The 273,579-nt window shown below is 40.8% G+C and overlaps 2 protein-coding genes across 17 annotated transcripts; both read left to right on the top strand.

Annotated features, from left to right (window-relative positions):
- Positions 1-2,131: 2,131 nt before the first annotated feature.
- On the top strand, positions 2,132-9,289 carry LOC115081988 (protocadherin gamma-A3-like). The gene is made up of 4 exons (XM_029586245.1): positions 2,132-2,507; positions 2,609-3,334; positions 3,427-4,475; positions 8,612-9,289. Exons 1-4 carry the CDS (start codon positions 2,132-2,134, stop codon positions 9,287-9,289), a joined length of 2,829 nt encoding a protein of 942 aa, XP_029442105.1.
- Positions 9,290-21,098: 11,809 nt separating this feature from the next.
- LOC115081986 (protocadherin gamma-C3-like) lies at positions 21,099-212,720 on the top strand. 16 transcript variants are annotated; one of them, XM_029586242.1, is made up of 5 exons: positions 85,228-87,663; positions 87,772-87,840; positions 191,831-191,889; positions 194,275-194,363; positions 210,091-212,720. In XM_029586242.1, the coding sequence occupies exons 1-5, from the start codon at positions 85,390-85,392 to the stop codon at positions 210,327-210,329; spliced, it is 2,730 nt and encodes a 909-aa protein (XP_029442102.1). In that variant the 5' UTR covers positions 85,228-85,389; the 3' UTR covers positions 210,330-212,720. The 16 variants fall into 16 exon arrangements, with proteins under 16 accessions (XP_029442100.1, XP_029442103.1, XP_029442099.1 ...); XM_029586240.1 differs by lacking the exons at positions 85,228-87,663; positions 87,772-87,840 and adding an exon at positions 21,099-23,622; XM_029586243.1 differs by lacking the exons at positions 85,228-87,663; positions 87,772-87,840 and adding an exon at positions 35,649-38,232.
- The last annotated feature ends 60,859 nt before the right edge of the window (positions 212,721-273,579 follow it).

The following is a 273,579-nucleotide window of genomic DNA, read 5'->3' on the forward strand; positions in this document are numbered from 1 at the left end:
ACCATGCCCCCAGGCCAGCATCACCCCCCGACACGCCTCCCGCCCCGCCCCAAAATTTGTGCTGCCCACCAGACACCCCCGACACGCCCCCTTTGCAAAGCCCCGGGACTTACGCGCATCCTGGGGCTTGTGCACGCTGCCGAGCCTATGCAAAATAGGCTCAGCACCTGCAGAGGCCTTTTAAGAGGGTTACACGCATAACTTATGCACGTAACCCTTTTAAAATCCAGCCCCTAGTGTGGAGGAGTAGCCTAGTGGTTAGAGAAGGCAGCTGTAAACTTGCAAAGTCATGGTTCGAATCATATTGCAACACTTTGTGATCTTGGGCAAATCACTTCTATTGCCTCACGTAAAATTTAGATTGTGAGCCCTCCATGAACAGGAAATGTGCACACACCTAAATGCACTTTGAAGTATCCAAAAGGCGAATATAAATACTGTAATGTGGGTGGAGGTAGCTGGTTGGGAGGCAATTAGGATGAGTTTCTCATAAGAACATAAGATTTACCATACTGGGTCAGACCAAAAGTCCATCAGCCTAGTATCCTGTTTCCAACAGTGGAACAATCCAGGTCATACGATTCTGGCAGAATCCTCAAAAGGTAAATAGATTCTATGCTTATATACAAAATATTGTTCATATCTGATCAAATTGTTCTAATCTTCTGATTTTGAAGTGGTAAAACAATATAGAAGAAATAATAATATATAGAGGGAAAGATTTTGAGCTCTCCAAAGTGTTGCAAATGCCACACACCCCAATTGATCTCTGGCTTTCTCTACATTTATTTATGTCAAGAATCTTCTATATTTATCATAAACTTTCTTGGAATTGTTATTTTTTTTTGTTCTCAACACCTCTCTGGGAAGTTGAATCATGCATCCTCCACCCTTTCTATGAAGAAATATTATATTGAAGGTATCTTAATAACGGGTACCTAATATTATAAAAGAAAACATATGAAGAACCTCGATATACCAAATGAACATTCCTGAATCTATACCTGGAGCCTTGCATCATGGCTTCTTGATTTATATTTTGCTTTCTATTCAAAAGTGTTGTATTTTGTGCATTACTTTTGAAGTATTTGAATTTCTCCACCATATCTCCCAATATCCCCTCTAGACTATTCATATGTATGTGCTTAAGGATCATATTAGAGGGCTCTGGTGTAGCCTCTGCACCATTTGAAAGTCCTTTTCTATACTACCTCTTCACTCTCTATATAGGTGGTATTAATCATTACAATTAGACACATTCTCAAAATGAGGTCTCACCAATGACTTTTAACCATTATCACCTCGGTTTTTTCTACTGGATATACCTCTTCCTATGTTTCTGGTGACCTTTTTGTTGCACTTTCTTGTGGAAATCAGTAGTTTACAACAGTGTTTTACAGTTCCATTCTATTTCTGCACCCTAAAAATCACATTAAACAATCTACTAGAATACTTCCTAAAAACAATTTACATCTGAAATAAGTGTAGATAATGAGCATACAATATGTATTCTATATCTTTATTTCAACATTTATTTTACTTTGTAAAAATTATTCACATAATATGTCTACCACAGAAAGGTTGTAATCCAAGTTTTAATACACTGAGGGGTACTCAAACTTGACAAGTGCTAGCTGCTATATTGCCACTGCATTTGTATTTGTACTATGTGACTGTCCCACTCTTTATACAGACTCTTGAGATTGCAATAAATAAAAGGAATCCTCAAAAATGTAATTCAGCTTCCAGGTAATTAATTTTTGTCTGTGCTGCTGCAGTTATTGGTTGAGACTCTGGGCGCCGCTGTTCACCAATCAGGTAGAGAAATTCTAAATCTGGCAAATAGCACAGATCTCTTTCACTGGATACATTTACAAACACTGAAGAAGAGGTTCAGAAGTAGGGTCTGGACACAGAACAGAATCGTAATCCTGTCTGCCTAGGACTGAATTAAGTTCAGGGCTCGTCGGAATCAATTACTGGAGTACCAATATCATAAACAGAAGACAGGAAAATTTGAATTATTTATCGGAAACAACGCGACGGCTAAATTGGAATGCAAGCTAAAGGGAGACACGGGAATTTCAAACGACTTGTGATATTTTGTTTTGTGGTGCTCGCTGTTTTCAAAATGGTTTTGGGGAAAATTCGATATTCCATTCCTGAGGAGATGCAGAAAGGATCATTTGTGGGAAATATTGCAAAGGATCTGAGACTGGGTATAAAGGAGCTATCGGATCGCTCAGTCCGCATTGTTTCCAGAGGTAAGATTCAATATTTTGCTCTCGATTTAAAAACCGGAAACGTCATCATTAAAGAGAAGATCGACAGAGAAGAGATTTGTAGACAAGCACGTCAGTGCTTGTTATATGTAGATATTATTGTTCAGGATACAGTGAAAATTTATGCAGTTGAAGTTATGATTCAAGATATAAATGATAATTCACCCACGTTCCTTAATGAGCAAATAGCCATTAAAATCAGTGAAACACCCCACCAGGAGTGCGGTATCTCTTACTGGACGCACGGGATCCAGATGTGGGGAATAATTCTCTCCAGAGCTATCAACTCAGCAACAGCAAGCACTTTTCCTTGGATGTACAAATAGGAGATGATGGCGTGAAATATGCAGAACTAGTTCTTGAGAAATCTCTGGATCGGGAACAACAGGCTGTTCACATTCTTACCCTGACAGCCACTGATGGAGGGGATCCAGTCAGATCTGGAACTACACAAATCCACGTCATTGTTCTGGATGCAAATGACAATGCGCCCGTTTTTAATCAATCTGTATATAAAGCAGATGTTTTGGAGAACGTACCATTAGGCACTGTGGTGGTTACATTGAACGCTACTGACAAGGACGAAGGAATAAATTCAGAAGTAACCTATCAATTTAGAAAAATCACTGATAAAGCTTCACATATATTTCAACTTAACTCTAAAACTGGAGTAATATCTGTTGTAGGAAATGTGGATTTCGAAGAGTCTGAAATACATGAAATCGAAGTTCAGGCAAATGATGGAGGTCTCTCAGCCAGGTGCAAAGTTTTCATCCAGGTTATTAATTTAAATGATAACGTCCCAGAACTTACCGTCACGTCCTTCTTCAGTCCAATAGCAGAGGATAGTCCTCCTGGAACAACCGTCGCTCTTTTAAACATCCACGACCCGCGATTCGGGAGAAATGGCCGTGTAACTGTTTCTATTTCTGGAAATTTACCGTTTCGATTACAGAAGTCATCAGACATATACTACAATGTACTGACTAATAGATATCTGGACAGGGAAGAAGTTTTGGAATATAACATAACTGTAACAGCCACTGACAAAGGTACACCCCCTCTCTTACAATCAAAAGTATTCTACTACTGATTTCCGATAAAAATGATAATCCACCTACCTTTGCTAAATCAATTTACACAGTTTATGTAGCAGAAAATGTACCCCCAGGAACATCCATTTATTCTATCAAAGCAACCGATTTGGATTCGGGTCAGAATTCTAGAATTACTTATTCTGTAATTGAGGGTCAGCTCCGTGAAGCCCCTCTATCCTCCTATGTATCCATTAACTCGGAGACTGGAATAATGTATGCAGAACGGTCGTTTGATTATGAACAATTCAGAGATTTCCAAATCCATGTGAAGGCTGAAGATGGAGGTTCTCCATCTCTCAAAAGTAATATCACCATTAATATCTTCATCGTAGATGTAAATGACAATTTTCCAGAAATCTTGTACCCTTCATTTCCAACCGAAGGTTCAACTGGTGTGGAGCTGGTACCTCGTTCTTGTGATCCAGGCTATCTGGTAACTAAGGTGGTAGCAGTTGATGCAGATTCTGGACAAAATGCCTGGCTCTCCTACATTCTCCTCACATCTTCAGAGCCGGGGCTTTTCATTGTTGGACTTCATACTGGAGAAATTAGAACAGCCCGTTTATTTTTAGATAAACACTCAATCAAGCAAATTCTGGTGGTTTTAGTGAGGGACAATGGTCAACCTCCCCTGTCTGCCACAGTTACTGTGGCGGTTATGATAACAGATAGCATCCAGGAAATTCTTTCCGATTTGAGTAGCTTTTCATCATCTATAGACACCGAATCCAACCTCACACTATATTTGGTAATCGCTGTTGCTACAATTTCTTGTTTATTCTTTATTTTCATCATAGTACTACTAGCCATTAAACTTCGTAAATGGAAAGGATCTCAACTCTTTGAGTCTCCCAATGTTAATTTCAGTTCATTTCCCTCAACTCAGTACATAGGTGTAGATGGTGTCAGAGCATTTCTTCAGACTTACTCCCAGGATCTTTGTTTAACCACAGACTCTGGAAAGAGCCAGTTTAAATATCCTAATTCAAGTCATTCAAATACTCTTGCTGTCAACCAAGTATCTCAGAAACAATCGCCATCAGACCCAATTACAGAAGCATTAAATATCAAAGATGAAGACCTAAACCTCTTTCAGGTGAGCTACTTTTTTGAAACATTTATAATTTGTATTTGGGCTTTTTTTTTAAGTTTATAAGTATGTAGTCAAATTTCAAGAAATGAATATGTTTAATAATTAAAATTCGGTTTCATCAATTGATCTTAAGTCTTCTATAGTTTAGGCACATGGACAGAAAGTAAATCCAAGATCTCCACGTGCTTTACAGCATGCCAGAAGAAGAGGCAAGGGACACAGTAAGGGACAAAGATCTCAATGATATAATTTCAGTGTTCAAGATCAGTTGTCATTTTCGTAAGTACAAAGAGCAAGCCAACGATTTGTGATGTACCATGAGAAAGAGGCCTAAATGTTGGTGTACTTTTTCTAGATTGGAAAATAACAACGAAGTTGACATGAAACAGAGATAATGAATTTCTCTGCCATTATCTAATTGATGATGACTATTTTCTAGCTGAGTTTCTGACCTATTCATAAAACATTCTACAGTTGTGGTTATCTTGTTTTTAGTATGAGACATATACAGAATGCATTGGGCATCACGTTCTTATTTTCAATATCCAGAGATGTATGCTGGTTTCAGTGAAGTTTACATGATCACTCACAATTGAGCATTATTGTCTAAGTGCTCATGTTCCAGAATGTTGTGTAGTGGTATCATTATTGCCAAATTTCTAAAACATGTTCCATTTAGTGCTCTATGCCTACCGCTATTTATATAAATTAAACTATGTTTAATCAACAAGTTATGCCCTTTCCCCCACTAATCTCTTAAAAATTGTGTTTCGCCACTGACCCATTGGCTTTGTCCAATAGGACAATCTATAGCTGAAGCACTAGATATGCATAAATCTATATTTAATATCATGCACCTCTATTGACCTTGTTTGTAATGTTCATTCTTGATTGCAAATTACTCAACACAGAATGTACACAAATACAGCGATATCTAATTTAATTTACTATTTTAAACAAACTGAAATTAATCAGATGTTTTAGGAACTGAGTTCTTTGAATAGATATTTTGTTTATCCTCTTGTCTAGTATTTTTAAAAATGTATCTCACAGAAAGAGATTTCAGGATGCTATGAAGTTTTTCGAATATATTGCCACAACTGAAGTAAAAAAGATCATTCAAAAAATAAACCCACCCACCCACTGGACCACATCCTAGTCAAAACCCTCCAACTCATCCCTGAAATCATCACCAAACCTATTGCCAACATAATAAATACATCCCTTGAACAAGGTCTCTTCCTTGAAGCCCTGAAATGTGCCGTAATCAAACCCATTCTCAAAAAACTGCAACTGGACCCTCCAACCCAGCCAACTACAGACCTATCGCAAATCTTTCCTTCATTTCAAAGATCCTGGAAAAAACATGTAAACCTCCAACTCTCAGAACACCTGGAAAACTATAATATACTATACCTCACCCAACATGATTTCAGGAAGTCTCTCAGCACCGAGACTCTCCTCCTGTCCCTCACAGATACTGCCCTAAGAGGCATCAACACCTGTCACTCCTACACCTCCTGATACTACTGGACAGCACCGCCGCCTTCGATACCATCAACCACGATACATTACTAACCCAGCTAATGGAGATTGGGCTAGGTGAAAACACCATAAAATGGTTTGGCTCCTACCTATCTAAAAGATCCTACAAAGTACATCTAAACAACAGTGAATCAAAACATTTCCCACTCCCCCATGGCATACCACAAGGATCCTCACTCTCCTCCACCCTATTCAATATATATATGATTCCCCTCTGCAAACTCCGCTCCAGCCTGGACCTCCTCTACTATATCTATGCAGATGATGTCTAGATACTACTCCCCATCAAAGAAAACATACAAAACACCCTATCTCTATGGGAACCCCTCTCAGCCCAAATAAAAAACCTTCTCACTCAGATATCGCTCACACTCAACCACAAAAAACAGAAATACTATTCATTTCAAACAAACCCCCAACAATCATCATCCAAGACCTCATATCCACACAACCAAACAGCCAATGCATAACCAAAGTAAAAGACCATGGCATCACACTAGACTCTGAACTTAACCTAAAAAAACAAATTAATGCTACAATCAAAGAGGGCTATTTCAAAATACAAGTCCTCAAAAACCTCAAACCCCTCCTCTTCCATCATGACTATCGGACAATACTCCAGTCCCTCTTATTTTCCAAGCTGGACTACTGCAACTCCCTCCTCCTTGGCTCCCAGCATCCTCCCTCAAACCCCTCCAACTTCTGCAAAATGCAGCAGCCAGATCTCTCACAAACAGCAATTGATCCTCACACATCACACCCATTCTGAAAGACCTCCATTGGCTCCCCGTAACCTATAGAATACAATACAAAACCCTAACACTTCTGCACAAGACCATCAACAATGAAAAGATCAAATGGCTAAAGGACACCCTCCACTATCATGACTCCCAAAGAAATTTTTAGTCCAAAAACACTGGCCTGTTATCCATCCCCTCCACAAAACTAGCACACCTCATCACAACCAGAGAATGCGCCATCTCAATAGCGGGCCCCTCCCTATGGAACAAACTTCCTACTCAACTCTACCCAGTCATTCAAAAGTACCTGAAAACTTGGTTATTCCAAAAAGCCTACCAACCTATATGTTAAATCAGACCACATTCTAAGCTCCAATCAGCTCAGCCCCTAACATCCATTGTCCCCATTCAGATCTACATCATCTAACCTCTCATCCCCTCTACTTAAGCACCACCTCCAAAGCTTGACTACCACCCTGTAGATCTTCATCCTAGTATTTTTCCCAACCAGTAGTCTGTCAAGTCTCAAGTTCCAATTTGTTTTCTAAATTTCCAGACTCATGTTACTACTAAGATGTTAAGACGCCACAGTGGATGCTCTCCACTCAGAGTTCTCTATCTAAATTACTCTGTTTTCCCTGTTACAATGTTGTAAGTTATAATGTTATAATGTAATAATAATAAGACATCTTAGTCATATTATTCACGAGTTATAATGTAAACTGATGTAATATACCCCAATGAATGTTGGTATATAAAAACAAATAAATAAATAAAATAAAATAAATAAAGTACTTCATATTTGGCATTCAGACTTATACAATAATGGAATTCTAGAAACAATCAATTGACGGTGCTATGAACCATATGCTATCTAGTATAAAATTGCAAACACATATATATGCCTATGTTTCCCTGTACAGTATGGATATGTGAAAAATGAAACATTGCAGCAGCAATATTTTTTGTACAGTTTATGGCAATATTGCTGTAGTATGACAGTACAGCTCTAGAGATTTGTGTCTATTGTAATGTACTGGCGCAAATTGTGATAAGAACATTTTCATCGTACTTTTTTCTCTACTGAAGTTCAATACAAATACTAATAATTTTTTGGCCCAGCACATAATGATACTCAAGAATAACCAAAATCATGAAAATATATCAAAAACCAAAAGTTCCAGTTTCTGCATGGCTCATTATCAATTTCATATTGGAGAAGTTTAATATTTAAATATATACTACTACTATAGTACCATTTCCGGATTTTATTTTTTAGATCAAAATCCTATAGCTAGTCATCTGTATGAAAAGAAGTAAATAAATGTTGTGCAATTATTAACTATGCTATTCAATTCAAATATTTTTGGAAAAAAGCATAATTCTATATACCTCTGGCTATAAAAGCAGATTTTTATTTACACCGAAGTGAGGAATTTCCTACCAATCTAAACTTTATTTGATGAATGAATAGCAGCATCTTGGCATTAAGTGCTGTACTTCCTCTGGTTAAGACTCAGTGTGCCGCTGTTGCCAATGCGGAGCAAGAGCTGGAACTGGCGATCCATTGGAGCCTCCCCTGTGAATCTGCAGTCACACGGTGCAGATCCGAAAGGAACACTTCACCACGCACTTACACCAGGAAAGGCATAGCATTACCCACTTTACCACAAAAAGGTTATCCTAATTTAGATTTTAATAATGACTTTATGTATCGAATGCTGAATTTGCTCAGACGTCTGGAAACCGATCATCCTGTTTATGAATATGGCAGTGCAGCAAATAAAACACTGGGAGATTGAATGGAGAGTGAGACGGCAAGTACTATTTTCCTTTCTATTTTGTCTCTCTCAGGCAGTTTCTGGACAGATTAATTATTCTATTCCAGAAGAAATGGAAACCGGTTCTCTTGTAGGAAACATCGCAAATGACCTGGGTCTGAATATAAAAGACTTTTCAAGTCGGAAGCTCCGTATTGCTTCAAGTACCGAAAAGCAATATTTCACCGTAAATTCAGAAAATGGAAACTTGTATGTAAATGAGAAAATAGATAGGGAGGAAATGTGTGGAGAATCCATCAATTGTTTCCTTAACATTGAAATAGTTGTTGTTAATCCTTTAAATGTTTTTCATATAAAAGTGACCATCCTGGATATTAACGACAATGCTCCGAGTTTCTTTAACAATAACATTGAACTAGAAATAAGTGAATCTATTTCACCAGGTGCTCGTTTCCCTCTAGGAAACGCAGAAGATGCCGATGTAGGTATTAATTCGTTGCAGAACTATCAGCTTAGTCCCAATCAATTTTTTCTCATGGAAGAGAAAGAGAGCACTGATGGGAAGAGGTATGCAGAACTAGTGCTGGAAAAACCTCTGGATAGGGAGAAACAAAATACTTTCAGTTTTACCCTGACTGCATCTGATGGAGGAGATCCAATCAGAACCTGCACTGCCGATATTTACATAAAAGTTTCTGATGCAAATGATAATTTGCCCACGTTTATTCGAATACCTACACAGCAAGCCTGAAGGAAAATATGCCTAATGGCTCAAAAGTACTTCAAGTGAAAGCCACAGATCTAGACGAAGGTTCATATGCACAAATTGCTTATTCTTTCAAAAGATACCAGACAGCGCTCGACATATTTTCAGTCTGGATCCTATAAGTGGAGAAAATAGACAATCAATGGCCATCTAGATTTTGAGGAAATCAGGTATTTCAAAATGAATGTGGAAGCAAAAGATGGAGGTGGTCTGGTATCTCACTGTACTGTGCTAATTGAGGTTCTTGATGAGAATGATAATGCACCTGAGATAACAATTACATCTCTTTCCACTCCAGTTCCTGAAGATTCTCCTCCTGGAACAGTGATTGCACTGATCAAAGTCCATGACCAAGATTATGGAGAAAATAGTGAGGTCACTTGTGGCGTCCAAAGTGATTTTTCTATCAAGATAACATCATCTTCTAGTAATTATTTCAAAATCTTAACTGACGATACCCTAGATAGAGAAGAAATCTCGGAGTTTAATGTTACAATTGTAGCAAGTGATAAAGGATATCCTCCTCTTTCCACCAGCAAAACAATTCGAATACAAATTACGGATATAAATGATAACGCACCTGTTTTTGAGCAAATGTCTTACACTGTTTATATTCCAGAGAATAATCTATCGGGAGCTTCCATTTTCAATGTAAATGCTTCAGATCCAGATTTTGAACAAAACTCTAGAATCACTTTCTCTATAGTGAACAATAGTATTGAAAAATTACCTGTGTCCTCTTACGTCTCCATCAACTCATTGACTGGGATCATCTATGCTCAGCGCTCTTTCGACTATGAACAATTCAGGGAGTTTCAATTCGAAGTGAAGGCAAAAGATAGTGGGTCCCCATCTCTTAGTAGTAATTGCACTGTGAAAGTCTTTATTGAAGATCGTAATGACAATGCCCCTAAAATCCTATACCCTTCACTTGGATCGGATGGCTCTGCCTTATTCGAAATGGTTTCTCCTTCTGCTGACAGAGGATATCTAGTTACTAAAGTGGTGGCTGTGGATGCAGATTCTGGCCACAATGCTTGGCTGTCCTATAAACTGCTCCAGGCTACAGAACCAGTGCTCTTTAGCATCGGGCTCCACTCTGGGGAAATAAGAACATCTCGTGTCTTTATGGACAAAGACGCTGTGAAGCAAAAACTGGTCATCTTGGTGCAGGATAATGGAAAGCCGCCTCTGTCAACAACAGTTACAATGAACATGATATTTGCTGAAAGCATTCAAGAGGCTCTTCCAGAATTAAGCAACCAATCCAAAGACTTGGAAAAACATTCTGAATTGAATTTTTACTTAGTACTGTCTTTAGCTTTGATCTCATTTTTGTTTCTTGTGATGATTTTGCTGCTGCTAATGAACAAATATCTAAGATTAAGGAAGCCAACGGTTCTTCAATGCCTAAGTTCTGATATTTATTCAAAATCTGATCCAAGATTTCTCCCACACTACAGCGATGGGACTTTACCTTATACTTACCAACTGTGCACAGCAACAGAGTCCGGAAAGAATGAATTCTCTTTCCTGGAGTCAAATGTTGAAAAACTGGATGGTATCATGTTTACTGACAACTGTGGAACACGGTATAGAAGCAAGCAAGATTTCACTGATAAATCTGAGACTGATCCTTATCAAGAGGTGAGCTAATTTCTAAGTGAACTTCAATATTTCTGCTATTTGTACAACTGCGTGATCTTATATTAAAATTAAAAAGCTTTTTCAAAACTAAGTCATAATGAAAAGGTGAGGAACGAGGTAGAGAAAAATGAAACAGTGATTGCCTTTGAAAAGTTATTTCATTTACTGTTTATGCTTTGGAGAAACAGTATTGTGAACTAGAAATCAAGTATGTTATTTACCGATTTGTGATGTATTGCTAAAGAAGATATCTAGATGGTTACCACTTAATTTTCAATATTGTAGGAACTTGATATAGAATTCTGGGTTGCTGAGGTGTTTGCTTTGTTTTCTTTTTAAATGTTGTTAAACATTAAAATAACAATTGTCTACATCTCCCTGCCTCCAGTCCCATGCATATCTTCAATTACTAATTGAAGAATTGCATGGGACTGGAGGCAGGGAGATGTAGACCTTTTCTACAAATATGTTGGCGGAGGGGAAGGAGTGGAGAGGCAAGCAAATAGAAACCAATTATTTAGATACCTCAAGGATTAAATAATGCAGGAGGCAAACATTTTTGATGGAAAAGAAAAAATGTAGACAAATTATGAGGATTCAAGGCAGACTCTGAAGCAGCTTAAGCATTTCTTGACATTAAATAGTAATTGTACATGGATCAGCCTTCCAGTTAGATGAGGGAGGTAAATAGTATTAGGATTCAAAACCTATAGGTCAAGAACAGTAGTAGGATGGTAATACCAGTGGTCAAATAGGGTCTGGCATCTGTATAACTGCAGAAGCTAGAGAAAATGTTCTTATAGAAAGAGACTACAGATAAATACTTTCAGGATTTAAAATTCTGCACATACGAACATGCCATACTGGGTCAGACCAGCATCCTGTTTCCAACAGAAGCCAATCCAGGCCATAAGAACCTGGCAAGTACCCAAAAACTAAGTCTATTCCATGCTACTGTTGCTAGTAATAGCAGTGGCTATTGTCTAGGTCAACTTAATTAATAGTATGTAATGGACTTCTCCTCCAAGAACTTATCCAATCCTTTTTTAAACACAGCTACACTAACTGCACTAACCACATCCTCTGGCAACAAATTCCAGGGTTTAATTGTGTGTTGAGTGAAAAAGAACTTTCTCCGATTAGTTTTAAATGTGCCACATGCTAACTTCATGGAGTGCCCCCTAGTCTTTCTATTATCCAAAAGAGTAAATAACTTATTCACATCAACCCATTCTAGACCTCTCATGATTTTAAACACCTCTAGCATATCCCCCTTCAGCCAGCTCTTCTCCGAGCTGAAAAGTCCTAACCTCTTTAGTCTTTCCTCATAGGGGAGCTGTTCCATTCCCTTTATCATTTTGGTCGCCCTTCTCTGTACCTTCTCCATCGCAACTATATCTTTTTTGAGATGCGGCTACCAGAATTGTACACAGTATTCATGGTGCGGTCTCACCATGGAGCGATACAGAGGCATAATGACATTTTCTGTTTTATTCTCCATTCCCTTTCTAATAATTCCCAACATTCTGTTTTCATTTTTTGACTGCCGCAGCACACTGAACCGATGATTTCAATGTGTTATCCACTATGACGCCTAGATCTCTTTCTTGGGTGGTAGCTCCTAATATGGAACCTAATATTGTGTAACTATAAGCATGAGTTATTTTTCCCTATATGTATCACCTTGCACTTACCCACATTAAATTTCATCTGCCATTTGGATGCCCAATTTTCCAGTCTCAGAAGGTATTTCTCCAATTTATCACAATCTCCTTGTGATTTAACCACTCTGAACAATTTTGTATCATCTGCAAATTTGATTACCTCACTTGACATATTTCTTTCCAGATCATTTATAAATTTATTGAAAAATATAGATATTTCCTTTCTCCTCTGGTCCTCCCTGTATGAAAACGAATGCTCCACTTTTAATAGTCCTACACTTGACCCTCCAATGGGGCTTGAAAAGCTGACCCACATTAATTTCTCTCTTGAAGGATGTTTGAATATTCAGTTATTTGGCTCCAAAAGGACTGTCTTTTTTTAGTTCATATGCTAACCCATCCTGAATTTTAGATTTCAGCCTATTTCACAATTTCTGAACTTTCCTCAATTTCATGATTTTCATTTTGACTATGTACCTCAAAAAAATAATCAAATACAGAATAACCAGACTGTTATAGGCAGGGACTATTTAATTATTTGATTAATATGCCACCTTTCAAACACTTCACAGCAGATTAGTTTCATGTACTGAGTGATCCAAATGGCTCTTGTCTATTGATATCTATTGTGTTGTATATTTTACTATAATTGAACTCTCAATTTTATGATAATCTCAAATGTTATGTAAATTCACTAGTATGTACAAACTAGTTTCTATTCTGGTCTAGATTTTTCCTCCAATTCAGAAGATCAATGCCAGGATCTGAGGTAGATCACAGGCAAGTCGCCAATATCAGGTAGATGTAATTTTTATAGCATAGAACATAAACCCCATTTTTTTCAATCAATATAAATGTGGCATGTTTTTAATTCTTATCAGGAGCAATAGTACTGTTTATCATCTGAATTGGTCCAGAGTAAACAGTATCTGTTCAAGCTTTCTCCTAAAGCATCTGACTCAGTTGAGAAAAGAGTTCAAAACTGAGTAGTGTACAGGGAGGGGTTTTTTGGGGTTGTTTTTTTTTGTAATTTTCAAAATACAATAGCATAATATTATAATCATGTTACAGAAAAAAAGGGAAAATACAACCATTTGTAAGTAGACATTACAATAGATCAAGAAATGTACCTCTCTTGTACAACCCCACATTAAAGTAAATAGGAGAGAAATCCAAGTCAAATAGATTGACTTCTGTTTAAAAACCTTGGTAAATTAAGATTAGTAAAGAACAGCTCTGTCAATCTAAGAAATTTATTTTAAAGAAAGGCATAGTTTCTTTAGGAGCAGTGAGCGTCACAATCAAGCAGTGCAAGCTCAGACTCTACTCATTGTTCTATCATTTGTACACAATGTTATAAGGGTTTACCTTCAGCCAATCAGCAGGTGTCTGCATATACATGCTACTTATCCCTTGACCAATTAGTAAATTTTTCACACATGTACCTGCCTTGTTACTAAAGGTTTTAACACTGTTCCTTGTGTAGTTTGTGACATGCGCAGAAGCTGGATCCATTCCTTTGTCTGTTTTTAAGTTTCATTTTCACATTCTTGTATCTTCTTCACATTCTCGTACCTTCTAGCAACTTCCTTGCTATCCATGCACTTCTCTGGAAAAATTATAAGAAAATAAGGAGCCTTCCTTTACCATTTACTAAGTCAGAGCCTAATTAGGAGTGTGCATTTATAAACAACCTTAATTGCATAAGATCATAGTAAATATACTTGTCATTTTGGTATTTCAATATGCTTTTTGCCCTCCCAATGTGGTAACTTCTGATCTCATCTCTAAACATTTCTTTCTCTGATCTTGTGTTGATTTAATAATATCCAGATATATCCAAATTCGATATCCATGAAATAGCTCATTTCTATTTCTCAAAAACAATCTCATGACATTATTACGTTCTTGTTCAAAAGCGAGTGATACTACTAGAGTTCCTCTTTGTTGTGTCACAGTGTCCTGGGAAATTTCCAAAAGTCCCGTTAAATCCAAAGATTTCTGTTCTTCTTCTTTACTATTTTGGGGTATCTTCAGAGATATGTAGAAGGCTTTTGTAATCAATGGCATTGCATCTTTAGGTATTTTCAAAATATTTAAGAGGTAATTTTTGAAAAGTTCAGCTGTAGGAAATCTTATGAATTACTGGAAAATGTATAACCCTTCAGGTAAAAACCTAAGGGCATTCTCAATTCAGACTAGTGTCCCCCCCCCAGTAATTTTAAAACCTAAGTAATGGCATTTGCAAATAGGTACATAACTGATATTAACTAGGTATGTCATAAAAATAATTTTGTGACAATCAGTTATCACATGTCAAAGGTACATTGCCTCAGAAAACAAAAGAAACCCACATCTAGGTAAGGTCACTCCCAAAGAACAAGGAAAAAACATAAAGAAAAGATCAGGTATGAATTATAAGCATTTCAGTCCATATAATGCAGGGTGCAAGATGAATTCTGTGGCAAAGGATGATTTCTGAAATCAATGACACATGGCGTATACAATTCTCTCAGTTTTTGACATCGGAGCATAGCCTCTTAACTCATTATTAGATTAGATGCATATGTTATGGATTAGAGCCTAGTATAAGAGCAAAACAAATCAAATTAATCAATAAGAAAATCCATCATGTCAATAACTCCCTGCATCTGGTAATCCCTATTATTAATCTGCATAATATTCCCACATTGTTATAAGGCAACGTGCAATAGTCCAAACCACAAACAACTTAGGTACTCAGACATTACATAAAAACATATATTTCACTGAACTGATTACATAAATTCATGCTTTCATTCATTCTTCATTTGCAATGACACACAAAGACAGAGAACAATGGACAGATATTTGCGCTCAAAAATTAGACCAAAGAGTATTTGAAAATGTTTAGAAAGTGATTGGATCAATGCAAAAAATAAAACAAAAGTCAGAATTAGAATAGATCTATTTAAAAATGAAAAGAAATCAAACTGGGAAAAAATATAATCTTCAAGCATTACATTTCCCATGGCAGGAAGGCTGTCAATCTGGAAAATATAAGATCTGGCATATGACACGATTAATGTAATGATTAAAGTAAAATTTTAAAGTGACATTACAGTTTCCTTAAAACTAAAATGTCTGATATGCCTTAATTTAGCAAAAAGCAGTCATAAAGCTACTTTCCTGTCTATTGTTATACCTCTAGAAGGCACTACCACAAGTTGTGCTGTGAGAGCTGCTCTCCATCTGCAGATTTAAAACCCCTTTTGTTCCATTTCCTGAGATGATAAATTAACAAAAGCCAAACTAGGTGCATTCAATGCTAACTGTATTAGAAATAAAAACGTTTTCTACAAAACCCTATGTGACTGGGAAACTGTTCATTTCCTACTCTGCAGCAGCCGAAGGCACACCGTATTATGCATTAGCCAAATCCAAGACTGCATATGAGGAACTTCCTCTAGAACCTGCTCCACACTCACCCGCAAAATGTCCAAACCTTCCACAATACCAGCATTCAATACCTATACTCCTATCAAAATCAAAACCAACTCCTATGCCATTCATTCCCTTTCTACTTTTTATCATCCCATGACATAAGTTCTTTAATTAACAAAAACTTTAGCATGGATTATATGCATATACGTTCTTTCTTTTTTTCTCTTTTTTTTCTGCCATCTGTTTAATTAAATAACTCACATCCTTAATCTATTTCCTCTCTGACACATTACCATAGCATAACTAACTCACCACACTCCATCCCCTAATGTACCCTGACCATCAAACAATTTACAGTATCAAGCCAACAAAAACACTTACAAGAAAACTCCTTCCATTCAGTTTAAAAGCAACACACTCTTTGAAAGAAACACAGGCATCTAACGAACATGTTAGTCTGCTTCAGGACCAAAACATACATTATATTAAAAAAACTGAACAAAAGAGCCTGAAAGCCATTTTTACCATCCTTTATCTGCCCAAACTCAATGCTAGCCATCAAGAGAAAGCTGGCAAAACCAAACTTGTGTAAACAATCCACTAACTTAAATCCACTTTCTGTAGAATTCAACACATGCCCCCATACCTTTAATTTCTCAGCAAACTGGTTATAACTTCCAAACAGACCCACTCCCATATTTTTCAATACAGTTAATTCTCCAGCTCCCAGTAGCCTTTCAAAGGCTAAAACTTCCATGGCAATTGTAACTTGAAACTGCTGTAATTTACACCGTAGCAGCAGACCACCAAGGCAAGACCTTAGAACAAAGAAATAACTGTTGTTGTCTTAAAACCCCTTGGTAATGGAAGTTTACTGACAACTATACAGGCAAACGAACAAGAATCATGCCTAACAAGTTTCCATAATCTAAACATCCCCACAACAAAATCAAACTAACTAGTGCACTTTTATTTACAATTGGCCAAAGAAAATCTTACTTGCAAACAAAAATAATTCTACTTACAGAACTGTCTTTCGCTGATGCGAGCATTGCCATCTTCATGAGTACTACTGTCTTCTGGGAATCACTTGTTCAATAAACAGCCATCCAGAGAAATCTGGGATTTACTATGCACTAAGCTCTTTGGACCAGAACCAATTTGTCCGGGTAATCAGTGTTAGGTCCATTTCTGTCCAGCAGATTCAGACATAAGACTACATAAGGTACAGTAGCCGCAGCTGCTGTCAGATCCAAGTCACGGCACCAAAAATGTTGAGCTTTAAATCAGCTTAAAGGTGCTGCCCCATGAACACAGAGGTACCATACCAAATTTAGTAGAAACAAATTTAAGTTTATTATTGCATATCAAAAGGCAATCATGGGACCTCTGGGGAAAAATAGAGTAGCAGTTTCATCTTTACAAAACTGCTCCTGTATATCTCCCCATATCTCAGTGAGTGCTGGCTTTTTATAGGTAAAACATACAATAATCCCTAATAGGAATCCATGAATGGGAGTATCACGTACCACATGTCTCATGTCCAAATAAGACAAACTAAAATCTAAGTATCCTGTTTCTCCTCCCACCTTGAGGCCCAATTAAGGCCCAGTTGAGACCCACGTGCCTGCCACTCACTGTCTATCTTCTGTTAGTTCTTTGTCATGTCAATCTTTTATCTTCAAGGAAATCTCCAGGATTCTCTGATTTCACTGGGGCCCCTCAAGTCGAGACAGTATCCTGTGAGAATGTAACCTCGTCCATGTGCTTTTTGTGATCTCATGACTCTCCATCATATTTGAACAGCTCTAAATGCAGTCTAGATGTCTCCCAGAGTCTTTCCAAGCCAGGGTCAATCTGAGGTTCTTATGGCCATAGTTTGTTACCCAGACTCCTTTGCAGCTTGGCTTAAGCCAGAATCTCTGTGTTGATTTCAGACTTCAGGCACACACATTTATTTATTTTTTATTTATTTATTTAGGTTTTTTATATACCGGCATTCATGAACAAGTCACATCATGCTGGTTTACATAGAAACAGGGGGTGCATAGAACAATAGAACTAAACTGGTGCAGAGGGGAAGCAGTTACAAAAAACCAGGGGTAGAATAACTGGGAGAGAGAAAAAAGAGGAACAGTAGGGAGTAAAAAGAATTGTATGGGGATAAGAAAAATAACAATGAAAATTTACAATAACATTACTACGGGAATTGGAGGTGGTTATGAGTTGTCCGGGAAGGCTTGTTTGAAAATCCAGGTCTTCAATCTTTTGTGGAAAGTTGGTAGGCATGGTTCTAGGCGCAGATTTGTGGGGATGGAGTTCCAAAGTGAAGGTCCGGCTGTCGAGAATGCCTGATCTCTTGCCATTGTGTGTCGGGTGGATTTTGTGTTCGGTACCTGGAGGGATCCTCTGTGGACTTCTCTAATTGGTCTTTGAGAGATGTGAAGGCTGAGCGGATATTGAAGGTCCAGGGAGGTGTGGTTATGGATTGACTTGTAGATGAAGGTGATAGATTTTTAGAGGATTCTGGCTTGGATGGGGAGCCAGTGAAGATGTTTTAAGATGGGTGAGATGTGGTCTCTTCTTTTGGAATTTGTAAGGATTCTAGCCGCTGTGTTTTGTACAATCTGAAGGGGTTTGGTGTATGAAGATGGAAGTCCCAGAAGTATGGTGTTGCAATAATCTAATTTTGCGAAGATTATTGCTTGAAGTATGGTTCTGAAGTCTTGAAAGTGGAATAGAGGCTTAATTCTTTTTAATACTTCTAGTTTATTATTATTATTATTATTTATTTCTTTTATATACCGACATTCGATCGAGATATCACATCGGTTTCCAGATAACTAAAGGAATAGGGTGGTAACAGCCCTATTTTACATTATAACATGGTATTAAATAGATATAAGAATATTTTACATTACATTATAAAAGCATATTTTATATCTAAAAAATATTTTACATTACATTATAAAAGCAATCCTTGGTGGTGCGGTTTATAAAAGGTTTCAGGTTCAAATTGTTGTCAATAATGGCTCCTAGGTCTCTGACTTGAGAAGATAAGAGGATGTTTGAAGTGTGATTGTGTTGATTGTTGTTTTCAGGAGTAATGAGATATATCATTCCTCCCAGAATTTTGTTCGATATATCATTCCTCCCAGAATTTGTTCGATATATCATTCCTCCCAGAATTTTGTTCGAGGTTGAGTCTGTGGTAACTTCAAACAGAAGAAAATCTTCTGGTTGTTTTTCTAGGGCAGCAGCCTCTGCAACTATTCCTGGGGTCATCTGTCTTTCTCCCCTCAATATCCGGTCTCTTCGGTTCACCATCCTAGGTGTAAGGGTTGATGTTAGACCCTCCAATGGAGCCCTGTGGGGTAGAGAAGGCATTTCTGGCACGCCAGGGTGCAGCGAGATCTCCTCGGCCAAGGAGGGTGGTGCTCACTCCTCACCAACCCCCACCACAGCTGCATCTCCCGGTGTTTTCAGCATGGATGAGAGGAATCTGTTGATTTTCTGCTGAGAAGAATCTCCAGAAACAAAAGGTAAAGTTTCACGGAGTTCAGCTTTCCACTTTGTGTGTGGCATATTGAGTTCCAGAAGGTAATTCATCACAAGGAAAAGCAAAAAGGCGGAGCTTGCCTCTCCTGCTCCTTGGCGATCCACCATCTTGGATACAGGGAGCTGTTTTTAAGATCAGAAACACTAATTGATTGTTCTAAGATGGTTCAATTACTCTATCCTATTATGGAATGTAACAAGTGAATGTAAATAATAAAGGATCACTCAGTATAATCCTTATTAAATGAAATCTGAGATGCAATGAATGATGGTGAGATACAAAGAAGAAAGCATCTCCTGAAGATCAAATACTCCATCCAATTCATCAATATTAAACTCCAAAATACCTACCTTAGAATGTAAATATCTCCCAATAATTATGGAGAAAACCTCTTCCTTACCAGCAGCCCAAAGATGATATAAATTATCATTTAAAACGATAGATGCTGTTATTGCAAATTAAAGTGAGACAACCTTCATGTTGTACACAAACCCAGAAATTGTCAAGCCTAATGAAAAGTTTTAATTCGGGGTAGCATTACTGCTTTACTCTATGTATTCTGAATGTGAACTACCTAAGATGGCATTTGGAAGGAATTTTCTCCATTAAAACTACCCGGTATTTTCTTTGGTAATTGAGAACCTGAAAATAAGCAAGGTAATCCGTATCAAGAAATCACATAGGAACAGAGCGAACAGAAACAAGCAAAAAGTGAAATAAGAAACAGATTTTAAGCAATCTTTCAATCAGAAATGTGTGGACAAGAAAACCATCAGATCATGGTGGAAAATCTCAGCTCTCTTTCTGGTTCAAGCCCAGACATTGATGGACAGTGTTTAGGGCTTACAATTCTTTCTATAAATAATGCTCAGGCCTCAAATCACTTCCCACTAAGATTTACGCTAAAAGTATTGTTGAAAACTGACATGAATTTTCACTTTAGCAAGTTTACTAAAATGAGCATGGCTCTTTACCGAGCTTTAACTACCATACAAGCAAATTATAATATTTATATCTACTAGTACTACTTTTTCTATGAATACATTCATTAAGATCTTCAGTTTCTACTTTTGGTGACATTAATTAGGCAGTCAGGGTATTACTGTTATATTCATATTAAACCTTAAAAATACATCTGATAGCTAATTTTTTTTTTCATTTTTAATCTAAAGGAGCATATTTTGATGTTCCCTGAGAAATTAGCACTGGCAAATGCAACCTAGCGATAAAAATATGGGGCTGCTAAAGAAAGCACCAGAAAAATCCAGTTATTTTACCTCTGCTGAAACTGTTTGAGATAGGTGCACTGAGTGCTCTCTGCATAAATACTGTTTACTGTAGTTCTGTATTGTAAGAATTGTTGCAGTTATTGGTTGGGACTCTGAGCGCCGCTGTTCAATCAGGCGCTGAAATGCAAGAGATGGAGCAGTCCCCTCCTGTGCTCGTACGGAGGAGACGAACATGCAAGTGAAGGGTCAGACATTAGCTTCTGGAGCTCGAATACAAGAAGGGATCTCACTGCCTGCGCTCTGTAATACTTTGAGCATAGTATCTCCCTTTAAATAACGGATATACGAGTATCGCTATCCCTCAGAACTTGGAATCAGAGAGAAATGGGAGAAATGCATGAAAGCCGACAACTAAACGGGATAATGCTGTTTTGCTGGATAATAATTACAGCCTGGGAAACAGTTTCCGGTCAGATTCGTTATTCCATTCCAGAAGAAATGGAGGAAGGATCTTTTGTGGGAAATGCTGCAAAGGACCTAGGACTGGATTTAAGGGAGATATCGGCTCGCGGAGTCCGCATTATTTCTGGAGGTAGGACAAAGTATTTTGCTCTCAGTTTGAAAAACGGATATCTATATATCAATGAAAAAATTGATAGAGAACAGCTTTGTGGACAGATAATTCAGTGTTTGGTAAATTTAGAGCTTCTTGTTGAGGATATAGTAAAGCTGTATGCAATCGAAATTGAGATTCAAGATATAAATGATAATTCGCCCAGCTTTCTAAACAAAGAAATACTATTAAAATGCAGTGAAATTACAATACTGGGAACACGATTTGCTCTGCCTGACGCGCAGGATCCAGATGTAGGGATTAATTCTCTCCAAAGCTATCAACTCAGTGCAAATAAACATTTTGCTCTGGATGTACAAACGGGAGCCGATGGTGTAAAATATGCAGAACTAATTATTGAGAAATCACTGGACAGGGAAGAACAAGAAGTTCACCACCTAATCCTCACAGCCACTGATGGAGGAGATCCTGTCAGATCCAGCACAGTGCAAATCCGCGTCCTTGTTCTGGATGCAAATGACAACGCGCCAGTTTTTACTCACTCTGTATACAAAGTGGACATTTTGGAAAACGTGCCAGAAGGTACTTTGGCATTAAGCATAAGTGCCACAGATCTAGACCAAGGGATACATTCAGAGGTAACTTATTCATTTAAAAAAATTACAGAAAAAGCTTCCAAAATATTTCATCTGAACTCAAAGACTGGTGAGATAACAGTTACAGGAAATCTGGACTTTGAAGAATCTGAATTATACGAAATTGAAGTCCAAGCAGAAGACGGTGGGGGTCTCTCATCCAGGTCGAAACTTCTCTTACAGATTGTTAACGTAAATGATAACGTCCCAGAAATTTCCATATCATCTCTTGTTAGTGTAGTAAAAGAAGATAGTCCTGTTGGTACAGCAATTGCACTTGTAAAAGTGGAAGACCGAGATTCAGGAGAAAATGGCCAAGTGATTTGTTCTATACCAACTAATCTTCCATTTCAATTGAATAGGTCATTTGGCAATTATTATAGTCTGGAGACGCATAGAACCTTGGACAGGGAGCAAGTTTCGGAATACAATATAACTATTACAGCCACTGATAAAGGAACACCTCATTTGTCTGCAGTCACAAACATTCTCCTGCTGATTTCTGATATCAACGATAATCCGCCTGTATTTGATCAGGCAGCGTATACAGGTTATGTTATGGAAAACATACCACCAAGAACTTTTATATTTTCTACAAAAGCAGCAGATCTAGACTGGGATCAAAATGCCAAAGTCACTTACTCCATAATAGAAGGTCACAATCTTAAAGTGTCTCTGATATCCTACATCTCTATTAACTCAGAGACCGGCGTTATCTATGCAGTGCGATCTTTCGATTATGAGCAACTCAAAGAACTGCAAATTCAAGTGAAAGCTGAAGATGGAGGCTATCCATCTCTCAGTAGCAATGTCACTGTTACTCTCTTTATATTAGATCAGAATGATAATACACCTGAAGTCTTATATCCTTCACCTCCTACGGATGGTTCCACTGGAGTTGAATTGGCACCTCGTTCCTCCGATCCGGGTTATCTGGTAACGAAGGTGATTGCTGTTGATGCTGACTCTGGACAGAATGCCTGGCTGTCCTATGAACTCCTAACTACAAATCCAGGGTTCTTCACTGTGGGGCTTCATACTGGAGAAATCAGGACAACTCGTTACTTTCTAGACAAAGATATTCTCAAACAAAATCTAGTGATTTTGGTGAAGGACAATGGTCAGCCTTCTCTCTCTGCTACGGTTACTGTCACGGTTGTGGTGGCAGACAGCATCTCCGAAATGATTTCTGAATTGAGCAGCCTTTCAGCTCCTACAGATACCGAATCAAATCTCACATTGTATTTGGTTATTGCTGTTGCTGCTGTGTCCTGCTTGTTCTTTATTTTCATAATAGTGCTTTTGGCCCTCAAGCTCCATAAATGGAAAGATTCAGGAATATTTGAGTCCTCCAGTGGTAATTTCAGCTCTGTTCCTACTTCTCAGTTTGTGGGCATTGATGGTATTAGAGCCTTTCTTCAGACTTATTCCCACGAAGTTTCTCTAACCACAGATTCTGGAAAGAGCCAGCAGAATTTTCCCACGTCAAGATATTCAAATACTTTTAGTAATACCCATACTTCTCAACAACAGGATTTCATTTTACTTTCTGATGATTTAGATAATAAGGATCAGATCTCAATTCAGGTGAGTTAATTCGTTTGGAATCCTTTTCTTCTGAAACCAAAATCTAGAGTGGTAGCCCTCTGTAAGAAATATCACTTGTGCTAACATGGTAAACTAAACTTTATATTCTGCAATCAGGTTCCCAAAATCTTAGTTGAATTAACAACTAGGTTTGTTCTAGATCAAGATGTTAAGTTATGAATCTGGAAAGGTAGATTTAGGAGAAAGATGAGACAGTATTCTTCAGACAAACGGTTGATGGACACATGGAGCAACTTCCTAATAGAGATGGTGAAGGTAAAACAGCAATGGAATTTAAGAAAGAATGGCAAAGCTAAGTTAGTGTGATGAAATAGGATATGACAGTGATGAAGTAAGATATGTATTATTGCAACAGGAAGGGGACTTTGACTGTTTGAAGAGCCTTGCAGTTGTTATCTATATTATAATGTCTGTTTTATTGATATCATGTATGTTCTATAATTCCCATTATAATCACAATTATTTATGCTTAAATATTTTTATTTCATTTTTACTACAATAAGATACAAATCTCAACAATGGGATACTCTTATACATCACTGGATAAGAATTTGAACAATACAATTCCCCCTGCAGGGGAACAAGAAATCTCCCATCCTCCCATCCCCCCCCCCCCCCCCCCCCCCCCAATTCTTCTCCCTTGAACCGTCCTACCAAGAACTAATAATAACATTTCTTATGTCCATACTCAAATCATCATACGATCCCTTTACTCAGTAGACAAATCATTCATGATCATGCTACCAGTTCTGGGTGGTAATGGTTGCAGATACATATTCCAAGTCTGCAAGAAAGCTGGCTTAGCTTTATACATGTCATACTTAAGGACACATTTTTCCATATTAAAATACTGAAATATTGCATTCCTTAGCTGAGTTATAGTAAGCAGTTTGAATACCATCCATTTCTGCAAATTTACTATCAAAAACACCTTCCTTCTCCATAGGTGCAAATATCTATTATGAAAGGGTATTTTTATTTTTTAACATTTTTCCTATACCATCGTTTGGTGGGAACCGTCACATGTAGGGTCATCAAAAATAATTATTTTTCTATCTAAAGGCTCTGGAGACCCCGTAACTGAAAAGATCAGTCCCAACACATCTAGGCAAAAGATATTAATTTTTGGACATGACCAAAACTGATGTTTGAGGGTTCCTGCCACACTATCACTTTTCTTACAATTATTTAAATCAAATAAAATCAACAATATTAATTTGTGGAAGTTTTAGTGTTAATAAAACATAATCCACCTTAACATGTACTGCTCATATTTCACATAGTCTGTGGTTTCATGGCTTAGAGAAACAAGCTATATGTTCTCAAAATCTCATCCAACATTTGTGAAAACATGTTTACATCATAATAGCATTATTAAAAATGTATTAAATTGTTCTGATACAACTATATTTTCAAACATAGTTATCACTTGTTATGAATTTATTATGACTGGAATGGTTAAAGAATACAGGCAGCTTTTGTCTCAAGTCTGTCAAAGGGTTATTTTTTTCCACCATTACCTAATGGTATTCTTTACCCTAGTATTCATTTGATGGACTAAAAACCTGAACCACTCTGGCTTGCTGGCATTGTGTCAGAAATTTCTGAAGGATGGGGTGTGCAGGGTTGTAGTCATCTTTAAATGTTGCTGTCTCGGTTGAAGCTAGTCATCGCAAATTGAGTTGGAATGCCCAATAAATTGTGAAATTCTTGAATTTATGTTAGGCATGGGCAGCCACTTGTCACACGAAGGGCAGAATTCAGATGTACATCCACTTTTGATGTAAGTGCACTCTTCCTTCAAACAGACACACAGTTCTCAGCTGGAATATAAGTGACAGCGTGGAAGAGAATAGGGTAGTAAAGTCTGTTCTCCTGTCTACACTGCACATTTTCCACTGCAAGTTAATCCCTTGAAAGAGCTCTACTTGGAGTTTATGCTTCACATTCTGAAGAATTGTATTTTGCCTGTTTTATAGTTTTTGCTCAAAAGGATTTATTATTCAACACTCCTACTTTTTTTTAGTTAAAGGATGGAGTATGTTCTATAAATATTCTTTTGAGTTCTGGAATTGCTTTTCCATGTAACTTTACAACCATTATAACCATTGTGAAGTCTTGTCAGATTGTAGAGTAATGAAGAAAAAATCTCAGGTAACAATGAAAAAAAGATTAGAAGTAAAGTATTGCAAAGTTTATTTTTAACTAGATATATGGAACAGAGAACTTATTAGTCGCTGCTTATAAATGTTGTTGAAGAAAATGTTTTATTATTATTGTTAAACTTTTTTACTTTATATATTTTATCACAAGATATCTATCAACAGAAAAACTGAGATGGGGGGGGGGGGGGACCAAACTGCTTTGAGGACCTGAGAGGAGGAAGTGCTACAGGCAGTGAGGTGGACAGCCTGACTCTGGAGGCATTGCTCAAGGTACCTGGAGGAATAAGAACCAGCTTTGCAGAGTCCTGGTCAGGGAATCTACCAGTGTCTGTTACCTGCTCCGAGGACCCAAGAGGAAGAGATGCTGTGGGCAGTGAGGGGGGCGGTCCAACTCCAGAGGCATTGCTCAGGGCCCCCAGAGGAATGAGAGCCATGGTGGCGGAGTCCTGGTTAGGCAGCCTACCAGTGTCTGTTACTTGCTCCAAGGACACAAGAGGAGGAGGTGCTGTGGTCAGTGAAGTGGACAGCATAATTCTGGAGGCATTGTTCAAGGCCCCCAGAGGAATAATAATCAGTGCGGCGGAGTCCTGGTCGGCGAGCCTACCAGTGTCTGTTGCCTGCTCTGAGAACCTGAAAGGAGGAAGCGCTGTGGGCAGTGAGGCTGATGGCCTGTCTCTGCAGGCATTGCTCAGGGCCCCCAAAGGAATAAGAACCAGTGCAGTGGAGTCCTGGTCGGTGAACCTACCAGCGTCTGTTGCCTGCTTCAAGGACCTGAAAGGAGTAAGCTCTCTAGGAAGTGAGGTGGGCGGCCCAATTCCAGAGGCATTGCTCAAGGCCCTCAGAGGAATAAGAACACGTGCAATGGCATCCTGGTTGGGGAGCTTACCAGTGCCTGTTACCTGCTCCGAGGACCCGAGAAGAAGAAGAGCTGCAGGCAGTGAGGTGGACGGTCTGACTCTGCAGGCATTGCTCAAGGCCCCTGGAGGAATAAGAACCAGAGTATGGTGGCACGCAGCTGCTGCCGGTGTGCCTAAGCTGTGTGGCAAAGGGACACACCCTTTATTGATTTTTTTTCTCCCCCTTTGTTACCATTATGGGGAGAAAAAGGAAAGGCAAAATTCCTTCATCAGACTCTCCAAATCCGACATTGTTAAGAGGACCCATGGATAGTCATGTGTACTGACCTCACACACAACTGCAAATTAATATGAGTATAGCTAATGAGGAAACCTCCTTAAGCCTGGCCCCTTGGTCTCCCCCACCGATGCCATTAACCACTCACCAACCGGAGTGTCTGCCATGGGAGGTGAACGATGAGTTGTTTGGAGTGGCTATTGGCTCTGGATCATTAGGGACTGATATTTCTGTGGAATATGTGAGTACAACTAATCTAGATGATGCGATAACTCAGAACCCTACCAGGATTCTACCTATAAGTACCTTGCAAGATCCTGGGGTAGCTATTCCTACTCCTGTGGCTCTTTGCCTTCTTTCACCTTCTGTGGCCTCACATGATGGAGAACCAGAAGAGATTACTTTACAGAATTTTGGAAGGTAGTTAATAGAATTGATAAATCTCTATTGAAGATGGTTAATGATCTATGCTCTTTCTCAAAAGGAACAGCTGCAAAATTGTTGGACTTGAACTATAGAATGGGAGTGGAGAGTCTCAATTATCCTCTGTTGGTGAAACTACAGCATGTCAAATGTCGATTAAGTCTTCACAAAATGTATCAACAACAATGGTTAAGGGGAGAAATTGTTATGGCCGCCGGTCGCGGCAGTCCGCAACCAGGGCCAGCCACTCACCCGTGGTGTCGGGACACTCCCAGGGTGCCCGCGGGAGTGGGCTTCCAGCTCCGACGCTCGACTCATGGCTGTAGCCATTGCTGAGGCCTGGCCGCGATCCTGCTGACGTCCTTCTGCCACTGACTCCTCCCCCGCCGAGCCTGCTTAGAGCCGTGCGCACGACTAAGCAGGATTCTTAAAGGGACCACTACCAGATATTGCTGAAGCCCCTTCCGGGGAGCCTCCCCTGCTGGTTCACTATTTTAAGGCAAGGTCTGCTCCTCAGAACTTGCCTTGGTATCCTGGCTCCTGGTTGGTGTTGTTCCTGAGCTCCGAGTTCCTGTTTCTTGCTCCTGGACTCCGCTTCTTGTTCTCCTTGGTCTTGTCCTTCTGTTCCCAGTTCCTGCTTCTCCTCTTGTTGGATGGATTCTCCTGGCTTTGACCACTGGGCCAGCTTTCGACCCTTCTCCTCTTCTCCTGGTTTTGACCACTGGACCGGCTTCCAACCTTTCCTTGGATTCGACTTCCGGATTGCATTATGACCTGCTGGAGGCACCAGCGGCCTGGATCCCATGACCTGCAGGAGGCGCCTGCATCCATACCAGTCTTCAGGAAGTTTCCTAAGTCCAAGCGGCTCGGGTTCCTATGGTCTTCTCCTGGGGGGACCGTGGGCTTCCAGTGGTGAAGTAACTGTTCAATGTCTGCTTTACCTGGCCTTGCCTTCCAATGGTGGGGACCTAAGAGAGTTTATTCTCCCTTAGGTAGTGCCAACTCTACCTCAGACCACCTTCAGTTTCATAACAAAAATATGTCTACTGGGAAAAAAGAGATATACTGATCAAATATATTTGTACTGTAATCACAAATAAATAAGCTGATGAGGGACCATAGATAATTAATAGAAGTATAAATAGAACAATGGTGGACCTAAATCTATTTACAGAGAGTTTAAATGCAATTGTAAAACTGAGAACAGACAAGATAATGGAAACAGACAGAATATATCCATTGATTTAAGTGTTATTGAAGTTCAGTCTAATATATACGCACAGATTTAGTTCTAGACCAGAATTTTTCACTAGCTTACAAAAGACTTTGAAGGCCAGAACAACTGTGACAGAGAATATCATTGCCAGAATCTCAAGTAGATCACATTTATTTATTTAGTTTGTTTTATATACTGATATTCTGGTACAGTCATACTGGTTTACAACAATATAAATACATCATAATAAAACATATAAAAATACATCATAATAAACATTAAAATAAACAGCGATAAAATCAACAAAATCAATTATAATCTGAAATAAAATGTTAAAAAAGTATTAAAGAATGAATGTACACTAGAATAGAATAGAATAATAAATTTGAAACCTCTAAAATCAGCTTTATATTATTCTCCCTCTTCTCCAAATGCTTGTATGAACATCCTCACATCCAAAAAACTAATATCAAATAGGCATAATTGTTCATAGAGTGGAATATAAACCCCATTTTTTTTCAGTCAATGTAATTGTGCTATGCATTTCATGCTCATGAAAAACAATACAGTAACACAGTAACATAGCAGATGATATAAGAAAAAGACCAACCACTCTGCCCAGCTATTCCTGTCTATACTGAAGGATATATCCCAGTTATAAATTGCATAGCATGACCACTTTTAACATATCTCTCCTTATCCAGGACAGTTTATCATCTTCATTTATACTCCACTATCTAGGGCAGATAAGCATACAAGATCCCCCCCCCCCCCCCCCCCAGTTAGTGCACCCTTCCAGAAAGCATGGTTGTTGATGATGATTCTGTGGAATTTAAGAAAAATAGCTTTTTCTGGGTTCTTAAAGGTCTCTGAATTTGTTGGATTGGCTTTATGTAGGAGCACGGTGGATTTATAAGAAAAATATATTTTTCAGATTTTGTAGAGCTTAGCAAGCATATTATGTTCTGAGTTGCTGTTGTCTCAAGTAGTGAATGTACTGTTAGATTTTGTTTGGACATCTTGTAGTCAAAATATGGAGTGGACTACATGCTGACTTGAAGGATGGATTGTGCAATGTTGCATCAGACTTTGCAACTGACATCTAGCGTGATATAATTAATGACACCTAGTATTTATGGAAAATGGGTGTTTCAGTATTCAGACTTGGTTACAATGGGTCAATAAATGATTGGCAATAGACCCTAAATTAGGTCTGTATTTGGACAAATTATGTATCAATAAGAATAATGATGTGATGTAAGAATGCTTGTCATCAGGGAATGAAGCATTGATTGGTTACATGCCCTGTTAATAAAAGATATTAGAGATGACCCCGGAAGCTAAGGGGAGATCAAGAATAGAGCAACTGTGCCATAGCCATGTAGAATTTTATCTCTAATAAATCTAATGAAAGATGAAGTGTTGCATATCAGTTCTTTCTCCTCTAAGAAAATGGGAAACTAAAAGTTGCTTGATGGAGATGTATAACAATCAGGCCCTCCCACAACTGTGATTAGGCTGGGAGGTTGCTTTTGTTTGGATCATAAATTTTTATACCACAATCCATAATATCTATTCAAGCTTCCTTTCATAGCTATTCTATGGCAACTGAATCCTCATTTCCATTATCTCTGTAATCTTATCCTTGATACAGATGTAAGAAAACAGTGTTAACTATGCAGAATTATGTCAAACTGTATAACATTAAAGGATTTGTTTTAAATCAGTATGAGAGGGTGTAGCAATCATTATTAATTTTCAACCAGCAACCTAATGAAAACTTATCATTCAGAACTACAGATACCATCATTAAAAAGTAAAGTCAATCAAACTTTAAGTTGTACACAAATCCAATGTATGTCAAGCCTAATGAAAATGTTTACTAAGTCAGTATAATAAGGCATATTTATTTATTTATTTAATAATTTTTTTTCTATACCGATGTTTGGACCTAATCTCCACATCTGTTTACAATATTTAAAAAAACATAATAACCATATCATACATAAAACAATAATTAGTGACAATAGCTAGTAAAGTACAGAATTTCTTATCGCCAAATCTTGAAAGCCCAGATTTCAGAAGGATGTGTACTGATGGTTTACTCTGTTTATTCTGAAGTGGAATTAAATTCTTCTAGATGACATTCAGAAGGAATGTTATGAATGGAAACTGCCTGAGAGCCTGATAACAAACAGTTATGCACAAGGGAGGGTAACCCATTTCAAACAATTAGACAGGAACAGAGAGAACAGTAGAAGCAAACAATAAATCACAAGAAACTGATTTGGAGTAACCTTCCAAACACAAATAGTATGGACAATATTTTTCAAATCATTGTAGGAAATTTACCCTTGACTCTAGTTCAAACCCAGCTATTCATGGATGCTTACAGCTTTCTTTGTGAAATAATTCACAATCTTGGTGCACTTCCTGCTAGGAGGATTTTTGCAAAATTCTTATCACAAAATGGCTTGAATTTTCTAGTTAGCAAATTTACTAAAATAATTTATTGCACTCACTTCAAGAAACTTTAAATGCCATGTCAAAAAATACTTTATAATTACTAGTAATACAGTAGTTCTATAAACAAATTAATTGAGAAATCCAGTTTCTTTTCCCTGTGCATTTTGGTAGGGTTCTAATATAAAATCATATTAACATTTTAAAAAATACAGCTAAAATTCCATTTTTCCTTAATTTACAATGGAAATCAGCATATTTTGTTGATTCCTGAAAAACTAGCACTGGAAATGTAATCTACTGATTCCAACAGACAGCTGCTGGACAGAACCAGGAAACCCATTATTTCCGTGTACCCAAACTGAGGGCATTACATAAATTAAGCATTTTCCCGTAGACACAAAATGGAAGAAAACTCTTTCTACATCTGGCCTTGAGGTTGGGTAAGAATGCCGCTATATAAATATCGGAAATAAATACATGTCATGTATAGATGTAAGTAGAGTTTACCTTCATACGATAGGACCCCGAAGTGGTTCTACTATCGTGTCTATGAGCCGACGGTGGCTTCTAATCATTAGGTAACTCTACGAGAATGGTTCAATATTGTTATAGTCCACAAATGCTGCACTTATCTCATATTGACTCAGTCTGTCTCGAGCTGCCCGACACCACGGTGTTTCGGAGCAACGGCTCCTTCTTCAAGGGCGGGACGTTTTAACGAGAGGCTGCTAAGGTGCTGCGGAATACTATGTAACATAAAAAAAAATACCATTACATACATCCTGAATGTTAGTGACTTCTAAATGTCACTGAATGTGGTCACTATGCATCCGGGCTGATACATACTTGCTGTCGCGGCGTTATCAGTGATGTGGACTGGGCGTTAGTATTGCGGTCAAGAATGCTCCGCTGAAAAAAATGTATACTAAGAATGCTTGATCGACCTTTACATTATACAGCGCAGTGTTGCCTCCAGTTTAAGATGAACAGGTACTTACAGGATTTTTGGCGGCTGGTTCTTGAGCGACTCCTTTCACTAACGCGAGAACCGGCTCTATAATCGCCATTTTTAAAGGTATGCTGTCAAGGGTACTTGGTGACGTGGGAGGGTTGTACTGGTGACGTGGAGGTGGTGCAAGCGCGGTGAATGGACAGTACTGATGACGTGTCGGTGGTGTTGGTTTCGTTGCTAGCAAATTTCAGATCATCGTGAACCACTCTATTTTGTCATTCAATCCTTCTGGTTCCAGGGAGTTGAGACGGTAAATCCATTCATTTTCTTTTCTGTTAAGGATGTTATCTCTATCACCACCTCTCCACGCGGATCGAATATGTTCCAGTATTATCCATGTTAGATCTCCAAATGTGTGTCCTGAGTCAATGCAATGCTGCACCGTGGGAGCTTTGACGTCCTTATTGTTGATGCGGCATTTATGCTCAGTGAGTCTGATCCTGATTTTCCGTGTTGTTCTTCCTATATAGATCTTGGGACAGGGGCACTGCAGTGCATAGATGACATAGTCAGTGTTACAATCTACATCACCGTTTAATTTTACTGCCTGTCCTGTGCGGGGATGGTGCCACATAGTGCCAAGATGCGCTTGTGGGCAAAAAATGCATTTGCCACAGGTGGTTTGTCCGGTGATGACCGGTTTCGCTGGTTCCGGTAATGCTGCCTTGATCACATGCTGCCGTATATTGCGGCCTCTTGAATATGAAAACATGGGCGGATTGTTGAATTCTGGATAGGGACTAAGAACATGCCAGTATTTTGTAAGTACATTCCTTATTTGCGTAGTAAGTTGTGTGTGTGGTAGTACACAGATTAAATCTGGAACATCTGGTTTATTCTTGTATTGGAGCAAGGTGGTCCTATCTGAAAATGTGGCTCGTTTGTACGCGTGCTTAATAACCTGTTTCGGATAGCCTCTGACTGTGAACCGTGTGGTCAAAGCCTGAGCCTGTTTGTGAAAATCTTCTTGTTCTGAGCAAAGTCTGCGCATCCTAAAAACTGCCCAACTGGTAGACCCTCCTTAAATCTTCTGGGGTGATGACTATCAAAACGTAATAAATTGTTCCTGTCTGTCAGTTTTCTGTACAGAGTGGTCTGCAGAGTTGATCCATTCTTGATAATATTAATATCCAAATACGATATCGAACTGTTGTGATATGTGATTGTGAATTTCAGATTGGGATGAGCCTGATTCAACCACTGGTGGAATTGAAGTAAGAGGGCTTCTGTTGCTGTCCAGACAAAGAATATGTCGTCTATATACCTTGTCCATTGTTTGACATGACTGAAGTACCTTGATGGATAAACCGTGGCCTCTTCAAATTGTGCAACAAAGAGATTTGCCAAATCTGGGGCCACCGGGGACCCCATGGCAACCCCATGTATCTGCAAGAAATACTGCTTTTCAAATGCAAAATAGTTGTGACAGAGTATGATTTCTGATAATTTATACAAAAATCGTGATGGTATTCTGTGCGGTTGCGTTCTTCTTGATAAAATTTCCTTGATGAGGATTAAAGCTTCTGTCTGGGGTATGTTGGTGTAAAGAGCCTCGATATCCAGAGTGACCAGAAAACTGTCTTCTGGGACTGTTTGTAATAGTGCCAATTTGCACAGCATATCCGAAGTATCTTGTATATATGATTTTGCTGTTGGAACCTCTGATCTCAAAAAATGGTCTATAAATTTCGCCAATGGTTCTAGGACAGAACCATTGGCTGAAATGATAGGGCGATGTGGTGGATTAATGAGGGTCTTGTGTATCTTAGGGACCCCATATATTACTGGAGTCCTCGGATGTTGCACTCGAAGGAAGTTGAATTCTCTAGTGGTTATGTGACCTTTATGTTGGGCTTCCTCTAGAAGATGTTGTATCCTATCCTGTATCATGGGAGTGGGATCTTCATCCAGCGGTTGGTAAAATTTGTGGTCCTGTAATTGTCGCAATATTTCCGCCTTGTAGTCTTTTGAATCTAATATGACTACCGCTCCCCCTTTATCAGCGGGTTTGATGATGATGGAAGGGTTTGTGGCGAGGGTAATCATGGCCTGACGTTCTTTTCTAGAAATGTTATAGTAAGTATGTGCGCTATTTTTTTCTAGCTGTGCAATATCTCTCAGGACCAAGGTTTGATACGCCTTTATTTGTTCATTGATGGGGCCCGGTGGGATCCACTTTGATTTATTTTTGAGAATGGAAACATCTGGTATCTGCATTGAGACATCCTGGAAATAATGTTTAATCATCAGGGAACGAAAAAAGCGATGCAGGGATATGCGACATGTGAAGGGATCATGTATGTTAGTCGGAACAAATGATAAACCGCGGTTCAGTACTGTGTCCTCCTCCCTGGAGAGGGGATAGCTTGATAAATTGACTACTGCTGATTCTGTTGCGTCTGTGACCTGGTGAAAGGTTTGTGCCATAGTACATCGTCTTCTGGCGGTGGCAAAGCTTTGTTTCTTTTGCCTTGACCGCGTGGCGGTTTGGATTTTTGTTTGCCTCGGTCTAAAAAAGTGGATTGCTCACCTCTATTGAGTTCATCAGATCCACTGGAAGAATCTTCTGTACCAGAGAATGCCACTCTTCTTTGTTTACGGGGTTCTTGATTTTTCTGTTCCTTTTTATTTTTTTCTTTTTTATCTCTTTTACTTGGCCACGAATATATGTGTCCCTCTGCATAATCTTTCTTGTCTCTGTCAAATTTATTTATTTTGTATCTCTTAATGTCCATTTTGAACTTGTCCATGTCAGATTTCAATTTTTCCATGGCTACATCCACTGTTTCTATTGTGGTGCTTTGTGTGTATTCATCCTGTATCACTATTAATTCAGCGTTGATCTCTTCAGTTGTGAGCTTCGTGTATTCAATTATTAAGAGCATGAGATCCAGGATCTCATTCAGGATCTCATTCAGGATCTCATTCAGGATGTATGTAATGGTATTTTTTTTTATGTTACATAGTATTCCGCAGCACCTTAGCAGCCTCTCGTTAAAACGTCCCGCCCTTGAAGAAGGAGCTGTTGCTCCGAAACACCGTGGTGTCGGGCAGCTCGAGACAGACTGAGTCAATATGAGATAAGTGCAGCATTTGTGGACTATAACAATATTGAACCATTCTCGTAGAGTTACCTAATGATTAGAAGCCACCGTCGGCTCATAGACACGATAGTAGAACCACTTCGGGGTCCTATCGTATGAAGGTAAACTCTACTTACATCTATACATGACATGTATTTATTTCCTGTATATATTATCATGTTATGAGATATTGGGTCTATACTTTAGTGCTATATAAATATCTGCATTTTTGCTGTAAGAAACTAATTGTACTTCAGCGCCTTCCTAAAGAATAATAAATCAGTCTATAAGTAGATATTTCAAATCAATAGTAAAACAAAGAAATACATTTCCCCACTTCCATATTCTAAAATATTGACGTCAGAAGCATACAACCGCTGAGGGTAAATGACTAAAAGCTGTGTGTTGTGAGTGCTGTTGCAGTTATTGGTTGGGACTCTGAGCGCCGCTGTTCACCAATCAGGCGCTGAAATACAGTAAGAGATCCAGCGCTCTTTCCACTGCACTTACACAGCGGAGGGACATGAAAGTGGAGAGTCTGGCATTGCTTTATGGAGCCAGGTTTCAGAAGGTGATCTCTCCGACTGCGACATACACCGATTTAAAGAAAGCGGTTATACTATATCGGAATCCTCCACAACTTGGAGTCGGACACGAGGCAACAGACAGATTGAAATAACAATCATGAAAAGAAACCGGCAATTGAGAGAGAGAGTGCTGTTTTGCTGGATACTGGTTACAGCCTGGGAAGCTGTTTATGGGCAAATTCGTTATTCCATTCCAGAAGAAATGGAGGAAGGATCTTTTGTGGGAAATGCAGCAAAGGACCTGGGACTGGATTTAAGAAAGCTCTCGGCTGGCGGAGTCCGTTTTATTTCTAGAGGTAGGACGCAGAACTTTGCTTTCAATTCGAAAAATGGATATCTATATATCAATGAAAAAATAGATAGAGAGCAGCTTTGTGGACAGATAATTCAGTGTTTGTTAAATTTAGAGATTCTTGTTGAGGATGCAGTAAAGCTGTATGCAATAGAAATCGAGATTCAAGATATAAATGATAACTCGCCGAGTTTTCTAAACAAGGAAATACTGTTAAAATGCAGTGAATTTATAACACCAGGAACAAAATTTATTTTGCCTACTGCGCAGGACCCAGATGTGGGCATAAATTCTGTCCAGAGCTATGAACTCAGTGAAAATAAACATTTTGCTCTGGATGTACAAACAGGAACAGATGGGGTAAAACATGGCAAACTGATACTTAAGAAATCACTGGATAGGGAAGAACAGGATGTGCACCACCTAATCCTCACAGTCACTGATGGAGGAGATCCTGCCAGATCCAGCACAGTGCAAATCCGCGTCCTTGTTCTGGATGCAAATGACAACGCGCCAGTTTTTACTCAATCTGTATACAAAGTGGATATTTTGGAAAACGTGCCGGAAGGTACTGTGGTGTTAATCGTTAGCGCCACTGATCAGGACCAGGGAATAAATGCAGAGGTAACTTATTCATATATAAAAATTCCAGAAAAAGCCTCTCAAATATTTCAATTGAACTCAAAAACGGGGGAAATATCAGTACTAGGAAACCTGGATTTTGAGGAATCTGAGTTATATGAAATTGACGTTCAAGCAGAAGACGGTGGGGGTATATCCACCCTTTCTAAAGTTATATTGCAAGTAGTTAATGTAAACGATAATATCCCTGAGATTTCAATATCATCGTTTGTCAACTCGGTAAAAGAAGACAGTCCTGTTGGTACAGTAGTCACTCTTCTAAAAGTAGAAGACCGAGATTCAGGCGAAAATGGCCAGGTGATTTGTTCTATACCAACTAATCTTCCATTTCAATTGGATAGGTCGTTTGGCAATTATTATAGTCTGAAGACAGATAGAACCTTGGACAGAGAACAAGTTTCGGAATACAATATAACTATTACAGCCACTGATAAAGGAACACCTCCTTTGTCTGCAGTCACAAATATTCTCCTGCTGATTTCTGATATCAACGATAATCCACCTGTATTTGATCAGGCATCTTATACAGGTTATGTAATGGAAAACATACCACCAAGAACTTTTATTTTTTCTACAAAAGCAGCAGATTTAGATTGGGATAAAAATGCTAAAGTCTCTTACTCCATAATGGAAAGTCACATTCTTGAAGTGCCATTGACATCCTACATCTCCATTAACTCGGAGACCGGCGATATCTATGCATTGCAATCCTTCGATTATGAGCAATTCAAAGAACTGCAAATTCAAGTGAAGGCTGAAGATGGTGGTTACCCCTCTCTTAGCAGCAATGTCACTCTTACGCTCTTCATTCTGGATCAGAATGATAATACACCTGAAGTCTTATATCCTTCACCTCCTACGGATGGTTCCACTGGAGTTGAGTTGGCACCTCGTTCCTCCGATCCGGGTTATCTGGTAACGAAGGTGATTGCTGTTGATGCTGACTCTGGACAGAATGCCTGGCTGTCCTATGAACTTCTAAGAACTACAGATCCAGGGCTCTTCACTGTGGGGCTTCATACTGGAGAAATCAGGACAACTCGTTACTTTCTAGACAAAGATATCCTGAAACAAAACCTAGTGATTTTGGTGAAGGACAATGGTCAGCCTTCTCTCTCTGCTACGGTTACTGTCACGGTGGTGGTGGCAGACAGCATCTCCGAAATGGTTTCTGAATTGAGCAGTCTTTCAGCTCCTGCAGATTCCGAATCGAATCTCACATTGTATTTGGTTATTGCTGTTGCTACTGTGTCCTGCTTGTTCTTTATTTTCATAATAGTACTCTTGGCACTCAAGTTCCATAAATGGAAAGATTCAGGAATGTTTGCCAATTCCAATATTAATTTCCGAGCTGTTCCTACTTCTCAGTTTTTGGGCATAGATGGTGTCAGAACCTTTCTTCAGACTTACTCTCAAGAAGTTTCTCTGACCTCAGATTCTGGAAAGAGTCAGCAGAATTTTCCCAGTTCAAGATATTCAAATACACTTACTAATAACCATACATTTCAACAACAAGATTTTTGCTTACTTTCTGATGATTTAGAAAATAAGGATCCAAATTCAACTCAGGTGAGTTAATTTGTTGGAAAACCTTTTGTAGTAGAATCTAATTCTAGGCTGAAACCCTTCTGTAAGAAATATCACATATGCCAACATGGTAAGTTTTTTATTCTGCAATCATGTTCCCAAAATGTCATTTGAATTTGCAACTAGGTTTGTTCTAGAACAGTCATGTTATGAAACTCAGGAGTAAAGTAAGGAAGTAGCCTTCAGAGAAAAAGTGATATGAAATTGCTTCCCAGCGGAGATAATAAAGACAAAACTGTAGCAGAATTTAAGAAAGTATAGCAAAGTTAAGGTAAATACAGAGGTGAAGTAGAACATCTGACAGGCTCATAGTGTCTTGCAGTAGCTATTTATGTTTTGATGTCTGCCTTATTGATATCATACCTGTGCATAATTTGCAGTATTGCTACAACTATTTAAACCAAATAAATCAACAATATTAATTTATGTTAATGTTAATATAATTAAATTAACCCACTGTAGTATGTACTGCTTGTTTATGCCAATCACCCAGTAATTGCTTCACATAACCTGTACTCTCATGCCTTAGAAAACACAGGCCTGTCCTCTCAAAATCTCATGCCCAACATATATGAACATATTTATATTTTGTAAACTGTTATGATGGCGTTATTTTGACGTTTCCGAATGACGGTATATAAAACTAATTAATTAATTAATTAATTAATTAAATATGTTTACAATATTATACATCTGTAAGACTGTTCTGATATAAACATATTTTCAAAATATTTATCTTTTATTCTGAAATGATGATGGTTTTTATTGGATAAACATAAGAATTATCCAAAGACAATTCTATGTACAAGATTTCCAGACCACTTAGATCCCTTCTTCAGATTTAAAACTGCAGTCCAAATATTTTTCTCCATTATGTGTTTCAAGAAAAAATCTGTGTTGATTAAGACCCTTAAAGTGAAGGTGATGTGTTTTGAACTTCTGTTCATAATGTCAGTCCTGCTTTAAGAATCTAGTGCAATTACCTATGTGATCTAGAAAATTCATGTACAACATCATCTTTGGATAATCCTTCTGTTTTCTCCTATAAAAGTTTTCTCATACTGCAAAGAACCTTCATAGCTAATTTGACTCTAAATGCTACTCTTTACAATATATAATGCCTAGTAATTTATGCTTCAACTAGTGTCAATTATGATCAGGGATTTTGTGATCTAGAAAATTCATGTATAGCATCATCTTTGGATAATTCTGATTTTGGATCAATAAGGGTTTTCTTCACAGCTATTTTGACTATTAAATGCTACACTTTACAATTTATAATGCATAGTAATGTGTGTTCTAACTAATGCAAATATGATTAGGGATTTAAATATAATCAAAACTTATCTTCAGAAAATGTAGACTATAATCAATTTAGTACTTCCTACTTTGTTTCCAAAAAGAGCTTTCTCATTTTTTTATTTGCTTGCTTGGTTCCTTTCATAAAATAATAGAGAAAATAAATTGAATTATTTGTTTTTGCAGGATGTTCTAGTGTAGATAAAAAATTATATCAAACATACAAGGACAAGGAATCCATAAATCATAGAAAGGTTAAGAAGAGTAATTTTAGATAAATGTTCTCAATATGGCTATATCAAGGAAATATATTTACTGGAATTAAAGTGATATATGGGGCTCCATAGAGTATTCATTAGTTCGTGATCCATCAGCCAACTAAAGGATGCTGACTTCCAATGTAAATAGTTCATAGCCAAAAGCCTGACATATACAAAAAAGCAATTTTTCAGATTATCAACATTAACTCCCAAATCCCTGACAAGTGTTTCTGTCACAAAACCATTTCTGCTTCAGGGCCAATGTAAAAGAGAGTTAGATGTCAGCAAAGAAAGGCCATCTTCCCAGTGCTAACACCAGAGCATTTGATTGATTTTTGTTTAACAGAATCTCTAGTTCATATTTCTAATGTTCACTAATCTCATAGGGCTTTTATGCTTATGTGCTGCACTTGCTGTTTAAGCAAAGCCCTATAAAATGGTAAATGGGATACTCCTTGACCAAATGGTTGACCACTTCTGTTATTCTATATTTACAGCTGTGGAGATGTAAACATTCCACACAGTGGTTAAAATTCACAATGCCTGTTCACAAATTATTTAAATTGCTCCATGTCATAGATGGCAAGCTGTACCCTTAAGGGTTAAAGAATGCTGCCAGAGAGAACATCAAATTGATGTTCTCTCTGGCATTCCTTCATGATCCATTCACTCCTTGCTCTGACAGTCTTCTGCTGGAATAAAAGTCTCAGCTGCTCTCATGAAAGGCTTGTGGCTTTGAATGCACTATGCTAGCAGTGTCTGAAGGATGGGGTGAGCCATATTGTAGTGATCTTTAAATGTTGTTGTCCTGGTTGAAGCTAGTCATCTCAAATTATGAGTTGGAATGGCCAATAAAATGTGAAATTCTTGAACTAATATTGGGCATAGGCAGTCACTTATCATATGAAGAGCAGAGTCAGATGTACTTCCATTTTTTTATATATGTGACTCTTGCTCTAGACAGACAGACAGTACTCAGCTGGAGTATAAGTGACAAGGTGGAGGAAATTAAGTCCTGAATCCTCATTTTTATTATCTATGTAATTGTTCAAGTTGTAAAAAGACAGTATTAATTATGCAGCATGATGACAAACTGTTTAGTTTACAGGGGATTGTTTTATATCAGCATAGAAGTGTGTAGCAATCATTTATTGATATTCTAAAATGATTCAGTCATCCCAACTTATATCCTACTAGTGCAGGGATAGCCAACTCCAATCCTCAAAAACCACAAACATATCTGGTTTTCATGTATTCACAATGAATATGAATAAGATAGATTTACATGCATTGCCTCCATTATTCATTGTGGATATTTTGAAAACCAGGCCTGTTTATGGCTCTTCAGGACCAGAGTTGGCTACCCCTGCACTAGTAAATGTAAAGCATAAGAACATGAATATAAGACTAGCCATTCTGGGTCAGACCAAATGTCCATCAAGCCACTATCCTGTTTCCAAAGTGGCCAATTCAGGTCACAAGTACCTTGCAGGATCCCAAGGGATAGATAGATTCCTTGGTGCTTATCTCATGGATAAGCAGTGGATTTCTCCAAGTACACCTTAATAATTGTTTATGGATTTTTCCTCCAGAAACATGTCCAAACCTTTTTTAAATGCAACTTCAGTAATAGCTCTGGCAACAAATTTCAGATCTTAATTATGCATGGAGTAAAAACATGTTTTCTCTTATTAATTTTAAATGTTTCACCTAGTAACTTCATTCTGTGTCCCCTAGTCTTTGTACCCTTCGAAAGAGTAAACAACTGATCAACATTTACTCATTCCACTCCACAGCAGTCTCTTCTCCAAGCTGAAAATTCCTAACCTCTTTAGCCTTTCCTCATAGGGGAATCATTCCATATACTCCTTGTGAAATGGACTCTGATATGTAGTGCATGATGACTGGATTTAGAGAAGACAACAAAAATGTTAAGAATATAAGAACATAAGAACATGCCATACTGGGTCAGACCAAGGGTCGATCAAGTCCAGCATCCTGTTTCCAACAGTAGCCAATCCAGGCCATAAGAACCTGGCAAGTACCCAAAAACTAAGCTATTCCATGTTACCGTTGCTAGTAATAGCAGTGGCTATTTTCTAAGTCAACTTAATTAATAGCAGATAATGGACTTCTCCTCCAAGAACTTATCCAATCCTTTTTTAAACACAGCTATACTAACTGCACTAACCACATCCTCTGGCAACAAATTCCAGAGTTTAATTGTGCGTTGAGTAAAAAAGAACTATCTCCGATTAGTTTTAAATGTGCCACATGCTAACTTCATGGAGTGCCCCCTAGTCCTTCTATTATCCAAAAGAGTAAATAACTGATTCACATCTACCCATTCTAGAACTCTCATGATTTTAAACACCTCTATCATATCCCCCCTCAGCCATCTCTTCTCCAAGCTGAAAAGTCCTAACCTCTTTAGTCTTTCCTCATAGGGGAGCTGTTCCATTCCCCTTATCATTTTAGTAGCCCTTCTCTGTATCTTATCCATCGCAATTATATCTTTTTTGAGATGCGGCGACCAAAATTGTACACAGTATTCAAGGTGCGGTCTCACCATGGAGCGATACAGAGGCATTATGACATTTTCCGTTTTATTCACCATTCTCTTTCTAATAATTCCCAATATTCTGTTTGCTTTTTTGACTGCCGCAGCACACTGAGCTGACGATTTCAATGTGTTATCCACTATGACGCCTAGATCTCTTTCTTGGGTTGTAGCACCTAATATGGAACCTAACATTGTGTAACTAGAGCATGGGTTATTTTTCCCTAAAGGCATCACCTTGCGCTTATCCACATTAAAGTTCATCTGCCATTTGGATGCCCAATTTTCCAGTCTCACAAGGTCTTCCTGCAATTTATCACAATCTGCTTGTGATTTAACTACTCTGAACAATTTTGTATCATCTGCAAATTTGATTATCTCACTTGTCATATTTCTTTCCAGATCATTTATAAATATATTGAAAAGTAAGGGTCCCAATACAGATCCCTGAGGCACTCCACTGCCCACTCCCTTCCACTGAGAAAATTGTCTATTTAATCCTACTCTCTGTTTCCTGTCTTTTAGCCAATTTGCAATCACGAAAGGACATTGCCACCTATCCCATGACTTTTTACTTTTCCTAGAAGCCTCTCATGAGGAACTTTGTCAAACGCCTTCTGAAAATCCAAGTATACTACATCTACCAGTTCATTTTATCCACGTTTATTAACTCCTTCAAAAAAGTGAAGCAGATTTGTGAGGCAAGACTTGCCTTGGGTAAAGCCATGCTGACTTTGTTCCATTAAACCATGTCTTTCTATATGTTCTGTGATTTTGATGTTTAGAACACTTTCCACTATTTTTCCTGGCACTGAAGTCAGGCTAACCAGTCTGCAGTTTCCCGGATCGCCCCTGGAGCCCTTTTTAAATATTGGGGTTACATTTGCTATCCTCCAGTCTTCAGGTATAATGGATGATTTTAATGATAGGTTACAAATTTTTACTAATAGGTCTGAAATTTCATTTTTTAGTTCCTTCAGAACTCTGGGGTGTATACCATCCAGTCCAGGTGATTTACTACTCTTCAGTTTGTCAATCAGGTCTATCACATCTAGGTTCACCATGATTTGATTCAGTCCCTCTGAATCATTACCCATGAAAACCTTCTTCAGTTCGGGTACCTCCCCAACATCCTCTTCAGTAAACACCAAAGCAAAGAAATCATTTAATCTTTCCACGATGGCCTTATCTTCTCTAAGTGCCCCTTTAACCCCTCGATCATCTAAGGGTCCAACTGACTCCCTCACAGGCTTTCTGCTTCGGATATATTTTTAAAAGTTTTTACTGTGTTTTTGCCTCTACGACCAACTTCTTTTCAAATTCTCTCTTAGCCTGTCTTATCAATGTCTTACATTTAACTTGCCAATGTTTATGCATTATCCTATTTTCTTCTGTTGGATCCTTCTTCCAATTTTTGAATGAAGATCTTTTGGCTAAAATAGCTTCTTTCACCTCCCCTTTTAACTATGCAGGTAATCATTTTGCCTTCTTTCCACCTTTCTTAATGTGTGGAATACATCTGGACTGTGCTTCTAGGATGGTATTTTTTAACAATGACCAAGCCTCTTGCACACTTTTTACTTTTGTAGCTACTCCTTTCAGGTTTTTTTTTAACAATTTTCTCATTTTATCAAAGTTTCCTTTTTGAAAGTTTAGCACAAGAGCCATGGATTTGCATACTGTTCCTCTTCCAGTCATTAATTCAAATTTGATCATGTTATGATCACTATTGCCAAGCAGCCCCACCACTGTTACCTCTCTCACCAAATCCTGTGCTCCACTGAGAATTAGGTCTAAAATTTCTCCCTCTCTCATCAGTTCCTGAACCAATTGCTCCATAAAGCTTTCATTTATTCCATCCAGGAAGGTTATCTCTCTAGCATGTCCCAATGATACATTTACCCAGTCAATATTGGGGTAATTGAAGTCTACAGAAACTAATGACAGTTAATTCCAATGCACAACAAACACAATATCTCATCAAAATATGTTGTGAAACTCAAACTTTTCTTCAATGTGCAATATTTCATTTATATCAATTTGAATTGGGGACCATCATAACACCCACGGCATACCAGCAATTTTAGCTTTATGTATTGCCGCTGCAGGTCACATTTAATCATAGGTCCAAGTCCTTTATTATTAAGTATATATGCACTTATGAATTTTTTCTCATTTTTCAAGATTTTTTCTAAAAAGAAATATGGAACGGTACTTCCCTTGAATCCACTTTCTTTTATGGCGCTACCGCGCTTCCATTCACTCTGAAGACAAAAGTTCAACAGGTCCAGTCCAACGTACGTTTTGCTTTGCTGCTTCAGGGACTGCAGCAGGCATGAATTCTTCTATATAGATTACTAAGGAATCGGATTCATCATATCCACACAACCATTCAACTTATTTTCTAAAAAAGGACAATTGCCACTATAATTTTGTTGTTTTATGGCACATAAACTTAAAATTAAAATAGGCACATAAAGCAAGATATTCATGGGAAAACTGGAGAACAAACACAGACTCACCAGACCTTGCCGCCTTTTCCTCTTGTCGGCGTCTAGGCTGGGTTATCACGGGAATACCCGCTAGTTTTATGTCATCCATCATGCTACAGCTGTGTGTTTGATTTATGTTTGATTTGACTGAATAACAATGCTCACATGAAATGAATCCATTCGATTTCCTTATTGAGACCATGAGGGGTCACTGTCTTCAATTGATAGATCCAGCATTGTTCACATTGGTGAAGGCTCTTTATCCTATCGCCCCGTCTGCAATGTGCCGCTACTATTTCTACAACAGTCCATTTAATCTCTGCAAAAATATGATGGCATTCAGTGAAGTGGGCCACTAATGGTTCCTCAATTCTACCTGTTTTAAGTCTCCCATTATTACCGCACTACCAATTTGGTTAGCTTCCCTAATTTCTCTTAGCATTTCACTGTCCATTTCACCATCTTGACCAGGTGGATGGTAGTATACTCCTATCACTATAGTCTTCCCCGACACACAAGGGATTTCTACCCATAAAGATTCAATTTTGCATTTAGTCTCATGCAGGATGTTCCTGTTGGACACTATGCCATCCCAGACATAAAGCAGCACACCGCTTCCCAGGTGCTCTTCCCTGTCATTGCGATATAATTTGTACACCGTATAGCACTGTCCCATTGGTTGTCCTCCTTCCACCATGTTATTTCCCAAAGATCAGATCTCCTATCCAATTCATCAACAATATTTTCAAGAATATAGATTTAGAATTGAAAGGCCTAACAACAAGTAATAATAATTTTCTATCAACAGCTTAATGATGACATAAATTATCATTTAAAACTACAGATGTTGTCATAAAAAAATAAGGGCAGACAACCTCAAGTTGTGCACAAACCCAATAATTGTGTAGCCTAATGAAAATATTTACTGTGGGTCAGTGTAGTAAAGCATATCTTCAAAGCCGAGATTCCAAAAAGAATGTGCACTACTGCTTTATTCTGTTCATTCTGAAGAAGAATTAAATTATTATTATTATTCTAGATAACATTTGAAAGGAATGTTATCAATGGAAACTTCCTGGAGTTTCTTTTGGTGACTGATGTGCAGCAGTTAATATGCACAAAGTAAGGTTACCCATGTCGCCAAACAATCAGATAGGAACAGAGAGAGCACAAGGAACAAATAATCACATGAGTATCCGATTTTGAGTAACCTTCCAGACAGAAAATATATGGACAATAAAAATATCAAATCTTGTGGAAAATTCTACCATTGTCTCTAGTTCAAATCCAGCTATTGATTACATCTCTTTTTTTAAATAATTTACAGCCTCGGTGTACTTCCTGCTAGGAGGACTTTCGCAAAAAGTACTATTACAAATTGACTTTAATTTAAAAGTTAGCAAATTTACTGCAGGTCAGGACTTTAACGGCCATGTCAAGTAAATAATTTATAACTATCAGCAGTATAGTGGCTCTATAAATATATGAATTGAAAATTTAATTTTCTTTTCCCTGTGCATTTAGTTAGGATGGAATTGTAAAATCATATTGGCAATTTAAAAAGAAAAATACATCTAGTTTATAGGTTTCTTATTTCATTTACAATGGAAAGAAGCATATTGTGTTGCTTCCTGAAAAATTAACATTGGAAATGTAACCTAGAGATCCAAATATGGAACTGTTGGAGAGTGACCCAGAAAACTCCATTTTACTTCACTGTATCCAAACTGAGGGCCATCTATATATTAAGCATTTTCCTGTAGACACAAAATGGAAGAAAAGCCTTTCTACATCTGCCCTGAGGTTGCAGGCTGTTTGAGGTGGATACTAATGCCACTATACTGTATAAACATCATTACTGATATTATAGGAAATTAATTGTACTTCAGCACCTTGTTATTTGCAACAACAACAACAAAAAACCAGCCACTCAGTAGATATTTCAATCAATAGTAAAACAAAGAAATACATTTCTCCAATTACAAGTCCTAGAATGTTGATTGTACATGCATACAATCGCTGAGGGGGAAATGACTAAAGCTCTGCATTGTGAGTGTTCTTCTTGCAATTATTGGTTGGGACTCTGAGCGCCGCTGTTCACCAATCAGGCGCTGAAATATAATAAGAGATCCAGCGCTCTTTCCACTGCACTTTCACAGCAGAGGGACATGTAAGTGAAGAGTCCGACATTAGCTTAGACATTCAGGATCTCATCGACTACGACATATATACAGGACTTGAAAGTACTGCCTTCCTTTAAAAGCGGTCACACAATATCATAATCCTTCACAACTTGGAATCGGACACGAGGCAACAGACAGAGAGAAATGGAAATCACGAAAAGAAACCGGCAATTGAGAGAGAGAGTGCTGTTTTGCTGGATACTGGTTACAGCCTGGGAAGCTGTTTATGGGCAAATTCGTTATTCCATTCCGGAAGAAATGGAGGAAGGATCTTTTGTGGGAAATGCTGCAAAGGACCTGGGACTGGATTTAAGAAAGCTCTCGGCTGGCGGAATCCGCATTATTTCTAGAGGTAGGACGCAGTACTTTGCTTTCAATTCGAAAAATGGATATCTATATATCAATGAAAAAATAGATAGAGAGCAGCTTTGTGGACAGATAATTCAGTGTTTGTTAAATTTAGAGATTCTTGTTGAGGATGCAGTAAAGCTGTATGCAATAGAAATCGAGATTCAAGATATAAATGATAATTCGCCCAGCTTTCTAAACAAAGAAATACTGTTAAAATGCAGTGAGATGACAACACCAGGAACAAGATTTATTTTGCCTGATGCACAAGATCCAGATGTGGGCAAAAATTCTCTCCAGAGCTATGAACTCAGTGCAAATAAACATTTTGCTCTGGATGTACAAACAGGAACAGATGGGGTAAAAAATGCCAAACTGATGATTGAGAAATCACTGGACAGGGAAGAACAAGAAGTTCACCACCTAATCCTCACAGCCACTGATGGAGGAGATCCTGTCAGATCCAGCACAGTGCAAATCCGCGTCCTTGTTCTGGATGCAAATGACAACGCGCCAGTATTTACTCAATCTGTATACAAAGTGGATATTTTGGAAAACGTGCCGGAAGGAACTGTGGCATTAATCATAAGCGCCACTGATCAGGACCAAGGAATACATTCAGAGGTAACTTATTCATATAAAAAAATTTCAGAAAAAGCTTCTCAGATATTTCAACTGAACTCAAAAACAGGGGAAATATCAGTAAAAGGAAATCTGGACTTTGAGGACTCTGAATTATACGAGATTGAAGTCCAAGCAGAAGACGGTGGGGGTCTGTCATCCCTTTCTAAACTTATATTGCAAGTAGTTAATGTAAACGATAACATCCCAGAAATTTCAATATCATCGTTTGTCAACTCGGTAAAAGAAGACAGTCCTGTTGGTACAGTAGTCGCTCTTCTAAAAGTAGAAGACCGAGATTCAGGCGAAAATGGCCAGGTGATTTGTTCTATACCAACTAGTCTTCCGTTTCAATTGGATAGGTCGTTTGGCAATTATTATAGTCTGAAGACAGATAGAACCTTGGACAGAGAACAAGTTTCGGAATACAATATAACTATTACAGCCACTGATAAAGGAACACTTCCTTTGTCTGCAGTCACAAACATTCTCCTGCTGATTTCTGATATCAACGATAATCCACCTGTATTTGATCAGGTATCTTATACAGATTATGTTATGGAAAACATACCACCAAGAACTTCTATTTTTTCTGCAAAAGCAACAGATTTAGATTGGGATAAAAATGCTAAAGTCTCTTACTCCATAATGGAAAGTCACATTCTTGAAGTGCCACTGACATCCTACATCTCCATTAACTCAGAAACCGGCGATATCTATGCATTGCAATCCTTCGATTATGAGCAATTCAAAGAGCTGCAAATTCAAGTGAAGGCTGAAGATGGTGGTTACCCCTCTCTTAGCAGCAATGTTACTCTTACTCTCTTCATATTGGATCAAAATGATAATACACCTGAAGTCTTATATCCTTCACCTCCTACCGATGGTTCCACTGGTGCTGAGTTGGCACCTCGTTCCTCCGATCCGGGTTATCTGGTAACGAAGGTGATTGCTGTTGATGCTGACTCTGGACAGAATGCCTGGCTTTCCTATGAACTTCTAAGAACTACAGATCCAGGGCTCTTCACTGTGGGGCTTCATACTGGAGAAATCAGGACAACTCGTTACTTTCTAGACAAAGATATTCTCAAACAAAATCTAATGATTTTGGTGAAGGACAATGGTCAGCCTTCTCTCTCTGCTACGGTTACTGTCACGGTGGTGGTGGCAGACAGCATCTCCGAAATGGTTTCTGAATTGAGCAGTCTTTCAGCTCCTACAGATACCGAATCGAATCTCACATTGTATTTGGTTATTGCTGTTGCTGCTGTGTCGGGCTTGTTCTTTATTTTCATAATAGTGCTGTTGGCTTTCAAGCTCCTTAAATGGAAAGATTCAACAATGTTTGAGTCTTCCAATGTTAATTTCAGCGCTGTTCCTGCTTCTCAGTTTGTGGGCATTGATGGCGTCAAGGCCTTTCTTCAGACTTACTCTCACGAAATTTCTTTAACCACAGATTCTAGAAAGAGTCAGTACAAACTTCCATGTTCAGGAAAATCAAATACTCTTACTGATACCTTCACATCTGAACAACAAGATTTTTTCTTACTTTCTGATGATTTAGATAATAAGGATCCAATCTTTATTCAGGTGAGTTAATTAATTTGCAACCCTTTTCTCCTGAATCTGAAATCTAAATTAACAGTTTTTAAAAGAAATTTGTGTGCTTTTGGTAAATTTTTTATTATACTCCCACAATTTCAATTTGATTAAGAAATGGGTGTGTTGTAGAACAAGCCTTCAGTTTATGAAATTGGAAAGGGGTAGACTCGGGAGTCAGGTAAGGAAGTTTTCTTTTGAGAAAAGGTGTTGGATACATGAAACTATTTCGTAATGGAGCTGAAGACAGAAAACCTGTAGCAGAATTTAAGACTATATGGGCTAAATACATTATCCTTACTTGTAGCCAAAAAAAGAGTAAAGAGAAAAATGAAATAGGAAATGCTTTATTGCAGTAGGAAAGGGAAATGGGCAGTCTAGAAGAGCTTTGCAATTGATATCTATGCTTTGATATCTTCTTTAGTTATATATCCATGTGTAAAAGTCCTAGTAACAGCATATATATTTAAATCAAATAAAATCAACATCAAAATCAACCATGGTTAAGTCACTTTGTCCTCCTTTGCCCCAGGTACCAACTGAGATTGTAATACCTCTTTGGGGAAGGAACCTATCTATTGCACCTGAATTGTAACTTTCCTTGAGGATGGATTTGGATAGATGAGAAATGAAATCCAAAATAGGGCCATCTATTTTTATCTTTTGCACAAAAAAAAAGTCATTTCTTTGATGAAACATTCTTATTTGTATGTTTGTAAGAATACCAATTTTCAATAGTCTGAGTAAGTCACCAAATATGCTTATAAGTAGGCCTGTGGAGATTTATTTTAGTATTTATATTTTACAAACTGTGTGACAGGACCCTCTACCACTTAACCCATATCTCCCACCCAAAAACTGAAGACAATAAAATAAGTGCAAGTTCACTTCTGTGACTTAGCTAGCAGGTATAAAAATACATGGATAAGTCTGGCAATGTGCTCATGTATACCACTTACAAATAGCAACATGTAGGTTCTTCTGAGCCATGACCCAGAATGCCTCTATACCACCACTTATTCTCCCTGTTAACATTTATGAATGAAACCACAAGTAGGAGTGAACTCAGGATGTTTCCAACATAGCATATACACAGCTAAATGCTATATATGCACATATGCTGATTTTACAGATGTAACTACCATGCAAAGCTTTCAAAATTACCTCCTTAATTAGTGTAGTTTTAAAACAATCCATGTAGAGCTGAAGACTACATATAGAAAGTATATGTGAACTTCAGCCCTAATTTTCAAAGAGGACTTAGGAGCATAACTCAACTGTGAATATTAGTGGGTGTAGGTGGAACCCTGCATCACACACATGCAAACATTTCTGCCTGCTTGTGAGCAGGTGTAATTGTGAACATGTGCACTTATGCACATACTTTCAAAAATCAAAAGTATGCATGGAAATGGTTTCTCTGCTTCAACTCTGCCCCTGGGAATGCTTCTTTCTAGATTGCAAAAAAATACACATGAAATCAGTCCATACATAGTTTTGTGCACACAATCCCTGGAATAATTTTTTAAATGCCAATTTACAGCAAGAACCCTGTATTATGTGTATAAATGCTTTTGGAAATTATCCCCTTAAGGTTTAGTAGGTGATTTTTTTTTTTTATGCAAGTTCAAAGTTAAGAACATAAGAATATGCCATACTGGGTCAGACCAAGGGTCCATCAACCCAGTATCCTGTTTCCAACAGTAGCCAATCCAGGCCATAAGAACCTGGCAAGTACCCCAAAACTAAGTTCCTTTTCTCTTGCTTTCCTAAACTAAATAAAAATAGCCATAACGGAAACTCAGAATTTGTAGAAGTTTACTATATATCATAACAATGTTTATGCTAAATTGTTTTACAATGATTTCATTTATATCAATATTTCAGATGTTAAATTTTCAATGTAGATCATTAATCTCTGCTACAGTTTTGTCACACTTGTGGCTGCTTATAAGGCCAGTATCTCCAATACAACTTAGTTTCAATTTTTAATTTATTGTGTTTATAGATCTATTTTAAAGTCAACTGCTGATTCTTCTTAGAATTCCCATCATCAGCAACACCTAAACAGAACCTTTTCTGAAAAAGAGGATTATTTGTGTCTATCAAAAAGATATTTTTAAGTGGTGTTGATGTCTGCACAAATGTAGGAAGTCAGAATCAACAAATGTAAATATCAAACATAAAATGACAAAATACAAATTGAAACTAAATAATATAAATATTGCTTAACAGATACACAACTAGTCACGTGATAGGAAAACATTTTATCTATTAGGTTAATATGCATCTTTAAGAGAAAGCCTCCTTGAATAATGGAAACAAAGAAACATAACTGCAGAAAAAGACTATATGGCCTTACCTGTCTGCCCATCCATCCAATTAATTTAGCATTATAATTCTCATCACTTCCTTAGAAATCCTTGTATTTATCACATGCTTTCTTGAATCCAGATACTATTTTTGTCACTACCACTTATACTGGGAGAATATTCCAAACATCCACCACCCTCTCTAAAGGGGCGACTTTTAATGTATTTCCGCCCTGGAGGCGACTGTTCAGTTCCTTGTAAACCGGTGCGATATGTATTCTTTACAGGAACATCGGTATATAAAAAGAATGAATAAATAAATAAATAAATCTTGCAATCCATTGGATTCCAAAAATTGCACTATTCTCTGTTTTAGAAGAGATTCCATTAGTTTGCTCACCTCAGATGTCAGAATAACTAGCCTGAAGTTTCCAGCCTCCTCCTTACTTCCATGTTTATGAATAGGAACCACAACCATCATTTTCCAGTCCTCCTGAACTATACCAGACTCCAAAGAAGCATTGAAAAGGTCAGCCAGTGGAGCTGCCAGGACATCTCTAAGTTCCCTTAGTACCCTCGGATGTATCCCATCCAGCCCAATCACCTTATCTACATTAAGTTTAGTTAGCTCCTCACGAACACTGTATTCTGAAAATTGATTGAGGTTTACTTCACTTCCAAACTTATTTGTATTTGTTTTATGTGGTCCTGCTCCAGGCCCTTCCACAGTGAACACTGAACTGAAATATTTGCTAAGCAATTTTGCTTTCTCCTCATCAGTCTCTACATATTCTTCCCCTTCACCTTTGTGTCTCAGAATGCCACTTTTGCACTTCTATCACCAACATAGCTAAAAAAATATTCTTGTCCCCCATTTTACCATATTTGCTATTTTTTCTTCTATTTGAATTTTTGCATTCCTGACTACTTTCCCAGCTTCTGTTAATTTTTCCAGATATTGTTGCCTGCCTTCCTCCTTCTACGAATGCTAACATTTTCTCCCTTACTTTTTCAGCTACTTTTTTAGAAAACCATGTCTATTTTCTTCTTTCTTTTATTTACATTCCTAACAAAAGATTAGTCGCCTTTATGATATCTCTGTTTAGTTTCTCCCACTGCCCTCTACTTCCTCTAGATTTTCCTATCTAGCTAATGACTCCTTGAGGTGCTCCCCCATTTTGAGAGTTTGTTTTCCTGAAGTCTAGGACCCTTGCTTTAAAATGAACCTTCATCTCTTGTGTCCTAATATTGAACCACAGCATCCGGTTGTCATTGGTTCCCAGATGATCATTCACTACATCAGAAATACGGTCCCCATTGGTAAGCACAGGTCCAGTATCCCCTCCTCCCATGTTAAATGTGGTTCAGAAATAATAAACTGAAAAGAGGCAAGTGAACTTGAAAATTAGTATCCAGTTGATAGAGATGAGATAATACCTTAGCTTGATCCTTGGATCATACATGTTTATTTATTTAATTTATTTATTTAAAAAATTGTATATACCGCAACAATAAGACATTTGCATGTCTGTCTAGGCGGTGTTGAATCTAGTATAGATGTATTCAAATTTACAGGAACTGGTCCAATTGTTTTAATCTATAAACTAAAGGAGTACATGGATTTATATGGAATGGTAAATGAGGATGCCATGGTTCAGTATTAGATCACAGGTGATGAAGGTATATTCAAAGGCAAGGCTCTTAAACTTTAGGAAAACTAACTTTGTTAAAATGGGAGCAGACCTCAATGAGTCATTAACTGGATGGCAAAATTTAGGGGAAGTAGAAAAGAAGAAGGCAAAACTAAAAGGAGATTCCATCTGGGGTGTGGCAACCTAAAAGAGCTGTTTGTGATGGGTGGTGATAGACTAATATGCACGGACTGGGAGAGGAACCTTAGTGTGATAGTATCTGATGATCTGAAGCATGTGAAGCAATGTGACAAGGCAATAGCTAAAGCCAGAAGAATGCTGGGCTACATAGAGAGAGGAATAACCTGTAAGAAAAAGAGGTAATAATGCCCTTGTGCAGGTCCTTGGTGAAGCCTCACATGGGGTACTGCATTTAGTACTGGTGCCTGTAATTCAAAAAGAGTAAAGACAGGATTGAGGCGGTCCAAAGAAGGGCGACCAAACTGGTGAGGGATCAGCACTGGAAGACTTATGAGGAGAGGCTGAAGGATGTGAATATGTATGATCTGGAAGAGAGGAGATGCAGGTGAGATATAATACAGGCCTTCAGATAACTGAAAGGTTTTAATGATGCACAATCATCAAACCTTTTCTGTTGGAAAAAAATCAATAGAACTAGAGGTCATGAAATGAAACTCCAGGGAGGACGACTCAGAAACAATGTCAGGAAATATTTATTCCCAGAGTGGATGGTGAATGCCTGGAATGCTCTTCCAGAGGAGGTGGTGAAGACAAAAACATTGAAGACATTCAAAGGGGCAGGGGATAAACACTGTGGATCCCTAAAGGCTAGAGGATGAAATTAAAGAAAAGAGTGCATGGCATAATTGGGGGTAACTTGCTGGTGTGGCAACAATTACTACCCTTAACAAATAACAGTATCCTGGCTTAATGCAGCTCCATCATTGCTCTCTGCTTCCATGGCAGGAGTTAGGGAAAATTGGATTCAGACAGCATCCATGGGCCCTGATTTTTACGGTCTAGGAAACCGATAAGCATGGGGGGTAACCGGACGGTGCAGCAGATCCTGGCATAAGCTTACTGGGCAGACTGAGTGGATCATTTGGTCCTTTTCTGCCATCATTTCTCTGTTTCTATAAGGGCAACTAATGTTTTTGTTATGAAAGTAAACTAAAGGGGGAAAAGAGGCCACCATGGTTTTCTAAAGAAGTAGCTGAAAAGGTAAGGAAAAAATGGTTAGGGTTTATAAAGTAAGAGATCACAAAAAAAAAGAGACATCTGGAAAAGCTAAGAGAAGCTGGGAGAGTAGTCAGGAAAGCAAAGAAACAAATGAAAAAAAAAGCAAACGTGAAAAGGAGGAGGAGGTGGTGGAGGCAAGAACAGTAGTTGGATTCAAGAAAACATGAGATAAGCACAGAGGATCTCTAAGAGAGTGGTTGGGATTATAAAGCTGAGCAATTAATGTGGATGAGCAGACTAGATAGGCCCTATGCTCTTTTTCTGCACCTCTTTCTGTTTCTCTGAAGAATCCTGCTATAATTCTCATTTGAATGATGAATATGATTCAGGTACTAAGGATAAAATTATAAGATTCCTTGTACATAGATCCTGAAATAACTTTTTACTAGGCTCCTAAAATACTACCCAGGGCACCCATCAGCTTGCTTAAGTAGGTGAAAAATTAAAACTGTTTAAATTTTTGGTTATCAGAGCAGAAACTACTCTTTAGTTTGGAACAAAAAACTAGCTTAGGTCGATTATGTAGTAGATAGATATTATGACAACTATATTTGAGCTATTTTCATTTAGTCACAATATATCAAGAAAACATCGGTTCTAAAGATTTTTTTTAAAGAAAATATCACTTGCTTTTATATGTACACTACATGAGACAAGTTTGGAAGGAATAAAAATACAATTCTTAGAGGAATCCTGGAATACCTTTTTTTTTCTTTACAGTAAGATTCATGCAATTATGCATCTGCTGTATTGCAGAGTGAAGTTTATGTTCAATCTGTTCTCAAACGCTGGCAGTCTTAGCATAAGATCCGTTCAGCTCCGTTGCAATTCATAGGTTGAGACGCAGTGTGCCGCTGTTGGCCAATGCGGAGCGAGAGCCGACAAATGAGATCCACTGAGCCTCCTGCAATGTTACTTGTGCAGTGCAGATCGGAGAAGAAACAGCAGAGAGGTTTTGGCAGCATTTCGCTAGCAGGAGTAATCCTCCTTAAATTCTCAACAATATCACAACGAGAAGGATTGCATTTGTTTCTCGGGATACTGGCTTTCAGTTATCTCGAAAATTTTCGAATGCTATATGTTCACGAAACAATTTAAACCGGAAAATTAGCAATTTGATGAAGGCAAGAATGGAAATCAGAACCGGAAAGATCAACCACGGACATAGACGGCAAGTACCGCTTACCTTCCTATTCTTGTGGCTATGTCAGGCAGCTTCTGGACAAATTTATTACTCAATTATTGAAGAAATGAAGAAGGGTTCTTTAGTGGGAAATATCATTAAAGACTTGGGTTTGAACATACAGGAATCGTCAGATCGGAAACTCCGTGTTGTTTCTGCTATAAAGAAGCAATATTTCACAGTGAATTTAGAAACCGGGAATTTGCACGTAAACGAAAGGATAGACAGGGAGGAAATGTGTGGAGATGCACCCGAATGCTTTATAAGTTTCGAAACAGTTGTTGAAAATCCTTTGAATGTTTTCCACGTCAAAGTCGCAATACAGGATATTAATGACAATCCGCCAAGTTTCTTGAAAAATGCCGTTGACTTGGAAATAAGTGAGTCCACTTTACCAGGTGCGCGCTTTGTTCTAGACTATGCTCGAGATCCAGATGTTGGTATTTATTCTCTACAGAATTATCAACTCACTCCCACTCAACATTTTATCTTGGAAGAAAAAGAGAGCAGTGATGGTAATAGATATGCCGAAATGGTGCTAGAGAAACCTTTAGATCGTGAAAAGCAGAGAGTCCATCACCTACTTTTGATAGCATCTGATGGCGGAGATCCAGTCCAAACTGGCACCATTCAAATTAACATTATTGTTACTGATGCTAATGATAATGCACCGATATTCAATGAAGAAGTCTACAAAATCAGCCTAAAAGAAAATATCCCAAAAGACTCGTTAGTGTTTCAACTAAAAGCCAGTGATAAAGATGAAGGATCCAATGCACAAATAACCTACTCTTTTATTAATATACAGCACAATGCTCGTGATACGTTTATTCTCAACCCTGAAAATGGTGAAATCAAACTCAAACAATTCTTGGATTTTGAGAAAACAAAGAGCTATAAAATGGTGGTAGAAGCAAAAGATGGTGGAGGTCTGGTTTCGCATTGTAAACTTCAAATAGATATTATTGATGTGAATGACAATGCCCCAGAGATAACGCTCACATCGGTCTCAAGTCCAGTTCCCGAAGACTCTCCTCCTGGTACAGTTATAGCATTAATTAATGTCCATGACCGTGATACAGCAGAAAATAAAGAGATTAGCTGTCATATAAAAAATGATGTTCCTTTTAAATTGCTGTCTTCTGCTAGTCAATACTATAAACTCCTTACAACAGATATCCTGGATAGAGAAAATAACTCAGAGTATAATATTACAATTGTGGCCAAAGACAATGGTTCTCCTCCTCTGTTCAGTAGTTCAACTATCCGATTAGAAATATCTGATGTCAATGATAATCCACCTGTTTTTTATCAAGCTTCCTATATTGCTTATGTTCAAGAAAATAATTCGCCAGGTGCCTCTGTCTACAAGGTAAACGCTTCAGATGTCGACTGGGATCAAAACTCCCTAATTACTTATTCCATACTTAACCACGACCTTGATCGGATACCTATATCCTCCTATGTTTCTATCAATTCACAAACTGGAGTTATTTTTGCTCAACGCTCATTTGACTATGAACAGTTCAGGGAGTTTCAGTTCCAAGTAAAGGTAGAAGACAACGGAATCCCAGCTCTCAGTAGCAATGTAACCGTTAAAGTGTTTATTCTAGATCAAAATGACAATGCGCCTCAAATCCTGTACCCTTCACTTGGATCCGATGGGTCTGCCACGTTCGAGATGGTTCCGCCTTCTTCTGGTCAAGGCTTTTTGGTGACTAAAGTAGTAGCGGTGGATGCTGATTCTGGACACAATGCATGGCTTTCCTACTATCTGATCCAGATTCAAGATCCTACAATATTTAGCATTGAACATCATAGTGGTGAAATTAGGACGTCTCGTTACTTTGTGGACGGAGATGCTGTGAAGCAGAAATTAGTCATTTTGGTGAAGGACAATGGGCATCCTCCTCTTTCAGCTACAGTTACTCTGAACATTGTATTTGCAGAAACACTTCGAGAGGCTCTTCCAGTACTAAGCAATCAATCTAGTAACTCAGACTACCAATCAAATGTAAACATATATTTAGTAATAGCTCTAGCTTTGATTTCCTTTTTATTCCTGTTAAATGTGATGCTAGCAATACTTCTAAAATATAGAAGATCGAAGGGTCCCACAACTTTTGATACACTAAGTACTGATTTTTATTCCCATATTAGCTCAAGATTACCATCTAACTATAATGATCAGACATTGGTATTACCCTATCCTTATGAGGTCTGCCTTGCTTTAGATTCAGGAGAAAATGAGTTGACTTTTTTCAAGCAAAATCAGCAACCAACAACAGACAGTATCAGTGCTGCTGATGATTCTGGTTTAGGGAATGAGTCTCTGAGAAGAACTCTGGGCACTGAAAATAAGAGACAGGTAAGTCATGTAACCAACTAGGAAATCTTTAGTAACATGTTACCTATTATTGTTTTCAGTAACTTCGATGTTATTTGATTGGAGGGAAAATTAATTTTGCATCCATTATTAAAGCAGAGGACTGAGAGTAGATGTTGGCATTTACTAGCACTGTATTTTAGCAGCATCTTATTGAAATATAATATATTTTTGCATTTTCCTTACAAAGAGTGCCAAATAATTTGAGAAATTTGGAGAGCAAATGCCCAGTCCTTTTGATTCCACTTACTAATTTTGAACTTATAATCAAGTCTTTTTTTCTTGTGTTAGTCATTCTTTCTCCTTTCTTATTTCCCTCCTTGCATATGATGGCATATATTTGGGTTTTACTAAAACTGACCTTGTTTTTAGGAAAGAGAAACATTTTCTTTCCATCTTCCTTTATGCAGATTGAGATAGAACTTGCTAATCCTTGTTGAGTTCTCATTCTATATTTTCTTTTTGTGATTATATATACTCTACCATCTATCTTCTATCATCTTGTTCTCATTGAGAATTAAAGCCAGTATAATCTAGACATAACATAATTGGACCAAGATAACATTCCTGTATAATGATTTTTTTCTGATAATATCTATTGTGTTGTATTTATAATAGTCTTACAGAAGGTGAAAGTGGCAACTCCTTAAACAAATAGTCCAAAAACATAAGAACTTGTTGGCAAAGGTCATTGTAAATAACTCTTACACACATAATTATACAGATTTCCATTCTCTGAAAATACAAATTACTTTCACAAGCAATAAATGTTGGGCCAGATAGCATGGTTCACCATGAATAGGCTCTGACATAGCATGTATTGTTACTATCTTAGGCTTCATTCAATTCCAAAGCACTTTACTTGTCTTGATATTTCTTATTAAATAAGGCCATATAATATAACTAATGGATAATTATACCATACAAATTGATGCTTCGAGGGTATTGCCATACCTAGAAAATACCATGAGCTTAAAAATAAGTAGTTAATTACCTGATAAGGTGGTATTTATGGCTATTTTAGCCTTTTATTGATAATCTGTTTTTAACAATACATAAGAACAGTAAGTTCTTATGTATTGTTTGAGAAGAATAGATGTAGGAGATTATAGGGCACTCTATCCTGTTACTGTAAAACTATAATAATTATATTATATATATTATATTATATAGTTTATATTAGTTTATTATATAGTTTATTTATTTATTTATTTATTTGTTTATTGGTTTTTATATACCGCCGCTCATCAGAGATATCACGTCGGTGTACAGAGAACGAAAAAATACGCAATTGCGTTGTACATAAAACAGTATGAAAACAACTGGGAACCAATACATTAAAACAGTTAAATGCATTAACAAAAACAGGTTTATATTATAGTTTATATTATATTTATATTATTATTTATTATAATTATATTATAATAAGAATAGTGGTGGAATTCAAAAGGTAATGGGACAAACAAAGAGAATCCCTGCTGGCTAGTGAATGGAAATGAAGAAGTTGGGTAACTTTTTTATTGCATGTAAAGTTTACATTTTTGCTTGGGGTAGCCTGCATAGAGCAGCAGTTCCTACTATCTTTAACAGAAGGCTTGGGAGTAGCCCACACAGAGAGGCAGTTGCTAGTACCCTTAACAGAAGGCTTGGTGTATCCTGCATGGAGCAGCAGTTGCTACTACTCTTAACAGAGGGCCTAGGTTAGCCTCCATGGAGAGGCAATTGTTACAACCCTAAAAATAATAATAATAATAATAATAATAATAAACTTACTGGGCAGACTGGATGGACCATTATAGTCTTTTTCTGCTATCAATCACTATGGGCCTCATTTTCTAAAGTATCGCAGGCCGAAACGGGGGGCGGGCCTGCGATCGCTGCTGGTTTCGCACCCAATAGCGCCACCATAGGAGGTGTAGCTATTGGGAGCGAAATAGGCAGTGAAAAGGCACTTATCTTTTCGCTGTGCGCGCCGTCATCACGGAGTCGGCCCCGGTGATGCCCCATCTCCTCCTCTTCCGGGGCCAACTCCGCCCCCATCTTGGTATTGCATGCGAAAAGGGACATTTCGCTTGCGAAACGTCCCTTACCGCGTGCGATACGCTTGGAAAATGAGGCCCTTAGTTACCAGGTTACTATTAAAGAATTTGTAGTCTTTTTTTTTTTTCCCAAGGGTGCAGATCTCACAAGAAATCTCCATCAAATCATAATTTTTTCCTAGTGATAAAAGATTCTTTAAATCCACATTCTCTATTTGGGGGGTTATCATTTTCTCCCTCCCTAGTCTAATGATAGTTCTCCCACAAATCCAAAACCTGCAAATATTTTTCAAGAGAGTTATCCTTCTCGTGATCAAGTATAAAACTTCAGAACCCTGAAAATGAGGCATCCATTAAGGAACCTTCTTGTGGCCAACACGAAAAAGGGCTAGATTCTGCTGCCTTAAACCACAATTTATTCTGCTCCTCTACAAGTTTTTTCTTTAAAAGGAAATGCTGCACAAACTACATCTACAGGCAAAATCAAAGCAGAATCAGACATATTGACAATAACACATCAGCAACAAAGTATTACCTGTAACTCAGTCTCCATAACAGGCAAAAAAACTAAACTAAACAGTACAATAGAAATAGATTATATACTTACAACCTCCAGTCCTTATGGAGTCGTCTTCATATTGCTTCACTTATTGTCACGATTTCCTCTTGGATGTTTCTGCCGAGATTACTCTGCTCTTCTCCATTCTATGAAGAAAACAGCCTTTACTGCCTTCCGGGCCATGCCTAGCAATCACATTGGAGTCACCAGGACACAAAGAAAATAATAGGTGGATTTATTGATATACCTTGTTCAGAGTACAGAGTATTGGGAAGTCAGCCAGGCTTCTCATAAGGCTAGAGTAAATCTGAATTTTGCCTCCTTCCCTAAATGCTTGTCACAGCTCAGCTTATATACATTTTTTTCATTCTATAGGCTTTGTGCTCTGACAATTTTTAGCCCTTCCAACATGCGTCATTAGATTTCTTGTAAATTTCCAGTAACTATTAATTTCCAGTTACCCTACTCCTCCTGCTCCCAACATAGTTCTCTTTCTTAGTTTCATATGTGTGATTGTTCAGTCTTGTTCGGCTTTACCATGGCACCTGTGGTAACACATCATTTATAATGCTACTTGCTGCCATCTTCTTGTTTGTCTTTAAGCAAGACTGCCTTTCTCCATCACCCACATACAAGTTTCCACACACTGGACACAAGATCAAGTTCACACAGGTCACACAGCCTGATCCTCTGTTTCTGTTGTCAGGCAGAGTTTACAGAAGAAAATGACAAAGCTTTAAGAGGGCAATTTTCAAACAGCCTGCTTGGCCACAAAGTCTACAGCTACTTTGTACTCATGCACCTTGTAGATAATTTTCAAAGGAAAACTACATGGGAACTTTCCCTTTGAAAAATGCCAAAAGTACCCACAATCTTTACACCTGTTTCTTATGAGAGAAAATCCAGCTGAAAAATAACCTGTGTAGATTTGAAAATACAATCTATTTATGTTGTTTCCAACCCCATTCAAAACATATCCCCTGGAAAACTGCCACTTCTAGCTAGAAGTATGCATATTATGAATGCCCATAAATACTTTTTACCCGGGCAGAGGAAGGCAATTTTCAGACATTTATTTATTTATTTGCATTGTTACCTGAGTTCCCTAAATGCTCAAAACAGGGAAGTTTAAAACATTAAAAATAATGAATCCAGTGAACAGTGGAGTTAATATAACAGTCATGATCTCACATAAAATAAAACACAAGTTATATAGACATGCACTAAGCATAACACTCACTAACCCAATTAAAACGACATTTTAAAAAATTACAGTTACTCGGTTTCCTTCATCCTAGTATAAAAAGCTAGCACTGTCTTTCCTCTAATAAACCAATATAGTTAATATAAATCTGTGATATGTCATGAACAGTTACTCCTCTTCAAAGCTGCTTACTACCAAATTTTACATCAATTTTACAAATAAATAATACTCTAAGATTTGGAAAATTAGAATCCAGTAAAATCTCATATTAATAATAAGAATTCTTACAATGCTTATCCCCATTTATAGATAATCAAACATGGTACTTAGGTTAGAAGCATTTATTGGTCTGCAAAATAAAGACAGAGTATTGGGAGGGAAGGGAAAATGACCTGACAGTCACAGTAGGAACTCCTTCTGTTCTCTGCCTGCACATTACCTGTTTATATAGAGATTTTCTTTCTTTGTTTACCAGCTTCCTCTTATCTCAGTACATCATGATAGCTGGATCTGTTTCTTTTCACCATAGCCCACTGTTGCCCCAACATTAGTATCTTTCCTCTTCCCACAAGCTATCTCTCTTCTAGCTGAGTTTTAGCCTTACCATGGTGCCTGTGGTTTTAGCATCATGTCTCTTTTGTCTGGTTGTCAGTTCTCCCCACTGGCAATGTTCCTTAAGAAACACAGCTGCAGTTCTATACATACACAATATGTCTGCTAGAGCTGTTTCTCACTCTGCAGATATACAGAATCCTCATAAACCGCACACCAAATATGATTATTAAAATTCCTGTTAGCTCTCTGTCTATGATTCTACCTGGGTACCATGACATAGGAAGGGTAATTTTCAAAGTTTTATAGGCATATAAGCAGCTGTTTACCTGCATAAAAAGCCAGACTACATGTGGGTACATTTAACTGCACACAAAAGGAGTGAATCAGATAGTGGGGAAAGGCAGATTTAGTTGACATTGTGTGGGGATTTCATTTTTAAATCTGCACACATAGTTCAGCAAGTGCAAAGTTTCCAGCTAGGCCCTGCATTTTCAAAGGCAAAACTCCATGTGGTTTTGAATATATGCTTGCAGGCCAACTAGTACAAGGTAGCTATGGACCTGCATTCATGCTGTGAGATTTCATAATTTCCCCCTAAAACAACTATGTCCATTTACCTGGGTATATTACTATGACTTTGAAAATTGCCTTTCATAGGAAAAGTATACCAAGATTTATATAATATTGAATAGATATTCTACAGTAGAATTTTTTTTTTTTTGCTTTATTTTATTTAAAAAATTCAGTGTTAGAAAATGATTGCCAGTCTAAACACTCACATTAAGTTTATGAATGCATTTTTTCTAGAATCATCAATAGGGATAGAAAGAAAAAGATGTATATATTGCCTGCATAAAAGTCCTAGTTAAAAGAAAAAAAGATAACATAACTTAGGAGAAAAATATACATACAGAGAGTGAGGGCCCAAGGACCAAACCTGGGCATTCTTAAAACCCATAAGGCCAGATTTACATTTTGGGCAAAGTAAGACAAGATAAGTGCAAAAGGTCTGCAAGTCTGTTTTCACAATTTTGAAGTAGTGTAGGTTCAACTGACACCTTCCTCCTAAAAACAGTTAAATACCTTAACCTCCATTCCAGTTTCAGATTTTGTGAATTTAGCCATTTTTAGCACTTTTGAACTAGAACTGAGTGTGCTATACCAGTGATTCAATTAATCTATGAGTCTAACTGTCTTCTGGAGGCATGAAAATTTCCATAAAACATGAACAAACTTGGAGGGAAATCAGAGCATGGGCTGCCTGGCACTTACACTGAAAATTACCCTGGTCCAGTAAATGTGAGGTAACTTTCAATACAGTCAAAGCTCGATTTTCATTTTCTTTGTTTGTGTTGAATATGTCAGTTTCATAGTAAAGTGGATATAACTTATGTGCTGAAATTCTGAGTGTGTTCTTTTTTGAAAAATGATTTCAACATCATCATACTCCAGATTTCAAAATGCCACAGTAAAAACTTAACTCATGCAATATTATAATGTGAACTGAGAAAATGAATATAGTTTAAGTTTGTACCAACAGCTTATTTTTAAAACTGTTCCAAAAAAACATTTACTCGGGTACAAAGAAACAGTACTGAGTTACCATTCCTGAAGCTTAGATTCACTTTGTCCAGGTAAAACTTATATTCAGCACTGTTTGGACAAAGTTAGCCAGGTAAATCTGCAGAGAAAAATACCAGTCCTAAAGTTACCTGGTAAACCTTGCTCTCCTAAATTTATCTGTGTATATTTAGCAGAGCACTTATGTAAGAACCTAAGAACATATGCCATGCAGGATCTGACCAAAAGTCCAACAAGTATATGCTGTCTCCAACAATGACCAATCTGAGTCACAAGTTACCTGGCAGAGAAGACACATTCCTTGAATGGATCAAGGTCTCATCAGGGATAAGTAGTGGTTTTCTCAAGTCTACCTGGCTAATAATGGTTTGTGGATGTTTCCTCCAGGAACTTGTCTATACCCTTTTAATCTGCTATGCTAGATGCCCTGATCACATCATCTGGCAACAAATTTCACAGCTTGATTAAGTACATTCAGAAAGTATTCAGACCCCTTCACTTTTCCAAATTTTGTTATTCTAAAATGGGTAATATGCATTTTTCACCACTCAATCTACACAAAAAATCCTTAATGATAAGTGAAATTAGATTTGTAAAATTTGTGCAAATAAATTAAAAGTAAAAAATGGAAATATCACATTTACATAAGTATTCAGACCTTTACTCTGTACTTTGTTGAGGCACCTTTTGCAGGGATTACAACCTCAAGTTTTCTTGAGTATAATGCTATAATCTTGGCACACCTAGGTTTCGGGATTTTCTCCCATTCTTCTCTGCAGATCCTCTCAAACTCTGTCAAGTTGGATGGGGAGTGTTGTTGCACAGCTATTTTCAAATCTCTCAAGAGTTGTTCAATCAGGTTCAAGCCTGGACTCTGGTTGGGCCACTCAAGGACATTCACAGACTTGTCCAGATTCCACTCCTGTGTTGCCTTGGCTGTATGCTTAAGGTTGTTGTACTGTTGGAAGGTAAATCCTCACCCCAGTCTGAGGTCCAGAGTGCTCTGGAGCAGATTTTCACCAAGATCTCTCTGTAATTTGCTCCATTCATCATTTTCTTGATCCTGGTTAATCTCTAAGTTCCTGCAGCTGAAAAATATCCCCACAACATTAAGCTATCACCACCATACTTCACCATAAGGATGGTATTTGCTAGGTGATGAGCAGTGCCTGGTTTCCTCCAGACATGATGCTTGGCATTCAGGCCAAAGATTTCAATCTTGGTTTCATCAGAACAAAGAATCTTGTGTATCATGCTCTGAGAGTCCTTTAAGTGCCTTTTAGCAAACACCAAGCAAGATGTCATGTGCCTTTTACTGAGGAATGGCTTCTGTCTGGCCACTCTACCATAAAGGCCTGATTGGTGGAATGCTGCAGAGATGGTTGTCTTCTGGAAAGATCTCCCATCTCCACAGTGGAACTCTAGAACTCTGTCAAAGGGACCATCAGGTTGTTGGTCGCCTCCCTGACCAAGGCCCTTCTCTCCTGATTGCTCAGTTTGGGTGGATGGCCAGCTTTAGAAAGAGCCCTGGTTGTTCTGAACTTCTTCTATTTCAGAATGATGGTAGCTCCTGTGATCTTTGGGAATTTCAATGCTGCAGCAATATTTTGTACCCTTCCCCAGATCTGTGCTTTGACACGATCCTATCTTGGAGGGCTACAGACAATTCCTTCAACTTCATGACTTTGATTTTCTCTGACATGCATTGTCAACTGTGAGACTTTATATAGACATGTATGTGCCTTTCCAAATCATGTCTAATCAATTGAATTTACCACAGGTGAACTCCAGTCAAATTGGAGAAACATCTCAATGATGATCAATAGAAATTGGATGCACCTGAGCTCAAATTTAAATGTCAAAGCAAAGGTCTGAATACTTATGTAAATATGATATTTCAGTTTTTTATTTTTAATTAATTTGCACAAATTTCTACAAACTTGATTTCACTTTTCATGATAGGGTATTGTGTGTAGCTTGAGGAGGGAAAAATGTATAGTGTCCATTTTAGAATAATGTAACATAAAAAAATGTGGAAAACTTGAAGGGATCTGAATATGTTCTGAATGCACTATAGAACATTCTCTGATACAATGGGTGAGGCAGTTGTACACTTCTCCCAGAGCGAAGGTTAAAGTTAATGGTAGTTATGGGTCCGAATTTCCAATTGCAACGGGTACCAGGCAAGGTTGCCCCCTGTCTCCGTTACTATTCGCGCTGTTTCTGGAGCCATGCACAACCCGGATATCTTCATCTTCCACCATTAAAGGTCTCCAGATTGGAGATATGTCTTTCAAATTATCTTTGTTTGTGGATGATATTTTGTTTACTTTGGCAGATCCTACTTCCTCCCTCCAAGGGGTAGAAGTTGAACTACAACAGTTTAATAGAGTAGCTGGTTTTAAGGTCAATCTATAAATCTGAACTCCTCAATATAAATTTATCAGATCAAGAGGCCTGTTATAGTAAGAAACATTTTTCCTTCTATTGGGCTAGGACTTCTCTCAAATACATGGCATACGCATAGGACCTTCTCTTTATGACTTATTCTCTCAATTACTCCCCATTGGTCCATATGATTGATAAAGACCTGGAAAATTGGTGGAGATGGACTTTTTCTTGGTTTGGGAGAATTGCAATTACAAAAATGAATATTCATCCTAGATTTTTGTATTTGTTTTCCACCTTACCCATTTATATATCCTTGATACTTTTGCACAGATGGCAGAAAAAGATATTTGATTTTATTTGGTGCAGGAGACCCCCACAGATGGCCAGGCAAGTCCTCTATCTCCCTAAAATACAGGGTGGACTTGGGGTACCTAATCTTTCCCTCTATTATGCAGAAGCCCAATTAAAGGTGTTAGTTGAGCTCAGCTGTACGAAACCCAAAAAGCAATGGGTACGGCTTGAACAAGCAAGTGTCAGGAATACACCTTTGAGAATCATTCCGTGGCACCCACGACATTCCTGGATCTTGATATGCATTATTCCTTGGACTCTCCAAACAACTTTGAAAGTATGGGATCGATGGAGAACTCATTTAGTGGGAGAATTCTTTTATTTTTACCAGACCTCTCTTTATCATAATCAAAACTTCCCTGCTGGTTTCCAGAATAGAGCATTTAAAGTGTGGAGACTGGCTGGCATTCATACAATTGGCCATTTGTTTAGAGGTGGTAGACTGATACCTCTAGACCACTTGACTCAGCGACTTCCCTTGGGCAGGAAGTGTGTTTACTGGTGCAGGGACAGGAGCTGCTAGAACTGGAGTAGCTAGGAATGGAGTTAAAATCACTGGAATAGCTGGGGCTGGGTTGACCTGGAGCAGAACTGTTAAAGCTGATGGAAGCAGAATCACTATGCAAGAACTGAGATCACCATTACAGGAACTGGAGCTGATGGAACCTGGATAGTGTAGATGAGGGAGCCAAAACAAATGACTCATGAGACTGTTTTCCATCAGACACTCTAAGCTGAAGAGCTGAACTGAGTGCCTTCCTCCACGTCAGATGATTAAGACTGGTGCTGATTCAAGTTTTCAGAAATCAGGCCCTGCTCAGTGGAGTCTATTTGGCCAGAGCTTGCTGTAATAATGTAGTCAGCCAGTGGTGTGACTCCCAAAGCCAAAAACAGATAGTGCATGAGCAGGGCAATTCTGGAGAGCTCCCACATGAGCAGAGACAAACATCTTCTGCATAAATCAACCACTTTCCCCTTGAGTTGGGCCCTGAGGTGCTGGTGGCTAGCAGGGCTTGATGAGGAAAATAGGAACACAAGGCACACACTAAGGTAATGTAGAACCCAAACCTAGGGACATGAAGGTGCCAAGATAAGCAGGGCAGGATCAATGCAAGAAAACCTGGAAATACAAAGGACTCACAGAAGCAGTGTAGAACTAATGCAGGAGGACTGGAAGTACAAGAAACATGAGGATGAGACCGAGCAGAAACACTGGATGCATGAAGCAAAGTAGGACCAAACATGAACCCTGAATACATGAAGCAATCTAGGAACAAATATAAACAACAAAACATGGGACCAAGCTCAGGCAAAGGGGAGATGGCTGCCAGCAGGAAGTATGGGCCATAGAGCTAGGAGGACTAGCCAGATAATTTCAGGGCACACCAAGGCCCTCTGCAGGTAGGAGGCAAGAGCTGCCCTCTGGGGTCTTACATTGGTTATTGGCCTCTAGAAACACATTATCATTGCAAGAGAATAATGAATCACTTGGAGGACAGGTCCAAGCATTAGAATCATTTTCTGCCACACCAAGGTGATGTCCTCCTTCCAAGTGACCTTGCTTCTGTATAGCATCAGCAAAGAGGCTGCCAGACTGGAGATAAAACAACTCTTCTATGTCCCTGAAGATCTCCTCTATATACCTCTCTGTCTGCTTTAGCTACTCTGTCAGTCTCTCTAACCTCTGAAAAGGTTTATATAGGTAAGTTCCACTGAATATTGAGATGTTTGTCTGGGTAATTTTACCTGAAAGGGCATTTTGTAGGGTTTCTTAAACCTTTTGTTCTAGCTAGTTCCACCTAGGAGCTTCATTTCCATGTCCACTCATCATATGTAGAGTCAAAACACTATTCTGTCAAAGTCCATAATTCCTGTGATGTATTCTGAAAATTTGGTATGTGTAAAACACAAAGCAAAAATGTTATTGATCAATACATATGCATAGACTCATAAGCCATCTTTTTCTTCAGAAAGTAGGCTAAAAAGAATGAATCTTCTTGACCAACTGCAGTACCAAGCAACAATGTCCTAGGAGATTTCTATTATAAATCAGAATGAGTCTCTAAGACAAAGTGCTGTCAATGATAATTTAATCTGTTAATATCACCTCAAAATTTCTTAAGTTATTTTAAATAAAATTCTGTAATTGAAATAGAAGGTAACTTTCAAACTTCCATGCAGATGTCTGTGTGCGCATGGTTGCCAGCACACGCACATGGATGCAGCGATTTTATAAAATGTGCCCTTCAATGCACGCATGTTATAAAATCTGCTACCCATGTGCATATGCGTGAACGATTTTATAGTGGCGTGCACATGAGTACCATCTCGTGTGCGTAAATGGGGAGAAATTTAGTAGATGCGCACAGCGACGGAATAGGCCTTTTCCCCAGTTCCCTCCCAGTCAGGTCCAGTAAAGGAGCGGACTAGGAGAGAACTTCCTAAACCCCCTACCTAACCTGTCTCCCTGCTATCCTGTCCACCCCTAAAACCCCGTTGACTACCCTTGCTTTTTTTTGTTTTTTTACTTACCTGCAGTCCAGAGCAGCGGCAACCTATGCAGTCCAGTCAGCTCCCGGTGCACGCTTCAGCGGGTCTGTGCCTAATGGCGCTGTCCTTGCCCTGCCCACACCCTGCCCATGCCCCACCTAGACCCTGCCCCTGGCCCAGCTTTTTTTCTAAACTGCTTCACAATGCGCATACCAGGAGATACATGCGTGGCTGTGGGCCTCTAAGGATCTGTACGGCACGCGCACAAGGGTTTTAAAATTAGACATATAGAGCATTGCTTTTCTTAAAAAGCATCTCACAGAAGAAGCTTTGCTTTCTTCTCATTAACAGCTTCCCCAGCTCTCTTTAATCTCTCCCAAGCTTAGGATCTTACTTACCAAGCACTTTTGCCATAGATACAGAATGGGGGAAAAAAACCTTAGTAAATGAGGCCTTTAGCTACCTATTAATTAAATACATGGCTGATTAATATGAATCTACTGGCCAATTAGAAGCATCATTGCTATTATACATAATTTAGGAACCTAGGACTATTCAACTTTCCTCTGACACCCACTCTTCTTCACACAGCCTTAACCACTCACCTGGACATGAACTTGGATATTTAGGACCACAGCTCTGTTAATATTCTAAGACACAGGGCCAGCCCCAGTGGCTTTGTGACAGTGCTGTGCACGAAACATCCCCAGTTCAATCTCTGAGCTGGGTCTTCCACTCCCCATAGCTAGTTAAGGATTGTGATAGAACAGAGACATCATTCACAGCCCCCAGAGGGGAGGAAGGCATGATCGTTGCTGGTTGCTGGATTTAGGGTTCATGATTTCAGGGTTCCAAAAGGAGCCTTGATGTATAGCCCAAGGCCAAATAACTATCACTATAATGTTGGGAGGGGACAGTGGGAAATTTTCAAAGACATTTCTGTAGCATGGGATCTTCTTGGAGTTTGGGTACTTGCCAGGTTCTTATGGCTTGGATTGGCCACTGTTGGAAACAGGATGCTGGGCTTGATGGACCCTTGGTCTGACCCAGCATGGCAATTTCTTATGTTCTTATGGGTAAAACAATTCTTTATCCATAGAATGAGCTCTTTGAAAATTGCCTTACTTATTTGCAGATAAACGTACATGCGCAGTGCCACTGGAGGGTAAGCATTCCTGGGGGTGAAGTGTGAGTGCGGATAGTACTTATCATATACTTTACTTTTTATTTTAAAGGTATGTATATTTCTGAGGAAAAAGTACCCACAAATGTAGCAGGTGCAGGTCTATGCACATACATTTTTTAACTCAATTTTCAAAGAAAAGTTTCTTCTTTTGAAAATTTGCATAATGTTGGCGACAAAAGAACTCTGAGACATTACACTTGTGTGCACAGTTTGCAAGCTGCCCTTACAACAGAGGGGAAATTCCTGGTTAGCTGTGAATGAGGACTCCTGTTGCCAGGATTCGAGCCCTGATTCTCACTGAGCTAGAAGTCCAAAAGGGGCAGGAGGAAACTCCTGGGTCAAAAAAAGAACAGGCATTCAACAAAACAGGTTTTCCCAGTATTTGCCTCTGCCAAATGGGCAAGGTCGATCTATCCCACTGTAGCCTCTCCAAAAAGCAAGTACACATAGGGAGGGTCATTTTCAGAAATGTCCTGTTGTCAAATTGATCATCCGATCTGTAGGTAAACTTACAGATATCCTATATGTGGGTAAGTCTATCACATTGAGCAGAGATATTCCTGCGGTGGAGTTAGGGAGGGATTTGCATTCACATACAGACTTTTTCATTTTTCAAAAGTATGTACATACATTTCCTTGGAAAACTTATGCACATAAATTAGCCGGTGTAAATGTGTGCAGGCAGTTTTAATGGGATAATTTTCAAAAGAAGAGTATGTGCCCATTTTCCCTTTGAAGATTGTTGTAACTTCTGTGAATATTTGATTAAAAATATATGTGGGCTGTTACAAAATTGCCCTTATATGGACTGCACATCAAAAGATTAGTAAGAGTATGGGTGAGTGATTTTTCAATTATCTATTGCTGTATATTTTCTAAAAAGGTTCATGAGACATGTCAGGTCATTAACAGAAGGTGTAAAATACATAAATACATGTGCAACAATATAAAAAATATAGGGGTGTGAAGACCCATGTTCTCTGGTTTCATTATTCAATGGTTTTGTTTTGGTTTTTTTGCACTCTCATTTTTCCCATATTCCTGGTGTCATTGTCACTTGAATATGGGAATAAATTCAATATACTTCCAACTTTCATCCAGAACTTCTGCATTTGACCCTTTATAGTTTATGCCAATGAGATGGCATATCTTTGAGGATCTGAGATGCAGGATGGTGGGCTTCCAGGATGGATTTATCCTATGGCATTTGAATCTTTAATCCAATTTTGTTAGAGAAGCTGAAAAACTAGTGGTATTTTAACAATGAGGTGCCTTCCTTGCAAGGAAGGCTAAAACTGATTTTGAAGGAAAGACTATAAGAACTAAACACACTTTTATGATTGTTATAGTATGCGATAGATAGATAGATAGATAGATAGATAAATAGATAGATCTCCAGAACTGCACATTTCAGAACACTGAGAATATGAACAGTAGAGACACTAAGGAATTCCACCTGCATAAAACCCAAATACCACTGGTTTTGACATTGGGGGTACTCAGTTTTGGGGATTTGGGGTTGTTGTTTGGGGGAGGTTGCAATAATATTACCTTTTAACTTTTTTGCTGTAATTTTTTTTGTTTAGGGAATTTAGTTGATCAAATTTTATGGTGGCCATCCACCTGAAGATATTTAGGCAACTGAATGAATAAATGCTATCATCATGTTTGAGTTAGAAATGTAAAAATAAGAAAAATGGAACAACATGGGATAGCAGGTATTACATGTATCAGGGAGAAAGATAATGGAACAGAACACCAGAATCAGTAATGGGCAGATATGGATTGCAAAATACATTTTATCTAACTTCTCTGCAAAGTTTAAACTTTTTTTTTTTAATTTAGAGGATTCCTGCTGCTCCTTTGGATTTCCAGTTTAATCAGAGTTGGCCTCTGCTGGATAGTGGTGCCATAAGCCTTCCTTTATCACTACTTAGGGATGTTTCCTTATTTTATTTCCCTTCTCAAGTCATGTAGTCTGGTCATTGCAGCAACAATCTTCAGCTAGAGACCATGCACTTGAGCTCTTTTAGGAACTCTACAATCTGGGGCCTTAATTCTGACCTCTAGCTGGGATTATACAATGATTGGGACTCCCTCTTAAACAGCCACTGATTGTCTATATTTATTCATTTTAAAGACACAGGGAAACCAGGGTTTAAATCCCGCTGTCGCTTCTTGTGACCTTGGGCAAGTCAATATCTATAGTACCTGAATGTAATCTGCTTTGATGTACACTTTGAAGTGCAGAAAAATGGAATATAAATTAAGAAATCTAGTTTTGTTTTGTTTTTTAATTCTTTATAAATTTTGAATTTTACAAAACTTAATTTGCAAATGTGAAAACCAATGGAGGTCTAGACATTAATTCCACTAAACAATACAATACATCAATCATCAATCAACCTTGAAGAAATAATATAAAGAAAAATTAACATATAGCCTCCATAATCCATAAATCAATATAGTAATTAATACAAGGATCCAGTAATTAAGGGAGTAATACTGAACTAAACATAATGGGAAATTACTGCACTTCTACGCTTCCACATTTCTCTAATTTATGGGAGACAAAGTAATGGGGGTCTTAGCTTCAAGAAAATCTTTCACTTGTTCAACAGTAAAGAAAACATTCAATTCTGCCCCCCCTCTTTAACACACATTTACAAGGAAATTTCAGCATGAAATTATAACCTAAGGAAATTATCTCAGGGCGTAGGGCTAAAAATTTCCTACGCCGCTCTTGTGTTATTGGGGAGAGATCAGGAAAAACTTTTACATTTCCATTCATAAAGGTAATTGGGAACTTCCTGAAATATATTCTCATAATATTTTGCACATCTGCTGAAGTTAACAAAGACTAAAAGGGTGGCTCTGTCCAACTCTAAATTTGAACTCTCCAAAATTTCAGTTAAATTCTCTTGCAAATTTAACCTGTTAGAATTTACAGATGTTTTTGGTAAGAAATAACATTTATTTACTTCAGGTAAATTCCCTTCCTCAAATCCAAGGATCTCTTGAAAAAACCTTTTTAAAGAAACATATGGGATTTCTCCCAAAAGTCGAGGAAAGTTTAAGATCCTTATATTTAAATGTCTATTAGAGTTTTCAAGTGCTTCCACTCTTCTAGTGAGATATTGTCTATCTTTAACCACTGCTGCCTTAAAAGCCACATTTTCTTGTTCTTTTTCCTGTAATTCCAAAACTTGCTTAGATAACACATCAACTTTATGTTGAACTTCAGTAGCCTTTTGACTATTTTGAGAAGCCAAATATTCAACTTTGGTGTTTAAATTGTTCAGCGCTGAAGCAACCCCCACCATCAAGTCCCATAGAGCCACCATTGTTACAACCTCCGGGCATTCAGGAATCCTTAGGGGCTTAACTTCAGGGGTTGTCTCTTTTGGTAATTGCAGGCTATTACCTGTAGGACTTACCCCTACTGCCCCTTCTGCTAGCATGGCTATCGAAATTTCCACGCCATTCAGCACTCCCGATGCCACTTTGCACTCAACAGTAACCCGAGGAGCTGAAGTATCCGATGACTTTGCTGCTAGCAAACCGGAAGGGATTTCCTCATTCTGCGCGCCGTGTAGAAACGTAAGCCTGGAGCATTATACCAGGGCTGATCTGAGTTCCAGGCTCAGTGTTGTCTCCTCCGGAGCCGGAGCTTCTCCCTCAGTTCCATGCTCCAAGGGTTCCTTGACAGCTGGTTCTCCTGAAGCTTGTGAAGTAAGGAACCGAATAATTTCCTGCTGCATCACTGAAGATGGTGGGGGTGTTGAGGGATATACCCTGATTTTCCCCTTCCTTTTCGGAGGCATGAGGAAAGGAGAAAAGAGGAAAAAAATCTCACAGATATCAGGACCTCTCTCGGCTCCTACTCGCAAAGTGCGGCCATCTTGGATCCCTACGGGGCCTTTTTTGAAGAAATCTAGTTTTAACAAAACATCCTAAAGTAGCATTTCAATATAGTCAAATTTATTGAAATGTACTGTCACATGTGTGCAGATATTTTATTCTTTACTTTCACTTCTTGGGAGGGCATATAATATCATCAAGGTCTGGGTCTTCTTTTTTTAAGGGCACAGTACTGCCTCCTTTCCCTTTTGCTTTTATCCAGCTCAGTCAGAAACAGTGCTGGGATTCTGGAGCCATGTGCCTTCATTTACAACCACCCAGGGATTCTCCCTTATATTTAATAGAGCCACCCTCCCACTCTTCCTAGTTTTGTCATTGCAGAAAGCATCCTGAGGCCAAGACTACATTTGGCCAACAGGTGTGTTTCTTAATGATTACCAGGATTCCCTGCACCCCAAAAAGTGTAAGCACTGCCTCTGAAATATCCCCAACCCCAGCCCACCCAGGATGCAGAAGATCAAAATGGGGATCAAACTGGGACCCCCAAGGCAAGGACAGCTCTGCCACTGAGCCATCATTCAGCCCAAGGAATGAATTTCAACCCATAAAGTAGAGGCATGGAAAACTAAATGAATGGAAAAGCTCAACAAATTATTTGGATAAGCTTTGGAAAGTTTCTGCAATTTGTATATAAGATTTCACTGATTTCTCATGTTCTAGAAAATCATGAAAGGACTTGAACAAATTAAGGTAAATAGGTCATTTACTCTGTCAGGGAATAGAAGGACCAGGGGGGCACTCCATGAAGTTAGCAAGTAGCTCAATTAAAACAAACTGAAGAAAATTATTTTTCACTCAGCGCATAGTTAAACTCTGGAATTCATTGCCAAGGGATGTGGTTTCAGCAGGTAGTGTAACTGGGTTTTAAAAAAAGGTTTAGATAAATTCCTAGAGATTAAATTCATAAACTACTATTAGGGTAATTAATAAACAGTAGTAACTTTTGATCTATCTAATGTTTGGGTAATTGCCAGGTACTTGTGACTTGGATTGGCCACTGTTGGAAACAGGATATTGGGCTTGATGTACCCTCGGTCTGACCCAGGATGGCATTTCTTATGTAAGAGGTGAAGTAGTTTATGAAAGGGTGTATGAGACTGCAAAATAATTGTCACTGCAAACGTTTAAATCCTAAAATGTTTGTAAACCCTTCACGTCTAACAAAAGTTATCTGCCAATATCTATTGTCACTGGTCACGGAAGGATGAAAGTAGACCGGGTTGAAAACACTTCTGTTCAGTTTTTGTTTATGTAGCTTTTACCAGAACTAATGATGGTTTATGTTCGTCAGTAGAAAGAGTTTGAATACTATAACTGTTTTCTTCTGAATTGTAGGAAAATATTCCTTAAAATACCTTGCTTCTAATCTCCCAGCAACCAGGCGATAGTAGAACTAAACTGCATGCAATATTGACATAACAATGCTGGACTTTTGCGGTGGATATCTGGAAAATATTCTGGCAGTTCAATTATAACGTAAGGTTTTACTAGCGTGGTGAGTTAAATTGTAGACAGATGTGAAATCCTCAAGCAGTTGTGGGGGAAAAAATCACTTGCTTTCAAGTAAACACACCATCAGGCTAAGCAACTGTGTGCTTTTGCTATGTGAAACTGCTGTAGCTATTTTGCAGGAGCACTTTCGGCGTGCCTCGAGGAAATGCTCTGTGTAGTTATTGGTTGAAACTCTGTGTGCCGCTGTTGACCAATGAAGTTACTGGGGATCCACCAACGCGTGCTTAGTCTTTCAGCCGGGTGGAAAGACGCAGGAACAGAAGGAGACAGGGAGATCAGCCTGTGAGCCCGAGAAAGAAACTCAGCAATGCCAGGCTTTCAGTTAAATATGCAAATAATTCAATCTGCCATGTGGCTAAATAGCATTTCTCGGAGAACAAGCTGAAGCAGTCAAGGTTACAGACGTCTCATTGGGAAGTTATATGTTCAGCGAAATGAATACCGCTAGAGGAAAAGGGACTGGATAACTGACAGGCAAGTACTTCGTTTTCTTATGTTGCTTGGCTTTTTGGATTGGGCTTCTGCGGTAATTCAATATGCCATACCAGAGGAGACAGCAAAAGGCACTTTCGTGGGTAATTTTGTCGCTGACCTGGGTTTGGACTTTAAAAGACTTTCAGATCGCAGACTCCGGGTGGTTTCCGGAGCGAGCAAAAATTACTTTGAGGCAGATCTGGAAAACGGAAGACTGTTTGTGAATGAAAGGATAAACAGAGAGGAAATCTGTGGTTCTTTAGCTCCCTGCTTGATCAATTTTGAGATTGTCATAGAAAATCCACTGGAATTGTACAGCGCTACTGTGGAAATACAGGACATCAATGACAATGCGCCAGCTTTTTTCACCAGCCAAATTAAATTACAAATCAGTGAATCCGTGACTCCCGGAGCGCGTTTCCCACTAGAGAGCGCGCAAGATGCTGATGTTGGAGCTAACTCTTTGCAGACTTATGAGATGAGTGCCAATGAATATTTTGTATTAAATATACAAACTCGAGGAGACGGTAGTAAGTATGCTGAACTGGTGCTGGAAAAAGAACTGGACAGGGAAGAACAGACTGAATTGCGGTTAAACTTAAGGGCACTAGATGGAGGAATCCCACCTAAATCAGCAAGTGTACCTATAATTATTGATATTTTAGATGCAAATGACAATAAGCCAGTTTTTAACCAATCTACCTATACTGCACGTGTATGGGAAAACGCACCAACAGGCACATTAATTGTCAAAGTAAAGGCTTTCGATTTGGATGAAGGTCTCAATGGAGATATAATTTATTCGTTTGGTAGTCACACACCTGCTAAAGTGCGAGAACTCTTTTTCTTGGATTCAGTTAATGGAGAGTTGAGAGTCAAAGGGCTGTTAGATTTTGAAGACAATAAAATGTATGAGGTTTACATACAAGCCAACGACAAGGGGCCCAATCCTGGACACGGTCATTGCAAAGTAGAGGTGGAAATCATTGATGTCAATGATAATACCCCAGAAATCACAGTGACCTCGGTGTATAGCCCCATACCTGAAGACGCTCTTCCAGGTACAGTGGTTGCCCTGCTAAGTGTAATGGATTTAGATTCTGGACAAAACGGTCTGGTAAACTGTTTCATTCCACCTAATACCCCCTTTAGTCTTAGTTCCTCTATTAAAAATTATTTTACTTTGAAAACCAAAGAAGCTCTGGATCGAGAACTGATATCTGTCTACAACATTAGTATCACAGCCACAGATGCTGGGTCACCTTCCCTCTCCACCGGAAAAACACTAATTATACAAGTCTCAGATGTCAATGATAATGCACCAAAACCTCTACAATCCTCTTATAATGTTTATGTGACTGAAAATGGTGTGCCGGGAACTCCGATATTCAACGTAAGTGCTTCTGACCCTGACTCTAAGCAAAATGGTCAACTCTGTTATTCCATTGTTGAAAGCGATCCCTTAGGAGATTTAGCCCTCAGATATTTCTCCATTAATTATGAGAATGGCAGCATATATGTCCTACTGCCCTTGGACTATGAAAATATCAGGGAATTTAAAATGATCGTTCAAGTTTCTGATGGAGGAAGCCCAGTCCTTTCCACAAATATCACCATAAATGTGTTTGTTACAGACCAGAATGATAATGCTCCCTCAGTTTTGTACCCACGTCCAAACGCCAGACCAGCACAAACAGACTTGATTCCCCGAACAACTCGTGCCAGAAGTCTGGTCACCAAGATCATAGCTTGGGATGCGGATGCAGGCCATAATGCTTGGATCTCATACTTTCTTTTACAGGCCACGGACTCTAGCCTGTTTACTGTGGGACTTCACAGCGGAGAGATAAGAACTGCGCGCGATATAATTGAAACTGATGCGGTCAGGCAGATTTTAATTATCTTAATAAAAGACAATGGCGAGCCAGTATTATCATCTACTGCTACAATCACAATATCTGTTACAGACACACCAGCTGAAGCACTGGCTGATGTTGTAGATACGTCTTCTACATCTGAGCAAAAGGCAACTTTAACATTTTATTTAATTATTTCATTGATACTGGTTTCCGTGGCCTTTTTTATCATGGTAGTAGTAGTAGGGTTTGTTAAATTGTATAAATGGCGGCAGTCAAAGGACTCATTAAAAACCTTCAGGAGTTCTCTGTACAGGACTTCTGCATCTTTGAACTATGTGGATGCAGTTCGTAGTGAACTTCCTCCACAAAACTTTTGCCATCGGATGTACCTAACTACAGAGTCAGGCAAAAGTGATTTTTTGTATAAAAAAGCAAATCTTTCAACTCCAATTGGCAGTTGCTACAACACACTGGGAATCTGCGGTCCTGGGCTATATAATCAGATATTAAATACAAACAATGGATTCCCTGACATCAAAGAGGTAATGTAATACATCATTACTTATTATATTTAATTAGCTGTAATCCGGTTATCAGACTATGAAATTAAATTCATTTTCTTTTCTTGTGAAATTCTCTCCAAAATATGTAATCTAAAATGTTCCACTTACAAAGAGTTAGAAGGTGTAATGTCAATGTTTAGTGCCTATCGTCAGCAAACTACTACAATTTAACCACTTACAAAGTGTGACTTTTAGATCATCTTTTATTTTTCAAATTTCTGTATATTAATGTAATTATTACTCACATTTAATGAAAGTGTATTATTCCTACAATACTCCCACCCTGAAGGGTCCCAGGTCTCCATAAGCTTGACTAGGCATTTGGGTTAGGCCATCATCTTTTATTTAGGCAAGTCATATAAATACATATATATACACACACTGTTTCCTTTCAGCTCTTCTGCAACCAATGTCATTCTGCTCTCATCTGATAAACTATAATTATCAAAATATGAATGAAATGGCACTGATTGCAGAAGAGAGGAAAGAAAACAGTGTCTGAACCCTACTGTGTTTCATTTAATATCCTGTACTTGAAATAGTTTCTTTTATTCTGTGTTTATGGACAACTGCTCGAAATGTATTTGATACTGTGATGTGATTAGTGATCTAGTCTTTTTCTCCTTTATGATGTAAAGGTATCAATAGAAAATACTCATAAACACACACAGACACTGCTTACAGCTTAAAGTATGGAAAAGGTATATAATGTCATAGAACACACAACACAGATTTGTAAAAGCAGATATTTGGTTTACTAAAGATTGTAAAATATGGTAAAACCCAGCAAAAACAAATAGTATCACAGTAAATAACAAGAGACAAAGTAGGCCTAGAGACTACAGATGTGATGGCTAAAGTGCTCGCTCTCTCTCTCTCTCTCTCTGATGATATAAAGGACACTGTTAATTGTAATTAACTTTATACTTTCATTTTCTGGCTCTAGTTCAGATTTTGCAAGTTCAGTTGGTCTTATTTAGAACTCACAATTTCAGCAGATTTATGCCTTAATTGTGGTTTCTGCCAAAAGACATCCTACTACTTTGAGTCACAAACAGTTCAGACACTGACCCATATTAGACAGTTAACAGATGTTTCATGTTACTGTTTCAACTTTTTACTTACTAAGCAGACTTGAGAAAGAGCATTCTAAACTAGCATGTCTAAAAAATTATATGTTAAGTTCTTGTGCAATTAATATTGATACACATTTATCATTCATTTATTGGTGATGCTTTGATCCACTATTCCCAATTAAGAATACAAAGTTCTTCCAGTCCACGTTAACTAACTCCCTTTATCTTTCAAAAAGTAATAATAGTAAATTGAAGATTATTAGCCAAGTGCACTTTCCAGTAAACTTCTAATGGGGCAAAGCAGAGCTAGCTATAGTAGTAATTACGGGGTAGCTAGGGTTGCTTTCTTTGTGCCAGTATTGTTTCAGCCAAAACTTGCCCCAGATTTATCAACAAAACAAATACTTCCTTCACAGGCTTTTATTGTACCTTTATTTATCCCTACGTATATTTATTTTAAATTTCTCTTGTGTTGATGTATAGTTTCTTGCTTAATTGATTCTTCATTCTCTAAGTGTCTCTTTGGTTAACAGCTGCTAATTCTACCCCCAGTTTTATACATTGTTTTTCCCAGTTCTATGTAACCCCGGTTCTATGTAATGCTTGTTGCAATATTGTGTTACACTGTAAACCGATATGATATGTATCTTGCCACATGAATGTCGGTATATAAAAGTTCAAAATAAATAAATAAATACAAATGCCATTATGTTCAATGGGGAAAACTTTGGCACAAAAATATCCATTTTAGATCAGAGCAACAAACCTCTAATAAATCTATGTGTTAACAATTTGATAATATTTATCATTAGTGATTGACAAGATTGTAAGTTCCATACAACAGATAGTGTCTTTTATATCTGTGACACAGAACACAATATTAAGGGATATAACTAGTATAATATCAACACAACAAAATCAACTAGTTAATGATGGATGTAGGCACTCATGAGGTCACCGATTCTAAATGTTGCTATTTAAAAAATTTTTATTTTTTAATTTTGTTCAAAACTTGAAATCATTTAATATGTTAATAAATATTTTAATTTTTTAAAATTTTTATGTGGGGAGGAGTAGACCTCAGCACCGGCCCAATAATTCTGTTAATTAACAGAAAATTGTGATTTGAAAGCCGTGTTGGTACAATCACTGGTCTACTACCTGGCCTATATGTATTTTAAACTTTTCAAAGAATTAAAATATTACTTTAATTATGTGATTTAAAACTGAGCTGGCAATGCAACTATTTTGCTTAATGGTTAGAATTGTTGGACATTTCCATAATATGGTGCCAATTAGCTATATTCTATTTTTATGTTTCAAATTATAGTATTATGGCACCCATAGATTAGATTTGATCTCAATTCATACAAAAGACTCCATTCAATTTCTTCAGTAATACGTGCATCACCAAACCACAAATAGTTCAAATAAGCAACTTGTCAATTCTAATGACTCACTCAGAGCCTGACAGGCTTCCAGTGATATAACTTCAATTTGATAATATTTATCATTAGTGATTGACAAGATTGTAAGTTCCATACAACAGATAGTGTCTTTTATATCTGTACCTACCTTTTGTAGTGCTATATACACCTGCAAAAACTGAACAAGGGAACTGGATGGAGTCAGCAATAAGAACAAAGCATATAAAAGGAGAGCAGTGAGAAGTTTCAGGTGAAAGGAGAGAAACAAACCACCTTTAAGAAGATAAAGAACTTCAGTATATCACATGGGGAGATCAGCAAGGGGATTGATGGTGGACATAAAATGACACAGAATGGAAATCTTTGTAGTTATTTTAAATCATTAGTCTTTTCATGTTAATAAAGGAGTCCTAGAGAGTATTTGAGAATACACCTGCCCAAAAAGCATAAACTAATAATAAAACTTTCTCAAGTACATTAAAAACAAGAACTCTGCAATGGAGTCAGTTGGGCCACTAGATGACCAAGGGTAAAGCCATAGCAGAAAAACTAAATGAAATCTTTGCTTCAGAAAGATACTAGGGAGATATCTACACATCAATCATTCTTTCAAGATGATGATACAGAGGAACTCAGATAGATCAGTGTATTAATCTGGAAGAGCCTACAGCAAATTGACAAACTAAATAGTAGCAAATCACCAAGAAATGATGGTATTCACCCCTCAGTTCTAAAGGAAATCATATATGAAATTTCAGACTATCAAATGATAATCTGCATATCTGCTTCTATGCCTGAGGACTAGAGGGCAGAAAATGCAACAACAATTTTCAAATAGGGATTCAGGGGTGAACCAAATAACTATAGACTGGTGAACCTGACATTGGTGCTGAGTAAACTGGTGGAAGCTATTAAGAACAAAATTACTAGTATATAGATAAAAATGGATTATTGGGGAAGACCCAGCATAGATTTAGCAAAGGGAGGTTGTGTCTTACTAACCTATCAGAATTTTTTGAAGGTGTGAATAAGCATGTGGATATAGATAATATATCTATACATACTGATATGGTAAAGTTGGAGTTTCAGATATAATTTGCTAAAGTCCATAATGAGAGATTCTTCAAATTCTAAAAAGTCATGGGATAAGAAGTCACATCCTATTGTGGATTTGGAAACTGGTTAAAAAGCGGTTCTCAACCCACTCATTGGGACACCCCTAGTCAGTCAGGTTCTTAGGATATCTTCGGTGAATATGCATTAGATACATTTATATACAATGGAGGCAGTACATTAAAATCTGTTTCATGTATATTCATTCTGGATATCCTGAAAACTTGACTGGCTGGGTGTGTACCAATGACTGGTTTGAGAACCCCTGGGTTAAAAGAGAGGGAATAAAGAGTAATGGCTAGTTTTCCCAATGAAAAAAAAAGTGAATAGTAGAGTGCCTCAAAGATCTGGCCTGGAACCATCATTGTTTAACTTATTCAATAATAATCTGAAAAAGGGAGAAATGAGTGAAGTCATCAAATTTGCAGATGACAAAGAAATATTCAAAGTATTTAAAACAAAATTACAGTATGAGGAACTGCAGAAAAAAATTTTTTCAAGACTGGAGAACTGGGAAACTGAATGGCAGATGAAATTTAATATGGATAAGTACAATGTGATGCACATAGGAAAATCGTCCTATCTATAAGTACAATGTGCTGGGTTCCCTATTACAGTAATCAACAAGGAGAAGATCTTGGGGTCATTGTAGACAATGCTTTGAAATCCTCATTTCAATATGCATCGGCAGTCAAGAAAGGAACTACAATATTAGGAATTATTCAAAAAAGAAAGGAGAATAAAACTGTGAATATCATAATGCTTCTGAATAGATATATGAAGTGACTGCACTTTGAGTATTGTGTGCAGTTCTGGTCACCTCATCTCAAGAAGGATACAGTGGAACTAGAAAAGGTACAGAAAAGCACTGGATGGTCACACTTTAAGGGAAAATCTCAGACATCAGTATTCATGAAAAGACAAGGAATATCCATGTCATGGAAAAGATAGATTTTGAAGAGGCTACTATATATGAAATTGACATGAGAGCTAAAGATAATGGATCACCTATTGTGGATGCTCATTGCATTGTGATAATAGAAGTGATAGATGTTAATCACAGTGTTCCTGAAATAAAGTTCACCTCCTTGTCTACCTTTCTGCAAGAAGGTGCTTTATCAAGAATAGTGCTGCCTCCCTTCAGTGCGATAATGACACTGGTGAAAATGGTAACATCCTCTTACATATTCAACAGAACATACCTTTTCAAGTTACATCATCCTTTAAAAAATCACTACTCTGATCACAGATGTACTGGAAAAGGTTGCAGGCTACAATGCTATGATCACAGCCACAATTTTAAATGGAAATCTACTTTCCAGCAAAAACAGATTCCATCTAAGTATTTCTAATGTAAATGATAACCTATAATGTTTTCATTGACCTGCTTATGAGGCCTTTGTGAAATAGAAAAACGTTCTAGTTCCTGCTTTTGATCCCGATCTGGGTCTGAAAACTTTCTCTCTCATTTCGGATCGAAATTTCCAAGACTTGCCTATTTCTTCATAAGTGAATATTCTGCATATTCATTGAGATTATTTTGAGAAGCTGACTGGCTGGGAAGGCCTCCAGAACCTTTTTAGGAGCCACTAAACTGAATCATCTTGATATCGTTATCATGGGCAGAAGTTTTTCCCATTTCTGAATTAAAAGTTACCAATGATTATCTGTTCCAACACCATACTCTCCGGAAGAAAGAATTTTCCTTACTGATATTATTAGTCCTTTAATTTGAAAAGTATGATTGCTAAGAGTTTACAATTTTGAGGAAAATACCTGCTGCAGGAAACTCTTTAGAGTAGTTTTCTCTTTTTACCTTCTGAGGCCTTGCCCCTCCATTTGATTGTGGTGTTTCAATAAAATGGCATACTATTATATTTACTTTCGGACATGCTCAGGTGTAGAATTAATTTTGTCCACAAAGTGTGATTCTTTGAAACTACAACGATACATTTTACCACATCCTTCATGAGGACCTGTGTGAATTTGGTCCTTTAAAGTATTCTAGAATGCTAGGAAAGTTTGAATAATTATTGGACCACTCGTTTTTAATATAGCACGAATAACGTTGAAACTGCATTTGATTGACATTACAAACGAAACAATAAAACGTTTTCTCCAATAACGTGGTCAATTAAATAAGTGAATTAAATAAGGACGCAGTTTAAGCAGCCCTATTGCATGATATCTTCTGAAGTTGATCAGAAAACAAATGCCAGATAATCAAGACTTCAGTCTGTTCTTGTAGATAATATATTATATTTTTTTCTCATTTAACCGTGTACAATTACATTTTGTTGCTACAATATCTCACAAAAAAATTACTTTTCACTGAGTGAAGCAATCTCTACAGACTTACATTTCTGTAGCTTTAAGAGCAAAGGAGGCGTGTCCGTCGTGTCGGGAGACAGAGAAGTCTTCCACCAATCAACTGCTAAATAGAGACTGTAGATCTGCTCGGCTCGTTGTCTCCTCCTCCCGCGGTGATGCAGTGAATCACCCACCCTTCCTCTTCAGTCGCAGACGGAGAAGAGCAAATGTACCGACGCAAATCCTTCCCTGTCTACCGACGGCGGCTGCGGAGGACTGAGTTCTTGTGGCATCTCCGGTTCAAGCCCTCGCCCCAATGGTCTGTTTGAGAGGGCACTGAAAGGGACGCCGAGTCCTTAACTACAAAACAGTCCAGAAAAAGGATTGAAAGACAATGGAGTCGCAGAGTTCCCGGAAGCCTTGGAAAGGGCAAGTACTGTGCTTCTTTTCCCTCTGTATCTGGGGCTTAGTCTCGGGGCAGCTTCGCTATTCCGTAGTGGAAGAGTCGGAGCAGGGCACAGTGGTGGGGAATCTCGCTCAGGATCTGGGGATAAACGTTGCAGCCATTTCTAAACGCAGGCTGCGATTGGGATCCGAAAGCAGCAGACGTTATTTTGCTGTTAATGTGGCAAACGGAGCACTGATTGTGAATGAAAAGCTAGACAGAGAAAGCCTTTGTGGATCCAGCTCGAGCTGCTTACTGCCTGTGGAAGTAGTTACTGAAAATCCACTGGAGGTATTCCAGCTACAAGTCGAGATACTGGATATAAATGACAATTCTCCCAGTTTCCTCACCATTGAACGCCAACTAAGAATTGCAGAGTCCGCGACTCCAGGTGTACGTTTCCGTCTAGAAAGTGCTCAAGATCCAGATGTGGGAACCAATGCTGTTAGTTCTTACAAACTGAATCCAACGCTATTCTTTTCCCTCAGAGTGAAAGTCCTTAAAGATGGCAAACTTTTCCCAGAAATAGTTCTGGAAAAACCTATGGACAGAGAGGAGCACGAACAGCACCAACTGATCCTGACTGCCTTTGATGGAGGCAATCCTGCTAGATCTGGAACTGCCCAAATTAATGTAATTGTTCTGGATATCAATGACAATGCACCAGTGTTTGATCATTCAGTCTACAAAGTCAGTTTACTGGAAAATTCCCCTGTAAATACTGCGCTAATTAAACTTAACGCGACTGATAAAGATGAGGGACTGAATGGTGAAATTGAATATTCTTTTGACGCTCTTACTTCGGATTTAGTGTTCAAGATTTTCAGTTTGGATGCCCACACCGGTGAAATTCTCGTAAAAGGACTTGTGGATTTTGAAGAATCCAATTTCTATGAAATCCATGTACGGGCAAAAGACAAGGGAGTTCCAGAAATGGAAGGTCACTGTATTGTTCAGGTGCAAATAGAAGACGTCAATGATAATCCTCCAGAGATTCTGTTAACTTCCTTGGAAAAATCAGTTCCAGAAAATACTCCTGTTGGAACTGTAGTGGGACTTTTCAGTATTAGGGATCGAGATTCGGGAGCAAATGGTGAAATACGCTTGCATATATCACCCAACCTGCCATTTAAATTCAAGTCATCTGGTAACCATTATTCTTTGTTCACAGGCGACATTTTAGATAGAGAGAAGGTGTCTCAATATATTATTCAACTAATTGCTACAGATTTGGGATTACCATCTCTCTATACAAAGACAACAGTGGTTCTCAATGTTTCAGATATTAATGATAATCCTCCTAGTTTCTCACAGCCTTTCTATAATGCCTACATAAAAGAAAACAACCATCCGGGTTCTTTGCTATGTACTGTGTCTGCTTCTGATCCTGATATGAACGAGAATTCCCAACTCACTTACTCCATAGCAGAGAGTCCGATCCATGATTCTTTTATCTCCTCATTTGTTTACATCAACTCCCACAATGGTAATATATATGCTCAGCGATCATTTGATTATGAGCTCCTTCAAGTTTTGCAAATTCCAGTATGGGTGGAAGACGGTGGTTCTCCAAAACTAAGCTCCAATATCACTATCTATGTCTTTGTGTTGGATCTGAATGATAACTCTCCGGTTATTTTGTATCCGGCAACCTCCAGGGAGCTCACAGCTCAACAAAAGATCTCTCGGTCAATTGCTATAGAATATTTGGTCACCAAAGTCACAGCAGTGGATGCAGACTCTGGACATAACGCCTGGCTCTCTTACAGTCTTCTAGAACCTACAGATCTCTCTTTGTTTCGAGTGGCTCCATATACAGGAGAAATCAGGACTATGAGAGCCTTCACAGAGACGGACAACTCTCTGCAGAAAATTCTCATCTTAGTCCGGGACAATGGAGATCCAGCTTTGTCAACTACAGTTACCATCCTCATGACTTTAGATGGCCATGTTTATGAGGAAAGCCCACAATCTCGGGATTTCATTACAGATTCAAACAAATCTGACATGACCCTGTATTTAATTATCTCCTTGGTGGCAATCAGTGTAATTTCACTTGCTGCTTTCGTCATACTTTCTGTTAAATGCCTCAGGAAAGAGAAAGACAGCTTCAGTTCTTTATGTGACTGTTTGAATAACGGTAGCTCCCAATCCAGACACTTTATGAAACAACCCACTCCAACGCTGCACATAAATTCGGATGGCACTCTGAAATATATGGAGGTGAGCTTGAGGCCAGCAGAGTCTGACAGCCATTGCTACCGGGCTTGCTTTCCTCCTGTTTCCGATACAAGTGATTTCACCTTCTTGAAACCTTTGAATTTTCCCCAGGTTAGGGGCATGGTGAATGAGACCGATCCATTTCCATCTCGTGTTTGCGATTTGAGTGAACCCTACCAGGTGAGATAGCATTCTTATTCCCCAAACTATGTTTTAGATATGCTGAGAGTTCTTTTGCCGGCTTTTTCTAAGGTTGAATTCATAATTACATATATTCAAAAGTTCTGCTGCCACATTGAATAGGAGAAGAAACTGTACACGATATTTTATATGGCTATGTCATTTCTTCCAAGCACAAATTACATCCTAAGAGTCCATATTTCAAAGATTTCTCCCATGTGTCTACTGTCCCAACCTTGGACATTAGGGGTGTTGACCACTATAGTAGCATCTGGCTCTTGAACTCTGGTTATACAAGAAAATAAAATCTTTATTCATAGGCACTGTGAGACAAAGATGACTTTCCATATAACATAGAACAGGATACAAGATTTTTAAAACCTGTACTGAAAAGTGGAAATCATTATATAATGACGTTTTAATTTATATAAAACAGAAGGTCTCCTTTCTCCCTTTTGTATAAGACAAGAACTGTAAAAAAAAATTATCATATCACCTTATGTTGCATGCCTTTGTTTAAAATATGCTATATAGTAAAGTATATATTAAAATAGCTTAATGCTTATTTATTAATATTTAATAACATTTGATTTCACACTTCTAAAAACATCAAAGCATGGTACAATATTTTAAATAATTATTAAAATTAAGCCATTATTATTTCCTCCAAATAAACACCCTTCAATCACATAACCAATCACCTCCCTTCTTTTACAACCAATACAACCCACAAATTCCATCTCATATCACCCTCAAATGACATAACTCATATCCAAGTAACCCTTCCTAAAATGTACAATGCTGTAATGATTTCATTTAGAAAGGACACTAAATTTATAAGTGTGTGAATAGTCAGTATTCATTACTGGAAGAGCACTCAGTTACCCTTAGTTTTTGGTTGATAGACTTAGTTTTTTGTTACTTGCCAGATTCTTATGGCCTGGATTGGCCACTGTTGGAAACAGGATGCTGGGCTTGATGGACCCTTGGTCTGACCCAGTATGGCATGTTAAGCTTTTAATTACAGTATATTTCAGAAGTAAACTTTAATTTATAAATGTAAGTTTTCGGTATAGTAACTTCCAGTAGATAATTGTTCGGTTTCTTGTATCAAAGGAATTGATCCTTAACATTTACTTTTAAAATTCACTGCAAGATGATGACTCACATATAGATTAAATGTTATGAGGTAACCAGAAATGAATGCTATGAGGTGACAACAGATAAAGATCAAATGGTGCATGTAGACTGCCAAGCAAGCAGCTTCCAGTTATAAATGCTGCTCTATTGAGGTTACCCCCATGTCTTCTGCAAGTTGTCCTCATGCCTTCTGTTAAGGGTAGTAACTGCTACCCTCAGGACCAGCAGGACCAATAGGCAGACTAAGTGGCCACCTAGGGTGCCAGAAGTGGGTGGGGCAGTGCAACCTAACATGAGGGTGGCAGTCTTAAATAGAACATGGGCGAGGTGTGGCTGCAAGAAATATGGGGTGCAAATGGAGGTGCTTTGTTGGTTGGGTTGGTTTGAAAGAGAGAGAAGGTGGTGATGGCCTGATGGTGAGGTCATTGCCTAGAGCAGATGGACAACCTTGCACCAGTCCTGAGTGCCCCTTGCAGGTTACCCTTTTCTTCATTTCCTACCTCTAGCCTCTAGAAATCCATATTGTTTATCCCATGCCCTTTTGAATTCATTTACTATGTTCATCCTCACCATCTCTTGTGGTTGGGCATTCCAGGCATCCATGTCTCCATGAGGATATATTTCCTGATGTTGGTTTTGAGTCATCCCCCTGGAGTTTCATTTCTTGATCCCCTAATTCAACTGTTTTCTTTCCAATGAAAAAGGTTCAGAGTTTGTGCATCTTTAAAACATTTCAGGTATCTGAAGGTCTGTATCATATCTCCTCTCCTCCACGGTATACATATTTAGATCTGTCAGCCTCTCTTCATAAGTCTTTTAATACTGACCCCTCCCATTTTGCTCGCTCTTCTCCAGACCGACTTCTTTCAGACTGAAAGGTTTCTTGCAATTTAATAAAAATATCCATAAAACAGTGCAAATGAGATAGATTCTCATGTGATGTATACCATTTTAGATTAAGATATGGTAGAGAAAGAATACAAAAGATTAATACTGAGGATATCTGACAGTGATGTTGCTCATTTGTTATCTGTTGTTTGTGAGGGACCTACTAATTAAGGTTAAGAAAGAATTCAGGCTGAACAGCTTCAGTACCACAGCTTTAAAAGCATGGGAAGAGATAATTGCGCTCCCATACCATCTCCACTCAGCCGGAGATTTTTGATACAAATACGCCGTATTAAAGACAGCAAAGACGAATAGTTTGTAAAACTCACATCCAGGCCTCTGACTTACCTCGTATACGGAATATTTTAGGGAAAAGATTTATATGAATTGGAATCCTGGAGCTCCCAGCAGTCTTGAAAAGGGCATATACTACGTGTCTTTTCCCATCTGAGCAGTTGATTCTTCGGTATTCAATTGTGGAAGAGTCCGAGAAGGGGCATTGGTGGGGAATCTTGTTCAGTATCTGAGGGAAAAATCGACCTCCTTATCTACCTTCCTGCAAAAAGATGCTCTATCAAGAAGAGTGGTGATAGTGAATCAGGTTAAAATGGTGCAGAACTCTTATCTATGCCTGTGAACATGCCTTTTAAAGTTGCACCTTCTTCTAAAATATCACTGCACTTTGATAACAGAGGCCCTGCCTAATCGCGAAAATGTTGCAATGTTGTGATCACAGCTAGAGATTGTAGTGTAATTCGCGTTTCACCAGAAGCAAGCTCCGTGTAAGTATTTTTGATGTAAATGATAATCACTACACTTTCCTCGACCTGCTCATTAAACTTTTCTGACGGAGAAAAACGTTATATGAGTAAATATGTCAGTCTCCTCTTTAGATCCTGACCTGGGCCAGAATGATCAAACATTCTTACTCCATTTTGGATGGAAATTTTGAAGACTTGCCTGTTTTTTCATATGTGCATATCATGCATATTGACTGAGATAATCCTGAGAAGCAAACTGAATCGCTGAGCCTCTGCAGATCAAGATCACCTTTACGTTTTTACCATGGGAACTAGTTCCTGCCGTTTCTGAATTAAACGCTAGAAGTGATTCTGTTCAACAATACGCTTCAGAAAAAAGACCAAATTGGTTTAACGATTTTATATACGTTGTTTTGTTTCAAAGTGTGATTTTTAAAATAGTTTGCAATGTCTTATACAACACCTGTTGCAGGAAACTCCTTAGGATCGCTTTCTCCTTTCTTATTCGGGACCTAACCCTCCTTTTCATTGTGATGATTGAATAAAATAGGCTTCTATAATATTTTAATTGTTGACCATGCTTTATATGTAGAATCAGTTTTGTTTACAAACAGTGGTTCTGTGAAAATAGTGGTGCACATCCTTCAATGTCCTGTATGAGTTTGGTCTTTTAAAGTATTCTAAATTTTGTCAGGAAAGAAGGAATAATTATTGGATCATTACTTTTCAATAAGCATAGTACGAATAACATTGAAAATGCATTTGATTTGACATTATAAATGAAACATTAAAACGCTTTGCAAGTGAATTATTCCTGCAATGAATATGGTGGATATTACCTCAAGTGAACTAAATAAGTACACTAAATCAAACAGCCCTACTACATAGCATTGTCTAACGCCATAAATGCTTGACTAGAACACGAATGCAAGATAATCACAAGTAAGACATTAGTCTGTTCTTGAACACTATAAGTTGGATTTTTTTCTTCTTTTAACTGTGTTCAGTTAGATTTTGTTGCCAAATATGTCAAAAAAATACTTTTCACTGAGTGAATCAAAAGATACAGATTAAGGTTTCTGTAGCTTTAAGAGCAAAGGAGGCGTGTCCGTCATTTCGGGAGACAGAGAAGTCTTCCACCAATCAACTGCTAAACAGTGACTGTAGATCTGCTCGGCTCGTTGTCTCCGCCTCCAGCTGTGATGCAGTGAATCACCCACCCTTCCCCTTCAGTCACAGACGGAGAAGAGCAAATGTACCGACGCAAATCCTTCACTGCCTACCGACGGCGCCTGCGGAGGACTGAGTTCTTATAGCATCTCCGGTTCAAGCCCTCGCCCCAGTGGTCGTTTTAAAAGGGCACTGAAAGGGACGCCGAGTCCTTAACTACAAAACAATCCAGAAAAAGAATTGAAAGGCAATGGAGTCGCGGAGCTCCCGGAAGACTTGGAAAGGGCAAGTACTGTGTTTCTTTTCCCTCTGTATCTGGGGCTTAGTCTCGGGGCAGCTTCGCTATTCCGTAGTGGAAGAGTCGGAGCAGGGGACAGTGGTGGGGAATCTCGCTCAGGATCTGGGGATAAACGTTGCAGCTATTACTAAACGCAGGCTGCGATTGGGATTCGAAAGCAGCAGACGCTATTTTGCTGTTAATGTGGCAAACGGAGCACTGATTGTGAATGAAAAGATAGACAGAGAAAGCCTTTGTGGATCCAGCTCGAGCTGCTTACTGCCTGTGGAGGTAGTTACTGAAAATCCACTGGAGGTATTCCAGCTACAAGTCGAGATACTGGATATAAATGACAATTCTCCCAGTTTTCTCACCACTGAACGTCAACTAAGAATTGCAGAATCCGCGGCTCCAGGTTCGCGATTCCCTCTGGAAAGTGCTCAAGATCCAGATGTGGGAACCAATGCTGTTAGTTCTTACAAACTAAATCCAACGCCATTCTTTTCCCTCAGTGTGAAAGTCCTTAAGGATGGCAAACTTTTCCCAGAAATAGTTCTGGAAAAACCTGTGGACAGAGAGGATCATGAGCAACATCAACTGATCCTGACTGCATTTGATGGAGGCAATCCTGCTAGATCTGGAATTGCCCAAATTAATGTAATTGTTCTGGATATCAATGACAATGCACCAGTGTTTGATCATTCAGTCTACAAAGTCAGTTTACTTGAAAATTCCACTCTAAATACTGCACTAATTAAACTTAACGCGACTGATATAGATGAGGGATTGAATGGTGAAATTGAATATTCTTTTGACGCTCTCACTTCGGACTCGGTGTTCAAGATTTTCAGCCTGGACGTCCACAACGGTGAGATTCTCGTTAAAGGACTTCTGGATTTCGAAGAATCCAATTTCTATGAAATCCATGTACGGGCAAGAGACAAGGGAGTTCCAGAAATGGAAGGACACTGTATTATTCAAGTGCAAATAGAAGACGTAAATGATAATCCTCCAGAGATTCTGTTGACTTCCTTGGAAAAATCAGTTCCAGAAAATATTCCCGTTGGAACTGTAGTAGGACTTTTCAGAGTAAGAGATCGAGATTCAGGGAAAAGTGGTGAAATACGCTTGCATATATCACCCAATCTGCCATTTAAATTCAAGTCATCTGATCACCACTATTCTTTAATCACAGGTGACATTTTAGACAGAGAAAAGGTGTCTCAATATACCATTGAACTAATTGCTAGAGATTTGGGATTACCATCGCTATATACAAAGACAACAGTGGTTCTCAATATTTCAGATATCAATGATAATCCTCCTAGTTTCTCACAGCCTTTCTATAATGCCTACATAAAAGAAAACAACCATCCGGGTTCTTTGCTATGTACTGTGTCTGCTTCTGATCCTGATATGAACGAGAATTCCCATCTCACTTACTCCATAGCAGAGAGTCCGATCCACGATTCTTTTATCTCCTCATTTGTTTACATCAACTCCCACAATGGTAATATATATGCTCAGCGATCATTTGATTATGAGCTCCTTCAAGTTTTGCAAATTCCAGTATGGGTGGAAGATGGTGGTTCTCCGAAACTAAGCTCCAATATCACTATCTATGTCTTCGTGTTGGATCTGAATGATAACTCTCCTGTTATTTTGTATCCGGCAACCTCCAAGGACATCACAGCGCAACAAAAGATCTCTCGGTCAATTGCTATAGAATATTTGGTCACCAAAGTCACAGCAGTGGATGCAGACTCTGGACATAACGCCTGGCTCTCTTACAGTCTTCTAGAACCTACAGATCTCTCTTTGTTTCGAGTGGCTCCATATACAGGAGAAATCAGGACTATCCGAGCCTTCAAAGAGACGGACAACTCTCTGCAGAAAATTCTTATCTTAGTCCGGGACAATGGAGATCCAACTTTGTCAACTACAGTTACCATCCTTATGACTTTAGATGACCAAGTTTATGAGGAAAGTCCACAATCTCGGGATTTCCTTACAGATTCAAAAAAATCTGATATAACCCTGTATTTAATTATTTCCTTGGTGGCAATCAGTGTAATTTCACTTGCTGCTTTTGTCATACTTTCTGTTAAATGCCTCAGGAAAGAGAAAGACAGCTTCAGTTCTTTATGTGATTGTCTAAGCAGTGGTAGCTCGCAATCCAGACACTTTATAAAACAACCCACTCCAACGCTGCATATAAATTCGGATGGCACTCTGAAATATATGGAGGTCAGCATGAGGCCAGCAGACTCCGAGGCCCATTGCTACCGGGCTTGCTTTGCTCCTGTTTTGGAAACAAGTAACTGCATGAAACCTTTGAATTTTCCCCAGCTTAGGGACATGGTGAATGGGACAGATTCATTTCCATCTCGTGATTGCGAGCTGAGTCAATCTTACCAGGTGAGAAAGCATTCTTATTCCTCAAGCTATGTTTTAGGTATTCTGGAACTTCTTTTATTGACTTATTGTAAGGTTAAATTAATAATTACAGAACCTACATTAATACGTTTTCCTGTTCCACTGAATAGTAGAAGAAATTGTACACGATATTGCATATGGTTATGTCATTCCTTCCAAGGACATCCTTAGACTCCATATTCCAGTTATTTCTCCATGTATTTACCGTTCCAGCCTTGGAAATTAATTATGAACACTATAGTAAAATCTGGCTCTTGAACTCTGGTTGTAGGTGAAAATAGAATATTTAGTCATAGGCACGGTGAATCAAAGATGACTTTCCATATCCTTATATAAATCAAAATAACATAGAACATGATGCAAGATTATTAAATCCTAGACTGCAAAGTGGAAATAATGATATAAAACAGACGGTCACCTTTTCCCCTTTTTTTAATGAAAAAAACAGTCAAAGGGATAATCATACCACTTTATATTGTATGTAGTTTTTTAAATTATACTGTATAATAAAATATAGTATATTAAAATAGTTTAAATCTTATTTATCAATATTTATTTCATAAAATTTTATTTCATGCTTTTAAAAACATCAAAACATGTTACAATAATTTAAAAAATGTTGAAAATCTCATCAAGGCATTATTAATTATCCCAAATAAACACTCCTTAGTCATACAACCAATTACCTACCTTCCTTTACAACCAACACAACCCACCAGTTCCATCTCATATCATCCCCACATGCCACAACTGATATCCAAGTAAACTTTCCAAAAGTGTAATGATTTCATTCCGAAAGAGTACTACATTTATATATGTGTGAATAGCAGAGATGTGAATCGTGTGATCGATCGTCTTAATGATCAATTTTGGCTGGGGGGGGGGGAGGGAATCGGATCGTCGCGGTTTTGTTTTTTTTAAAATCCTGTAAATCGTAAATCAGGGGAGGGCGGGAAAACCGGCACACTAAAACAACCCTAAAACCCACCCGACCCTTTAAAATAAATCCCCCACCCTCCCGAACCTCCCCAAATGTCTTAAATTACCTGGGGTCCAGTGGGGGGGTCCCGGTGTGATCTTCCACTCTCGGGCCATGGGTGCGTTCATAGAAATGGCGCAGGCGCTACCTTTGCCCTGTCATATGACAGGGCAAAGGTAGCGCCGGCGCCATTTTGGTTCCTGTCCCCCGACATCACGAGCGCAGGAGATCGCTCCCGGACCTCTGCTGGACCCCCAGGGACTTTTGGCCAGCTTGGGGGGGCCTCCTGACCCCCACAACACTTGCCAAAAGTCCAGCAGGGGTCCGAGAGTGACCTCCTGCACTCGAATCGTATTGCCGTATTGCAAAATGGCCATACGGCCGGCGCCATTTTGCAATACAGCAATACGATTCGAGTGCAGGAGGTCGCTTCCGGACCCCCGCTGGACTTTTGGCAAGTCTTGTGGGGGTCAGGAGGCCCCCCCAAGCTGGCGAAAAGTCCCTGGGGGTCCAGTGGGGGTCCAGGAGCGATCTCTTGCACTCGTGACGTCGGGGGACAGGAACCAAAATTGCGCCGGCACTACCTTTGCCCTGTCATATGACAGGGCAAAGGTAACACCGGCGCCATTTCTATTAACGCACCCATGGCCCGAGAGTGGAAAATCACACCGGGACCCCCACACTGGACCCCAGGTAAGTTAAGACATTTTAGGGGGTTCGGGAGGGTGGGGGATTTATTTTAAAGGGTCGGGTGGGTTTTAGGGTTGTTTTAGTGTGCCGGTTTTCCCGCCCTCCCCCTTCCCCCGATTTACGATTTTTGATGATAAATCGGGGGAATTCCTATTGTATATCGCCTCTAATGATTTTTGACGATTTAAAATATATCGGACGATATTTTAAATCATCAAAAATCGATTCACATCCCTAGATAATAGTAGATTTTCATCTGGAAGAGCTCTCTATTACATAATTTGTAATTACATTATTTTTTAGAAGTAGACTTTTTTAAGTGTAAGTTTTCAGTAGTGTAAACTCCAGTAGATAATCGTTCTGTTTCTTTTATCATGTGAATTGTTCTTTAACATTCATTTTTAAAATTCACTGCAAGAGGATGACTCACATATAAATTCAATGCTATGAGGGGACCAGAAATAAACAACAGTGTCTACTGAGCAATGTGTTAATACATATTTTATTTTATAAAGTAACAGTAATGATAGAAGATAAAGGCCAAATGATCCATCTAGTTGGCCCACCAAGCTACTTATAGTTGTAACTGTAGTTCCTTGCTGGTTACCCCTATGTCTTCCTACATTTTTTTGAAGGAGTGAATAAACATGTGGACAAAGATGAACTGGTAGATGTGGTGTATTTGGATTTCAGAAGGTGTTCCACAAAGTCTTTCATGAGAGGCTTCTAAGAAAACTAAAAAGGCATGGGATAGGAGGCAATGTCTTTTTGTGGATTGCAAGCTGGTTAAAGATAGGAAACAGAGAGTAGGATTAAATGGTCAGTTTTCACAGTGGAAAAAGGTAATCAGTGGAGTGCCTCATGGATCTGTACTTGAACCAGTGCTTTTTAATATATTTATAAATGATCTGGATAGGGGTACAATGAGTGAGGTGATCAAATTTGGAGATGACACAAAATCATGCAGAGTAGTTAAATCTCAAGCGGATTGTGAATGAACTGCAGGAGAGAGACTGTAAGATTGGGATTCAAAATGGCAGATTAAATTTAACATAGACAAGTGCAAAGTATTGCATATAGGGAAAAATTCTTTGCTGTAGTTACAGAATGTTAGGTTGCATCTTAGGAGTTACCACCCAGGAAAGAGTTCTAGGCATCATAGTGGATAATACATTGATATCGTCAGCTCAGTGTGCTGTGGCAATCAAAAAAGCAAACAGAATGTTAAGCATTATTAAGATGAGAGTGACTAATAAAATGATGGCTTTCATAATGCCTCTGTATTGCTCCATGGTGAGACCGCATCTTGAATACTGTTTGCAATTCTGGTTTCTATATCTCCAAAAAGATATGGTTGCACTGGAGAAAGTGCAAAGAAGGATGACCAAAATGATAAGGGGCATGGAATGGCTGCCCTATGAGGAAAGACTAAGGAAGTTAGGGCTGTTCAGTTTGGAGAAGAGATGACTGAGGGGGGATATGATAGAGGTCTACAAAATCATGAAAGGACTTGAACAAGTTAATATAAATTAGTTATTTACTCTCTCAGATAATAGGACTGGGGGCACTCCATGAAGTTAGCAAGTAATATTTAAAACAAATTGAAGAAAATTCATTTTCACCTAGCGCATAGTTAAGCTCTGGAATTCATTGCCAGAGGATGTGCTTACAGCAGTTAGTGTAACTGGGTTTAAAAAATGTTTGAGTAAGTTCCCAGAGGAAAAATCCATAAACTGCTACTAATTAATAAGCAATAGTAACTTGAGAGTTATTTAATGTTTAGGTACTTGCCAGGTACTTGTGACTTGGATTGTCCACTGTTGGAAATAGGATACTGAGCTTGATGGACCCTTGGCCTAATCCAATATGGCATATCTTATGTTCTTATGTTAAGGGTGGTAACTGCCACTCAGTGCAGGTTACCCCCTTGCACCCTTTTCTTATTTCCAACCTCTAGCATTCTGCAATGTTTATCTCATGCCCTTTTGAATTAATTTACTGTTTTCATCCTTACCACCTCCTCTGAGAAGGTAATCCAGTCATCTACCACCTCAATAAAGAAATATTTCCTGATCCTGGGTCATTCCCTTGCAGTTTCTTTTCATGACCCCTAGTTCTACAGATTCTTTTCCAGTGGAAAATGTTCTGAATTTGTGGATTATTAAAACCTTTCAGGTATCTGAAGTTCAGTATCATATCTCCTATCTCCCCTGCACCACGTTCTTCTAGGGTAGATATATATATATATTGATTCTTCAGCCTGACCTCATAAGTCTTCTGATATAATCCCCATACAATTTTGGTCACCATTCTCTGGACCGCTTCCATCTCTACACTATCTGTTTTCAATACTAACAACTAGGAAGAGAGAGAGAGCGAGAGAGAGCTCATTCACTCAAAATATTCATGACAGAGAAAAATAAAAAATACATAAAACACATAGTTCAAATGATTAATTTGAGAATGAGCAACAGAGCTGTCTTGCAAGTGTGGATAGAGAGATAGACATTATTTTGTGATATTTACCACTTTAAATTAAGATGTAGGGAAAGAATGCAAAATATTTTTACTAAGAATATTTCCAGTGTTCAGCGCCTTATTTATCAGACGATAACGCTATTCAGCTATTATCTGTTGCTTGTGAATGATGTGTTAATTAAGATAAATAAATAATTCAGTCTGAACAACTTCAGTACTGTAATATAATACATTATTGCTTTTAAGAGCATGGGACGAGATAATAGCTCTCCCATACCCTAGAATTTCAGTACAGATACGCCTTATTAAACGCAGCCAGATGGATTGAATTTGCATACTGTAATTCAATTCCAGGCCCTTGTCTTTTCCTTAATGTGAAGCTTCAAGGACAGGAAACTCTTGTAGGGAACATTTTAAAAAGGGAGATTTATAAACAAAATATATAGAACCCAGGAACTTCCAGTAGTCTTGAAAGGGCATATACTACGTTTCTTTTCCCTGAGTGGCTGGGGCCAGATTTCTGAGCAAATTCTTCGATATTCAATTGCAGGAGACAGGGCACTGGTGGGGAATCCTGTTCAGGATCTGAAGCTAAAATTGACCAAGAAGGTCGATTTCATCCTCAGATAAAATGTAGGAAGAAGTCTACCTTTCTGTGAGATGACTAGTGAAAATAGTGCAGTCCACATATATATATGCCTAAGAACATGCACCTTCTTCTAAAAAATAACTGCTCTTTGATAACAGACACCTTGTGGGACCACGAAAAATGTTGTGATCACAGCTTCCTATGAGGAAAGGCTGAAGAGGTTAGGGCTGTTCAGCTTGGAGAAGAGACGGCTGAGGGGGGATATGATAGAGGTCTTTTAGATCATGAGAGGTCTTGAACAAGTAGATGTGAATTGGTTATTTACACTTTTGAATAATAGAAGGACTAGGGGGCATTCCATGAAATTAGCAAGTAGCACATTTAAGACTAATCGGAGAAAATTCTTTTTCACTCAATGCACAATAAAGCTCTGGAATTTGTTGCCAGAGGATGTGGTTAGTGCAGTTAGTGTAGCTGGGTTCAAAAAAGGTTTGGATAAGTTCTTGGAGGAGAAGTCCATTAACTGTTATTAATCAAGTTTACTTAGGGAATAGCCACTGCTATTAATTGCATCAGTAGCATGGGATCTTCTTAGTGTTTGGGTAATTGCCAGGTTCTTGTGGCCTGATTTGGCCTCTGTTGGAAACCGGATGCTGGGCTTGATGGACCCTTGGGCTGACCCAGCATGGCAATTTCTTATGTTCTTATGGTGGTGTAAATCCGCATTCCACCAAAACCTGGCTCCGTGTAAGCATTAATGATGTAAATGAAACCCATTACCCTTTCCTCAACCTGCTTAGAAAGCCTTTGTGAGGAAGAACAATTGGAAAATAAATATTGTGTTCTGTCTTCGCTTTTCATCCTATCTTAGATGGAAATTTTCAATACTTGTCTATTTCTTCATATGTGCATATTTGGCTTATTCATTGAGAATATCCTGAGAAGCAGACTGGCTGGATGGCCCTCCAGAACCTGTTTGGGAGTCGCTGATCTAGGTCAGCATTATATTATTACAATGGAAAGTATTTTCTTTTGTTTCTGAATTGAAAGTTAGCAATAAATATCTGTTCTACATCCATACACTTCAGAACAAACAACTTTCTTTAGTGATTTAATATTGGTTGTTTTATTTGAAAGTGCAATTTCTAAAATAAGATTACAGTTTTGAAGAAATTACCTGTTGCAGGAAGCTCCTTAGAGTCGCTTTGTCCTTTCGCATTTTGAGGCCTTAACCCTTCTGTTCATTGTGATGCTTGAATAAAATAGGCTTCTAGTATATTTTTACTTTTCACCAAGCTTGGTATGTGGAATCCATTTTTTCTACATAATGTGGTTCTGTGCAAATATTTGATACCACATCATCATGATGTCCTGAATACGCTTGGTCTTTTAAATTATTCTAAAATGCAAAGAAAGAAGGATTGAACCATTACTTTTAAATAAATATAGTGCGAATACCATTGAAAGTGCTTTTGATTTCGCCATTACAAATGAAATATTAAAACGCTTCGTAAGTGATTCTTCTTCCAATGAACGTGGAGGAAGATAACTCAAGTGAACTAAATAAGGACGCTAATTTAAGCATCCCTACTGCCCGATATTATCCGATGTTATAAAATAAATGCTTTACCACAATAGGAATGCCAAACAATCTCAAGTAACAGACTTTTGTCTGTTCTAGTAGCTCAGAGCTCAGATTCTTTTTTTTTTTCATTCAAAAGTGTACAATTAAAATTTGCTGCTACAATATCTCACCAAAAATATTTTTCAGCAATTGGCGCAATAGATACAGGCTTACCTTTCTGTAGCTTTAAGAGCAAAGGAGGCGTGACCGTCATTTGGGGAGACAGACAGAAGTCTTCCACCAATCAACTGCTAAACAGCGACTGTAGATCTGCTCGGCTCGTTGTCTCCTCCTCCCGCTGTGATGCAGTGAATCACCCACCCTTCCTCTTCAGTCGCAGACGGAGAAGAGCAAATGTACCGACGCAACTCTTTCACTGCCTACCGACGGCGGCTACGGAGAACTGAGTTCTTATAGCATCTCCTGTTCAAGCCCTCGCCCCAGTGGTCGGTTTGAGAGGGCACTGAAAGGGACGCTGAATCCTTAACTACAAAACAGTCCAGGAAAAGGCTTGAAAGGCAATGGAGTCGCGGAGCTCCCGGAAGACTTGGAAAGGGCAAGTACTGTGTTTCTTTTCCCTCTGTATCTGGGTCTTAGTCTCGGGGCAGATTCGCTATTCCGTAGTGGAAGAGACGGAGCAGGGGACATTGGTGGGGAATCTCGCTCAGGATCTGGGGATAAACGTTGCAGCTATTTCTAAACGCAGGCTGAGATTGGGATCCGAAAGCAGCAGGCGTTATTTTGCTGTTAATGTGGCAAACGGAGCACTGATTCTGAATGAAAAGATAGACAGAGAAAGCCTTTGTGGATCCAGCTCGAGCTGCTTACTGCCTGTGGAAGTAGTTACTGAAAATCCACTGGAGCTATTCCGGCTACAAGTGGAGATACTGGATATAAATGACAATTCTCCCAGTTTTCTCACCACTGAACGTCAACTAAGAATTGCAGAATCCGCGGCTCCAGGTTCGCGATTCCCTCTGGAAAGTGCTCAAGATCCAGATGTGGGAACCAATGCTGTTAGTTCTTACAAACTGAATCCAACGCCATTCTTTTCCCTCAGTGTGAAAGTCCTTAAAGATGGCAAACTTTTCCCAGAAATAGTTCTGGAAAAACCCGTGGACAGAGAGGATCATGAGCAACACCAACTGATCCTGACTGCCTTTGATGGAGGCAATCCTGCTAGATCTGGAATTGCCCAAATTAATGTAATTGTTCTGGATATCAATGACAATGCACCAATGTTTGATCATTCAGTCTACAAAGTCAGTTTACTGGAAAATTCTCCTATAAATACTGCGCTAATTAAACTTAACGCAACCGATATAGATATGGGAGTGAATGGTGAAATTGAATATTCTTTTGACGCTCTCACTTCGGATTCGGTGTTCAGGATTTTCATTCTGGATACCCACAGCGGTGAGATTCTCGTTAAAGGACTTGTGGATTTTGAACAATCCAATTTCTATGAAATCCATGTGCGGGCAAGAGATAAGGGAGTTCCAGAAATGGAAGGACACTGTATTATTCAAGTGCAAATAGAAGACGTCAATGATAATCCTCCAGAGATTATGTTAACCTCCTTGGAAAAATCAGTTCCAGAAAATACTCCTGTTGGAACTGTAGTGGGACTTTTCAGTGTTAGGGATCGAGATTCGGGTAAAAGTGGTGAAATACGCTTGCATATATCACCCAACATGCCATTTAAATTCAAGTCATCTGATGAACATTATTCTTTGATCACAGGTGACATCTTAGATAGAGAAAAGATGTCTCAATATATTATTGAACTAATTGCTAGAGATTTGGGATTACCATCGCTATATACAAAGACAACAGTGGTTCTCAATGTTTCAGATATTAATGATAATCCTCCTAGTTTCTCACAGCCTTTCTATAATGCCTTCATAAAAGAAAACAACCAGCCGGGTTCTTTGCTATGTACTGTGTCTGCTTCTGATCCTGATATGAACGAGAATTCCCATCTCACTTACTCCATAGCAGAGAGTCCGATCCACGATTCTTTTATCTCCTCATTTGTTTACATCAACTCCCACAATGGTAATATATATGCTCAGCGATCATTTGATTATGAGCTCCTTCAAGTTTTGCAAATTCCAGTATGGGTGGAAGATGGTGGTTCTCCGAAACTAAGCTCCAATATCACTATCTATGTCTTCGTGTTGGATCTGAATGATAACTCTCCGGTTATTTTGTATCCGGCAACCTCCAAGGAGATCACAGCGCAACAAAAGATCTCTCGGTCAATTGCTATAGAATATTTGGTCACCAAAGTCACAGCAGTGGATGCAGACTCTGGACATAACGCCTGGCTCTCTTACAGTCTTCTAGAACCTACAGATCTCTCTTTGTTTCGAGTGGCTCCATATACAGGAGAAATCAGGACTATCAGAGCCTTCACAGAGACGGACAACTCTCTGCAGAAAATTCTTATCTTAGTCCGGGACAATGGAGATCCAGCTTTCTCAACTACAGTTACCATCCTCATGACTTTAGATGGCCAAGTTTATGAGGAAAGCCCACCATCTCGGGATTTTCTTACAGATTCAAACAAATCTGACATGACCCTGTATTTAATTATCTCCTTGGTGGCGATCAGTGTAATTTCACTTGCTGCTTTCGTCATACTTTCTGTTAAATGCCTCAGGAAAGAGAAAGACAGCTTCAGTTCTTTATGTGACTGTCTAAGCACTGGTAGCTCACAATCCAAACATTTTATAAAACAACCCACTCCAACGCTGCACATAAATTCGGATGGCACTTTGAAATATATGGAAGTGAGCTTGAGGCCAGCAGACTCTGACACCCATTGCTACCGGGCTTGCTTTCCTCCTGTTTCCGATACAAGTGATTTCACCTTCTTGAAACCTTTGAATTTTCCCCAGGTTAGGGGCATGATGAATGAGACAGATCCATTTCCATCTCGTGTTTGCGATTTGAGTGAATCCTACCAGGTGAGATAGCATTCTTATTCCTCAAACTATGTTTTAGATATGCTGAGAGTTCTTTTACCGGCATTTTCTAAGGTTGAATTCATAATTACATATATTCAAAAGTTCTGCTGCCACATTGAATAGGAGAAGAAACTGTACACGATATTTTAATTTTATATGGCTTTGTCATTTCTTCCAAGCACAAATTACATCCTAAGGGTCCATATTTCAAAGATTTCTCCCATGTGTCTACTCTCCCAGCCTTGGACATTAGGGGTGTTGGCCACTATAGTAACATCTGGCTCTTGAACTCTGGTTATACAAGAAAATAAAATCTTTATTCATAGGTACTGTGAGACAAAGATGACTTTCCATATAAAAATAACATAGAACATGATACAAGATTTTTAAAACCTGGACTGTAAAGTGGAAATCATTATATAATGACATTTTAATTGATATAAAACAGAAGGTCTCCATTCTCCCTTTTGTATAAGACAAGAACAGTAGAAAAGATTATCATATCACCTTATGTTGCATGCCTATGTTTAAAATATGTTATATAGTAAAGTATATATTAAATAGCTTAATGCATATTTATTAATATTTAATAAAATTTTATTTCACACTTCTAAAAACATCAAAGCATGGTACAATATTTTAAATAATTATTAAAATTAAGCCATTATTATTTCTTCCAAATAAACACCCTTCAATCACATAACCAATCACCTCCCTTCTTTTACAACCAATACAACCCACAAATTCCATCTCATATCACCCTCAAATGACATAACTCATATCCCAGTAAACCTTCCTAAAATGTACAATGCTGTAATGATTTCATTTAGAAAGGACAGTAAATTTATAAATGTGTGTGTTCTGGCTCAATTAAAACATATGTGTTTTCTCATCCAGACAGATAACTTTTCTTCCCAATCAGTCCTCAAGACAAAGATCCTTTAGGTTTGAAATTATTTATTGTAGAAGTAGATTCTTCTTACAATTTTTGTATCTCAAACGTGTAGCCCCAGCAAATATCTTTGTAGCTGGAGATACGTGGGAGAGGGGAGAACAGAGTTTCTGGGTTGCAGGGTGAGAGGGTTCTCAGGCTGATTTAATCTTTAGAAGAAAGCGAAAAGAAGAATTTTAAAAAGCCAATCATTTCACAGGGCTTTACAAAGTGCTGCTGGCTTTGAAGCTGGCATGGGCAAGACTGACACTCCTAGAGAACTGTTACAGAAAATGCCTCCACAAGCTGGGGACAGGGGGCAAGGTCTAATGGCAGCGAACCTAGGACCCATGTGACACAGGGGGAGCATGAAGGGCAGTCCCTTGAGCCAATAGGACACTTAGGAAGACTCAAGTTAGATTGAGAGGCATTCAAGCTCTTCCGATATTGAGAGAAAGTAAAGGAGGGAGGGAGCTTCTCTTAAGGGCAAAGCTCCTCTTAAAGGCAGTGCTCACAGACTTTTATCATAGGTTACAAAAAGTGTTTCAATATTAAAAGTCCTCAGAAGGAAGGACTGCACTAGACACAGTTACACTGTAATGTATATACAGATACAAACATGTACCCACTGCTGGGGACAGAACAGTGTGAATAGTCAGTTTTCATTACTGGAAGAACACTCTATTACACTTAGTTTTTGGTTGATAGACTTAGTTTTTGGTTACTTGCCAAGTTCTTATGGCCTAGATTGGCCACTGTTGGAAACAGGATGCTGGGCTTGATGGACCCTTGGTCTGACCCAGTGTGGCATGTTCTTAATTACAGCATATTTCAGAAGTAGACTTTAAATTATAAATGTAAGTTTTCAGTATAGTAAACTCCAGCAGATAATTGTTCTGTTTTTAAAATTCACTGCAAGATGATGACTCACATATAGATTAAATGTTATGAGGTGACCAGAAATGAATGTTATGAGGTGACAGCAGATAAAGACCAAATGGTGCATGCCGTCTGCCAAGCAAGCAGCTTCCGGTTATAAATGCTGCTCTATTGAGGTTACCCCTATGGCTTCTGCAAGTTGTCCCCATGCCTTCTGTTAAGGGTAGTAACTGCTACCCTCAGGGCCAGCAGGACCATTAGGTAGACTAGGTGGCCATCTAGGGTGCCAGAAGTGGGTGGGGCAGTGCAACCTGACCTGAGGGCGGCAGTCTTAAATAGAACACGGGCGAGGTGTGGCTGCAAGAAAGATGGCATGCAAATGGAGGTGCGTTGTGGGTTCCAGCGGTTTGAAAGAGAGAGAAGGTGGTGATGGCCTGATGGTGAGGTCATTGCCTAGAGCAGCTGGATACCCTTGCACCAGCCCTGGCTGCCCCATACAGGTTACTCTGTGCACCCTTTTCTTCATTTCATACCTCTAGCCTCTAGAGATCCATATTGTTTATCCCATGCCCTTTTGAATTCATTTACTATGTTCATCCTCACCATCTCTTCTGGTTGGGCATTCCAGTCATCCACGTCTCCATGAAGATATATTTCTTGATGTTGGTTTTAAGTCATCCCCCTGGACTTTCATTCTTGATCCCCTAGTTCAACTGTTTTCTTTCCAATGAAAAAGTTCTGAGTTTGTGCATCTTTAAAACATTTCAGGTATCTGAAGATCTGCATCATATCTCCTTTCCTCCAGGGTATACATATTTAGATCAGTCAGCCTGGCCTCATAAGTCTTTTAATACTGACCCCACCCATTTTGGTTGCTCTTCTCTAGACCAACTGCTTTCTGTCCATATTAATAACACTCCAAAAGTTTCTTGCAAGGTTCAATAAAAATATCCATAAAACAGTGCAAATGAGATAGATTATCATGTGACGTATACCATTTAGATTAAGCTATGGTAGAGAAAGAATACAAAAGATTAATACTGAGGATATCAGACAGTGATGTTGCTCAATTGTTATCTGTTGTTTGTGAGGGACCTACTAATTAAGGTTAAGAAAGCATTCAGGCTAAACAGCTTCAATACTACAGCTTTAAAAGCATGGGAGGAGATAATTGCTCTCCCATACCATCTCCACTTAGCCGGAGATTTTTGATTCGGATACGCCGTATTAAAGGCAGCAAAGACGAATAGTTTGTAAAACTCAAATCCAGGCCTCTTATACAGAATATTTTAGGGAAAAGATTTATATGAAATGGAATCCTGGAGCTCCCAGCGGTCTTGAAAAGGGCATATACTACGTGTCTTTTCCTTGTATAGCTGAGCATCTGAGCAGTTGTTTCTTCAATTGTGGAAGAGTCCGAGAAGGGACATTGGTGGGGAATCTTGTTCAGGATATGAGGAAAAAATAGACCTCCTTCTCTACCTTCCTGCAAAAAGATGTTTTATCAAGGAAAGTGGTGATAGTGACTCTGCTTAAAATGGTGCAGAACTCTTATCTATGCCTGTGAACATGCCTTTTAAAGTTGCACCTTCTTCTAAAATATCACTCCACTTTGATAACAGAGGACCTGCCTGATCGCGAAAATTTGCAATGTTGTGATCACAGCTACAGATTGTAGTGTAAGCCGCGTTTCACCAGAAGCAGGCTCCGTGTAAGTATTTTTTATGTAAATGATAATCACTACACTTTCCTCAACCTGCTTATGAAACTTTTGTGACGAAGATAAACGTTATAGGAGTAAATATGTTCAGTCTCTTCTTTAGATCCTGACCTGTGCCAGAATGATCAAACTTTCTTACTCCATTTTGGAGGAAAATTTTGAAGACTTGCCTATTTTTCATATGTGCATATCATGCATATTGACTGAGATAATCCTGAGAAGCAAACTGAATCGCTGAGCCTCTGCCGATTAAGATCACTTTTACGTTTTTACCATGGGAACTAGTTTCTGCCGTTTCTGAATTAAACGCTAGAAGTGGTTACCTGTTCAACAATACGCTTCAGAAAAAAAAAAAAACAACTTTGTTTAGCGATTTGATATTAGTTGTTTTCTTTCAAAGTGTGATTTTTAAAATAGTTTGCAATGTTTTATAAAACACCTATTGCAAGAAACTCCTTAGAATCACTTTGTCCTTGCTCATTCGGGCCCTAACCCTCCTTTTCATTATGATGACAATAAACTGGGCTTCTATTATATTTAAATTGTTGACAATGCTTGATAGGTAGAATAAGTATTATCTACAAACAGTGGTTCTGTGAAAATACGTGGTGCACATCCTTCAATGTCGTGTATGAGTTTGGTCTTTTAAAGTATTCTAAATTTTGTCAGGAAAGAAGGAATAATTATTGGATCATGTCTTTTCAATAAGCATAGTACGAATAACAATGAAAGTGCATTTGATTTGACATTAAATCGCTTTTGCAAGTGAATGATTCCTGCAATGAATATGGTGGATATTAGCTCAAGTGAACTAAATAAGTTCACTAAATCAAACAGCCCTACTGCATAACATTATCGGACGCCATAAATACTGGACTAGAATACGAATGCCAGATAATCACAAGTAAGACATTTGTCTGTTCTTAAACACTATAACATCGATTTTTTGTTCTTTTAACTGTGTTCAGTTAGGTTTTGCTGCTAAATATGTCACAAAAAATACTTTTCACTGAGGGAAGCAATAGATACAGATTTAGGTTTCTGTAGCTTTAAGAGCAAAGGAGGCGTGTCCGTCATTTGGGGAGACAGAGAGAAGTCTTCCACCAATTAGCTGCTGAACTGAGACTGTAGATCTGCTCGGCTCTTTGTCTCCTCCTCCCGCTGTGATGCAGTGAATCACCCACCCTTCCTCTTCAGTCAGAGACGGAGAAGAGCAAATGTACCGACGCAAATCCTTCACTGCCTACCGACGGCGGCTGCGGAGGACTGAGTTCTTATAGCATCTCCGGTTCAAGCCCTAGCCCCAATGGTCGGTTTGAGAGGGCACTGAAAGGGACGCTGAGTCCTTAATTACAAAACAGTCCAGGAAAAGACTTGAAAGCCAATGGAGTCGCGGAGCTCCCGGAAGACTTGGAAAGGGCAAGTACTGTGTTTCTTTTCCCTCTGTATCTGGGGCTTAGTCTCGGGGCAGCTTCGCTATTCCGTAGTGGAAGAGTCGGAGCAGGGGACATTGGTGGGGAATCTCGCTCAGGATCTGGGGATAAACGTTGCAGCTATTTCTAAACGCAGGCTGCGATTGGGATTCGAAAGCAGCAGACGTTATTTTGCTGTTAATGTGGCAAACGGAGCACTGATTGTGAATGAAAAGATAGACAGAGAAAGCCTTTGTGGATCCAGCTCGAGCTGCTTACTGCCTGTTGAAGTAGTTACTGAAAATCCACTGGAGGTGTTCCAGCTACAAGTCGAGATACTGGATATAAATGACAATTCTCCCAGTTTTCTCACCACTGAACGTCAACTAAGAATTGCAGAATCCGCGGCTCCAGGGTCGCGATTCCCTCTGGAAAGTGCTCAAGATCCAGATGTGGGAACCAATGCTGTTAGTTCTTACAAACTGAATCCAACGCCATTCTTTTCCGTCAATGTAAAAGTCCTCAAAGATGGTAAGCTTTTCCCAGAAATAGTTCTGGAAAAACCTGTGGACAGAGAGGATCATGAGCAGCACCATCTGATCCTGACTGCCTTTGATGGAGGCAATCCTGCTAGATCTGGAACTGCCCAAATTAATGTAATTGTTCTGGATAATAATGACAATGCACCAGTGTTTGATCATTCAGTCTACAAAGTCAGTTTACTGGAAAATTCCCCTGTAAATACTGCGCTAATTAAACTTAACGCGACTGATATAGATGAGGGACTGAATGGTGAAATTGAATATTCTTTTGACGCTCTCACTTCGGATTCGGTGTTCAAGATTTTCAGTCTGGATATCCACACCGGTGAGATTCTCGTTAAAGGACTTCTGGATTTCGAAGAATCCAATTTCTATGAAATCCATGTACGGGCAAAAGACAAGGGAGTTCCAGAAATGGAAGGACACTGTATTGTTCAGGTGCAAATAGAAGACGTCAATGATAATCCTCCAGAGATTCTGTTGACTTCCTTGGAAAAATCAGTTCCAGAAAATATTCCCGTTGGAACTGTAGTAGGACTTTTCAGAGTAAGAGATCGAGATTCGGGTAAAAGTGGTGAAATACGCTTGCATATATCACCCAACCTGCCATTTAAATTCAAGTCATCTGATCACCACTATTCTTTAATCACAGTTGACATTTTAGACAGAGAAAAGGTGTCTCAATATACCATTGAACTAATTGCTAGAGATTTGGGATTACCATCGCTATATACAAAGACAACAGTGGTTCTCAATATTTCAGATATTAATGATAATCCTCCTAGTTTCTCACAGCCTTTTTACAATGCCTACATAAAAGAAAACAACCAGCCGGGTTCTTTGCTATGTACCGTGTCTGCTTCTGATCCTGATATGAACGAGAATTCCCAACTCACTTACTCCATAGCAGAGAGTCCGATCCACGATTCTTTTATCTCTTCATTTGTTTACATCAACTCCCACAATGGTAATATATATGCTCAGCGATCATTTGATTATGAGCTCCTTCAAGTTTTGCAAATTCCAGTATGGGTGGAAGATGGTGGTTCTCCGAAACTAAGCTCCAATATCACTCTCTATGTCTTTGTGTTGGATCTGAATGATAACTCTCCGCTTATTTTGCATCCGACAGCTTCCAGGGAGCAAACGGCGCAACAAAAGATCTCTCGATCAATTGCTGTAGATTATTTGGTCACCAAAGTCACAGCAGTGGATGCAGACTCTGGGCATAACGCCTGGCTCTCTTACAGTCTTCTAGAACCTACAGATCTCTCTTTGTTTCGAGTGGCTCCATATACAGGAGAAATCAGGACCAGCAGAACCTTCACAGAGACGGACAACTCTCTGCAGAAAATTCTTATCTTAGTCCGGGACAATGGAGACCCAGCTTTGTCAACTACAGTTACCATCCTCATGACTTTAGATGGCCAAATTTATGAGGAAAGCCCACAATCTCGGGATTTCCTTACAGATTCAAAAAAATCTGATATGACCCTGTATTTAATTATCTCCTTGGTGGCGATCAGTGTAATTTCTCTTGCTGCTTTCGTCATACTTTCTGTTAAATGCCTCAAGAAAGGGAAAGAGAACTTCAGTTCTTTATGTGACTGTCTAAGCACTGGTAGCTCGCAATCCAGACACTTTATAAAACAACCCACTCCAACGCTGCACATAAATTCGGATGGCACTCTGAAATATATGGAGGTGAGCATGAGGCCAGCAGACTCCGAGGCCCATTGCTACCGGGCTTGCTTTGCTCCTATTTCAGAAACAAGTGACTTCATGAAACCTTTGAATTTTCCCCAGCTTAGAGACACGGTGAATGAGACAGATTCATTTCCATCTCGTGATTGCGATCTGAGTCAATCTTACCAGGTGAGATAGCATTCTTGTTCCTCCAGCTATGTTTTAGGTATTCTGGAACTTCTTTTACTGAATTATTCTAAGGTTAGATTCATAATTACAGAACCTACATTAACAAATTTTGTTGTCCCACTGATTAGTAAAATACATTTTACACGATATTGCATATGGTTATGTCATTACTTCCAAGGATATATTACATCCTTAGACTCCATATTCCAATGATTTCTCCATGTGTTTACTATTCCAACCGTGGAAATTAATGGTGATGATCACTATAATAAAATCTGACTCTTGAATTCTGCTTCTATGTGAAAATAGAATATTTCGTCATAGGCACGGTGAGACAAATATGACTTTCCATATCCTTATATAAATCAAAATAACATAAAACATGATGCAAGATTATTAAATCCTAGACAGCAAATTGGAAATCATGATATAAAACAGAGGGTCACCTTGTCCCCTTTTTATATGACAAAAACTGTAAAAGGGATCATCATACCATTTTATATTGTATGTTGTTTTTTTTAAATTATACTGTATAATTGTTCTTAAATTATTTATTTATTGATTTAAACTTTCTTATATACTGCCTCCTCCGAAGTTTGGAGTGGTTTACAAAGAGTAGGTACATATAGTATATTATAAAAGTACATTATAATAGTATATTAAAATAGTTTAGCTTATTTATCAATATATATTTCATAAAATTTTATTTCATGCTTTTAAAAACAAAACATTCTACAATTTAAACAAAATTGAAAATCTCATCAAAGCATTATTAATTATCCCAAATAAACACCCTCAGTCATTCAATCACCTGCCTTCCTTTACAACCAACACAACCCACCAATTCCATCTTATATCATCCCCACATGCCATAACTAATATCCAAGTAAACTTCCAAAAGTGTAATGATTTCATTCAGAAAGAGTATTAAATTTATATATGTGTGAATAGTACATTTTCATCTGGAAGAGCGTTCTATTACATTATATTTTAGAAGTAGACTTTAAGTTTTTAAGTGTAAGTTTTCAGTATAGTAAACTCCAGTAGATAATCATTCTGTTTCTTTTGTCATGTGAATTGTTCTTTAACATTCACTTTTAAAATTCACTGCAAGAGGTTGACTCACATATAGATTGAATGCTATGAGGAGACCAGAAATAAACAACAGTATGTACTGAGCAATGTGTTAATACATATTTTATTTTACAAAGTAACATAGTAATGACAGAAGATAAAGGCCAAATGATCCATCTAGTTGGCCCACCAAGCTACTTATAGTTGTAACTGCAGCTCCTTGTTAGTTACCCCCATGTCTTCCTACATTTTTTTAAAGGGGTGAATAAACATGTGGACAAAGATGAACTGGTAGATGTGGTGTATTTGGATTTTCAGAAGGTGTTCGACAAAGTCTTGCATGAGAGGCTTCTAAGAAAAGTAAAAAGTCATGGAATAGGAGGCAATGTCCTTTTGTGGATTGCAAGCTGGTTAAAGACAGGAAACAGAGAGTAGGATTAAATGGTCAGTTTTCACAGTGGAAATGGTAATCAGTGGAGTGCCTCAGGGACCTGATCTTGAATCAGTGCTTTTTAATATATTTGTAAATGATCGGGATAGGGGTACAATGAATGAGGTGATCAAATTTGGGGATGACACAAAATCATGCAGAGTAGTTAAATCTCAAGCAGATTGTGAGTAAACTGTGGGAGGACTTTGAGAGACTATAAGATTGAGCTTCCAAATGGCAGATGAAATTTAATGCAGACAAGTGCAAAGTGATGCATATATGGAAAAATAACCTTTGCTGTAGTTACACAATGTTAGGTTGTATCTTAGGAGTTACCACCCAGGAAAGAGATCTAGGCATTGTAGTGGATAATACATTGAAATCATCAGCTCAGTGTGCTGTGGCAATCAAAAAAGCAAACAGAATGTTAAGAATTATTAAGATTGGTAAATAAAATGATGGATGTCATAATGCCTCTGTAATGCTCCGTGACGCCACATCTTGAATACTGTATGCAATTCTAGTCTCTATATCTCAAAAAAGAGATAGGTGCACTGAAGAAAGTGCAGACAAGGGTGACCAAAATGATAAGGGGCATGGAACAACTTTCCTATGAGGAAAGGCTAAGGAAGTTAGGGCTGTTCAGTTTGGAGAAGAGACAACCAACTGGGGATATGATAGAGGTCTACAAAATCATGAAAGGACTTGAACAAGTTAATGTAAATTAGTTAATTACTCTCTCAGATAATAGGACTAGGGGGGGCACTCCTTGAAGATAGCAAGTAACATTTAAAAGAAATTGAAGAAAATCCTTTTTCACTTAGCACCTAGTTAAATTCTGGAATTCATTGCCAGAGAATGTGATTACAGCAGTTAGTGTAACTAGGTTTAAAAAAGGTTTGGATAAGTTACGAGAGGAAAAATCCATGAACTGCTACTAATTAATAAGCAATAGTAACTTCAGATGTATTTAATGTTTGGGTATTTGCCAGGTTCTTGTGACTTGGATTGGCCACTGTTGGAAACAGGATATTAAGCTTGATGGACCCTTGGCCTGATCCAGTATGGCATATCTTATGTTCTTATGTTAAGGGTAGTAACTGCCACTCGGTGCACCCTTTTCTTATTTCCAACCTTTAGGGTTCTGCAGTGTTTAACCCATGCTCTTTTGAATTAATTTACTGTTTTCATCCTTACCACCTCCTTCTGAGAGGGCATCCCAGGCATCCATTTCCCCTTAATGAAGAAATATTTCCTGATGCTGAGTCATTCCCCTGCAGTTTCATTTCATGGCCCCGAGTTCTACAGATTCCTTTCCAATGGAAAATGTTCTGAATTTGTGGATTATTAAAACCTTTCAGGAATCTGAAGGTCTGTATCATGTCCTATCTCCCCTGCACCACTCTCTTCTAGGGTATATATATATATATATATATATAAATTTTGATCCCTCAGCCTGACCTCATAAGTCTTCTTAGATCCCATACAATTTTGGTTGTTTTTCTCTGGACTACCTACATCCATATGAGGTCGAGTAGCAAAGATCTTGCCTTTATAGATAGATAGATATTTATAATATTTACCATTTTAAATTAAGATGTATAGAAAGAATGCAAAATATTTTTACTGAGAATATTTCCAGTGCTCAGCGCCTTATTTATGAGAGGGTAACCTTGTTCAGCTGTTAAACGTGCTAATTAGGATTAAGAAATAATTCAGATTGAACAACTTCAGTACTGTAGTGTAATACTTCATAGCTTTAAGAGCATGGGACGAGATAATAGCTCTCCCATACCCTAGATTTTCCATATAGATACGCCGTATTAAACGCAGCCACATGGATTGAGATGCATACTGTATCTCAAATCCAGGCCCTTGTCTTATCCTTAATGTGCAGCTACAAGGACAGAAAACTCTTGTAGGAAAGCTGGGGCTGGATTTCTGAGCAAATTCTTCGATATTCAATTGTGGAAGAGTCCGAGAGGGGGCACTGGTGGGGAATCCTGTTCAGGATCTGAGGCTAAAATTGACCAAGAAGGTCGATTTCAACCTCCGATAACATGTAGGAAGAAATCTACCTTTCTGCGAGATGATGTTTTTACCAAGTGCAGCAGTGGCTCCCTTCAGAGCAATTAATATTGACTCTAGTGAAAATGGTGCAGTCCACGTACATATATAAACCTGAGAACATGCCTTTAAAGTCGCACCTTCTAAAAAGTCACTGATAACAGAAGTCTTGTGGGATCGTGAAAAATGTTGTGATCACAGCTATAAATAGTAGAGATGTGAATCGTGTGCCAGATCGTCTTAATGATCAGATTTGGCTGGGGGGGGGGGGGAAATCTGATCATTAAGATATGTGAATTGGAATCGTTTCCGATTCCAATTCACATCGCTAATTTTTTTTTTAGGGAGGCCCGCACCGCTAAAAAAAAAAAAACCCACCCGACCCTTTAAATCGACCCTCCCCCCTCCCGACCCTACCAAAACTTTTTAAAATTACCTGGTGATCCAGGGGGGCCTCAGGGGGCCTCGGGGAGAGATCCACTGGATGGCCGGCGCCATCTTGGCGCCGGCCATCCAGTGCTCCTACCATGTGACAGGGGCCGGCCAATGGCACGGATACCCTGTCACATGGTAAGGGCAAAGGGGCATCGGTGCCATTTTTTTTTTAGAACAGCTGATGCCTGGGAATGGGAAATCTCTTCCCGAGGCCCCCCTGGATCTCTCCTCTCCCCGAGGCCCCCCGAGGCCCCCCTGGACCACCAGGTAATTTTAAAAGGTTTTGGGGGGGTTGGGAGGGGGGGTTGATTTAAAGGATTGGGTAGGTTGTTTTTTTTAGCGGCGCGGGCCTCCCTAAAAAAAAGGGTCGGGAGGGTAGGGGAAGCTAAGGGGGGTCGATTTAATGGGTCGGGTGGGTTTTTTTTTTTTATTGGGCCATCGGCGCCATTTTAATTAGTGGCAGCCAAAATGGCGCCGATGGCCCGAGAGCGGGAGATCACGCCGGGACCCCGCCCACCCCACTGGTCCACCAGGTAACTTAACATTTTGGGGGGGTTCTGGAGGATGGGAGAGGGTAATGAATTGGTTTTAAAGGGTCGGGGTGGGTTTAGGGGTTGTTTTGGTGTGCCGGTTTTCCAACCCTCCCCCAAATAATTCACGTGCCCTATTTAACGATACAATACAAATGCCCCTGATGATAAATCGGGGGCATTTGTATTGTATCGTGCACTCTAACGATTTAGGACAATTTTAAAATTATCTGACGATAATTTTAATCGTTCAAAAACTATTCACATCCCTAATAAATAGTGGTGTAAATCTGCATTCCACCAAAACCAGGCTCCGTTTAAGAATTAATGATGTAAACGAAACCCATTACGCTTTCCTCAACCTACTTAGAAAGCCTTTGTGACCAAGAACAATATTAAAAAAAAAATTATGTTCTATCGTCACTTTTGATCCTGTCCTGGACCAGAATGCTAACTTCATTGTAGAGGGAAATTTTCAATACTTGTCTATTTCTTCATATGTGCATATTTGGCTTATTCATTGAGAATATCCTGAGAAGCAGACTGGCTGGATGGGCCTCCAGAACCTGTTTGGGAGCCGCTGATCTAGATCAGCATTATATTATTACAATAGAAACTACTTTCTTCGGTTTCTGAATTGAAAGTTAGCAATAAATATCTGTTCTACATCCATACACTTCAGAACAAACAACTTTCTTCAGTGATTTAATATTAGTTGTTGTATTTGAAAGTGCGATTTCTAAAATAAGATTACAATTCTGAAGAAATTACCTGTAGCAGGAAGCTCCTTAGAGTTGCTTTGTCCTTTCTCATTTTGAGGCCTTAACCCTTCTGTTCATTGTGATGCTTGAATAAAATAAGCTTCTAGTATATATTTACTTTTGACCATGCTTGGTATGTAGAATCCATTTTTTCTACAAAATATGGCTCTGTGCAAATATTTTGTACCACATCTTCAAGATATTCTGTATAAGCTTGGTCGTTTAAATTATTCTACAATATTGGGACCCTTACTTTTCAATATATTTATAAATGATCTGGAAAGAAATACAACGAGTGAGATAATCAAATTTGCAGATAACACAAAATTGTTCAGAGTAGTTAAATCACAAGCAGATTGTGATAAATTGCAGGAAGACCTTGTGAGACTGGAAAATTGGGCATCCAAATGGCAGATGAAATTTAATGTGGATAAGTGCAAGGTGATGCATATAGGGAAAAATAACCCATGCTATAATTACACAATGTTGGGTTCCATATTAGGTGCTACAACCCAAGAAAGAGATCTAGGTGTCATAGTGGATACCACATTGAAATCGTCAGTTCAGTGTGCTGCGGCAATTAAAAAACCAAACAGAATGTTGGGAATTATTAGAAAGGGAATGGTGAATAAAACGGAAAATGTTATAATGCCTCTGTATCGCTCCATGGTGAGACCGCACCTTGAATACTGTGTACAATTCTGGTCGCCGCATCTCAAAAAAGATATAATTGCAATGGAGAAGGTACAGAAAAGGGCTACCAAAATGATAAGGGGAATGGAACAACTCCCCTATGAGGAAAGACTAAAGAGGTTAGGATTTTTCAGCTTGGAGAAGAGACGACTGAGGGGGGATATGATAGAGGTGTTTAAAATAATGAGATGTCTAGAACGGGTAGATGTGAATCGGTTATTTACTCTTTCGGATAGTAGAAAGACTAGGGGGCACTCCATGAAGTTAGCATGGGGCACATTTAAAACTAATCGGAGAACGTTCTTTTTTACTCAACGCATCATTAAACTCTGGAATTTGTTGCCAGAGAATGTGGTTAGTGCACTTAGTATAGCTGTGTTTAAAAAAGGATTGGATAAGTTCTTGGAGGAGAAGTCCATTACCTGCTATTAAGTTCACCTAGAGAATAGCCACTGCCATTAGCATTGGTAACATGGAATAGACTTAGTTTTTGGGTACTTGCCAGGTTCTTGTGGCCTGGATTGGCCACTGTTGGAAGCAGGATGCTGGGCTTGATGGACCCTTGGTCTGACCCAGTATCGCATTTTCTTATGTTCTTATGTTCTTAAGAAGGATTGGACCATTGGCTTTAAATAAATATAGTATGAATATCATTGAAAGTGCATTTGATTTCGCATTACAAATCAAATATTAAAACACTTTGCAAGTGATTCCTTTCTTCCAATGAACATGGGGGAAGACAACTCAAGTGAAATAAAAATGTACGCTCAATTAAGCAAACATACTGCACGATATTTTCCAGCGTTATAAAATAAATGCTTTACCAAGATAGGAAAGACAGATAATCTTAAGTAACAACCTTTTCTCTGCTCTAGTAGCTCAAAGCTTAATTTTTTTATCATTCAAATATGTACAATTAAGTTTTGCTGCTACAATATACAACCAAAAATATTTTTCAGCAATTGGTGCAACAGATATACACTTAGCTTTCTGTAGCTTTAAGAGCAAAGGAGGCGTGTCCGTCATTTGGCGAGAGAGGGAGAAGTCTTCCACCAATCAGCTGCTGAACAGAGACTGTAGATCTGCTCGGCTCGTTGTCTCCTCCTCCCGCTGTGATGCAGTGAATCACCCACCCTTCCTCTTCAGTCGCAGACGGAGAAGAGCAAATGTACAGACGCAAATCCTTCACTGCCTACCGACGGCTACTACGGAGGACTGAGTTCTTATAGCATCTCCAGTTCAAGCCCTCGCCCCAATGGTCGTTTTAAAAGGGCACTGAAAGGGACGCTGAGTCCTTAACTACAAAACAGTCCAGAAAAAGAATTGAAAGGCAATGGAGTCGCGGAGCTCCCGGAAGACTTGGAAAGGGCAAGTACTGTGCTCCTTTTCCCTCTGTATCTGGGTCTTAGTCTCGGGGCAGCTTCGCTATTCCATAGTGGAAGAGTCGGAGCAGGGGACAGTGGTGGGGAATCTCGCTCAGGATCTGGGGATAAACGTTGCAGCTATTTCTAAACGCAGGCTGCGATTGAGATCCGAAAGCAGCAGACGTTATTTTGCTGTTAATGTGGCAAACGGAGCACTGATTGTGAATGAAAAGATAGACAGAGAAAGCCTTTGTGGATCCAGCTCGAGCTGCTTACTGCATGTGGACGTAGTTACTGAAAATCCACTGGAGCTATTCCGGCTACAAGTCGAGATACTGGATATAAATGACAATTCTCCCATTTTTCTTACCACTAAGCGCCAACTAAGAATTGCAGAATCCGCGGCTCCAGGTTCGCGATTCCCTCTGGAAAGTGCTCAAGATCCAGATGTGGGAACCAATGCTGTTAGTTCTTACAAATTGAATCCAACACCATTTTTTTCCCTCAGTGTGAAAGTCCTTAAAGATGGCAAACTTTTCCCAGAAATAGTTCTGGAAAACCCTGTGGACAGAGAGGAGCATGAGCAGCACCAACTGATCCTGACTGCCTTTGATGGAGGCAATCCTGCTAGATCTGGAACTGCCCAAATTAATGTAATTGTTCTGGATAATAATGACAATGCACCAGTGTTTGATCATTCAGTCTACAAAGTCAGTTTACTGGAAAATTCCCCTGTAAATACTGCGCTAATTAAACTTAACGCGACTGATATAGATGAGGGACTGAATGGTGAAATTGAATATTCTTTTGACGCTCTCACTTCGGATTCGGTGTTCAAGATTTTCAGTCTAGATACCCACAGCGGTGAGATTCTCGTTAAAGGACTTGTGGATTTTGAACAATCCAATTTCTATGAAATCCATGTGCGAGCAAGAGACAAGGGAGTTCCAGAAATGGAAGGGCACTGTATTGTTCAGGTGCAAATAGAAGATGTCAATGATAATCCTCCAGAGATTCTGATAACTTCCTTGGAAAAATCAGTTCCAGAAAATACTCCTGTTGGAACTGTAGTGGGTCTTTTCATTGTTAGGGATCGAGATTCAGGGAAATGTGGAGAAGTAATGTTGAATATATCACCCAACCTTCCATTTAAATTCAAGTCATCTGATGACCATTATTCTTTGATAACAGGTGATATCTTAGATAGAGAAAAGGTGTCTCAATATACCATTGAACTAATTGCTACAGATTTGGGATTACCGTCGCTGTATATAAAGACAACAGTGGTTCTCAATGTTTCAGATATTAATGATAATCCTCCTAGTTTCTCACAGCCTTTCTATAATGCCTACATAAAAGAAAACAACCAGCCGGGTTCTTTGCTATGTACCGTGTCTGCTTCTGATCCTGATCTGGATGAGAATTCCCATCTCACTTACTCCATAGCAGAGAGTCCGATCCATGATTCTTTTATCTCCTCATTTGTTTACATCAACTCCCACAATGGTAATATATATGCTCAGCGATCATTTGATTATGAGCTCCTTCAAGTTTTGCAAATTCCAGTATGGGTGGAAGATGGTGGTTCTCCGAAACTAAGGTCCAGTATCACTATATATGTTTTTGTGTTGGATCTGAATGATAACTCTCCGCTTATTTTGTATCCGGCAACCTCCAGGGAGCAAACGGCGCAACAAAAGATCTCTCGGTCAATGGCTATAGATTATTTGATCACCAAAGTCACAGCAGTGGATGCAGACTCTGGATATAACGCCTGGCTCTCTTACAGTCTTCTAGAACCTACAGATCTCTCTTTGTTTCGAGTGGCTCCATATACAGGAGAAATCAGGACTATCAGAGCCTTCACAGAGACGGACAACACTTTGCAGAAAATTCTTATCTTAGTCCGGGACAATGGAGACCCAGCTTTGTCAACTACAGTTACCATCCTCATGACTTTAGATGGCCAAATTTATGAGGAAAGCCCACAATCTCGGGATTTCCTTACAGATTCAAAAAAATCTGACATGACCCTGTATTTAATTATCTCCTTGGTGGCGATCAGTGTAATTTCACTTGCTGCTTTCGTCATACTTTCTATTAAATGCCTCAGGAAAGAAAAAGAGAACTTCAGTTCTTTATGTGACTGTCTGAGTATTGGTAGCTCGCAATCCAGACACTTTATAAAACAACCCACTCCAACGCTGCACATAAATTCGGATGGCACTCTGAAATATATGGAGGTGAGCATGAGGCCAGCAGACTCCGAGGCCCATTGCTACCGGGCTTGCTTTGCTCCTGTTTCGGAAACAAGTGACTTCATGAAACCTTTGAATTTTCCCCAGCTTAGAGACATGGTGAATGAGACAGATTCATTTTCATCTCGTGATTGTGAGTTAAGTGAACCCTACCAGGTGAGTTAGCATTCGTGTTTTTCAAGCTATGTTTTAGGTCTTCTATAATTTCTTTCACTGACTTATTCCAAGGTTGAGTTCATAATTACATATATTCATACATTTTGCTGCCACACTGAATGGCAGAAGAAACTGTACATGATATTTCGTATGATTATGTCATTCCTTCCAAGCACACATATTCCATATTTCTTCCATGTATTTATTTTAACATCTGGCTCTTGAACTCTGGTTGTAGAAGATAATAGAATCTTTATTCATAGGCACTGTAAGACAAAGATGATTTTCCATATCCTAATGTAAATCCCAATAACATAGAGCATGATATAATATTATTAAAATCTGCACTATAAAATGGAAATCATTATATAATGACTTTTTAATTAGTATAAAACAGATGTTCTCCATTCTCCTTTTCTATCTGACATGAAGAAAAAAAATAGATAATCACATGACTTTGTGTGAACATGTTTTTTAAATTATACTGTTTCCTAAAGTACAGTATACTAAAATAATGCTTAATTAATATTTCTTTAATAAAATTTAATTTCACACTTGTAAAAATATCAAAACATGGTACACTAATAAAAATAATAAATTTAAAAAACCTCAAGCCATTATTAATTTCCCCAAGTAAGCTCCTCTCAATCACAGAACCAACTTCCAATCACCTCCCTCCCTTTACATCCAACACCACTCACCAATTCAATCACATGTCACCCTCACATGCCCTACCCGTATCTTACCTTCCTAAGATGTACATTGCTATAATGATTTCATTCAGAAAAATATTAAATTTACATATGTGCAAATAGTCATCTTTCATAACTGGAAGAGTACTCTGTTACATAATTTGTAATTTCAGTATATTTCAGAAGTAGATTTTAAGTCTTAACTGTAAGTTTTCAGTAAGGTAAAATCCAGTAGATAATTGTTCAGTCCTTTTTAACAAGTGCAATGTTCTTTAACATTTTCTTTAAAACTTCACTAAAGAAGATACCTCACATATAGATTGAATGTTATGAGGCAACCAGAAATAAACAACAGTATCTACCAAGCAATATATTAATGCTCATTTTATTTTTAAATATTTTAGAAGATCCTAATATACAGGTCTTTTATTTAACAACTGGAGATAGAGAGAGAGAGTGTGTGTGTTGTAGCCCATTCACTCTAATAAGCCTGGCAGGGTACAATTAAAATACACCTAAAACAATAGTGCAAATGATTGACATGAGAATGAGTGACAAAAGACTTCCTGTGTTTATAGATAGTTGTTTTGTGATATTATACATTTTATGTTAAGTTATGATAGAGAAAGAATAAAAACGATTTTATACTTAAGATATTTCCAGTGCTCACCTGTACATCTCAGACAGTAAAGCTGTTCAACTTTTATCTGTTCTTGTGAGTGACATGCTGTTACGAGCGCGCGCGGGCGCGGTCGTCATAAGCGGGTGGTGAGCCCTTGGGCCACTGCAGGACTCAAGGAGGAGCCCCAAGCCACACCGTGGGAGGTGAGCTGAGCAGGCATGGTGGGCCAGGCAGGCAGGAACAGAAGCAGGGAGTCCGACCCTCAGCCGGACCTGCATGCCCATGGTAGCCAACACGGGGAAGTTGACTAATGAACGGTCCTCCGACTGTTCCCGGCCCTTTCGGACCTGCCACTGGGAACGGCAATGGGCAGCAGGCCGGACAGAGGCGAGGGCAGACAGAGTCCTTTACACTGAGACGTCAGACGGGGGCTAAAGCAGACATCCAAAACAGGCTGAAGCAAGACGTTGGAGACATCAGGGCAAGGGCTGAAGCGAGACATAGGAAAGATCCAGGCGAGCAGGAACTCCGATGCTGGGATACTGACATCCGAAGCCCCTTCGGCTGGCAGAAGCTCAAGAGCCCGTGAGACGAATCCCTCCTGTTGGTCACTCCAGGGCCCAACAGGACAGAAGGCTCTGGAACAAGACGAGGACGTAGGTCAAGGCAGAGACACGAAGACATCAGGGCAAGGTCAGAAACAGACAACGAGACAAGGTACCATCTAGACACGGCAGACCATGGAGGACCTGGATCGGGAGAGACCACAGACAACTGTGTAACCCAATCCGAAGGCGGACAACAAGGCAGAAACAGAACAAGGAACCATCTAGGCACGGCAGACCATGGAGGACCTGGATCGGGAGAGGCCACAGACAACTGTGTAACCCAATCCGAAGGCGGACAACAAGGCAGAAACAGAACAAGGAACCATCTAGGCACGGCAGACCACGGAGGACCTGGATCGGGAGAGGCCACAGACAACTGTGTAACCCAATCCGAAGGCAAACAGGAACTAACAAGCAAGTCCTTATATACTGGAGGTTGTAGGCAACTCCCTGGGAGGAGTTAGACAGGACCGCCCCTTGCTGGCCCTATAACTGGGGAAGAGAGCTGCGGGCCAGCCCCTAGAGAAACGGGCATGGCTGGAAACAGGAAGTCCAAACACAGAGGCATGCAAGCCACAGACACAGCTAGGCCTCTCAGGCCCTGGAGCAAGTCCCGGATGGAACACAGGCAAGACCCAGGCTTCAGAGCGGCCTCTGGAGGAAGGTAAGATACCTCCTGTAGTGCAGCAACAGGGGGGATCGCAACACATGCTAATTAAGATTAAGATGGAATTTAGGGTGAACATCTTCAATACTACAATGCAGTACTTTATAGCTTTAAGAGCATGCCACAAAATAAAGCTCTCCCATATCTTTCCCACTCCGAGAAGATTTTCTATAAACATAAACCATATTAATCTATTAATCGCAGCTCAGATGGATCGAGATTATATAACTGAAATACAGGCCCCTGTCTTATCCTTGCTGTGCAGGTACAAGTAGACCCCACGGAGGCAGAACTTCATTTATGTGGAAATGACCTGGAATGCAGGGGTATTCTGCTTCAGTCTCTCCCCTCTCGGAAATCCACAGGGAAGAGGAGAAGAGGGGTGAGCCTGGAGCACACAGAGAACAGCAACTCTGCTCCTTAATCCCTCTCCTCTTTTACCCCCTTTCTCCCACTTCTCCTCGTCCATTGCAGGCAACAGAAGGGGAAGGGGTTGTTCTGCAGACCCAAGAGCAGATACAAAATAAGGTTAGAATTAGAGCAAGTTTGAAACTTGTGAACAGTAGTGCCAATTGTCAAGATTTCAGCCCTGGCCTTGATGAATGCCATTATTACTCACAACTTTTAAACTTGACCTAATTCAATCCCTTTTTGTGTCCATTACCACGGGTTTAATGTCTGGCAGAACAACACAGGACACCTTTCCTCTGGGACCCAAGAAAGTGGAGCAGAGCCAGCAATGTGATTGTATATCAGTTTTGGTTCTCCTGAGGAAACAGAATAGAACTAGTACTTGCATGGATTATTTATGGCTCCCGAACCTTTGGAGGAAGCAAGGAAGAACAGAGAATGTTTGAGCTGTTTACCCTGAGACAAGGGCAACCATATGGCTTTGCAGGATATAAGCATAAATTCTTTCCTGCAAGAAGATGCTTTACCAAGTGCAGCGGTGGCTCTTTCTGCACAAGTAATGTAGATTCTGGTAAACATGGTGCAGTCCCCTTAGGTGTGCCTGAAAACATGACTTTTAAAGTTGCACCTTCTTCTAAGAAAACCATTGCTCTTTGACAAAATACGCCCTACCTCACCACGAATATATTGCACACTCTTCGATGCTGGGATAACAACTACAGATCGTGGTGTAAATCCACGTTTCACCAAAAGCATGCTCCGTGCATTTCTGATGTATATAACAACCTATTACACTTTCCTGGACCTGTTTAGGAAGCCTTTGTGATGGAAAACAATGTTATAGGAATAAATATATGTTCAGTCTCCGCTTTTGATCCTGACCTGGGCCAGAATGCTCAAATTTCTTTCTCCATTTTGGACTGAAATTTCCAAGATTTGCCTATTTCTTCATAGGTGCATATTCGGCTTATTCATTGAAAATATCCTGAGAAGCAGACTGGCTAATTGGGCCTCCAGCACCTGTTTGGGAATCTCCAATCTAGATTAGGGTTACATTATTACTACAGGAAGTATTTTCTTCCGTTTCTGAATTAAAATCTTGTAGTAATTTATCTGTTCCACAACCATTTTCTTCACAAAAATAAACATTGTTTAGTGATTTGATACTGGTTGTTTTATTTGAAAGTGCGATTTCTAAAATAATTTACAATTTTGAAGAAAACACCTGTTGCAGGAAGCTCCTTAGAGTCGCTTTGCCCTAACCTTATTTTTCATAATGAAGCTTGAATAAAATAGTCTTCTATTATATATTTATTTTTTTCCATACTTGGTATGTAGAATCAATCCTGCCTATAAACTGTAATTTTGTGCAAATACTTGGCACATATGCTCCATGATGTCTTGTAAGAACGTGGCCTTAGAAAGTATTCTGCAATGTCAAGAGAAAAATAAATATTTCTTGCATCATTACTTTTCAATAAGCATAGTACGAATAACAATGAAAGTCCATTTGATTTGACTTTATAAATGAAATATTCAAAACGCTTTGCAAGAGCAAATGAATGAATGTGGGCGATCATAGCTCAAGAACAATAAATAAAAAGGCAAATTCAATCAGTCGTACCGCACGATATTATCTGACGTTATTAAATACATGCTAGACCAGATTAGGAATGCCAGATAATCTCAAGTAACATACTTTTGCCTGTTTTGGTAGCTTAAAGGTTAGACCTTTTTTCACTTAAATGTGTACATGTGTACATTTAAGTTTTGCTGCTACATTATCTCCCCAAAAATATTTTTCAGCATTTGGCAAAAAGGATACAGATTTAGGTTTCTGTAGCTTTAAGAGGAAAGGAGGCGTGTCCGTCATTTCGGGAGACAGAGAAGTCTTCCACCAATCAACTGCTAAACAGCGACTGTAGATCTGCTCTGCTCGTTGTCTCCTCCTCCAGCTGTGACGCAGTGAATCACCCACCCTTTCCCTTCAGTCTCAGACTGAGAAGAGCAAATGTACCGACGCAAATCCTTCACTGCCTACCGACGGCTACTACGGAGGACTGAGTTCTTATAGCATCTCCGGTTCAAGCCCTCGCCCCAATGGTCGGTTTGAGAGGGCACTGAAAGGGACGCTGAGTCCTTAACTAAAAAACAGTCCAGAAAAAGGATTGAAAGGCAATGGAGTCGCGGAGCTCCCGGAAGACTTGGAAAGGGCAAGTACTGTGTTCCTTTTCCCTCTGTATCTGGGGCTTAGTCTCGGGGAAGCTTCGCTATTCCGTAGTGGAAGAGTCGGAGCAGGGGACAGTGGTGGGGAATCTCGCTCAGGATCTGGGGATAAACGTTGCAGCTATTTCTGAACGCAGGCTGAGATTGGGATCCGAAAGCAGCAGAAGTTATTTTGCTGTTAATGTGGCAAACGGAGCACTGATTGTGAATGAAAAGATAGATAGAGAAAGCCTTTGTGGATCCAGCTCGAGCTGCTTACTGCCTGTGGAAGTAGTTACTGAAAATCCACTGGAGCTATTCCGGCTACAAGTGGAGATACTGGATATAAATGATAATTCTCCCACTTTTCTCACCACTGAACGCCAACTAAGAATTGCAGAGTCCGCGGCTCCAGGTGTACGTTTCCGTCTTGAAAGTGCTCAAGATCCAGATGTGGGAACCAATGCTGTTAGTTCTTACAAACTGAATCCAACGCCATTCTTTTCCCTCAGTGTGAAAGTCCTTAAAGATGGCAAACTTTTCCCAGAAATAGTTCTGGAAAACCCTGTGGACAGGGAGGAGCATGAGCTGCACCAACTGATCCTGACTGCCTTTGATGGAGGCAATCCTGCTAGATCTGGAACTGCCCAAATTAATGTAATTGTTCTGGATATCAATGACAATGCACCAGTGTTTGATCATTCAGTCTACAAAGTCAGTTTACTGGAAAATTCTGCTATAAATACTGCGCTAATTAAACTTAACGCAACCGATATAGATATAGGAGTGAATGGTGAAATTGAATATTCTTTTGACGCTCTCACTTCGGATTCGGTGTTCAAGATTTTCAGTCTGGATATCCAGAACGGTAAGATTCTTGTTAAAGGGCTTGTGGATTTTGAACAATCCAATTTTTATGAAATCCATGTGCGGGCAAGAGATAAGGGTGTTCCAGAAATGGAAGGTCACTGTATTGTTCAGGTGCAAATAGAAGACGTCAATGATAATCCTCCAGAGATTCTGTTAACTTCATTGAAAAAATCAGTTCCAGAAAATACTCCTGTTGGAACTGTAGTGGGACTTTTCAGTGTTAGGGATCGAGATTCGGGGAAAAATGGTGAAATACGTTTGCATATATCACCCAACCTGCCAATTAAATTCAAGTCATCTGATGACCATTATTCTTTGATTACAGGTGATATCTTAGATAGAGAAAAGGTATCTCAATATACCATTGAACTAATTGCTACAGATTTGGGATTACCATCGCTATATACAAAGACAACAGTGGTTCTCAATGTTTCAGATATTAATGATAATCCTCCTAGTTTCTCAGAGCCTTTCTATAATGCCTACATAAAAGAGAACAACCAGCCGGGTTCTTTACTATGCACTGTGTCTGCTTCTGATCCTGATATGAACGAGAATTCCCAACTCACTTACTCCATAGAAGAGAGTCCGATCCATGATTCTTTTATCTCATCATTTGTTTACATCAACTCCCACAATGGTAATATATATGCTCAGCGATCATTTGATTATGAGTTCCTTCAAGTTTTGCAAATTCCAGTATGGGTGGAAGATGGTGGTTCTCCGAAACTAAGATCCAATATCACTCTCTATGTCTTTGTGTTGGATCTAAATGATAACTCTCCGGTTATTTTGTATCCGGCAACATCCAGGGAGCAAACGGCGCAACAAAAGATCTCTCGGTCAATTGCTATAGATTATTTGGTCACCAAAGTCACAGCAGTGGATGCAGACTCTGGACATAACGCCTGGCTCTCTTACAGTCTTCTAGAACCTACAGATCTCTCTTTGTTTCGAGTGGCTCCATATACAGGAGAAATCAGGACCATCAGAGCCTTCACAGAGACGGACAACTCTCTGCAGAAAATTCTTATCTTAGTCCGGGACAATGGAGACCCAGCTTTGTCAACTACAGTTACCATCCTCATGACTTTAGATGGCCAAATTTATGAGGAAAGCCCACAATCTCGGGATTTCCTTACAGATTCTAAAAAATCTGACATGACCCTGTATTTAATTATCTCCTTGGTGGCAATCAGTGTAATTTCACTTGCTGCTTTCGTCATACTTTCTGTTAAATGTCTCAGGAAAGAAAAAGACAGCTTCAGTTCTTTATGTGACTGTCTGAGTAATGGTAGCTCACAATCCAAACATTTTATAAAACAACCCACTCCAACGCTGCACATAAATTCGGATGGCACTTTGAAATTTATGGAGGTGAGCATGAGGCCAGCAGACTCCGAGGCCCATTGCTACCGGGCTTGCTTTGCTCCTGTTTCGGAAACAAGTGACTTCATGAAACCTTTGAATTTTCCCCAGCTTAGAGACATGGTGAATGAGACAGATTCATTTCCATCTCGTGATTGTGAGTTGAGTGAACCCTACCAGGTGAGTTAGCATTCGTGTTTTTCAAGCTATGTTTTAGGTCTTCTATAATTGCTTTCACTGACTTATTCCAAGGTTGAGTTCATAATTACGTATATTCATACATTTTGCTGCCACACTGAATGGCAAAGGAAACTGTACAAGATATTTCGTATCATTATGTCATTCCTTCCAAGCACACATATTCCAGATTTCCTTTCATGTATTTATCGTAACATCTGGTCTTGAACTCTGGTGGTAGAAGAAAATAGAATATTTATTCATAGGCACTGTGAGACAAAGATGATTTTCCATATCCTAATGTAAATCCCAGTAACATAGAAAATGATATACGATTATTACAACCTGGACTGTAAAATGGAAATCTTTATATGTGACTTTTTAATTAGTATAAAACAGATGGTTTCCATTCTGCTTTTCTATCAGACAAGAAGAAAAAAAGAGATAATCGCATTACTTTGTGTTAACGTGTTCTTTTAAATATACTGTATAGTAGAGTACAGTATACTAAAATAGTTTAATACTTAATTATTAATATTTATTTAATAAAACTTGATTTCACACTTCTAAAAATATCAAAACATGGTACAATAATTAAAATAATTATTAAAAATTAATCAAGCCATTATTAATCTCCCCAAGTAAGCTCCCCTCAGTCTCACAACCACCTTCCAATCACCTCCATCCCTTTACATCCAACAACACCCATCAATTCAATCTCATGTCACTCTCACATGCCGACCCCCATATCTAACCTTCCTAAAATGTACATTGTTGTAATGATTTCATTCAGAAAGAATATTACATTTATATATGTGCAAATATTCAACTTTTATAACTGGAAGAGTACTCTCTTTCATAATTTGTAATGCCAGTATATTTCAGAAGTAGATTTTAAGTTCTAACTGTAAGTTTTCAGTATGATAAAATCCAGTAGAAAATTGTTCAGTCCTTTTTATCAAGTGAAATGTTCTTTAACATTTTCTTTAAAACTTCACTAAAGAAGATACCTCACATATAGATTGAATGTTATGAGGCAACCAGAAATAACAGTATACACAAAGCAATGATGTGGTTAGTGCAGTTAGTATAGCTGTGTTTAAAAAAGGATTGGATAAGTTCTTGGAGGAGAAGTCCATTACCTGCTATTAAGTTCACTTAGAGAATAGCCACTGCCATTAGCAATGGTAACATGGAATAGACTTAGTTTTTGGGTAATTGCCAGGTTCTTATGGCCTGGATTGGCCACTGTTTGAAACAGGATGCTGGGCTTGATGGACCCTTGGTCTGACCCAGTATGGCATTTTCTTATGTTCTTATGTAATATATTAATGCACATTTTATTTTAAAATGTTTTAGAAACTCCTAATAGACAGTTCTTCTATTTTAACAACTAGAGAGAGAGAGAGAGAGAGATTTGTATCCCATTCACTCCAAAGTCACTTGCAGGGCACAATTAAAATATACATAAAACAATAGTGCAAATGATTGACATGAGAATGAGTGAGAAAAGACTTCCCTGTATTTATAGGTAGATAGGCTGTTTTTTGAGGAGGGACCCTACCATCTTGTCTTATCTGCTGTTTTGGAGGCTTCTACTACACCGGGCAAATTTCTGGTCACCTTGCCCGCTGGAGGACCCCCGAGGACTTGAAATTGCGGCCCCCTGTGAAGCGCCACCGTCGGCACGCTGATGCCATGCGCCAAAGGGGCACGCCCCTTCTGTCAGTTTTCCCTAACTAGTGGAGAAGCTATGGGGAAAAAGAGAGAAGGGAACATTTCAGTATTTGCCTCCACCCCAGATATAGTCCACGGACCTATGGATCAACATACAATCAAGGCTAATTCGCCAATGCGAGATACGAGTACTGAATTAGTTGGGATATTTTTATCCCTAGAAGTGCGTTCTCCTCCTCCCAACCCCCATTTATGCCTGGTATATTACAAGATAATTTGTCTTTAGGTGGTATGAATCCTTTAGATCAAGCGAGTTCGTGTTAGACCCACTAGTAATAAAGATGTTTCTGGGGGAAACTTGAAACCTCTGATGCAAATAATATGGTACCGGTACCCGTGCCGGTTCCCCTGTTTCTTAGGAGAAGAGTCATTGGGTACTGGTATGGAGGAACCTGTTGAAGTATCTTTAAAAGATATTTGGAGAGCTATCTCCAGGATAGAAAATATGTTATCTAATTCTATTAGTCCATTATCTCTATATACAGAAAAGGCTTCTCTTAAATTGTCAGAATTAGATAAAAGATCATCAAGGTTGGAATCGGAGGTTGACTGGCATTCTGGAATCTTATCCAGTTTACAAGCAACTTCAATTTCAAATATAAAAGATAATTTGATGATTCATAAAAAATGTGAAATCTTAGAGAATCGTAGATGGTCTAAAAATTTGCACCTATTAAATTTTCCAAGTTTAAAAAATATGCTAAGGAAATTCTTCAATTTTCAGATGATAAAACATTTTTATTATCTAATTCTTGTTATTTGCCTGTAAAAAAAAAAAAAAGGGGGAGATAACCATGTAAATGGGTCTTTTGATATATTAACCCTCATAAAGAGCCCTAATTTTTCCTCATTGTTGGAATCAGATGATACTAATACCAGACCTATCTTGGTTGTTACCTTTGTATTGGATTCAGATAAAGAATTATTTTTTCAGCAATATTTTAAGTTTAAAGATAGCTTGTTTTGTGGTCAAAAAATTCAGGTTTTTCCAGATGTTTCTAAAGAAACTCAGGCAAGAAGAAAGCAATTTCTTCTGATGAAAACCGGAGTTTCAGATTTAGGAGCATTTTTCTACTTAAAATTTCCATAAAAGTGTGTTATTTCCTTTCAAGGGAACAAGTTTATATTTCAGGACCCAATAGACCTTGAGAGATTTTTGATGAATAAAAGCAAACCTGGTAAATAGGGGGTTGGGAATTTCTGACAATTTATTGCATTATTTCTTAGGTCCATCCATTATTATGTGGGCTTTTGCATACTATTAGAATTTTTCTTTATATTTTTTGATTGTATTTACTGAATGTTTTTCTGCAATTCATGTGAAATAGAATTTTGAAATTAATAAAAGTGTAAATTAAAAAAAGATTGTTTTTTTGGATATTAAACATTATATATTAAGGTATGATAGAGTAAGAATAAAAAATATTTTATACTGAAGATGTTCAACTTTTATCTGTTGCTTGTGAGTGACATGCTAATTAAGATTAAGATACATTTTAGGGTGAACATCTTCAATACTACAGTGTAATACTTTATAGCTTTAAGAGCATGCCAGAATATATTAGCTCTCCCATAACTTTCCCACTCAGACTGAAATTTTTATGTATAGCTACACCTTATTAATCTCTTAATCTCTGCTCAGATGGATTGAGTTTATATAACATTTGAAATACAGGCCCCTGTTTTACCCTTGCTGTGCAGCTACAAGGAGACCCCATGGAGGCAGAACTTCATTTATGTGGGAATGACCTGGAATGCAGGGGTATTCTGCTTCAGCCTCTCCCCTCTAGGCAATCCACAGGGAAGAGAAGAAGAGGGGTGAGCCTGGAGCACACAGAGAACAGCATCTCTGCTCCTTAACCCAGCCCCTCTCCTCTTGTTCCTCTTTTCTCCCACTTCTCCTTCTGCACTGCAGGCAACAGAAGGGGAAGGGATTGTACTGAAGCAGACGCTGCAGAGCCAAGAGCAGATACAAAATAGGGTTAGAATTAGCACAAGTTTGAAACTTGTGAACATTAGTGCCAATTGTCAAGATTTCCGCCCTGGCCTTGCTCACAACTTTTAAACTTGACCTAATTCAATCCATTTTTTGTATTCATTACCAAGGGTTTAATTTCTGGCAGAACAGAGTTCTGCCACCTTTCTTCTGGGACCCAAGAAAGTGGAGCAGAGCCAGCAATGTGATTGTATATCAGTTTTGGTTCCCCTGAGGAAACAGAATAGAGCCAATACTTGCATGGATTATTTATGGCTCCCGAGCCATTGGAAGAAGCAGGGAAGAACAGAGAATGTTTGAGCTGTTTACCCTGAGACAAGTGCAGCCACAAACCCTCTCATTCTTTCACTTTCGTTTTGTGTAAAAATTAATCTCTGCTTGCCTGGGAAATTTTAGGAAACGAATTTATAACAAATGGAATCCCGGAGCACCCAGCAATCTTTAAAAGGGCAAAAATTAGGTTTCTATTCCCTGTGTAGCTTTGAGTAGATCTCTGAGCAGATTCTTCAATAGTCACTTGTGGGAAAGTCCGAAAAAAAGAACTGGTCGAGAATCTCTTTCCTGCAAGAAGATGCTTTACCAAGTGCAACGGTGGCTCTTTCTGCACAAGTAATTTAGACTCTGGTAAACATGGTGCAGTCCCCTTAGGTGTGCCTGAAAACATGATTTTTAAAGTTGCAACTTCTTCTAAGAAAATCACTGCTCTGACAAAATACGCCCTGCCTGATCAAGAATATGTTGCCCACTACAATGCTGGGATCACAACTACAGATCGTGGTGTAAATCCACGTTTCACCAAAAGCATGCTCCGTGCATTTCTGATGTATATAACAACCTATTACACTTTCCTCGACCTGCTTAGGAAGCCTTTGTGCTGGAGAACAATGTTATAGGAATACATATATGTTCAGTCTCCGCTTTTGATCCTGACCTGGGCCAGAATACTCAAATTTCTTTCTCCATTTTGGATTGAAATTTCCAAAATTTGCCTATTTCTTCATAAGTGCATATTCGGCTTATTCATTGAAAATATCCTGAGAAGCAGACTGGCTAATTGGGCCTCCAGCACCTGTTTGGGAACCTCCAATCTAGATTAGGGTTACATTATTACTACAGGAAGTATTTTCTTCCGTTTCTGAATTAAAATTTTGTAGTAATTTATCTGTTCCACAACCATTTTCTTCACAAAAATAAACATTTTTTAGTGATTTGATACTTGTTGTTTTATTTGAAAGTGCGATTTCTAAAATAATTTACAATTTTGAAGAAAACACCTGTTGCAGGAAGCTCCTTAGAGTCGCTTTGCCCTAACCTTCTTTTTCATAATGAAGCTTGAATAAAATAGTCTTCTATTATATATTTATTTTTTTTACCATACTTGGTATGTAGAATCAATCCTGCCTATAAACTGTAATTCTGTGCAAATATGTGACACACATGTTCCATGATGTCTTGTATAAGCGTGGCCTTAGAAAGTATTCTACAAGTCAAGAAAGAAGAAATAATTATTCGATCATTACCTTTCCAGAAGCATAGTACGAATAACATTGAAAGTGCATTTGATTTGACATTATAAATGAAATATTAAAACGCTTTGCAAGAGAATGATTCCTTCCTCCAATGAATGTGGGAGATGATAGCTCAAGAAAAATAAATAAAAAGGCAAATTCAATCAGTCTTACCGCACGATATTATCTGACGTTATCAAAGAAATGCTAGACCACAATAGGAATGACAGATAATCTCAAGTATCAGACGTTTGCCTGTTCTTGTAGCTTAAAGCTTAGGCTTTTTTTTTCCCATTTAAATGTGTACAAGTAAGTTTTGCAGCTACAGTATCTCCCCAAATATATTTTTCAGCAATTGGCTCAAAAGATACAATTTAGGTTTCTGTAGCTTTAAGAGCAAAGGAGGCGTGTCAGTCATTTCGGGAGACAGAGAAGTCGTCCACCAATCAACTGCTAAATAGCGACTGTAGATCTGCTCGGCTCCTTGTCTCCTCCTCCCGCTGTGATGCAGTGAATCACCCACCCTTCCTCTTCAGTCGCAGATTGAGAAGAGCAAATGTACCGACGCAAATCCTTCACTGCCTACCGACGGCGGCTGCGGAGGACTGAGTTCTTATAGCATCTCCGGTTCAAGCCCTCGCCCCAATGGTAGTTTTAAAAGGGGCACTGAAAGGGACGCTGAGTCCTTAACTACAAAACAGTCCAGAAAAAGAATTGAAAGGCAATGGAGTCGCGGAGCTCCCGGAAGACTTGGAAAGGGCAAGTACTGTGTTTCTTTTCCCTCTGTATCTGGGGCTTAGTCTCGGGGCAGCTTCGCTATTCCATAGTGGAAGAGTCGGAGCAGGGGACAGTGGTGGGGAATCTCGCTCAGGATCTGGGGATAAACGTTGCAGCTATTTCTAAACGCAGGCTGAGATTGGGATCCGAAAGCAGCAGACGTTATTTTACTGTTAAAGTGGCAAACGGAGCACTGATTGTGAATGAAAAGATAGACAGAGAAAGCCTTTGTGGATCCAGCTCGAGCTGCTTACTGCCTGTGGAAGTAGTTACTGAAAATCCACTGGAGCTATTCAGGCTACAAGTCGAGATACTGGATATAAATGATAATTCTCCCACTTTTCTCACCACTGAACGCCAACTAAGAATTGGAGAATCCGCAGCTCCAGGTTTACGATTCCATTTGGAAAGTGCTCAAGATCCAGATGTGGGAACCAATGCCGTTAGTTCTTACAAACTGAATTCAACGCCATTCTTTTCCCTCAGTGTGAAAGTCCTTAAAGATGGCAAACTTTTCCCAGAAATAGTTCTGGAAAAACCTGTGGACAGAGAGGAGCATGAGCAGCACCAACTGATCCTGACTGCCTTTGATGGAGGCAATCCTGCTAGATCTGGAACTGCCCAAATTAATGTAATTGTTCTGGATATCAATGACAATGCACCAGTATTTGATCATTCAGTCTACAAAGTCAGTTTACTGGAAAATTCCCCTGTAAATACTGCACTAATTAAACTTAACGCGACTGATATAGATGAGGGACTGAATGGCGAAATCGAATATTCTTTTGACGCTCTTACTTCGGATTTAGTGTTCAAGATTTTCAGTCTGGATACCCACACAGGTGAAATTCTTATAAAAGGGCTTGTGGATTTTGAAGAATCCAATTTCTATGAAATCAATGTACGGGCAAGAGACAAAGGATTTCCAGAAATGGAAGGACACTGTATTGTTCAGGTGCAAATAGAAGACGTCAATGATAATCCTCCAGAGATTGTGTTAACTTCCTTGGAAAAATCAGTTCCAGAAAATACTCCTGTTGGAACTGTAGTTGGTCTTTTCTTTGTTAGGGATCGAGATTCAGGGAAAAGTGGAGAAGTAATGTTGAATATATCACCCAACCTTCCATTTAAATTCAAGTCATCCGATCACCACTATTCTTTAATCACAGGTGACATTTTAGACAGAGAAAAGGTGTCTCAATATACCATTGAACTAATTGCTACAGATTTGGGATTACCATCGCTATATACAAAGACAACAGTGTTTCTCAATGTTTCAGATATTAATGATAATCCTCCTAGTTTCTCACAGTCTTTCTATAATGCCTACATAAAAGAAAACAACCAACCGGGTTCTTTGCTATGTACTGTGTCTGCTTCTGATCCTGATATGGACGCGAATTCCCAACTCACTTACTCCATAGCAGAGAGTCCGATCCATGATTCTTTTATCTCCTCATTTGTTTACATCAACTCCCACAATGGTAATATATATGCTCAGCGATCATTTGATTATGAGCTCCTTCAAGTTTTGGAAATTCCAGTATGGGTGGAAGATGGTGGTTCTCCGAAACTAAGCTCCAATATCACTCTCTATGTCTTTGTGTTGGACCTAAATGATAATTCTCCAGTTATTTTGTATCCAGCAACCTCCAGGGAGCAAACGGCGCAACAAAAGATCTCTCGGTCAATTGCTACAGATTATTTGGTCACCAAAATCACAGCAGTGGATGCAGACTCTGGACATAACGCCTGGCTCTCTTACAGTTTCCTAGAACCTACAGATCTCTCTTTGTTTAGAGTGGCTCCTTATACAGGAGAAATCAGGGCTATCAGAGTCTTCAAAGAGTCAGACAACTTTCTGCAGAAAATTCTTATCTTAGTCCGGGACAATGGAGATCCAGCTTTGTCAACTACAGTTACGATTCTCTTGTCTTTAGATGACCAAGTTTATGAGGAAAGTCCACTATCTAAGGATTTCCTTACAGATTCAAAGAAATCTGACATAACCCTGTATTTAATTATCTCCTTGGTGGCAATCAGTGTAATTTCACTTGCTGCTTTCATCATACTTTCTGTTAAATGCCTCAGGAAAGAGAAAGACAGCTTTAGTTCTTTATGTGACTGTCTAAATACTGGTAGCTGGCAATCCAGACAGTTTATAAAACAACCCACTCCAACGCTGCACATAAATTCAGATGGCACTTTGAAATATATGGAGGTGAGCATGAGGCCAGCAGATTCCGAGGCCCATTGCTACCGAGCTTGCTTTGCTCCTGTTTTGGAAACAAGTGATTTCACCTTCATGAAACCTTTGAATTTTCCCGAGCTTAGGGACATGGTGAATGAAATAGATTCATTTCCATCTCGTGATTGTGAGTTGATGGAATCCTACCAGGTGAGTTAGCATTCTTGTTCCTCAAGCTATGTTTTAATGAAGTTGAAATTGCTATTACTGTTTTATTCTGAGGTTGAGGTAATACATATATACAAGATTATTCATATGATTATGGTATTCCCTCAAGAATACCTTACATCCTGAGAGTTCATATTTCAAAATATGTTTCCCAGTCTATCTATTGTCCCAGTCTCCGGAAGTACGGTTCTGGATTTATGTTAGCACTAGATTGTTGTTTAAGGTGTCAGTTAACGTCACAAATGGAAGGGAATAAGGTTTCTATGTTTTTAGCTTTCCATTCTAATGCTAACATTTGAAACGTGTCTTAATTTACCATCCAATTATCAGAATAATTTGAGTACTGAATATATTTTGTCTTGCTATCTTAAAATAAAACATAGTTCTATAGATGTGTTAACTAAGCACTTCCTCTAAATACATTTTAAAAGGTATGATGTCAGATATATCTCTTTGACCAATGTGATCATTTATTTATTTTTTTATTTAAAAATGTTTATATACCACTTTTACAACATGCGTCAGTCAAAACGGTTTACAATTAAATGTTATACATAATAAAAAATAACATAAACTTAGTACATTATAAAAATATATATACATGGAAATGATCAAAGATTTTACAACAAGGTGCAGTGCCACAAGGGTCTGGAAAAGGAGACCCATGTAGAGATCTGAGCATTTTAAACAGTGAGATTAAACCAAGAGGAGCTAAGGGGGGGGGGGAGAGAAAGTGAATTAAATGCTACTGAAAATAAGTATGTCTTTAGATTTATTTTTTTTTAATTCATTTGTGCGAGGATATCTGCCTTAGATAATCTGGGATGGATTTCCAGAGTGAAGTGCCAGCAACTGAAAAAGCACGTCTTCTGCTGATATTGAGCATGGCAAGGCAAACAATAGGGACTTCTAACAGTTTTTATGTAGGGAGCATAGATGTGTGCTAGGTTGGTAAATGCAATGTAATGTGCATAACCAGGAGGAAGAATCATTATATATTAGGTTGTGTATGATGGAGAGAATTTTATATTGAATTCTGTAATGAATAGGAAGCCAGTGTAAAGAGTGTAGGATTGGGTAATGTGTTCTTTTCGAGAAACTCCGGTTCAAATGAACGCAGTAGCATTCTGGATTAACTGTAAGAGATGAAGAGCATTGTTATGGAGGCCAAGTAGGAGGACATTACAGAGTCTATCCCGGTGAAGATAACAGATTGTAGTACTGTGCAGAAATCATGAGAGAATAGTAGGGGGCGAAGATGTTTTAACATGTGGAGTTTATAGAAGGAATTCTTTTACCATTGTAGAGATGTGATGAGACATAGATAGACTTGAGTCTAGGATTACATCTAGGTTAGGCACCTTGGAAAGTATGGGAATGGATTTGCCATCCAGACAGAGATGTGATAGTGGACTGCAGGCAGATTGAGGGATTGTGGAGAGGTGGAGAATTTCAGTTTTGGATGTATTCAGTTTAAGATGGTTATGGGACAACCAGGTATTAATGATTTTAATATATAAGCAGACAGTGGAGAGTGTATTGGCCCAAGATGAAGAGTAGGGTACAAAGAACTGAATGTCATCAGCATAGATCTTAAACTGGATGTTGAGGCTATTGAGTAGATGACATAGCGGTATTAGGTAAATGTTGAACTGAGTAGCAGAAAGAAAGGATTCTTAGGGAACACCAGAGGTAAGTGTGTTCAATGCAGAAGAGTGAGGATCAATATTGATTTGGTATGAACAATTAGTTAAGTAAAAGTGGAACCGATTTAGAATGTTATCTGTCAGGCTGATTGATGGCAGCCGAGAGAGAAGGATTTGGTGGTCTAATGTATCAAAAGCAGCTGAGAAGTCTAGTAAGACTAGAATGTAGTCTGGGATCCCATGGAAGCCTCTAATTATAGAGTCAAAGGAAGATAGTAATAAGGTTTCTGTGCTATGGCCTTTACGAAATCTATGTTGATTTGAGTGAAGATCGTTATCACTTAAATAATCAGTGAGCTGATGTAGAACCACTGATTCAGTGAGTTTTCCTAATGTTGTGAGTGATGCAATTTGGCATAAGTTACCAAGATTTGTTATGTCTTAGTTTTTTTTCTTCAGAATTGGGAAGATAGATGTTTGTTTGAACAGGAAATCAGTGGTGATGACTATAATATCTGGCGCTTGAGCTCTCGATGCACGAGGAAATTGAATCTTTACTCTAATAGGCACTGTGAAACAAAGATGATTTCCATATCCTAATGTAAATCAAAATAACATAGAACAACTGTTAAACCTGGACTATAAAATGCAATGTATTACATCATGACGTTTTAATTTATATAAAAATAAAGGGCCTCCTTTCTGCTTTTTTATCGGACAAGAACAGTAAAAGAGATAATCATGTCACTTTATGTAGAATTTTTTTTAGTTATATTGTATAGTAAAATATAATATACTAAAATAATTTAATTATTATTTATTTAATAAAATCTTATGACTTCCCATAAAAATAACAAAGCATGGTATAATATGTAAAATATTTTATTATTAAGTCTCACAAATAAACACCACCAATCATACAACCAGTGGCCAATCACTTTCCTCCCCTTACCACCAACAGAACCCATCAGTTCCATCTCATACCACCTTCAATTAATTTCCCCATATCCTAGTAAATCTTTTGAAAAATTACAGTATTTTAATAATTTAATTCAGAAAATAGATTAAATTTATATATCTGAAAATAGTTTACCTACCTCTATTACATAGTTTATTCGTAAAGGGGCGGATTTTCAAAACTCCGCGAATAGCTTACTTTTGTTTGCGCTCCAGGCGCAAACAAAAGTAAGCTGGATTTTAGTAGATACGCGCGGAGCCGCGCGTATCTACTAAAAAACCTGGGTTGGCGCGCGCAAGGCTATCAATTTTGTATAGCCGGCGCGCGCCGAGCCGCGCGGCCTACCCCCGTTCCCTCCGAGGCCGCTCCGAAATCGGAGCGGCCTCGGAGGGAATCCTCTAACGCCCTCCCCTAAGCTTCCCCTCCCTTCCTCTATGTAACCCACCCGCCCGGCCCTGTCTAACCCCCCCCCCCCCTTACCTTTGTTGGGGGATTTACGCCTCCCGGAGGGAGGCGTAAATCCCCGCGCGCCAGCGGGCCTCCTCCGCGCCGGGCCGCGACCTGGGGGCGGGTACGGAGGGCGCGGCCACGCCCCCGGACCGCCCAGGGCCGTAGCCACGCCCCCGTACCCGCCCCCCAAAACGCTGCCGACACGCCCCCAAAACGGCGCGCCGACAGGGACCGCCCCCCAACACGCCCCAACACGCCCCCCTCGGAGAACCCCGGGACTTACACGAGTCCCGGGGCTCTGCGCACGCCGGTGGGCCTATGTAAAATAGGCGCACCTGCGCGCAGGGCCCTGCTCGCGTAAATCCGGGCGGATTTACGCGAGCAGGGCTCTGAAAATCCGCCCCAAAGTGTATTTCAGAAGTAGACACTTATTTGGAAATTAAGTTTTTAGTATAGTTTACATACAGCAGATTAATGTTCTGTTCCTTTTTTCAAGCAAATTGTTCTTTAACAGTTGCTTTTAAACTTCATTGCAAGGGGTGCTGCACATATAGATTAAATGTTTTTAGGAGGTAACCTGAAATAAACAACATCTACCAGGCAATATACTAATGTACATTTTGGGGTAGATTTTAAAAGAAGCGCGATCAGCCTACTTTTGCTTGCGCATCAGACTCAAGCAAAAGTACGCTGGATTTTAGTAGATACGCGCGGAGCCGCGCGTATCCACTAAAATCCTGGATCGGCGCGCGCAAGGCTATCGATTTTGTATAGCCTGCGCGCGCCGAGCCGCGCTGCCTCCCCCCGTTCCCTCCAAGGCCGCTCCGAAATCGGAGCGGCCTCGGAGGGAACTTTCCTTTGCCCTCCCCTCACCTTACCCTCCCTTCCCCTACCTAACCCACCCACCCGGCCCTGTCTACACCCCCCCCTTACCTTTGTCGGGGGATTTACGCCTCCCGGAGGGAGACGTAAACCCCCGCGCGCCAGCGGGCCTGCTGCGCGCCGGGCCGCGACCTGGGGGCGGGTACGGAGGGCGCGGCCACGCCCCCGGGCCGTAGCCATGCCCCGTACCCGCCCCCAAAACGCTGCCGACATGCCCCCGCAACGCCGCGCGCTCCGGCCCCGCCCCCGACACGCCCCCGACACGCCCCCCTCCGAAAACCCCGGGACGTACGCGAGTCCCGGGGTCTGCGCGCGCCGGTAGGCCTATGTAAAATAGGCTTACCGGCGCGCAGGGCCCTGCTCGCCTAAATCCGCCCGGTTTTGGGCGGATTTAGGCGAGCAGGGCGCTGAAAATCCACCCCTTTATTTTAAAATGTTTTATAATATCCCATATAACCCATTAGTCTATATTAACAATTGTATATATAGATCTATATCTATATATACAGTAATATTATTTACCATTTTAGAAAGAAAAAGGTAAAAGATGGTATGCTGAGGATATTTCCACTGTTCAGCAAGCAATATATCAGACAGAAATGTGCTCAACTGTTTCTTGTGAGTGAACATTAAGAAAGAATTCAGGCTGAACAGCTTCAGTACTGCAATGTAGTGATCTGTAGCTTTAAGAACATTGGAGGAGTTAACAATATTGGAGGCGAGAGGGCACAATCCTTGACCAATCAGATGTGAAATTGGAACTGTACATCTGCTTCACTCTCTCCCTCCTCCCATAGCTTCCTTACTGTGAATCACAATCCCTACCCTCTCCATTTAAAGAGAGTTTTGGTACAGATTCACCTTATTAAATGCTGTACCGCAACTCATCCAGTCCCCTTGTCTTACCCTTGCTGTGCAGCTACATGGAGTCCTCTTGAACGGAACATTTTAGGGAAAGGATTTATAAAAAATAGAATCTCTCAGGCTCCAGCAGTCTTGGACGGGGCAAATACTGTGTTTCTTTTCTCTTTGTAGCCTGGGCTGGGTCTCTGGGCAGATTCTTTGCTGTTCAGTTGTGGAAGAGTCTGAGCAAGGTCTGGGGAATCTCGCTCAGAATCTGGGGATAAACATTGCAGCTATTTCTGATCGCAGCAGAGTTGGATTTCCCATAAGGCGAACGTAGGCCAATGGCTTAGGGCGCAGCAGTCAGGGGGGCATATATACAGCAGAACTAACAATCAAACATTTACAAATTTTTACAGTATTATTTTGAAAAGGCCATATAAAATGCTGTTTTTTAAATTTACATCCATATACTTTAAATAAATCGAGCGGTACATTTACAGTTTGCGCTGTCATGCTCAGTCACAGGCAAAAAGCATTTGCTATTTCTTTTTCACACACTCAGCGTAAAAAAAACGTGTTAATGGAAAATTCCAGATTTGGCATTACAATAGTGATTCCAAGTGATTCATTACGCTCATATCGCTTGTCTTCTACATATCTACTGATAATAGGTATGTAAAATATATCGTTACTACTTTTATATACTGTTCTGTTAACTCAGGGCTGAAAGCCATAAGCAGAAAAAGTTGATGGGGGTGTTCACCAAATTATAAGGGGGCTGCGCCTGTGATTTTTATTACAAAACATGAAACATACACAACTATGGTTTGTTTATGCAGCATCATTTAATGTTGTGTAATGTAAGCTTGACACAAAATGCAAAACATTTCAATAAAATTCTATAATGTCAGATGAGAATTGATGTAAATCTTCTGCATTTTATGTCAATTTTATTCGCTGTTTTTTTGTATCGAATAGGACATCTGGGTGAATAATTTGAACTAACCAAAGAAGTAATCATCATACCTTGTATGGGTTATATAGGCAGATGTCTGCACTTTGCGGGCTGGCCCGACCTGAACCCATGGGCCGGGTCAGGTTCAAAATATTTCACCGGTGGGGTTGGGTCAGACAAAAGAACTTCCACGGGGCGATGTAGGTCCCACAGGCTGAAAAATATTTTACTGGTTTTGGTCTGTTTTATTTTGCTTCTGGGTTCACTCGTTGCAAGTTCAAATATGTTTCAAATAACTGGCAGGGAATAGTTACAGGATATTTCATATTTACAGCCTGCATCATGTTCTGACTCTGAAGAAAAATTGCCTTTGTGATAGTTTTAAAGAATTTTTGTAAATGTGGTTAGTACGCATAGCCCCAAATTTACTGGATAATCATAATTGAAAAATAAAAAAACAATTGGCATGCATGGCTTTTTTACACAAGGGCAATTTTTTCAGGAGTGGAAATAAATCAGCCAAAAAAATGACCATCTGGGGCAGAATTCAGAAAGAGTGCAAAATTGAAAGAGCAGAATGAAAAGAAAAGCCTTGAAACAATGGCTGTCATCAACTTTCCAGCATGGAAATTCTGAAATTCAGTCACAAGCACAAGATTTTATTGAAGATACTCAAGAAAATTAAGTTGTAATGGAAGAATGCAACGAAAACAATGAGGAAGTTTCAGAAGCTACACAATATGTAGATGTACATCAAGAGGAGCTTCTACACGCTGAACTTCTGCTGGCCTCAACATCACAGCCTCCTTCTTCTTCAACCCTACAGCCTCAAGAATTTTCTTACAACCCAGACCAGCAAGTTGGATTATCAACAATGAATTACATGATTATGCATCACTATATGGGCTAAATCAGAATAAAAATGCAGATTTCTCAAAGTCGAGGAGGCAGTATGATGACAAGAGCTGGTCATTTAATTGCAGTTACTTCAGCCGCAAACTGGTAAATGGTGATACACAGAACCAAGGTTGGTTAATCTACTCAGAAAGAAAGGAAGTGTCTTCTGTGGACCTTGTCACCTCTTTCATTCTGATGTAAAGACTGAATCATCTTTTGTAAGAAATGGATTTAATGACTGGAAGAACATTTCATCTAGACTGAAGGAACACAAAAATTCTGTTAGTCACAGAAATAATGTCCTTACTTTAAAACAAAGAGGAGCCAAACTGGGAAGAATTAATCTGCAGCTAACTAAAATGCTTGATCAAGAAATTGACTACTGGAAAAATGTGTTACACAGAGACATAGTAGTCATAAAAGCTCTAGCTTCTCGTGGTTTGCCATTTAGAGATTCAAATTAAATATTTGGTTTGAATAATAATGGCAATTATATGATGATGCTGGAAACAATTTCTGCATTTGATCCATTTTTGGCTGATCACATCAGGAGATTTGGAAATCCAGGTAGTGGACAGACATCGAACCTCTCATCAACTATTTGTAATGAGTTCATCAAGCTCTTAGCTAAGAAAGTACTGACCCATATTACTGATGAAGTAAAATCTCAAAGTACTATTCCCTTCTTGTGGATTCAACTCCTGATATCTTGCATGTGAATCAGCTGTCATTTATCTTGCATTATGTTAAGGAAAATGGGGAACCTGTTGAAAGATTTAACAAGTTTTTACCTAAGGTTGGTCACAAAGCCCAGGAAATGTTTGAAGCTGTAATTAAGACTCTAAAAGATCTCAATCTTGATATTTTGAAATGTCTTGGACAATCATACAACAATACAGCTAAAATGGCTGGTGTTTATTCAGGTCTTCAAGCTAGAATACTTGAAGTTTGTCCTCTTGCATCCTTCATACCCTGTGCAGGACACTTGCTAAATTTAGTGGATACGCATGCTGTTGATCGTTGCACTGAAGCTATATCGTTTTTCAATTTGCTTCAAGAGCTTTATAATTGCTTTTCTACATCTCCAGTGTGGTGGGAAGCATTGAAGAAAATAGTACCCTCACTGCAAACAGCCTCTCCACTACACGATGGTCGGCAAGATATGATGCCTGTAAGGCACTGAAAGAAGATTGGTTTGCCATCATAGATGCTCTGAAATACCTCGAAAGTGACAAAACCCAAAAATCAGGAACTCGAGCAGAGGCTAGAGTTATGCTTATCAAGAAACAGCGTTATTGGCACAGTTTTGGGGAATGGTGCTGCTCAGATTACACCAAGTAAACAAGTATGTGCAAAACATGGAAATTGATGTTCTGGAAGTTGCCAAAAAATCACTAGTAAAGTTCTTGATAGAACTGCGAGAACAGTGATTTATATGCGGTAAAAGCTCTCAACATTTCTGAAAAGAAAGTATATGAGCATGATGAAAAGCATTTGATTCTCAGGAAACTTCAATCTGATGAGACACGTGATGGTGAAGTTCATTTAAGTGGGTGTGACAACTTCCGAATCAATATATTTCTAATGATAGTTGACAACCTTAAAGCAGAACTTGAGAAAAGATCAGTTACTTACAAAGAGTTTGGCGAAAGATTTGGTGCTATTACAACATTCTGGTCACTGACTTCTCCTGAACTTGAAGAAAAGGGAAGAAAACTGCTTTTGATTTTCAAAGATGATCTGGAACCCGCTCTATGCCATGAACTTGTCCATCTGAAATCTCACATAACTGATTGCAACATTGGGACTAAAAACCCCTTAGCACTTTGCAAGTGGCTACGAGAGAAAGAACTACAAATAGTTTATCCAAATGTTGACATTTTATTAAGAATGTTTGTCTGCACACCAGTGACAAATTCTTCAGCTGAAAGGTCTTTTTCTTCTCTGAAAAGAATCAAGGATCATTTAAGATCTATGATGCAGCAAACTAAGTTGAATGTCCTTGCACTTCTTTTCATTGAAGCAGATTTAACAAGATCTGTCGATTTCAATGAAACAATTGAAGCCTTTTCATGGACAAAAGTGCAAATGAAGAAATTCTAGTAGATATTTAAGATGACTTGAAGAAATTTGATGGAAAGGGTTTTTTTGTATGTGTTAATGTTATGCAATTTCATAAGTAGTGCAGTAGTGTAGTTTTAAATTAAAAATATATGGTTCAAAGATTATAAAATTGTATTAAGTGCTTACATGTTTCAAAAATAAACAATTACATATTAAATTGAAAATTATAAATCAACTTTTGAGAGGGAGGGGGCACAGAATTGTGCTTTGGCCTAGGGTGTAGAAAAGGGTAAATCCGGCCCTGGATCGTAGGCTGCAATTGGACTCCGAAAGCAGTAGACGCTATTTTGAGTGAATGTGGGAAATGGCGTTCTGTCAATGAAAAGATAGACAAAGTCTTTGTGGATCCAGTTCAAGCTGCTTACTGCCCGTGGAAGTAGAGGTTGAAAATTCTTTGAAGCTGTTCCGCTTGGATGTTGAAATTCTGGACATAAATGACAAATCTCCAAGATTTCTTAACCCTAATCGCCTAATAAGGATTGTAGAATCCGTGACTCCAGGTTCACAGTTCCCTTTGGAGAGTGCTCAAGATCCAGATTTGGGAACCAATGACTTCGGTTCTTACAAGCTGAATTCAAATCCGTATTCTTCTCTGAATGAAAAGAAACATAAAGATGACAAACTTTCCCCTGAATTGGTTCTAGAGAAAATACTGGACAGAGAACAAATCACAAAATACCATTTGGTCCTTACAGTTTATGATGGCAGCAATCCAGCTAGATCAGGAATGGCTCAGATTACTGTAATGGTTCTAGATAATATTGACAATGCACCAGTGCTTGATCACTCAGTGTATAAAGTCAGTTTAATAGAAAATTCCCCTACAAATACTATAGTAAAAGAGCTTAACGCTACAGATATGGATGAAAGTGTTAATAGCGAAATTGAATATTCTTTTGAAGCCCATATATTGGATTCATTAAAACGGATGTTTATCTTAAATTCTCACACAGACGAGGTTTGGGTTCAAGGTGTTGTGGATTCTGAGGAATCTGCTTTATATGAAATATCAATTAGAGCCTAGGATAAGGGTGTACCTGAAATGGAAGGTCACTGTGTAATTCTGATGAAAATAGACGACATCAATAATAATATCCCAGAGATCCTGTTGTCCTCCTTAGTAAATTCAGTTCCAGAAAATACTCCAGTAGGAACTGCAGTGGGAATTTTCAATGATTGGGATTACCATGAAAAAGGAGAGATGCATTTGCAGATATCGCCAGACTTGTCATTTGAATTCCTCTTCTCTGAAAACCGCTATTCAGTAGTGACATCTGACATATTAAATAGAGAAAACATTTCTCAATATATTATTGAATTTACTGGCACTGATTTAGGATCTCCTCTTCTAAAGACAGAGACAATAATTATTCTCAATGTTTCAGATATCAATGACAATCTTCCTGCTTTCTTGCCGCCTTTCTACAATGTTTAGCTACAACAATCGACGCGATTTTTTGCTGTACACTGTGTCTGCATCTGACCCTGATGAGGGTAACAATTCCCGTCTCACCTTCTCCATTGCAGAAAACCAGATCCAAGATTCCTCCATTTATTTACATTAACTCTCACAATGGTAATATTTATACATATGGATCTTTTGACTATGAGCTTCTTCAGGTTTTATATATCCGAGTCCTGGTGCAAGATGCCGGTTCCCCAAAACTAAGTTCCAATTCCACAGTCTATCTATTTGTTGAAGACCAGAATGATAACTCATCAGCCATTTTGTATCCAGTAACCTCAAGAGAACTCTTGGCACATCAAAGGATATCTCTCACAGTGCCTGTGGATTATTTGGTTACCAAAATCACAGCAGTGGATGCAGATTCTGGCTATAATGCCTGGCTCTCTTACACTCTTCTACAAGCTACAGATCCCTCACGGTTTAAGGTGGCTGAAAATAAGGAGAAATCAGGAATATTCGGGTTTTTCAAGAAACAGATTCCCAAGTACAGAGTTTTCTTATCTTGGTCAAGGACAATGGAGAACCAGCTTTGTCAACCACAGTCACCATTCTCTTGTCTTTAATGAAAGTCCCAAATCTGGAGATTGTCTTACTGAACTCCCAAAGAGATTTGGCATAACCCTTTATTTAATTATCTCTTTGGTTGTAATCAGTATAATTTCACTTCTTTAGTTCTAAATGTGTCAGAAAGGAACAAAGCAGCAGCAATTAATTCTATTCGTGCATGAGTATATTCCGATCCAGGCAATTAAGAATACAACACAACCCAATCCTGCATGTAAATTCGGAAGGCACACTGAAATATACAGAAATGAGCATGAACTCGAATGAACCACAAAACCGTGCTACAAGACGTTTCTCTGCAGATTCAGGTAGCAATGACTTCATCTTCATGAGATCTTTGAATTTTCCTGAATTTAAATTAAACGTGAATGAAACCGATGCATTCCTATCTGGTAATGATGGGGTGATTGAACCCTTCAGGTGAAATAATATCAATGATCTTTTGATATAATTGAAGATACTGATGTATTAATTAAATAAGGTCACACATTTAAAAGTACTTTTCATTAGATCATTATTGTTCTGCTAAAGCATTGAATGTTTCTTCAAAATCACATCTGGTAATAACTGTGCATATTTTCCATTTTCAAAAGCTTGTATCATAATTCAGGAGCAATGTAATTGCTCTATACAATGGTTAGGTCTTGTTACATTGTGAAACCTTTCATAGTCATTGATGTTTCAGGGGAAATTATTTATTTTCTATTCTATTTTTAGACTTATATACCTCCTCCCTCTCCAAAATGGGGATCCAAAGTGATTTATATCATAAAAAAAAGTATCAGTATAATCAGTCTAATATAATGTTCTTTATGTAAACATTTCCTTTTAAAGAATGAGTAAAACCTTTAAAACATAAAATTGCCTCTTTTATTAATCTTTCTTAGTACTATGTCCCCTATGCTTTTTTCCTTAACATATTTCATTTCTTGTCATCTTTACACATTGTTAATTTAGTATAAAGTAGGTACATATCCTTTACAAAGTATCTTCTCAGGATGCTGCCACTTCATAGAGTCCAACCAACAACTGCCTGATGGGTGAAAGTGGCAGAGTATGAGCCCTTTAAAAATCTTTAAACACTACCCAGGAGTGAAAGAAAGATCATAACAAAAATGAGGGAGATTAACTATTTTAATTGTTTAAATTGCTAACTGAACTATCACAAAAATCCCTGGTATTGCACTTTAATTAAATTTGAAAAAATATAATAAAGTCCAACTCTATGAAAGGTAGGGTGACTCTCTTTGTAATATATGAATCAGAAGAAATCATTAGAGTTAGCTCTACTCTGATTATATCATTGAAAACTCAGAATATTCAGCATCATATTATCTATGTGCTAATTGTGAATTCAGGTTTATGTGCCACTGTAGGACACTTATTGTTTTCACACCGATATGAGGGAGGACTTAAAAATACAGAACATGTAGCTTTGTTAAAAAAAGAATAGTTCTAATAAAAATGTTACCACACTAGGCCCTGCCAAGGTGATGTGTATGATGGTGACACTACTGCCTGTGCCATGGGAATAGAAACTAACCAAAGATCCTCAGCCCCCAGAGAGGAGGAAAGGGGACTTCTGCTTGGCCCTTGCTGCTTATGCACTGAGGCAGAAGGAAGAGCATAGACTTGTGTGCACTCCAAGTCCTTCTGTTTTACCTTCATTGTCCTGTCTGGTGCAAACTGAAGCAACAGAATAGGTTCATCATGCAGAGCAAGATAAGTTACAAATGACTCTTTTGTTGTCTTAGTAGTCAAATCTATATTACTATACAGACTTGATCAAACCCAGAACGTTAACTGTGTTTGTGGTGAAGAGCAGACTGTGGGCACAATTTACTAAGATTTTTTCCTCTAAATGAAAAATTGGAGAAAAGGCATAGTAAACCAGGCCCAGATATCACCTGCTCCACTGTCAATTTTTTGAGGCATCATGCACAGTGGACAATTTAAGTGATATTACCAACCATGAAAATTCCTATAGCAACATAGAAATATGATGGCAGAAAATTACCTTATAGCTCATCCAATCTGCCCATCTATCCAAGTAATTTAACGTTATAACTCTCAATATTTCCTTAGAGATCCCCTGGGAGGCTGTTCACACATCCACCACTTTCTCCATAAAAAACCCCATTTCCAAAAATTACTCCTTTCAACCTCATCTCATGACTCTCATTCTAGAGCCTCCTTTCCATTGAAAAAGGCTCATCTTCTGTGCATGGAAAAATTTGAGATATTTGAATGTCTCTATCATATTTCCCCTTTCTTGTCTTTTCTCTAGGGTATAAATATTTAGCTCTTTAAGTCTATCCCCATATGCTTTAGAATGAAGACTACTGACCATTTTAGTAGCCTCCCTCTAGACCAGTGATGTGAACTCCAGTCCTTGAGTGCAACAAACAGGCCAGGTTTTCAGGATATCCACAATTAATATGCATGAGATAGATTTGCATACAAATGAAGCAGTACATGCAAATCTAAGTTGGTATGCTAGAGAGGAAATGATTTTGACTTTTATATATATCATTTTAGTTTTATCAACTCTTCTCCCACAGAACTGGTACAGTGCTTGGATCTGTAAAGATCTACCACAGTCCTAATAAGATCCCTTTGGTGTTTATTGCAGCTTTTGTGGTCAATTATTGTGCATGTCCATATTTTAGATGTCAGATAAGTCATTTAATTAATACCTATGTTATATTACCCTTTAATTTTGCTTTACAATGAACTAAATTCAACTACAATATGATCTGGTGTTTTTGCTTTTCTATAAGAAATGTATCCAAGCACACAGTTCATTCTCAATTCCTTCAAACTAAATTTCAGAAGTCCTGCGTATTGTAGTTTATTGAAGACCCAATGGTATCTATTTAATATATTGAATTGCATAAGCTTTAATTCAACTTCTGTCAGATATCTGAAGATTGTCTAATGTGCTTTCCTATTGAGCATCTCTGATCGTAACTTTGCACTATTTTGGGAAACTTTGCACTATTTTGGGAAATACCATCTTAAGGTATACATCATAGAGAAAGTATGTAGTATATCTCATATTAGCTCATGTTCTGATCTCTTTATTAACCAAGAAGGCATGTATAGCTGTGAGTTCAAGATTTTAGTCTGTTTAAAATCTACCCATGTTTGGCTGGAAGCAAAACTGCAGAATTGAAGTTGGAGGTTATCAAAAGATACTATCCTTTTTATCTCAATCCATTAAGTTTTTCAAAGTTAAGGTGCCTACTATATGTCTTGATTAGGAATATAATCTCCAATTTTCATTCTAGGATTTTCTTATATCAAAATTTGTTATATTTTTCTGGACTGAACCCAACTAAGTGGCATCCTAAATCACATTTATTGAATATATTTCCATTTGGATTAGACTTGTTGTCAAATCTTTTTAACAAAATGAGTATATCAGCCATCCTGACCATTTCCACTTCCAAAAGATGTGATCATTTTCAAGGACCATGGTGTTCCTAAAACTGGTGCTAGGTAAAATTAGTCAAGTACTGGATCAACATCATGGTTGCGAACTCATGAAAATATTTTTTTTTATAAACAGTCTTCTTGATTTTTACTAAAACCCTATTTTTATTTTTTACAGACACATGTTTTACTGTCTCCATTTTGTGCAGAACTGAACTTACATAGTGTGAGCCCAGGGCACTGGAGAAACAGGTGCATCATCACTCATGGTATTTTTACTGCCATGAAATTATTTTTGTGGGCATATCACTTTTTGTTATTTTTTTATTGACTGTCAATAAATGTAGTGACAGTTGGAAACCCTGGTCAGCAAGAATAATTTGGTACTGAAGGAATGTATCCTCCAACACGAAATTAATGAGGATATGCAAATTCAGACACAGTTTCAAACTGGAGGTAACTTTCAAACCTAAGACATCTAAATTATGAGCTCTCAAACCAATATGAAAAGTTAAGGGAAATTCAAATAGCAAATATTTTCAAAAGACAGCGAATAGTCATTTCTGATGATGCTTTCATGTTCATTACCCACAGGAACTGTGCTTGAGCTCTGTGAATGAGTAGATCACAAATGTTCACACAGCAGAATTATTTTTTGTTTTCTGGGTTTTGTTTTGTTTTTTGTTTTTTTGCTGGTCTCTTCTTTGTTTCAGAAAATGTACAGTAAAGGATTCTCATTTAAAAGGTGGTGGGGTGTGTTACATTGTTATGCTGTAATTATATACTATAATAGTAAACTTGCTTTATAAGATGATCATAATTATAAAGAGAGAGAGAGAGAGGAAAATGTAATTTAAATAAAAAAAAATACACTTTGACTTGTTTTGATTGTTTGGCAATGCATTGGATTTGTTCAATTTTATGATAACCATTAGTGATTGTCAATGTTTCCCAATATTGTACAATAATGGGGAGCTCTCATACTAGTATACAAAGTATATTGCAATTTAAACACCAATAGTGCTTTTGATCTAGCAATTTTAGAGTAAACGTTGTTGCTCAGGGCACAGGAGAAGGCATCCATAGATCTCACTCATGAGCCAGATTGTAGAATTCACAGAACGAGCCAACTTCTCCAGGGACATCTGAGGATACAATGGCTAAAAGAGATCCTGAGATTTCTAATGATCACAGGCAAAGGCTGGACACAAAAACGGAGACCCATAACATAACTAGCTACAGGATGTCCACAACTTAAGACACATTTGGTTCCTGAAAACCATGTCTTAATTTGACAAGTTGTACAACAAAATCGATTTTCAAATAAAAACAATGTAATAAATGGGGGAACTGTTCCAATTCCAGGGTCCAATACCCTATTTTCACTGAAATAACCCAGAATTTAGTAATATATAGAACTGTAAAAAGCTTGGATACATTTTTAAGTTTTACTTTTTATTTGTCTGAAAAGTGCCAAAGCATGCCTACAGGACATTGCACTGACACTGCTTTGAGCAGGGGCAGTTCGCTGCTGAGGCAGGATGAGGTGGCCACTTCAGGTGGAAGAATTTTGAGGTGACAAAAAATGCCTCTCTCAGAACACCACTGTGGCATCCACCTCACCCTGCCTGCCCCTGCCATGGCTGCTGACCCAAGCGGTGGCGGCAGAAGAGAAAAGGGTCACTGTCATGAGCAGCCACCACCAGCACAAACCCCTAGTGTAAGAACCCAGAAGTCAACACTGATTGAGAACTGCTACTACAGGGGACACAGTTTTCACAACCACCCTACCCCGCCATTCCCTGGAGGCATCCGAAAGGGTAGAATTAACAAAAAAATCCCAATTCCCGTGTCCTGGCTGCTAGCCCCCACATCACCCACCCTAGCCCACTCTCTCAACACCCCCCCCCCCCCAAAAAAAAATTACTAGAATCATCCTTTTGATTTAGTGGGGGTCCAGGAGAGAACCCTCTGCTCCTGCACCAATGGGCATCATTTTGAAAAATGACTTAGCTGCCCTGTGGCCCATCATGTGACAGGGGCTACCCAATGGCAGCGGTTGCACCTGTCACATGACAGGGGTTATGGGCAGTCGACACCATTTTTCAAAATTCCAAGGAGAATGGCACAGACACTCTTCACTCTTCAGGAAAGAGTCCAGCAAGAGATTCATGATTGCAAAGGATACGTTATGGAAGGAGATAGCCTTGGTTGTTTCTAGTCTGATGGGGTTCCTGTGTATTATGCAGATTACTGCAAGACAAGATACAGGGATTGAAAACTATTCCAGCACACAGTATCTAAAATGTTGGTCTATCATATCATGCGTCATCCAGACGGCACTATACAAATGTTCTACTCTGTACTGCAGTGGTGCATGCTGAGGACTTTCCAGTCTCCTCTCATTCCTTCCCCCTCTTTCTCTCGCACGCCTCTTCTTCCCTTTCTGTCACTCTTTACATGTTTTCTATTTCTATTGCCCCTCTTCCTCTGCCTGCTTCCAACTTTTGCCTCTCCTGCTGCAACCAGAACACAGGAGCTCCATATTAGTGAAAGAATTGATCTTATCAGGTGTGACTTTTTATACATACTGCAAATCTGCCTGTAACTCTCTACATTTAACTTAAATTTCCCACTACAAATATTGCTCCATCTAAACATAGCATTCTTCTTCATTGGCATATGTGACTGCAGTGGCACTTATTACTGTCAAAATGTTATTTCTGTATCTTAGGTGCAGTAGATGATTAGTACATAGCATTTATTTATTTATTTATTTATTTATTTATTGAGTTTTATATACCATCATTCGGTGAAGCCATCATAACGGTTTGCAAGATTCAAGTTGTAATTCTCTTAACAATTGTGAAAAAGGTATAACAGGTTGCATATAAAACAGAAGGTAAACATTACCAGTCCAGAAAAGAAACGTTTTTTGAGAGAGGAGGGTTTGTTTGGTGCTGGTTGGAGACAAGTTATTTTGTGGTTATGGTTGAAGGTTCAACTGGGTGTTAGGATGATCAGAAGTATGAATGTCAATGAAGACTTTGTGAAACAGCCATGTTTTTAGGTCTTTTTTGAAGGTTTTGAGGTTATGTTGGGTTGTCAGCTCTTTTAGGAGGGAGTTCCAAATTTTAGGAGAGGCCATAGAGAAAGCTCTTTTTCTGGTTGTTGTCAGATGAGCATCTTTGATGGGGGGGGGGGATATTTAAATGTCCTGTGTTGTTTGAGTGTAGATTTCTTTGGGGAATCTGGGGAGTTATGTTTAAGCCATTTAGTCCTTGATGCTCATTATTTAGAATTTTATGTTTGATGGTCATGGATTTCTGTTCAATTCATGCTTTAATTGGAAGCCAGTGTAGCGACATCAATGTGGGCGTTATGTGATCAGAAATTCAGCAGCCAGAATTCTGACTGGAATAAAGAGAAATCTTTATTCCAGTCAGAATTCTGGCTGCTGAATTCTGCAGAATTTAGAGAGGTTTGAGGTTTGAATGTGGTAATCCAATCAGTAGAGAGTTGCAGTAGTCAATGGTGGAGAATATGAGTAGCTGTAAGACAGTTCTGAAGTCGTCAGGGTTGAGGAACGGTGTTAAATGTCTTAGGGTTAGTAGTCTGTGATATCCTTCTTTAGTTTTTTTTTTATATGTGGTTCTTGAATGAAAGCTCTTTGTCAATAATAATTCCTAGGTTCCTGGTGTGGGTGGCAGGGAGTATAGAGTTTGTTTGATTGTCAAGTAAAGGAAGGGATTAAAGATAATTGCAGTGTAATGCATACTGTATCACACTTTAGTACATTGGTCCTTATATGGCAAGTAATATAGCTCTGTACAAGGAAGTCTTAAACCATCATTTTTCATATAAGCTTCATATAGGATTTTTCAAATGTAGCTATAGGCAGACATTTTACCATTTAAAATATGTTTTATACACTTTATACATTTGAAGATTTAATTGGGAGGGGGAGGGGTTGATAGTGGTGCCATACTGCATATGAAATAAAACTGTAGTGGGACAATCATCCTAGTGGTTAGGACTTCACACCCACCCCCGAGAAAAAAAACAAGATAGCTGCAGCGTGAACGATATTGATAAAGCTCTATTAATAATTGTACCCATTGGTGGATTCAGATTGTGAAGTACCATGCTATGTAGACTTGTATTAAGCAAAGTACCTTGGCATTGTGGTCTTTTAATATTTTGTAGTTAAAGGAGATGCTTTCCTGCAGGAACGTTATATTAATTGTATTACAATAATATATATATATATTTCGTTTCAACTGTGCCATTATAAAACTTTCTTTTTTTCTATAGTTTACCATTTAGTAGTTAAATCCTCCTTTAAAGTGGAAACGTTTTCACCAAACTAACTGTCACGAAGAGATCTGCTGTAAAACGAAACAAAAACTCTAGAACAGAATATTTTTAAGTTTGGCTGTCACGGGATATGTGCATCTTATAGTAACTGCATCTGTTCTCTATTGTTTGGTAAAATGCAGTGCACAGAGAAAACGTAAGCCTGCACGATTTTCTCTGTGGATCACCCGGTTGCATCCGACCGTGTAGGAGGATTTTCCAGACTCAAGAGAGTAATGTAGTTTCTGTCGCTTTAAATTTAGAGGAGGAGTTAATCATTGGCAGGCGAGGAATGGAGCTTTCGGCCAATAAACTGTAGATCTGCTCTCACTGCTCGCTTTCTCCTCCCCTGCCTGCTGCTGTGAATCGTCCTCCCTTCCCTTCCCAGCCACCGGCAGACTAGAACTGCAAACCCGCATCGCCTGGTGAAGGAGCGAAATAGGGCGCGTTGGCCACATCGAACGCGGACCATTTGTTCCCTCGACCTCTGGAGCACACATCAGTCTCAATACGGAATACTTTAGGAGATGTATTTCTGGAAAGTGGAATCCCGAAGCTCTCGGCGGGCTTGGAAAGGGCAAGTGCTGTGTGTCTTTTCTTTCTGTACCTGGGGTTGGGCGTCGGGGCAGCTTCTTCGCTATTCCGTGGTGGAAGAGACGGAGCAGGGGACCGTGGTGGGGGACCTCGCTGGGGATCTGGGGTTAAACGCTGCAGCTATTCCTGAGCGCAGGCTGCGCTTGGGGTCCGAAGGCAGCAGACGCTATTTTGCGGTGGATTTAGCAAGCGGGGCTTTGATAGTAAATGAACAGATAGACCGCGAGAGCCTGTGTGGATCCAGTCCAAGCTGTTTACTGCCAGTGGAAGTAGTTATTGAAAACCCTTTGAAGCTGTTTCGCCTGGAGGTTGAGATTCTGGATATAAATGACAATTCTCCCAGATTCCTTACCAGTGATCGTGTCATAAGGATTACAGAATTGCTGGCCACTCCCGGATCGCGATTCCTTCTGGAAAGTGCCCAAGATCTAGACGTGGGAACGAATGACGTCAGCTCTTACAGATTAAATCCGAACCAATACTTTTCACTTAATATGAAAAAACGGAAGGATGGCCACATTTCCCCAGAACTTGTTCTAGAGAAAACTCTAGACAGAGAGGAAAAAGAGCAACACCGCTTAGTCTTGACTGTGTTTGATGGCGGTAATCCTATCAAATCAGGTTCTACCCAAATCACTGTAATTGTTGTGGACATTAACGACAATGCACCAGTCTTTGATCATTCCCTTTACAAAGTCAGTTTACTAGAAAATACACCCCTAAATACTGTACTTATCAAACTTAATGCTACCGATATGGACGAAGGACCAAATGGTGAAATAGAATATTCTTTTGAAGAGCATGCACAGAATAATTTTCAAGGGATATTTAACGTAGATCCACTCACTGGTGAGATTCGGGTTGGAGAGGTTGTGGATTTCGAAGAATCTTCTTTTTATGAAATATCAGTTATAGGTAGAGACAAGGGAATACCATTAATGGAAGGACATTGTGTTGTACAGGTGGAAATAGAAGATGTCAATGATAATTTGCCAGAGATTATATTGTCTTCTGTGGTAAATTCGGTTCCAGAAAATACTCCTGTGGGCACTACAGTGGGACTTTTCAGTATCAGAGACCTGGATTCCGGGGAGAACGGAAAAGTGCGTTTACAGATATCGCCTAATCCGCCATTTACATTCCTGTCATTTAAAAACCACTATACCTTGATCACAGACAGTATACTGGACAAAGAGAAGGTTTCTCAATATGCTATTAAACTGATTGCTACAGACTTAGGATCTCCTGCTCTAGAAACTTATATAACAATCCTCCTCAATATTTCAGATATCAATGACAACCCTCCTAGTTTCTCGCAGTCTTTCTTCCATGCCTATATAAAAGAAAACAACGAGCCTGGATTTTTGTTATGTACTGTGTCTGCTACTGATTCTGATGAAGGTGAAAATTCCCATCTCACCTACTTCATAGCAGAAAGTCGTATTCAAGAGTCTTCTGTCTTTTCATTTGTTTCCATCAACTCTCAAAATGGTAATATTTATGCTCAGCGATCTTTTGATTATGAACAGCTTCAGTTTCTGCAAATTTCAGTCTGGGTGGAAGATGCTGGAGCTCCTCAACTCAGCACCAATGTCACGGTCTATATCTTTATATTGGATCTGAATGACAACTCACCAGTCATTCTGTATCCGGTAACCTCTAGAGAGCATACAGCTCAACAAAGTATGTCTCGGTCAGTACCTGCTGGTTATTTGGTCACCAAAGTCACAGCAGTGGATGCAGATTCTGGTCATAATGCCTGGCTTTCATATAGGCTCCTACAAGCTACAGATTCCTTTTTGTTTGGAGTATCTAAATATACAGGAGAAATCAGAACTGCTAGAGGCTTTCAAGAAACAGACTCTGGACTACAGAGACTTATCATCTTGGTTACGGATAATGGAGAGCCCGCTTTGTCAACCACGGTCATTATCCTGCTATCTTTAGAAAATCAAGTCGATGAGGGCAATTCGAAATCTCAACATTTTCTAACAAATTCCAAGGAGAAAAATGATATAACTCTATATTTGATTATTTCCCTGGCTGTCATCAGCATAATTTCGCTCGTCACTTTCATCGTAATATTTTCTAAATACCTTAGGAAACCTATCAATAGCAAGTCTTTTGGTGCTGCTTAAGTGGACCACAATCTAAGCCCGTTGTAAAACAGTCCAATCCAGTCCTTCACATAAGCTCAAATGGCACGTTGAAATGTATGGAGGTGAGTTTAAGGCCACCGGAGCCTCAGAACCCATGCTACAGAACCTGTTTCTCTCCCAGTTCAGATAGAAGTGATTTTACCTTCATGAGACCTTTGAATTTTCCCCAGTTGAGAGATATGGTGAATGAGACTTCTGTATCTTCTCTAATTGATATTAATGGATCAAAGGAATCTAACAAGGTGAGATAACGTTCCTGATATGTCGTCCAAGCAATGCTTTTTGGTGGCTATGGAATCTGTTAGTAAATAAGAAAGAATTTAACTTTTTCTTGATTACCCTCAAACAGTTCATGGGAAATGTGGCTCTGCTTTAGTTATATCATCTAAAAAGTGTTCCTAGGTCGATTTTGATTACTGAAAAATTGTTGCCAGATTTATACTGGAAGAAATAGAAATTGTATATGGTCAAATTGGGTCTAATCATATCATAATTACTCTTAACATTTTAAAATGCTTTTCAAAATTATGTACAGTTCAGTAGAAAACTGCATATAAAATGCTTTACCCTCTGTGAGAATGTACAGTTCTGCATTTTTTTTTAAATTATCGACAACCAATTGATACCCAGATATTTTGAATGTTTTTAGCATTTGAAGATGAGATCATATTTATTAGATAAGATATGAAATATGTTTTCAATAAACATTCAATACAAAAAAGGTATACAATATCTTTAAAAATAGCTTTATATCATTCATTTTAATTTTTATTACCATGATCTTTGGGAAGGTTTATATTTATATGGGCTGATTGTACTCTTGTCAAATGATTTTGCTTTCAGTATCATTTCGTGTCTGATAGGATTACATAGCGGGCAATCTTTCAAGTTGGCTGCTGCTTTTGTTAACTGAAGTTACTTGTTAAACAGGTCAGACCGAATTGGAAAAGAAGTCCTGCACACTTGCTTGCTATAATATGTCATGTTGAAATCGAAAGCGGGCTTAGAATGATTGGCTGTAAACCAGCAGCGTTCTCAGCCAATCAGCGGCTAAACAGAGACTGTCGATCCGTTCTCACAGGCTGTTTGTCTCCTCCCATAGCCATTGCTGTGAATCATCCTCCCTCCACTTCCCGGTCGTGCAGACCAAAGAGAGCTGCTGTCTTAATGCGAACCTCTCCGATTGCCTTCTTGAGTGCTACAAAGAAAGGTTGAATTTATTTATACTTCGGATCGAGGTCTGAGATCCTTCTTCGGAGCTCAATAGTACAAAATCTCTAAAACAGAGAATACAAACAAATACTAAATGGAGTCCCGGAGCTTCCGGCAAGCTTGGAAAGGGCAAGTACTGCGTTTCTTTTTTCTCTGTAGCTGGGGATGGGTCTCTGGGCAGCTTCTTCGCTACTCGGTGGAGGAAGAATCGGAGCAAGGGGCACTGGTGGGGCACCTCGCTCAGGATCTGGGGTTAAATGCTGCAACTCTTTCTGATCGCAGGATGCGATTGGGGTCTGATGGCAGCAGACGGTATTTTGCGGTGAATTTCTTGAGCGGCGATCTGACGGTGAATGAAAAAATAGACAGAGAAAGCTTGTGCGGATCCAGTTCGAGCTGCGTACTGCATGTGGAAGTCGTTATTGAAAACCCTTTGGCGCTGTTCCGCCTGGAGGTGAATGTTCTGGATGTAAATGACAACTCTCCCAGTTTCCTTACAAATGAACGGCAGATAAGAATAGCAGAGTCTGCAGCTCCTGGTTCCCGATTCCGTCTGGAGAGTGCCCAAGATCCAGATGTGGGGACAAATGCTGTCAGCTCTTACAGACTGAATGTGAATCCCTTCTTTTCCCTGAGCGTAGAGAGTCGTCACGATGGGAAGCTTTTCCCGGAACTGATCCTAGAGAATGCCCTGGACCGAGAGTCTCGAGAAAAACATCACTTGGTCCTGATTGCTTTTGATGGTGGTAATCCAGCTAGATCAGGAACAGCCCACATCACCGTAACTGTCCTTGATATTAATGATAACGCACCCAAATTTGATCAATCAGTGTACATAGTCAATGTTATTGAAAATACCCCTTTAAATACTGTGCTAATTATACTTAACGCTACGGATCCAGATGATGGCCCCAATGGTGAAATTGAGTATTCTGTTGAAGATCATGCCCCCGATTCAGTGCAAACGTTATTTCAAATAGATCCTCACAGAGGTGAAATTCTCCTACGAGGAGTTTTGGATTTCGAAGAATCTTCTTTCTATGAGCTGCCTATTAGAGCCAGAGACAATGGGTTACCAGAATTGGAAGGCCAGTGCACAATTCAAGTGAAAGTTAAAGATATCAACGATAATGCTCCAGAAATCCTGTTAACCTCCCTAGTGACCTCAATTTCTGAAAACACGCCTGTAGGTACCGCTGTGGGATTCATCAGTGTTCGAGATCGGGATTCTGGCGAGAATGGAAATGTGCATTTGCAGATGTCACCCAACCTGCCCTTTGTATTCGAATCCTTCCAAAACCACTATTCATTGATTACAGATGCCATTCTAGACAGGGAAAAAGTTTCTCAATATACTGTTGAACTCATTGCCACAGATTTAGGGTCACCGCCACTACAGACACGAAGAACAATCCTCCTCAATATTTCGGATATCAATGACAACCCTCCTGGTTTCTCGCAGCCATTTTACAATGCCTACATAAAGGAAAACAATCAGCCAGGCTCATTGTTGTGCACGGTATCTGCTTCTGATCCTGACGAGGGTGATAATTCACGCCTCACCTATTACATAGCTGAAAGTCCGGTCCCAGATTCCCCTTTCTCTTCATTAGTTTTCATTAATTCCCAAAATGGTAAGATATACGCCCAGCGCTCCTTTGATTATGAACACCTTCAGTTTTTGCAAATTCCAGTACGGGTGGAGGACGCGGGATCTCCAAAACTCAGCACCAATGTCACAGTCTTCCTCTTTATTTTGGATCAGAATGATAATGCACCAGTCATTTTGTATCCGGTAACTTCCGAAGAGTTGATGGCCCAACACAGGATGACTCGCTCTGTTCCTGTGGATTCCTTGGTCACTAAAATCACAGCAGTGGATGCAGATGCCGGTCACAACGCCTGGATCTTCTACAGTCTACTGCAAGCTACTGATTCCTCGTTGTTTCGAGTTTCTACACACACAGGAGAAATCAGAACTGTTCGAAACGTTCAAGAGACAGACTTACCTGAACAGAGACTTCTTATCTTGGTGAAGGACAATGGAGAACCATCTTTGTCAACTACAGTCACCATCCTTGTGTCTTTGGAGGATCAAGACCTAGAAGAAAGTCCTAACTCTGGCCATTTACTTAAAAGTCCCAAGGAGAAATCTGAAGTCACCCACTATTTAATTATCTCCCTGGTAGCAATCAGCATAATTTCATGTATTGCTTTGATCATTCTATTTGTTAAATGTCTCAAGAATACAAGTAGCAACTCCTTTTTCGGTTGTTTAAGTGACTCACAATCGAGCAACTTTACATACCCATCCCACCCAACTCTTCAGATAAACTCGGATGGCACCTTGAAATATATGGAGGTGAGCATGAGGCCGGCAGACCCTACGAACCAGTGCTACAGGACTTGTTTTTTTCCTGAGTCAGACAAAAATGATTTCACCTTCGCCAGACCTTTAAATTTTAGCCAGCTCAAGGAAATGATGAACGAGACATCTTCGTTTCTATCTGATAATAACGGATTGGATGAAACCAATGAGGTGAGAGAGAATGATTTTCTTCCCCTCGATCCAAAAGTTTAATAGAAGTTGAAATTGGCGTTTCGGTTTCTTAGTAACAATTTTATATTAACCTTTACACCTGCTGCGCCCCTCCTTACAATTGGCTGATTGACGAGAATATTTTAGCTGCCTACGAATTTTTGAAACGATTCCAAGTAAGGTGTGAAAGACTATTTTCTTGTTGCAGCATGAGGAATTTACTGTATGTGTTTCAAAAACATATCTTTTAACTTGACAGATTGTTTTTATTTTGAGATTTGAAGTATGTAATTATTCTCCCTTGACCTTCTATGAAAAGAGTGTGATTTCTACTAATCTACAATTTCAACAGGCATTTAAAAAAAAAATCTTTCTTTTTTTTGTTTAACCTAGTCAGGACTTTTTTTTTCATTGTTATAGACGAAATAGGAAAACTGACATTTTCAAGTGAAATGAAAATATTTGCCGTCAAGACTGTTCTCTGACATTTTGCATATCTATCTATAGTAGGTTTAGCTGTTAGAGACTTCCTATTGCTTCCCTAGGGCATTATATGAGCTTGTTCTGCCCTCTGACTCTTAACATCTGCCACACACACACACGCCAGCCAACTGGGGAAAAGATTCCAAGACGGTACCGCGATCTTATTGCGGCAGCACTGCAGCTTTAAGGAGCAGAGGAGTTGACCTCATTGGCCGAGAGAGGGCGGTGCTCTCAGCCAATCAACACAGAAAGTAACTTCGTGCGGATCTGCTCTTACCAATCTTTCTCTCGTCGCAGCTCTGTTGCTATGAGTCACTCTCCCGTCTCTTCCCACTCACACACACAGAGAGGAAAGCTGCTGTACTGTTGCAAATCTTATATCTCGGTATTAAACGCTGCGGAGGAGAAGGGCTGATTTCGCTTCACAGCCCGGATCCAGGCCCCCCCCCCCCCCCCCCCCAGCCCCCTTCCCCGCTATGGGATTTCTCTCCAGATTCTAATATATGACATTTTAGGGGGGAGAGAGGAATTATTAGGACATGGAGTCCCGAAGCTCTCGGCGGGCTTGGCAAGGGCAAGTACTGTGTTTATTTTCCTTCTGTAGCTGGGGACTGAGCTCGGGGCAGCTTCTTCGCTATTCCGTGGTGGAAGAATCCGAGCCGGGCACAGTGGTGGGGAATCTCGCTCAGGATCTGGGGCTAAACGTTGCAGCTATTTCCGAGCGCAGGCTGCGATTGGGGTACGAGAGCAGCAGAAGCTATTTTGCAGTGAATCGAGCAAGCGGCACTTTGACTGTAAATGAAAAGATAGACAGAGAGAGCCTGTGTGCCTCCAGTTTGAACTGTTTACTGCCTGTGGAAGTAGTTATTGAAAACCCATTAGAACTGTTGCGTCTCGAAGTTGAGATTCTGGATGTAAATGATAATTCTCCCAGGTTTCTCACCAGTGAGCGTATTGTACGGATTACAGAATTAGTGGCGACGCAAGGGGCACGGTTCCCTCTGGAAAGTGCGCAAGATCCAGACGTGGGAACCAACACTGTCAGCTCTTACAGCCTGAATCTGAATCCATTCTTTTCAGTGACTGTGAAGAATCGCGATGGGAAACTTTTACCAGAATTAGTCCTAGAGAAAGCTTTGGACAGAGAAGATCACGAGAAACATGAGTTGATTCTGACTGCCTTTGATGGCGGCAGTCCAGCTAGATCAGGAACAGCCCATATCACGGTAATTGTTCTAGATATCAATGACAATGCACCAAGATTCGACGACTCAGTGTACAGAGTGAGTTTAATGGAAAATGTCCCTTTAAATACTGTGCTGATTAAACTTAACGCTACAGATCTGGACGATGGCCCCAATGGTGAAATTCAATATGCTATTGAAGATCATACGTCAGATTCAATTCAAAAGCTATTTCAAATACATCCTCATTCTGGTGAAATTCTAGTGCAAGGAGCTTTGGATTTCGAAGAAACCACTTTCTATGAACTGTATATTAGAGCTACGGACAAGGGAATTCCAGAATTAGAAGGCCATTGTGTAATTCAAGTCAAAATAGAGGATGTTAACGATAATATCCCAGAAATTCTTTTAACTTCTTTAGTAAATCCTATTGAAGAAAATACCCCAGTGGGAACTGCAGTAGGACTTCTGAATGTTAGAGACAGAGATTTCGGTGAGAATGGAGAAGTGCGTTTGCATATGTCGCCTAGCCTGCCTTTTAAATTTAAATTTTTCCAGAACCACTATTCGTTGATCATAGAAGACATTTTAGACAGAGAGAAAGTTTCTCAATACAAAATTGAACTGTTTGCAACAGATTTGGGCTCTCCTGCTCTACAATCAAAGATGACGATCCTTCTCAATATTTCAGATATCAATGACAACCATCCTGTTTTCTCGCAGCCCTTCTATAATGCCCACCTAAAGGAAAATAATCAGCCCGGTTCCTTGCTATGTACTGTGTCTGCTTCCGATCCTGATGAAGGTGTCAACTCATATCTCACCTACTCCATTGCAGAAAACCAGATCCAAGATTCTTCCTTCTCTTCATTTGTTTACATTGACTCCCACAACGGTAATATTTACGCTCAGCGCTCCTTCGATTATGAGCTCCTTCAAATTTTGCAAATTCCAGTGTTGGTGGAGGATGCAGGATCCCCCAAACTCAGGTCTAATGTCACCGTCTACCTTTATATTTTAGATCAGAATGATAACTCTCCTGTCATTTTATATCCCTCCACCTCCAGGGAGCCCACAACGCCACAAAAGATCTCTCGTTCAGTTCCTATAAATTATTTGATCAACAAAGTCACGGCGGTGGATGCAGACTCCGGTCACAACGCCTGGCTCTCCTACAGTCTTCTTCAAGCTACAGATTCCTCATTGTTTCGAGTTACTCAACATACTGGCGAAATCAGGACCCTACGAGATCTTCAAGAGACAGACCTAACGGCACAGAGGCTTCTCATCATGGTCAAGGATAATGGAGAGCCAGCTTTGTCAACTACAGTCACTATTCTTTTCTCTTTCGAAGACGAGGTCTATGAAGACAATTTGAAATCTGACAATTTCCTAACACATACCAAGGAGAAATCCCACCTCACCCAGTATTTAATTATCTCCGTTGTGGCAATCAGTATAGTCTCCTTTGTTACTTTCATCATACTGTCTATTAAATGCCTAAAAAATAATAGCAGCGATAACTCTTTATGTTGTTGTTTAAGTGACTCACAATCAAGGAACGTTATCAAACAATCCAACCCAACCCTTTATATGAATTCGGATGGTACATTGAAATATATGGAAGTGAATATGATACCAAAGGAGTCTGAGAACCAGAGCTACAGGACTTGCTTCCCTCTCGATTCAGACCAGAATGATTTCACCTTCATGAGACCTTTGAATTTTCCCCAGCTAAGAGACTTTGTGAATGAGACCTCTGTATTCTTGTCTGGTAATGAGTTGAGCGAATCCAACCAGGTGAGATGTCATTCTTTTTCATTGTTTTCTATCGATATTGTCGTATAGCTTTATGAAAGCTGAACATGTGCTTCGAATTTTAAAAGGTTTACTGATCATCTTCACGCTTGCAACTCTTTTTTATTTCCTCTTCCCTTGTTTTAAAAATACAAATTAGCATACCTTTGTTTAAAGCGCCCTATAACAAGAGTTTCAAAAAAATTGGATTCCTTATGCAACATGGCAGATGCATACAGGGTTGCTAAATCAGGCTGTCGTGCTAACTAGCAGTAGAGGATAGATAGAGGAAGATTATTGGGGATAAATAACAAGGAAGATTTATTTTAAATGAACTGTATGAAAATGACCTTCTTCTTCCTTCCTTTGACGCCACAAAATGTGTATCTTAGAAAACGATGACAGAGATAGATAACTTGCCGTCAGTTGGCTCTGTTTTCAGGAACTCTTCTTTGCCTCTGTGGAATATATAATAGACACAATTGCTAAATTTAAGAACTAGCATATATTTAGCAGATGATTTAGCAAACACAATCTCAAAAGTTCAGAACGTTTTCTGTAGCTTTAAGAGCGTAGAATGAGCAGACGTCATTGGTCGAAAGAGGGCGGGGCTCACAGCCAATCAACTGCTACGCTGAGACTGTAGATCTGCTCTTCGTCTTTTTTTTTTTTTTACACGTTTTGCTCCTCCTACGGACTCTGTGGCTGTGAATCGCTCTCCCTCCCTTCCCCAGTCACAGGAGAGCCGCTGAGCCGAAACGATCATTGCATCGCCATATTAAAGCGCTACGGAAAAGCAAGATTTTGAGCTCGTTTCACAGGAACGGATCCAGACCTCTGGACCCTATCAAAAGTGGAATCCCCCTGCAAGATTGCATTCGGAACATTTTAGATAAAAGCCCATTTAGGAAATGGAGTCCCGGAGCTCCCGGCAGGCTTGGAAAGGGCAAGTACTGTTTTTCTTTTCCATTTGTATCTTGGGCTTGAGCTCGGGGCAGCTTCTCCGCTACTCGGTGGCAGAAGAATCAGAGCAGGGGACATTGGTGGGGAATCTCGGTCAAGATCTGGGGTTAAATATTGCGGCGATTTCTAATCGCAGGTTGCGTTTGGGTTCCCAGGGCAGCAGCTACTTTGCAGTGAATATGGTAAGCGGCGCTCTGACCGTGAATAAAAAGATAGACAGGGAAAGCCTGTGTGGATCTAGTTCAAGCTGTTTACTGCCAGTGGAAGTAGTTATTGAAAACCCTTTGGAGCTGTTCCGTCTGGAGGTTGAGGTTCTGGATATAAATGACAATTCTCCCAAATTTGTTACCGGTGATCGAGTTGTAAGGATTACAGAACTGCTGGCCACACCAGGTGCGCGGTATCCTCTGGAGAGTGCGCAGGATGCAGATGTTGGAACCAACAGTGTGAGCTTCTATACGTTAAATCCGAATCAATACTTTTCCCTGAATGTTAAGAACCTTAAAGATGGCAAACTGTTACCAGAACTGGTTCTAGACAGAGCTCTAGATAGAGAGGAAAAAGAGAAGCACGAATTGGTTTTGACTGCTTTTGATGGTGGCAGTTCTTCTAGATCAGGAACAGCCCATATCAATGTAATTGTCATGGACTTCAATGACAACGCACCCGTTTTTGATCACTCAGTATACAAAGTAAGTGTACTAGAAAATGCTCCTGTGAATTCTGTACTTCTCCAGCTTAATGCCACTGATCTAGATGATGGGCTGAATGGTGAAATTGAATATTCTTTTGAAGATCATATTTCAGATTTAGCGCGCAAATTGTTTGACCTGAATATACACACGGGTGAGATTCGTATTAAAGGGGATATTGACTTCGAAGAGGCAAGTTTCTATGAGATTCACGTTAAGGCCAGAGACAAAGGAGTGCCAGAAATGGAAGGACACTGTGTTATCCAGGTGGAAATAGAAGATGTTAATGATAACTCTCCAGAAGTTCTGCTAAGTTCTTTGGTGCACTCTATTCCAGAATCCACGCCCTTGGGAACTGCAGTTGGGTTTTTCAGTGTGAGAGATCGAGATTCCAGCAAAAATGGAGAGGTCCGTTTACAGATACCACTCAATATGCCATTTAAATTAAAATCATCAGAAAACCACTACACTATTGTTACTGATGGCATGTTAGACCGAGAAAAGGTTTCTCAATATACACTTGAATTGATTGCTACAGATTTAGGAATACCCCCTTTACAGACACGGAAAACAATCATTCTTAACATTTCAGATATCAATGACAACTCTCCAGTGTTCTCACAACCTTTTTATAATGTCTTCCTAAACGAAAACAACCATCCCGGCTCTTTGTTGTGTACTATATCTGCATCTGATGCTGATGAGGGAGACAATGCCCATCTCATCTACTCCATAGCAGAAAACCAGATTCAAGATTCTTTAATGTCTTCGTTTGTTTACATCAATTCTCACAATGGTAATATTTATGCACAGAGATCCTTTGATTATGAACTCCTCCAAGTTTTGCAAATTTCAGTATGGGCGGAGGATGCAGGCTCGCCCAAACTAGGATCCAATGTCACGGTGTATGTCTATATTCTGGATCAAAATGATAACTCGCCGATCGTTCTATATCCAATTTCCTCCAGCGAGCTGTCCCATCCACAAAGGATCCCTAAGTCATCACCTGCTGATTATTTGATCACAAAAGTTACAGCAGTGGATGCAGATTCCGGTCACAACGCCTGGCTCTCTTACAGTCTCCTACAAGCTAAAGATCCCTCTTTGTTTCGAATAGCCCCATACACAGGAGAAGTCAGGACGTTTCGAGATGTACAAGAAGCAGATTCACCAGTACAGAAACTTCTCATCTTGGTCAAGGACAATGGAAGCCCAGCTTTGTCAACAACAGTCACCATCCTTGTGTCCTTGGAAGACAATGAAAATGAGGAAACTCCTAAATCTCACGATTTCCTGAAAACTGGCAAAGACAAGTCTTACCTTACCCTTTATTTAACTATCTCTCTCGTGGCAATCAGTATAGTCTCACTTGCTGCTTTTATCATACTGTCTGTTAATTGCCTCAGGAAAGGGAGCAAAAGCAGCAATTTATTTTGCTGTTTAAGTGGTCGAGAGCCCCATCATTTTTTAGAACAATCGAACAAAATGCTCAGTATAAACCCAAATAGCACGTTGAAATTTATGGATGTAAGCCTAAGACCAACAGATCTTGAAAACCAGACCTACAAGACGTACTTACCCCCAGTTTCAGACGAAAGCGATTTCACTTTTATGAAACCTTTGAATTTTCATCAGCTCAGGGAAGTGGTCAATGAGACAAATGCATTCCTATCTGGTATTAATGGGTCGAACGAACCCCACCAGGTAAGATTAAGATAGCATTCCCATCCTCCTATTCCAAAAACTGGCATTGTTTCTGATTCTGAAGAGAGGGTTAGGTACTGCATATTTAAGAGCACAAGTGAAGATCTATGTGTTTAATTAGGTGAACATTTGACATTCACAGGTCCTATTAAAGGGATCATTGTCATGTCCAATTTTTTTCAGAAAAGATATATTTTATCTATATATCCATGGATAGGAATTAGCAGAATAAGTGAGAACTTCTGGCAATTAAAGATTGTGTTTCTTGGTTGTCATGTGACTGCAATGTTATTCTTTCAAATGTGTTTTCAGATTGTGAATGTCCCTTTCCTTTTTGAATTAGACATGGAAACTGAATAGTTATCTTGGCCTGGTCCAAAACGTTTTGGCAGTACAACCAGAAAAAAGAACAACCCCCCCCCCCCCCCCAAAAAAAAAAAAAAAAACCAAAAACAAACAACAAACCCCTATTGTAACAATCTTGGATACAAGGGAATAGTGACAGATAGAGGAAGAGGGGCTGAGAGAGCACTGGACCAGGGCCCAAGCCTGAGGGTGGGGGTGGGGGAGGGGCATACAAATCAGATTGATCTTAATGGGAGAAGGAGGCCTTTACCATCCAGGCCCCTCCCAAGGCACCTTTAATCCCTCCCTGTAAAGGAAGTGCCATTATCATCTGCCACCCACATGGGATTCTATTTGTTATTTTTATGAGTTTCTTGAAAAGAAGACTGCATACCCGTCCTAGTATGTATCAGTAAACAAGTTAGTGTTGAAAATATACATCATGTATTTTTTTTTTTCTGTTTGGTAAATAGGATTCGTGTTCCTTTCAGGGGCAAATTGTTAATTGATTATAATTTAGGATCAGAAAGTGTAAGTAATTCATTTTTCTGGCATAAATTTTACCCAGTAATGATTAGTAAGATTTACAAAAATTACTTATCAAGTTATAAAACACGGTATTTGGATGAATTGAACTTCCAGCCTTTGATGTTAGGGGAGCAAGAGAGAGAAGGAGGAGGGAAAGAGAGAGAGAGAGAGATTACTGTAGCTTTATGAATCACATAAGTGACTTCTAATTATCAAAAGCAAATCATCTGTACATCTTTAAAAAAAAGTTTTACTTCAACCTATGAAAGTATATGTGATCTTTTTGGCTGGGGGGGATGCAAAAATAAACAGATTATCTGATCGACTACTGCTTTGAAAATGAGCTGAATTAAAGGCAAGCCATTGAAGAACCAACTGCGAATTTTGCTGTATACGGGTTTGCACGTCTTTTTATTTTACTGTAGTGTTTGAAATGTTTAGAGAGAGGATGTGGATTTAAAAAAAAAATCATCCAGCTTTTCTTTGTTTGCAATCCAGACTTGAAAGCGATTCCTGATTTGTCGGGCTAGGAAAACGCTGTTGGCCAATAGGGGGAGAGAAGTAATATCAGAGCTGATCAGCGCTCACACCCCCTTCCTCTCCTCCTCCCTGCTAGCTGGGGGATAGTAGGCAGCGTCTCTTTCTGCGGCATTGGAGGGAGGGATCGCCCTGAGGTTCCTCTTCTAAACGGGGTTCTTTTTACCTCCTTTGAGACGGCGATTGGAAGACTGGAGGATGATTTCCAGGGCTGGAGATGTTGTTGCTTTGCTGCCGGGAATCCTGCGTCTCTTTCCGTCCTGGCTGCGTTTCAGTCTCTCCCACGCACGACTCCGTTACGCTATGGAAGAGGAGCTGAGCAGGGCCGCCTTTGTAGGGAACATCACCAAGGATCTAGGCACAGATCCGGCAAAGCTAGAGGCTGCTAGTCTCCAGGTATTTTCTGACTCTGGTTCCCAGTATTTCTCGGTAAACGTAAAGAATGGAGTCATCACGGTCAGTGAGGGAATCGACCGAGAGCAGCTCTGTGGCCAGACTCCCTTGTGCGTGCTAAATATCAAACTCTCCATGGCAAACCCAATGCAGGTGTACCACATTGAAGTCGAAATATTGGATATAAACGACGAACGAGATCGCGTTAAAAATAAAGGGGTTGGCTTCGCCTGGTGCGCGCTTCCTCGTCCAGACCGCGCAGGATCCAGACGTCGGCTCTAACGGAATGCAGGCCTACCGTCTCGGCTCCAACGCAGCAATTTGCGCTGAATGTAAAGACGCGGACAGACGGGCATACATTTCCAGAGCTGGTGCTCAGCAGCGCCCTCGACAGGGAGCAGTCGGCTGCGCACCACCTGCTTCTGACGGCCGAGGATGGTGGAGTTCCCCGCCGATCTAGCGCAACGCGAATTATTGTCCAGATCCTAGATGCAAACGACAACCATCCAGTCTTTGGGAAAGCATCCCACACCGTCCGCTCGGTGGGAAATGCTCCCATTGGTTTCCTCGTGATTCAACTGAATGCCTCGGACTTGGTCGAAGGACCCAACGGAGAAATCGAATATGCCTTCAGCAACCTCAACTCTGAAACTGTACGCCGACGTCTTACTGTGAATGCCCGAACTGGGGAAATTAGAGTCGGAGAAAATCTAGACCTTGAAGAAATTGACCGTCGAGGCAAGGGACAAAGGGTCATCCGTAATGGAGGAACATTGCAGCGTTATTGTAGAGCTAGGAGATGTGAACGACAACCGCCCAGAAATAATTCTGACCTCTGTCCTCAGCTCGGTCAGGGAAGATGTCCCTATTGGAATGGTAATGGCTGTCATAAGTGTCAAAGACCGAGATTCACAAGAAAATGGTCAAGTTAAGTGCTACTTACCGCATCCTCTATCGTTCCCACTTCGAAAAGATTTTGACTACCAATATTCACCGATCATAAAGGACCCCTTGGATCGTGCTTACCTCCCAGTATAATCTTACTCTTGCAGCCCTTGATAATGGAAGCCCTCCCTTCTCTGCATAGAAAGCCGTGTCGTTTAAGCTTTCCGACCTAAATGATAATCCCCCACAGTACCTTCGTCAGCCCTATGAATTCTTTGTGACAGAGAATAGTGAGGCAGGGCAGTTGCTTTTCACTGTGTCGGCAGTGGATCCTGACTCTGGCCAGAACTCTCATCTTTCCTATTCCATTCTCCCCAGCCTGGGAGAGGAGTCTTCTGTTACTACCTTCCCCTTCTACATGAACTCAGCAAGCGGGCAAGTCTACGCAGCATCACCCTTTGATCACAAGCGAATTAACCACTTTCGGTCTCAGGTGGAAGCGACGGACGCCGGTTCTCCAGCCCTCAGCTGCAAAACCACAGTGCGCGTCTTTGTTTTGGATCAGAACGACAATGCCCCAGTTCTTTTGTTCCCCTTGGTTGGGGAAAGACTCGCTTGCACGTTGTAAGATCCCGTCTTCTATTGCATCAAGCACGCTGGTGGCAAGCAAGATCTCAGCAGTTGACCCCCGATTCTGGTCGAAATGCTTGGCTTTTCTTACCATTTAGTTCAGGCTACAGATCCTGGTTTATTCATTGTGATCTTCAGGACAGGAGAAATTAAGGTTACTCGTGCCCTCCAAGAGCTGGATTATAGCATGCACGAACTCCTCCTAGAAATCAGATTCAGGAGAACCACTCCTGTCCACCTTCTTGACTGTATTCATATCAGTGGAGAATGGATCCATCAGGCCAAAATGAGGGCATCTCTAGCTTAACTTTGTACTTAATTATTTCATTAGAAATCATTTCCCTGATTTCCTTGACTGCTTTGGTGGCTCTTGGAATCCGATGCCTAAGGCGGGACACTCAAGACAATGGGCATCCAGTTTCTTCTCCGGTCTGGCTCTGGAGAGCTCAGGAGGGAGCAGTGGATACAGGAAAGCATCTGCCGGTAGCTTTCCACCTCCGGTCTAACCTTGACGATGCCGTGATGGATGTGAAAGCAGGTTCTGTTCTCCAGCCTCCGTGTCCATGAAGCCCTCCTCCAACCCTGCTAACATTCGTCCTTCTCATACCAACTTCCCAGTTTGACCGATTGACACTTTGGCAACATGAATGATAGCTTTTAAGTTCTATCCTAATAGCATTTCTTGCAGTGGGGAAAAAAAAAGCCAATGGCTTATTTCTGGTCTCTTCGCATTTTCCTTGCTCACCACGTGGATTTCTCCCGTAGATCATGTCCCTTCATAGAATTATGTGACCGGATGCCTCTTTGTGCTAATCTAATGTGCATTGCTGTGGATTTTCTCCCTTGAAACATCAGCCTGCAAAAATCGGGGCTGGGTTTTTTTTTTCCATTGTTCTCCCAGTGGTGAAGGAATGCAGAAATCGATTGCATCTCTTTAACAGAAAGATAGCCACGACTGCTCTATACCGTGGCCATTATTGGCGGTTTTATGCGCTGCTGCTCGCCAATGAGCTTCGCAACCGATGTGTCTGAGATCGACTTCCCTTCCACCCTCCCTCCCCCCAGCCCACAGCTTGCCTCCCCTTTTCCTACGGATACAGGATTTCTCCGGGCAAGTCACCCCCTCTTCCAGCAAGGCTCCGGCGAAACCCGAGGAGCTCAGTAAGACCTTTGGATCGCCGAGGCTTGCGGCGAGGGCTCTCCCTTACGAGCCCGAACAGCTGCTGGGGGGAGCTGAAGGGGGGGGGGGGGAGGGCTGAATCCGCTGTCAGACGAGCACAAAGCGGCGGCAGCCATGGACCGCGGGCTGCGGAGGCGGCGCTGGCCACGGCCGCCCCTGCTTCTCGCCGCCGCCGCCCTCTCCCTCCTGGACCTCCTTTCCGGGCAGCCCCGCTACGCCGTCCCCGAAGAGACCGCGCCGGGCGCCCTGGTGGGCGACCTGGCCCGCGACCTGGGCACGGGGGCGCAGAGCCTCTCGGCGCGCCGGCTGCGGCTGGTGGGCGACGGGGGCCGCCGGCAGCCCTTCCGGGTGAACCTGGCCGACGGCGCCTTGCTGGTGCAGGAGAGGATCGACCGAGAGGAGATGTGCGGGGCCAGCACCACGTGCCTGCTGCCCCTCCAGCTAGTGCTGGAAAGCCCCTTAATTCTGCATCGCATCGAGGTGGAAATACTGGACGTGAACGACAACTCGCCATTCTTTCCAAGGGAGGAGGTCTCTTTAGAGATCATTGAGGTAGCCAGCCCGGGGACTCGTTTAGCCCTGGAGCTCGCCGAGGATCCGGATGTGGGCTCCAACTCCATCGCTACTTATGAGCTAACGTCCAGTGATTATTTTTCTCTGAGCATAAGGACCAGGGACGACGGAGTTAAACTTCCCGAGATTGTATTGGACAGGGCTCTGGACAGAGAACAGATAGCAACCTATCACTTAAAGTTAACAGCGATTGATGGTGGGAATCCTGCTAGATCGGGCACTGCACGGATTACGGTTAATGTCCTAGATGTAAATGACAATTCCCCTAGGTGTGATCCATCATTCCTAAAGATTCATCTGCAGGAGAATGTTCCTCTGGGAACTCTGGTTGTAAAACTGAATGCCACTGACTTGGATGAAGGGCCAAATGGAGAAATAGAATATTACTTCAAACCTAGCAATAATGCACCGGAAAAGATTCCTAGACTGTTTAATTTGGACCTCAAAACAGGAGAGATCAGAACCAAAGGGATAATGGATTTTGAAGAATCGAGTGCTTATGAAATTGTTGTTCGTGCCAGAGATAAAGGATCTCCAGCAACTGAAGGGCTTTGCAACGTCAAAGTGGAAATTACTGATTTAAATGATAACAGCCCTGAGATTGTACTGACTTCTTTGTCAAGTCCTATCCAGGAAAATGTCTCACTTGGAACTGTAATAGCGTTAATTAGTGTCAAGGATAATGATTCAGGTGAAAATGGACAGGTCCATCTCCACATACCAACAGGAATTCCATTTAAACTCATCTCTTCTTTTAAAGATCATTATTCATTGGTAACCAATGGACTGCTGGACCGAGAAAAATCTTCACAATATAACATTACCATTATCGGTAATGACTCAGGGTTTCCTTCACGATCAACCCAGGAAACTATTTTTCTCCAGATCTCTGATGTGAATGATAATGTCCCAAAGTTTCCCAATCCAACTTATACAATTCATGTTCAAGAAAACAATCTGCCAGGCTCTTCCATCTGTTCTGTATCAGCCTCTGACCCTGACGGGGGTGATAATTCTAAGATTTCTTACTCTCTCTTGAGTTATTCAGTCCAGGACTTGCCCCTTTCAAGTTTCTTTTACATTAACTCAGAAAATGGCACCATCTATACTTTCCAGTCCCTGGATTATGAACAAAACAAAGTGTTTCAGATAATAGTGCAGGCAAGGGATGCAGGCTCACCCTCACTAAGCAGCACAGTCACAGTTCACTTATTTGTGTTTGATCAAAATGATAACACCCCCAGGATTGTGTATCCCCCAGTTGAGAAGGGATCTGTGGTTCAGCAGGCCATCCCCTTGTCAGCAGAACCTGGATACTTTGTCACCAAACTTGTTGCAGTGGATGCCGATAGTGGTCACAATGCTTGGCTCTCCTACCACCTTCAGCAAAGCAAAGAACCTTGCCCATTCAGAGTGGAGCCTCACTCAGGAGAAATTCGAATTACACAGGCTCTAAAGGAATTAGAAGTCTTAACATACAGGTTGATAGTTCTCGTGAAAGACCATGGGACACCACCCCTGTCAACCTCAGTAACTCTAGAGGTATCTCTAGAGGATAATGTTTTACAAGACTTCTCTAAGGCCCGAGATCTTCCCAAATCATCTTACAAAACCTCTGATGTGACTCTTTATCTTATTATCTCTTTAGCGGCCATTTCTTTTGTTTCATTTGCAATGTTTGCAGCCCTTGCTGTCAAATGCCTCAGGTCAAGCCATAGCAATGCTAAGTGCATTTCTTGCTGTAGAAGATCCCACAAAGGTTCCAGAGACATGTTCAAGTATCCCGTCACTAGTATGGATGGGCAGCTCAGCCCCGAAGACTTGATCAAGTACATAGAAGTGGGCAGAAGTGGCTTGGCATCTCAACCTCGGTGTTATCGATCTTGTTTTTCTCCAGTGTCTGATCAAAGTGATTTCATGTTTGTAAAACCTTTCAGTCGTTCTACCACTGGAGAAAGTGTGAACACTTCAGAGCCATTTGTCAGCACATTGTTCAGTCCTTGTGATGTGGTAAGCAATCCTTCATTCATGCTTTGGTCTGTGTAAATAATATTTTATTTATTTATTTATTTATTTATTTAAGTTTTTTTATATACCAACATTCAAGACGATTGTCCCATCATGTGTGTCATATTGTCTTATTTCAATTACAGAATTGTAGTAAGGGTCCAATCTTCAAATCTTTATCCTTTTCAATGTGTATGGGAAATCTGGAAAATGGAGACCTTGGAGAGTTTTGACGATGCCTAAGGTGTGTCTAAACATTAAAATGACTCACTTTAGAAAGAACTTCCATTTCTTTCTAATTGAGTATCCTAATGAAACCTGCAAACATATTCTGATGGGATTAGGTGTTTAGCATAAACAAAACAAAACAACATGTTTGCTATAATGCCAAATTAAATCCAAACTCTACAAAATAAGATGTGATTTTAAAAATGTACTTTCTTTTACAGAAATTAGGTCTATGTTTTATTTTTGTATCACTATCAATATAAGAAAGCTTTTGCGGATTAGGGCCTTATTTTTCATTGATAACATTCTACTGAGATTTCAATAATAGTCCATTTGCAAGAAATGGAAAGTGAAACCTTTTGAGAGTTTGCCTTTTGTACTTGGTGCTCGCCATTTCATTTGATTGAAAATTTTAAATGCATTTATTTATTTCTCAAATGCAAAGCATTTACATCAAAGTTAGAGGTCATCAGTCAAACTGTAAGCATCATTGGTTTCACACTACCTATTATAGCAGGGGTTCCCCAACATATCCTGGAGACCCCACAGCTAGTTGGGTTTCCAGAGTATCCTCAGCGAATATGAATGAGATAAATTTGCATGGAAACCCAGTATATCCTAATTTATTTTATGCATATTCATTCTGGATATCCTGAAAATGCATCTCACTGTGGGGTCCCCCAAGACAGGGTTGGGAAGCCCTGTGTTTCATGCTTCATTCATTTGAAATAAAAGAAAAGATCCCTAATATGACTTTCATACTTTCACTAACATGCTATAGAATTTACCTACCTACATTTTTTTATTGATTTATTTAAAAAAAACCTATAATCCACTGCTCTACAAATCTCAGCAGATTACATTACACATATATAGTAAAAATTAATCTACATATTTTCCATTTCGATTCCACTCTGCATATTGAAAATGGAACGCTGAGGTTCAAGCATACTTTAATGAAGCTGTTAATAGATTACAGAATTCTAAGCAGGGGTCAACCTAAAAACCTGTGTACAGAGGGCTTATTTAGTTTTCCCAAGATACATGGGACCTCTGAGCTATGTTTTATGTATTTTTCTTTTTTTACATGGGATGAAATTATTTTAATTCACTGAACTAAATTGCAGGATGAACTTCAAATAGTTGGTATTGATAGCGCATAAGACAGGCAAAATTGCAGGAAACAGCTGATGAGTAAGGCCCTATTTAAATTGCAGTTTTGTGGAAATTGCAGATCTTACAAGCGGGCCGATACAGTAAAGTCTGCAGGAGAGCGGGCGATTCAGTATTCAAATTAGGCCCAGTGGTAAAAAGAGGCGTGGCGGCTGTCAGCGGGTTTGACAGCCAACGCTCAATTTTGCCGGCGTTGGTTCTTGAGCCCGCTGACAGCCACGGGTTTGGAAACCGGACGCCGGCAAAATTGAGCATCCGGTTTTCAACCTGCAAGCTGCGGGCTGATTTTAAATTTTTTTTTAACTTTTTGTAACTTTTGGGACCTCCGACTTAATATCGCCATGGTATTAAGTCGGAGGGTGCACAGAAAAGCAGTTTTTACTGCTCTTCTGTGCACTTTCCCGGTGCCCGGAGAAATTAGCGCCTACCTTTCTGTAGGCGCTAATTTCGGAAAGTAAAATGTGCGGCTTGGCTGCACATTTTCCTTTCTGAATCACACGGGAATACCTAATAGGGCCATCAACATGCATTTGCATGTTGTGGGCGCTATTAGGTTTGGGGGGGGGGGGGGGGGGTTTGGATGCACGTTTTCGACCCCTTACTGAATAAGGGGTAACGCTAGCGCATCGAAAACGCACGTCCAATCGCGTGTTAACAGTGCGCTCTGCCGGAGTGCACTGTACTGTATCAGCCTGCAAATTAGTCCTCTACTTCTAGTTCAGTACAGCCTTAAATATAGTGCTATTGTAGATACAGCATTGATTGATCAGTAGGAAATCCTTTACATCCCTTATACAAAGGAAGTCCGGGATATTAGAGCTGAATTCCAGTGAATTATAGTAACCTCCCCTTCTTCAAGATAAGCTTGATTAAGACAAGAACCTTATTTTCAACTGTGTAGCAGAAGCATAGAAAAGTAAGGTGATTTCATCATGATGGAAGAGGAAAATCTTATGTGAACGACCATGGGGCACCACCTCTGTCAACCTCAGATTATTGCCTCCTGAATCTCTGATTACTAAAGGACCTTTCTTCCTAAACTTGATTGTCCAGTTGCCACTTCTGCATTTACCCAGACTTTCTGGTGGGAATTATTGTATTTTATTTATTTAAAAATATTTATTACTCATCCATCAACATAAAGTTCAGGGCAAGGTAGAATAAAATATACATGAAAGATAAGATAACGCAACATAAAACCATAAAGGACAGAACCGTAGTGCATTAATTAGTGCAGGCTATGGCCAAGTTCATGCCAGAGGTGGCAAGGAAAGCACTGAAATCTAGCTGGAAGGAGCAAAAGCCTCGTTAAGCAGATACGTTTTCAGTAGTAATGGTCTTCAAGTACTCCATAGGACAAATATATTAGTTTCACAGCGTAAATGTCACTCAACTTCATCTCATGATGGATGTCAAAGGATGTGAATAGTGAATAACTCACATATTGCACCTGCACCTCCCGTCATGTCTGAGGGACAGATTCACTAAACTTTTTTCTCATAGAGACAGAATTAGCAAAAGGTTTTGGTGAATCAATCCCTTAATGCTTATTCATGCATTGTTGCCCAGATATGATGTGATTATATAATGGAAAGCTTAGTGTCGACCATCAATCCAAATGTGAAGTGTGGCATTTGATTGTTCTTAGTTAATACACATATTAAAACACTAAGGCATTTTTCTGTTTTTTCCCAATTATTATAATTATTAAGCACGATTTGTTTTACTTTCTAGAACCCATAGTGCCAGCACTAATGACAGTATTTAATACATGAATGCTTTAAATAGCATTAGATTTAAAAACACACACACACACACACACAATCCCAGATTACAATACTGAAAAAAGGACAGGGCTAGTTGTTTCTGATAGGAAAGAGGATGAGTAGATGAACTAGAAGGAAACAGAGGATTTTTCAGGTAAATGTGGCCCAGAATAGGGAAAATAGCAGTAAAAAAATATTACTAGGAAAAAGGCAATGTAAACCATCACACAATTAGACACTCAGCATTTAAAACTTGTAGTAGGTAGATAGATAGATATTATAACCCTCAAACAGAAAAGCAGACAAGCAATTGATTCCTTGCAGTAATGCATCACAGAAACTGACTTATTGCTTTACTCCGATTGTAATGTCATAAATGTAAAAGACCAAAAAGATTCCCCACAAATATCTAGCATTGGACATCAAATCAATAAATGTTTATAACACATGACCATCATCTCAGACGCTGATTGCACATATAGTATGTTTTGTGTCTCATATCTTTGGTGCACCATCAATTTTTAATATAGGCATATGAGAGAAACCTGCAAAGATAAGTAGATATCTACATAGACTTTTAATTGGATGTGAAAACTTCTAAAAAGAAAATGATTGGAATGCCAATTTAGTTATACCAGCCTGAAATGACCAATGATTAAAAATTAATGGTGCACCAAAGATATGAGACACTTAACATACTGTACGTACAATCAGCACCTGAGATGATGGTCATGTGTTATAAACATTTATTGTTTTGATGTCCAATGCCAGATATTTGTGGGGTATCTTTTTGATACATTGATTAGAAGGTCCCTCTTTTGAATCTATTGATTTGGGTATCAATGTAAAAGATACATCATCAAGTAATAGATTTTGGAACCCGATTTATTTAATTCTGCACTAATTACTATATTTACCACTAACGACTGGATTCGTTTTCTACATTGCAAATTGCTGACTAGGTTTCTGCATAGACTGAAGTGAGCTGAGATTGCTTTGAAAGTTTGCCTATGCTACCTCACTTTTTGATCCTGTGTTGTAAGTGGCAGTGAGTGGGCTTTGGGTAGGAATCTCGGGTGTGGAGAAAGTTGAGCCAGGCCAAAACAAGGCAATCAATGTACATGCTATTTTGACTAAGCTAATAAATGTTTATTAAAACCAAAACATATTCAAGGATAGCAAATATTTCTTACACTAATAAATGTCTCATCTCATTGTAACAGCTCTGCTGGTTGTCTTTGAACAATTTAAATTACACGGGCAGTAATCAAAACATTTTCCATAGCTAAACATGTTCACCTGTGTAAAAATCACGTTTTGATTATTGCTCCCCCAACTGTGGGTAAAAGTATGTTTGCTGATCACAGCGTGCAATGCACACTTTCACCTGTATAAAAAAGAGGGACAGATCAGGAAAGCCACAGAGGCTGCACATTTAGATGTATGCACATGCCTTATAGTGAATACGTCACACCTGCTCTGATGCAGGTTCAACATGCACAGGTGCTTTCTGTCTGTACTGTGCATGCCAGCCCTAGCCATTTCAAAAAGAGCTTGCAGTCCTGCAGGCAGTATCATTGCTGCCTTCTCATTCTCTTTCCGTCTACCTGGAAAAGATGTCAAGCTGACCTGACCATGCTAGACGTTTAATCTTGAACCCCAGTTTGGTACAGATGTAAAAGCAAAGTGCCTGAGACAGGAAAGCTAAATGCCAGCTATTTTAATAAATAGTGTATTTCTTGACAGACTTCCAGGATTGCACGTCCCAGATAATGGAGGGGTCTTGTGAGGTAACGATGTAAAATACTTTGCAGGTTAATTGGGCATGACAGAGAGGGCAGTGGCGTTGATTGGGAGTCTGGATGGCAGGATACAATGATGTATATGTTGTGATTATGTATGTTTTTAGTTATGTATGTTATTATTGTAAACAGCTAGCATATCTTTGGCTGACTCGGGAGGTGTATATTTTATTTAAATAAATAAATAAATATATAGTATCCGAGATCAGACAGCAGAAATCCATGATGATGATGTCAACAGAGATACAGTATAAAAAAAGGGGGGTGCAGAGGAGTTAAAAGTGATAAAGATGTCTTTATATTGATTGTGGGCAATATTTAACTTTGGTTTGTACAGATCTTTAAATGGCTAATAAAGTATAGAAAGGGACAAAGTCCCTAAAAGAGCAGACTTATTTTTAGGAAATGAAAATACAGATAGGCTGCTGCTATGTGACTCCGTAAAATATTTAATTTGGATTCTGCAAAGTTTAGTTCTTTCTGAGAGTTCAAGCGACACGAGTAACCCGCTCACAGGCCAATGAGGAAAGGCGCGTTCAGCCGAGGGCACATCTTTACCCTCATTTAAATGCACAATGCAGTAAGGAGTTTTATGCTCCCAAAATGTGTGTTTCAAAATGCGAGTACTGTTTAGCATCCTCTCATGGAAATCCTATGCAAATGAGGACATTAAGCTGTACTCCCTGATGCAGAGAGGCGCTGGCCTGACCCAGGTTCTGTTAAAACTGGAAACTTTACTCCTGATCAGAGGTGGAGTAAAGTTTCCTGCACTGCTGTGCTGGCATGAGGCAGGCAAAATAAAAATAATTTTTTTTTTCAAATCCTAAAAAAAGAAATTTCAAATCTGAATTGAGGCCAGATAACCGGATACGTTCATATATATCCAGCTAAGTGGCAGTGACTAACCGCAGACAGATGGCCGGATAAGTCCCTATTTATCGCCTAAGTGATGGCAGATAACTGCAGCCAGATAGGGGGATAAGTCTGCATTTCTCCGGTTAAATGGCAGCAGTTCAGCACCACCAGTTAGCCAGATAAATACGGACTTATCCAGCAATCTGGCTAGAGTTTAGCTAAATAAGTATTTTCTCCACTTTCAAAGGATCACACACACATGCACAGTTTCCTGTGTTAAAATGTGTGTTGGGCCTGTGCTAAATGCACATTTTCAGCCAACATTTTTTTTTACCTCTCGTTGCATTTATTTACATTTACATTAGATAACTGCATCAGGAATTAAAAAAACATTAATCTGTGCATTAAAACCGTGCGCTGGATTTCAGTGCACAGTTTCTTAATGCACAGATTACTGCATCATCCTGTCAGTTTTTAGCATTGTACTAAGGAAGGCTAATGTCAGTAGAACTCCATAGTTGCATATATCTTGCAGTGATGCAGATTTGGGTATCACGGAGATAGGACATGGAGTGCAATGAAATATAATGGAATACAAATTGTAATTTTTGGAAGAAGAAAGGACTGTGTTGTTATACAGTGGCAATGTATTTATTTTTATTTAAAAAAAAGTAAACATGAAATACATAAAGCAAATTTTACATATCCTTCAAAACAGAAAAAAAAATCACAAACCATGTCATAATCTGACATGTCCTTATAGTGAAGTTTGTAGGGTCATCTCCAATGAATGGAGAATGTTCTCCTTTCCCCAGCATTATTATATACTTAATTAATGCAGTACTTTTATTATAACAACAAATAGGTTGTGCTCACTGCAGGAAGGCATTGACATAAGGAATTGTATGTACTGTTAAAGCATGTATCAAGTTTGAAGGACAGCAAACTTTGCAATGGTGTCAAGTGACCTTGCAATTGTTCTATTATAAAAATACCAACTGGAATTCAGGTGCATAGTGAAAAGCAGCTGTTCCCAAGGACAGAGTGCAGAGGCAGTATCTGGGGCTCTGGAGCTGCAGGAATTATGCCATTGGATGCCAACGTTGTAGGGAAAATACAACTTCAATTACACAATGAAGTCTAGTCACAATTCTTTTGTGATACTTTTTAAATTTAACCTTTAACTCAGGCTATATGCTTTCTTTTCTTAATACTCTGACTTGCAAGTTTTCTCCTGCTCTCAGCAGTCATTTTGTTGGGTTTGGTTTTAATTAACTGGATTTCTGATGTTAAAATTCAGTTTAAATAGATCTTGTTTTTATAGAAAATAGAAGGGAAAAGACTTAGGGGCAGATCTTAAAACCTGCACGCGGGCGTAGATTTGTTCGCGCAACCCAGCGCAAACAAATCTACGCCCGATTGTATAACATGCGTGCGCTGCCGCGCGCATGTTATAAAATCCAGGGTCGGTGCACGCAAGGGGGTGCACAATTGTGAACTTGTGCGTGTCGAGGCCGCTCTGAAATTGGAGCGACCTCGGAGGGAACTTTCCTTCCACCTCCCCCCACCTTCCCCTCCCTTCCCCTATCTAACCTGCCCCCCAGCCCTACCTAAAATTCCCCCCTTACCTTTGCTCCAAAAGTTACGCCTGCCCAAGGCAGGCATAACTTGCGCATGCCGGCCAGCTGCCGGCGCGCCATGCCCTGGCACTGACCGTGGTCCCGGCCCCAGCCCCACCCCCGGACCACCCCTTTTTCGAAGCCCCGGGACATACGCGTGCCGCCGAGCCTATGCAAGATAGGCTTGGCGTGCACAGGGGCAGCTTTTCGGGGGTTACGCACGTATGTTACACGCGTAACCCTTTGAAAATCTGCCCCTTAATGATTAAAAAGGGTTTCTTACCCTTGAGTGATTATGGTGCTTCCGGAGGGAATGGGAACCCATCACATTTCTTTTATTTCTCTAGGATACAATTTGATTAAGCATCCTGTTTTTTTCCAAACCTCTGTCCTCAGCTCTGCAAAACTCCTGAGCCAGATATTCAGCTGCAGCATTTTCTCCTCATTCTCACGAAAGGTATTGATGTCAGGCTTTGAGAATATTCAACTCTCTCCTTTTTTTTGCACACCTGAATGTGACAGACTCAAGAATTATCTCTGACACTGTGATGCTACATGTTGATAGCTCTTTGCTTTTCCTCTGCTGACCCTGAAAGGATCTAGTTTTTCACAATGACATATTGCAGTCAATTAAAGTGCAAACTCAAAATTTAGGATTTTGTAAATATTTTTTTAATAGATGATATTATCTTTCATATAGGGCCTGATTCATCAAGGAATTTTCCCAAAGACACAGAATGAGAGAAAAGCCTTAGTGAATCAGGCAGATATTTTTTGGGGGGCTTATGTTCTACACATCCCATGGGCTGTGGTCTTATTTCATTGTTATGTACACAGAACAATGGCTCACACTTGAATTTTGACATGCAAATGAAACTGTAAGATGATATTTGCAAAATACAGACATTCTGAACTTTCAGACAATATGTCATCTAGGAAAATCAATGCATTTTCAATTTTAGATCAAAGGTCAAATTTCCTGACATTCTTTCCTTGGGGTGGGATTTTAGAGATCATGGACTTTCCCAGAAGACCTCTTTTCTGAAACCAATTGCAGAGGAGAAACCTGGAAACACAGATTCTCTTGTTATATATCACAATGAATTTAGCAATTGATCCACCGTTTCACATGATAGTGTGTGTTAAATTGCACTGATATTGGTAAAGATATTTGTGTTGTGCAGGTCAGGAGTAAATACAGACATATTTAGCTTCTCTCTGTAGTAAGGCATCATGTAGATGGAAGGAAGCTAGCGAGACCCTATTCTCATGTCACCAGGTTTTGCAGTTGAACGTTTAATGTTGTGAATACTATTCCCAGAGCTTCCTGATGATTTCAGATAATGACCTGCTCTTCACTTGTGTGGTTTACAAGTTTATCACCAGAATTCCTCCATGCAAATGGGGAAATTGTATTTATGTGACTTTAGCCTGGCATTTAGGATGGTCAAAGAGCTGTAGGCAGACAGAAATTGAATGCTGTAAAATACCAGTCTTGGTATTTTACAGGAAGATTTAAAAAAACAAAAATACCAGATCCTGACAGCACAGTCTTAAAATATCAAAATTCTGTTCATGGCTGACAGACTGTGACTTCAACCTGTCAATTAAGGAGCGAGGAGCTGGAAGAATAGGGGGGCACATTTAAGAAACTTGCAAACAAACGTTTGCCATCAAAGGTGCATCTTAACCATTTTCTTTGTGGGTGACATTTTCCAAACTTTATGGGTCAGGGCGGGGAATGCAGTGAAGCTGTATCTAAAATTAGAGAACTATATATACATATACACTGCAGCTTTAACTGCTGAACTATTTTTCTGGTCAAGGTATAGCTAGCCAAATCCTGTGCTTTTGGTCCTCATGCTTGCTGAAATTAGGATATTCTGTGTGTTATTTTGTTGTTCCCACTTCTTTAGCTGTCTATCCTTTTCATCATAGCAGGAATATTTATAAAAGTCTACAGGCCTTATTCATTAAAGATATTTTTTCATAGGCACAGAATGGGATGACATTCAAAAAGCCCCCATAGGTGCTTCTGATTCTAGCTGATGTTGTAAGACAGTGTTTCTCTACACGTGCTAACAATGCCATGCACTTGTAAATCGGAGGTAAACTACATCATTCTGCAATTTCAGTTTTTTTCTGGGTGTTTCTCTTTGCTGCAAAAAAGACATCTTTTTGGACTTTTTCATATCTGTATCCCAGAGTTTACATGGCTCCAGGAGAAAAATGTTACCATTTTCCAAGGAACAGTGTGTGAAATCATTCTCTTGTCCTGGTAGGGGTTTTTTAGTCTATTGCATCACTGCATTCCAAGCTCCCAGCAGCTTTCAGAGCTCTAAACACAAATAAAAACATTCCTGCAGTGCTTCCTGGAAGTTTATCTAATGAGTCCTATAATAGAGGTTTTGTGTTTTTCAGCTTTTTCTTTCAACGCAGTTAAAACCAGTGCTGGGATCCTGCCACCATAAACCTTTATTCGTAATTACCTGGAGATTTTTCTCCCATATTAAAAAAAAAAAATCACCCCTCCCATTGGGACAAATGGCCGGAGGTCCGGAGCCAGGCACCAGGGTTCCTTCTGGAGCTCAGTATCATTGGCTCTATAATCTGACCACCAGATGTCCCCCTTATTGATGACCATGACTCTCTCTGGCCCAGGGGCTGTGAGCGCTGCTGACTGGGGGTGCGACAGACCTGATCTGGGGACTTGAAGCAGGGACTCTGCTCACGATTGCAGCTTACGTCACTGGGCCTGTCCAGACATTTTTAAATGAGAGTTATTCAGCTCACATAGACAATATTGCACACATATATAAGCACACAGTACAGCCCTCGGTTTACTTTCTTACCCAATGAATTTGTAAAACATTTTTAAACTGCAAGATGAACTGTGTTTAGTCATCAAGGAATACATTAAAACTGCTTGAAATCAGATTCACGTGCATCGTGAGAAAACTGAATGAGGACTTTCTGTTGCATGTTATATATTTTTACCTTGTCATTATATGCTATACAAGGTCAGTAAAAGTCATTTCATTTGGGTAATAGAGAGAAGTGCCTCATGAGGCTTTCATAACATGCAGGATTGTGAAGCAAAGCCGAGCTATCCTAGGCTTTGGGATCCTTGGGACACAGCACTCTTGAAAGGAGTTGCTGGGTGCAAAGTGCTGATGCCTGAAGGCCTGTATGCAGAAGGACATAACAAGGCATCATAGTTTATTCACTAGAAACTGGGTACACACTACAACATCACAGTAGCAGAGAAACAAAACCCTGTCAGATTGCAGAGAATGAACAAGTTGTGATCACATGGGAAAGAAGTGAGAGGACCACCAGCAGTAAATTAGAAAAGCCTGAGATGGCACCCACCACACTCTGGCTTGCTAGTGAGGTTCATTCATGTCGTGGCATGGGCATGAGAAACCCATGAGGTTACCTCCTGCAAACCACAGACGCTGCTCGAGGGAACACTTTTAGGTTCTGAGGATACTGCAGTCTGTGCCCCCCAGTCGGGGGATTTCCACTGCAAGAACTGGGCTAGACAGGTGGAGAAATAGGTTTAAATAAGTGGAAAATCCCAATGAAGGCCCATGGGACTTCAGCTCATAAAGCAGCAAATGGAGTTGGGGCAGGTTCTGAATGGCTTGAAACCCAAGGATTAAGAAGAGATTACCCAGCCCTAAATTAAAAAAAAAAAAATCAAAGTGATAATAAATACAAGACTGCAACAAAATAGAGAGAAGAATCATTCTTTTTATAGACACACTAAAATTGTAACTCTATACTTTTGTTTATAGATGGATAAATGTCTACACAATCTGCTTAATACCGGTCAAGGTGGGGGGCAGTTTGACTCAGCATTTTCCTCCAGCTCCTTTGGGCTTTCTAGGTCAATCAGAATCAGGACTGGGATCTGGTGCTGAAAGCCTTCATTTGTAAATTCCCAGGGATTTTTTTTTCCATGTCATAGTATGCACAAAAGAGACCCATTTGGAGTCACTAACCCTCGAGAGGTGTCTCCTGCAAACCATGAACGCTTCTAGGCTCTGGAGGAAGCCTCTATCCCTAGCCCAATCATCACAGAAACAGCCCTTGGCCAGGAGCCAGACATCAGGCCGTCATCTGGAACCTTGCAGTCATGGGCCCCATATCCAGCCACAAGGTGTCACCATTGCAAGGTGACTGGGACTCCCCTCCCCCAGGGGCTATGAACACTGCCTCCAAAGCATCCCTAGCCCCAGTCAACCTGAGGAGTGGAAGATCTGAATCCTGAATTTAACCCAGGTCCCTCCTCATGAGCTACAGGCCAGCCCTAATAGGGGATTTTAAATGCAATTAAGGACCAGAAACATCACAGGAAATTGAACAAAATCCTTGCTACATTCCAGGACTTTGTTAAATCTCCTGCAGTTTCCCCTGATCATTTTTAGGATGTGATTGCAATGAACAGAACCCACATGATTGGTAAAAGCCAGGCAGAGTTATAAATCACAATCTCAGATCATGATATTTTTGATCATCTCTAAGATTTGTTTTTCATGTTAAATGAGCATCTGCAACTGTAACTGTGACATTACAACACAAGGGAGACCTGAGTGAGCCACCCCCATTCCTGTACAGCAATGTAGTAATATGGTATTATATTAGATGCACACACACAGTGTAATGTGGGAATTAGAGCAGAGAGGTGCAAACTAGGAACACCTCATTCAAAGCACACTGTGCAATGTCGGGCATGTCACCTAATCTTGTGCTCAGGATTAGATTGTAAAATGTTTGGGCCTGGCATGTTGCGACTGTGAATTTTCTTGTACAGCATCCCTTACTGCTCTGTGCAAATACTGTCTCTTGCATGTCTTGCTAGAAGAAGACATGCAAGAGACAGTAAATCCTGTCTGCATTAGAAGATGATCTTCTTGTACACAGTTCCTATATGTAGTATTGTGCTACTAAATTAAGAGAGACTTGTTGACGTCTACAGTTCAATGATTACTCAGAAAATCATGTAAGGATTTGATAAGAATCTGAAGATGGGCCAATGGAGGATTTGTATTAAATTATTTCTTGCTGGCAATACAAACCCTGTGCTACTACAATAAAATGCAGCAGCAACAGTAACCAAGCAGAATATAGGGCACAAGCAAGTTTTAATTAGGCCATTGACATATACCCACCTACAAGGGAGTGCATAATTGAATGTTAATTAGGGTATTTACTAAGCCTTTGAAGATGCAATATGGGGCACTGTGGAACTCTAACCAATAAAGGGCCAGATTCAATAAGGCTTTTCTCCCATTTTGTGTCTATAGGAAAAACCCTTAGCGAATCAGGTACAAAGTGATGTAAATGAATGTCAAATATTGTTTCTATATTCCATTATATTGCTTTGTAAATAATTTAGTGTGAGATCTCTTCATTTCAGCAGTATGTGTCTTTAAATCAATGGGAATGCACGCACCCTGAATAGTCTTTATGTGTATTTGTCATGTATTGACAGATGTACATATTTCTTATTCTGCAGTGATCTTAGTACTTATTATTCCATGATAGAGTCGTCGCAAAACAAATGACCAAAATTTTCACTAGGCTAAACGCTTTAGTAACAAAGCATCATATCGACCTTCATTCTTTCTTTTGCTTATCAGGAATCTATTTTAATTTAATCAAATTTTATTTATTTGCTGCAGGTAAAATGTAATTTCCATGAGATTAGTTAAAGTCAGGAGCTCTACAGTAGCCAATTTACAGAGTCTGCTATAATGAGATGTGACTAAAAAATGTGCAATAAACTTCAGCAAAAAAGGAGAGTTAACATCATGCAGTAAAGCTAATGGCATTCTAATGCAGTGGGACTTTAATAAACTGCACTAACCCCCAAATATTTTTTTATTTTATCTATTTATATTTAGCTCATGCCTTTTCATTGGTAGGTCAAGGCGAATTACATTCAGGTGTAGTAAATATCATATCATATTGCCTCTGTATCGAGTCATGGTGCAACCACATCTTGAGTATTGTGTGCAGTTCTGGTCACCCCCATCTCAAACAAAGACATAGTGGAACTAGAAAAGGTGCAGAGGAAGGTGACAAAAATGATAAAGGGTATAGAACGGCTCCCCTATAATTAGAGGCTACCCAGGCTAGGGCTCTTCAGCTTGGAAAAGAGATGGCTGAGAGGGGACATGATAGAAGTTTATCAAATCATGAGTGGGCTGGAACAGGTAAATATAGGACATTTATTTACCCTTTCAAATAATAGTAAAACAAGGGGACACTCCATGAAACTAATAACCAGCTCATTTAAAGCAAATCAGAAAATACTTTTTCACCCAGCACACAATCAAGGGGTGGAATCTGTTTATTTTTTGTATTTATTTATTTTATATACTGACATTTGATCTCAATTGAGATATCCGGTTTACATTCAGGTACTATATTTCTCTATCCCCAGAAGGCTTACAATCTAAGTTTTTGTACCTGAGGCAATGTAGGGTAGGATGTGGTCAAAGTAGCATAGCGGAGTTTAATATTTGCCAGGTAGACTAAAGAAAGCAATTTCTATTCCTGGGAATGAGTAATAGGAATTAGATCCATTTTATGGGATCTACCAGGCCACTGTTGGAGACAGGATGCTGGGCTCGATGAACCTTGGTCTGACCCAGCATGGCAATTCTTTCATTCTTATGTTCTGAAATGTGTGTACAAAAATATGCCTCGCACACATAAAACATGATTTATGCAAAGAAAATATATTATGCACACCAATCATGTTTAATAGTTGTAAAACATGATTTACATGTGCAAAGATGTTTTATGCATGGAAAGCATGCTTTGTTTGTGCACATATTGTAAATACTAAGTCCCCGCTCTCTGCCTCAGGAACTCCAGGTTCAGCCCATAGACTACTATCCCCAAAAACGTTATCTCGATCAGAAGGTAAATTTATGGATTTAAAAAAAAATGCGTTAAGTCTCACAGCAGCTCTCTGCACTGGAGAAGTCATAGTTAATGCCTTGATTAGCATAGGACTTCCATGGAGCACTAATATGTGCATACAGTATTATTCACCTTTCTGTGCAATTTTTGTCTAAAAAGTGTGCAAACAATCGCACAATAACATGGGCACATAGCTAGGTGCATCTTATTACATCAGGGCCAGAGTTTGAAGTCTATTATTCCAGTAATGAGGTAGAAAGGAGATATTTAAAAACAGAAAGCCCTTAAGAGATAGAGGTTCCTACAAGATCAGGTCCCTTACCGCCACAAATACATATGAATATTATGCATTATGTATTGCTGCTGTCCTGTGATTGTACTCAATTAATTTTATTTTTCCTTCTATGAATTGCACCTGCTAATTTGTACATCACTGAAATAATTCCATGTTGTTCTTTAAAATTTAATAAAATACACACTGGAAAAAGAACAGATAGCTCTACTTTCCTCTCTCCTCTCTCCTCCCACCTTCTTATCCATCTTTCAGTGGTCCATTTCAGACAACATACCAGAGGGGAACAAGGAGGCCCTGAGGGCTGGAGGGATGTCTCCTCTAAAACCATCCTTCAGTGCAGCCACCTTTCCTCTCCACTCCGCAATGCTCCTTCCGAGCTGAAAGAAAGTCTGCCACATGCGTTCTAACTACAGGGCATTCTGTAGCCCTCTCACGATAAGAACCTCGCTGGTCAGGCAGGTTCCATGGAAGGTCCCTGCCTATCCCACATATTCAAATCGTGATAGGGCTGCAGTTAGAATCTGGGCAGCAAGCTGCAAGGAAGTTTAGAGGGAACATTTCCCCAAGATCAAGTGCATAGCTCTAGCCAGACCCAACGGACAGCAAATTCAAACCCACTGTAGCCTGAGCCATGGAACCAGCCCTCATTTAAAATGCTGTTGCCTACTCTGTGTCGAAGAATAAAGAATAATCTGAGACGAGAAATCTTGGCAGAGACATTAAAAATGTACTAGACTGCTCCACTGACAGGACACAGAGATTACAACTGCTGACACTGAAAAGTAGGAGTTGAAAAGTACAGATAATACTAGAGTCCAGAGCTTTTGCTTCCTGTCCATGTGTTTTTCTCTTCCTGGCAGTCCACGTTGCTAGTCCAGAGTTTCTCAAAGCAATTTATTCTCACCACTGGCATGTATTTTTCCATATGTTAATCATCATCAATCAGAGATGCATTTAACAGGCTTGAAAGGTTGATTTTTTACTTCTGCTTCATTAATGAGTTAATTAAGAGTCATTATTTTAGGCACCAGTGAACAACCTGTGGATATTACATTGTTTGCCAATGAAATGAATTTAATTTGATGCCCAGCTCTAGATTTGGGAGGTCATCATTAAAAGCAAGATGTCTCTTTTTTTCTTAGCAGGCACAGCCCAACACAGACTGGCGTTTCTCACAAGCACAGAGGCCCGGGACTAGCGGGTGAGTGAATGGCTTTCTCCCATAACACATAGGGATGGTGATGTATTTGTCCAGGTGGAGAAAATTCATGCTCATTTTTAAGTTTGTTCAGTCCGGCTGTGTAAGTTTCTTAGTTGGATTTATGGTGATCTTTACAACAATGACAGTATATGGGAGGGACTGCGAAAGGGAAGGAAATCCTGGCCTGGCATGTCACATGGCTGAAGTACAGGACTTGTGTCCTCAGAAATAGAAAACAATGGTATGTTTCTGCCCATTTGCTCTTTGGACAAGCATCATGAATAGACCTTTATTTATTTAACAGGAAATTTGCATCATGGAAAATGTAGCTTAAAGTGTTGCCTACATCAAGGGAAATTTTGCATTCTAGGGTTGGCTTGCTGGCCCAGTGCTGGGTTTTATTCCTGGACCCAGCTGATGTTCAGCAGCCTGCCAGGGGTTGAGGGTGCTGCAGAGACGGCATTCAAAGCCCTCCCTGAGGGGAAGAGAGCGACATCTAGAGATGGGATTTAGATTGCATGCATGATGGGGGTCTGAATAGAATCACGGTCTGTTGCCCCCTACCAAGGACTATTGCTGTAATTAATGGGTTATAGATGAGGGAGGCACCCAATGAATGGGAAAAAAATCTCTCTCAGCCTTCATAAATGTCTGTGAGAGCTGTTGGGACAGGTTCTGGCTGGCTTGGAAGTTTAGGTGTGTAGGAAGGTGAGTCAGATAAAAAAGAAAAGTATGTTATTATGCAATGTAAATGTTACCTGCCTGAACCTGGCACCCACAGGTCTCAGCCCATTATTTCTTGTGAAATACAGCACCTATTAACCCAGCAGCCGCATGAATCTGTGCCCCTGTCTTTGATGGGAGACAGTTATTAATGCTTGAATCTATGAAAATGCAGACAAGGATAAGGAAGACAGAGCCAGGGACTGGAAGAAAAAAGGTGATCCTAGCACCACACATGATGACAAAAAAACTGGAAGAAAATACAGAATAAAATATTTAGTTAAGAGAGGGAAGGGTGACCTAAGGGGAACAGGATAGATGGAGAACATGGAGGTTGTAGAACTTGAGTAAGTGATTTAAGATGCAGCTGCTGCTGCTTTTTAATGCAAACAGCAGGCCTGGATTTAAGCACAGGTGTCTTCCTTCTTTCTCTGCCCATCAGTGGTGGTATCATCAGACTAAGTCAAGCTGCGCTCTCAGGCCACTTAGTCCCCATGGCCACTCCAGACTGTCGTGCTATCACTAGAGCTGACCCCGGAGATCTGGATGGGGGTGGAGGGAAGGCAAAGCAAGAGGGAAGTTTAAGATCTTGTTTTGGGGGGGGGGGGGAGTGGCAGGGCAACATCATTGACAGTGCCTAGGCACCATTAGCCAAAATGAATTACTGTCAAGGAGCATAGATAATAACACACACTCTGTTCCATCTAACTTGACACAGGATGCGCAGACATGCACTAAAAACATGGGCCAGTACATTTTATAGTGGCTACCCAACAGACACACAGAGCATTTTTTTTTAATTTCCTACTTTGTGCTTGGTGTTATAGGAAAAAAATTTTATTTCAATAACGTGGCTGATGAACGCATTAGCAAATGTGAATGATTTCTACTCCAGAAGCAGATTTGAGTCTCCTGGTGAGGGTGTGTGTATATAAGGGAAGAGGGTAACAATTGAAGTAGAGATGTGACCCTTCTCCATGGGCTCTGGCTTGCGAGCAGGACTTTTTCTCTCTCTCTGTCTTGCAGAGCACCAGACCGGGCCTCAGAATGACAGATTTCCAGCCCCTTGTGAATTAGAAGGACATTAACTTCCCATAGCTGCTGGCTCCTGCCTCTCTTACTGTGATGGGCCTGAGCTTAGGTCGTCTCACTTTAGATCGATCTTGACCTTTTAAAGAAAACCTGCTGCTCCTCTGATTGAAGCCAAAAAAAAACAACCCCATCATTTTCCTTAAGAAGAAAAAAAAAAAAAAAGAGAACCAACCCATTGCTGACTCAGAGATGGAGCACCTGATTTTCCTTAAATTTAGCAAAAGAAACATTTCCTGTTGCTCCTTCCTCAGACTCTCAGTCTGTGCCTTAACTCCCACACCAGATTTTAAAAATATGAATCGGAAACAGCAGCACTGAGAGCTGAAGTTCAGCCCCAGTTGAAGGAAAAAAAAAAAAAAGAAAAGAAAAAAATAGGTTCAGAGAGACGAGGGGGTGGATGTGAGGAAGGTGGCAGGAGCTGAGAATGGTTAGCTCCCTTTATAACTGCAAGAAAGATAATTTAAGAAGATCAAATGAACATTAGCATTGTGCCTTTCTGAGAGCAGCACAGCTGCATAGAGTTAAATACCCGGCCGCTATGTAGTCATGCATCTACCTTGTTTGCTTTAGTTCTCAGAACCCAGAAGAAGGCGGCGCCTGGCCAAACAACCAGCTGGAAACAGAACGACTTCAAGCAATGATCCTAGCATCAGCAAACGGTTTGTTATGTAATGTTTCAAAGCTTGATGTGATTCTCAAAGACTATAAGAATTGTTCTGACAGAGAATCATAATTCAGGACTTCTAGTTTTATCAGAAGCAGACTTGTCACCCTTCAGTCAAATTTACTGGCAGTCAGGCCAAGCTTGAGGATGGCTCAGGGTATGGCTGGTCTTTATTCTACTACATAGGAAAATGGATGTTTTATTGCTTCATGCTTATGAGTGCTCAGACTTATTTTTTTGTGGTGGTCAGTAAAAATGGTCTGGAATACGGTCTATAAAATGTGCACTCTAGTTCTCACTGTAGGGGAAAGGTAACTGAGTTACGCTCTCTGATGAAGACTGAGTGTCAAAATTCAGCCATTGATTTACTGATTCAGGTGTTCATGGATTCCCGACTGGATATCTTTTTGAAATATTAAATCTTATACATTTGGAGCACAATTATCAAAGCCATTTACCCAAGTAAACTGTCTCTCTGAATATTGCATCCCCTCTCAGCTTCCCTGGATCCATTCTAAGCTCTCCCGTGTCACAGTATTTGGATTTTGAGTCTCTTTTAGGGGATGTGTTTTGGGCAAGCTTAGAACATAGCGTGCATAGACTTTATTTTTAAATCTATGTGCACTATTTTGCATGACATTTTTCCCACACGAAAAGCAAGTGCAAAGCCCGCAGGCACTTTTCACCAGGAGCAGTTTTTGCAGGGAAAGTATCTGCACATACTGTACTTTCCCTTGCAAATTAGGCACAGGGTCTGCGGGGCAAGATTGCGAATTTCCCCTGTACTGAATACGGCTGCGTGACGAGCAAGATGATTGAGTAAGCATGAATGCATATGTCAATTAAATTCTATTTTTCATCAGTAAAAATAACTCAGTTTGTTTATAGATGTTAAGAAAACATTAATTGGCAAATCCGATGAGGACATAGAGCAGATGCTTCAGAATGGACATTGCTTCACCAGCACTTTCTAGCTGAATCCTAATACAGGTTTCTACAAGAACTGTGTTGATAAAGTTAACAAAATGCCAGCAGCAATAATAACACCCTCTAAAGTTCAACAACTTGTTTTCCTGCTTTTAGACACTAAAGCAGAAAGAACGTCCTTCCTCAGAAATGGCAGTAAGAGATGCACCTATCTAAGGGGTCTATTTGCCAAGCTGTGGGATTTTCCCTGGTGGTAAAATAACACGGGATTCACTAACCAGGGGTACCGAGTACTGCAGGTTTTTGAATCCCACAGTATTTTCCCCGGTGGGAAATACTATCAAGAAAACTACTGTGGCTTACCTGACCCAGAAAAATACTGCATGATGACAGTCCCCCATCCTTGGGCTACCATCTCTTAAATGGACCGAGCAGTAACAACTCCTTCAAGCCCGATGAAAAGATAAACCTGGTGGTCTAGTGAGCCAGAGGCTTCAGCACTCAGGGTCCCACCAGCCTCTTCCACTGTGCTGGGTCGTTGTGGCCAAAAAGGTGATAAGCCCTGCCCCTTTCTAAAATGAACCTCCCTCCATGACCTCCCCCCACCCTAGTCCACCCCTACAATTCCCCTGAAGCTTACTGTAAAGTGCCTGGTGTCTAGAGGCAGCAGGAACGATGTCCATTCACTCCTGCCTTGCCAATGCCATTGTCCCAAATGGTGCTGGTTGGCCCCTGGCAAGTCTTGGATTCTCTGCATGAAGCATGAGGAGTCAGTCGGCACGATTTTGAAAAATGGCTTCAGTGAGGCAGGAACAAATGGACATCTCTGCTGCCCACAGGGAAAGGCCAGGGAGGAAGGTAAACATTTTGTAAAAGTGCAGGTCTTCCATTCAGGGGGGCCTTAGAGCCTCCTAAACTTTCACTTTTTTAGCCTCAAGGGCCCAACATGATGGGGGGGGGGATAACAGGCTGTATTTGAAATGACGCACAATATCACTGCATTAAGGCATTTACTGTGCAATAAACACTGTTTTACCACATGGCAAAGCGTTGACGAAGCATAGTAAATTTTATTTTTATTTATTTATTTTTAATTTTTATATACCGGAATTCCTGTATGCAATACAAATCAATCCGGTTTACAAGTAACGAAAAGGTTGCCCTGGTCTTGGGGTTAGACCGGGGTTTTTTTTTACATGGAACACAGAACAATAACTAATCAACCATTGAACATTATTTCAGGGAATATTGAAAGTAACAATAAAATTTAACAAATTTAAACATAATAACATAATAACAAATAAATGATCCCCTAAGGTTATCTTAAGTAGAGAAGCCATCTGGGTGTGTTCCCCTCTTATAAAATCCCAAATAATGAATTTGCTATGTTTGGTCAGGGCTCCTATTTTTTTAGCAGCATCCTGAGGGTAGATTCTGTGCTATGCCATGTGGAATTCTGTTCTTTGGCATGTCCATAGTGCAAAGCTGGTTCATACATTGCCTTTTAGATATGGGAAAATCAGCGCACGCAGAAGGAAGATTTTTTTTCCAGTAGTTAACTATTGGTCCAGATTATTGCAACTACTTAAGCATTTATTTGTTTGCTTTTGCTTTTTTGGCCTGGCAGGTTGTGGCTGCTTCTTTGAATTTTAAGGCTTATTCAGAATCGAAGGCTTACAGCATCATGAGCCTCCATTCACACCCCTCCAGGGCTTTCCCTTCCTTACTCCAGTAATTATTGTGACAATCCTCAGCGGGAACTCAAGTACCAGGGCTCTTCTAGAACCCTGCAAACATGGGCCCTAGCTCTGGCCACTAGGTGTCACTGTTGCACAATTACTGGAATCAGGTCCCCCCAAGCAACCTGGGAAGCAGAAGACCCAACCCAAACGCTCCACGTAACAGTGCACTGCCACCAAGCCAGCCCACCTTAATCATCCATAAGTAATACAGTGAGACCTCATTGGATGTCTCTTAATTGTTTCCATGGGGGAAGGATACAACTATTTAAGTGCAATTCCCTCGGTTCTGATCCATTTACTTCCATTGAATGTTGAAGGTTCAGTATTTCTGTAGAACAAACCTATTCATAAAGAACATTTAATTTTAAATTCTATTTTCCCCTGCTCTATGTCCTTTCAGAGATTTATGTGCGCTAATGTTCTCAATCTTTTAGAGAGAACAAAGGATTTTTTGCATCTCCTTACAATGATCATAATTGATGTGTCCGCCTGCTTGCTGTATTTATTAAATGCTAAACCTGCCTGAGGCAGTCAGTAGGAATGGGGAGTTTGCTTTCATAGAAAGTCTTTTGAATATGAACCATTTTCAGTCACTTTCTTTGTTTCACTCAGTTATTAATGTAGAAATAGTGCTTTTTAAATGCGAAGCAGAAAAATAGAGTTTCTGTTGAGCAGAACAGATTCTGCTAAGCAAGCAAATTCTCTGCAAATTCTGCATCCTCATATTTGGAGAAAGTTAGGGGCCTCGGCTTTAGTTTATGCTTGACCTGTCAGCAGTATAGATACAAAACATCTTTCAAACCAAAAGAAATGATGGAATAACTTGAATGCTGCCATATTTTAAATTCAATTACCGGACTGCATAGGCCGTGTGGTCTTTCTCTGCTGTCGTGATTTGTTTCTACTAAATCATCCATTGTTTATTTCTGTGCTCTATTGCCAAGTAACATACTAAGGGGCCTATTTACTACACAGCGTTGATGCTGTAACGTGCATTAAATGTCTGCTTTAGCACTTAGTGCCCATTAACTCACGTTAATGAGTTCATATTAATGCTAACATGGACGTTTTTCCATTAGTGTAGGTTTTTCCTTAAAAATTTAAATCCGTTGATTAATATACTGTGCCAATCAGCTCATTTAGAACACAGTTTTCCAGCTGATGATTTCTGTGTCAATTGACTTTCTTAAAATCGCCCATCCTCAATGCATTTTTCCACTTTGAGCCGCCTTGAGGGGAGACATTCCCGGGGTCCTGTTTAGGTGAGAAGAGGAGATGTAAGAGCAGACATTGCAATTTCATATCTATAGCACATATGTTTCAAGCAAACTTCTACCAGAAGGAAAAGCAGGTGCAAAGGACTGCCTAAACACATGACAAGTTTCAAACAGAAGGGGGACGTGCACCGCTGCCCTGAGAATTTGTGCAATGATAAGAAGTACAAGCAGTCTTTTCCCCAATGCAGACAGTTTGAAAAGTGCCTTTAAAAATTTTTACCACAAAGATCTTCATTCATGTCATCATTAATGTAAAACTGAAGTACACCTCAAGAGGTGCATTGAAAGTCTTCTGCATTAAAAGTGGGCAGTTTGGGCCAGCCCGGTGGCTCAGTGACAGTGCAGAGCATGGCCATGCAGAAGGTCTCCAGTTCAGTGCTCAGGCTAGGTCTTCTCTTCCCCAGGTTGACTGGGTCTGAGGAAGCATAGAAATACGATGGCAGAACAAAACAATATGGCCTATTTAATTTGCCCATCTACACCAACAGTTCGGCTCTACAATCCCTACCACTCCCTTGGCAATCCACTGTTTATCCCATGTCTTCTTGAACTCAGATACTGTCCTTGTCTCCACCACCTCCACGGGGAGGCTGTTCCATGCATTCACTCTCTGTAAAGAAATATTTCCCTAGATTACCCCTGAGTCTACCCCCTTTCACTCTCATGCTGTGGCCCCTTGATCTAGAGCCTTCTTTCCTTTGAAAGAGGCTCGCCTCCTGTGCATGGAAACTTTTGAGATATTTGAATGTCTCTATCATATCTCCCCTATCTCGCCTTTCCTCTAGTCTAAAGTATACATGTTTAGATCTTTGTCTGTCTCCATATGCTTTAGAATGAAGACCACTGACCATTTTAGTAGCCACCCCCTGGACTGGCTCCATTCTGTTTATATCATTTTGAAGGTGCAGTCTCCAGAATTCTACACAGTATTCCAAGTGAGGTCTCACCAGGGTTACAGGGACAATAACACCTCCATTTTTCTGCTGACCTTTCCTCTCCCTACGCAGCCAAACATCTTTCTGGCTTTTACCATTGCTTTATCCACCTGTTTGGCCACCTTAAGATCATCAGATATAATTACCCCCAGATTCCACTCTTCTTTCATGCTTAGAAGAATTTCACCTCCAATATTGTACCTCTCCCTCGGGTTTTTGCATCCCAAATGCATTACTTCTGCATATTTTAGCATTAAATCTTAGCTGCCAGATCCTATACCATTCCTTGAGCTTTGCTGGATCCCTCCTCATGTTTTCCACTTCTTCCTGGTTGTCTACCTGTTTCAGATTTTGGTATTATCAGGGGGAAAACAAAAACCTTTCCCCGACAACCCTTTCTTTATATTGCTCCCAGCTCCCGAGGTAGGGATGGGTGGGGGGATGGAAGAGTTGAGGTCATTGTTTAAGGAATTACAAGTAGCCAGATTCAGATTGCAGAATTCCAGAAGGAGCCCGTGTGCATGACCTCCACCAAGGACAGTCACCGCAATGACCAGACAAGGCATGTTATGTTAGGGAGGGATATAAAATCAGGGGGGAAAAAACCCAGGTAGTTACAAAGGAAGACTCGTGGTGCCAGATCCCAGCCCTGGTTCCAGCTTAGCTGGAAGTACAAAAGAGCAGGAGGAAACTGCCAGACCAAGCAATAAAATAGACAGTTATGTGTTTTTCATGCAAGTTAGTACATTGCTTTTCGCAGGTAATATTCCTAAATGCACTTTCCTCCCCCAATCTAACTTCGCCCCTTTTTCCCTGTGGGTAAATGGATTGTTTACATGGCGGGGAGGGAGGGAAGTTGTCAGACATACTTTCTACATATAACCCTGTTTACCTGTGTAAATAATTTTGAAAAAGGATCCTCCCCATGTATTGATGAGGTTTCCCCGTTTTCCCGAGCGTAATCTGTAACACTGGGGAATACCACCTGACCTGCCTCGGAAATGTTTGTGAGGCTTGGCGGGGAAGGCAGGACTCAGAGAGGAGTCAGAAGTAGACAGGGATCTGTTCTGGCAGGATACGGGATTCAGGTCTGGCAGAAAAGATGCAGCATGGGAGAATAAAGCCAAAGGAGAAAAAAGACTTGCAAAGTGAGGAAAACAAGCATATATGGAAATTGTGCTATTGAGAAATCTGGATTGAAGACCGGTGATAGTAAACTACATGGCTCGGCATCCTATCAGACCTGGATGCTTTAAAGTTATTCTTTAAAATTGTAATTGTTTGTCAGCATGAGGTTTACTAGATTGCTCATAGCTAGTGCCAAAGCTATTGTTAAGCCAATCGCTCAAATCATTAATGCCTCCCTAACTCAGGGCTTAGTGCCAACCCCACTCAAACTCGCTATCCTGAAACCCCTTCTAAAAAAAAGCCTAATCTCTCTCCGGATAATCTAGCCAACTTTCGGCCAATAGCCAATCTCCCTTTTATAGCTAAAATCCTTGAAAGAATAGTTAATCATCAACTCTGCAAATTCTTAGACGACAACAACATACTCGCCACAACGCAATTTGGCTTCCGCAAATCCTGAAGCACTGAATCCCTTCTAATTTCTCTAACCGACAACATTCTTTTCAACCTAGAGAAAAAACAACTGTGCCTTCTGATCCTCCTCGAATTATCAGCGGCATTTGACACTGTAAACCACAAGATCCTCCTAGACCGACTAGCAGAGATTGGTATCAAAAACACCGCATTCAACTGGTTTAAATCCTTCCTACAAGACAGGTTCTATAAAGTTAAGATCAACAACAAGGAATCTCAACCGATCAGTACAAGTCTAGGCGTCCCTCAAGGATCCTCCTTATCACCGACCTTATTCAACATCTACTTGCTCCCTCTCTGTAATCTACTCTCTAAGCTAAATCTAACCCACTACCTATATGCAGACGATGTCCAAATTCTCATTCCAATTTCCAAATCTTTGCAAGAAACCCTTCATTTTTGGAATTCATGCTTCCTCTCCATATCAAATCTCCTTGCTGAACTCTGCCTAATTCTCAATGCCAACAAAACTGAATACCTCCTAATTACCCAAGATGGCAATTACCAGCTCTCCAACACTCATCCTCTAGATCCACCTCCTCTTTCTCCCCGGGTCAGAAACCTAGGAGTTACCATGGATAACCAACTGAATTTCAAAAACTTTATCAGTAACACCGTAAAAGAATGCTTCTTCAAACTCCAAGTTCTAAAAAGACTCAGACCCTTACTTCACCCCCACGATTTCAGATCAGTTTTGCAAGCAATCATATTTTCTAAAATTGATTACTGCAATTCTCTTTTACTTGGGCTCCCAGCTATCTCCCTAAAACCTCTACAAATGCTCCAAAATGCCACTGCCAGGATTCTAACTAAAGCAAAAAAAAGAGACCACATAACTCCAATTTTAAAGAATCTCCATTGGCTCCCTATAAAATATAGAATCCTCTACAAAGCCCTCTCAACCATCCATAAATCGATTTACAAAACCTCATACCTCGACCTCAGGATCCCATTGCAGCTACATTCATCCTCCCGTCTGTTGAGATCAGCGCAAAAAGGATCTCTAAAAACCCCTCCACTCAAAATATCTGCAAACAAAAGAGCCTTCTCTACAGCAGGTCCTAACCAATGGAACTCTATCCCTTCAGATCTTAGGCTCGAACAATGCCCCATCACATTCAAGAAAAGACTTAAAACCTGGCTTTTCACACAAGCCTACGCCTGAGTTGGACTTTACAACACCATACTTTCCTGGACAATTTCATTTTATCCCACTTCGCTTAATAATACTAGAATTAATTGCAAATCCCTCTTGCCAATTTTCAACTTCTTGATACATGCTTGATTCATTCTAATCGCTAGTATATAAGATTGCTGTTATTTAAACTGATGTTTTTTATAATGTGTTATTTATTTGAATTTTCTCCAAGTTCCTCATTTTCCTTGTTCTCTGTAAGACTCACTCGTTAAGTCATTTCCATGTTATATGTAAACCGAAGTGATTAGTAACATTGTTACCAGAACCTCGGTATATAAAAATGCTAAATAAATAAATAAATAAAATAAATAAATTAAGGGAGGATACTGGAAGAGCACATTCTGATGATATAACCTCTATCAGGTTTGATATGTGGGAGGACTTGGCAGTAGGGTACTTGTTATGGGGAGGTCACAGGGAGGTATGATGATCAGTGTGTCTGAAGTATTTAAAAGATGAGCTGATATAGTAGGAGGGGTCAGAGATTAAACTGGGAATGAGTGGAGAGAACATGGTAATGGCATGCGCACTAGAGGGTGCCGGATACAGAAATTCCTGGAGGAAAAGCTCATAAAAGACACATAGACTAAGGAAAGCCATTGCTATCTCTTGAAGTGAGTACCAAGAGATAGATCTACTTTTTGGGATCTGCTGGATTCTTGTGACAGGGACTGGCCACTGTCAGAGACAGGATGCTGGGCTCAATGGACCTTGGTCTGATATAGTATGGCATTTCTTCTAGTAAAAAATCTAGAAAAGGTACAAGGAGCCATGTTTTGTTATTACTACAAAGAGGACTGTAATCAAAGGAGCAATATGGGGATATTATTTCATAGTGTTACGGGACTATATTCCCCAGCGAAGAGAATCAAACTATACAAAGAGGTCTCCAAATTGCCACTTAAAATAATGTTCATATGGGAAACATTTTTAAAAAAGACAGAAAATTCACTCCTAAATACAAGCCCATAGGAGATTCACACTGACCTCCTCTACAGAGAGTATCTTACTTTTCAAACAAATTGCCTTTTTACATGGAGAAGGAGGATAAAAAAGATCCAGCAGGAGAGTTATTTTGTTAAAGGAGAAAGTGCAAAGGGACATGGTCTTTCTAAGTTTGGTCTGTATGCCAAATGAGGCCCAGTGGACATTTAAATTCAGTTTTCTTATGGAGCGCTCCTATTATGTAGGGGGATTCATACTTTAAGAAAGAGAAGGCTTTGATATAATCCCCAACTCTGATTTAGACAAAACAGGAAACATTAATAATAACATAAGCAGGTGTTCGGAGATGTTCGGGTGCCAGACGGAGGAGGGGGAGCTGGAAGACTTCTGGAAACATTGGGATGAGAATATACTTTAACTTTCTGCTCTCCAACTCTCATTTGGTGTTTGTTATTTTACACTTATATACATAAGATAAAATACATAAATAAAAGACCCTAAATGGTTTACAACAGAATACAATAAATAATCAGATTATTACTATCCAAATACATCATAATAAATATATAAACTGCTGGTGGCCTCAGTCCAAGGTAACACAAGCTCTGTAACATGGGGTGTTTATTTAGTGATTCACATTTGGCAGAAATGTTCAGCTAGTTACAAGTTATCCACAGGAAACGGCATCTGACTCCTGAAAACAACTGAACTAATACATAGAGCAAAGCCGGCAAACAGGACATTACATTCTGAGTCCATTCGCATATGGATTATGGGAGTAAAAATTTGATTACGGGCAATCACTTGGCAAGCACAGGATCTATAACCTGGTTAAACCATGCTCTGGTTTCTAACTAAAGAGGTTAGGACTTTTCAGCTTGGAGAAGAGACGGCTGAGGGGGGATATGATAGAGGTGTTTAAAATCATGAGAGGTCTAGAACAGGTAGATGTGAATCGGTTATTTACTCTTTCAGATAATAGAAAGACTAGGGGGCAATCCATGAAGTTAGCATGTGGCACATTTAAAACTAATCAGAGAAAGTTCTTTTTCACTCAACGCACAATTAAGCTCTGGAATTTGTTGCCAGAGGATGTGGTTAGTGCAGTTAGTTTAGCTGTGTTTAAAAGAGGATTGGATAAGTTCTTGGAGGAGAAGTCCATTACCTGCTATTAATTAAGTTGACTTAGAAAATAGCCACTGCCATTAGCAACGGTTACATGGAATAGACTTAGTTTTTGGGTACTTGCCAGGTTCTTATGGCCTGGATTGGCCACTGTTGGAATCAGGATGCTGGGTTTGATGGACCCTTGTCTGACCCAGTATGGCATGTTCTTATGTTCTTATTAACCAAATGTTAATGTCCAGGAACAGTGGCTTCTAGATGATGTTTTGCTTGTGCAGAATTTCTGGGATTCGACCTTAATATTATAACTGAATATTTTGAGCTTAATGAAAGTGCTGGTGTACCAATTTGAATGTCTTGGGATGCAGCTATGAGGTCAAATTTATAGTCATGAGGAAAGCAGTAAATAGGAACAGAGGACCAAATTAAGGTGATATTTGGAAAGCTGGGATGCAAAAAATAAGTGGTACCCCTCACATACCTTTAAAAAAAAAAAAAGTATTGATAAGTGATCTTCATTAATTGACAGGGTTAAGTGAAGGAGAACAAGGCACAAAAAAGCAGGTGAAATGCTAGCCACCAAGCTTCAACCTCTCTAAAGTAATCAAATTGTACAGACAGGGCAAGGAAAAGTGTTTTCAGATTCTGGTGAGATCGGTGAGATTTGGGCTGTATAGTGCAGAAGTTACACACCTCCGAATCAAAAGTCCACAAAAAGTCCACAAAAAGTCCACAAAATGTGCTCCTCAAATGCCAGTGGTCCAGGCCACAGAGAGAGTTATTTTCTAACAGCCCATGTAGGGTTAATGTCTGTGGGTACTTTCTAACCACAAACATTAGTCTGAATTTTCAAAGCAGACTTATATACAGAATACTGTTGTGATAATTCACGCGTGGACATACATGGACAGCTGGCGGGCTAACAGCATCATAAATAAATATATATAAAGCTGTACCTGCTCCTGCGCACTTGTAAATTTCTGCATGCAGATGTGTGCACGTGCTTTTGAAAACTGAAAATGTGCCCATAAATCCTTTCCCTAAACCGAATTCCGCCTCGCAAACACCTACTTCGACTCTGGGTAAAAGTAAGTATGCACTAGGGTTTTGCAGGCACTTTTACTCTCAGAACCCCCAAGTTGATTTTCATTGCACCACTTATGCACATAAACAGGATTTTAAGTGGGCACGTCACCTTGAAAACAACCCGGAAAACACTTAACTTAGGCAAGAGCCCTCTTAAGGATGGCTGCACTTTTGCTTTCTCAAAGTGGGTTGGAGATTTAGAATAACAGGTTAGTTGACAAACAATTTAACTGGTTAACTTCAGGTTTACAAACAGACAAAAAGGAAGAGCTTCAAAATGCCGACCATCCAAATTCAAGTGGTTTTCTTTCATAGAAATTCTATGAGCTGGTATCATAAAATAGTTGAATTGCCATTAGTCAGACATGTTAATGTCATACAATCATCTACCAGCCCCGACTTCAGGATTAGCCATTTAAAACTCTGCTTTTCAAAATGTTCCCTCACTGATCAGCTATATTTAACTGCTGAAGTTTGTAAGATGACCAGTTTTATCATGGCAAAAAAGGGACAGCTCCAGAGGCTTTCCTGGCACAGCTGGATAGTGCTGCCTTTCAGTACTAACTAGCTTGGTTTAGATGCTCAACCCCGGTCTTGCAAATTAGCAGACCTAAATCTAACCAGTCAAATGTTGTCCAGCTAGATTTAGTTGAATTTTCACCCAAAAAACTTAGCCAGGTGGGTTCTGCTGAAAATGTGCCTGAAGGTAACCAGTTAAAATTAACCGGTTATCTTTGCCCCTCAGCAAATTTTGCAAAAATGGATTCCTTAGTTACTGTAGGGTTCATCTGTAGCCGGAAAAAGGATGCATGCTACTATCACAGTTGTGCCAAAAGAAGCAAAAGATCTGGTAGAGTGTATCTCCAAACAATCTCCAGTGGCTATAGAAAATCTGCACCCCCTTGAAGTTTTTTCACATTTTGTTGTGTCAGTGCATTTAAATGAGGATTAATGTTCCACTCATCAATGCACCATACTCCACACATTTCAGGGCCAAAAATGTTTTACTGGTGGACAAAGCATACAGGTACCCAAAAAATCTAAACTGAAATCCAATTGGTTAAGTCTCCGCTCTGCTGAGGCAGTACATGGTGGAAGCACCTCTGCCAGCAGGACTCCACCTCTTTCTCAGTGTTAGACCATTCTTCTTTACAACACTGTCCAAGCTCTGTCAGGTTCCACGGGAGGAGCACTGACGGACAGCAATCCAAGTCATGCCACAGATTATCAGTTGGATTGAGGTCAGGGCTGTGACTGGGCCACTCCAGGACATTTCCCTTTTTGCTCCTTAGCCCCTCTGGTGTTCCTTTGACTCTGTGCTGTGGGTTCTTGAAAGTTTCAACTTTGTTGCAGAGGGCAGCAGGGTTTCCTTAAGGACTGTTCTGCACTTTTCTCCCAGCATTGTCCTCTCTATCCTGACAAGTGACCCAGTTCCCGCTGATGACAAACATCCCCATAACATGATGCTAACATCTCCGGGCTTTACAGGAGAGATGTGATGTGTTAGGTTTGTTCTGCATTCAGGCCAATGAGTTCTATTTTAGTATTCTCAGAACACAACATTTTTTGGCAGGGTAGAGTGATTTATTTTCAGACTTTGGGGGAACTTTCTTAAGCAGATAGGCAGCATACCTAAAAATCTGGAGGTACCCAACTAGATTGTAAGCTCTAGGGAAAAGGAACTTATTGTACCTGAATTCTAAAAATGCTGTAAGCTGTTTTAAGCATTATATGGGGAAATAGCTTTGATAAAATTGCCTGGAGCTCAGCACTTGGGAAACTACCCATGTAACTCAATTCTATTCAGTGGCATAAGTTAAGGGAAATGAGAAGATATGGAAGCCCCTTCCCCTCGGGAGAACAAAGAAAGGTTGTCCCTTTCCTCCCATGCTGTTCATGTTGGCCCAGGACCCTTAGATACTAAGATCATTGCTAGAAATGTTCAAAAGCACAGAATCACTCTGTTTGCAGAAGATGTGCTACATTATGTCTGATGAGAATCCAAGAATGATGAGAATCCAAGATTTTGGTCTGGTTTCAGAACATAAAATAAATACAGCAAAAATTGTGTTACCTGAATAAAACGTTCTTGCAGAACTAAACCTGAATTAGAATAAAATTTTCCATTTAAATGGTCACCAGGGTTGCTAAAATATTTAGAAGTACACTTACCACTTTTACAGAGGATAAAGCAAGACTAAGAGTCTGGACCCCATATCACATCTCCTGCTAAGGAGGGTGACAGCTATTTAGATGAATATGTTACTGGGCATTGTTACTGTTTGAAATGCTACCCATTAAATTACCAAAGCACATCTTTGGTGTATTAAACAAGTCTATAATGAGATTCATATGGCAGGAAAGAAACCCAGAGTAACCCTGGACACTATATGCTATCAAAGGTAGAGGAGAACTTGCCCTCCCTAACTTGCATACAAATTATTAGCCCATATACCTCGCATGTGATATGGAATCTCAGGGCAAGCACTGGGGATCCCTCTATTAACAGTTATTTGTGAGAAAACAGTGCCCAGTACAAATATGGAAGAGTATCATCCCTTTATTTCTATGATACTAGATATGTGGGCTTCAGTGATTGCAAATGGTTTGCTTTCTTCTCTTCTTTCTCCTCTTATTCCACCCCACATCACTTTGAGGAAATCAGGAGTTCCTGAAACATTTTAGTCACTCTAATTTTTCTCAGTGGCAGAATTTTCTATAACACAGTGGCCAGATGTGTCATGGTTTCATCCAGAGACATCACTGGATGAAACCATGCCCCAGACAAAGGGTGCTTTTGGCAAACACACACACACACCCCTTCCGTTTCAGGCTCTCATGCTCATGGACTCACAGACTGACTCAAAAAGGTGACGTGAATATCTATTTGGTTATGAATATTCTATAATGTTTGATGTGTCTGGAAAACTTAAGAGATAAAAAAAAACCCAGTGATGTAGAGCTCCCCCCAAGCTTGGCGCCCACCCTTCATGCGATTCTCATGCAACAGCTCGGGGGCAGGGTTTGGAAGGGAGAATGTTTGACAGGTTAGAACTCAGTGAGACAAATGATGCCACATAGGTGCCGGTATTAAAATATATTCACCTGATTGTGTTCAAAAGGAACAGCCAGTTACACCAGGCTGGGGGAAAAACAGCTGATAGGGCCTCCTGGCCTGATCCCCCCCCCCCATGCCTCACCCCTCACCCTAGCAAAAGGCACGGCTGGCCCAGTCCACCAAGTCCCTCTTCCTCATCCTTTCTCAACAAATGTCTCATTGCGGGCTGCCTCCCCCAATTCCAAACGTCAATACATAAGTTCAGCCAAAGTCCCCATCAGGAAAGCAACGCTGCGCATGCCGGGAGCCAGGCGCATGTTCCAGACTCCTCCTCCTGGTGAGGGTTTTGGGGAGGTCCAGGTGGGGCTGATCAGGGTGGGAAGGGGAGGGGGAGGATGTCCTCCTGATGAATGACAGATCAGATTTCAGGTCTAGTTCTCATATAAACTTAAACTCTGTTTAAATTGAGGAAGTTCAGATTAAGTATGCAATATCTTTCACAAAAATCAATGAAGCTTTTCAGATGGAAGAAAAACAAAATGTGACCTTTCATCCCAGTAAACACTGTGGAGTCAAATGCTTTCCAAATTAAACTTCCAGTTGACTCTGATTAGAGGATCGGAGCTGAGATTTTAAATCAGGTTACAGCTGAGTTACATAGAAAGTTTGCAAAACGATAGAATCTATTGGGAAAGTGATGTTGCTTGGGGGAGGGGAACCCTATAATCCAAGCCTGCAGCCAAATAGTGTCTCCTAGGCCTGCCACAAAATGCATCCTATGGGCTTCCTGTGCACTCAGATGGACTGGAACGGCAACTAAACTACTGTGACTTTCTGGAAACTGAATCATCCGAAACTGGACATCAATTGTCATACAAAAAACGTATCCAGCCTCACAGAGAATTTATTCCTTTCCTCTGCTAAGTCAGCTCTTGTTCTGGCTTTGCATTTTAGATGAGCCTTCTTGAATCAATAAAAATGTTGGATGGATGTCTCCCTTCATGTGGTTATACTGCAAAACTTGGCATTCCTGCAACTGCTTAGAAACTTTAAACCGTTGAATTTAGTAACTATAGAAAGAGATCCTTGATGGCTTTTAATATAAAGTAGATATTTCCTCCGACTCCACAACGGCCACTGCCACCCAAACACACAATCACACTCACTGCCAGTACCATCCTCCCCACCCTACCCCCAGTAATCAGCGTGGAAAAAGGTTTTATCCCTTTTTAAAAGATACACAAAATGTTCATCTTTGGATTGCCTGTTTGTCTTGTTTGATCCTTCTCATAATATCTGCCAGTGTTTTTTTCCTTTGAAAAATTAAGTTTATTTAATGGGGAAACTAAACAACTATGCCCCTGAAAGCTGAGCTTTTTTCATACAGGTCATTCTAATACTTTCTAATATGTTCATAGTTTTTGTAATCCTCATTGAAAAATGGAAACACAGAATATAAATGAAAATGAAAATAAATAAAAACTAATATTGCAGATTTATGTTGAGCTTCTACGTACTATTAATCTTTTAGAAACAGGACATCTCGCCGGATTAATGTATTCTATATTTAACTTGCAAACACATAAATGTATTTGAAAATTGCACGATTAAAAATCTATCTCATACTGCACCATAAAAGCTAGTTAATCTAGACTCAGCATTCTAAGTTTAGCAATGTGGGAAATTATTTTAATATGTATATTGTTAAGCATAAACCAATAACTGAGCAATTCCATGCCTTTATAAAATGCCTCCAAACATGTAATTAGAATAGTCAGAATGGTGACTTTTCATTAAAAATAATTTTCTTTTATTTTTTGTTTTCAGCTGGTCCTATAGAAGCAGCAGATGGCAGTTCTACTCTGGGAGGAGCAGCAGGTACCATGGGTCTCAGCACCAGGTACGGACCCCAGTTCACCCTCCAACACGTTCCTGATTATCGGCAGAATGTCTACATCCCCGGCAACACAGCAACTCTCACCAACTCTGCGGGGAAGCGCGATGGAAAAGGAGCCACCTCTTCTGGAGGAAACAAGAAGAAGTCTGGGAAAAAGGAGAAAAAGTAAAAGTGGTGTGCACTAGGGTAGCTTAGACCGACAGGGCAGAATACTTCCAGCACCACCACCGCTCAAGTCAAATCCAAGGGCGTAGACTGAATGTCAACTTAGAAATGTAACAAAAATTAGAACAATTTGAGCTACTAGTGAATATTCTCCTATTAGACCTCGTGATGAAACATAAAGAACCTGGAAAAAAAAAGTGCCCTGTTAATATTGACTAACATTTTATACTAGTACTAGAGTAATTGAATATGTAAGGATGTGAAATGTGCTAATCTATTTGGATCAGGTTTGCTCCAGGATGGTCAGTGATATACACACACACACACACATACATGTGACATAGTAGCTTTGTCCAGTGTAAATAATATTTCTGTGGATATTTATAATTTACAAGTTTTTCATCATTCACAAAAAAGTACTAGACTTTTATCTGTCCCTTTTCTAAATTTTAGCTGCTAATTTTTCATTAGAAATTAAACCTCACTCTAAAAAAATCTTCCTCATTATTATGAGTCTGGGGCAGGGATGAGAGTCAGCAACTGCAATTTTACTTTTTGCTTGTAGAGTATACTGCACGATTTTTAAGGGACAAAGCAAAGAAGCATTTTAGACACAGAAATGTCACTGTCAAAGGCCTGAAACACTGAACCAGAAGCATTCTGTCCATGTAACTGGAAAGCTGATAAAAGTACAGGAGGAAAAATATAAAAAGAAAAATCCCAATTCCAATTGTACAAAACTGTAAGTAGTGATTGTGTTGACACTAAAAAGCAAATGTAAGGAGTCCTTTGCAGTACATATTTGTAATGCTGTACACTCAATGTTGTTTCCCTTGGATTATAAGTGAAGGCGGTTCTATTCCCCCACTGTAAAACATGAGCTATGCATCTCTTGACTTGTAAAATGGCTTTATGTCTCTGTTGGGAAGGACAAACGGTATGGGGAAGGTGTAATATTTCAGTTGACTTGTACAGAATGGGAACAGACATTTCTGCACATCACGTTGCATGCCTAATATTCACATGAGGTCACCCACAAATGTGCAAACTCCATGAAGTCTCGAAGTGTAATTGCATGTAAGAAAACCAGCATGGGGAACGGTCATCTTGTACATAGAATGTCAAGGATAACGGTCAAAGCAGGTTCAGTAACAAATGGTATCAAGGAGAAAGAAAGTTAAGATATTTCAAAACCATGTACTCAGGTAAGTGTTCAGGCCACTGTATTTACAGCTGGTAACAGCCTGCCATTGTTTTGATGGAATCCAATTGCCATGGATCTAAGGGCCAGAACCACTACATGATCAGAACCCCAAGTCACTGATTTGAGGGCCTACAGACTGGACTGGGTTTTTGAACACTTAGAGAAGATCTCTACTCAGAGGCAACTAAGGAACGTACAACTGGACAGAAACGATTGGACCAATTAATTCAATTCAAACATTTAATGGACCAAGGGATTATATATTTCAGTACAGACACTATGTTGCTGGATATTTGTGTACTAAACAGGGCTGGCAGGGTGTAAAGGATGGGTGCACACCACATTTCCCCAGCCCCAGGTAGATAATCATTCCAGGAGTGAAAATAACACTTTTTAACGGATTGCAAGAAACTGGCACTGTGCCCTCTGGAGCAGGTCAGAAAGAGAGACGCAACAAGGAAAGGGGCCATTTTGGTAGAATATATCAGCCTGAAGGAAGGGGTGGGGATAATCACGCCCAGGATTGTTTCAGCTTCCAGCAGAAGGTGCTGGGAAGGATCCCTAGGGGTTTAATGCTATTTCACTTTGCTGGAGCCCCTGCCCTGGTCTGGAGCAGCCCAGCCTATGGAAGTATTTCACGAAAGCATTGTGCACTAATCTATGCTTCACTATGCCATTTTTTTTGTCTCCCTCTGCATAGAGAATCAGAATCTGTCTGTGGGAAGAATTTGTACTGATCCAAGTCACCCTTCTCCGGTGACAAATAGAACCAGTTTACATGGCTTGCAAAGCTTATAAATAAAGCAGTTTTGTGAACCTTTGGCGATAGATTAACCTTAGTAACTATCTTTCCTTTCTAACAAGACATGCGAATTAGAGTAGATTGTTGTGTAGTGATGAGATGATTCTTTTATTTTTTATTTTTTCTCAGTAACTAATTTGTGGACATCCGTACTTTGATTATCTGTATCTTTTTTTCGTGTGGTTTGTGATATAAATGTAAGCAGAACCCCACCTAGCCTTTCCATTTGTCTGATACTGAATTATACTTATATATTATATATATGCTTATATCATTCTTATATCCATATAAACAATGTCATTGTGTTACATGCAAGTTTTATACTCTAATATTTATATTGCTTTTTTTTTTTCTTTAAGAAAAAAAAATAATAAAATGTTTCTCTCTGACCTGAGTGTGACAGCTGTCCCTGAGACCGAATGCATACGTGTGCCTGGATGGGTGGCGTGAGAATTTTAGGGGCACTGCTGGGAAGGTCTGTGTCATTCTATACCTGGAAAGCCTCCTTATTAATCCTTCTTGAAGACTAATAGTTACCGGTAATTCTTTTTCCGTGGTTTTAATGTGAGGATGACTCACAATGACTGGAGCTTAAAGAGAGGTAGAGGTTGGAAGCCAGGACGCTCTTATTTGGGTTTTGTTTTGGGGGTTTTTTCAGGAGCTCCAGGGAGGAGCTGGGCCCTGACCTTGCTGATGTAAGGCTTTGCGTGCATTAAGAACTGCATGATCAGCTGCGCTGACAGAAAACAGAAAATCTGCAAAGCCTGCAGCGGGCAGCACGGGGGAGTGAGCTGCAGATGAGTGATTAAGAGCTGAGCTCACATTTATAACCAAAGAGGGGGGAGGAGAGAGATAAAGTGGTTTCAGCCTTGAATGAGAACTTGTGTGATTTAGAAAGGAAAAAATGACAAACATGAATAGAGGGAATGTCTTATCAGCTGCCATTTTTAATGCCCAGTCACAAATCAGTCATTTACTGCTAATCAGCGGTACAAAAACGACATAGACAAAGCTGCATTTGTGTTGGGTTTAGGGAGCAGGAGAGTGCATGTTGTAAATCAAACCTGGAAAATGCCCAAACCTCCATTTTGTTCAGACTTAGAATTGCCACCTTGCTTAAGCTGGTACTGCTGTATATACATCTATATATATTTTTTTTCCTCTTTCTTAAAATGCCACCATGTGCAATGTATCTGTCTATATAGAGAGATGCATGCATGTTTCTGGTTTTCGTGTGCCAGAATGGATATCTCTCATTTTCGGATTCAGAAAACTGTATTGGGCTGGCAATTTGTGCATATGTTAGCAAAGGAAACCATAAATTGGTTAAAATAAAAGGAGGGGGGAAAAAAAGCAAAAAATTATGAAAGCTCTAACAGTCAAATAAAATGACATGAAACAGAAAGGACACGGACAATGTCCAGGTTCTGCTGCTGATCCATATTGTCCCTGATCAGACAGTTCTGCCCTAGTGGCAGAACACAATATATTTTGATGCTAATAGCAGATCCCTCTCCCTGTTTCCTGTACATCTGAACCCTGCTCTAGGAGGGGGCAGTCCCCACGCCTGTGCAGTCTTTGCTGAGACTACAAACAATGGCTACCAAACTGGGATGGCGTTTTGTGGAAATGAACTAAGACCACCAACTCATTCGCCCCAGGCAAACAAGTGACTTTCACGCGCTAATGAATGACTCATGTGCACTAAGCTTTTGATCACAGCCGAAGCCGCCGACCTAGAAGGGAAAGGCTCGGTCCCTCTGTGCCAGGGCCCAGAGCCATCGAGTCGCCGCTGCTTCTGCTGCTTTGTCTGCGTCCCATGCCAGGGATCGCGTTTGTCCAGTGCGGCTGGTTTGCAAGGGTCTTTGGCATCAGCAGAGAGTCTCGCAATGCATTTCATTTGTCCGCCTGTCGAAAGGCGACCCTGAAAGAAAAGTGCTCAGGTTTCTCTCCCAGGATCTGAAATGTAAGCGGGTTAGACACGGATAAAGCACTGATTAGCAAAGGAAGAACCCCGTGTCTGTATTTTATCAGTTATTGCTTTCATGGGTTTTGCTCTTTCTGGATTTTACAGACTCTTGTCTCTTGTTGCATTTTTGTTAGATGAGATACAGCAATCCCTGGCAATGGGTGCACAGCCATTTTGTTATTTCTCTTCTTATTTTAGTGTGAAATATAAATAGCGTTTTGCTTGTTACTAAGGATTTTTTTGGGAGTGGGAGGGTCGGACCCTAAATTAGACTTTGCTTTTCCCCCTTTAAGTTCCAGGGCACAACCCATGTCAAACTGAATCCCTCCCATCTCACGTCCTCCTTTCCCCTTGTACCCCCCCCCCCCTTCGTCCTCCCTGACCCTCAACCTCGCCCTTCTGGGTTCATTGTCTGCTTTTGGACAGCTGGGGGTTGCCCGGTTATCCAATCCACCGGCTAAGAGGGTGAACGGTGCCGGCTTTGCTTTTGGAATTTCGTGCCCGAAGTCTGTGCCCAGCCCCCCCCCCCCCCCCCCCAAAACAGATTCCCATTGTGCCTGGGCTGAATGCAGTTGTTGCCATAAACAGCGAATGCATGAAAGCGCTGCCCTCCGAGCTCGCCGGCACGTGCCTCGCAGGGGCGTCCTCTGATAGGTGGAGCCGCGGCAGATGGGGGCTCTACGGCGGGCTGCATTCCAGGAGGCGCGGGAGATTCCCCTTGACTCCGGACCCCAGCACCTGCTCCCTCCCCCCCCGGCACCGGCAGATGGGTTTTCAGTAGACAAAAACAAGAGGGACCCTACAGCTTGGCCTTTCTATCACTCGCACTCTTTCGAGACCCTGCAGATGTCATTTCGGGACGGCTTCCCAATGTCTCCATGTCTGCTAGGGGTCACTGGGCAGCTACATTAAACAAAGCCTCGCTATACCGTGAAGCTTATAATTGCAAAGACTCCTGCATAGCTAAACCTTTTAAAGTATTTCAGTTGAGAGAAAAAAAAATACAGAGCTATCCCTCTGCAATCCATTTTACACTACCTAATCACTAAAAAGAAGAGGTTATTTCAAACGAATCTCTGAAAGTTAACATCCCTTTTTAAATTACAAGACCTGCAGTGTGCTCGTGTTCGTTTCCTTTGATTTTCTCACCCTATCTCCTTATTTCTTCAATGAAGATCAGTTTTGCAGTTACTGTAAATTTGCTTTAGGGTGAAAACAGAACGCAGACTTCACAATGCGTCCTTTCTGTTCTAGATATCATCTGATAAATTGCTAACGGGACGGTCAGTGCCTAGGGATTTTGTCTAAGGACAAAATATATGACATTCGGAGCTCCCCATGCTATTTCTCTGTGCTGTAAACGCACTGTACCTGTCCTGGAGGTCATCGTACAAAGGTTATACCCAAGCCGTCCAAGTTCTTATTAATTCAGAGTAGTTTTATCATGAGGGGAGGGGTGAGGCATTGAGGGTGCCAGGCACAAATGCTTAAATAACACAATTCCCAATAGGCTCATAACCAACCTGGTATTTGTGATGATATCGGTTTCATATTTCATGGACCACAGGAAGAACCTGAGATGTTTTTGTCCCATCCATCAGAGATCTGTGTCCCTTAATACAGTGAATTTTTAACAATATGCATCAAACAGGATGCTTCTATATTTGCTATAAAAGATATTTTTGCAGTTCATCCGACTTTTGAGGTCGTTCTACTTCAATGATATTTCTGATGTTAAAGCATAATATTTTCAATCATTGGACCTGTCTCAAAAGCTGAGAGGGAGCTCAATGCCCTGATTGATTTCTTAGGTACTTTGATGCGGTGACACATCAAGCCACGGAGTACAATGGGGCACTTTGTGAAAATAAATAAAGATGTTTTCTGTCATTCCTTCCCCTGCCTTATCATTTGGCCAAAACAATTTGTTTCCAGCACCACCTCCGCCCCCACACTTCTGTCTCCTTTCCTGATGCTTTTCCCAGATAATGGAAAGCAAGGACACTTTCTGCTCGAAGGCCAGGGATAGAAAAAAACACATTCTTCTGTCACATTTTTCAGACTCTAACATGACCGCAAAAGATTCTCTCGCCCTCTTGCAACCTGACATGGCACGCTTGGAAAATATTCCTGCACATAAAGGAAACATTCTTTTGTATTTCACAGTCCAATCTTTTATTGATACTATATTAATACAATGTTATATAACACCACATTATCTAAAAAAACAACCCCTCCTATTCCCCTTAAATCACCAATGGTGTTTTAAATGGTATGAATGGTGTAGTGTGTATGTGATTTAAGGGGAATAGGAGGGTTGTTTGGTTTTGTTTTGTTTTTTAGATAATGTGGTGTTATATGACATTGTATTAATATAGTATCAATAAAAGATTGGATTGTGAAACACAAAAGACTGTTTCCTTTATATATAGGAATATAGTATTGTATTGGGGACTCAGTACCTTCTGTGATAGATCACTTAAAAAATATACCAAAATGTTTATTTGATTATTTCTTTTCTGTGGTGTATGCAATACTGGTAAACATAATAATGTGTGCTGAAATATATTTCTAAATTTCTATTCTAAACTAAATTCAAAAGCCTATCTAGTTAGATTGGGTTTTTGTTTTTTTTTTGTTTTTTTTTACCATAGAAACAAATCAGGAATACCCTTTAGTACAGCAAGCCTTTAGACAGTATATATAGAAAAATAATTTGCCTTTTATAACTCCTTTTTTCTGATTATCTTTAACATTTGAAACCATGTCCCTCGTGTACACTAGGCCAATGTAAAATGTTTTTAGCACAAAAATTGCCCGGAGACATATCCTCTTGCAATGAGCATATTCCTCCAGGAGCACATGCCCAGGAGGGAAGGGCTAGGGTGGCCTTTGTGGCTGGTGATTCGAGTATTAGGAGGTAGATAGCTGGGTGACTGGTAGACCTGAGGATCACCTGCATGGTGCAAAGGTGACGGATCTTACACATCACATAGATAGGATTTTAGATAGTACTGGGGAGGAATCACGTGGGAAGGATACACATGGGAACCAATGACATAGGAGAGCGCACAAGGGAGAATCTGTGAACCAAATTTAGGATTTTAAGTACAAAGTTGAAATCCAGTACCTCCAGGGTAGCATTCCCAGAAATGCTCCCTGTTCCATGCGTGGGGCCCCAGAAGCAGATGCAGCTCCAGCGTCTCAATGCGAGGATGAGACGATGGTGCAGGGAAGAAGTTTTTAGGTTTATTAGGACCTGGGCACCATTTGGGGGGAGGGAGGGGCCTTTTCCAAAAGGATGGGTTTCACCTTAACCAGGGTGGAACCAGGCTGCTGGCACTGACCTTTAAAAAGGAGATAGGGCAGTTTTTAAACTAGATGATGGGGGAAAGCCGACAGTCACTCTGATGTGCATGGTTCGGAGAAAGGTATCTTTGAAGGATACTAAGAGAATAGGGAATTTAAGGAATCCCATTAGACAGATTGCAATAAATTCAAAAGTGGGCCAGGTGCCTTTAAGTAAAAGCAGACAGAGCAGAAAGATTTCAAATTATCCCTGTTAATTGACAAGCAGGTGGTTAATACAAACAAAAAACATATTTTGAAATGTTTGTATACAAATGCTAGAAGTCTAAAAAAATAAGATGGGAGAGTTGGAGTGTATAGCCCTGGATGAAAACATTGATATAACAGGCATCTCAGAGACATGGTGGAAGGAGGATAACTAATGAGACCCCATGATACCAGGGTACAAATTATATTGAAATGATAGGAAGGATCACATTGGTGGAGGGGTGGTGCTATGTTATAGAAGGCATAAAGTCAAAAAAGATAAAAGTTCTACAGGAAACAAATGCAGTATAGAATCATTTTGGATAGAAATTCCTTGTAAGAATAGAATAAACATTGGGGGTGTACTACTGTCCACCTGGCCAGAATGAACAAACAGACAATGAAATGCTAAAAGAAATTAGGGAAGCTAACAAAATAGGCAAAGTAATAATGGGTGATTTCAATGACCCCAGTACTGACTGGGTGAATATCACATCAGGACATGCTAGAGAGGTAAAGTTCCTACATGAAATAAATGACTGCTTCATGGAGCAGATGGTACAAGAACCAACAAGAGGGGAAACTATTTTAAACCTAGTCCTTAGTGAAACACAGGATTCGGTGCAAGAGGTAACAGTGTTGGAGCCACTTGGCAATAGTGATCACAACATGATCGAAATTCACTTAATAACAGGAGGGAGGACACTAAAGAAATCTACTGTGACAGCATTTTTCAGAAGGGTGACTATGAAAAAATGAGAAAAATGGTTAGGAAAAAAACTTAAAGAAGCAGCTGCACAAATTATGAATTTACATCAGGCATGGACCTTGTTTAAAAAATACCATCTTGGAAGCCCAGACCTGATTCCACACATTAGAAAAAGGTGAAGGAAGGCTAAACAACTACCAGCATGATTAAAAGGTAAGGTGAGAGAGACTCACCTTACCTTTTCCAGGAAATTTTCCAGGAAATGGAAAAGGGATTTGAATGAAGAAAAGTAATTGCCAGGTCGTTGTGGCCTGGTTTTTGGCCTCTGTTGGAAACAGGATGCTGGGCTTGATGGACCCTTGGTCTGTCCCAGCATGGCAATTTCTTATGTTCTTATAAGCACTGGCAAGATAGATGCAAAGCATTGATAAGAAAGGCAAAGAGAGAATTTGAAAGGAAGCTTGCTGTGGAAGCAAAAAGTCATAATAAAACCATTTTCAGGTACATTCAAAGTAAAAAGCAAGGGAGTCATACCATTAAATGATCAATGGGTAAAAGGGGCACGTAGGAATGACAAAGACATAGCAGAGAGACTAAATATAAACACATTCTTTACTTCTGTCTTCACTGAGGAAGATGTAAGAGAGATACCCATCGCAGAAATGATATTCAAATGTGATGATTCAGCAGAATTGAAACAAATCTCAATGTAACTGGAAGATGTTATAGGGCAAATTAAAGAGTAGCGAATCACCTGAGCCAAATGGTATACATCCCAGAGTGCTGAAAGAACTGAAAAATGAAATTATGGACCTGCTATTATTCATTTGTAAACTATCATTAAAATCATCTGTTGGACCTGAAGACTGGAGGATTGTCAATATAATGCCAATTTAAAAAAGGAATCAATGGGTGATCCAGGAAGCTACAAGCCAATGAATCTGATGTCTGTGACATACAAAATGATAGAAACTATCATAAAGAACAAAATTGCTGAACATGTAAATAAGCATAGTTTAATGGGACAAAGCCAACATGGATTTAGCCAAGGGAAACCTTGCCTCACCAATCTGCTACATTTTTTTGAGGGTATAAATAAACATGTGCATAAAATTGAGCCAGTTGATATAGTGTATCTGGATTTCCAGAAATCAATTTCCTAATAAGCCTCATGGGAGACTTCTTAGGAAATTAAAAAGTCATGGGATAGGGGGCAGTGTCCTATTGTGGATTGGAACTGGTTAAAAGATAGAAAACAAAGAGCAGGGTTAAATGCAAATTTTTCAGTGGAGAAAGGTGAATAGTGGAGTGTCCCAGGGATCTGTTCTGGGACCATTGCTTTTTAATATAGTTATAAATGACCAGAAAAAGGGAACAATGAGTGAGGTCATCAACTTTGCTGATTACACAAAATTATTCAAAATTGTTACATCACAAAAGGATTGTGAGAAATTGCAAGAGGACCTTGCAAAACTGGAAGATTGGGCATGAAATGGCAAATGAAATTTAATGTGAACAAGTGCAAAGTGATGCACTTAGGGAAGAGTAACCCAAATTATAGCAACACAATGCAAGGTTTACATTAGGAGTCACCATTCAGCAAAAGGATTTAGGCATCATCACTGATAATACATTGAAATCTTCTGTTCAACGGCTCAACCCTGCGGATATTTGGCTCTTTGCTGGCTGTGTGTTATGTTTTGTAGGGTTTGGGTGGACCCTTGGACACTGTGGCAGCTGACCAGGCCCACGGGGGGAAGTCCTGTGAGGGGCCACAGGTCAGGCTCAGCTCCGGACACACAAACACAGATATCTTTTATTAGACAGTTTATGAAGCCACCAGAGGTGGCGGTACTGAGTAGAAGATGGAGCCCAGCTGGGATAGTATTCCTCAGGGCGCTGGAACAGCGGCTTCTCTGGTAGCAGTGCTGTAGGAAGGAGAACTGGGAAAATGAGTACACTGAGATATTCACCGAGTCCCCGGTATGGAGAAGCCCCAAGATAGGGAGAGCTGGCCCTCGAGGAGCGAGTACCAGATCCCTGGGCACAGAGACTCATTGGCAAGTACTCACACAGCAGTTCTCCATGGAAGATGGCACTGGTGCTGGAACGGAGGCAGGCCCTCGAGGAGCGAGTACCTGGTTCCAGGGAAACAGCTCTGAGGAGTAGATGGTAGTTGTACTCACAGATGGTGTCTGTAGCGAATTCTTCCAAGTAGAAGAGGAGATGGACACAGGCAGCGAATCTGGGAATATGGGCCCTCGAGGAGCGAGTACCAGTTCCTGATAGCGACCTGAATGAAGCAGAGAGGCCCCCGAGGAGCGAGTACCTCGTTAATAGCAAGAGTCCAAACAGAAGTTGGAAGCAGAGTAGCTGGGTACAGAGAGCGAATCCCATCCGTAGGAAATCCCTGGCTAACTCAAAAACTAGCAATAAACAACAGGCTTAAATATCCGGGCAGCGTGACGTCATCACAGGGGGACGCCCCTGAGGTTTGCGCCATAGAGGAAGTAAGAATGAGGGCCGTGCGGCGCACATGCCCTAAGGTATCTGAGGAGCATGGCAGGAGGCAGCACTCAAGCAGGTCTGGGGACACCAGAGAGGATGGGGGCAGATGCCGCGGCAGCCAGACGTCCACAGGGAGCAGGAGGAGTCGCAGAAAAAGAAAGGTAGGCGGCGTGAAGCCGTCGGGCCACAACGGTTGCAACACTGTGGCGAGTGCTGAGGTCAAATAGGCCTATAGGTCAAGCAACCTATGGGTTGTCTTAGCTTGCTAGTCGTAGCAGCTAAGCTGCCAGGGCTGGTTTACGGATGGCTTACTTAAATTCAGTTGTGTTATGTTATTTGGCTCAGGTACTGAATTTGAATCAAAGCTGCTGCCTTTGACCTTCCAAACACTTGTGTGACACAAATATTTACTTGTTGGGTGAGGATGGGAGCAGGTCAGAGGCTGGTCAGAGGCTGGTCAGAGGAAGAATGGCAGCTAGGGATGTGAATCGTTTTTCAATGATTAAAATTATCGTCCGATAATGTTTATATCGTCTTAAATCGTTATAGATCACGATACAATAGAAATTCTAACGATTTATCGTTAAAAATCGTTAAATCGTGTTAGTGCGCACTAACTCGAGTTAGTGCGCACTAACTCCCCGTTAGTGCGCACTAAATCGAGTTAGTGCGCACTAACTGAAAATGATACAAATAAACACTTTCCAGGTCACTGAAGGTCAGTTAGGAATGAATATGTGTTCCTATTGGCTGGCTGCCCTCTTATCTATTGATATTACCAAGGTTACCACTGAGGTGATGGTTGGGGGGATGGGAAATGGAACTGGAAACTAACGAACACCAACAGAAAATGAAACAAAGTGTTCACACTTCCCAGGTCAGTAAAGGTCACGTAGGAATGAATATGTATGTATGTATTCCTATTGGCTGGCTGTGCTCTTATCTATTGATGTTACCAATATGGTTGGGGGGATGTGAAATGGAAACAGTTGGAAGCTTGACAAAAAAAGTAATGTAATGATCAGCACTCACGTGACTAGAACTTGTTTGTTTATTATTTTTGTTAGCAGGCACCTGAAATGCTAGTGCATGTTGAATTTGCCAATCACTGTGCATTTTAGAAAGGTGGTCCTGGCTGGAACTGTACACAGTTCAAATATATGTAATTGATTGTTGGTAAGTGTATTTTTTAAGTACCCACACTGGCACCAGTATGTTTACTTTTCCTCCTACTTAACTCACTAGCTCAGCTTTGTAAGAAGGGCTTCTCTGCTTGTGTGTTGTTTTTGTTTGGTGTGAGGAGAGCAGAAACATCAGATCTTTATTCAATCTACTACAGTCATCTCTTACAGTGCCCTATCCCTATTAATACCAGGAGTGTTGTGATCTTCCTGCACACAGTGCCCTAACCCTGATACCAGTCTGAGACAGCTCCCTCCCTGCATTACTAGTGAGAGGCTGGCTTCACAGACAGGGGGGAGCTGCCTGACCCTCACTCCTGACTTCCCCCATGTCCCAGCTAGTGAATGGTGTGTGGGTGAGGGGGGGGGGGAGGATGGTGAAGTCTGAGACAGCTCCCTCCCTGCATTACTAGTGAGAGGCTGGCTTCACAGACAGGGGGGAGCTGCCTGTCCCTCACTCCTGACTTCCCCCATGTCCCAGCTAGTGAATGGTGTGTGGGTGAGGGGGGGGGGGTGGATGGTGAAGTCTGAGACAGCTCCCTCCCTGCATTACTAGTGAGAGGCTGGCTTCACAGACAGGGGGGAGCTGCCTGACCCTCACTCCTGACTTCCCCCATGTCCCAGCTAGTGAATGGTGTGTGGGTGAGGGGGGGGGGGGGGGAGGATGGTGAAGTCTGAGACAGCTCCCTCCCTGCATTACTAGTGAGAGGCTGGCTTCGCAGACAGGGGGGAGCTGCCTGACCCTCACTCCTGACTTCCCCCATGTCCCAGCTAGTGAATGGTGTGTGGGTGAGGGGGGGGGGGGGGAGGATGGTGAAGTCTGAGACAGCTCCCTCCCTGCATTACTAGTGAGAGGCTGGCTTCACAGACAGGGGGGAGCTGCCTGACCCTCACTCCTGACTTCCCCCATGTCCCAGCTAGTGAATGGTGTGTGGGTGAGGGGGGGGGGGGAGGATGGTGAAGTCTGAGACAGCTCCCTCCCTGCATTACTAGTGAGAGGCTGGCTTCACAGACAGGGGGGAGCTGCCTGACCCTCACTCCTGACTTCCCCCATGTCCCAGCTAGTGAATGGTGTGTGGGTGAGGGGGGGGGGAGGATGGTGAAGTCTGAGACAGCTCCCTCCCTGCATTACTAGTGAGAGGCTGGCTTCGCAGACAGGGGGGAGCTGCCTGACCCTCACTCCTGACTTCCCCCATGTCCCAGCTAGTGAATGGTGTGTGGGTGAGGGGGGGGGGGAGGATGGTGAAGTCTGAGACAGCTCCCTCCCTGCATTACTAGTGAGAGGCTGGCTTCACAGACAGGGGGGAGCTGCCTGACCCTCACTCCTGACTTCCCCCATGTCCCAGCTAGTGAATGGTGTGTGGGTGAGGGGGGGGGAGGATGGTGAAGTCTGAGACAGCTCCCTCCCTGCATTACTAGTGAGAGGCTGGCTTCACAGACAGGGGGGAGCTGCCTGTCCCTCACTCCTGACTTCCCCCATGTCCCAGCTAGTGAATGGTGTGTGGGTGAGGGGGGGGGGTGGATGGTGAAGTCTGAGACAGCTCCCTCCCTGCATTACTAGTGAGAGGCTGGCTTCACAGACAGGGGGGAGCTGCCTGACCCTCACTCCTGACTTCCCCCATGTCCCAGCTAGTGAATGGTGTGTGGGTGAGGGGGGGGGGAGGATGGTGAAGTCTGAGACAGCTCCCTCCCTGCATTACTAGTGAGAGGCTGGCTTCGCAGACAGGGGGGAGCTGCCTGACCCTCACTCCTGACTTCCCCCATGTCCCAGCTAGTGAATGGTGTGTGGGTGGGGGGGGGGGGGGGGGGGAGGATGGTGAAGTCTGAGACAGCTCCCTCCCTGCATTACTAGTGAGAGGCTGGCTTCACAGACAGGGGGGAGCTGCCTGACCCTCACTCCTGACTTCCCCCATGTCCCAGCTAGTGAATGGTGTGTGGGTGAGGGGGGGGGGGGAGGATGGTGAAGTCTGAGACAGCTCCCTCCCTGCATTACTAGTGAGAGGCTGGCTTCACAGACAGGGGGGAGCTGCCTGTCCCTCACTCCTGACTTCCCCCATGTCCCAGCTAGTGAATGGTGTGTGGGTGAGGGGGGGGGGGTGGATGGTGAAGTCTGAGACAGCTCCCTCCCTGCATTACTAGTGAGAGGCTGGCTTCACAGACAGGGGGGAGCTGCCTGACCCTCACTCCTGACTTCCCCCATGTCCCAGCTAGTGAATGGTGTGTGGGTAAGGGGGGGGGAGGATGGTGAAGTCTGAGACAGCTCCCTCCCTGCATTACTAGTGAGAGGCTGGCTTCACAGACAGGGGGGAGCTGCCTGACCCTCACTCCTCCGGGGTATTGTGATCTTCCTGCACACAGTGCCCTATCCCTGATACCAGGGGTGTTGTGATCTTCCTGCATGCAGTGCCCTATCCCTATTAATACCAGGAGTGTTGTGATCTTCCTGCATGCAGTGCCCTATCCCTATTAATACCAGGAGTGTTGTGATCTTCCTGCATGCAGTGCCCTATCCCTGATATCGGGATGTGTGCAAGAAGATCACAACACCCCCGGTATCAGGAATAGGGCACTGTGTGCAGGAAGATCACAACACCCCCAGTATCAGGAATAGGGCACTGTGTGCAGGAAGATCACAACACCCCTGGTATTAGGGATAGGGCACTGTGTGCAGGAAGATCACAACACTCCTGGTATTAATAGGGATAGGGCACTGTGTGCAGGAAGATCACAATACCCCTGGTATCAGGGTTAGGGCACAAGTTCTAGTCACATTGACTGATCACATTACTTGTTTTGTCAAGCTACCAACTGTTTCCATTTCCCATCCCCCATATACTGTCAGTAGGAAACTTGGTAACATGAATAAATAAGAGGGCAGCCAATAGGAATACATATTCATTCCTAAACTGACCTTAACTGACCTGAAAAGTGTCAAATTGTATCATTTTCAGTTAGTGCGCACTAACTCCCAGTTAGTGCGCACTAACTCCCGTTAGTGCGCACTAACTCGAGTTAGTGCGCACTAATCGGAAAAAACGATTTTTAACGATTTTTTAACTAAAAAATCGTGCCTAAGACGATTTTCTTGCCCTACCACACGATTTCTATCGTTAAGACGATATGGAAAACGATTCACATCCCTAATGGCAGCAGTACTCCTGCAGTAATTAAATATATCCAGTGTGTTTGTTACAGAAGGTTAAGCCTGGGCGTGCAACTGCAGCAGTGTTACTGGGGAAGCGAGGCATTTTAAACCCCAGTTTTTGGTCAGTTCAGTTCTATGTGGAACCAAAAGGGAGCGGCACTTTAACTGCTAGGTTTAAAATTGTTGTGTTTAATTTGTACAGTGAGACCTAGAGCATTGTATCTAAAGAAATCTTTGATTAAAGCCTAGTGATTTGTGCAGAGATGAATAGGGCTAAGGTTGTTTATTATAACAAATAGAAATTGAGCATTTAAATGCAGATATGACACTGCTGGCAAGTAAGACTGAAGCTGGTCCTAAGAGCTATGGTGGTTAACAGCTAGGGGTCAGAGAGCAAGTTATGTAATATAATTTTACAAAGGTGACTGGTGCTTGATTTATGTTTTGGGAAACTGGTAATTTTGTAGTTCCTGGCAAGCAGCCTAGCATGTACAATAAAGTCTTTAAAACTCTAAGTGCTGAGTCAGTGAAACTTATTGGAACTAAGGGAGATCAAGGAAGGTATGACCCCAGGTCCAGACCCAGGGGAAAACCTTATGTGTCTAGCTTGTAGGACCCTGATTTCTGACACAAGTGGGTCTCTAGCACACAGTATGCCAACATTAGCCTCTCTGTTCCATGCTCTCACAGTCCATGACGCCTATCTAGGGGAAACCAGGCAGAATAAATGTATACTAATGTTAGAGACACTCTAACCTCTGAAACCTCCTACCCAGAATACATGGTCGTGCCCGCAGACTCCATCTTACCACTCCAAGACCAGGCATCTCCATTACAGCAACTTGTGCCCTCATAAAGGCAAAGTGATCATCGGGGGAGGAACTTAGTTCTTTTTAACAAACAGGCTGAGGGAAGGTCTGGTTGAACAGCTATGCCTTTGCTTTTATCCGGAAAGTGAGGAAGCAAATTCTAGGCAAATGGGTAGATCATGGGGGCAGAGCATCTGAAGGCCCTCACTCTTGTACAGATTAGTTTAGCAGAAATCAAGGAGGAGAGGAAAGAAGGGACATTTATGAGGATCGGGGTTCTCTAGATGTGGTGTAGCATGTAAGGAGATGTGAGAGATAGTCCAGGGCCTGTTTATTCACACATTTGAAGGCATAGCAGAGGATCTTGGATTTTATACTGGTTTCATTCAGGAGCCAGTGCAGTCTTTCTCCGTTAGTCTATTCAAAATTCAGCTGAGCAAATTATCTTCTGTTAGTGTCGTTCTGACTATGTCTTGGCTCTACATTGGTTCCCTATTTATTTCTGCATTCAGTTCAGACTACTTCTTCTCACTTACAAGTGCATTCACTCTGCAGATCCACTACCTCTCCTCTCATATCTTTCCCTATGCTCTCATCCATGACCTCCATTTGTCAGGCAAGTTGCTCCATCTATGCCCTTCTCTTCCATTGCTAACTCCACTCGTTCTTTCTTGCAGCATTGTGTGCATGAAATAGCCTTCTTGAGTTAGTGCATCTGCTCCATCACTGGACATGTTCAAATCTCACATAAAGACCCATCTCTCTGAGATTGGTTATAAATCCAAAAACCTTGATTCTTCCAGATCTTGACTCTCTTATGTTAAACATGTTTTATTACTATACTTAGACAATTACTAGAAATTATTTGTCCGTGTGTCTCAACTAGATTTCTAGCCCCATAGACTAGATTGCAAGCCCCAGGGATGGTCTCTATTTTATTTGTACAGTGCTGTGTTTATTTAGTAGCTCCATAGAAATGTTAAGTAATAGTAGTAAGTCAGCAAGGCTGGAGGTCTGTGTCGCTGAAGTGTTTAACCACAGAGTTCCACTTCTCAGCAATGGCTACAATTTTGTGGTCCCTGGAATGGGAATTGCAGCTTTTTCTTGACCTGGACGATATTTTTTATTGCAGCTGGGACATGCTCATTTGTACAATACATATTTTGGTCATGTACAATACATATTTTGGTCATGTACTTAAAAATGCAGAGTGAAATTTTAAAAATGACAGTACCAGTGCTATTTCACAACTTTAGTTGGGAAACAGAGAGGAAGTGCAATAAAATGATCTCTCCATGGATAAGCAGGCATGAATTAGACAGAATGTGCAGGTGACAGCATCCAACTTTACTGAGGAGTTCCCACACACCTACTTTGCCTCAAGAGTCTCTCAGCCTGTCTTCATTTGAGCTACTGCCAGTCTCTCTCTTAAAACTTTCTACTTTTTTGGCACTTACTGCTTCATTGATAACTAATTTTTCTGCCACTGCCATCGGCTTCTGTACTACACTCAACCCCGACCTGAAGCAGATCTAGAGGCCAGAGCCACAAGGGGGGGGGGGGGAGCTCTCTCATGCTTATGTGTGACTGCAAGAAGTATGCTTTCCACTCAATTTCTTGCACCAAGAGACTGATGATGCTTTGTTCCTCAATGAAGAACTGCTTTGCCTCGTGCTGAAGCTTCAGGCTCTTACCTGCCGGCACCTTTTTTAGGGGATCCATCTTCCAGGTGTGATACTACTGTGCCCTGAGGGACATTGACCATAGCTAAAGCAATTGGAGGAGCTCCTGGTCCTAGTCCAAGCAGTGATAGCAGATGGATTGTGTTTTCATGATGAACATCCTGTGCCCACAGATTCAGACCTTGAACCTGCTTACTACAGGATTCTTAATCTTGGGTTTCTCCATGCTTTTTTACATCTTCTTATGTTTTTCAATTTTGTTTTTTAGTTTAACTCCACCAATGGATGAGGTGTGCACAGTGGTGAAAAATGGACCCAAGGTTTTTGGTCCCCAGTGGAAATTCATCTGCAAATTGACCTGTAATTTCAAACACTTCATTATGCTCTGAGGGATTTCTTTCACCTCCTTGCAGGAAAGAGAATTTTAATACAGACAACTAAGTGGCCATGTTCTATATAAACAAGCAGGGAGGTATGGGGTCTTACATCCTCTGCCTAGATCCATCCATATCTGGTTGTGGGCAGGTCATGACAATGCTTATTTCCTTGCAACCTATATGCCGGGAATTTAGAATAGATTGGCGGACCACCTCAGCAGAATGTTGCAACCACACAAGTGGTCCTTGGATCAAGAAGTAGTGAATGACTTATTAAGTTGATGGGGAAAGCCAGTGATAGGCCTGTTCATCTCAGAAGTCAATAGGAAGGTCAAAAGTTCTGTTCCATGCATCCGACAGCAACAGACCAGATCCTGATGCTTTTCTGCTAAACAGGAATGTCAATCTACTCTATACATACCCACCAATTTTTCTAATCACCAGAAGAGCTACTTCCAGACAAGGGAGGAGATTTTGGTGACAAAACTCCCAGCAGCCCTTCAGTTTCTGCCACTGCCTCTTCTGTGGCTCAGGCACTTTCAAATGCGCTTAATGGCAGAAACTCTTTGGACAATTTTATAGCAAGCAGCTTCTCATGGTATGCCTCACATGTAAAAGGATATCTCTGCCACAAAGTTAAGAAAGGTGTGATATAGGGAAATAAGATGGTTGCTGTTCCTGCCTCAGAAGAAGAGAGCAGTGTGCATGCCCCTGATATTATGGATGGTGTCAGCATGGTGCATCCAATCAATATGTGTGCAGTACAGATAACACAGTGGAGCCACTGTGCACTCTGAAAACATTAGAGAGCACAGGAAACAGCAAGAAAATAAACTGCAGGCTGTTCCACTTTCAGGGGAATCCTGAGACAGAAATTAAGAATTCATGCAGGTTAAGAGAGGTTACTGACTGGAAGAGTTCCCTGAGTAGGGAAAGCATTGTGCCTGAGCTGGCTATTAATTTCAGGCGTCTTGATCCAGGATGTTAGATGATTCTCCAGCATCATATCCTTGGTAGGAGAACTGGGCAAAAATATCTATGCTGCAAAAAGGCAGGTTGACAAATCATCAAGAGACCCCCACTCCAATGTCTTATGTGCCATTCTGGTCATTGCATCTTAAAAATGATATAGTTGCACTGGAGAAAGTATAGAGAAGATGGAACAGCGCCCCTATGAGGAAATGCTAAAGAAGTTAGGACTGTTCAGCTTGGAGAAGAGACAGTTGAGGTGGGATACAATAGAGTTCTACAAAATCATGAAAGGACTTGAACAGGTAAATGTGAATTGGTTATTTACTCTTTCAGATAATACAAGGACCAGGGGGCAGTTCATGAATGTTAGCAAGTAGCACATTTAAAACAAATCGGAGAACATTATTTTTCATTCAATGCTCTGGAATTTGTTGTCAGAGGATGTGGTTAAGGCAACTAGTGTAGCTGGGTTTAAAAAAGATTTGAAAAACTTCCTGGGGTAGAAATCCATAAACTGCTATTAATCAATAGAGAATAGCCACTGCTTGTTGTCAGCATTAGTAGTATGGGATCTATTTAATGTTTAGGTACTTGTCAGTTACTTGTGACTTGGATTGGTCACTGTTGGAGACAGGATATTACGTTGATGGACCCTTGGTCTCACCTAGTTTGGCATATCTTATGTTGGTATGTGATCATGTATGATTAGGTTTTGAAGGTGCCACTACTTGAGTGAGTTATGAGTGCTGAGACTACCACGTGAGGCAGCAGTGGATGCCTGCAATACCACATAAGGCATTGGAGTGGGGGTCTCTTCATGATTTGTCAACCTGCCTTTTTGCTGCATAGATATTTTTGCCCAGTTCCCCTACCAAGGACATGATGCTGGAGAGTCATCTCACATCCTGGATCATGCAGTAATCATCAAGACGCCTGAAATTAATAGCCAGCTCAGGCACAATGCTTCCCCTACTCAGGGAACCCTTCCAGTCAGTAACCTCTCTTAACCTGCATGAATTCTTAATTTCTGTCTCAGGATTCCTCTGAAAGTGGAACAGCCTGCAGTTTATTTTCTTGCTGTCTCCTGTGCTCTCTAATGTTTTCAGTGTGCACAGTGTCTCCAGTATGTTACTTCGTGCTGCACACATATTGATTGGATGCACCATGCTGACACAATGCATAGTATCAGGGGCATGCACACTGCTCCCTTCTTCTTGGTGGATTTCCATGTTTTGCTCTCCATTCTTGTCCTTGAGGCAGGAACAGCGACCATCTTATCTCCCTATATCACACCTTTCTTAACTTTGTTCCCAGTTGTGGCAGAGATTTCCAAACATCAAAAATATCACCTTTGATAGTCAATCCACTTGAAACAAAATTTCTACTAGCCTTGAATTCCTGTTTATGTGCCACCTTCTGTAACCCCTGGACTGAGGTCCTATGAAGGAGTCCATGAGGCACACAAACACAATACCCGGGCCTGAGTGGTCTCTCCACTTCTCTCAACCCTGGTCCTACAAGAGAATAACCTCCTAGGCATGAACTTTCAGCTTCTCTAATGCCAATAATCAAACTGAAGGTAAAGCTGGTGTTCCATGATAGCTTTACTTATGATTTGCTATTAATATAAAATATGCACTTATACTGGATTAGAATTCTGAAGCCTCGGAATTATGAATAGGTGGAGTTGTCTTCTCAATTTACATTCTCAAGTCAAATAACGTGAATTTGTTTGCTGGATTGCAACTTCTCTTCTCCTTTCCTTATTCTGTTGCACTGGATAGGCACAGGTGGATGCCCCAGACTCTTCTCTCCTTAAGCTGGGTATTAGGCAACTACCCTTCCTCCTGCGATGCTGGCATTGGCCCTCCTGGACTGAGGGAACCAGCAGGAAAATAGGTCAAAGTCCCAAAACAAAGAAGAAAGGAAGGGTGGAAAAGTTCATTTTAACAGAAATTCCAGTCCAGGGGCAACATTGTCTCTAACATTGAAGAGTCTCTTCCATCTCAAAAAAACTCCTTGTCCTACTGACTGGGGCCTAAGAGCTTCAAGGAAAAGGTACTGGAAAGAAGCAGGAAGGAAGGTTTGGAGAAGTTCTTGGAGGAGAAGTCCATTCACGGCTATTAATCAAGTTTACTTAGGGAATAGCCACTGCTATTAATTGCATCAGTAGCATGGGATCTTCTAGGTGTTTGGGTACTTGCCAGGTACTTGTGGCCTGGATTGGCCACTGTTGGAAACAGGATGCTGGGCTTGATGGACCCTTGGGCTGACCCAGCATGGCCTGTTCTTATGTTCTTATGTTCTTAAGCACTCTTTTCCCCTCCTCCTTTCAACCAAAAGAAAGAAGCACTGCAGCAGCGTCACATGGGGGTGCTGTGGAATAGATGGGCACGTTCCTCCCTCGTTCTTTGAAGGCACAGCCTTTCTACAGGCCACACCTTTGTAGGGATTCCCAGGGGGGGGTGGGGGGGGCCACGTGTTTATATCATGCTGTGCACTCGGACAGAATAAACTATTCAACAAATCGTAAAAACATGTAGAAAGCAATACATACTTTTTAAAACTTGAAAGAGCGAAGAAAGCTAAGTCACGGGCTGAAGGTGACCGGAGGGAAGACAGGAATAATCTAAGGAAATGTTCCTTCACAGAAAGGGTGGGCGGGCACATGGAACAGCCTCCCTGCAGAGCTGGTGGCAATAGAAGCAGTAACAGAATTCAAAAAAGCCCGGGACAAGCCCAGAGAAACCTCGATGGACGAAAGGGCACAGTAAAGCTATGAAAGAAGTGAGGACGGACAAAGTAAATGGGCCGTGTGGTCTTTATCTGCCATCATAGTCTATGTTTCTATGGGTGCAAAACTGCCTCGTCTTAGTGCAGGAAATAACCTGCAGTGGAACATGCCCTCTTGAGTTCCACGTTGGCCAGTGGAACTGACAGCAGAAGGGTCATCGTAGGCTAACTGCGAGTACAGGGGCTGCCTTCCTCCACCTCGGAAGAGTTTCTGTAATTGAGGCCCAGTCACTGGGGAGGCTTTGTCAGAGTGCCTTGCCACCATTGCACGAGCAGGGAGCGCCCAGGACTTGGACCTGTCCAACCATTGGCTCAATGCAAATAAGGGCTGTGCCACAGCATTTGCCCAATGGGCCACGGAAAGAAACCACCTCAGTATTACAACCGTTTTTCTTTAAACCAGGGTTTATTAAAAAAAAAAAAAAAAAAAAATCAATCTCAAAATGCTGGGATCGATAACTGTGCCTGGGATTGGATGTACTAACCCGATTTAGCACTGACCACATGCCATCTGTGCTTTTTGACCAAGCAGTGCTTTTTTTGTTCTCCTTTTAAAGGGTCATTTCACTTGCCGCCTGATTGCAAAACCTCAAAATATCATGGGCAATAGAATTAAAGCATTTTTTAAATCATACTCGCTTCGTTAATGGAAAGATTTAATATAGTATGAGTAAGTGTATGAATAATTATCCAAGGCCAGGACCCTTTGTTCATTTTGTAGACGTGCTAAAGAGAATTTCTGGAGAAAACAGGATTTCTCTCAACTATTTTAGCTCTTCAGCCAAAATTGCCATAGCAACAAAGTCTTTCATTCTCCAGTGGCAAATATACCTCCTCTGTTTTCAACGGGTTGTGGGGGATGGGGAGATAGAAACAGAGATGAACTGTTTTAAGAAAAAGTAATGATGACAGAGGCCAATTAGTTTTCTGCATAGCTAAGATTTCTAAGAGGGGATCAATTTTATCAGGTTCTGATATCGTGTCCGTGAGATACACATCACTCTCGGGCATCAAGAAAACTGGAATTAAATCCCCTGATTTATTCAAATGAGCATTGAAATTCACATATGAGGAGTATCCCGGCACAAGTTGTTTCATGCCTGTATCTGAAGCATACTTGGGAATGGATATAAGGATGACATTGTGTGTATGTGTGAGAAAATCTGAAACACTGTTGGGACCATGTAACCATGGATATACAGAGCTCTCCCCGCAGGCGAACAACAACTCAGGTCTGGGAAGGAGAAAAGGCAGGAGGTGGGTAGGAAGAGAACGAGAGTCATATCCGGTGTGAATGGCTTTTAGCTTATGGCACTATAACACCAGCAGTGATAGCACATCTTCAAGAAGATCTCACTTCTTCAACTAATTAAAACATCAAAGGGAGAAATGCCTCTCTCTTGGTGAGTTTTATTAACACCACTGTACATTTTTGTAAAGAAAACAAATAGAATTTGGTCACATATCTGCAGGCAAGTTCGTTAGAAACAAACTTTCCCAAGGAGATAATATCCTGAGCATTCCCTGGTAAAATTACATTCCTCTCGGTGCCAGGAAACTTGTGACAGTGCAGACATTGCAAAATATAAGAACTTTTGAAAGGTTACAATTACAAAATTCAAAACTCTGAACATTTTATTTTGTTCTTCTAACACACTGAAATAAGATTACAGAGTAATTACAAACTATTCAAAGGAAGTTTAAAAACCTGGCTTTTTAAACAGGCGTCTTACAAAGCAAACGGAGAATAAATTGGGAAATAAAAACTGGCATTAGTGCTCCAACACCCAGCACTTAGTTTTCTATATGCATGTTGTTTATTTTATTTTAAGACCTACCACTAATTTTAATTAATGGTATACAGCACACATATGAAAAGGACAAGATTTATTACACACACTCAAATAGTCTTTATTTTAAAACTTGATGTAACCGAAACCTTTTGGCACTCTTATACACGTAGTACCCAGTTCTTTATTGAACATATCCATTTATGCCTTTTTGTAAACCATTGTGATGGTATATAACTTAACGACAGTATAGAAAATATTTTAAATAAATAAATAGATAACTAAAATAATGGATCCTTTAACTTAAATTTAATCTGCCTCATATCCATAAGTACCTATTACTTATTTTATTTTTTATTTATATTCCGCTTTTCGGCACTTCACAGTGGATTACGTTCTAGGGATGTGAATCGTGTCCTCGATCGTCTTAACGATCGATTTCGGCTGGGAGGGGGAGGGAATCGTATTGTTGCCGTTTGGGGGGGTAAAATATCGTGAAAAAATCGTGGAAAAATCGTGAAAAATCAAAAAAAACGTAAAATCGCAAAACCAGCACATTAAAACCCCCTAAAACCCACCCCCGACCCTTTAAATTAAATCCCCCACCCTCCCGAACCCCCCCCCAATGACTTAAATAACCTGCGGGTCCAGCGGCGGTCCGGAACGGCAGCGGTCCGGAACGGGCTCCTGCTACTGAATCTTGTTGTCTTCAGCTGGCGCCATTTTCCAAAATGGCGCCGAAAAATGGCGGCGGCCATAGACGAACACGATTGGACGGCAGGAGGTCCTTCCGGACCCCCGCTGGACTTTTGGCAAGTCTTGTGGGGGTCAGGAGGCCCCCCCCAAGCTGGCCAAAAGTTCCTGGAGGTCCAGCGGGGGTCAGGGAGCGATTTCCCGCCGCGAATCGTTTTCGTACGGAAAATGGCGCCGGCAGGAGATCGACTGCAGGAGGTCGTTCAGCGAGGCGCCGGAACCCTCGCTGAACGACCTCCTGCAGTCGATCTCCTGCCGGCGCCATTTTCCGTACGAAAACGATTCGCGGCGGGAAATCGCTCCCTGACCCCCGCTGGACCTCCAGGAACTTTTGGCCAGCTTGGGGGGGGCCTCCTGACCCCCACAAGACTTGCCAAAAGTCCAGCGGGGGTCCGGAAGGACCTCCTGCCGTCCAATCGTGTTCGTCTATGGCCGCCGCCATTTTTCGGCGCCATTTTGGAAAATGGCGCCGGCTGAAGACAACAAGATTCAGTAGCAGGAGCCCGTTCTGGACCGCTGCCGTTCCGGACCGCCGCTGGACCCGCAGGTTATTTAAGTCATTGGGGGGGGGTTCGGGAGGGTGGGGGATTTAATTTAAAGGGTCGGGGGTGGGTTTTAGGGGGTTTTAGTGTGCCGGCTCACGATTCTAATGATTTATAACGATAAATCGTTAGAATCTCTATTGTATTGTGTTCCATAACGGTTTAAGACGATATTAAAATTATCGGACGATAATTTTAATCGTCCTAAAACGATTCACATCCCTATTACGTTCAGGTACTGTAGTATGTACTCAGTGTCTTATTACTTTATGTAATCCAGCTTGGTTTTACCTTTAGGATAAGGCAGAATATCAAATGCTTATAAATAAATTTACTCCTACAGAACTACCTCTCTGGCTAGAATTCACCTTAAAATGGAGGTACTCTGAATTATTATAGAATTTAAAAAGTTGATAACTTGAGAAGCTCAAGAGCAGCAGTATCATTGTCACAGTGGGGAATGGGGGCTTTCCCAAGCATGAGCAGGGCTAGACTCTTAGGCAAAGCCGGACTAGGTTGGCCGACTGGCCAGCCACGTCTCCCTTGAGTTGAGCTCGCAGGTTTGGGTAGCCAGCAGGTCTTTGGCTGGAGCTGGAGACAAGCTGGGTCTAGTGGCAGGGCAGGAGCTGGAGACAAGGCAGACACAGGCGGTGAGATAGGAACCAGAGACAAAGCTGTAACTGGAGGCATAAGCAGGTACTGAAGGCAGACAAGAGCTGGAGACAGGCAGGGGCGGGAGACAAGGCCTGGAACTGGAGACAGGGTCTGGGACTGGAGGCCAACAGGTAGCAGATACCAAAGACAAGGACCAGACAAGACAAGACTAGGACTGGACAGGACCATGAGGACAAAGAATATATAAACATACACTAACAGGAACTACTGCAAAGCAAGATACATATAAGACAAGAAGGCCTAAGTAAGCTGCATGGCAAGATAGAGCAAGACTAGAAGGCCTGAAGGCCATTAGGCTGGGCAAGGAGGCCACAGGACAAGGCAGGGAGACCAAGGAAGTGACAGGGCAAGGCAGCCACAAGGCAAGCTGAAATAAAAAGGCCACTGGGGCCATGCAGTATTATTATTTATTTATATTCTGTCTTTCAGGTCCTTCAAAGTAAATTACATTCACGTACTGTAAATATTTCCCTGTCCCCAAAGGGCTCACAATCTAAGTTTGTACCTGAGGCAAAGAGGGTAAAGTGACTTGCCCAAGGTCACAAGGAGCAGCAGTGAGTTTTGAACCCTTGCTTCTCTGGTTTGTAGCCCATTGCTCTAACCACCAGTAGAAAAGCAAGGCAAGGCAAGGTGGGCCAATGCAAGGAGCCAAGTTGACTTGATTAAGAGACACCGAATTGTGGGAGAGGCAGGGATAAATAGGGCTGGTCTTGCTGAGTCATGGGCCCATGGAGAAGATGGCTAGAGTGGGAGAAAGCATGGCTCTGTTAGGACCTCTGCTGGTGAGTTGACTGCCTAGCAGGCAGAATCATTACAATCATACTATCCCCATTTTCTCAAAATATTGACTTGTTTTTCTTACTTGTAATTCTCCTGTTAGTCCTATTCTTGGTTTTCTTTGGATTTTAGGTATTTTTATTGCTTGAAAATATATATATATATATTTATTTATTATCATTTTCATTGGAGGTTTTGCATATACAACAATGCATAACCATACAATAAGCAGATATATAAAAAAAATTAAACAAGAAGTAACTAGTTACATAGCACTTCCTAACTATGCAGATATATTTTTAATATAAATTATGCACCTTCTATTGTGGTCTTTCACATGAACCTTGAGGTATTTTGGAAGGAAGCACAGGTTTCTAATTTTAAGCACTACAACTCCACCACACCTAAGTTTGAGCCATAATAGTAGGGTAGAAAAGTAAGAGATTTAAAATAGACTAACACTTATTTTACCTAAAGAAGACAAAATGAGATGTTCATGTTTGCTTTAAGCACAAACGGCATTGTTTTAAATAGCAGTATTACTGCTGCTTTAGCTCACCGACAGAAATGAAAAGAAATTAATAACAGGGAAGGAGACCATCGGGGATTAGAGCTGCCTGTAAAATTACCGTAGAGCAATGTTTCAAGAAGGGGGAGTGAGAGGAAGGATGTGTTTTAGTCACATGAAATGCATTTCACTATCTTGAAAATGTCTTTAGAATGGAATACAGCATCACGGTTTCTGATATCCTGGTGCTATAACGCCGGTTATGGGCCTTTGAAAGCAGGTTGGCTGCTCTCCTCATTGCCTTATGTGCCATGAGATGATGCAAACACTGCAGATATATTTACTGTGTGTGAGTATTGTCGGCTCTCAAAAGCAACCTACAGGCTTCTTTGTCTCAGGATGAAAAACATGACTCACGAGCTCTATTTCTGAGACTGACACGCACAGCACACACTCTGGCTTTGGATCCTTCTCCATGCTTGCCAGGTCAGAACAAAAATAAATGTATCAGGGGAAGTGACTTTAAATTAAAAAAAAAAAAAAAAAGAGACTGTGCCCATCTTTTCTGGCTCTCACCCACAGGTTTTGTCAAAATGGATTATCAGCCCTTCGGTCTCCCTTTCTCTTCCTGGTGTCTCTCTCGTTCTCTCTGGGTTTTCACCTGCCTCATATCCGTCTGCTGCTCCCCCGAGGGGTAGTCACGCAGCAACTCATTATTGTGTCTATTTTGGGCAGAGGATAGATCTAAACTTGCAGCTTTGAGAATGTAAATATTTTAATTCTTTCTACAGCTTTTGCATTCATGAATGATTAACTGAGAGCTGATTCTGTTTTAAAAACAGTGCCATAAAAGAGAAAAAGCTGGGGAGGGGATTTAAATAATATTTGATCAGATGGCTGACAGTTCCTCTAGCACCTATCTCCCATGTGTCCATGCCCGGGTTTCCAGATGCTCTGTGGGGTCATTGTAGTGCATTTTGGAAGTAAATTTCAGCTTTCAGCTGGAAGGAAGGAGAGAGGGAGAGAGAGAGAAATCTGAGATGATGTTTTAGATTTTGCTAGTTTTAGACTTTTGAGATTTACCAGATGACTCAAGATCATGTGGAGAGGCTGAGACAATTCTGGTTTTACTCCCAGTGAATGTATAGATTTCCTGCAAGTTCTCTGAAAACAAACAAGTCTATTTCAGGCCCCTAATGGCAGATAATTCATTAACAGCAAGACCTGTCAGGAACAAAAGCCATCTTATTTTTAACAAGAAAGAATGATAAAAGACAGATCTAAAAAAAACAAAATAAACAAGGAAAATGGTACTAGCTTATCCTGTTCCCGATGTCATGGATTTATCTGGCTACTGATTAGACTTTCAGGTTATTTAATAGTTAGAAATGATGTACTACAAACAAGCTGTAGGTGATACCTTTTATTGGACTAACTTAATACATCTGTGACCATTAAGTTACTACTGTTGTGTTTGTGGACCCGAGCCAAGGCAGTATTGGTGCAACCTGCAGGGAGGCGCCGTGCAGGTTCCCACCATTGGCAGATGAACCCAAATGAAGTCAAGGCCCAGCTGGAGCTTTGCCTATACCAGCCCTTGTTTCCCTCGGGTTGAGCCTTTGGGTGTCAGGGTTGGCAGGTTTAAGGTGGGGGCCTCTGCTGATGGCATACTGGGTCATCATAGAGTAGCTGGGTAGGCAGATGGAGGTCTGATGTATCTGGGGGCAAGCAATGGTCAGTGGAAGGCAGAGGTCAAGCACATCCAGTGGCAGGCAGTGGTCAATGGAAGGCAGCGGTCAAGCATATCCAAGATCAGGCCGAGGTCAAACCACGTATCCATCCGATGGAAAAGTAGGGACAGATAGGCAGGGCAGGAAGGTGTGGAGAAGAGTAGGCGGGCAGCAAAGGAGAAACTGAAGAACCAAAGACATGGACACTGGAACTGAAGAACTGAAGATATGGATGCAGGAAGCAACATGTGCTACTTAGAGTAGTGGGACCTGTTACTGAGGCAAGTTGAGGTTAGAGCATTGCCCTTTTATAGGGTCGTAAGCTGACATTCTCAGTAGAGGCTACGGGGTTTTTCCTGCTGTGGACCCTTTAAATGTGGTGAAGAGACGCATGCTGCTGGGGAGGGTGTGCCATAGAGGAGTTGACGGTGTCTTCTCGCCACATCAAGAAGTGGCGGCCAGATCAGCCTGGAATCATTGGTGATGTCCTATCACATCTGTGACTGGGTCTGGCGGTGAAAGCAGCAGTCTGTGGGGGCAAGCCACAGACCACTGATAGTAACAGTACTGTAGTAAGTTAGTCGAGCAAAGAGATCTCATCCAGGGCCAACTCTAGGTCAAATAGCACCTTAGGTGATAGCACCTTAGGTGAAGATTGTTGATGGTGTTCATCCCCATCCCAATCTTTGGTGTGGATTTGAGAGGAAGGGTACATAAAAATTGTTTTTCCTATATAAGTGGCAGTGACATGGGTCCCCTCCTTTAGCATCCTCTCCTCTGCCTTCTTAACCACCCAATTCCTAGCATTTTCTCCCCAATTTATCTCCCCCCTGCTTCTTAACCCATACCCCAGCATTTGTCACCTTGCCTTTCTCTTCCCCCCCCCAGCATTTATACTACTGCCATAGTATCTACCCATCTCCCTGTTATGATTCTGCCCATAGTGGGACCATGGGCAGCCTCTCACCTCCTTTTTCGGCTTCTCCTGTGACCCGAAGGCCGCCGAGGTTCTCCCTGTGTGGCTGGAGCTGCTGCCAACGTTCCTGCGCCTCCCCGCTTCATGGCTGGGAGCCGCTGTGTTCCACGGCGGATCCACTGCCACTGCCTGTGCATCTTGCGGTATGGAGCTGCCACCGCTTCCTCTTCTGTGTGGCCTGGACACCACCGACCTTCTCTCCACGTGGCCAGAGGCCGTCCTGAAGCACTCCTCTTCGCAGCAGGAGCTGCTGACATCCTCTTCCTCTTCGCGGCCCGGAAGCCGCCAGCGCCAATGTTTCCTTGCAGCTGGAGCCACCCTCGGTCTTCTCTCTGTGGCCTGGTTGCCGCCTCCGGCATTGGGACCTGTGCTGTGGTCTGTTCCTGCTTCCTGCTTCACTCTGCGGCTGGGACGCCGCTCTCCAAGGTCCTGCCCACTTCCTCCTTAGGCGCGGGGCTGCACCTCTCTTCAACTCTTAAAGGTCCAGCAAGGGAGTGGTCCTCCTGATGATGTCATCATGGGAGTCTCTCTTCAGCCCTATAAAAAGGGCCTGTCTTCATTGCTTCAGTGCCTTTGCAAGGAGCCAGTCCTCCTTAGGATTTCCCGTCATCCTGCTTCTTGTTGGCACTCTGTTCCATGTTGGAATTCCATGTCTTTGTCTCCGTCTTCATCAAGGTCTCTCGTCGGATTCCGTGTCTTCGTCTGTCCAGATCCTGATGTTCCTGATGTTTCATCCTTCAGAGTTCTTGAAGTTCTGATGTTCTACATTCCTGATGTCTTCACATTCTGATCTTCAAGTATTCAGATGTCCTCCGCTACAGCAGGGTAAGCCTCCAGAAGATTCCGGCTTTTAATCCTTCAAGCTTCAGGTTCCATTCTCCGAGTTTGCTCGAGCTCCTTGCCGAGCCCTTTACTCCGAGTCCTTGGATCCTGAGGTTCTTCTCTTTCTCCTGAATCCTGTCCGTGTCTTCAGAGCCCCTTGCATTTGCCTTTCTCCTTATGAATGAACTCTACATAACCTGTATCATATTAGTGTGGTCCGTGCCTTGCCTTAACTGGCTGTGGAGGGCACGCCTCGGTGTAGCCCTCGGAGTCTTCATTGTGGAACCTTCAAGTAACATAAGTTGGGAACCATCAGCATGGTCAGTGACCTGCCTTGACTGGCTGTGTAGGGCGTGTGGTGTGGCGGTACCTATTCAGAGTTCTTCAAGTATCTTTGTGACTCTTTCAGAGTCCTTCTCTTCAAGCAACCTGAGTCCATCTCAGTTCTTCAAGCAACCTGAGATCTGTCTCAGCCCTTCAAGTCTTCATCTCAACCTTCAAGTATCCTGACTCTTCGTGTGTATCCCTCACATATCCTGAGTCTTCGTCCGAGTCTGATGTCTTCGCCCTTCAGCCTCTGTCCGTCCTGTCGCATTTGCCATTCTGGTACGGCGGGTTCGAAAGGGCTATTGAGTGACTGGAGGGCTACCCCAGAGACCAACATTGCATTGCTGGGTCTCTTTGATGCGCTCAGGTTCGGCAGAGGCCAGGGTCCTGCATCTTCAGCCTGTGCTTGGACAGTCTTTGCCTGCCTCAGTGCTTCCCGGAGCTCCTCTGTGGTCGTGTCGTGGCTGAAGGGTACACAATCTCCAGAAATGGGACTGCCTTCAGCATTCCCGCAACACTCCCATGTTCCCTTTGCCTTCATCCCAAGCAAAATACCTATTTAGGGGCAGAGCTGCTACTGCTGCTCTTCCCTGTCACTGTCGATCCTATGAACATGTTCAAAACTCACAACACCAGCGTATAGTTTTGGATATGCTCATAGGGCCAGCAGTAATGGGGAAGCGTGGTGGCATGGGATCCTGCTGGGGTCGGATCTGGGTCTGCATGAATTGAGGGATGGCTGCTTAAGGAACCCTCCCTGGTTACACACATGCACGCAGCACCTTAGAGCATAGTGTGGGTGCCGACCCTGGCCAGAGGTGCCACATTTACAGCTTGTTTCTATATATGCAAATGAACTGACATGGCAACCACAATAGCTCGACAGCTAAATTTAAGGTGTAGGGGATAAAACTCTTTCCTAAGATAAACTACAAATGGGATATTCTGATTGTCACATGAATTACAAGACAACTAAATATACATATGAGCCATACATATCTAAGGTTTAATCATATTATTGTAGGCTGAGTAATTTAAATATTGCTAATATAAATTGATATTTCTTGACTCCTGAGTTATTAATGTTAATCTGCTTTGGCCCCAGTTCAATATCCTTCTGTGCACAGCAGGCTCATCGCACACAAAGGAGAAAGTACCACAGTCAGCTTCAAAGGCCTTGGGAAGATAACACGGACTGCAAATGTTCCCAGTGAAACGGGACCTGACAATTGGAGATCAAAGGGTTTGATCTGACAGAGTATCTTGTCAGATTATTGAGCTAATTGGCTACAGAGGGCCTTTAGTTTAAATGAAATACAATTCATGTAATTAAAAGAGTACAAAGCAAAGCAGAGCCTGTATAACCAGCTCTACAGCAGGGGAAAGCTAGAGGATTATCGGTGAGCATTTTTGCTTTCTTTGGCATCATTGTGTTTTAATTCTTGCCTGCCGCCATCACTCCCCCTCCCCCATCTCCCTTCTATTCCAGCACTTCAACTAATTGCAGAGAGATTGCGCTGAGAGAGAACGCTGGAGCCATATGGCCTAAATTAGGGCAAGGATGAGGATAATAAAAACCACTGCTCCACACGTGGCAGAGACTGCAAATTAAAGCGTGCCTTTGGGGAAAAAAAAACAAAAAACCAACACAATACTTTGAAAATACCCCGAGATGAAAGGGTCTGAGCGCTGCCAGAGGGCCTCCGACCTTATGAACCCGGTCCAGAACTGATCAATCAAGGGAGACGGGAAGTCGCCCCTGAGCAGGATGCGAGCCGGGGGAGCAGCCGGTGGCGTGGAAGTGGTTACTGAGGGCTCGGGAGCCTGTGGGGGCTGCTGCTGCCAGAGCTGTGACTCAGGATGAATCAAGAGCAGAAAGCCTGGCTCCAGCCTGCCTGCAGCGCCCTTAATATGCGGCGCACGATCCCCGGCAGCGCTTCCAGCTTTGGTGCAGAGCTGCCGGGAGGGGGAGGGGCTGGTCCTGGTCCTGGTCCTGGCACCCGAGATTGTTTACTGCACCCGAAGGAGCCCCCCCCCCCCCCAGCCGGGGCCTGGGAGGCATCACTCAGCGTTCTGGGTCCTCTGCCTCCATGGTTTGACAGGTCCCACACTGAGAGGGGATCAGTTTTCTCAGTACAGGACATTCTGAGCAGGGAAAAGTCTTATTACAGCCAAGGGCTGAGGGTTGTTTTGTTTTATTTTTGTAGAACGTTGATGAAATCCTTGAATCCCTGGAAAATCCTTGCTGGGTGGAAAAACCCAGCACTCGGCTGCTCTGGCAGAGATTTCTTCACCCAACATTAAGCAATGGAGAGGAGGGAGGGCGGTCCCCTCATTTCTCCCCTCCATGACATAAGGAAGCATTCAAGCCCACAAACCCTCCCCCTCCCCCAGGTTTGACCTTTTCTCAAACATTTCACAATATAACCGGACAAAACAGAACACAACTAAATCCATCCATCCGAGGTAAAAACATCCCTTCCATATTTCATTCCCTTTTAGAGCTGCTCCTTTTTTTTCCCTGATGATGGAATAAACCCCAGATGGTTCATATTTACTCCTATATCTTAATTTAGCGCTGTTTCTTACGTTAACATATGGGCACAGTGATAAGGAGCTGTGTCTGGTTAAGGATACGGAATTTAGGGACTTGTCTCATTTTAATTATGCAAATAAGAATTGCAAGGCCCTTAGTCTCTGGACGAGAAACAAAGTAACTTTGTTAGCCTAGATGCGGTCTGCGCATCCGCATGGATCTCAAAAACTAGGTTACACGCTGAGCAAGCTCATCAGCCTTCTTTTCCTTTGGAAAGTAAGCTAAAAAGACCTACCCAGCCAAAAATGTTCTGCTTAGTGTAATAACACTTAGGGCATTAATGATTTATTACGCTTCTCTCCCACAGACACAGAATGGCAAAAGAGCCTTAGAGAACCAGGCCCTGCAGCATCTTAAAAGTTTATTACATCTGGGTGACCCAGCCTGATTTGAAAGCAGAGGTTTAGGATCAACTTGGACCTCTGCTGCTTTCACGCTGTGCCAAGCCGTCCACACAGCAGTCTTCACGGGCTCATTCGGACTTGTTACATGGCCAATCTGCAATTGCATACTGGGGATTTATTCACAGGAATGTCTGACTTGGCCAATCAGGTTGAGCGAATGAAGAATTCCCAGGAAATATAATCTCCTATAAAAAGAAAAAGGCTTGAATTGCTCCCCATTTCCGTACTCAAGTTTTTCTCTTGTCAGCGCTTTTTCAATACGTCTGCAGTGCAGCAGAAAGTTCAGGTCTAATTTGCAGTAGCTGCTGCAAATTCAGGGGTAATAAAATGCCTCACCTTTATGTAAATTTCATTTTTCATGAAGAATGAACAAGTGAAAGTCAAAAATTAAGTTTGGTATCAAATATCCAGGAAGCTCATATATTCAGAGGATAGCCATGTTAGGCTGCTGTAGAAAAACTGACACGATGCAGGTGTAACCTTATAGAATAACCAGTTTTATTGAAGCTCGGTAAGCTAATCTTGACTTTGGTTTCTTTGGGGCCTATGTACTATGTTAGCGTTAACATGTGTTAATATGGATGGTAGCTAATGACTATATACTAAAACTGGTAGTGCATGGTAACCACTGGAATCTCAGATAGTAATGCTAGTGCACATGCAAATTAGTACAGCTAATATATTTAAATAACCTCTTTAGGTATTAATGCTGGATTTACTATTCAGTATTGATACCTGTCAAGTTTAATAAGGCTCTCTTAACATGGAAAAATTAACTACACTTCCTGAGGTGTATTTAACTTTTGCTCGTTAGGCCATGCTCATGCCTGAGAACTCTCCAGATGTGTCCCGGAGACTCTGAATTCTGAACAAAATGCAGGGTCTCTGAAAACTCAGGGTGCCCTGCTGAAGAAGGCTGGAATTAAAAATGGCTGGAGTAGTGCGTGCCGAAAGAGGAGGAGCATCAGCAGCCATGCTATAGGAGGTCAAGGAGAAGCATGGGACCATGCAACAGGAGTGATACGAGCAGGAGCATAGCCCTTCCCCAACAGGGAACAAGAAAATGCAGACACAGGAAGAGCAGCGAGCAGCAGTATCGGGATGCACACAGAAAAAGAAATGAGGGCAGAACAGGCCCGAAGCTGCAGAAGGAGGATGAAGTAGAGTGTTTGTCCTGCAGTTCAAGATGAGAAGAGAGATTGAGAGTGCATGTGTATTTATTTTATTTATTTATTATTTTTATATACCAACATTCAATCTGAGATATCACATTGGTTTACATTCAGGTACTGTAGGTATTTCTCTATCCCCAGAGGGCTTACAATCTAAGTTTTGTACCTGAGGCAATGGAGGGTAAAGTGACTTGCCCAAGGTCACAAGGAGTGACAGCAGTACTTGAACCCTGGTCTCCTGGTTCGTATCCCACTGCTCTAACCACTAGGCAAGAAGTGAATGTGTGCATGTCTTTGTGTCTGTAGTTTCCCGTGTGAGCATGTATGGGTGTGTGGTAAAGGGAGAGGAGAGAGTGTGCATATGTATGTGGAAGAGGGAAAGAAGTGAATGCATGTGTGTGAGCTTGCATGTATGTATGTGGAAGTGAGAAAGAAGTGAGTGTATGTGAAAAAGGGAGAGGTGTGTGTGAAAAAGGGAGGAGTGAGTGTATATGTGAGTGTGTACATGTATGTGTGTGCATATGAGAGGGCATGTGTATGGATGCGAGAGAAATGAGTGAGTGTGAGAATGAGCATGTGTGTGTGAGTGAACATGTGAGTGTGTTAGTGAGAGAGAGATAAATTTTGCACGTGCTACCACTCTTCTCCCCCCCCCCAATGTAACTATCTCAGGGTGACATGAAATCAAAGGTTCCTAGGTATGGCCATGCTAATGCGAGGCTGTTAAGAGCGACATGACGTTAGCCCCTCTTGCTGTAGCACAACTGGCGCAACCTCATGGCAGGGACCTGAGATCTCTGCTGATAGCAGATGAGTGAGTCAAAGAAACTATGGCTGAAGCAAGGCTGAGGCTAAAGACAAGGCTGTGGCTGAAGCTGAAGACTTGATGGAAGCAAAGCTGAAGCTAAGACAGAAAAAGCTGTAGGCTGGAGTAGAGCAAGGCTGAAGACTGGAGCAAGGCTGAAGACTTCCAGGAGACCTTCTTGATGAGGCAATGCTGTGTTTCACAGCCGGGGTTTAAAGACTCAGCTATGTAATGTCATTGGGATGAACCAAGAGCCTGTATTCCTGCCATGGGGGTCTTCATAACACTCAGTGTGCACTCTCCACACATCCGTACAGGCAGGGCTGGAGCAGCAGCATTTCCCTTCCGCAAGAAGTGGCAGCATCTGGCTGGCGGCATCAGGCTGAGTGAAGCTGCTCGCGGGACTGTCCTGCAAGTACTAAACATAACAGTGCCCCCTCCTCAAGCCTCTTCTCTTCAGTGTCTGAGGAGATGAAGGTACCAGCTGGAAACTCAGGGGTCTTGACATGGGATCCAGAGATTCTTTGGATTTGGGGTTGATCTGAAGGAACATCCAGAGGCAGGTCCGGATCTACAGGTAAGTATCGTTTGGCAGGAGGATGACATATGTCAGAAATCAAGCAGAAACAGGATGTATATTGGAGCCACAGTCTGGTACTTCAGGCAAGGTGGTTTGGAGCGAAATGTCCGGATAAATGGATGAAGCAGCACAATGCTCCTGGCAGGATGGACCCCATTGGTTAATCTGTAAGGTACTCCAGTCAATGGACGATTGATGGAGTCTAAGCCAGGGTAATCCAAGTACAAGAAGGCTGGATGCCTTAGATAGCACATAGAACTGAAGATCCTCTTGGTGAGGCCCAATCTGCAAGGTAATAGGCAAAGAGGCCATGGTAACGCGAACAGGTAGAGGTTCTCCATAGATGGAAGAAATTACAGGACAGGTGGTTAGGCTTATGGAGTAACTGGTTATGGAGCAATTGGTTCAGGAACCAACAAGAGAGGGAGCAATTTTAAATCTAATTCTCAGTGGAGCACATGATTTGGTGAGAGAGGTAACAGTGGTGGGGCCGCTTGGCTTTTAAGGCCAATCCTAAGGGAGGGGTTGCATTCAAATGGTCCTAATGTACTGAGGCCCATTGTCTCAGTAATGCATGAAGGCTGCTCAACTCCTCAAATTTATCAAAGTTCTCCCATCGCCCCCAATCACCACACGCCAAAAGATCAACCTCACATGGGCCGAGGGAGAGGAGGAAAGGACCATGTCTCCTGCTGGCCTCGGATCCACATATTCTTAGGCAGTTCAGCACCAGCCTGCATGTTGTTCCAGTACATAGACCCCTAAATGACCAATTTACCTATCCCTATGACTGAAAGTCTTATTCTTAGAATATCTTTAGAAAGGGATGCCTTTTAGAGAGAATATAATATAAAAACTGAATTATGATTTATTACCTTTCAGTTTTCTAGCGAGGAAATATTGACCCTAAAAGCTTCCATCATTTTATGTATGCACAGGAAAATGACAACTGGATTTCTACTGGTGTGTTTTTTCTTCTTGGTCTTTAGAGGGCAGAGTTAGCAATATCTCAGATGATAGGACCCATGGGGGCAGATGTAGTAGGAGGGTTCTCCCATCTTGTGTGTGTGTGTGTGTGTGACTCTCATTGTACTGAGTGAGACAAAGAACTGCATGGATTATTTATGGTAATGGAAATGTCAACAAAATAGTAGAAATACAAACACAAATCTGTTATGAAAACAAAATATTTGATGTGCATTAAACAGTGGAATCATTGTGGGAACTCCAAACCTGGCAAGCAGGACAAGGAGTTTGTGTTCTGCTTGCCCAAGCAAGCACAGTTTTCTAAATAATGCAGAACTATTTTCTAGGAAGACGGCCGAGAGAAAATCAATGGATTAAAATATCAATGCACTGACATTCCACATGGGAACAGAAAAGAAAAGCATTTAGGGCCTGATTCATCAAGCGTTTTGTTCCACAGGCACAGGATGGATTTAGCCTTTTCAAACAAATATACCAAGCACTTCTCAAGCTGCCACTGCTGGAACTACTACATAGGGGGGCAGCTCCAGTCCTGGAGTGCCACAAACAGGTCTGCTTTTCAGGGCATCCATAATGAATATGTATGAGGTATATTGGCATACAGTGAAGGTAGTGCATGCAAATATATTTCATGCATATTCATTGTGGATATCATAAAAACCAAACTTGTTTGTTGCACTCCAGGACTGGAGCTGCCTACCCCTATTCTAGATACATATTCAGTTTGAATTAGAGGACTATTGGAATTTGTACTTTTATATTATTAGAGGCCTATTTATATCTTATATGGTCCAGTCTGTAGCTCCATATCTAGGGTGTATTTACCAGACATTACTAAATCCTTGGTCCTCTAAGGATTCATACTGTTTATCAAGTAGAAAGAGAATGCCACGCTAGCCTATGAATAACCAAATAGTTCTCCTAAGAACTAAAGGAATGTATGTTCTGGGACATGCATCTGCATGCATCTGCAGTGCACTCCTGTCAGAATCCTCATGTCTCGCCTAATATGTCCTGAAAACTTGATGTATATAGGATATCAAACCGAAAGGTTATTAGAGGTCACTCATATACAGTCACAGACACTCACACACACCCATACATCTATATTCAGTAATTTCAGAAGCCACCTTTTTCTTCAGAAACGAGGCTAAAAATTAGGTAAAGAAATCCAGCAACAGGGCTAGCACGAGTATTAGGCAGGACTAGGTATCCGCCTAGGGCATGGGAAGTGGGTGGGGTGCCCTAGGCAGATGCAAGGGCACCATTTAAAAAATGTGTGTGGGAGCGGTGTGCTAGCAGAGGGTTGTGGATTTGGAGAAATTGGGTGGCAAACGTGAAGATGCATGGTATTACATTTTTTGCAGTTCAGGAGAGAGAGAGAGAGAGAGAGGGAGAAATGTCATATCACGTGATTCAGCGACATCATTGCTTAGGGCGGCTAGGCCCCCTTGCACCAGTCCTGCCTAGCAATCCTTGTAGTCCCATAAGTGGCCATCTTGGAATATTTTTTTTTAACTCTTTATTTATTTTTAAATGTTAACAAGTTAAACCAACTTGAGAAGCAATAGTATATTAGAGAGCAAATTACATAAAGAAAAATAGAAGTATAAAGGAAATATAAGATATCAAAGTACTCTGTCAGACCACAAGAGAGAAGAGATCCAATAGAAATTAAAAGAGGAAATATAATCAAAGAAAAAAACCCAAATACTAAGGAAAGGAATCTTTAAAAAAAAGAGTGACAAAAGTAACAGAGATTTTTAGCTGGATGTTAGAGGTGCAGTATCCTGTCTGCATCTGCCATCTTAGAATATTCATTGCTCTTATTACAGAACATAGGAGGTATGCAGTTTATAAACTGATTTTAAATAAAATAAATACAATATCATCTATTCCAAACTACTTCTTGGTTTTCTGTTCATTTTATTTCCATAATCTCTGTGCATTGTTCTCATAGCACTGACATGCAGCTGTGCTGGTTCTGGAAGTCACATATTATCAATTGCCCTTTTTATACTGTTTAACAATAAAATCACTTACAATTTTGTTGAGCCATGTGCAGTAGTGAAGAAGTAATACACTGATTTTCACTCTTTGATCCTAATTCAATTTAAATTCAATCTTCGTTGAATCTGCAAAAAATTCACTTAAAAAGGGCCATCAGCTGAAACAGTAAAACTATTGAAGGGAGGTGACACCCCTGTTTATTTATGCATTTAAAAAAAATATATTCCACTTCATTCAACCACATGCTGTTCTAGGCAAAATACAACTGAATGTGAATACCTGCAGTCAAACATTTAAAACAGACAACACTCAAGACATAATAAAATCAAAGGAAAAACATGTGAATAGTTCATCACACTTCCATTCTTACATTTTAGTACTCAAAGAAAATTCCCCATGAAACTTTCATATAAAATGACCTGATAGCAACTTAACCAGTTTCAGGAAAAGCCTGCCTAAATAAATAGGCATAGGAGTCAACTTTGTGGGTGCTTGACCACCCCAATATTGTCACCTGACCACTTGCGAATCAGGAGCTGAGAGCTCCATGCTGCAGAAGAAGCAGGAAGGAAGTGCTTCTGCGCCTGCCTCCCCTTGAAGTCTATTGGCTGGCTGTGGAATGTCTGACCAATGGGCTGCACAGGACTAGAGAGAAGGGAAAGAGGGGCAGAAGAGCTGTGAAGGAGTACAGAGGGGCTGCAGAACTGTTGGGAGATGAACGAATGCTGGCTAAGAGAGGAAGTGAGGGAAATTGGGGCTGATAGCAGAACTGCAGGAGAGGCAGAAAAATAAACAGGTTGTGAGGATAAGAGTGGCTGGGAGAAGAGTTGAGAGGGCTGAAAGAGGTTTTGAGAGAGAACATAAGAACATAAGAAAATGCCATACTGGGTCAGACCAAGGGTCCATCAAGCTCAGCATCCTGTTTCCAACAGTGGCCAATCCAGGCCATAAGAACCTGGCAAGTACCCAAAAACTAAGTCTATTCCATGTAACCATTGCTAATGGCAGTGGCTATTCTCTAAGTGAACTTAATAGCAGGTAATGGACTTCTCCTCCAAGAACTTATCCAATCCTTTTTTAAACACAGCTATACTAACTGCACGAACCACATTCTCTGGCAACAAATTCCAGAGTTTAATTGTGCGTTGAGTAAAAAAGAACTTTCTCCGATTAGTTTTAAATGTGCCCCATGCTAACTTCATGGAGTGTCCCCTAGTCTTTCTACTATCCGAAAGAGTAAATAACCGATTCACATCTACCCGTTCTAGACCTCTCATGATTTTAAACACCTCTATCATATCCCCCCTCAGTCGTCTCTTCTCCAAGCTGAAAAGTCCTAACCTCTTTAGTCTTTCCTCATAGGGGAGTTGTTGCATTCCCCTTATCATTTTGGTAGCCCTTCTCTATACCTTCTCCATCGCAGAGTTCATGGGCTGTGTGCTGAGAGAAGGGAGAAGGAGATACAAGCTGGGAGTGAGGACATGGATTGTGATTAGAAGATTTGGGATGAGAAGTTAGGCAAAGGGAACTTAATAGGGTGAGAGAGATGAAAAAGTATGGGAAAGGAGCTGTGTTATATCCCATAGTATACAGCCGTTATCTCTGGAGTTTCCAAGCAGAGAGTGGGAAGCACCACATGCAGCTATGGCCCTAGAACTGGGGAGATGTTGACTACTGAGTTGCCAGGGCTGAGGGTATGCAGGTGGTGGAGTATCTTATGTAGACTTGCAGGAATGAGTCTGGCTTGAGCCTGGAATCCATGAGTGCCAAGAGACATGCTGCAAGGAATGGGGAGGCAAGATCAGTTCCATAAAAAAGAGCCATACCTGGGCTCAGGGAGGGCAGATCAAGAAAGTGATCCAAGCTTATGGAAGAGGGGAAATCACAAATTGAGACATGAGCTGAGCCTGTAATGAAGGGAAGCCTAACATCCTGGGGAGCAGTGAAGGGATGAGTAACTGAGCCTGCAGAGGAAGGGATCTGGCTAAGGAACGGTGAGGAGTAACCTGCCGGGAGTGGAGGGATGGGAAGAGAAACTGGGAGGAGGAACGAGAAGGATGAATCAAGGGGAAATGAGGAGCAGAGCAAGCTATGGGGGAATAGGGAGAGGAGTAAGCAGGGGGATTAAACCCTCCTACCCCAAATATAAGTCAAAGTATAGCCATGCAGAGAGAAGGAGAGTCTTAAAAATGTTGAGGGAGTAAAAAGGGGACAGGGAATAGGGGATAAATTGGGGAGAAGAAGAATATGAGAGTAAAAGAGGGAGGGGAGGGGGGCTTGAGAGGCAATGGTGGGGACAGGCAAGGGTGAGGAAAGAGACTGTGATGTGGATAGGGTGCAGGGGTGGGAAAGAGGAGGAGGGAAGAGGGAGGAGGAAGAAGCTGGTGTGGTTGAGCTAGGGTTGGGAAGAAGAATGACTGTTGGACTTTGAGTGCTTCCCTAGCTTTTGATTTGACCACACGAGTCTCTCTCATGTCCACAATACCTGCTCCTCTAAGGACATTTTAAATACAGGCTGGTCGGTCAAACCCATAACCCACTATGGGTTTTGTTTTCTCACTTGCTGGGGGTGCTGTATTCTGTGTCGCGTTCAGCATCTCCAATAGTTTTCAAATGTTGGCTCCTGTGGTCTTCAGTCTTTTTCTAAAGATTGCTAAATCAGTCTCCTCCTAAATTTCTAACAAGACAGTAATCTAGTGGATAGGGCCCACCACTGAGAAATTCCACCTAAGAGTAACCTGCAATCTCATGTCTATACAAGAAGGGAGGGTGAGCAAGTTTTCTCTCAAGGAATGCCCTTGACCCATTTATAGCATTAATTGTGCTGTCACTCACAGGTATTTGTAGCTGATGAGTTTTAACTACGTAAGGTAACGTGAACTTCAGAGCTGGCACCAGACCTATATAGATGTCTCTCTATTTTCAGCTTCTCAAACACCTTCCCCCCCCACCCCGCCATCTCTCCCATCCAATCACAATGTTCTTCTGCCTTCCACTATTTCTGTGATAATATTAGCTGGGCGACTGAGAAAAGCAATTGAAAAGGCTTTAGCTTCTACAAAATACTGCAGCGAGGATAATCTTTGGCCTTCAAAAGTTTGATGATATTATTCCAATTCTGTATCATTTACATTGATTGTCGGTTTTATACCGTATTAGATTTAAAATTTTATGTTTATCTTTTTGTGCTCTTCAATTTGGTCTGCCATTATGTTTATCAAGAATGTTGAATCCTTATACCCCTATATGTACTCTCCGTTCTTCTCAAATGGATTTATTTCATGTTCCTCCACCTTCGATAATTCGATTGGATTCCACAAGGGAGTCTACTTTTAGTGACCAAGCACCAAGTTTGTGGAATTCTTTACCTAATGAAATTCATATGAAAACAAACTATTTAAAGTTTAGAAAGGCTATAAAAACCTGTTTTTTTATCAAGATTTTAATGAGTTAATTTAATATAGAATATTTTTGATTACTGTATTTATTATTATTTTAGTTTTCATATTTGCTTTTTAAGGATTTTATACTGCCAGTATTGTTGTTTTCACTCCATCTTGGTCATTGTATAGTTTGTTGGAGCAAACTATTTTATGTTAGTTTGTTTGAGTGATTTATGATGCTTTTATATTTTGCTAAATTATGTATGTAGAATTTTATTTTTTTCACTATTTGGATAACACGTTTGACAGGTGGGATATACAGTTTTAATAAATTAAAATGAAATGAAATCCAAGGATATTACTGTGTATTAGCTTTTGGGACTTTAGAGAGATTTGGACATATTAAGCCCTAGAATCCATAATATATCGGGCTTGGTAGTGTGTCTGTCAGTGCTCGCGCATGTTCCCCAGCCCGCCGATAGATGGCGCAGGCAGCTCCCTGGCTGCCTTGGAGGCTCAAACATGCCAGAGGTACGAAGGACAGCGGCCATCACGGGACAGGCAGAATATAGCAGAGGAGACCCTGGCATGCCGTGAACGGAGCACGTCCCATGGCTCACGCTCCGTTCGCGGTGAGGATGAAGGCCCAGCGTGCCGTTCATGGCGAAAAAGGAAGGCCCCCGTGTGCCGTGATCGGTGCGCCCGGGCCTTCATCTTCACTGCAAACGGAGTGTGTGTCGTGGGACGCACTCCGTTCACGTCATATTGGGGTCTCTGCTGCTATTTTCTGCTCAAGGCGAAAATGGAAGGCCCCCGTGTGCCGCAAATGGAGCACCGGGCCTTCATCATCGCCGCGAATGGCGCAGGTCCCATGGCATGCCAGTGAGAGAGAATGTGTGTCGGGGAGGGGAGGGTGAGAGAGAGCAGGAGGGTGTGAGAGAGAATATGTGTGTAAGATAGGGGGGAGTGACAGAGAGCATGGTTGGTGAGAGGGGGTGGGGAGGGTGTGAGAGAGAGCATGGGAGGTAAGAGAGGGTGCCTATATGAGGGGAGTGGGATGCCGGTGAGAAAGAATGTGTGTGTGTGAGAGGGGAGAGGGGGTGTGGGGGAGTGCGAGAGACAGCTTGGTTGTTAAGAGGGGGAGTGCGCGGGATGCTTGAGTATGGGTTTCAGAGAGGGAGCCTATATGAGGGGATGTGTGTATGTGGAAGGGACACTCTTACAGTGAATTTCTAGGGAAATTCTGCTGAAAACAAGAGCAGATGTGCCAATAAAAAGGCTCACTACCCGGGCGAAGAACAGGTACAGTTGCTAGTTTAATATACCATTGGATGATATCCTGTGGTTGGTCCAATATAAGACATCACAACTCTAAAGTATCTTAAAGAATCCTATCTTTCCTGGAATCAATACAGTAACAAACATTTTAATCCATCCATTATTCCATTAAAGGGGAATCATCTTCAATTACAGAGCATAAAAAAGCATTACACTCTGTTTCAGAACTCTTGGATATGTTGATGACACATCTGACAAAAATCTAACACTGAAAGTGCAATAAAATTCTGACAAGACGACAGCCACCTCAGTTTCCCAGAATCTTGAACTCTTGTAGTGTATTAAGTGAAGATATCACGCATTTAGAGTTGTAGACAACATACACGAATGTCAAACACAGGAAGAGTGAACACTGGTAATACTAAATACAAGGGTGGAAACATCTTGGGCACCTGGACGCCCAAGTGATTAAAATTAAAATACTGGTGCCAGCAGGGGGCCACTAGAGCAGGAAATTCTGCTGCAGCCTGATCTGTGCCACTAGAAGGGAAGCGAGGTTATTGTGCAGGTGCTGCTAGGCAGACAGAATGAGGAGAATATGCAGTTTGGGGCGGATTTTAAGAGCCCTGCTCGCCTAAATCCGCCCAAATCCGGGCGGATTTAGGCGAGCAGGGCCCTGCGCGCCGGTGAGCCTATTTTACATAGGCTCACCGGTGCGCGCAGACCCCGGGACTCGCGTAAGTCCCGGGGTTCTCCGAGGGGGGCGTGTCGGGGGCGGGCTCAAACCGCGCGGCGTTTAGGGGGCGTGCCGGGAGCGTTTCGGGGGCGGACCTGGAGGCGTGGTTACGGCCCGGGGCGGCCCGGGGGCGTGGCCGCGCCCTCCAGACCCGCCCCCAGGTCGCGTCCCGGCGCGCAGGAGGCCCGCTGACGTGCGGGGATTTACGCCTCCCAGAGGGAGGCGTAAATCCCCCGACAAAGGTAAGGGGGGGGGCTTAGACAGGGCCGGGTGGGTGGGTTAGGTAGGGGAAGGTGAGGGGAGGGCGCCGGCTATACAGAATTGATAGCCTTGCGCGTGCCGATCCAGGATTTTAGTGGATACGCGCGGTTCCGCGCGTATCTACTAAAATCCAGCGTACTTTTGCTTGCGCCTGATGCGCCAGCAAAAGTAGGCCTATTCGCATAGTTTGAAAATCTACCCCTTACAGTGCAACTTCTCCTGGGCCACCTGAGGGGGTAGAGAAGTTGTTGTGGTGCTGGTGCAACTCCTATGAGGCGGCAGATGTTGAAGTGGAATGGCCTCTGCCAGGCTGTAGGAAGGTAGATAGGAGATGTTACATCATGGAACCAGTCAGGGTCTGGGGAGTAGGTAAGACTTCTAAGTTGCTAGAGGTAGAGATGACAACTGGTTAGGTGAAGAGGGAGAGACGGGAAAGGTAAAGTTAATACATGAAAAAAAAAGCAACTCAAATAATTACTTCTTCCACCCTAAAAACAGAGCAAAAAGGTAAAAAAAAAAAAAAAGCCAAAAGAAACACACAAATAAATAATCAAGAGAAAGCTCAAAATGAAAACAATAAAGGATTTTCTCTTTATAATTATCTTGACTCCTAAAAATTTGGTCTGGCACCTAACTTTCAAATGTTTTTACAGTCCTGACTCTTAATGGTGCAGTAAGTTGTATTTAAAAGGCTGTAACTGCCTGTGGAAAAATATTGTGTATAATATTCCCCTGCTAGAGCTGCCAGCCAAACTCCATATAGTTATGAAATATGGACAGTGGCCAACAGCACTACAAACTGTTCAAGCATCTTCTCTAAAATCACACTTCCTTCCTTTCAGGAAGAGGCCCTGCTGGCCCCAAGCTCATAGTTGATAATAGGGGTAGCACTGATGCAGTTAATTGTCTTGGGGATGGCAGGACCTCTTCCCGAATGGAGGCAAGTGTAATTTGAAGAGATAATTAAAGGCAGCAAAAGGGAGAAAATTCCAGGAAAAAATTAAAAGTCCCACACAAAACTGAGCATGTGCATGCATATATGTGGATAAAAAAAAATCCCATGTCAGGATTACCCTGAGAAACCCTGACATGAACTAAAATAGGGACTTCCCAAACCTGTCCTGTGGTCTTCATAGCCAGCAAGATTTTTAGGATATCCCACAATGAATATGCATGAGATACATTTGCATACACTGAAGACTCAGTATATGCAAAGTTAGCTCATGCATATTCATTGTGGAAAACCCAGCAGGTTGTGGGACTGCCTGGACAGGTTTGGGAAGCTCTGCTCTAAAGATTTGGTGTAGACCTTACACAGAAATGATTGGGAAATATGCAGACACATACACACACAATCAAATAAGGCTACCTTTCTTCCTTTGGAAAGTAGGCTAAAATTAGTGATTTATTTATTTATTTATTTATTTAAGGTTTTTATATACCGGCAATCATGAGAACATATCTTGCTGGTTTACATGAAACGGGAGTGCATTAAATACATCAAACTAGAACTGAGGTGACCGAAGGTACAGTTACAATTAACAAGGGTAGCAAAACTTGGTGAAGAGGAAGAAATAGGAAAGAATAAAATGGTTAAACGATATACAAGTCAAATTACAAGTTATGTGCAAATGGCATGATTAATGGCTGGATGTTTTAGAGGAGTCCTTGGATTGTGTCCTTGGATTGTGTCATTAAATTGTGTTTGGGAAAGCTTGCTTGAATAACCAAGTCTTAAGTCTTTTCCTAAAAGTTAGGAGGCAGGGTTCTAGTCTGAGATCTGTGGGTAAGGAATTCCACAGAAGGGGGCCAGCTGTGGAGGTGGCGCGATCTCTTAGGGTAATGTGTCTAGTCGTTTTCGCAGGGGGAACTTGGAGTGTGCCTCTATAAACATCTCTGGTAGGTCTTGTCGAGTTGTATACTTGGAGAGGGAATTGAAGATCGAGGGAAGTGCATTGATGTATAGTTTTGAAAATGATACATATGGCTTTGTACATGATACGGAAGTATACGGGTAGCCAATGTAGCTCTTTCAGGATGGGTGATATGTGGTCTCTTTTTCTTGTGCCTGTTAGTAGTCGGGCTGCTGAATTTTGCACCATCTGTAATGGTTTGGAATAGGAAGAAGGCAGACCTAGCAATAGGGAATTGCAATAGTCTAATTTTGAAAAAATGACTGCCTGGATGATCGTTCTGAAGTCTTGAGCATGGAAGAGAGGTCTTATCCTTTTCAAAACCTGGAGTTTAAAGAAGCAGTCTTTGGTTGCTTTGTTGATGTGTGCCTTGAAGTTTAGCCGGTTGTCCAATAACACTCCTAAGTCTCTAACTTGTGTGGTATGTAGGTTGGTAGGAAGAGCAATGTTAGGTGTATTGTTCTCAGGAGAGATGAGTAGGATTTCTATTTAGATGCTGCACAACGTATGTGAAATAAAGTAACACATTTTGTGGTTCTTCCCCTTTAAGCTCAGGCTACATTCTTCTCTACCTTTACCTGATGAACTTGAAAGCACCTGCTCAGGAAAGAAGAACGTGATCTCAGTTGTCTCTTTAGAAGTGGATGGATAGAGTGAAGACCTAGAAGCTGAGCTGAGACCTACGATTAATCAATCAATTTTATTTATAGCTTGTGTAAGGGGGTGCCAAAATCTGCCCCTCTAACAGTAGCTGTCCTTTAATGGGATGGCAGCAATGGCTTCAACAGGTCTGCTTACCTGCAGCGAGTCAGAGATCTTTCTAGACCCTGCCCCTATGGGTGAGGTGAATGTAGACGAGGTATTCTGCTAGCATGTAGTTTCTGTGCAGGGATCTATAGCAACCTGGCTTGTTTTGTTTTCCTAATAGGGGGAGTACTGGTGTTTTAGGGCCTCATGTAATATTTGCAGTGCTGCCTTTTTATAGGTAGGATTGTTACTGTTTGAGTGTTAGCAGTTAGTGCTGTTTTGGTAGAAGGTTTATTATATTTAATTATAATTCAGTTTATTCATGGCTTTCTGAGGGCCAAGCCTACACTGAACGTACTTTACAATAGAGTTAATACCATATGAGTTCCAAGTTCTTTTTTGGTTGCCACCACAGCAGTGAATGCATAAATAATATATATGTTGTGATGTATTCATAATTAGAAGGCTATGAATGACCTTTTTATGTAAAATCTGTTATTTTAAATGTATAAGTTTAACTTGTGTGAGGTGAGGGCTGGGAGAGAGGGGCATAAGGCAATAAGGTTTGCCTACGGTGCCTAATACCCTTGCAATGACCTGGAGAGAGTGTGCCACAGAGCGCCACCAGTCACCCATCTCCCATTTCTCCAGGGAGGCAGGTTGTAGGATTCCTGGGAGTGCGGCAGGGTTACCAGATTCCTAGAAACATGATCACTGATACTCTGCCTGCCACTTCCCTGGAAACTCTGACCCCTGCTTTCCTCCTTCAAATCTCTGAAAAGGCAGAGACTGCAAGGGGGATCCCTCATTGGCCCTCTCGACGATTTGATCTGTGCCATGCCTTGCTGGGTGAGAGGGGACGCCATCTCATCCCAGGCCTCAGGCAGCAGATAGCCTTGAGCTGCCCCTGCGTATCCCTCCAGAGGAAAGGGAAATACCTACAGTACCTGAATGTAATCCACTTTGAAGCGCTGTGAAAAGTGGAATATAAATCTAAATAAATAAATAAATCTGGGGAGAAAAAAAACCTGTTCCTGCTCAGGGAAGGTGGCTGGGTGCGGAGAGAAAACACACACACAGCAGTAGATCTACTACCCCCAACAGGAACTGGTAGCATACCTGTCCCAAACAGCGTACTGTTGCAGGAGGAATTTTGAGAGAGTAAGAAGAGACTGTATCTGTTTTGTATTATTTTCTTTAACTTCTTTTACTGTGGTGCACTAATCACCGGTTTACCAAACAAGTTGGATTTTGTTTCCTGGCCACCAGCGTTCAGAAAATACTTTAATTTTGGAAAACAGCTTTGGAGTGGAGTGCGGTTTTTAAGAGATTGAACTGGTGTACAGAAGAGCCCGAGTGTGACGAAAACCCTAAGGGCCTTGACATACATAGTAACATAGTAAAGACAGCAGAAAAGAACCAAATAGTCTGTCCAATCTGCCCAGCAAGCATCTTTTGGTAGTAACTGCCACTCCGAGAAGGTTGCCCCTCCATGTATTCTGTTAAGGGTAGTAATTGCTGCTCCGTGCACGTTACCCCATGTTACTGATAAGGGTAGTCACTGCTGCTCTGTGCAGTTATCCCTAAGCCTTATGATAACCCATAAAAAATTACTGCTAGCAACATTTTTACTGTGTGATGAGTCTTCTTGAAAATTCAGACTCTGCTGCTTGATATTCTATGCTTATGGACTTGGCCTTAGAAGCAGTCCTGTGCTTTTTCCCTTATGTCTGCATATCAGTACCCCAGACCATAAAAGTCAGGGCCCGTGTTGATTGTCATCTGAATCCAATTCTTCTTCTGCACACACACACACACACCCTTCAGCTGTCAAAGCAGAGAGTAATGTTGCAGTTGCATTAAAAGCATCAAGGCTTATTGGTTAAGGGGAGTAATCTCCTTGCCTTCTGCTAAGGGTTATAACTGCTGCACCAGCACATTATCCCCATGCATGCTTTTCTTCATTTCCATCCTCTAGCCTTTAGGGATCCACAGTGTTTATCCATTGCCCCTTTAAATTCTTTGACTGTTTTTATATTCACCACAACCTCCAGCACAGCATTCCAGGCATCCACCATCCTCTCTGTGAAGAAATATTTCCAGATGTTTGTTCTGAGTTGTCACCCCTGGAGTTTCATTTCATGACCCTTAATTCTACTTAATTCCAATGGAAAAAGGTTTGAAGTTTTTGCATCATGAAAACCTTTCAAGTATCTTCAGGTCTGTATCATATCTCCCCCCTGCACCTCCTTTCTTCCAGACTATACATATTCAGATCCTTCAGCCTCTCCTCATAAGTCTTCCGATGCTGACCCCACACCGTTTTGGTGACCTTCCTCTGGACCGCTTCTATCCTGTCTCTATCCTTTTTTGATACAGGCTCCAGAACTGAATACATTACTCCAGGTGAGGCCTCACCAAGGACCTGTACAAGGGCATCATCCCCTCCTTCTTCTTACTGGTTATTCCTCTCTCTCTTTGCAGCCCAGCATCCTTCTGGCTTTAGCTATCGCCTTGTCACATTGCTTTGCCAATCTTCAGATCGCCAGACACTATCACCCCAAGATCTCTCTCTTGCTCCGTGGCACTTCAGTCTTTCACTCCCCCATTATATGCAACTTTTTTGGATTACCAAATGCCAGATGAAGGACTCTGCACTTCTCGGCATTGGATCCCAGTTGCCATACCTTCGACCACTCTTCAATCTTCCTAAAATCACTTTCCATTCTCTCTGCTCTTTTAGGCATGTTCATGGGGGGGTGGGGGGGTGGGGGAGGAGGAGGGGGAAGTAAAGACTTTCTTCCCCCTCCCCCATGCAGGAATCCTGGGATGTCATGGGGGATGGGGGCAACACATGTATGTGCTATCAATAATATATTAGTCTTGCAACAGCTCTGCTTGTGTTATAGGATATTTCCCTGCTGCTGGAAGGTGGAATGCTAATGACAGATGGTAAATGTGCAAAACCTTATTTCCACAACAATCTCTGACAGAAGACAGACGTAATCACCTTTTGAAAGTGGAAATCTGGAACAGACCTCCCCAGGCAGAGTCATTTAAATATTGCTCTTTAAACTGATATTTCTTGACTCCAGTGGTAACCTGCATTGGCTGCAATCCAATCCCCTTCTGTGCACAGCAGGCTCATCCCACACAAAGGAGAAAGCACCTCAGTCAGCTGCAAAGGCTCTGGGAAGATAACACGGACTGCAAATGTCTTCTTTGCAGGTTGAAACACTGAAATATAGTTTATGATAGCCGATCACAACAGCAAAATTGCAGACCCAATTTCCTCTCTGGCTTTATCCTTACTTCCCAAGCACCAAGGATCATATTTTCTCCTCTCATGCTTTCTTGAATTCTGTTAACTGTTTTTGTCCCTTCATCTCCATAGGAGAGTGATCCATGAAGTCATCATCCTTTTTGGAGAAACAAATGCTACTTTGTGTTTTAATTGCGTCAACCCCCTTAAAATCTCATAATATTACCCCTTGTTCTGACTCATCCTTATCTCCCAGAAATGAGTACCAAACGTGGGTGTTGATTTTAATTTAGTAGATTATGCACCTGTGCAGAGTTTGCTTACTGCCACTACAGTCAGGGGATAGCTCCTAAAATGAAACTTTAAGACTGAGTAAACGGTAATAGTAAAAGATTTATATAAGAACAAGGATTAATGAACAGTTCAGTAGTGGTTTAACAAGGCTAGATGTTCACATCTGCAAAGGTTACTGCTATGGGTGTTGCAGTCTGAGAAGCTGCGGTTCGAGAGTGGACCCTTGAGCCGAACCACCCTGGGTAGAGTAGCTCGGAAGGCGGAGCCACAGGCACAGGTCTTCACCCGGAAACTGGGAACCCCCCAGGAGGAGCCCGTAGGGTCCCAGTCCCTTGGGACTTCTGCACAGTGTTAGTCTCTCTAGGAAGGCCCGGGCAAGGAGTAAGCACAGAGTCCAGTAGCAAGAGCCAATAGGCCAGGGAGCACAGAGCAAGCGGAAGCAGGATCAGAGTCAGTAATGTCTTGACTGGAACTTGCAGGGTGCAAAATGGGAGCCAGCAGCGAGTAGACCAGAGCCAGGCAGGAAGTAGAAGGTCACAGGACCCAAGACAGTCTGGCAGTAGTTCCAGCCCAGGCCTGCAGGAGGCACTGTCCGGAGGACAGGAGCGTAGCAGCTGCGGCAGAGAAGCCGTGGACTGAGGCAGGCGGCAGGCAGCGGTCGAGTCAGGAACGAGCAGAGGTCGGTGGCTGGCGGCAGGCAGAAGCAGAGTCAGGAACGAGCAGAGGTCGGTGGCTGGCGGCAGGCAGAAACAGAGTCAGGAACGAGCAGAGGTTGGTGGCTGGCGGCAGGCAGAAGCAGAGTCAGGAACGAGCAGAGGTTGGTGGCTGGCGGCAGGCAGAAGCAGAGTCAGGAACGAGCAGAGGTCGGTGGCTGGTGGCAGGCAGAAGCAGAGTCAGGAACGAGCAGAGGTTGGTGGCTGGCGGCAGGCAGAAACAGAGTCAGGAACGAGCAGAGGTCGGTGGCTGGCGGCAGGCAGAAGCAGAGTCAGGAACAAGCAGAGGTCGGTGGCTGGCGGCAGGCAGAAGCAGAGTCAGGAACGAGCAGAGGTCGGTAGCTGAAGCAGAACAACGGAAGTGCAACTAAGAACTACACACTGTAGCGACCCTCGTTGCAAGGCCATGAGAGGACTGAGGGACGCCGGTTATATCGGGCTTGGGGCGTGGCGTGACCAGCTCAGGCGGGGTCAGGCTTCCGGTGAGCGTACGTCCATAACGCGCGTCCCCGCGTGCGCGCGGGGCGGCAGCAAGACGGCCCAGCAATGGCGGGCGCCCTGGATGCTCAGCAGAGCCGCGGAGGCGGCGTTCCCGGCCTCGGAGGTGAGCCCTGAATACAGCTAGCAAGGGGGAAGCAGTGGAGACCGCAACAATAGGCTACAGGATATTCGGGCCTGCTGCATCCACAGGAACAGTTCAGGAATACAATAAGACTGTACCAACTTTGTTATGGTGCAGGTATTTATTTACAGTGCTTCAAAGATGCAATAATCAAGATCGTAGCTCACCTTGTATCAGCTACTAACAGGAAAATGACTGGATTTACTGTGAGGTCCTACCAGCTCCCTGGGGCCTCCCCAAGCCTTTTGAGGTCTGGGTCCTTATGGTAGGGTGAAGGGAACCTCCCGTCATCCAGAATCCCTTGTGGCATTCAGCCATAAGGAGGTCTGGGTTAAAACCTTGAACCGGGCTCTTTAAGTTAGAATGAAGGAGTTGTCAGTACACTCCATCACATATCCTCCCCCTTAGCTCGGCCATGTCCAGTCAAGCGTCCAGACGTGCCCGGGGCATGTCTCAAGTGTCTCCCCCCTCCGGCTGTGGATGTCAGTTGTTTGCACTTTCGGATGGTAGAGGGGCCGAGGGGCATTCCATGAAGTTACCAAATAGCACATTTAAGACTAATTGGAGAAAATTATTTTTCACTCAATGCACAATTAAGCTCTGGAATTTGTTGCCAGAGGATGTGGTTAATGCAGTTAGTATAATTGGGTTCAAAAAAGGTTTAACTGCTATTAATCAAGTTTACTTAGGGAATAGCCACTGCTATTACTGGCATCAGTATCATGGGATCTTCTTAGTGTTTGGGTAATTGCCAGGTTCTTGTGGCCTGGTTTGGCCTCTGTTGGAAACAGGATGCTGGGCTTGATGGACCCCTGGTCTGACCCAGCATGGCAATTTCTTATGTTCTTATGAAACTGAGAAATAGAAGATGTCCTCTGATGATGGGACCTATGTGAGATAGAAAGTTCATGGACAAAAATAGAGGTACATGCCAACCCAGGTAACAGAACTGCAAAGGGAGTGGTGAGAATATAAAACCAATTCAAATCAATTGAATTTATTGTGGTAGACAGTAAACAAAAAAGTCAAAATATTTGACATGAAATATTGTAATATTGTAAACCATATTAAGAAATAACCAGGTCCATATTCAGAAGCATAACTCAAAGTTATCTGGCTAAATGAATATTTGGGCACTTAGTCGGCTAAAATATAGCCAGCTATTTTATTATCTGGCTAAAATTTAGCTGAATAAATTAGGGATTTTCCAGGGGCATTTCAGGGAGGAGTTACGTTAGCTGGCTAACTCCAATATTCAGAGATAGCTGGAAAGCCTATCTGGCTAAGTCTCGTCGGCTGAAAGAGCTGTCCTAAAGTTAGCCAAATAAAGTTAGACAGTGAATGAATATGGACCTTTTCATAAATGTCAACCCTGAAGCCAGTTATTTATAAGAACTCGACTTAGCCATGTTTCAGCAAAATCTGCCTGCACCAGGAGTACATCTTGTGCATGATCCTTAACACAGCCCTCTATAGACCTCTTTTGGTTTTATTGGTTTATCATATAATTTAATAGCCATGTGATATGAGACTCACACCCATCATGACTTTTCCAATAACACCACTGCATTTTTGGTTTTGATGTTTAGTAGCTCCTATGTGACACTGAAGCCCATCTGTATGGGAAGGAGAACTGTGGAAACTTTCTATAGTTGTACACCAAAAGAACATTCAAACCTGCATATTGGAGCCTTCAAATTAAGATGAGGGTTTGTTTAAAGTGCAACAGGCAAAGAGAATTTGAACTGTTCTGGTTTTGGGACTTAAGCTATTGTTGTCACAGTTGATGGACATTAAGCCTAAGGGTTTTAAATTCAAAGAAAAATGTTATAAATTAGACTGGTATATGATTAGACTTTCAGTGCTTTAGCCAAATTTATTGGCTATAATGCCACAAAGTTATCCCTGAAAGGTCTTTTAGACCATTAAGGGAGCAATTTTCAAAACTGTGTGAGCTGGTGTAGGGTCTGTGGGTACTTGCTCTGCCCACGGATTTTGCACCACTTTTCAAAGGGAAAGCATGAATGTACTTTCCCTTTGAAAATTACCCACGGAAGAGCCTTCCTCCTGCTTTTTCTGGGGGAACTTTTCTAGCCAAAACTGCAGGCGCTGTTGCCTCCCGTGGCCTAACCCCATACATAAAACTAGATACGTTGTGAGAAAAAGCATAGCAGGTAGGCAATTCTCAAAGATATTATTTTTATTGAAAATGCTTGGCTGAGTACAGTGTTTCTGGTGATCTAGTAGAGATCTAGACCGTACTGGTGCAAGGATATTAGTCATCCTAGGTGAACTTTCAAATCTTCCACCTTCCACCACGACTTACCGACTAGTGGTGGCTTTTGGTTCAGGCTTATCCCTCTTTTTCCCTCTACCCCATATTTAGCATGCCATCTTGTCTCTCTCCCCGTCTCTTCCCAGCATCCTCCTTCCTTCTCCCCACCTTCTCTCTTAGCACAGCAGCAGCATCCCCCTCTGTCCTTGATCCTGTCCATATTGCTTCTCTCCCCCTGCCAAGCATCCTCCTCTCTTCCCCTTACCCACCCTCGGCCTGGCTCACCAGCATCATCCCTCTCTTTATTTATCTCCCTTCCATACCCTCCTCCCTCAAATCCTCTGTCATTTCTCCCCTCTCCCATACTGTCCCTTTCACAACCCCCTCCACGAAACCCTCTTTGGCCTTAATTCTCTTCTGACTCATTTTCTCCTTATCAGCCCTCCTCAGCCTCAATTCTCCATTTCTTTGGAAGGCAGAGGGTACCCCACCACATTTCTCAGGCCCTAAGGCCTTTCCTTCTTTTTGGCTGGCAGAGCCTGGGGAAGCCTACCAGCTACATTTCTCTGACCCCAGGCAGTTTCTCCTTTATTTCTTCAGCTGGCAGGACCTCCAGCTCTGCTCCTCCTGTCTTGGGTGGAGCATAGCTGGAGGTTTCACAGGCTCCACCTGATGACCGGTGGAGCCTGTGAAACCCACCAGCCATGATCCTCCAACCCAACTCTGCCTTTCCAAGGCTGGTTCTACCATGGGGGGGGGGGGGGGGGGGGGATTCTGCAGTGCTACATTTTTTTGCCAGCCCTCAGATTTAAGTGTTGCAGTCCACTGCCTAGTTGGCCTAATGGTAGAACTGCCACTGAGTCTACAACAGAGCACAGGAGCTGCCCTGCCATCATATGTACAAAGTAGTATCTGAGGTGCAAGAGAAGCAGGAAATGATGGCATGGAAAGTCAAAGTATGCCACTGAATGAGACATAGCTCTCATTTTTCTCTGCGATATAAGTAAACTTAAGAGCAAGTTCCAAAAGAACTGAAAGACCAAACTAGTTCAATCAGAGAGGCTATAAAAACTTGTCAGGAAATACTCAGATTAATGCTAAATATCATTACCGTTCACATCTTCTTTCTCAAGTGAGACATAAGGAAAAATAACATGTTCATAAGTGAGATAGAATTTGAAGATAAAGTGTAAAACTAGTAGCACACAAATCAGAAAGGTGTGAAACAAGTGGTACTGTGATAATTAAAGATGAATGGTACTGTAAATCAGATAAAAAGCAACAACGTACACATTCTCAGCAAACCATTACGCGGGAAGGGGCAGAAAATGGAGAACTTTCTAGAAAACTTGTTGGCGGAAATTTTGGGAATGGACACCTTTCCTCCATCTCTCAGTATTGAGCAGGCTCAGAGATCTCCCACACAGATTCTCTTTCACAACCCCATTGAGTTCCCCCATTGGCTAAGTCCTTAACTTGCACAATAAACAAGATTCTCAGCCTGGAGCCATCAGAAAGGCTGGCTGTCCTACAGCCCCACCAGAAACGGTATTTCCTCTGACGTTTATTGGAAGTACAACAAATAAGGTTAAAATCTGAAGAAGCAATTAAATTTATGGATGTATTTACTAATTAATTTGCTAGTGAAGTTTAGGATACTAAAGGAGTTGGAATTAGAGTACTTGAAATTTACAGGTAAATTTGCTAATTAATCAGCTAGTGTCCTACAAGGTGATAATTAAACTTTCAATAAGGGCTGGTACAATAGTATGACTTAGATAAGAGCCTGATTGATTTTTAATGAGAAAGTGTCTTGTCTAAAAATCAAGGGTTGAGTGGGTGGGAAAGAAAGACACTAGAATTAATTATCTCTGGCTTACTTATTACCTCAGACACACACAAACTTTGAAGAATATATCCCAGTTTCACCTTTTTCCAAACGTTTATAAGTCCAAAGATTTCCCAAAGCTATACTTACCAATCCTCTAACCACCATTAAATTGTTCTTCACACAAAGAATTGAAGGGTTTGAGATTCATGCGGCACACGCTTCCAGTCCTCTTCTACTGCAAAGGGTGCGGGGCCTCTGGAAGCTGGGGCTGTGTAATTCAGTCCCTGGATAGCTTGTGGCGACTTCTGGATGCCTCTCCCAGGGGATGCTGGGAGCAGTATGCAGATGAGCCACCTTGCACTTGTCCACATTAAATTTCACTGGGGAGCATCAAGTTCTGCAAATAACCCTCAGCAGGAGCTGAGCTAACCACATGACCAGTGCCATCGGCCCACTGGGGGTTGCCCAATCCACCGATAGGCCAATCCACCTGGGCCCCTGCTTCCACACCACAGCCTTTCTGGTAGTCTTTTGGCTCTGGTATGTTTAGCAAATGCTCTGGAGATAGCTAGGGACAATTAAGGTGTGGGTTAGATGGAAAGAAAAGGCCTTTGGGAAAGCTGGAAAGCAGATGACAGGTAGAGGGTCAAGGAAATGCCTGGACCCTCTGGCATTTTACCGTGAGCAGCCTAACAGTCATAATAAATATGATGTAGCATGAGCGTGCCACAGTAATATCAGCTACTGAGAGTACACTAAACTTCACTGCAGCTGGGAGGTTTGCTCACCATACTCAGACTGGGGTAAGCGTAAAAAAAAGTAACTTTATCAACCATGTGGTCAGAGGTGGCTGGTTTACACAACTGCAAGCACATAGGAGAAACCAATGACAGTCAAATGATAGAATACAATGATTGCACCTGCGAGTCCTGCGTTCAATAAATGGCCAAAATTGTCCTGTCCTGCTAGTCTTGCCAGAGGGACTAAACACAGTTCCTCTCAGCTCATGCCTATTCATGGTGGAGGTCCTGAAACTAGGCCTGCTTGTGGCACTCCAGGCCCAGAGTAGTCTGCCCCTGTTCTAGAAGGAGACTTCAGGCCAATCAAAGCTTTCGGTGGTTGTGGTGCTAGTCTGAAGTGGACTCTAAGTTCAAAAAGCAGGAATGGCAAATATCTTCCTGCTGGGGTCGGCCCATAGCAACTCGGGGGTGACTCCAGCAGTGTGAGGTTCTGACTAGCAGCGTTAGCGTGGAAGCAGGCCTGCAGTGAGACCATTCTGAGAGACTGCTCGCAATGCATTCCCTGCCTCTGCACCATTGTGCATTACGTCATATCAGCATATGGCCTCGAAGAGAACGGAGCTAGGCCAGGGAGGAGGGGCCACCCCTGCAGACTCTCTGAACACAGCTGGTGTTTTCTGCCTGAATAACGGGAACTGTAAAAACCTAAAAGTGTTCCAATCTCAGAGACAGAGATGATCACAGTCTCTCTATTGTATAAACATCACCATTTACCTCCAGCCCTGCTGAATCCATACAGATTAATTTCTCTCTTCTTGCCAACAGTCTGTAAGACATGGAAAGCCCTTCATGTCATTAAATATAAAATTACTTTCTGGTCTCTCTCCCTGTTCACACAATCCCTTTGTTATTGCATTTTCCGTGTCTGCTATCCAGTTTGTTGAGGCAGCTGTGTCTCCCTGCCCTCTGCTTCTCCCCACTGAATGCTACAGCAAAAGAAAACCATCATTGTCCTAAAATGTCCCTCTGACATCCGTCCCGTCCATTTTTTTTTTGCGGCCTAGGGAAGTTAATTTCTTCAGACCCTGGTCTGTCGATTAGCTGCTTCAGGAGCCTCCTTGATTGAATTAGGCAGGAGTTGCTCAGATGAAATCCGACAGCTGCAGCCACATTTATGAAACCAAAGAACCGGCCAGTGCCAGGAAAGGAAGGAGGGATGAGGGGGAGGCGCACGAAGCACAGGAGGAGAGAAAGAAGACTGGATGGGAAAGGAGACACACGGGGAAACAGCATGCAGAAGGGCAAAGAGGGAGCAGGGAGAGGAGAACGGAGGACACGGAGAGCAATTTTAACACAGCTGGTGTTAAGTCCTTATGTGCCTTGAGTCATCTGAAAAACGCCCAAAATACTGCTTTCCTGTGGTTCCTCCTACTTAGTATCATCCCAATAAGCAGCATAAAAAAAAATCTTGTCAGCAGTCAGGTAAGGAAAACGGACGCCCATTAACTGAGTGTCCATTATCCTAACCGGCACCCAACGCCATGGATGTGCTAGGAACGCATAATTTATTCCTAGCACCTCCTTTTTAGTGCAGCGGCTCATTTGCCTAGTGCATCGAGCGCCCAGGAGAGTGTGTGCGGTCATAAAAACATGCATCCAGTTTGGACGCACGTTTTTTGCGCGCACTTCATTGCAACGGCCCGCTAGCGCTGAAAACGCAATCTGCATCCATTAATTCCCTCCCTCACCCAAACCAGGGCTCTGGGAACGAGGCTCTCTTTATGCAGCCGCAAGTGCAAGACTCCAACTTCAGGGAGGGCAGATTTCAGACAGGTGGGTAAGAAGCTTCCTACCCTGCTGAATGGCTTTGAAAATCGCCCTCCCAGAAAACGAAAAGAAGGGGCAGCACAGCTTCAGAATTAACAGGGGACAAGGAGTCCGAGAGCCTCTGATGCCAGGCAAGTCCTTACCCTCTGCACAAGGTTTAAAGGAACAGCACCTGCATTTGTGGAGAAGGGGGGAGGGCACACATTTCACCACCAAGTCTGTGGTGGGGGATGGAACCCCACACACAAAAGCAAAAGATAAAGGAAAGTGGAGCAAAGGAGGAAGGAAGCGTGAGAAAGACGAGGAGAAGGGACGCGTGGAAAAACAAAGCAGAGAGACAGTTGTACATGAAGTGGCTCTGGAAAAGTTATTTCAGTCCTTGGGTTTAAAATGGCTTTTAATTCTGCATTCGTTGGATCCCAGAGAGGGGAGGAAATAGAAAAGGGAGAGAAGTAAAGGGATAAAGGGTAGGATGACAAGTCAGTGGCAAGGCGATGGAAGGAGATAGGAGAGATGGAAAGCATTACAGAAGGGTTAGTGCATTGTGCAACTCTCAGGGCCACATTAAGGCCAGAGCTTATCTGGATTTTAGATTTAAATGACATTTCCAAAGCCCAAGATGAAAGTGACTTACATTTAGGTATATTAGGTATTTGCCTGCCCCCAGAGAGCTTACAATTTATGTTTGTACCTAAGGCAATGGAGGGTGAATTGACTTACTCAAGGTCACAAGCAGCATCAGTGGGAGACGCAGGATTTGAAGTCTGGCTTTCTTGGTTCATAGCCTGCTGCTCTGACAACTGGGCTACTCTGCTCCATCAGCAAAGGGTCCTATGTACTAAGCATTTTCTCCATAGGCACAAAATGGAAGACAACCTTACTGAATAGGCTCCAACTGGGAAACTAAATGGAACTGGGTTTAGGACTGGGACTACAAGAAACAGAAAAGGTAGCAGACTAAGAGGGCACGTGAAATAGGGTGGAAGGTGCTAACATGGAATTGGCATATCTGGTATACACAAACAGTGAATAATAAAAAATTAGTTTAGGCATCATGTTCCAAGAAGAATGTATTTATGTCCAAATATTACTTTTTAAATGTCTCACTACACTTATTTGTAGGATAACTTCTTTTTGCTTAAAGCATAATAATCATTAAATGCGTGAAACGTAATGGCAACGAAACTGGGCAAACTACCAAACATTTCCCTTTCTAGGCTCCTTTCAGAACCACGGCAGTACCCTTGTTACAATCACCGTGTCTGTGTGTATGCCCACATGGGTACAGATGGACGGACAGACAAAGGCACTGGAGTCCAGGGATTAGCAACATGTGTGTGCTGGGAGGCTGTTCTGTGCCAGTCATATCCTGGGGCCATGGCAGGTACCTGCCAAGCAAGTCAGGGATCCAGCGAGGGAGCGGGGAGACACGAGAGAAAGGGTGAGGCAACTTTGCCTAAATTTGTTCTAAACCTGGAACTTGCACTTTTATGTTACGACTTATGTTGTGACCTAATTGACATGGAGAGCCATTTTGTTTATTTTTGATGACATATGTCTATTTTCAGGACATATTCATTGAAATATCAGAATTTTACATATTTACTATTGTATATTATTTAATACAAATCTGTAAAGCAATTTAACAAAAAATGATAAGTATTATTAAGCAAAATGACTGGTTTCATGTCAAGTGGATGAGGTAAATAGCATTTGCTATGGGGGAAAGGAAGGAGGACGTGATCAGCTGGTTACATCACAGAGCTGTGAGTCAAGATTTACTGTAAATTCAATCCTGTTCTTCCACTGCGGGGCCTTGTGCAAGACATTTTGCCTCCTCCTATACTTATATCCAACTGCATTTGAATAAGAACAAAGTAAAGATTACTTCTCCTTTTTTGCCATTAGAAACCTTCATGCAAGCTGTAGATCAAACATTCATTGCCAGATTGTGGCACATGCTGATTTTTTTTTTTTAAATATTAGACAGCCCCCAGTTTCCTGCAGCAGCTCAAGCGGAAAGTCTGCAACAAGAGTTTGGAAATTTGGCAGCAATTTTGTGGGACATTTGTATAAAATGTATGTTATTTAATACATTTAACTTTTACATTATACAAATACTTTTCCAACTTTTCTGATGGGTTTGAATATGTTTTCTTTTATGCTTTTTCCCCCCCATGGTTTGTTTCTTCTATCTTCTTCTCTTACACCTTATGACACTGCACCCTATCTTTTTCCCTCCTAAAGGTGCTTTTTCTTGACTGAATCCACCCTTCTAATATTTTTCTCTCTTCTTACCAGACTGTTCCTCCATCTACTGGATTCCACCTGCAGGTTTACCTTCCTCCAATCTCCGTTCCACCCTCTGCCTTTCCTCTCATGCAGCTTAACCACTCAACCTCTCATCACTCCCACATCTCCTCCTGCTCTACCCTCCATCCCTGGCTCTTTCCTTTTTCCTACCCCCTCCTGATCCTCTCTCTTCCCAGTCTTTCTTCTCCACATCCTTTATTTATTTATTTTAGTTTTTTCTATACCGGCATTCGTGAGAGTATCACATCATGCCGGTTTACAATAAACAGGGGAGTGATAAAAGGTATAGTGAACGAAATAAATAAATAACAGGTGCTGAACAAAAAACAGTTACAATAAAACAGGGATAAGTACAACTCAGAGCAGAGAAAAAATGATAGGAAAAATAACATAATATATTAACCGAAATTTGACAAGGTACATTTACAAAAGATTATGGTATTTACTAGGTCTTGCCCATTTGAACTTATTGTAGTTTTTTACGTAAGGATAGGGAGTAATGGTTTTCTGCATATGGGTAGTGATTGGAAGATGGTTAGAGGTGAGTTATGATTTAATCCGAGTCTGGGAAGGCTTTTTTTGAATAGCCACGTTTTGAGTCTTTTCCTGAAAGTTGGTAGGCAAGGTTCCTGCCGTAGCTCCGGTGGGATGGAGTTCCAAAGAGGAGGTCCTGCTGTGGAGAAAGCCCTGTCTCTGAAGGTTATATGAAGGGAGGTTTTGGAATGAGGTACCTGAAGAGATTCCTTATAGTACTCTCTTATGGGTCTGGAGGACTTTCACTCACCATCCTCTTTCTCTTTCCATCTCCCCATCTTCTCCTCTAGTAGAGTAACCAGGGCTGGGACAAGAGTATTTGGCATGCTTGGTAAATCTTTGGTCATGCACCCCCCTCTCCCAATTTACCTATTGGCAGCAGCTCCAGCACAGCCCTCTGGGCCTTGTACTGGCAGAATTTTACTGTCCCCCAAAATTTTGGCTCTCTAGCCAACTGCCTAGTTTGTTTAATGGAAGCATTGGCCCTAGGAGTATGGTTAGAGCTGTAGGCTGAAAACTAGGAAGCCACTATTCGAATCCTGCTTTTCCCATAGATTCTCCTTGTGACCTTCAGCAAGTCAATTCACCCTCCATTACCTCTGCTAGATCTTAGATTGTAAGTTCTCTTGGACAGGGAAATAACTACAGTACTTGAATTGTAACCCAAAAAGGTGAGCAATTACATCTAAAATCCAAATCCCTGGGTCAATCCTTTCCCTTACCCCCCTCACATGGCTAACCCTCTCTTCTCCATTCCTCCTCCCTCTGGTCGATCCTCTTCCCCAGCTGGCAGGAGAGCATGCTGCATTTGTCAGCTCCTGCCATCCAGGTTAAACTTGGAATTTGACCATGTGGGGACCCTTCAATGGTGCATGACTCAAAGTTAGGCCTGGGTAGCGGAAGATTGTATATTCTATATGAAGTGCTCCCCGCTTCTCCCTCCTATCACCAGATCACTCTGCAGGAGAGGGGTATGGAAAACACGGTGCACACAGCCCAGCCGCCACTCCCTCCTAGTTTACTGTAATCCTATGGGACTTCCATGGCAAGGACCAGATTTTGTGTCTTTTACTGCAGGAGACTAAGGTGCCCTGGGATTAGATTGCAAAATGTACCAAGATGAATTGCATTATGTAAAATAACTATAATAGCTATACTGGTCCTGGAAAAAAATGGTGTAGTCCTTGTAGGTGACTATAGGACTACTGCAAAGGAGCAGTTATATTTAGACTCTAGAGAGGATGTTATAAGGTGGGAATTCCCACATTACAGGTCATCACATCAACAAAGATTTAGTTAGCATAAATTTGAGACAATTAGCAGAAGCAAAGTCACTGGAGGTGTTAGAATTCTTGAGAACAGAGT

This window comes from Rhinatrema bivittatum, unplaced genomic scaffold (genome assembly GCF_901001135.1).
Source record: "Rhinatrema bivittatum unplaced genomic scaffold, aRhiBiv1.1, whole genome shotgun sequence".
In the NCBI taxonomy this organism is placed as follows: domain Eukaryota; kingdom Metazoa; phylum Chordata; class Amphibia; order Gymnophiona; family Rhinatrematidae; genus Rhinatrema; species Rhinatrema bivittatum.

Excerpts from the sequence above, each read along its gene's own strand:
- LOC115081988 (XM_029586245.1), top strand. The coding sequence starts at position 2,132 with ATGGTTTTGGGGAAAATTCGATATTCCATTCCTGAGGAGATGCAGAAA. Across the intron at positions 2,508-2,608 it reads AACACCCCACCAGGAGTGCG|GAGATGATGGCGTGAAATAT; the intron begins GTATCTCTTACT and ends ATGTACAAATAG. Across the intron at positions 3,335-3,426 it reads TGTAACAGCCACTGACAAAG|TTTATGTAGCAGAAAATGTA; the intron begins GTACACCCCCTC and ends CAATTTACACAG.
- LOC115081986 (XM_029586227.1), top strand. The coding sequence starts at position 173,546 with ATGGACCGCGGGCTGCGGAGGCGGCGCTGGCCACGGCCGCCCCTGCTT. Across the intron at positions 176,015-191,830 it reads TGTTCAGTCCTTGTGATGTG|CAGGCACAGCCCAACACAGA; the intron begins GTAAGCAATCCT and ends TTTTTTTCTTAG. Across the intron at positions 191,890-194,274 it reads CAGAGGCCCGGGACTAGCGG|TTCTCAGAACCCAGAAGAAG; the intron begins GTGAGTGAATGG and ends TGTTTGCTTTAG.